This window comes from Pristis pectinata, chromosome 6 (assembly GCF_009764475.1).
Source record: "Pristis pectinata isolate sPriPec2 chromosome 6, sPriPec2.1.pri, whole genome shotgun sequence".
NCBI lineage: Eukaryota > Metazoa > Chordata > Chondrichthyes > Rhinopristiformes > Pristidae > Pristis > Pristis pectinata.
In genome coordinates, this window is record NC_067410.1 from 63,654,726 (window position 1) to 63,880,610 (window position 225,885).

Genomic DNA, 225,885 nt, shown 5'->3' on the forward strand with positions numbered 1-225,885 from the left:
ACAGAAAGGAGGTGGAAGCTTTAGAGAGGGTGCAGAGGAGATTTACCAGGATGTTGCCTGGATTGGAGAGCGTGTCTTATGAGGATAGTTTGAGCGAGCTAGGGCTTTTCTCTTTGGAGAGGAGGAGGATGAGAGGTGACTTGATAGAAGTGTACAAGATGATAAGAGGCATAGATTGAGTGGACAGTCAAAGACTTTTCCCTAGGGCGACAATGGCTAACATGAGGGGACATAATTTTAAGGTGATTGGAGGAAGGTATAAGGGGGGGTATTTCAGGGGTAAGTGTTTTTTTTTAAACACAGAGTTGTGGGTGCGTGGAACGCACTGCCTGCAGAGGTTGTAGGGGCAGATACATTGGGACAATTAAGAGACTCTTAGCTAGACACATGAATGATTGAAAAATAGGGAGCTATGTGGGAGGGAAGGGTTAGGTAGATCTTAGAGCAGGATAAAATGTTGGCACAACATTGTGGGCCTAAGGGCCTGTACTGTGCTGTCGGGTTCTATGTTCTAATCATGTGGAGAGAAAAAGGTGGTCAGTCCTTGATGGAGGAAGGTATGTTAGCTGCAGAGCCATAGGATGCAAGGAAGTTAGAGAGCTACATTGCCAAGGATAGCTGTGATGGAAAGAGTTGGAGACACGATAGCAGGAACTAGGAAGTGGCAAAACAGATTACATTAGCCTTATATTCAACAGAAATCTAATTTTAGAAAGATTCTTTATCTAACCAACTTGATCAAAGAATTTGCGTTAGATGGGGCCTTTCATAATCTCAGGACTTCCTTTAATAGAATGAAGTCACTATTTTAATACTGAGAAATATACAAATGCATAGATACTTGAACGGTGCCCATAGATTGGAAGGTAGCAAACATAACACCACTATTTAAAATGAGGAAGAAAGAAAACAGAATAGCCCACGGAGCCAAACATCAACACGAGGGGAAATTCTGGAATATATTTTTAAGGAAGTGGTAACAGGACATTTCAAAAATAACAACAGGATTATGCAGAACTAACATGGATTTATGAAAGGGAAATGGTTTCACAGATCTACTTCAGTTTTTGGAGGTTGTAATTAGCAGAGTAGTTAAGGGTCAAATGGTTTATATGGTGTTTTTGGGCTGTCAGAGGGCTTTTGATAAGGCACCAGGCCAGTAAGTATTAAGCAACGTTAGAGAGCAGGGCAACAAGGGCCAGATTGTGTTCTAACTGCACCAGGTTGCGGCACAGCCGAGAATGGAGAGCAGGGTGAAGCAGAGGGGTGGGGGGCCAGAACCTGAAGCAAGAGGCAGACTGCAACCATAACCTGGAGAAGGGGACCAGAGCAGAGTCAGGACTGGAGTAGGGGTACTTGGGTATAGCTGAGATCTGGAGCTGGGGGGAGGGGTGGGTGCAGAGAGTGTTCTTGGGCATGGCAGGTGTGTGACCAGCAGTGGTGCAGATATGCCCAGATAGGAAGGGAGATACAAGGAATGGATGAAGGATGTTTGAAGGATGGTGGGAGAAGGTTACAGGGAGCTTGGCAAGAATCGGGGATGGGGAGGATCAAAGGTGGAAGGGGTAGTAATGGAGGGTGGGGAGGGAGAGCAAGAGGAGGCTTAGTAGGCAAGTGCAATCCATGTCTGTGGTGCATGCCTCCTTGCAGAGGCACCAGTGCATATGTGGACCAATGCACGAGTCTTAACATCCATGCAGCAGAGTCTGGGCTCCTGTCACCTTGGTCACCCATGCCACCACATCAAGGCCTTGCTCTGACAAACCCAGGTGGTAGTAGGTGCACAACTGCTACTCCTTGTTAAAATAAATCAGATTTATGGAAATGGACATGGAGATTAGTTAATATGTCTATGTAACACACTATGCTTTGATTCACAGATTTGGTTTTCAACGCTTAATTTGTGCTTTTCTTTAAAATATACAGATTGTGGTCAGCATCAGCATGAAGATCACATTCTAGGCTACTAGAGAATTTGAACTGTGTTTACTGATCTGGGTATCAGTTGTGCTTTCTCAGCCCAGGCAGAAATGAGCTGCTTAATGATACCTTACTTCCTCTTTCTGCTCCACTGCTCATAGCATATTTGATGGCAAGAACTTTTGATGTGAAAAATGGGAAGTTTGTACAAATAAACCCATCATAAGTCTTGGCACGTACTCTGCCAAATGCCACAGGGATTCTCCAGATCTCAGAACCTTTGCTTCTGCACAGCAGCTATTATTTGCAATGCTACACACTTTTGCAGGAATTGCCTACTAGAGATATGAAGTAGTTCAATCAGATAACCTACCGATTAAATCGTAGAATGTAAAAGTGCACTCACTTATGAAACAGCATTACCAAAATGCAAGATATTGCACATATCTCTGCTTCTATCCGGAAACCTGATGCAAAGCTCAGAGCTAGTGATTGTGATAGCCATGAGCAATCCGGTCCTCAAGTGCTCACCCTGCCCCAAGGGTATGGTTACATCAGCAGCATAGATTTCAAAGAGGGAGACCTTTCTGAAAGCCAATGTTCCTCGTTGAGTTTCATGGAGAATATAGTGGTGCAATATGATTCCTAACAACCTTTCTGTACACCCCCCTCTTCTAGTTTGCTTTGCTTCTTTTGCCCTACAGTCACTTTTCCCACTTATGTTGTATGTCAAAGGAAAAGTTTGCTAACAAAGTCTATTGACAACACTGTGTCAATCAAGTTGGAGGCTTCCATTTGCCATTGTCCAAGCATTTAACTGCACAGTAAATAAAGTCAATTTAGATGGAAAGTATGCCCTATAAAAAAATGGAATAAACAAAGCAAGGCTGAACCTTCAGCAACTTCTTTGAATAAAAGTGGAATTATTAAAGTGTGGCAAATATGTAAAACTACCTCAGATTTTTACAGCAATGTGGCCAACAGGTTTAATTACCGGAGAGTTTGCTAACCATCCTCACTCTGCCTAGGAATTGCATTGACAAAATACTCAGGACTAGGGCATCTGTGGACCAAGAAACAGTTTGTGTTTCAGAATCAATGACCCTTCATCAAAACCTGCTGAATATTTCCAGCATCTGCAGTTGGTTTTCAGTTATTTGTCTTGGAGTAACTGGTTTATGCAACAGAAGTCAGGCCAATGTCCTTCAGCAATTGGCATACCATTCCTTGCAGACTTTAGCAACTTTGAAAGAACCCCAAAAAGCATGTTTTTAAAATTATAGCACCAACCAACAGGAACCAATTAGCAGCTAAACCTGAAAGTACTTGATAATCCCTTTAAATAGGACTGGATACAGGGGTGAGGAGGTCTTTCCTGCTGATGTTCTGTACCAATTGCTGGCCATTTGTGCCTACTCTCCATACCTTCTGATGGTGTTAGTTGCGCACGACTGCAAGACTCAAACCACAAAATATATATGATGTCACTTTGGGTCCAACTGAGCATCCAAAAGAATAGAGATGAATTTTGCAGCCACACTTGTTATAATGGGTGTTCTCTAGGTATCTGTGAGGAACTGATTTGCCACCATCTCATTGAAGGACAAGGTAGGGAGTGATGATATTTTCAGGGCAAAGTGCACCGATAAAGAAAATAACAAAAGTTTCATTACAGAAAATTTAAGAACAGCTCCAACTGTTGAAACAACAATTTAAAAAACACTAATTGCAATAGAGAAATGGTAATTCAGAATTTCACACAGGTACATCCTTTAAAATTCTTTTATTAAAAAAAACATTTGTAATGATTTACAGAGCAAATTGGTAGGATTACAGGGGATTCAGCCACGAGAGCGCCAAATGACAAGGTTGTTATGTAGTGCTCTTCAGAAAAAAATATAAAGTGCAAATAAGACTCTGTAAAGAGCACTCTTGAAGCATTGATACAAATGAGGTAATTGGAACATGCCACTTAACTAGATGCACGCACACATGGACCAAAGATCAGACCCTGGCATTGTTGCTCTCTATACAAGAACAGGTGCACAAATCTGTCTGCAGTCAGTGCAAATTTTATGAATATAGGTGACACTTGCGATACAGGGGGTTCCATTACTAGCAAACAGCCCGTCCCGTGATATTCCGTGGTCATCTGCACTTGTCAAGAAATGAGAGTTGATAAGAAATAAATGGTATTGATTTATTTATTTTCTTTTCCACAAATTCCGCAAGTGTAAATTTTATTATGCATCTCAAGTTTATGGGTAGCAATTTGAGAGTTCTGCGAAGGAGAATTTCCATTAGCTGAACGGCCATAACACAGGTCACCTGTAGAACATTTGTTAAAACTATACTATCCAAGGAAGGTGTAGGATCTGTAGGCTCAGCTAAGACAGGAGACACTTGCCTGCTCTCTTCCCAGCTTTAGGTGGCCACATCGACAACAGGTTCACCGAGCAATGAATAGCAACAAGATGGAACTCTTTTTCAATGCACATCAGTGGCAAATACAGGTACTGAATATCTCATCTGTAGCCCTGAAGGAACTGTACAAAGCCTTGACCACCAGAGGGCAAGTCCATAATAAGCACTATCTACCAGCCCCACCATTAAATTTTGGTGGGTTACCTTTCAACAGGAGTGAATGTTGTGAATGGACTGCAATGATGGAACTACAAACAAGGCTCTAACATGGTTTGATGAGCATTATACATGGACAGCACCCAAGGATTGAATGGCCCGTCAACAACAAAGGTCCTTGACAACAATAAATGGAGACATTATCAAAGGTTTCATTTTGATTCATTGCTTTATCTATAAGACAAGGAATAGAGTAGTAGCACAACTACTTGCCTTTAAAACCAGAACACAGCATAAACATTCCTACAATGGTGCAGCTAGCACACTCAACTGGGACATACAAGGACTGATGGAAATTTACTCCAGATTTAAACTATGTATCACACCAAATTCACTTCCAATAAGAATCAGACTCAGTAAAAGTAAACCCCAGCAATAAGCATTCTCCCATTAGGTGCCAAGTACGGCCCCTTAACATTTCTTCAAACATTCCAAAATGACATGCAACTTGGGTTAAGTGTACTATAACAAACCCTCACACATCAGTTACATGGGTTACTGAGCAACTCTGCAGAGTGAATATTTTGTCGTCATACTCTTGGGTCAGGTGAAGCACAGATACGAGCAAATTGATACCCCAAGAACTATAGAGTGGAGAAGTTTTTCCCTTGCTTCATTATTTGGACTGACTGTACTGTCAATTTGGTGCACATTATTGGAAGTGGTCTTGTAGCCACTCAAGAACTATAGTGGGAGTTCCTTTCTGTACAAGGCACGAGACTTGCTCTCATTGCAAGGTCAGAACTGAATTTAAACCAATATCTCAGGTGGACCCCCTTATCAACAGACTGCAATCTCATCTTCAGCATCTGTCTAATTACAGACCCTCTATCGTAATAAAAGAATTCATGGTTCCTTTCGTGTACCAGTTGGTTTGCTGCATACGTGCAGTTTTTCACTTTACTCATCTTTGAACAATTTTACAAACCACAATATGCAATTGTGATAAGATGCTTAAAAAGTGAACACACCATTTGATAATACAGCAGATTGTTGGCTCCACTTCAGTTTGGCATAGGCTATTAATTACGAGACCTAGTACTAGTATGAATTAAACACTTCAATGGATCCAAGCATAAGTCACATGAAATAAATGCATGCTTCTGAAGTTTCCTGCCCAGTTCTTAGCTTATATTATGTGTGGTCAATGTAGAAATGATATGCAGTTCTATACTGCTGCCCACATACAGTAAAGCTCCATTAATCAGGTGCTGTTGGACTTTGGTGGTGCCAGATCAGCAGATTTTCCATACTAATTGAATGTTATTCAATTAATACTCCAACAGGCTTTTCATTCATTTTCTTTTAAATGTTACACAGTAGTACAAGAAAATTTCTGGCAGCTTCAGTGGGTTAAAAGGGAGTGCGGGAACTGGGGACAATATGAAACTCAGGCTTTAGTGTGTTGAAGTGAGCACTGGAACCTGGACCTGTTGTACTTAATGGAACATGGACACCAAGCCCTGTTGAAGCGAGCATAGGCATCATTATCCGGTGAGTCAGATGCTGAACCATCGGGATTTCCAAACACTTGGAAAGTGGATTAATCCACTTTTACTGTATGTTTAAAATATAGCTTTCTGGAAGCATTAGCTCCTGCTGTGGTACAGATACCGGTCACCTACTAGTGTCCTAATCAAATGCTTAATTTATGTGTGGTTAGATGGCAAGTACTGACAGACCATGTGATAGGAGGGTGTGGTGGGGGAGTAGCAGCATATCACAAGATAGATGCTCCCACTCAATGTGTACCACCCAACTAACACACAAGCGTACTTTCCAGCACAAGTCACAATATAATGGCCATTTTCAGTAACCGTGGTTACTTTTTTTTTTACTTGGAAAGTTGATACCAATTTTTTTTTAAAGACTCCAAGCCTCTCTCTCAAATACCAGCCAGAGAATGTAGACTGGAAATTCAATTTAGGTATTCATCTGTATCATAGCATAAGACACAAACAGTAGCATGCTGCTTCTGTAGGAGACAGTTGGAACAAGAAGCTCAACACTGTTTGACCTGGTCTAGAAATACAGATTTTAAAGTGCAAAGTTTAGAAGATGGTCCTCCGAACAATGTCTACAAATTAGATTGAGCATAGAAAGTGAGTTACTGAAAACAAAAATCTAGCAACAAGTTACCAGTGAAAACATTGTCAATTTAGGGTCAATTATGGAAACTAGGGGGGCATGAATAAAGAGGGTAAGGAACAAGACCCAATGAGTGGCTTACTGAAGCTGAAGAGGACAACCATGTAGTTCTGCTCACCGTGCAATTGTGGCCAGATTCCGAGTTACTGCAGATTAATATTTGGAAGTTCATCTCCTTGTATACCAGCACTGTGGGAGCATAATCACATGATTCAAGGCAGCACCACCAGCTGAGGGCAATTGGGAACAAGTAATAATTTCAGTGCAATCAAGCTATAAATTCGGAAATTCTATGTTCAAAGAACAAATGATAGGAAGAAATACCTGTTCTCTTAGTGGTAGGGAATTAAATTGCTCTTTCAGAGAAAGCTTCTCACAAAAATATTGTACATGGTGTACAACTCCCTCACAGTAAAAGCAAAGTACACATCCTTCCCTTGTCACTATTATGCAATAGCTATTCTTCACCTCAAATTACTTCACCAACAAAGCACAAGCTATCTGTGACCACTCCTCACTCTCAGAGCTTCCCATTCACAAGTCTGCCAATGAATTAAAAAAAAAATCAGTATTTTTACGCAGGTTTGCAGAAGGGGAAGGATGGACACAAAGCAGATACAGTATGTCAACAGATTCTGTCATTGATATGGTAGCAACAAAAAGGAAGCAGTGGGGCAAGAAGACAGCCAGGCACCTTGGGTGGAAAACCCAGGCCAAGTAGGGTGGCTTTGTGTCCTGAAGTCTATCACAGCAGCTGGTATGGCAAAGGCCCCGTGTATATTACCTAAAGTGATTTATCCCAGCAGGCAGAGAGCATGCTTCTTGTGAATGATTGTAAATGCAGAAGAGCCCACTGTTGCATTATCCAAATGCCTTTGCAGCAGTCCGGATATATGAGAGGGAGGCTCTGCAAGGCTCATTCTGCTGTGCTGTGTGCTGTAATGCCAAGCATGTCACGGGCAATCTCCTCCGTGCAGTTAGGTGCGCTGAGTACAAGGGCACTACTTGGCCGGCTTCTGGTCGTTTTAACTCAAATCCCTGACCAAAGTACTACGCGGCTTCCCTTGTCCACACTGATCACATGCTCCCCAGATGGCGACCATGATACTGCATTTACAGAAGAGCTGGACGGAGAAAAACAAAAAGTACGGAAAAACATGTCAGATATTTGATGTAGCACTTCATCAGCCCTTGCAACATGGCGTGCTGGCCATCATCACCTTCTACCCCGTCTGCAAACATGAGTTTACTCAAGTGCTGCTGCTTTAACCTCCGCAAGCATTAGACAAGGTTATGGAGATGCAAGAAACTGCAGACGCTGACAATCTGGAGCATCACACGAGCTGGAGGAACTCAGTGGATTAGGCTATGGAGGGAAATTTTCTTTAGGAAGGATGGAAAAACATGCCCATACAAAAAGTGGAACCAGGTACTGCAATAAAGCTGTGGCATCAACCCCTTGCAAATATCAATAACTATAACACATCTGAAGATGCTGGAACACAATAAAATAATATGTACTCTTGGAACCACTGAACTTATGGCAACCACCCAGAAAAAGAGCAGCACTACCACCACCCAAGGAGATGATCAGCACAGTCACATAGCAGTTAATGAGTGGCAGTGGTGCAGCAGTCTGTGCTGCTCCCCTGCTGCTCCAGTAATCCAGCTTCAATCTTGGTTGAGTTTTGAGTGTTCTCCCTATGACTGTATGAGCGTCACTGGGTGCTTCAGTTTCCTCTCATATCCAAAAGACATAGTTAAACAGCTACTGTAAACTACCCCTTAGTAAGAGGCAAAATAATTAAGGGGGAGTTGATGGACAAAAGAATAAGTTGCTGGGGTACTGTAACGTTGAGAAGCAGGACTGGGACTGATCGGATTGCTCTGCTACATGCTTGCTTGGACCCTATGGGCCAAATGGCCGCCTCCTCTGTTATAATATGTAAGATAGCAAACACCATCCACAGGCTGCCCAAGTGCTAAGAGGTCTCAAATAAATGTTCACTTGGACAGGTAAGCAATGCTTTGAGAATCAAAATCCAGCCTCAACAGCTAATTTGCGACAAACCTGTGATGCTTTCCCAGAGATCTTTCCACCTTCCCAGATTCGACACTCCAGACAAAGAGAGTTCCGTCTGAAGACCCTGCAGCAATGAACTTCCCATCAGGGCTGAAGAGAGAAGACAATCATGTGTGATTTCAGAGGGTTGTTGACCCAGGATTCCCTTGAACATACCTCAAACAATATTTTACAATTAATGCAAAACCACAAGTGATTGAATCATGTGATTTCAGCAGCACTAGTATCTATTTTCCTCTTTCATTGAAAACTTCATGAGGGTTTACAAGGAGCAATGCAGTGATTGTTACAAGATTAGCAATCCAGAGAAAGCAAGTTTAAATTAATCAAAGTTCATTTGAAAATGCAAATTCTGTTCTGAAAGGTTCAAATTGGAAATACAAATATGATTTAAGAAAAAGGGACCACAAAGCCATATAAGTAAAACAAATTCACTGACATCCTTTAGGGAAGAAAATGGGCAATGCTTACACAGTAGAGACCACATCAACCTTGCTCACTCTGAAGCATATTGTGCATGGTCAGGCAACATGTGCCAATCATGCTCACATCAAGAAATGAAGGAAAAAGAGGGAGGCCGATTACTTAAAGTGGGCTTAGGTTCCCCATGTTTATCAATACTATACTCAATGGTCTTGGAATACCCAAAAGACACTCATCTGTTTCTGGTCCATAACTGTAAGCAGTTCACTCTGCTTCCATTAAATGTATCAGTTTATATTATTTGCTGCAAAATTATTTATTAATAACAACAAAATAACAAATTAATATCTTCCGTCCAACTGGAATGCCTGTACGGTACACGTACATCCCCGAATGACCAGTCTAACCAAGTCTAAGATCCCAGATGGCACCCTCAGAACCACTTAGCTTCACCACCAGAAACTCGTTTGGGTTGGAGGCACAAAGTAAAGCACAATTAGTGGTTTTCAAAGTAGGAGCAATGGGTCCTGTAAACTGAGGGCCACCATTCTATGATATCACAATTGCATTAAATATCTTTTTTCCCCCAATGATAAGGGATTTTTCTTTTGGTGGGGGGAGGGTGCTGGGCAGGGAAAGTGTTAAACCAAAGTTTCAAAAGATTCCAATATCCCCTACTACACTTGAATCCATTGTAACTCACTGAAGGCATAGCCCTGTCAGACATGCCTGGTGTATATGCAGTGCCTTCTTTTCTACCCCTCAGATGAATGGCATAGTGTGATGAATTACCTGAATGTTATTCTTGTCCAGTCTGATCCACACTTGAATCCTTGTGAACTGTTCAGAAAAAAAGAATGTAGTCAGAAGCAATATAGGGAGGACCCACATCAACTGTATGGGCATGAAAGAGTCACCAAACTACCATGTGGCTCAGACCAGGAGATAATAATTGCACACGAAAGACAAGAGAAACAGCAATTCCTAGATGTAAATAGGTGGAAACAATGATTTTAAAATATGAACACCGGTACAATTTAATTTCAGTGTATGAGCAAGAAAACAGACACCTACTGCATGAAGAATTTAGGTATGCACAGATATGGAGTTCCAGATATAAACAGGATGACAGACACTATTTGAGGCAGCCCCATTCAATTACCTGAATGACTGTCTGGTCACATTTGTACGCAGATCAATGATCTTTAGTATGTCATCTCTGGAGCAGGTGAGTAGTTCCGTGTGGTCTGGGTTGAGATCGAGTGCTGTGATACGACCCTGCAGTTCCACCTCTCGCACAATGCTCTCTGTCCTGGGGTAGGGAAGATGCAAAATAGTACCATGCACATAAATAATCATCTTAGTACAGTGCACATGGAGAAAGTTAGAGATGTTCAAAGCTTGGATGTCTTGCTCCCTATTCCATTCAGTAATGAAGCCTGTATGGTATTCTCCATTGTGTAGAAAAATGCTTCACCCATCTCAAATCTACATTTCAGCTGCCCATTACCTTAAAATATGTATGTAAATCTCCACTGAGATTTTTCAGAATTTTTGCATCCACCAAAATTAATTCCTGAGCAGTATGCTCCATGCATTTACTAATATCTATACAACAATCTATTTGTTCTAAGCTCAAACCAGTTGCCCTGCTTTTATATTTTGTGGTAAATGCAAATGCCTTGAGGGTTCAATAGCTCTACTCTTAAGGATCTGCAACAGCATTTCGCTTAAATTTTTTATATTTGAAATAAACAGCCCTTCAAACAATGGGATTCTGGACATAACCCCACCATAACCATCTCACCTGATGTCCCAGAAGCGAATTTTCTTATCAAAGTGCCCACTCATAACACACTGCTCAGTGCAAACAATATCATTGCAGCTGGAGCCAGCAAACACGGTTTTTATACCTGGAAGAGAGGATCAACACCGATTCCTGAAAAGTCATAACATGTATTTTTAAACCAAATGATTTGAGTTTACTTTCATACATCCAAAACTACTGCATGAAAACATCATACTCCTAGGTCACTGCTCCTTCTACAGTAACAAATCATGTCCAGGTTGGGCAGTTACACGAAAGGCCTCATTGAAAACCTATAAACCTAGTGCTCCAACCATCACTAATGTACCAACCACCTGCAGACTCAGTATCATATTGGGTCAATTTAGGAATAGTTTTGAACTATCGATCCAGTCCAGGTTGGATACAAACCCTGAACCCAGTGCTTAACTGCACTTCCCAGACCCCGCCAATCACTTTACTGAAGGAGTTATTTCCTTCAATTAATGCACTATACATTGTTCACCTGGTCCCTACCTGCTGCAGATAAACAAATGACAATCATTGATCTGCCAGTCATTGCCCAGCTCAGGTATTAGGGGTGGGTATGGACGGTAAAGAAAAAAGGCCACATGATCTTCAGTCAATACTTCACTCCAGGTTATAACAAACAGCTTTCATAAAAAGAAAATGCAGCAATGTCAGAAATCCAAATGGAAATTCTTGGACATACAGGCAGGCTTTGACAAAGGTTAGGTTAATATTTCAATGAGCCTTCTGGGATTTGCTGGAGGTTTTCCTCTTGACACATTTTTGCAGGTAATACTGTGAATTTCATTTTATCCCCTTTCAGTTTCTAATTTGTCCTCCCTTCTGGGGTAATATTCTACTGGCACCGATGATCATAACTTGCATTTCAACAGAATGCAGTCACTGATGACAAGCCCAAAATTTATTGCCCAGCCCTAATTTCTCTTGAACTGGAATTTTTGCTAGGCCATATCAGAGGGCAGCTAAGAGTCAACCATACTACTGCAGGTCTAGACTCACACACAAACTAGGCAGGGTAAGGGCAGCAAATTCCCTTCCCTAAAAAGGAAACCAGATATTCACAGGTGCATCACTTTGGTGTTAAATTTTATTTAAATTTCAGATTATTTAATTAGATGAATTTAAATCTCCAATAGCTAGGGTGATAATTGAACTCACGCCTCCAGATGATTAGTCCAGGTCTCTGGATTACGAAGTCCAGAAACAAATGCTATCCAATTGAATCAATAGAGTCGTGGTTGAGCTCAGTCCAGTTTAGGGACTTTGGCTGCTTTTCCTCTTCTCTCACTCAGGTTTGGTCCTAATTATTAAATATAGCTGGTGGGGTGGGAAAGGATTTGAGGGCGACCGTAGTCACCTGGGGATTGTTGAGAACCTGGAATACATTGCCGGAGACAGTGATGGAGGCAGAGTCACTGACAGAATGCAAGTGTCTAGACAAGCATTTGAATTGCCTAGACACAGAAGGCCAGAGTTCAAGTGCTGGAAAGTGGGATTAATACAAATGGGTGCCCACTGGTCAGTGTGGATGTGGTGGGCCAAATGGCCCACTTCCATGCAGTACGACTCTGGAGGGAGTAGGGTGTGGGACACCTATGACGCCTGGCTCTTTTGGTTCATCACTACTTAGTCACTCAGCTTAAAATAGTTCAGTTCAGCAGCCAATTTCAGGTCAGATCATGTCTTGGTCTGTGTCTTCTCTGGAAGGAGAAGTGCTGCTATCCTGTTTGCCTTTTTCCCTTCACATTGCCCTGACTTACAAATCTTACGGCTCAAATCCCATAGTTTGAGAGTCCGATCATGGCTGCCCGACACTATACGTGCATTGTCCAGAAGGAACTTCGCAGATAGCACCTTCCCACTGTGTCCTGTTAATGTGTGCTGTTATGGAAAGGAACAAGGAAGCACATATCAACATTTATATCATAATGTACAGAAATGCACAGTTCTACTCTTCCAGGAAAGATGTTTTTTTAAAAACAAGTGCAGAAACCTTTGTTAAATACCACAAATCTTAAGAACATAGAACAGTACAGCACAGAAACAGGCCATTTGGTCCGCCTGTCTGTACTGACTGTAATGCCAATCTAACTAATCGCATCAGCCTGCACATGGTCTGTATCCCTCTATCCCCTGGCTGTTCATGTGTCTATCTAAATGCCTCTTAAATTGTTGTTTAAGAGGCATTTAGATAGACACATTGCTGTTATATCTACTTCCACCACCTTCCCTGGCAGTGGTTCCAAGCACCAACCGCTGTGTGTAAAAAAACTTGCCTCATTTAAATCCTTTAATCTTCTCCTTCACATCCTTCCCACAGGTGGTGATCAGACCTGCATGCAATACTCCAAATAAGGCCCAAAGTTTTATGCAGCTGCAACACAACTTCCAGACTTTTATACTCAATCCACTGACAGATGAAGGCGAGCATGCCGTACACCACCTTTACCAGCCTATCCATTTGCGTTGCCAGTTTCAGGGAGCCATGCACTTGTACCCCAAGATCCCTCTGTACATCAGCGCTCCTTATGATCCTGCCCCATTTACAGTATACTTTCCTCTTGCACTTGACCTCCCAAAATGCAACACCCCACATTAGTCTGGATTAAACTTCATCTGCCATTTTGTCAACTGTTCTGTATCCTGCTGCATCCTCTGGCAACTTCCTGACTATCCACAACTCGACCAATTTTCGTGTTGTCTGCAAACTTAATAATCAGACCACCTATATTTTCATCCAGATCATTTATATACATCAGAAACAACACAGCTCCCAACACTGATCCCAGCAGAACCACCAGTCACAGAACTCCAGTCGGAGAAACACCCCTCCCCCGATTTCTATGACCAAGCCACTTTTGCATCCAAACCACCAACTTACCATGGATCCCCCATGTAACTTAACATTCTGGGTTAGCCTACCACGAGGGACCTTGTCAAATGCTTTACTTAAATCCATATAGACCACATCCATTGCCCTACTCTCATCAATTATCCTTGTCACTTTCTCAAAAAACACAATCACATTTGAGAGACAGGACCTCCCCTGCACAAAGCCATGCTGACTTTTCCTAATAAATCCATGTTTTTCCAAACGCAAGTAAACCCAAGTAATTTCCCCAACCACCGATGTATGGCTCACATGCCTACAACTTCATGGTTTGTCCCTGTTGCCCTTCTCAGAAGGAACAACATTGACTATTCTCCAGGTCTTCTGGGACCTCACCTGTGGCTAAAGAGGATACAAACGTCTCTGTCAAAGCCCCAGCAATCTCCTTCCTTTTGTTTGTTTTCCTCGCCCCAGTTCCTGTATAATCATAACATTTACAGTCAAACAGCCCCACGTTTCCTCTAAACCCAACAACTCTGTCACTGCTGTTGAACTATGCAAACCCCTCCTCCTTTCACCAAACTCTGCACCTACCTGCATTAACGCTCCTACGATACTGTGTCCTCAGACTTTTAATGAGCACTGTCAGCCCAGTTTTAAGTTAAACAATCAGTTTCATTTAGCTGCGAAACAATATGGATGCAAAATCACAATCAACCGGAAAAAAATTACACTACAGATATAAAGGTGTACCATATTACAACTTGGCTTCATGTAGCACATGAAAACCAGCCGCCATAATAATATACAGGAGAGAAAAGAATAAACTCACTGAGTGACTGAGAGTGGAATGAAGTTGTCAGGCCTGAGGCATTGTCTGTAGTGAGAAAGAGGGTGCTCCCCTCAGATGGATTGTGCAGAATTGGACTCAAAGGAGGAGAGGGAAAGTGTTATGTCCATGCTACACACAGTCCATGCTACACACAGGACAAAATATACCAATTAAACATAAAACAGACAGGTCTCTTAGAGATCCAAGAGTTCCTTTCAATACAAGGTTCTGATCAGAGGTCTCAGTTTACAATTTGCAGTCAGGCAGCAGAGACAAACCCCACAACACCAAACACTCCTGAGTAATCAACTGTGTCAAATGCTCACTGCAGATGTGCTCCAAGTTTCTCAATGTGCTCTAAAGCAGCAGCATCTATTACTGTCAGGACCCCCTGGATCAACACAGCAAGCCTTCAGCTGGATAGGAAATGCAGGGTTTCCTGGGAGCGAGGATGTGGGAATAATGCTCCGTGCACTCAGACCTTTTACCTTTCATCACTGACCTCAGCATGTTGGCCAAGAATAACCATTACTAAAATCTGCACAAATCATTGGTCAGAGTGAGTTTAAACGATGTAAGCAGTTTTGGGCTTTACTTTAGAAAGGCTGTCAAGCCACAAAGGACGTAGAGGAAAGATGTGCAGTAGACAAGTCAACTAGAGGTTGAAAATTATAATCTTGTGATTGTTCACTGGCAAAACTATTTAGAGACTGCTTGACACTGTCCTCTCCTTCAGAATCCAGGCGGCTTTATCCTTTGAATATTACTTTCAAATTCAATTGTCATCAGGTTCCACAACACAGAGAGGGTACACAGGAAGCCACACAGATCTAGGTCACAGCAGGTTGAGAAGGGTTTCAAGAATTTCTAACTTACCCTTAACCGGGAATCATCCACTGTCCAGATTCTACTGGCAAAGTCATTGGAGGCTGCAAGCAGATATGCTCCCTGAAAGAAATGCCCTTTTATTTAGTATCGGTATTGGTTTATTATTGTCACTTGTACCGAGGTACAGTGAAAAACTTGTCTTACAAACCGATCTTACAGGTCAATTCATTATGCAGCGCAGTTACATTAAGTTAGTACAAAGTGCATTGATGTAGTACAGGTAAAAAAAAATAACAGTACAGAGTAAAGTGTCACAGCTACAGAGAAAGTGCAGTGCAATAAGGTGCAAGGTCACAACCAGGTAGATTGTAAGGTCATGAGGTCATAGTCCATCTCATTGTATAAGGGAACCGTTCAATAGTCTCATCACTGTGGGGTAGAAGCTGTCCTTAAGTCTGGTGGTACGTGCCCTCAGGCTCCTGCGTCTTCTACCCGATGGAAGAGGAGAAAAGAAAGAATGACCCGGGTGGGTGGGGTCTTTGATTATGCTGGCTGCTTCACCAAGACAACAAGAGGTAAAGACAGAGTCCAAGGAGGGGAGACTGGTGTCCGTAATGCGCTGAGCTGTGTCCACAACTCTCTGCAGCTTCTTGCGGTCTTGGGCAGAGCAGTTGCCGTACCAAGCCGTGAGACATCCTGATAGGATGCTTTCTATGGTGCATCGGTAAAAGTTGGTGAGAGTCAAAGGGGGCAAACCAAATTTCTTTAGCTTCCTGAGGATGTAGAGGCACTGGTGAGCTTTCTTGGCCATGGCATCCACGTGGTTTGTCCAGGACAGGTTGTTGGTGATGTTCAGTCCCAGGAACTTGAAGCTGTCAACCCTCTCGACCTCAGCACCATTAAAAAAGATTCACAGGAATGTTGCCTGGACTGGAGGGCTTGAGTTATAAGGAGAGATTGGAGACACTGGGGCTGCTGATCTTAGAGGTTTATAAAATCATGAGGAGCAAAGAGGGTAGAATCTCAATCTTTTGCCCAGGATAGGGGAGGCTAAAACTAGAGGTTTAAGGAGAGAGGGGAAAGATTTAAAGCAGACCTGAAAGGCAAGTTTTTCCACACAGGTGGTGATGGGTATATGGAATGAGCTACCAGAGGTGGTGGTAGAGGCAGGTACAATTAAAAACATTTAAAAGGCATTTAGACAGATACATGGATAGGAAAGTTTAGAGGGTAATGAATCAAATGCAGGCACATAGGATTAGTGTAGATAGGCACCTTGGTCAGCATGGAACAGACTCACTGAGGGGCTTATTTCCATGCTGTACAAGTCTATGAATCTACTTCATTTGACCAGTAGATATTGTGGTGAATGACAGTGATCTAAAACATTGTCTGCTTGACAGGCAGCATTAATTCAACCAGGACAGCAAAACTGTTTCCAGAGCCCTCAGCAAAATATGTAGAGGCGGGAGATTTCCTAAGTCAGCTACAACATAGGCAAGATGCAGAGTAAACCTAACTCTATTATGTCCCATTAACTGCCCTCAACCACATACTATGGGTTCAATGTACGAGGTCATCCTCTACACTTCATTAAATTTACTCTTGTTCTTGCTCTTCCCCTTTAAGCATCCTGATGAATTTAACACAGACAATGGGCAAGCACAGGATCAGGCTCCTTCATAATGCTGCCAGTGCAAAATAGGTCTGGACACAGTTCCTTGGGCTCAAAATTGGAGAATGTGTATTCAGCTGATGCATAGGAGGGTTGTCAAAATACTTGGAAAATCCACTTCTAAAAGCACGGGGAGATGAAGGGGGAGAAACATCTTTTGGTGGAAATAAAAGAAAAGCACCATTGTTTTGGCAAACGTCAAGTCATAAAACAGATGAACTCTCACTTACAGTGCTGTCAAATTCCAGACTGGTAATTCCAGCATTACTGCCGGTGAGAGAGCCCTTCAGTTCACATCTTCCTACAGGGAACAAACAACAGCACATCAGTACTCAGCACCAACATGCTCAAGTCCTGTCATGAAACTTTGTACTTAAGTTGAAAGATTTCAGTATTAGGAATGTAATCATTCAGGCACTCAGCTCAACATCAGACCTTCCCAGGCCAGGTACAGCATGGGTTCCATGGAGTTAAGTTCCCCATATGATGCCTCAGAAAGCAAACTGTATTACTTCAACTGGCTTGATAGCCTAGGGTTTGGGAGCTAAACATCAAATTGATGTTTCAGCCTGAACCATTGACAGGCAGCATCAAGCAGAGGTGCATCTCACTCATTAGAAGGGCGAAGACTTCAGTGAGGATCAACACATTTTAAAAAAAAAGGAAAAGGAAGAATTTGAATAAAATAAAACCCATCTGCACTGGGCAAAAGGTCCCGCAGCTCTTGCTCCAAAGCACTGCTGGGGATATCCCCAGCAATCTTCTGAACCACTGGCATTGGCTGCCAGAAAGAGGATACAAAACAAAATTACTAGGTGGATTCAAGCATCTCATCCTGGCTGGTCAAGAGTATTTGCATGCAAGTACTGGGCAACAGGCCATCAAACCAGAGTAATGCTGTCAACATTCTGAATTATATCAATTTCAAATGTACTTCACTTTTTGAACAGAGGTCTCAGCTTGAAAACTTGCAGTCATGCACCAGAAATAAATGCCCACAATACCCAAAGCTCCTGGGCTACCAGTTCTGTGAGATGCCCTTTAAAAAGACACTCCACATTCCTCTGCAAGAGTGTCAACTAAATCAGTGGCATAAGTTACTGTCAGGAACTCCACTAACCATCACAGCACACCTTGAGCAGGATGGGAAACGTAGGATCTCCTGGGAGTGAGCAGACATGTGGGCATTTAATAAAGTGCCATCAGACCTTTTACTTATCATCACTGACCTCATTACTTTACACAATTAGAAAGACACACTTGCACATGGAAGAATGGTAGTGGTAGTCTGCATCAAATACCAACTCAATGATTAACGCACAAAGACCTTCAGTTGGTGCTGTTAGACAGGAAGTACATTGCACTCATAGTACAATGTGAGGGTGGGGTATGCAAGAATGATGCAGAACTCAGCTAAGATTCTTGATCATTACATGGAAAGTGTTCTTATGTGAAAGTTGAATGAGGACAGCTTCAGATGTGATTGATTCTTTTTGCCCAGCATCCCAACCCTGTGACAAGATTGCCAACTGGCTCTCAAATGAGGCTTTCAATTGCACTCAGTACAAGTGGAGTGCCTGATGGGAACAAACCCCATAGGAGTCATCACCCAGAGGGAAAGAGGTCAGGAGAGCACAGCTGGGGCCTCAAGGCTTGTATCATATACATGACGTAAATACACCGTTCACGATGAGCTCACTATATTGAATAAGAACGACAGAGCAGATTAGCGCGCCCATGTCATTAAAACTGTAAAGTGGGCCCAGGCAACAGAATCAGGCTCTGCTCTGTTAATCTACTGTTCATATTCACTTTTAGATTGGACGTGGAACTTCAAGATTAACCTACCTTCCAACCGGCTTGCTGGCTAAGTTGGTCTTTTTTTTTCCACTTACCCAAGGAGACCTCCCATAGCTTAACCTTCCTGTCTGTCCCACCAGTCACCACCACTCGGGATCCTGGACTAAACTGGACCGCATTCACCTCTCCATCATGAGCGTCCTGATAAATAAAATCCAGGGGTAAGGCCAAAGAAAACTATTGAATACTCATGATCATTCTAGTCAATGCACTCTTACTGCAGGGGTTTAGGTAAGAAAAGTGCACCATGGCCAAGTGTGAAGCTACTGTGCAAAAAGGAGACAATAAGTACAAATACTTGAAAGTTTCAGCAGCTTAAGGAGAATAGCTAAATGCACATCTACTGTGCACCAATAACAATACCGGCTAAGATCCAGGGGCCTAGCCAGAGCCATTCAAAATTGCACGTTCTTTCACTTTCACGTGGGTCTGCCCATTTTGTCACTTGATAATATAACAAATCCCAGTCAACGATCCTCCTAGCATTATTCTCCACCACCTTAACATATCCCTGGTCTAACAGTTGTAAAACTATCCTGATAAGGACAAGCTACAACTGGCAAATGCCCTGATTCAGTGGACATTACACACATCTGTCCGAAGATCATTGGTGCAAGTTTGCTCTGGCCATCTAAGTGCATTGTGATTGACGTTTCAGTGCAGCTATGTAGGAAAACTACAATCTTTCAATGAAGTTTCAATGAGACCTTAGTAAGAGCTGAAGAAACATGATCAGTAGGCCATCTGACCCCTTGAGCTACTCTGCTATTCAATAACAGCTGATCCTCTACCCCAATTCTATTTTCCTGCACAATCTCTATATCCCTCGATTCAAGTTGCTTCTCAAAATCCATTGATTTCAACCTTGATTATACACAACTAAGCATGCACACCCTTCTGAGGTACAAAATTTCAAAAGTTCACACCTATCTCAACAAATTTCAACTCAGTCCTGAAAGGTTAAACTTGAGGCAAACTGCTTCTCAACACCTATAACAAAAACCTTTGGATATCTTACATTTCCATGAGATAATCACCAATACCTCCAAGAGATGCATTCTCCTCAATCATTCCTGCATGTCAACTTTCTGTGATTGTCTTATATTCCATCTGCCATCTTTCTGCTTAAACTGTCTATACATTTTACAAGCTCTTTGTACTCTCCTCCCACTTAGCTATTACCAAATAGCTTGGATAAATCCAAGACAGATAGGGATTACAAATAGCCAAGACCCAAGCACTGATTCTTGTAGTACCTAAGAACTATATACTGCCAATTCAAAAGTGATCACCTCATTTTTGCTCACTATTTCCCATTTGTCAAACAAACCTCTAAAACAAGTTCCCATTTAAGCTCTTGACTGGACGTTATACATTTGTTGCGGTGGAGTTCTTTCTGGTGACTTGTCTCAAAATTATCCATCCACCAACATAAAAAAAAATAACCTGGTCATTTTTCTCAGAGCTGACTATGGGATGTTGCTGTGTATTAATTGGCTGTTATGGTTTCTACATTAAAACAGTGACCATGCTACTTCATGACTAATGTGATTTGGACATTTTGTTATGAAAAGTGAAATATAATGGCAGATTCTATCATAGAAGTACTTCTGGTAATACTAGAACCATCATTGACCTGGTTATAATGACGTATTCTAGTCTCTCCTCTTGATGACTTAACTTATCCCTTAGTGGCAATAGAGTCAAAGAGGAATCGATGGACATGTGATGGCAAGTTGAAGAGTTAATGAGAAATAAGAGAAATGGGACTGATGGGATTGCATTGCTGAGAGCCAACATGGAACTAATGGGCTGAATGGACATCTTCTCCCAACTTTAAAAAAAATCAACAGTATTCAATATTATATGCAACGTTATGCAACTTATTCTACATTATTAAGCAATCATGTTCTTTCAATAGTTACTGCAAGTGAAGCATTTTGTAATGCTTGGGAGATGCATTAAGATGCTGCTTATTTCAATCATGCTCGAGCCACATTTTCAAAATCACTTCTTCCACTCAAAGATTTTACCTTTGATTTCTAAAATGTGCATTTTCACCACTTAAAAGAAGTGATTAAATTATTAGTCTGTTGAAAAGGTACCATGCAATATTACATTGGAATTATTCAGGCGCACTATGGTTTTTATTTTCCTGTATATTCCTTTACCAATGGATTCACAACTAGCATGTCAAGGTGGTCACATTTTTTTTTAAAACCATTCTGCATCACCAGCAGTAAATGAAAACCCAGCCCACATTTCACTATTTTCAGTGAATCTCTGGAAAAACTGGCTCCCATTTCTTTTGAAGTCACAAAGAACTTATAGCAAAGAAATAAGCCTATTAGCCAAAATGATTTCAGCAGGTATTTATGCTACATGTGAGCTTTCTCCTATTTCAACACATTCCATTAGTATACTGTTCTATTACTTGCTCCCTCATGGCCTTCTAGCTTCCCCTTTGTTTGCATACTCACAAACACGTGGAGCGGTGTGGTGGGCAAACGCGTCTGATTGCAAGGTCCGGTACGGACATCAGGGGCATCAATCACAGTCCCATGCAACGTGGGTGATCGTTTTCTAATGGCAGCAAACACAGAATATCTCATTTACTCAGCACCTTCAGAATCTGCAAGAAAGAAAATCAGGTGCCAACACACACTTAGTACAAAGTGTGTATTTATATAGGGGCTCTGGCATGGAAAGGCAACAAGGTGAAGAAACACACTGTTACAGAAGTTTTATGGTCAAATGAAGTATTGAGTTACAAGTGTCCATGAATAGCTCCTTGGAGAAATGCATTTCTCAAGAAAATTGAACTACATTGACTAGAAGGCCCAATTCCATTGCCAGTCCCATTAAAGCAAGCCAATAACACCTAGCAGACTAACTGGTCTCAGTCACTGGTGGGGAAGAGATAAGCCAGATTACATTCTTGATTACTTCAAGAGCCTTTGCTGAAGTTTAGATGTTTGCTGTGAAGCACAAGATCCTTTACCTCTTCAGGTCCTCCCCGGGTTACGACAGGGTTCCGTTCCTGTGAACAGTTCGTAACTCGAACAGTTCACAAGTTAGAAATGTGGCCACAAACCAAATTCCTACATGGCAGAAAATGCATGCATCCCCCCAGCAACCGGCAAATCCATACTGCCGGTGTCCTAAATACAGCCTGTACATACGAGCGTTTAAGTTGGGAAGAACCTGTAGCAAAGTCTTCTGTTGTAGCACAAAGATTGGTGGTGTATGCTAGGGAGCATTAGAAACAAATGGTGTAGAAAGCACTGCTACTGGCAAAAGAGAGAAAAATTAGAGATAGGATGCAAATGGCTGACTTAAGACATGTTAGTAAATGCTCACATTTGGGGTGTGGCCCGAGATAACCTCACACGATTGAAAGTTAATTTAAAAATCATATGAAGCCCTTTGGTCAAAGTTCCACTCACTATGCATTGGCAAAATGTTTTCCCAATGGCATATTCACAAACTTTATTCAAAGCCTCTGTTATTCACTGTTGTGTATCCAATGTAAAAGCAGCTTAAACTTGAGTTAGTTGATGTAGCTGGAGAACAGAAGAACAGCCCCCTGAGCAAAGTCTTGATTAATTATTGTCTGCGAGGACAATCTTATAGAGGGTGGGTAGATGTTCTTTGTTAGGCAAGGAATAGAATTGGCAGAGATGTATAATCATTAACAAGAAGCAAAGTTATGGCAGTTACCACGCCAAATCAAATCTGAAATATACCAAACATTAAGACAGAAACAGGGGAACTAAGCTCTTAACGTACCCAAAAATATTACCGATAGAATCCAAGAGTCCAGATGCCTGTGAAGTCCTTCTGTACAAAGCAAAGCAAAAATAATTGTGCTGAGACAGTGTAGTCCATTTGCCTTTAGTTTGCAAGTCAGACACAACAAGACTCTCCAGTAGCCCCTACCATACAAAGACACAGAAAAATTATTTCTGAACCCAAACAGATACGACACCCCCCACCCCACCAATAAACAAAACCCTATACCCCCTTGATCAAAAAAACATCAGGGAATGGACAGAGCCAACAAGCCCACAGATCAACTGACCTGATCAAAGCTGTGCAGTCTTGCCACAACTAGTTGTGAATGGTAGTGGTCAAATAAACAGCTACCAGGAAAAGATGGCTCCAAGAACACCCCTATTCTTATAAGCAGTGGAGCTTAACACGTAGTGTCAAAATCAAGACACAAACATTTGCAGTCCTGTTCAGCTAGAAGTGCCAACTGGATCCATCTCAACTTCCTCCTGACTCCTCACCATCACAGAAGCTAGCCTTCAGCAAATTCAATTCATGTCACTTGATGTCAAGAAAGAGCTGAGAGTAAAGGCTATGAGACCAGACAACATCCCAGCTGTAGTCCTGAAGAATTTCACTTCAAATTCAAATTTGAATTTATTGTCACATGCACAACTACATGTATGCACAGGTGCAATGAAAAACTTACTTGCAGCATCATCACAGGCACGAGAAAAACAGGTTGATTAAAGAACTGAATGGCTGAAGGGAAGTGGCTGTTCTTGAACCTGGTGGTGTGGGACTTCACGCTGCGGTAACCTCCTGCCTGATGGTAGCTGCGGGAAGATGGCATGGCCCAGGTGGTGGGCATCTTTGATAATAGATGTTGCCTTCTTGAGGTAGTGCCTCATGTATATACTTTTAATGTTGGGATGGGATGCGCCCATGATATATTAACCCAAGTCCACGACACTCTGCAGCAGCTTACGTTCCTGCACATTTGAATTGCCATACCAGACCATGATGCAACCAAGCAACTCTAGATCTTTGTTAGAATGTTCAATGACATGCTGAACCTCCTTAACTTGCTAGGAAAGCAAAGATGTTGGCATGCTTTCCTTGTGATTGCATCTATGTGCTGGGCCCAGGACAGGTCATCTGATATGTTAATACCCAGGAATTTAAAGATGCTGGCCCTCTCCACCGTCGATTCACCAATATAGACTGGCGCATGTTTGCCCTCCTTCCTCTTCCTTAAGTCAACAATCAGTTCTTTAATTTTACTAGTGTTAAGTGAGGTTGTTGCTGCGACACCATTCAACCACTTGTGATTCGTCCAGCAACAGTGGTATGGTCGGCGAATGTGTATATGAGATTGGAGCTGTGCTTAGCCACACAATCATGTGTGTAGGGTATAGAGCAGGGAACTAAGCAGGCAGCCTTGAGGTGCACCTATGTTGATGGTCAGTGAGGAGGAGATATTGTTACCAATCCTCATTGATTGAGATCTGCCGATGAGGAAGCAGAGAATCCAGTTGCAGTGAGAAATACAGAGGCCCAGGTCTTGAAGCTTGATGATTAGTTTGGAAAGAATGATTGTGTTGAATGCCAATCTGCAGTCAATGAACAACACTGTGATGTACGTGTTCCTGTTCTCTGGATAGTTCAGAGCAGAGTGAAGTGCTAGAGAAATCGATCTGCTGTTGGCCTGTAGTGGCAGTAGTAGGCATATTGAAGTGGATCCAGGTCATCTGTGGCAAGACTTGATTAACGCCAAAAGCAACCTCTTGAAGCAATTCAGTGCAGTTGATGTAAGTGCTACCGGACAGTAGTCATTGAATACCATCTGGTAGAACTAGCTGCACCTCTAGCCAAGCTGTCTGAGTATAATTACAACTTTGGCATCTGCCCAAAAATGTGGCAAATTGCCTAAGCATGTCTTGCTCACAAACAGCAGGTCAAGTCCAATCTGGCTAATTACCATCCAATCAGTCTCCTCTCAATCATCAACAATGTGACCGAGGAAGTGGCCAACAACAATTTAGACATCATTCAGGCTTGGGTTAATAAGTAACATAAACAGCACAAGTGTCAAGCAATGAACAAGGTGGGAGTCACTATCATTCAGTGGTACTACCACCCCTGTCCTGGGCATCGCTGTAAAATGACACAGTAAAATGTGTCATGGAAAAGAAACTACTTATGGTGAATAATTTACGGCGCATGAGGTGATGTACAGCGGCAAGGGAGCCTTAGGTGGACTATGATGGTGGGGAAAGCATTGACACTGGAAGGAAAGCAGAATGAAGCAGATAAATTTTCCTGAGACTGATGAGGGATGTTGACGGACCACCATCGTTAGGACATCCAACCTCTAGATCCAACTCGGAGGCTTTGACCTCAGTCAAGAATCAGGGAATGACAGTTAATTATGACATTTACGTAAGAAGCTACTTTAGGAGCCCACAACATTGGTGGCAAAACCTGTCCATCAACAGCACTTTATCAAAACTTCGGGAGTAGATTATTCATCATTTTATGGCCCCATTGATCATCCTTCAAGGGCAAGGTGAAAGAGCCCAAGTGCCATTGGTATCCCAATGTGTCACTAAGGGTATCACAATGCATCCTGTCCTCAGTCAATAACAAGAGATGCACATTTCACAGAGGTTATGAGATGGACATGTAGGGACAACTGTTTAGGTCCTGGAAGGTCTCCACTTACTTATTGAGGGAAATTAAGATAATTGCCGCATAGCAAACATCACCGCAAATTAGTTTAACTACCTCAGCATACACTTAGGCATGCATAAGGTCCTCCTGGTTAGATTTATTTACCTAGGGACAATGGACCCTCTTATGAAACTATACAGGCACTGTCCACACTACAAAGTGAAACTCTTGATAACTTCAGCCCAATTTGTTACTCAGCAAGTATACAGGGCCTTTAAGAACCTGTGCAAAGCTATGTTCTTAACAGCCTCTGACCTAAAACATTAATTCTGTTTCTCTTTCCACAGATGCTACCTGACCTGCTGAATGTTTCCAGCATTTTCTGTTTTTATTTAGAACAGAACTACAGGCATGCTGAACAATTTCACTGCACAAATGAAATTTCCAAAGGAAGACTAAGAAACTCTTGATTGTACTCATTATTATAAATGGAATTCACAAAACAGATGCAAATTATTCACTGTGATAATTCCCAGAAGACATCAGTAAAGCAGAGCAAGATGTCAGGTCAGAAGGTTTTTCTTTTGCTTACAAAGGGGATTTCAGCAGCTGGAAAATAATAGAGGATGTTAAAGGGGAAATTTTATTTGGGGCAATTAGATACATTTGTGGGAAGAGAAAAGACTGAGGCATAAAGAGGTATGATGAGCAGGCAGGACTAACCCACAAAATGGCTGCAAGGATATAGTTTAGAATCATTGCAATCCAATCAAGAAATATTTAGCACATTTTGAGAAGTTGCACTTAGGATTTCACTAAAGGGCAACATTAAGGAAGTTCTTTGCACATTTGTCCCTTTGAATCACTACAAACAGCCAGCAGTATTGTAGGATCTTTTCCATGGTTGTATAAAACTATAAGACAATGGGGAAGCATTCAAGGTCACAATTATATCACTGGCAAAAGAAACATATGTTCTCACATCATGCAACCACAATGTGTAACATGAGAACAGTGATTTAAGAGTCTGGTATATCAGTTAATTTTCTCTCCAGAAGGCATTCATGTTAACCTTCCATAAATGAATAAATACAGGATTGTTCAGACAGGACCAGGAATATCACCAGTGACACAACTGTATTCTCATCTTCCAGCTTGAGGCCCTTCCTATCATTTGCTACTAACCACTGCATGGTTAACAAGTTGCCAAACTCTTCAATACATCCTGACCATCTTCACCTCCTTCTCAATCATTGTATTTCTCTATAATACTCAGCTATCAGCCACTCACCTGGGAGTCCTGTGCTTAGCTCGCACTGGTGACGTTTCTTCTGCTGTGTCAGGCCCTTCTTCACCAAGTACCTCTATATCATCATCACTGCAAATCAGAGGAGGAAGGAAAGCAGACAATGTGAGGGCAAAGGTTTAAAAGGAGATGTGCAAGGCAAGTTTCTTTCATATATAAAACACAGAAAGTAGTAGGTACCAGGAATGCACAGTCAGGGGTGGTGGAAGCAGATACAATAATGACATTTAAGGGGCTGTTAGATAAGCACATGAAGATCCGGGGAATGGAAGGATAGAGATCATGTGCAGGCATAAGAGATTAGTTTAATTTGGCATCACGTTTGGCACAGACTGTGGGCCAAAGAACCTGTTCCTGTTCTGTACTGTTCTATGTTCTCTAAGTCTTCTACTCCGTCTGTGCTTGGTTTCACCAGAGACCATTGAGGGGGAAATGAAACACGAATGTCAATACCTATTCAGAATTACCACAATTATATCAGAGGACTCTGATTATGGGCTTGAATGCTTTGCACATGAACCATTCTTTCATTTTATTCTCCAAGATAGAAAGATTGATATTTGCACACACAATATGAAAATGTCTCAGCTACAACTGGAGGAAAGGCCATCAATTTTTCCTCAAACACCACTGCTCTTACTTGTTAAGCAGTTTTAAAAATAAAGATGACTTCGCACCAGCAGACAGAATCTCTCACGTCATTTGCCTCAAAGCTTCACTACTTTTGACAAACTGAGGTTACACCAGAAAACCACTGGCATGAGCTGGAAGTGAGACAAGAAACTCCGCTCACACTACAGGGAGCACTACAACACGAGTAACTCATGGCAACAAATGTAACTCACGGATCAATATTCAACGGTTCTTTGGCAGCCTCAGCAAGATCCTTTTTCAGCTTTGCCTGGCGTCTCCTGAAGAGGAGAAAAAAAAAGGCACAGATTGAAGGAAAATATTAACAAGTGACAAAGGTTATCCATGCATGCAGTGACCAACATCAGAGTAGAAATCAGATCCAAAAACACTTGGAAACCAGTATCCTGCCAATGCGGCAAGTGCAACATTATATCTCAGACTGAAACATTTAAATTCAAAGTACTCGTCATCTCATGAGCTAGCTGCTCCCACACACATTCAAGCAAAATACTTGGTCAAAACTAAATATGGCAAGGTTTTACTCAGCCAACAATCCTGCAGGATGCTCCTGTGCTAACTGGTAACCTTTGTTACAATTCCATGGGACACCATCTAGTTCTGTTTACTGAAGGATTAAAAAAAATGCATTAATTTGGAGGTACATATGGAATAGGTCTTACAACAGAAAACCTCCATAATTAAAACACCATTACCTTGTGGATTCAGGTACAGAAACCATTCAAGAGACTTTCCCCTTGAACGGCTAGAATATAGCAGAGTGGCTGCTTGCAACATCCAGCATGGAACCTTATGGTGTCTGGAGCCAGTTCACCCATTTGGCAGTGTGCAGCCCAAAGGACCCATTGAAGTGAGTACCTGTAGCGTCTGGCATAAAGGCAGTTCTCAGTATCAACGGAAGGCTGGCAATTTTCCCTCTGGTTCCTTCAGAATTGATCAATTTAAATTCCCAATGCTTATTTTTTGGTAGGCCTTTCATCTTGCAAGCAATTTTTAATCCTAATGCAGACTATAAAAATAATACAGGACACTATTGTGGTGCCACGACATCCCTGACACACAGAAATTGAATTTCAGCATCCAAAACCAACCAGTGAGACCACTGATTCATTTGAGATTCACCTACACAGTAACATAGACCAGTAAAGCCAATCATCTAACATAATGTCCACAAAGTTGGGGTTTGAAGACTCACTGACAAAGATCTAACTGTATCCAAAATTAAAGGTGGTCAGGTACCTGCTTATGTTCTATGCACTTAACTCAGTCTCAAACAACATTGATGCCAAATAAAAACCAATGCCAGCAAAGGCTGTAATCAGTTTCATATCTGTGGGGCTAATGCTACATATTTCAAACTTTTAACAAAAGAGATCAGTACATTGTGTGCCAGTAGGCAACCTGTCCAGCTATGCAAAATGTTGAGTATCAATAGGAGAGGAGAAACACTTGCCAAAGTCCAGTGATAAATAGTTTGTGGGCTGAACTAGGTAGCGAGTTATGAGAAATAAATTTAGCATGTTTGATTATTAATGACTGGCAACTGAAAAAGAAATGAAAGCTTTAGGATTCACCAATGAAAGAAAACCATCACCCAACGTGGTCTAGTTTACAAGTCGTCTTTAATTGATCCTGAACACGAGTCATAGAGTCATACAGCACGGAAACAGGGCCTTCGGCCCAACTAGTCCATGCTGACCAAGATGCCCATCTAAACTAGTCCCATTTGCCTGCATTTGGCCCACATCTCTCAAAGCCTTTCCTATCTTCTCTCTGTTCTCTCGCCCTCCCATTGGGAAGGGGATACAAAAGCCTGAAAGCACGTACCATCAGGCTCAAGGACAGCTTCTGTCCTGTTGTTATAAGGCTATTGAATGGTCCCTAGTACAATAAGATTGACTCTTGACCTCACAATCCACCTCATTATGGCCTTGCACTTTATTGCCTGCCTGCATTGCATTCTCTCAGTAACAGTAACACTCTATTTTGCATTCTGTTATTGTTTTCCCTTGTACTACCTCAATGCATTGATGTGATGAAAAGATCTGTATGGACTGCATGCAAAACAAAGTTCTTCACTGTACCCCAGTACATGTGACAATAATAATAATCCAATCCATGTACCTGTCCCAAGTGTCTTTTAACCCAGTCAAGTAACCCTTCTTAGCCACCTATAATGCATTAACATCCTTCCTTAAATAAGGAGCCAAATACTCTACACAGAACATACTTTGAATTAGCATTCATTAAAGAAGCACAGGCTGTCAACACACAAGGATAAACAACAAATGCTGCCTTGGCACTATCAATAGGATGACTCCATAGAGGTGCATTAAGTCCAAGTTGTACCATGTATCCTTTTCATTTTCTGCATTTAACCGATTAGCTTCTTGAGCCTTCTCAGCCATCCAGCGTGTGATCAGCTCCTGGTTTTCATCGGATGTTTTTCGCAGCTTCTCCTCGAGGGCTGTGAAGGTAATCTGGAGGGCGTCATATTCATCCTTCAGCGTCTGATTGGCTTGCTCCAGCTCTTGGAGTTTGTTTCGCAGCTCCTGGCACTCATTACTCAGTTGCTGTATCTGTTTCTCATACTCAGCCATCCTTAAATAAAAATAAATAGGTTGGGCAGAATTGCACCTTACAGCATGACAGCAAACCAGGTTTAAAAGGCGGTAAATAGGAGAGAGTAACATTCCATTCCACTTTTACACTATCATAGTCACTGCTCACTACCCGCCAGTTTCAAAAGTTGTATCCACGTTCCCCTCTGGATGATAATGGGGATGTGTGGAGAAGGGCAGTCTCAGGTCTGCCCGATCCTTTACGTTTCCTCAAAGACATCACTAGAGAATTAGTGAGCAGCCAACTCAGTAGCTCGATTCACACAAATCAAGAGCTGCTATGATCATTTTTACTTCCAAATGAATTGATATCAACTACAGGGATAATGACTGGCCCTAACATCCAAGGGTCATTAACTTGATTAGTATTCCTACTTACTACTTAATTAGCCCTGCTGTAAAAGAACACCCAAATGTTGCAATATGATAAGATGACTGGATGCCTTAGTTCTGATGCTTAAATAACATGCTAGCACTTACAATCCAGTATAGGAAAGAAAAACCTTCACATTTGATAAAGGATGTGAAAGGTCTCTCAAACATTTTTAAGTGCCACTTACTTTGCTTCATTGGCATGGATCTCTTTGTCCTTTTGCTGCAGCTGGCTATTAAGTTCAATCACATTCTGGGCAAGCTGAAGGAGAAGCAAAAACAGTGACAAAACCTTTGGCATGGCCAGATTACAATGAAAGCCACAACCAACCCCCAACTGCTCCCCAAAAAATGACTTCATACTTTTACAAACCTCTCAGGGCCTCCTTTTGAGTCAACCTGCCCAATTACTTCCAACGTCAAGTATTTTAGGTCACTTGGTCCAGACTTAGATGAGAAATTTGACAGACAGTGAGGTCAGAGAGAGAAAAGAATTCTAGATATTCAGAAGGTGGCTGATTTACCTGGTTCAGTGCTGCTAAGCAGGTTAATACTACATGTCCTTAATTTATTTTTACTTTAAATGTGTTCAGGATCCTCTTAAGTACACTTGTGTCCCTATAGAGACATCAATTCATCATATCCATTCTTGAAGGAGACAAGGTAAATACAGAGACTGCAAAATAAATAAGTGCATAGAGTGGGTTTATTTTAAAATAGTTTGGAACAGACTTCAATATTCACTTTCATATAGCCAAAAACTTGACAGGCTAAACCAGAGTGCAACTCCCAGCCACATCAGGTGAAAGAGCCAGGCTGAATTTCTTGCCTGTGTTATCTGTGGGAGGGCTACTTGAACTACCTCAGAGGATGGCCCTGGGTTGTTTTTTTTTGAGAGATGATATGGGTGGAGAGAGAGGAAAGAAACAGCTAAGGTTCTCATTCTGTGATCCCTTTTGGCAAAAGTACTTCTGTTGGTTCTGAGCAAAGATAGGATTGGAGCTGAGTTGTCTTCATGTTTGAATGGCTCTATTATAGAGCCAGAGCAATACAGCACGGATACAGGCCCAACCAGTCCATGCCAACCAAGGCACCCACCCATCTAGTCCCAATTTCCTGTATTCGGCCCATATTACTCTAAGCCCCACCCCTGCACATACCTATCCAAGTGTTTCTTAAATGATACTATTGTACCTGCCTCAACCACTTCCTCAACTCATTCTCCTATGCTCCAAGGAATAAAGACCTGGCCTGGCCAGCCTCTCCCTATAACTCAGGCCCTCTGGTCCTGGCAACATCCTCAAATCTTTTCTGCACTCTTTCCAGTTTAACCATGTCTTTCCTAATAACAGGGTGACCGAAACTACACACAGTACTCCAAGTGCAGCCTCACCAACTTATACAACTGCAACATAATGTCCCAATTCACATACTCAATGCCCTGACTGATGGAGGTCAGTATGCTAAATGCCTTTTTCACCACCGTCTACATGTGACGCCACTTTCAATGAACTATGCACTTGTTCTCATAGGTCCCTCTGTTCCATTATACTCCCTAGTGCCCAACCATTCATAGTACAAGTTTGACTTTCCAAAATGCATCATCTCACACTTATCTGTATTGAAATCTATTTGCCACTCCTCAGCCCACTGCCTTAACTGATCAAGATCCCCCTGTAATCTACAATAACCTTCTTCACTATCAACACCTCCTAATTTAGTGTCATCTGCAAATTTACTGATCAAGCCTTGTGCATTCACATCCAAATCATTTAAATAACAAATAACAAGGGTCCCAACACTGACCCCTGTGGCACCCCACTAGTCACCGGCCTCCATTCTGAGAAACAACCTTCAACCACCAGCCTCTGCTTCCTACCTCCGAGTTAATTTTGAATCCACCTAACTGGCTCTCCCTGGATTCCATGGGACCGAACCTTCCAGACCAGCATAGCAAGCAGGACCTTGTCAAAGACCTTGCTAAAGTCCAAATAGATAACATCCACTGCCCTACCATCTACCTTTTCGGTTACTTCTTCAAAAAACTCTAAAAGGTTCATCAAGCACGACTTTCCACGCACAAAGCCATGCTGACTCCTCCTAATCAGATTCTATCTATCCAATTGCTGGTAGATCCTGTCCCTCAGAATTCCCTCTAGTAACTTCCCCACTACTGATGTCAGGCTGACTGGCCTGTAGTTCCCTGGCTTGTCCTTGCTACCTTTCTTAAACACTGGAACCTTCCAGTCTGAGAACTTCACCAGTAGCTAGCCTCTGCAATTTCTCCTCTAGCCTCCCACAAAGTCCTAAGATGCACTTGGTCAGGCCCTGGGGATTTATCCACCTTAATGCACTGTAAGGCTGCAAATACCTCCTCCCTGGTAATATGAATTTCCTCCAAAACATCTCCACTAGTTTCCCTCATCTCTTGAGAACAACAATTTTCTCCTCAGTAAACACCAAGGAGAAATATTCATTAAAAATCCCACTCATCTCCTGCAGCTCAAGATATAGACAGCCCTGCTGATCTCTAGGGGGACCAACTCTCCCTCTGGGCACTCTCTTACTCTTAATATAGCTACAGTACCTCTTGGGATTTTCCTTAACCTTACCTAGCAGATCCACCTCATACCCTCTCTTTCCCCTCCTGATTTCTCTACTAAGAGTATTCTTAGTCTTTTTATCATCATCAAGGGATTCACTTGTCCCTGACCTCCTAAACACAATTTATGCTTCCTTCTTTCTCTTGACTTTCTAACAGACCGCAATCAGTGAGGATAGGCAGCAATACCTCCGGCATGATTACTCTCAACACTGGTGCCCCACAAGGCTGCGTCCTCAGCCCTCTACTCTACTCCCTATACACTCATAACTGTGTGGCCAGATTCTGCTCTAACTCCATCTACAAGTTTGCAGATCATACCACTGTAGTAGGCCATATCTCAAACAGCGATGCGTCGGAGTACAGGAAGGAGATAAAGAGCTTAGTAGAATGGTGTCATGACAACAACCTTTCCCTCAATGTCAACAAAACAAAAGAGCTGGTCATTGACTTCAGGAAAGGGGGCGGTGTACGTGCACCTGTCTACATCAATGCTGCTGAGGTCGAGAGGGTTAAGAGCTTCAAGTTCCTGGGAGTGAACATCACTAACAGTCTGTCCTGGTCAAATCACGTAGAAGCCACAGCCAAGAAAGCTCACCAGCGCCTTTACTTCCTCAGGAGGCTAAAGAAATTTGGTTTGTCCCCTTTGACTCTCACCAACTTTTACCGATGCACCATAGAAAGCATCCTATCTAGATGTATCATGGCTTGGTATGGCAACTGCTCTGCCCAGGACCGCAAGAAACTGCAGAGTTGTGGACACAGTCCAGCACATTATGGACACCAGCCTCCCCTCCTTGGACTCTGTCTTTACCTCTCGTTGTCTTGGTGAAGCAGCCAGCATAAATCAAAGATCCCACCCACCCGGGACATTCTCTCTTCTCTCCTCTTCCATTGGGTAGAAGATACAGGAGCATGAAGGCACGTACCACCAGACTTAAGGACAGCTTCTACCCCACTATGATAAGACTACTGAACGGTTCCCTTATACAATGAGATGGACTATGACCTCACGATCTACCTTGTTGTGACCTCGCACCTTATTGCACTGCACTCTCTGTAGCTGTGACACTACTCTGTACTGTTATTGTTTACCTGTACTACATCAATGCACTCTGTACTGACTCAATGTAACTGCACTGTGTAATGAATTGACCTGTATGATCGGTTTGTAAGACAAGCTTTTCACTGTACCTCGGTACAAGTGACAATAATAAACCAATACCAGATCCTCAACATCTCTCGTCAGCCAAGGTTCCCTAAACTTGCCAGGTTTATCTTTCACCCTGACAGGAACATGCTACTCCTGGACTCTTGATATCACACTCTTAAAAACCTCCCACTTGCCATTCGTTCCTTTCCTTTCCCTTCAAACAGGCTCACCCAATCCACTTCTGTTAGATCTTGCCTAATTCCCCCAAAATTAGCCCTGCTCCAGTTTAGGACCCTAACCTTTGAACCCGTCCTATCCTTTTCCATCACTACCTTAAAACTAAGAGAGTTACGGTCATTAGAGCCAAAGTGCTCCCTGACTGCCACTTCAGTTACCTGCCCGCCACTTCAGTTACCTGCCCCACCTTGTTCCCCAAGAGAAGGTCCAGTATTGCACCCTCCTGAGTAGGGTCCTCTATCAGGGAGGTTTCCTGACGCAGGAAACTTTCCGGGACACATTTCACAAATTCCACCCCATCCAGGCCCTTAACCCTCTGGGTAGTCCAGACAATACCAGAGAAATTAAAATGTCCCACTAATACAACCCTATTATTCTTACAAATATCAGCAATTTCTCTACACACCTGGTCCTTAAGTTCCCACTGATTATTGGGAACTCTGAATGTCTCAACTCAAATGCTAATGTGTGAAAGGCTCCTTGGCTTCTATGTAATTACAACCCAATAGGGGTCAACATCCAAAAAAAACTGCAGAAAATGAAAAAGGGTCTATGATCAAAAGGGCTCCTTCACATACACTGTTTATGCAAGTATACATTGAGATTCTCCTTCAAATTAAGGGAAATGAGTGCCACCATGAAGTTTGCAACTCCAGGAAAGTCTGATGGCTGCCTCTTGGTGGCACTTCAATCATAACAAGGTGATTTTTCTTTTTTTGATTTTCACAAGGGTCAACCCCCTTAGAACAGGAAAAACTACCCGCTTCTCCTCCCTAATCTGAAACCCTTCCTTCTGAAATCCCATAGTGAAATGATGGAAATGACCCACACTGAATCAGCACAGCGCTGGAGCACACTTCCCATTGATCAACCAGCTGTGGCAGACACAGATGAATCATGCAGTTTTCAGTTTCCAACCTCTCTTGGGAATCATACGCTTTCTCTAACCTCTTGCCAAATCCAAAGCACTAAACACTGCAGACCAAAATGGATATAGTGGAGGAATCTGTTTACACAGCTCTTACTGGAAGACAGCACTAGCTTGAGGATTAAGTGTTTTCCAGGCAGGGAACAGCAGAATAACCCCACAACAGGAGCTAACAACCGACCTTTATAGATGAGGTAATGCACCACAAGTTAAGAGCAAAGTTGTAAGGAGTCAGTAATTCACTAAGGTAAAGCAACTGAGTAACCTTCTGTTCCACACATACCTCACCACGCTTCTTGTGGAGCTCCGTGAGCTCTTCCTGGTGACGTATCCGCATCTGCGCAACTTCGTGTGTCGTCTCATTCCGTACGCCGTCAGGCGCTGGGCTGAATTACCAGGGAAAGCAGCAGGAAGCATAAGCGTCAATTTGGGACAAAAGAACAGAAGCATAATTCTAGCCACGCAAAGTTTCTCCCCTCCACCCTACTAAGGTACCTTGGCAAAGTGGCTTCGACAAGTCAAGGGAGCCATACTAACAGGATCTTTGACCAGAATATTCTTTTTTTTTTGGGAGGTAGGAAGAGAGGGTGGAGATCTCTTAAGAGCATTATAACCCAATGAGATGCAATTCCCAGTGACGGTCAACTGATATCAAACAGCAATAAAGAGCAAGTAACCTTTCCAATTCATCACCTTTTACCACAGCACCCCAAGAGCATGGTGACAAAGTATAGAACCTCCCACCAGCCGAAACCAATTCACCCAAACCCTGTGTTGAACCCAGCAATCTTGTCTTTTGAGACTCAGCTGTTCAATGTATCAGCCCCAGGCCAACAAGAGAGGCAATACAGCTTAAAATTGATCAAAGTTACCCTGAAATGATCTATATCATGGTCCAATTTCTCAATGTCGTCCTGCAATTCTCTGTCAAAAGGGTTTGAGTTTAAACACATTTATCCCCAAAGCAGAAACCAAGATAAAGATCCAACAGCTACAAGAACATTACTTGGAACAGAAGCAGCATTTAGAGATCACCAAGCTCAAAATCTGAAAGGCCAAGAGATTGGCAGAAAGGCTTTCATTTTAGGGACAGGCAAATGACAGGCTAGAGGTAAGAGGATAGATAATTACTAAGACCAGCTCCTGCACGGTGTCAACAACAATCTGTGATATATATTACACTTTTAATAATGGGAAAGGCAACAGGCATTTCAATGGAGTGGGAGTGACATAAATTGGAACTGAACCCATTATGTGCAGCAGCCAAATGCAAGCAGCGGGTCTTAAAAGAGGGGAGAGATTAAGACAAGAAATGTCAGATTGTTAGCATCTAGGCAGATGAAGGTACAACCATCAGCGTGATCAAAAGAAGTAGGAATGGAAAGAAGCTTGAGTTAAGAAACGCAAAGGGCTTTGTGGGTTTGAAGATTATACAAAAGAGGAAGGATGAAGTGACGGAGGGATTTGAACACAAGGAAAAAGTATTTCATAATCAAGTTATTGGTAAATAGGGAATCACAATCGGCCAATGAGCAGAGAACCATAGACAAATGGGGGAGGGGGGGGGAGGGAGGAGGAGGGAGAGACAGATACAAGGGATGTTGGGTCCCATTTACTTGAAGGGATTAGAAGAACTGGGACTGTTTTCCATAGGAGTACTGAAGTCTTAGAGGAGTTTTGTGAGAAGGATTCAGAGGGCTCTTTATAGCGCAAGTAAAAATAAATTGCTCCAAAGATCATAACCAGACAGGGAGAGATGAGGCGAGATTTATAGTTTGCTTTCTTTTAACCTGCAAGAGGAGATATCATCTGAAAATTAGCTTGAAAGATAGAATCAAATTCAAAACTAGTTTCTAACACAATATTAAACATAATAAATTTGAATAAAATAGAAGTCCATCCAAGGTTATAACGAGCAGAAAGAAAAATGGAAGAACAAGGACTCGCACAAGCAACGTACCTGATGTCGGGTCTGTTGTGAAGTTCATACTTCTCGCCCTGAAACCTCTCGGCGAGAACTGTTTGTAAGTCGGACTTCTCCAAGAGCTTATTATCTGCAGAGAGGATGTTAAGAGGGGAGTTAAATCAGGACACAAGAGATCGCAGATGCTGGAATCTGGAGCAACACACACAAAACGCTGGAGCGGGTCAGGCAGCATCTGTGGAGGGAAATGTGCAGTCAGTGTTTGGGGTCCAGATGAACGATCTCGACCCGAAACGTCGACTGTCCATTTCCCTCCACAGATGCTGCCTGACCCGCTGAGTCCCTCCAGCGTTATGAATGTTAAACGTTGCCCAGACAACCCCTCACCCCAGTATCTCTCCTCCCCACCCCGCGGGTGTGTCTCCCCCTCCCGGTCTCTCCCACCTCTTCCCCCTCCCCCCCTTGTCTCTCTCCACCCTCCCCTTCCCCACTCCCCCCGTCTCTCTCCACCCTCCCCTTCCCCACTCCCCCCCCGTCTCTCTCCACCCTCCCCTTCCCCACTGCCCCCCTTCTCTCTCTCCACCCTCCCCTTCCCCACTGCCCCCCTTCTCTCTCTCCACCCTCCCCTTCCCCACTCCCCCCCTTCTCTCTCTCCACCCCACCTTCTCTCTCTCCACCCCCATTTCCCCACTCGCCCCCTTCTCTCCACCCCTCCTTCCCCACTTCCCCCCTTCTCTCTCCACCCCCCTTCCTCACTCTCCCCCCCTTTCCCCCTCTCTCTCCACCCCCCCTTCCCCACTCCCCCCTTCTCTCTCCACCCCCCTTCCCCACTCTCCCCCCCTTTCCCCCTCCCCCCCTTGTCTCTCTCCCCCTCCCCCCTTGTCTCTCTCTCCCCCTCCCCCCCTTGTCTCTCTCTCCCCCTCCCCCCCTTGTCTCTCTCTCCCCCTCCCCACCTTGTCTCTCTCCCCCTCCCCACCTTGTCTCTCTCCCCCCTCCCCCCCTTGTCTCTCTCTCCCCCTCCCCCCCTTGTCTCTCTCTCCCCCTCCCCACCTTGTCTCTCTCTCCCCCTCCCCACCTTGTCTCTCTCCACCCCCCCTTCCCCCCTCCCCACCTTGTCTCTCTCTCCCCCTCCCCCCCCTTGTCTCTCTCTCCCCCTCCCCCCCTTGTCTCTCTCTCCCCCTCCCCCCCTTGTCTCTCTCTCCCCCTCCCCCCCTTGTCTCCCTCTCCCCCTCCCCCCCTTGTCTGCCTCTCCCCTCCCCCCCCTTGTCTCCCTCTCCCCCTCCCCCCCCTTGTCTCCCTCTCCCCCTCCCCCCCCTTGTCTCCCTCTCCCCCCTTGTCTCCCTCTCCCCCTCCCCCCTTGTCTCTCTCCCCCCCTCCCCCCCTTGTCTCTCTCTCCCCCTCCCCACCTTGTCTCTCTCCACCCCCCCTTCCCCCCTCCCCCCTTGTCTCTCTCCCCCTCCCCCCCTTGTCTCTCTCTCCCCCTCCCCACCTTGTCTCTCTCCACCCCCCCTTCCCCTCTCTCTCCCCCTCCCCCCCTTGTCTCTCTCTCCCCCTCCCCCCTTGTCTCTCTCTCCCCCTCCCCCCCCTGTCTCTCTCTCCCCCTCCCCCCCCTGTCTCTCTCTCCCCCTCCCCCCCCTTGTCTCTCTCTCCCCCTCCCCCCCCTTGTCTCTCTCTCCCCCTCCCCCCCCTTGTCTCTCTCTCCCCCTCCCCCCCGTCTCTCTCTCCCCCTCCCCCCCTTGTCTCTCTCTCCCCCTCCCCCCCTTGTCTCTCTCCCCCCTCCCCCCCTTGTCTCTCTCCCCCTCCCCCCCTTGTCTCTCTCCACCCCCCCTTCTCTCTCCACCCCCCTTCCCCACTCTCCCCCTTGTCTCTCTCTCCCCCTCCCCCCCCTTGTCTCTCTCTCCCCCTCCCCCCCCCTTGTCTCTCTCTCCCCCTCCCCCCCTTGTCTCTCTCTCCCCCTCCCCCCCCTTGTCTCTCTCTCCCCCTCCCCCCCTTGTCTCTCTCTCCCCCTCCCCCCCTTGTCTCTCTCTCCCCCTCCCCCCCCTTGTCTCTCTCCCCCTCCCCCCCCTTGTCTCTCTCCCCCTCCCCCCCTTGTCTCTCTCCCCCTCCCCCCCTTGTCTCTCTCCCCCTCCCCCCCTTGTCTCTCTCCCCCTCCCCCCCTTGTCTCTCTCCCCCTCCCCCCCCTTGTCTCTCTCCCCCTCCCCCCCTTGTCTCTCTCCCCCCCTCCCCCCTTGTCTCTCTCCCCCCCTCCCCCCCTTGTCTCTCCCTCCCCCTCCCCCCCTTGTCTCTCCCTCCCCCCCTTGTCTCTCCCTCCCCCCCTTGTCTCTCTCCCCCCCTCCCCCACCCTTGTCTCTCTCTCCCCCTCCCCCACCCTTGTCTCTCTCCCCCTCCCCCACCCTTGTCTCTCTCCCCCCCGTCTCTCTCTCCCCCCTCTTGTCTGTCTCCCCCTCCCCCCCTTGTCTCTCTCTCCCCCTCCCCCCCTTGTCTCTCTCTCCCCCCCCCCCCCCTTGTCTCTCTCTCCCCTCCCCCCCTTGTCTCTCTCATCCCCCTCCCCCCCTTGTCTCTCTCTCCCCCTCCCCCCCTTGTCTCTCTCTCCCCCTCCCCCCCCTTGTCTCTCTCTCCCCCTCCCCCCCTTGTCTCTCTCTCCCCCTCCCCCCCTTGTCTCTCTCTCCCCCTCCCCCCCTTGTCTCTCTCTCCCCCTCCCCCCCTTGTCTCTCTCCCCCTCCCCCCCTTGTCTCTCTCTCCCCCTCCCCCCCTTGTCTCTCTCTCCCCCTCCCCCCCTTGTCTCTCTCTCCCCCTCCCCCCTCTCTCTCCCCCTCCCCCCCTCGTCTCTCTCTCCCCCTCCCCCCCTCGTCTCTCTCTCCCCCTCCCCCCCTCGTCTCTCCCTCCCCCTCCCCCCCTCGTCTCTCCCCCTCCCCCCCTCGTCTCTCCCCCTCCCCCCCTCGTCTCTCTCTCCCCCCCTCGTCTCTCTCTCCCCCTCCCCCCCCTCGTCTCTCTCCCCCCCCCCCCCTCGTCTCTCTCCCCCTCCCCCCCCTCCTCTCTCTCCCCCTCTCCCCCCCTCCTCTCTCTCCCCCTCTCCCCCCCTCCTCTCTCTCCCCCTCTCCCCCCCTCCTCTCTCTCCCCCTCTCCCCCCCTCCTCTCTCTCCCCCTCTCCCCCCCTCCTCTCTCTCCCCCTCTCCCCCCCTCCTCTCTCTCCCCCTCTCCCCCCCTCCTCTCTCTCCCCCTCTCCCCCCCTCCTCTCTCTCCCCCTCTCCCCCCCTCCTCTCTCTCCCCCTCTCCCCCCTCCTCTCTCTCCCCCTCTCCCCCCCTCCTCTCTCTCCCCCTCTCCCCCCCTCCTCTCTCTCCCCCTCTCCCCCCCTCCTCTCTCTCCCCCTCTCCCCCCCTCCTCTCTCTCCCCCTCTCCCCCCCTCCTCTCTCTCCCCCTCTCCCCCCCTCCTCTCTCTCCCCCTCTCCCCCCCTCCTCTCTCTCCCCCTCTCCCCCCCTCCTCTCTCTCCCCCTCTCCCCCCCTCCTCTCTCTCCCCCTCTCCCCCCTCCTCTCTCTCCCCCTCTCCCCCCCTCCTCTCTCTCCCCCTCTCCCCCCCTCCTCTCTCTCCCCCTCTCCCCCCCTCCTCTCTCTCCCCCTCTCCCCCCTCCTCCCTCTCCCTCTCTCCCCCCCTCCTCTCTCTCCCCCTCTCCCCCCCTCCTCTCTCTCCCCCTCTCCCCCCCTCCTCTCTCTCCCCCCTCCCCCCCCTTCCTCTCTCTCCCCCTCTCCCCCCCTCCTCTCTCTCCCCCTCTCCCCCCCTCCTCTCTCTCCCCCTCTCCCCCCTCCTCTCTCTCCCCTCTCCCCCTCCTCTCTCTCCCCCTCTCCCCCCCTCCTCTTCTCTCCCCTCTCCCCCCTCCTCTCTCTCCCCCTCTCCCCCCTCCCACCCTCTCTCTCCCCCTCTCCCCCCTCCCACCCTCTCTCTCCCCCTCTCCCCCCTCCCACCCTCTCTCTCCCCCTCTCCCCCCTCCCACCCTCTCTCTCCCCCTCTCCCCCCTCCCCTCTCCCCCTCTCCCCCCCTCCCCTCTCTCCCCCTCTCCCCCCCCTCCCCTCTCTCCCCCTCACCACCCCTCCCCTCTCTCCCCCCCTCCCCCCCTCCCCTCTCTCCCCCTCTCCCCCCATCCCCTCTCTCCCCCGCTCCCCCCCTCCTCTCTCTCCCCCTCTCCCCCCCTCCTCTCTCTCCCCCTCTCCCCCACCTCCTCTCTCTCCCCCTCTCCCCCCCTCCTCTCTCTCCCCCTCTCCCCCCCTCCTCTCTCTCCCCCTCTCCCCCCCCTCCTCTCTCTCCCCCTCTCCCCCCTCCTCTCTCTCCCCCTCTCCCCCCCCTCCTCTCTCTCCCCCTCTCCCCCCATCCTCTCTCTCCCCCTAGCCCCCCCTCTTTGCTCTCCCCCTCTCCCCCCTCGTCTCTCTCTCCCCCTTCCCCACTCCCCCCCCCGGTGTCTTCCCCCCCGCCGGTCACTCCCTCCCCCCCCGGTCACTCCCTCCCGCCTGCCCGGGCCGCCCTGCGCCCCGAGTGTCCCCCGTGAGGTAACGGTGTGCAGTTGGGCGCCGCGGACCGATGCCTCCTGCCCCACAGCCCCCCGGCCCCGCTCCCCCATCCCCACCACTCACAGGCCTGCACCAGCTCCTCGAAGCCCTGCCTCTGCTGCCGGTCCCGGAGCCGCAGCTGTTCCCTGATGTGCCGCCGCCAGCGCGCCGTCTTTGCCGCCACCGCCATCTTGCCGTGGGGTCCTCCGCCACCCTCAGCGCAGCCGCCAGCCATCAGGCTGCCCTGTGACGGCCCGAACGCCAGCTCCATTCAGTCATCAGCCGCCTCCTGCACTTGGTTGTAACGGAGCGTCTACGCCGCCAACACCTGGAGTCCATTAACATTGGATTATATTTTTTTTATTATTTTAAGCGGCTGAGTTGCTGGATTGAAAGTTGCGACACACTAGCAGAATGCAGTGTGTGTGCTTAGCGTGGCCGCCACGTTTGATAAAGGCAGGACGCCCAGACTGAGCCCAGGCTCCCTTCCCCAACACACTGACTCAGAACCCACAGCCCTTGTGTCCAGTGGGGGCTGCAAATCTCATCTCTTTGTGCAAATAATTAGTTCTTTGCTTCTTCTTTAGTGCTTCTCTTTCCTTCATTCTGAAATCCAGTCCCTGAGTTGGTTGAGGGATGTGATGAATGCTGGCTGGGCTAAAAAAATTGATTAGGACTGTCTCTGGCTTCATCTGAACGTCCGTCCCACTTAAAATCTCGTCCCACTCACCCCTGAAGTATCAGCCAAAGTAATGTCATGACACTGGAATTGGATTTGAACCCATCACATTTCTGGCTGAGAGGTGAGGGTGCAATATTGAGCCAAAACTAATGCAGAAAACAGTAGTGCTCTCATCCATAAGATGCATTGGGTGACTTTGTTCAAAAGCACAGTGGAACTGCATTTCCATAATCAGGAAACCATTCAAAAGATTGGACTTGCTGCCTAAAATAAGCTAGGAGAATATGAATTTCCAGTAATTGAAAAATCAAAAACTGCAGATGTCTGAAATATGAAGTATGAATAGAGAGTGCTGGAATCACTCACCAGGCCAGGCAGCATCTGTGCAAAGAGAAACAATTAACGTCTTAGGTCGAAAAGACTTCATCTTTCCACTGATGCTGCTAGACCCACTGAGTGTTTCCAGCATTTGAAGGGTCTCGACCTGAAATGCCAGCTGTCCATTTCCCTCCATAGATGCTGCCTGACCTGCTGAGTTACTCTATCCTTCATGTGTAGTTCCAGGTTCCAGCATCTGCAATCCCTTACGTCTCCTGACTATATTTTTAATGCACTTCATGTCTTTTACTATTTAATATATTCCCTATCATAAAGGCTATTCACCTTTCCAACCCCTGTACACACATCCCTCACATTCCATTTATTGTAACCTTATGTGTAAATACTTCTTGATTCAAAAGATCAACCCAGTAACTCATAACCAAATGTTATTGGCCTCCGTTCAGTTCCTGTCCTTGGCCTGACACTGTTATCAGCTCAGCACCTTGTGTTCCATACACTGGATTATTTCTATATTTAACACTAATCCTGATCAGACATTTATCCAGCTTTTCAAAATCTGTGATTCAGCAGACCAATTATTGTTTTTTCAGACAACTTTATTGCACAAACCTCATGATTCTGAAAGGAACAAGTTTCTCTGTGGAGCTTGATGTCTGTTATTTTTTACTCACCTGCCTCCTGATTCTGTGCTCTTGGTCCTGGTTTTAAATACTTTGTATGCACTTACAAGATCTGTTTGGAGATTGAGATCAAATGTACAACACAATGACAGCTTAGTTGGTCCTTCAATGGTGTAGATGCTCCAAACAAGGCTCCTTTTCCCACAACTTCATGCATCTTATTGAAATAATGTCTGATCATTTCTCCTTCCTTATTATATGGCATCCACTTAAACACACCTGTGTTAGTCACCAGAACTTGAAGTAGTAAGTGTTGCCTACTATCCAATCTCTGGGGAAAGAAATTCCTATTCAATTACTACTGATTAGTGGAAACTGCAGATGTGGAATCTGGAGCAAAAAAACAAGCTGCTGGAGAAACTCAGCAAATCAGGCAGCATCTGTGGAGGAAAATGGACAGTCAACGTTTCAGGTTGAGACCCTGCATCAGGACCAGGAAGTACACAGGGGTTCCGTGAGACCCTCTCTCACTGCTCCCCCTCTATGGTTTCTACGGCTCTCTGCACTTTGACCTCCTTCTTAGTAAGGTATGTGCCCTTCCTCATTACTTGTCTTCGCTGAAATATTGTCCCATTGGCTTCTAGTTTGGTCCCAGTCAGGATCTCAGGTATGTGCATTAAATTCACCATTCTTCTTCCAATGTTTTTCCCTCCAAGTCCTACGCTTCACCCTCTCGGCCATGTATTTGGTACCTTCTGGTCCTTTCTCTCTGTCTCTCTCTCTCTCTCTCACACACACACACACACACACACACACACACACACACACACACACACACACACACACACACACACACACACACACACACACACACACACACACACACACACACACACACAGCCCCAGGCCTCACTTTCCCAAATAAACTGCTGACTGCAATTCTTTTGACTCTTTGTCCTTGATAATCCCTCTTCCGTTCTTGGATCTGAGTGGGGCAGACCCTTGGGTGTTTGGGCCAAGGATGGCCTTGACAAGGTTGACCTTCTCATGGTTATCAGCACTCTTTCCAGCCACCATCTTTAAGTCACAGGTTTTCCGCTAGGCCTCAGCTTTCTGGTGCTTGTGGAGCTGTTTCTTTTCCCTTGGATTTTCCAACAATGCCGTTATTTTTGCTGGTAACTAGTTCTTAGATCTCCTGGTCATTCTCATCAACCAGTTCTGGTGTTTGCTGGCAGAGAGGCCATGAATCTCTTCACAGGTGCTGGTTATGGTGCCCATCAAGGCAGCCAGACATTGTCGATACTCTGTGGCTCCTGTTGGTCAGACCTGCTGTCCCTGAGACCGTATCCGAGAAGCATTAGCATTCTGTGGTCCTTGAGATCTTCAGTGTTGATTTTCTTGTGGCAGCATTTTTGTTGCCATTGACGATTGGGGCCCAGACTGACAGAGTAGATTCATTAGTACCTGTCATGTAGCAGCTGATGTGGACACCCCTTGTAGTCAGTAAGGAGTTTGTACATTCTCCCCGTGTCTGCGTGGGTTTCCTCCGGGTGCTCCGGTTTCCTCCCACATTCCAAAGACGTATGGGTTAGGAAATTGTGGGCATGCTATGTTGGCACTGGAAGCGTGGCAGCACTTGCGGGCTGCCCTCAGAACACTCTACGCAAAAGATTCATTTCATTGTGTGTTTCGATGTACTTGTGACCAATAAAGATATCTTAGTCTTTCACTAGGAAGATGACATAATCTAACAGGTGCCTGTACCTGGATAAAGGGAACAATGTGAAGTCTTGTATTTAGGGATTTTCTCTACATCTACCCTATTAAGGCCTTGTAGAATTTTGAAGTTCTCTATTAGGTCTCCATTCAGCCTTTTCAAGAGAATAGCTCAGCCTATTCAGTCTTTGCTGATTGAAATATTCTCTGAGCACCTGTACAACTGGTTAATGTCTCCCCTCTATTGTGCCATTATCTCTGCTATAAGTAATGAAAAGCAGGAGCATATCTAGAATGGATTCATCTTGAGACAGACAGCATCAATACCAAGGGACCTTTTCATTTATCACTGCAACAATTATTGACAGTTCATTATTTCTGGAACATCTATTGATTGTGCACCAGCTGAGTCAGAAGCAGCAGTATTCTATTTAACATTCATTTACCAAGGGGTAAGCTGATGTCTTGGGTCAGCTACAAGGGTTTAAGGAAGAGAACATACTGTGCTGCATCCCCATCTGATTCGCAGGCATGGTGATAGCAGTTAACAGTCAATTCAGATTTTCTGGGTCAAGCTTCTCAATGAAACCTTAGCCAGGAGACTTGGGAACTAATATTTCCTGGTGTCAATGCATGCTTCAGTCAACACAAGCACATACCTTGTTTTATAAAAGCATTTCCATACCTTGTCTTGAACACAAACTTTTACTGGGGTGGAATGAGAAAAGCTACACAAGCATTTGGAGAATCTGCTGTTCCTCTCCCAGTGACTATAGAGGAAACCCACACAGTCACAGGGACAATGTACAAACTCCACACAGGACTGGGGAAGTTAGGATTGAACCCAGATCACTGGAACTGTGAGGCAAGAGCTGCACCTCTGTGCCACCCATTTTAATGTCTGACCAGCCAATTAATGCTGATTGACTGTTTCATAGCAATCAATAAAGCAGGATCAAGCCAGATCGACATACTGTACAGGACCAAGCCAGGTCTAAAAGGTCTACAAATGAACTAAGCTCCCCAAACAGATGTTCATTCCTTGCTGTTTTTGCACTATTTTTCCATATTCCGGCGGGTGCAAGACTCCATAAAGCCGTTAGCCCCAAGTTACCTGGATTTCAGTCAAGGCTTCATAGAGTTATAAGATCATGCAGCCCAGAAACAGGTCCTTTGGCCCAACTTGGATTGTATTGCCCAGTGAGCCAGCAGTCCCACCTGCCTGCATTTGGCCCATAGCCCTCTAAACATCTCCTATCCATGTATTTGTACTTATGTCCTATCCATGTCCATGTACTTATCTCGATGGCTTTTCAATGTTGCTAATGTGCCTGCCTCAACCACTATTTCTGGCAGCTCATTCCAAATACACACCACCTTTTGCATGAAGAAGCTGCCCCTGATGTCCCTTTTAAATCTCTCGCCTCTGATACTAAACCTATGCCCTCTTGTTTTTAGCACCCCCTCCCTGGGAAAAAGTCTATGTGCTTTCACCCTGTCTGTGCCCCTCATGATTTTATATACCTCTATCAGGTCAAACCTCAATCTCCTATGTTCCAGAGAATAAAGTCCCAGTCTACGCAACCTCTCCTTGTAACTCAGGCCCCCAAGTTCAGGCAACATCCTGGTAAATCTTTTCTGCACTAATTCTAGTTTAATAACATCTTTCCTATAACAAGGTGACCAAAACTGCACACAATATTCCAACTGCAGCCTCACCAGTATCTTATATAACTGCAACATAACTTCCTAATTCCTATACTCAGTGCCCTGACTGATGAAGGCCAGTATGCCAAATGCCTTCTTCACCACCCTATCTATTTGTGACGCAGCTTTCAGCAAACTATGCACTTGCACTCCTAGATCCCTCTGTTCCAATGAACACTCTCCAGGGCCCTGCCATTCACTGTACAAGTCCTACCCTGGTTTGATCTCCCAAAATACAATACCTCACATTTATCTGGATTGAAAGCCATTTGCCAATCCTCAACCCACATACCTAACTGATCAAGATGCCCCTGTTATTTTCATAATCTTCTACAGTATCTACAACACCACCTATTTTAGTATCATCCACAAACTTACTAACCATGCCTTGTATATTTACATCCAGATCGTTTATATAAATTACAAACAACAAAGGTCCCAGCACCGACCCCCGTGGCACACACTAGACACAGGCCTCCAGTCTGAGAAACAACCCTTGACCATCACCCTCTGCTTCCTACCACTGAGCCAATTATGAATCGCTACCTCCCCCTGGATCCCATGTGATCTAACCTTCCAGACTAGCCTGCCATCAGGGATCTTGATAGAGGCCTTGCTAAATTGTACATAGATAACATCCACTACCCTACCCTCATTTACCTTCTTGGTTACCTCCTCGAAGAACTCCAAGAGATTTGTCAGAAATGACTTCCCACACACAAAGCTGTTCAAAAGCAAAAGATTTTCTTCTAAAAACAATCTCAAATTGTAAGGTTTACACTGTACTAACATGATAAGCAAGCACGAGCAGTAGGCTGCACCTAGCGTCTAATCTGCCATTTGGTAAGGTCATGACTGATCTACTTCAATTCCACTTTCTTGCTTATAGATCAGAAATCTATTGATTTCCTTTCCTAAACTCAATTAAGAGTGTCCATGACTATTAGGTATGGAACTCAAAGACTCAAAACATTCTGGGTGTCAAAATTCCTTCTGAACTCAGTTCTACAAGTACAACTTGCCACACTGGCTGTAGCTGGCTTGCTCAAGGGCTCCAAACTCTCAGCAGCCACTCCACGGTGCCTGTCCACACCCCTGTAAACATGAACGATATCTCCTTTCATTCTCCTAAACTCCAGAGAATATTGGTTCATTCTACCCAATCCTTCCTCAAAGGACAGACCCCTCATTACAGGAATCAATCTAGGAAACCGTCGGACAGAAGATACCAAAGCTTGAGAGCACATATCACCAAACTGAAGGACAGCTTCTATCCCACTATTACCAGACTCTTGAAAGGACCTCTCATAGGCTAAAAGATGAACTCTTGATCTCACAATGTACTTCGTCATTGGCCTTGCACTTTATTTGTCTACCTGCACTGTACTTTCTCTGTAACTGTAACACTACATTCTACATTTTGTTTTCCTTTTTACTACCTCGATGTACTTATGTATGGAGTGATGTCTAGATGGCATGCAAACAAAAGCTTTTCACTGTATCTTGGTATATGTGACAATAATAAACTAATACCAATACCAACCTTCATTCCTTTGTCACATTGCCTCCAAGACAAGCCTACCGCATCTGTAAATCACAGTAAACTCCTTACAATTGTTCACCATTTTAAAAAGTATTCTATTTTTTAATCTTCCTACCAAAAGAATCTCATGTCTACACATTATTCTCCATCTGCTATGTTTTTGCCCACTCAACATGCTTCCTTACAACTCACCTTTCAACAAATTTTGTACAGTCAATAAACTTGAGTCCAAATACATCGTCTCCATCTTCTTGCCTACTCACCCAACCTGTCTCTATGCCCTTGATTTGTCCTCCTAGCTCTGCATCACCAAACTTGGGATACATTACAATCACTCCCTTCAGCCAACTCAATGATTCAGATCGTAAATAGTTGAGGCCTAAGTTTTGACCCTTGAGGCACCTTATTAGGCACAGCCTTATATTATGAATATGAAATATGATTTCAGTTGACCCACATCCTTTCTCTCTCCTTCTCATCCACCCAGGTTCTCTCACCCCCTCTTTTCCAGCCTCTCCTCCCAAACCCCTTGATACCTTGTTACAATCCCCTCCCCCAACTGTTTCCATCTGCCTATCACCCATACACTTAACCTACTGGGTCTCCTGTGCCAAACTGATTCCATCTGCCACTCACCCCTACCTTATACGATTCCAGCATCTGCAGCCTCTTGCACCTCCACATCACCTTCCAGCCTCTGTCTCCATCTCCACCCTCCTACCTTCACCTGCCCCCTTTATTTTCCTCTCTACTTATCTGTCTCTACCTATTACCCACCACCTGCTGTCTCCCAACTCCAGTCCTCCCCTCTCCTCCCCCACCCAGCTCCATCTGCCCACCATCTCCCTCCTCACCCGATTCCATGTATCGCCTGCCAGCTTCTGCCTCACCCCTGCCGCTCTCTCCTTTACACAGGCTCTTCTCCCCCTCTACAGTCTGAGTACCGATGCAGGGTCTCGACCTGAAGCGTCGACCATGCCTTTGCCTTCACAGATGCTGCCTAACCTGCTGAGTTCCTCCAGCAGTTTGTTTTTTGCCCCAGATTACAGCATCTGCAGTCTGTTGTGTCTCCAATATGAACCAGTGTTTACTTCTACTTTGTTTATTGTCCATTAAACAATCCAACATTATGATCTCTTGCCTTGTGTAAGAACCATTATGTGGTATCTTTTGGAATGCCTTTTGAATATTTGATATACTATATTGACTGATTCTCCTTTGTCTAGCCTACTTGTCACATCTCCAAAGAGTGAAGCTTATTCAGGGCAATATCCCTTTCGTGCCACCAGGTTGACTTTGCATAATCATGTTAAGCTTTTCCAAGTGCCCTGTTAGCACCCCGAATAATGGACTCCAGCATTTTTCTGACAGCTGATGTGAGGATAACTGATAGGTTTTCTTTTCCCTTTTTTCTTGAATAAAGGCATTACACTTGTGGCAGAGTGACATAGCAGTTAGAGCTGCTGCCTCACAGCTCCAGGGACCCAGGCAGACCTGGGCAGTGACTTCAGGCACCGTCTGTGCAGTTTGGATGTTCCCTCCATGGTCACGTGGGTTTACAGTAGTTTCCTCACACATCCCAAAGACATCACAGTAGATTAACCAGCTACTGCAAGTACCTGAACACCACCACCTGCTTCCTGTCACTGAATCAATTCTGCATTCACACCACCACTTTTTCCTTAAATTTATAACCTTCCTCCTTTGTACAAAGCCTCTTGTCTGAGACCTTAACGAACTGTTCAAATCTATAGCACAGTACAACCATCTTCTGCAGTACCTCAGGCAAACTCTACCTCAAAGGATTCAGTCAAGTTGGTGCAACATGTAAGTTAATGGCATAAAGGATCAAAGAAGAACTGAGAGGCATGTATGAGACAGTAAATTACAGGGGTATAGGGAGGTGAGGAGAATGGAATGAATGGGCTGCTGTTCCGGGAGCTACCATGAACTTGACGGACCAAATGTACCACCTCCTGTGTCATTATAAGGATAAGGTAAAATCATAAAACTCTAGAACTATTCTACAATCGAGGGAATTATTGTAGGATATGGGGAGAGAGCAGGAATATGGTTTTGAGATAGAAGATCAGCCATAATCATATTGCAAGGCAGAAAAGGCTTGAAGGACCAAATGGCCTACTACTGTTTTCTTTAGAATGTAGACTAAATGTAGTCACCATCTAGAACCTCGAGTCATCAGGTCCTGGGGTTCTCTTTCATGTGTCACCTTAGTTTATTTTGTGCTTTTACTTTACTGATATCACCTGCTTTTAGTTACACACGTAGACCAGCCTCTTGGTTTTCCTCTATATATAGAGTGCTTTTTGTGTACTCTATTGTGTCAAGTGTTTCAGCAATATCCTTATTCCCCATCATAATTTCTCCTGTCAGCCACACCTACCTTCATTACTATCTCACTTTCTACATTATTATAGAAGCTCCTACAAACACATTTTTGTAATTTTTGCCAGTTTATCAGCAATCACAATAGCTGTCAACCCTGCAACATAGAAGCACATTGCTTCCTATATGATAAACTGAGCTTCAGTTCATTGGAGCACGGGCCTGATTATTGAAGGTGTCTGTTAATCTCAAGAATGTCTACCTGCAAATATGTCTCTTCTTAAATCCACTCAAAACACACCCAGACCAATCCGACAATGTATTAAGCACTTACAGTGACAAGTCAGTTGACTATTACTTAAGGAGAAGCTCCTGGAAGCAGACAAAATAAACTTTCACTTTGAAAAGCATAGGCTAATCAAGGAGAGCTAGCAAAGAATCAAACTAGATCATATTGCCCCAACTTGACCAAACTCTTTGAGATACCAGAAAAGTTTGACTGAGGTATTGCAGTAGATAGTTGTGCTGTGTTATAGATTTGAACAATTCATCAAGGTGTTACACAGGAGGATTGTTACAAAGGAGGAAGGTTATAAATTTCAGGAAAAAAGTGGTGGTGTGAATGCAGAATTGATTCAGTGACAGGAAGCAGGTGGTGGTGTTGAGATTTGTTTTAGGAAGTACTTCGGGGTGGTTTACCATAAGGGTTAGGTTTGGATTCACTACTCTTCAGTTTTATATTACCTCTGGACTTTATCACGCTGTTACTGCACCCTGTAGATGTCAACATTATAAAGCTTACAGATATTACAAAACTTAGCAACATGATCGTGCTGAAGTTTATAAGCTTCATCATGAAAGGCAGGACAGTGGAATGGGCAGAAACATGAATCTACATGTGAAGGGTGAAGTGATGGACATTGTGAGAACCTGTGTGGAAAGTCACGTAAAGATTTTAAATTTAGGTGAGCAGAGAGATCTTGGTGTTCACATTCACAAATCAAAAGGTGGAAGGGCAAGTTTATAAGGTGTTAAACAAAATAGCATTCTGGTTAATTGTATTTCTAAAGGGAGAACAGAATATAAAAGAAAACTGTTTATGTTCTGGCTCAGCTGGAAGACTGCAACATATTTGACAGCAAGTTCTGGTAATCTATAAAGATTGCAAAGTACCCTAAAGATGGTGAAATACCCTGAAGGTACCTCAAGTCATTAGGCAAAACATGGTAGCAACCTGTAAAGAATGGAAGACAGGTTCACCGGGGATGAGGGACTAGGTAACAGGGCAGGGTTCTAAATTTTTGCTCCATTCTACTTGAAGAATGTTTAAGAGGTGATCTAATAGATGTCCACAAAACAATGAGAGGTTTTTGACTGAGTTCACAAAGTAAAAAAACATTCCTTCTGGGAAACTGTTTAAGTTCCCCAGAAGGAATGTTTAAAATATTTAAAGGTTTAAAATTGTCCATAAAAGATCAAGCCAGGAATTGAAGTGAAATTTTTTCACAGTGCTTCCAGATCAGAAAACTTGATCTGAAAAGGCAGTATGAGTTGATTCTAAAAAAACTTCAGCATTCCCGACAAAAAGCACACATGTGGGACCAAGCATGATGACTCTTTGAAAGAGCTAGGACCAGTAAACTGGTCAACTGGCCATTCTCTGAGCCATAAGTTTTAATGTTTCTGTGAAACAGGTCCTATGCACAACTTCACAAGTCACATTAAACAGCTATTTGTTTACAGGTGTTTGGATTTCATGTGGTTCTGTCTGAATTCTAATTCTTACTTCCTTAAAGCTAACATTCTGTTGGAAACATCTGTCAAAACTAAAGGGGAAGGCAGGACATTAGGGACTTAAGAAGTCTTTTAGCTCTAAAAATGCATATGATAAATGTCTGAGCCTTAAATACCTAGTATCCAATCTCTGGAACTTCCAAACTGAACATTTCTGTCCTCCATTAAGATGTTCCTTGAAATCTACCATTTTAAACAAAGATTTGGGTGATTTATATCAGTGTATTAGTTTTGCACACAGTTTCAGTTTTAATTTCAAATTTATTTCACTACTCATTGGGGCATTCTGTCCATGCAAGTATCTCTGGACCCTCAAGAGTTGCAAATTCTAGGCTTTACTGTTGTGGACCACGATGTCATTTACCAACAAGTCGACATTTACCAGCCAATTCCTTGTCCCAGCCCCCCCATAAAAAGCATGAGGTAAATCTAGCAAAGTACGAGCTCACTATAATAATTTTTCATTTAGAATAATTTACACTATTTAACCTTCAGTGCTCTTGTTACTGAATGAAATAATTTGAAACACTGCGTTTCAGCTCATTCTTTCAATCAACACACTGATTCCATATGGTTCCCTTGTTAGCTGCCCAGCTGATATCAGCTTACCTGCACCAGGTCTAGTAATTCACTTCATTTGAGGAAAACAGGATTACTACACTTCTTGCTGAAAAGGGAAGGAATGAGTTACCATTAGTGAGATGGGGCTTAATTTGTATCATTAAGGTTCCTTATTTCAGCTGGAAGGCAATCTTTCTGATCAAGTTTCTTTCAATGCTATTTCTCTTAACCTAATATTGATGAAGTCAACATGCTTGACAATGTCTAATTTTCCATTCATCTATTTCATTTGTCTCTATTCATCCCTTTGCTGCCTGATTGACCCAGTTTCTACATTGCCTCTACATTCCAGAAGGCTCTGTTCATGTACAGCACACAAGAGGTCATTGTGCCCTATCAGACCATGCTGACATTTTCTAACAGCACCAAGTTAATCCCGTTCCTCAGCAACTTCCCTGTAGTTTTGCAAATGCCTCTCTTCAAGTAGTTTCCTGATTTCTTTTCGAAAACATAAATAACCCTGCTTTTCAAGCCTTCCACTTTGTCTAGGTCCTTTATGAATTTGAGCACCCCTAAACCTATGCAGGTTTAGGAATCACTCCAATATTGCTCTCGAAAGCTGACCCAGGTGCATTCATTAAAATCATCTTCCAAACCCCTTTAGCTAATATAATTTGTCCTGTCTATTAGAAGACTAAAGTTACCCAAAAATTATTGTACTGTCTTTACCACGAACTCCAATTATTTCTTTATTAATGCATTCTCCAGCACCAAAGCTTCTGAGGGGGAGGGTGGGGGGGGGGGGGGGGGCAAAGACTACTCCCCCAATGACTTTTGACCTTTTATCCTTTGTATCCACATCCTGCATTTACTTCCTGACTCTCTGAGCTACATTTATGCTCAACTTCCCTTATGTAAAGTAGTAGGCTAAGGGTACTGACAAGTGGAATAAATTACCTTCTATTTCCATTTCTAGTGCTCATGTTAATCTATGCACTAAAAAGGAATATATTCTTAATATCAGAAGAGTTACAAATTTCCACAGCTTGTTTGCACTTAATCAGAAAGGCTCATGCTAGTGGTGGTTTATAAAAACCAGTGCGAGTGATTCTAGGCATTTTCAATCCGAAACAAATCAACCATTTTCCAATCCATTGGTCGTTAGGCATCCATCAAATTCCAAGACAAGCTAATAATTCTTATTATTTGCAGTCAAGGATGAAATACCAACTGGCATCATAACTGTCTTCTGCCTCAGACCCACTGCTCTTTCTGTTGCAGTTTAAGACAGGGAATAAAGCTGGCAGAGCGCAGGTCAGTAGGATGCTGTCCTATTTGTTAATGTTCAAACAAGGCATATTAAGAGGGGATTTTGATAGGTTTTTGAAATCATGAAGACAGAAGGAGATCCTCTAATTGTGTGGTTTTGAGGGGACATAGATGTAAGATTAAATGCAAGGCAAAGCACAGAAGAGGTTATTCTTTTAAAACTGCTGGTTGTATTAGTGGATGAGGTCAAAGGCAATTGAGGATGGTCAATAAATGCTGGCCTTGCAGCGACACCCACATCCTGTGAATAAAAGAAATAAGCTGCCCAACACAGAAGTAGAATTGAATGGCCCAATCAAAGTTCTCAAGCCATCTTTATCACTATATGGCTTTGAACAAAATAATAGGGAACTCTGAACTAAGTTGTAATTTTCCTGATATTTACCAAGCACGGTAGTGTAGCGGTTAGCGTAACGCTATTACAGCACCAGCAACCCGGGTTCAATTCTGGCCGCTGTCTGTAAGGAGTTTGTACGTTCTCCCCACGTCTGCATGGGTTTCCTCTGGGTGCTCTGGTTTCCTCCCACATTCCAAAGACGTACAGGTTAGGAAGTTGTGGGCGTGCTATGTTGGCGCCGGAAGCATGGTGACACTTGTGGACTGCCCCCAGAACACTCTACGCAATAAATGCATTTCACTGTGTATTTCGATGTACATGTGACAAATAAAGATATCGTATCTTATCTTATCTTAATTTATTTTTTAAAAATCCCAGTCCCTCCAGTTCCCACCAGTCTCAGGCTTTAATTGTGTCTGTGGATAGAAAGTCTGCTTTCTCCAGAGCCAGCTGGGCACAGATAGGACCATGAAAGAGGTGGAGGTAGTCAGAGCCCTTGAGCCATGTCCATCCTGGGACTATGTGGGGCACATTAGCTGGGAGCAAACCCACATGAAGATCTTCTGGCTAAACTAAACCTGCTGCACCAGTGAACAAAAGTTAAGAGTGTTGCAGTGGAGTTGAAGGCAGCATTGGTATTGGTTTCTTATTGTTAAATGTACTGAAAAACAGTGAAAAGCTTTTGGTTGCATGTCTCCCAGACAGATCGTTCCATGCATAAGTAGATCAAGAGAGTACGAAAAGAAAGCAGAATGCAGAATATAGTGCCACAGTTACAGAGAAAGTGCAGTGCAGGTAGATAAATAAAGTGCAAGGGCCACGACGAGGTAGATTGAGAGATCAAGAGTTCATCTTTGAGCGTATGAGATGTCCGTTCAAGAGTCTAATGACAGTGAGATAGAAGCTGTCCTTGAGCCTGGTGGTACTTCTGCCCAACAGGAGAGGGGAGAAGAGAGAATAACTGGGTGGAAGCAGTCCTTGATTTTGTCGGCTGCTTTCCTGAGGCAGCAGGAAGTGTAGACGGAGTTAATGGAGGGGAGGCTGGTTTGCATCAAGGAGTCAAGTCAAACAAGACAAACAAGAGCTGGCACATCTGGTACTCAATAAACACATAACAGCCAGCATCAAAAGTTACAGTCTGGGAGTCTCTGAAGAGTAACTTAAACAACTGTTAGACAGAACAGCTCAGAGTGGGTTTGCCTTCTGTAGAACAAGGACTGAGAGAAGATAGAGTTGAGATGTATAAAACGGTGAAAAATGTGAGGTGATGCATTTTCTTAAGGCAAACAAGGATAGGATGGACACGGTAAGGTCCTATGGAGTGATGATGAACAGATGGACCTTGGGGTCCAAGTCCATCAATCCCTAAAGGTAGCAGAACAGACAGATAAGATGGTGAAAAATGCATATGGGATGTTTGCCTTCATTGGCCATGGCATAGAATATATGAGCTGGGACATCATGTTACAGCTTTACAAAACTTTGGTTCGGTCACATCTGGAGCATCATGTGCAGTTCTGATCGACACAGCTGGAACGATATGATTGTGCTGGAGAGAGTGCAGAGAAAATTCATTAATATGTTGCCTGGAATAGAGCAAGATGACTAGATAAGCTGGCGTTGTTTTTCCTGAAGCGGAGGAGGCTGAGAGGTGACCCGATAGAAGGGAAATTTTATCAAGCAGGGAATGGTCAAAGATCTGGAATGTGCTGCCTGAGGAGGTGGTGGAGAAAGATATTCTCATGATATTTAGAAAGCATCTAGACAAGCACTTGAATCACCAAAGCATAGAATGTTATTAACCTTATGTGGGTAAATGGATGAGTGTAGATAGATACAATAGGCAGGATGGTTATGGTGGACTGAAAGGCCTGTTTTTGTGCTGTATGACCTTATGGTAATGCTGTCTATTTTTTGACTCAGTAACTCACACCTAGAGCCTATAGACAATTACAAACCGAGAAGTAGGATTAAGCTAAACAATCTATTCAGGCCATAAGCACTAATGGACAAACAGCTGACAAATTCCATCCAATCTGATCGAGGACCAGACCAGTGTAGTTTGCATACTTAAGCCTCTTCATTATACCCCATGGAATAAGGGCAAAGTGCCTGGGTGGTTTTGGCTGTGGACTGGATAAAACATGGACACTTGGACTGTGAATGCCACTAACAACCAGCACATTCGGAGCCTGGTTAACTTTATACTCAGGGCTCTTCCATCCATCAGCCACTGTGAGGTCGGGCATGTTGAAGTGTTGATTCTGAAGTAGCAGCACCACTATGATGTACTGTACCCAGTGTATTTCAGAGTGGCGATGCATCTTGGGTCAGAGTTATTAATTAAAAGAGATTCTGTCCCAACATTTAGAGATCTTGGATAGGTGATGGAATAGTGAACTAATTGCATCTGGGACTAAAAGTAGGCACCAATTTTTGGCATCGTATAATTCTATACAAAACTATTACAATTACCAGGTAGCCTGCTCAAAGTCACAGTGCATGACAATCCTAACCACCTCCTCTTTACTCTGAAAGGGAACCAAGGACTGAATTCCATGCAACCTCACTTTGCCTCATTGGTCAGGATCTCCTGGTCTTTTTGCTGTAATTGGCCACTGAGTTCAGTCATGCTTTGTGTGAGCTGGACAAAAGGGAAAAGAAAAAAATAACATAACAAAATTGTACAAAAATACGATTCAAAAGGTTCTACCAGGTGCAAATTTTAAACTACCTTAATAAATCTGACCATTCTTGCTTAACTCTCTGATTGAAACAACATCTGACAGGTAAATAGAACCACAATGATAAAAAATTGCAGGTTTTCACTTGAATAGTGAATGCCTAGGCAACACAGAGAAGAGTTACAGAGTCAAAAGGAACAGAATGTTTTCATTGGTTAGCAACACAGTAATAAGAGGGCATAAATTTAGCGTCTTCCAAAAACTATTAGGATTAGCCTTTGCCAAAATCAAAAATATTGGTTCTACTACTGGTTGTTGAAGCAAAAGCCATTATTTTAAACCACATTTAAAGGACATTGTGAAAGAGTTTCTTGCTCAATGAATATTAAAGAATGCATGCAGTAGATCAAGAGAGCAGGAATAGAATAGAATGCCCCATTGGAGAAATAGCAGTAAAAGCTTGATGGAACAACTGAACATTCCTGCAATACAAATGGCCCATTTCTGTGCCTTAACTTTGTAGCAAAGAAGTTTAAAGTATTGGCCTCCACCATCGCTCACTCTTACATTGCAGTCCAGAGGCTGATACCATCATCAGCAAATGCTGCAATGAACAATTTGTTTCCTCTTGAACTGTGTTCATTCACATTGGAGCCTCACAAAAAGGAGGCCCAAACCAACCCAATCCCTCAGACCTCTGCAAAGTTTTTACTCTACATTGTTTGATATACTTTCCATTTTGTGCGGTTCAAAGAAATGGGGAGAAATTTTTCTACTGGCAAGCAACTAACAAAAGCACATTGTACCAGATGGACTTCAGAGAAGGTGGAACACTGCAATAAAATCCATATGGAACAAGGGGCAGAGATCTGACCAGCTTAGGTCAGTGACAAAATCTCTGCATCTTATGACTGTAAGAATCAGACATTTAATCTACATTGAAGCAACACAAGAACTCAGGCTGGTACCACTACAAGGCACAAGCCCATTTGCCCTGATACCTACATCTCTGTGATTTTTTTGGAGCCCTGTCAACTCTTTCTGTTGGTGAATCCATGTCTAGATGTCTCGCTGCAGCAACAATTCATCCTGTATCACATCTAGGATTGGGCTAATTTTTAGAAGAGAAAAATACAAGCATGTGGGTGGGACTGATGGATTTTATAATTGAAGATTTCCAATGTATCATGCTTCAAAAAAATATAAGCTGGGCCAAAGGGTCTTTTCCTGTGTTGTACTCTTTTATGTTCTATGTAAATAAACAAAAACTTTAAAAATACTGCAGTAAATCTCAATTAAAAGAACCACCGTTTAGGGGGCTGAAGTAATACATTGCAATTTACTTTCTCCCGCTGAAGTTTCTCAGCCAGAGCTGTCGGTAGGTCATCAACTTACCATCTGAAATAAATACAAAAACATAACATATACAGGCATCGATGGCTTCCCAAACTATGACTAAGTTTCAGTGCCTTGCCCCCAGATGTTGACAGGGTCAAATAACTGTCACATGCAACAGCAAGCTCCATGGATCAGTTTGACCCTTGCTGTGGGGAGAATTCATTGCACTGATTAAACCTCAGTTGAATTGGCTGACCCATCCACTGAAGTTACCCACTTCAAACCAGCACCATCTCCTGAGTTATTTATTAGTTTTTCAGAATCTGGGCTTTGCAGGCAAGGTCAGAGTTAATTCTGATCCCTACTTACTGCCAAGAAAGTGATGGTAAGCCACTTAGACCCGCTGAAGTCCTTCTGGTGAAGGTACTCTCACTGCACCTCTTGGTAGGTTTTCCAGGATTTAGACCCCGTGGTGATGAAGATCTGACAACATATTTGTGAGTCAGGATGGCACATGGAGGGATACCTCAGGTGGTGGTCTTCCCAAGTACCTGCTGCCCTTGTCCTTGGCCATAGAGGTTGTGGGTTTGGGAGGTACTGTCAGAGTAGCCTGAGCAAGTAATTGGAATGCAACTTGTATATGGAACACACTGCAACCATTGTGTTCTGATGCCGCAGAGTGAATATTTAGAATGATGAGTTGGATAACAGTCGAGTGGGCTGCTTTGTCCTGGATGGTAACAAGATTTGGAAAGTGTTGAAGCTGCACTCATCCAGGATACTCTCGACCTCTGACCTGTTCTGGTCAGCACAATATTTGCTGGCTGAATTCTGACCCCCAAGGTGTGGGGAGCCTGGTGATGGTAACCACATCATGTCAGAAGTCTCTGGTTAGACTATTGTTGGAGATGGTCACTGCCTGACATTTGTGCAAGCTGCCACATAGCAGAATCTGATCTCAGGAAACATCCTGAATGCTGGACTTCATCACTTTAGCACTGTCTGTTGCCTTGTCTGGACACAGGCAGAGGAGGACAGATGCCCAGAGGCACACAGTGGCTCAAGATGTACTGTTGAAAATATCCTTACTGGTTGCATCATGGTGTGGTATGGCAATCTGAATGCACAGAAATGTAAGAAGCTGCTGAGAGTCATGGACTCAGCCCAATACATCACAGGGAAACATCCCTCCCCACCATCAGTAGTATCTACGGGAGGCACTGCCTCAAGAAGGCAATATCCATCATCGAAGATCCCCACCATCCGGACTATGCCATCATCTTACAGCTACCATCGGGCAGGAGGTACAGAAGCCTGAAGTCCCACACCACCAGGTTCAAGAACTTCCCTTCAACCATTCGGTTCTTGAACCAACCAGCACAACCCTAATCACTACAGTTAAGCAACACTATGACCACTTTGCACTAAAATGGACTTCGTCTTTATTTTGTTCTAATTGTGTTCTTTCTTGTAAAATTTGTGCATAATTTATGTTTAATTTATATTTTTCATGTGAATGTTGCTTATATGATGCTATGTGCCTGTGCATACATGTACTTGTGCATATGACAATAAATTGAACTTTGACTCAACTTTGACTTTGAGGATGTTACAGGCCGCCACATAACAGCACATTGGCTGGCAGAGTACTGGCAGGGCATCATTTAACTGTGACCAGCAATGCCAACCGCACGTGTGTCACTCCCCAGAGTACCCAGGCTCCAGCACATACTCCCACACCCAGCATCGTGCCCCCAGCTCCTGTACCCTTGGCACGGGACAACCTGGCTGCGGCTCTCCCGTTCTCCCAGCAGAAGCCACCCCCCACCCATACCTCCAGCACCAGGACATCCCCCCCACCCACCATACTCCATCCCCAGTCTCACTCCCACCTCCACACCAGGACATCTCCCACAACCCTGCCCCTCTTGGGGTCCTGCACCAGGACCTCCCTCCCTTCAGTGGAACACCCCATGACCCAGCAGCGGGGCCTCCTGAACCAGGACACCCATACCCCACCCCTCCTGAACCAGGACACCCATACCCCACCCCTCCTGAACCAAGACACCCATACCCCACCCCTCCTGAACCAGGACACCCATACCCCACCCCTCCTGTCACCCCTGCACCAGGATATAAGATAGATATTTTAAGATATTTATTTATTAGTCACATATACATTGAAACACACAGTGAAATGCATCTTTATGCATTACTGAGAATGTGCTGGGGGCAGCCCGCAAGTGTCGCCACTCTTCCGGCGCCAACATAGCATGCCCACAGCTCCTAACCTGTACGTCTTTGGACCCATTCCCCACCCCTTCCCCCGTCCCTGCACCAATCACTGTTGCCCCCCCCATCTTCTTGCACCAGGACAATCACCCCCATGACCTCCCTGCACCAGCCACTCCTGGGCCAAGTACCTACAGCCTCCAAACAGTGCCTGTCACTCCCTCAGTCACTCCCTCAGCCTCTCCCTCAGCCGCTCCCTCGTCTTTTGGTGGAGAGCAGCCTGCCTGCGGTGACAGCTAACGGTCCCGGAGATGAAAGTAAACTGCGACACTGGCCTGGGGTTACGGTTTGTAGTCTTAGGCAGTCCTTTGAGCCCCCGCTGCTTATTAAACTGCCCTGAAGTCAAGCAGGTATTTTGCAAAGCTCCTCAACGGAGCACCTCCCATCATCTTTGATACGGGCATTGGCTTCCACCTAGCTGGGACCCACTGGCTGTGGGCACCACTGTCCATGCCATCTGGGGCACACCTGGAGAAGCCCAGATCATGGGGGACCATTTTATTCACCGCTGGTCACGCAAATCTGTTAAAGTTTGGAGCTGAAAGAGTGAGTCCAGTAATATGTGAAAATTATTGGGGTGCAGAACCCCAGCTTACTGCAGGAGGGAAGCCTCAGCAACTCTCCAAAGGGCATCCTCTCGTTGATTAAATATGACCCCAGATGGAATGAGCTGCCAGAGGAAGTGGTTGAGGCAGGTACCTTAATGACATTTAGAAGGTACCTGGACAGGAACATGGATAGGAAAGGTTTAGAGGGATATGGGCCAAATGCAGGCAAATGGGACTAACTTAGATAGGAATCTTGGTTGGCGTGGACCAGTTGGGCCAAAGGGGCCTGTTTCCATGCTGTACGACTCTATGACTCTCTGACTCTATGACCACTTTTGGAAGGACATGTAACCCAGAAGTATTTTGTACACATATATATGTTCTTAATCTGCCTGTAATTATTGCAGGAGGGAGGAACTCCACCATCCAACAACTCCCTCTGCATGTCCCTGGGTACGTGCATGGACTATCCTACTTCTGGGATGTGGGGATCGCTGGAAAGACACGTTTTTATTGTACATCCTTAACTGTTGTTGAGAAGGTGGTGCTGAGTCACCTTGAACTTCCGCAGTGCTTCTGGTGAAGGAGCGTCAGCTGTGCTGTTGGACCAGTGTGGTCTCTCACAGTATTATTCACCTGACATTGGGACTGCACATGCAGACATCTGGGATATTCTGTCCATAAGGTCTAGGAGAAAGCCAGACACTAAAATTCCCAGATTTGCACTCTCCTGCTCTTTTCCCAACAATGTCACTGTAGATACTCTCTCAATGGGGGCACAACCTCCACTGAAGTTTAGCACAGGCAGAGCTGTTTGACTCTGTACCTTCAGTCATGTCCTTAAATGGGTGCGCTCATGCACATTTGCTGCTTTATTAAGCTGAAGAATACTTAGTGCAGGAGCTGCACCAGGGCTGCGCACAGGTGAGAGAAGGAAGACAAAGAAAAGTCATGTTCGTCACATGATGGTGGAGCAGACACCAATCTTTTCCCCTGTCACTGTCACCCTCTATCATGTTGGGGCAGCAGGTGCCAGCATTTATAATTCATCCCTGAACTGAGGGGGCAGTTGAGAGTCAACCACATTTGTGGGTCTGGGGTCATACGTAGCCCAGAACGGGGTTAAGACAGCAGATACCCTCCCCTGCACGACATCAGTCGCCCAGAGGGATTTTATCAACAATCTGATAACTTCATGACCACCACTACCGAGATTAGTATATTTTAATTTTATTCCAGATTTTTGCTTGAATTAAATTCTTCAGCGGCCATTGTGTGATTTGAACTCAAGCCTCTGGACATTCAATGTCTGTGCTTGCTGACCTAAATTGACCTCCAGTTAAACAACACTTGGAAGATGTTACTGGAAAGACATGCAGGACAGCCCATGAAAACGATTGGGTTAGTTGCTGCTGTATTTTTAGGGAGAGGAGCGAATGTCTGGGATTTGCCTGGACCACACATTGATGAGGTACAGCAGCCTAATGATTCAACTTTGCCTCTGTTCCACTGATGCTTTCAATCTGCCTTTGAGAAAGGTGGGAGGTGCACATGTAAGAACATGTGTAAAGGATGCAGGGGAAATTTTAATCCAGCTGTGCAATTACAATTGCTACTTACTCACATGAAAATTGTCAGGAATCCTGCTCAATGCAAACTAAGGTTCTCCCCTTATGCGGCAGGGAACTGAATACAATGTTTTACCCAAGAGGAAGGAAACCTTCACTTCCTGCCTGCCCTTCACACTGGGGAAGTGAATTGGGACCAAAAGTGAAATGTCTTTTTATTTTCATATTCTTGGTTTCTTAATGTACGTGGAGAATTGTAAAAGCTGGAAAGGCAATAGTCCCAGGAGCAAGTAACACCGATTTGAATTTGTAAAGCGCCAAGCAGCAAAGACTTGGTGCCAGAGCTCAATGACTGGGGTGAGCCTTTGACTCTGTGGTGTCATTCCCATTCTGAGAATGGTGCGGAGAAAATGGTTTCTAAGTACTGCGGTGATATACACAGAATCATAGAGTTGTTGGGGCAGAAAGGAGACTATTCAGACCATTGAGTCCATGATGGATCTAATGGGATACCCACACCTGGATGGAATGAGCATGGGCCAAGGGACAATATTTTCACCACTGAGTTGGAAGGGAAGGTTTTTGACAATACTTCTGACAGCTCTGGAGAATGGAAACTGGATCACCACGTACAAATAACATTCAGCAGGGGGCTGGAATCAATTGTTCACAGTGTCCCAAAAACCTGCACATGGTTTTCATAGAAACGAGAATGGGAACTTGCTGCTAAATTCTAAATAAATTGTCAGCTTATTCTCATTCCTGTCCTGCTGCTTTTGTCAATTGTCCTTGTGGCCCTCAGCTCACCAGGGGCATTTTCCAGAGAGCATCAACCTTGTGTGTGTACTCTGTTGGTTAATGTATGTGCAGGGGGTGAATGTACAGGCTGAGAACACTGGGTGATAACTAGCATTAACCCTTGCTAATTCCTGCAGTACAATGTGGCAGGGGAAACAGAAGCACTGGGCTAGTATAGTGTGCTGAAGCTCAGAGCATTGAGCATGCAGTGGTAGAGATGATCTGTACTCACTCTCTCCCACATAGTCATGTAGAGATACAACATAGAAACGGGCCCTTCAGCCCACCAAGCCCTTACTGACTATCAACTGCCCATTTACACTAAATCCTACATTATTCCTTTTTTTTATGAGAGTCGTAGAGTCACACAGCATGGAAACAGGCCATTTGGCCCACTACAACCATGCTGACCAGTGGGTATCCATCCATATTAATCTCCTCTTCCTGCACCTGGCCTGTAGCCTTCTATGCCTGGGCGATCCAAGTGGTCGTCCGAACACTTCTTAAATGTTGTCAGCAACTCTGCTTCCACCCTTTTCTCAGGCAGTGTATTCCAGGCACTCACTCCTCTCTGGGTAACAAAGATCCCCCTCAGATCCCCTCCAAACCTTACCTTAAATTTATGTCCTCTAGTTTTACCTACTTCAGATAAGAGGAAAAGTTTCCTGTTGTCTAACCTATCCATAGCCCTCATAATTTTATATACCTCAGTCATGTTCTCTCTTAACCTCCTCTGCTTCATGGTCTGTTTCTGTTTGGTATGTCACCAAAGACTCGTACAAATTTCTACAGATGTATGGTGGAGAGCATTCTGACTGGTTGCATCACAGCCTGGTATGGAAACTCCAATGCACAGGACCACAAGAGGCTGCAGAGGGTTGTAGACCCAGCCAGCTCCATCATGGCACAACCCTCCCCACCATCAAGGACATCTTCAAGATGGTGCCTCAGCAAGGCGGCATCCATCACTAAGGACCTTCACCACCCGGCACATGCTCTCTTCTTGTTACTACCATTGGGGAGGAGGTACAGGAGCCTGAAGACCCTCATGCAACAATTCAGAAACATCTTCTTCCCCTCAGCCATCAGATTTCTCAATTGTTCGTGAACGAATGAACATGACCTCGTTATTCCTTTTTTTTTTGCACTATTTAGTTTTGTAATTTATAATCATTTTATGTCTTTGCACTGCAGTGCCACTGAAAAACAACAAATATCACATCATCTAAGTCAGTGACAATAAATCTGATTCTATGATTCTAGTCTCTCCTCAAAACTGAAATGCACAATCCCAGGCAACATCCTGGTGAGTCTCCACTGCATCCTTTCCAGCACTATCACATTTTTCCTATAGATGATGATCAGAACTGCATGCAGTACTCAAGGTGAGGTCTGACCAATGTTTTATAACGTTGGAGCATAACCTCCGTGCTCTTGTATTCAATACCCCAACAAATGAAGTTCAGTATCCATTATGCCATCTTAACCATGTTATCTACGTGCACTTCCACCTTCAAGGATCTTTGGATTCTTCTCCCCACATCCTCATCAACTCCCCCCAGATTCTACCACTTATCTACACACTAGGGACAATTTACAGTGGCCAATTAACCAATCAACCTACAGATCTTTGGGATGTGGGAGGAAACCAGAGCACCTGAAGGAAATCCACGCGGTCACAGGGAGAATGTGCAAGCTCCACACAGACAGAGGTCAGGATTGAACCCTTGTGTCTGGTGCGGTGAAGCAGTGGAAATCACCAGCCCAATAACTGTTAGGAGTGGGATTTTTTGCTCTTCAACATTGCTAAATTCAGTCCGTGGGGATGCACTGAGTTGAGACAAAATGCCTACCGCCCCACCAGAAGGTAGCATTGTCCTGAAACACGTTAGTCTGGATCACATGAAGTAGCATCAGATGGGGCCATTAACAAAATGGAAGTGGTTGATTCTGCAGTATTTTATTTCATCCATGCTGTCTTTCACGGTGCTGTCATTGTACATTCAATACCAAATGGAAGCCAAGAGTTAAATTCCACAAACATGTCAAAATTTTGAAAAATATTGTTGTATTGAAAAAATGAGAGTATTGAAAACCATCTAGGAACCTGACACTGGCTGCCATTGGCACACCTCCTTAAGCATGAGATGACACAGGGCCCAATACTTCGCAGTCCATAGATGGCCTCAGTGATGTCCCAGAAAAGTGAAAGATGCAGCAGAAGTAAAACTGTTTCTTTCCATATTCAGCTGTTCCTGCCACAACGGCAACAGAAGCTGGTAACACCCTTGAGTGTGGGACCTCTGGGAATGGACTGGCGGGAGAGAAGCACTTGCTGGAAAGTGTGGGCACGTGTCAGGTTACAAGGGGTAGGGATGGGGCATTGTCAACAATGACAGGATGGACAGGAGGCTCAACAAATCTCATGTGGTGTTTCACACAGGGGCATCTCCCCTGAAGGAGATTGCATGATGTCCAAACTTGCAGGAAGGAACTTCCAGGGTGATTTGTAGACCAATTACAAAACTTGAAGGCAGACAAGTGTCATTGTATGGTTTTTTTGGCACGTAGATCCAACTGCTCTCCCATTTCTTTCTGCTCCCCACACAATCAGATCACAATCTTTTTCGCGCTGGTCATCTTTCTTTGCCTCAACCAAAGAGGCTCTTCTTGCTGTGGCACAGTGGGTAGTGTTCTTGTCTCTCATGCAGTTGGTCAGAGGTTCAAGCCTCCTTTCAATGCACTTCAGCAGTATGGCAGGCTGGTGCTGCTGTGCAGTACTGAGGGAGCACTGAACTGTCAGTCATAGCTGATGAGATGTTAAACCAAAGTTCTGAATGTCCATCTAGTAACAATGAAAAGTCTCCTGGTAATAATTTGAAGAAAAGTGGAGTTATTTACAATGTTCTGTACCATATTTATTCCCCAAACAACACCCTAGACATAGAATTGCTGTCTGTGAGAGTCTGTGATGCACCAGTTATGTGCCACATCCCCTACATTATTATAGCAACTGCATTTCTAGATGTTCCAAATTTGTGGAGGGTGTTGTAGTAAAGCGAGTTCTTTCTTCTCCTCTTAATGCATTCCAAACTGGCCGACTATTCTGGCTTCATGATCCAAGTTAATAGTGTTGTTGCCTGAGCCAAAAGGTGGTGATTATGAGCGTAAACATGTGGTTCTCATAATCTTCCGGCTGGCGGTTCAGCAGAGCAAGCCGAGTGATGAAGCTGCAACGCACTTAGGTTGGATCCAATTGAAATGTGTGAGGCATTCCATGGCTTAATCCCCATAGTCAACGAAATAGGTACATGTTGAGGGTGGAGTGATGAGCAGGCAGTTGTCAAAACTCCTTTAACTCTGAAACTTTAATGGGGTGCCTGGCCATCCTCACTTCTGGTTTCTTGGCGTCAGCACTGAATTCAGTCGCATACCTCTCAGGCATTCAGTTTACTGAAAGAATTCTGGTAATCAAAGAACCGTAGCTTACATTTGTCAGGGGAGTAAAAGCAAACAGGAAAGAGGAAACGCTTCAGTTTTCTGAAAATTCTCGACAAGCAACACAAGTGGGGTCTTGATCACTGCAAAGAGAGAAAGAATTGAGATCAGGCTTTCACTTCAAGCCAATATTAACATCTTGCTTCAAAGACCCTTCAGCAGAACTGGGGAAGAGAGTGAACTTACTTGTTTCCTCTCTTTCCCAGTTCTGTCAGAAGAGACTCCAGCTGGAAAATCTAAAATTGTTTCTCGTTCTGCAGATACAGTCTGACCTGTTGAGTCTTTCCAGCATTTTCTGGTTTTATTTCAGAAGTCCAGCAACTACAGTTCTTTGATTTTCATTAACAATTAGCTTTGTTGATTACATCACAGTTTGTCGTCGTCCTCCTCCTCTCAATGCCCCTCCAGCCTGAAAAACTTCCCCCCTTATTTCAAAACTATTTAAAACTTTGCTCAGTGCTTAGGCACATGAATTCCACATGAGGGTGAAGTCTTTGTTAAAAATATTGATGGTTTCAGGCATTTGATGCTCATTCCTCATTTTAGACCACCTTCTCTCTTGTGATCACTGAACAACATACAAACTAGTGCACCATTCCCAGATGGAACTTGCCTATGGAAGCCTGCCCCCAGCCCCCTCCCAAAGACAAAGTAAGATAAGCTTTGACAGCTGGCTTAGTCATTTCTCAGGAAAGTAAGCTGGTATGGGCCATTATGGTGTCATGATAAGAAAAGTGACACTTGCTATGATTGGATGTGTTGTTGAGTCAGGTCAGATGATCTGTGGGGGTGTTGGGCAAGGAAATAGGTACACGTTGAGGGTGGGAGTGATGAGCAGGCAGTTATCAAAACTCCTGTAACTCTGAAACTTTAATGGGGCGCCTGGCCATCCTCACTTCTGGTTTCTTGGCATCAGCGCTGAATTCAGTTGCATATCTTTCAGGTATTCAGCTAACTGAAAGAATGGTGTTGGGCAGCTATTGCAAGGGGAAGGGCTGTTATTCCAGTTGGGTGAAGGACTGGGAGAGCGGTAGCACTGGGTAAACCCCTCACTTAATGGGAACCTACCTGAACCAGACTGAGCAGATCTCCTTCAGGTCATACGGACATTAACCTCACAAGTGAGCCATGTAGTGAGTGGGACTGGGTGCACACTCTCAGAAAAAGGCTTTCACACTGCACACATGGTATATTTCCTTGTGATACAGAAAGAGGTGATTTGGTCCATCGAGCCTATGCTGGCTCACGGAACAAATCCACAGGTCCCATTTCCCCACTATTTTCCTGAAACCTATTCTCTCTCACATATTCATTAACCCGCCCCAAATTCTCCTGCCACCTACCAATACTATTAATTACCCTACCAAAAAAGTCTTTGGGATGTGGGAGGGAACCGGAGCACCCAGGGAAACCTATGCAGTCACAGGGAGAACCTGCAAACTCCACACAGACAGTGCCCAAGGTCATTTTCGAACCTGGGTCCCTGGAGCTGTGAGGTAGCTGCAGTAAATGCTGTGCCACCACACCATTGAAATTAATGGACATGGCATCTGCTGGCCACTGTTGGACACCATTGCACATGTCCTGCCTTCAACATGTCCGATGCCAGGAGAACTCACCGCATAAATCCTGTATTTCTTGCAAGCCACAGGAAGTCCCTGGTTTTCAGTTACATTTGGCTTTTCATTGAACGTGAGTTGTGCAGTGCACAAAGAAAGCAATGAAGTTTCTAGGCCAGGATTTCCCTGAATCAACCCACATCCCAACCTGCAGGGGGTGGAGTTGAGATCAGTGCTGGGGCATGTTGGTGGTAGGGGGAAAAGGGTCTGTCCATGGATTCAGTAAATCAGATCATTTTTCATGCCATCAATGCCTTTCTTGTGGACCTGTCAGGACATCCCAATGGAAACTTGGCAAACAATGGGCAGGGATCTTGGATGGAATTTCCAGCAATGAAACAGGCCATTCAGCCCAACTGGTTAATCCTTCTCCTCCCCTAAGCCCCTCTTACCCTTGTTCCTGGGTAAAATAAAAGCATCTTTTGAATTCCACATGAGATTTGTTAGTGAGTGTCTTATATTGATAGCAGACATACGTTACTCACCGACACACTGGCCTGTTGTCCTACACCCTGGTTGCTGCGTTGCTTAGCTTGAGTTGTGAGCTCTGTGCTTTCCCTATAGTCTTTCAGAGTGTTCTGTTGCTCCAGCACCTTTTGACTCTTGGCCGGCAGTGGGGGCCTGTTGGGTAAGGGGGGCCGTGTGCCCGGCAAGTTGGCACCTGTCTTGGAAGGGTCAACCACGGCAGCTGCTGGTTTGGAGCGTGGCTTCTCCTGGGCTGAGCTCTTCATTGCCGATACAGTGTAGGAGCGATTCCGGATTGGTGGTGCCTGGGGAAGCACCTGCCAGCTCGGCTTTGTCAATTTATTGGCAGAGGGCTGGAACGGGACAGAGGTCTTCTCCACATTTGCTGGGGTCTCTTTCCTCAAGCCCCAGGGTGACCCTGGTTCTTTCTTCAAGCCAGTGTTCTGCCTCTGTTCAAATGTTTCATACAAGGGATTACTGACCATCACCATCGATCTCTGTTCACACGGTGGGGTCTCCGACCTCTTTTGACATTTTGGTGAGTTTTTGTTCCGTGAATTTTCAGGAATGCTGCTGCTTGGTCAAGAAACACACAAGGCGACATTACAACAAGGATCAAAGAATGAGTCAGTACATGTAGAATGCTGCAGGAGTTTGCTGTGCACACTGCACGTGTATAGTGCAGTAGCCATGCATTTCATGCAATAAGCACAAATGTAGTTTGTACCTATGCAGCATAATGATTACAGATTTGGAATGCGATCCACAAAGATGTGCATCACAGTCTGCACCATTTGCAATGATATATATACACACAGGTATGTGGTATGGTGTGCAGAGGTGCACACAGCATATACCTAGAACTGATTTTGTATACACAATCTGAATCAGGTTTACTAACACTGACTTAGATGACATGAAATTTGTTGTTTTGCGGCAGCAGTACAGTGCAAAGACATAAAATTACTATAAATTACAAAAATAAATAGTGTAATAAAACACAAAATAACACATGAATAGTTGCATGGCAAGGTAGGCACAGGTTTTGAATAATAAAAACACAGCTCTATAGTACGGTGTGCATGTACATTATACAAACACTGGCACATGATATGCTATGCTCAGGTGTACAATTCTGTATGTTGAGGACCATTCGACTCTGTAGAATTCCCTACCAAATTACAAGCCAGCTCTTGCTCTCACAGCAAGAACTGGAACTTTTGGCCTCAAAAGCCAACACTCCAACCTACCAGAGGCACACTTGGTGGCCGTGCAGTTTGGCACTTCCATCCTCTGGAGGCATTGCATCCTGACTAACCCTGAAACTAAGGGCTGTCTTCCTATCAGCTCTCTTCCCCTCTAAACCCTGTCATGTTCTGCACATCACCTTTAAAGTAGGAAAGCATCCAAAGATGTGTCACGGAAGTGTGAACAGACAAAAGAAGTGATTTTGTTAGGATTTAACATACCCCCGCAGAGAACTTCAGCAACACGCAAAGGCACTGGAGGAACTCAGCGGGTCAGGCAGCATCTATGGAGGGAAATGGACAGTCGACGTTTTGAGTCGGGACCCTCCATCAGGGCTGGAAAGAAAGAGGGGAGGTAGCCAGTGTAAAAAGGTGGAAGGAAGGGGTGGAGCAAGAGTTGGCAGGTGATAGGTGGATCCAGGTGAGGGGGATGACAGGCAGGTAAGGGAGGGTGGAGAGTGGGAATGATGTAAGAAGCTGGGAGGTGATAGGTGGAAGTGACAAGGGGCTGAAGATGTTGGAATCTAATAGGACAGTGGACCATGGAATAAAAGAAAGGAGGTGGGGAGGGGAACTGGCAGGAGGAGTGTGTGGAGAAGGGGAAAGTGGTAGAGTGATGGGGGATTGATAATTTCTCTAACTTCCGGCAACTACTCCCCTCTGTCCCTTCTCATTTAATCCCTTATCCCACCAGCCCCCATCATCCTATCACTTTCCCCTCCCCCGTGCTCTCCATCTGCCCATCAGCCATGCACTCCACCCATTGGTTCCCCTCCCCATCTCTTTCCCTTTATTCCATGGTCCACTGTCCTGCCCTATCAGAGTCTATCTTCAGCCCTTTGATACTTCCACCTATCACTTCCCAGCTTCTTCACACTCTTCCCTCCCTCTCCTGCCTATCACACCCCCCCTCACCTGGATCTTCCTATCACCTGCCAGCTTTTGTTCCACCCCTTTCCCCCACCTTTTTATGCTGACTATCTCCCATCTTTCTTTCCAGTCCCGATGAAGGGTATCGACTCAAAACATCAACTGTCCATTTCCCTCCACAGATGCTGCCTGACGCACTGAGTTCCCCCAGCACCTCTGTGTGTTGCTCCAGGTTTCCAGCATCTGCAGTCTCCTGTGTCTCCTGCAGAGAACTTGTTCCTTTACTTGACTAGCAGCAATTTGCTTTCTAGGTTCATGTGGTTAAAATTGCATGAAGGTTACACAGGAATTCACAAGAAAACAACCAGGGAAGTAAACTTTAGAATTTGCAGTCTGGATAAATGATTAAAATGGAAATTTTGGGTCCTGGGACTTAAGCAATTGAGCTGCTTTTTGAGAATCTTTTATCAAGATTTTGCTTTTCTTTCTTTATCTGCTTTTATTTCTCCTTCTGGTTCACTCATCAGCTGCAGTGAATACAAGCAAGTGTAAGAACAGGTGCAGAGATGAGCAGTGCTGTCCACGCAGGTGGGTAACTCGATACACAACAGCACAATACTGTGTTCACAGGTGCACATGTGTGGAATGGAATTTACACCAATGAACATTGCAAATATAAACAGGTATGCAGTCCAGCTGTGGAGTCTAACTGCAGTAGACTGAATCCATCGCTGGAATGCAATGGCCACAGAATGGCAGTCTCCTCAATTTTTCAGTGAGGAGTGGTGCCATCTATTGGGATCCTCTGCATAGTTATGCAGATCAGGTCAGGTGAAGTCCTGAACTGGGCTTAATTCTTCCCCTGAGCATGGGTGCAGTTGCTCTATTTTATGATATCTTCCTATGTTTATTAAGAATGAGAGACATTCATCTGTTAAGAGAGTTCTGTTTTCTGCAGTCATGTAAGAGGGATTTGCTTTATTGCTAATTAGAAGAGGTCACTGGTTATAAAACTACACCGTTTTTAGTTGCTTGTTACATTGAACCACTAGGTTACTACGTATGTAGATTCAATTGCCAATGATAACATCACTTGTGAGTTTATCAAATATTAATATAAAGTACAGGAAAGTTTGTGCATTTATACCTTCATGAACAGGGTCTTAACAGGTCAACAAAATGCCCTTGCCCAGGTAAGTTCTCAGTGTTGACATTTAGGCATGATCTTACTTCCACTCTGAGTTTGTGGGTTCTGAGGTGGATGATGAAGCCAGTGTGGGACTTGGGGACATTTTAACAGATGGGGTGGATGGTGGCTGACAGGCAGGGGTGTTTGTGAGGTGGGGCATTGTTTCCACTGCTTACGCCCGGCATTAGACTCCCAAAACAGACATTCTTTTCTAAGCTCTATTGTAGGGGTTTACCAGGTGAACACAGAGAAAGATTCAGTGACAATCACAAGGAAGGTGCACTAGCGTCTTTACTTAGGAGGTTCAGCTTGTCACCGAACACTCTAACAAACCTCTACAGATGTACTGTTGAAGCTATCCTGGCTGGTTGTATCATGCTATGGTATGGCAATTCGAATCCGCAGGAATGTAAGAAGCTGCAGAGTGGTGGACTCAGCCCAATACATCACGGGCACATCCCTCCCCACTATTGTCTCAAGAAGGTAACATCTATCGAAGACCCCCACCATCCAGGCCATGCCATTTTCTCACAGCTACCATTGGGCAGGAGGTACAGAAACCTGAAGTCCCACACCACCAGGCTCAAGAACAGTTACTTCCCTTCAACCATTCGCTTCTTGAACCAACAGGCAGAACCCTAATCACTACAGTTTATCAACACTATGACCACTTTGATCACTTTGCACTAAAATGGACTTTTTATTTTGTTCTAATAGTGTTCTTTCTTTTAAAATTTGTGAATAATTTTAATTATGTTTTTCTTGTGAATGTTCTTATATGATGCTATGTGCCTTTGATGCTGCTGCAGGTAAGTTTTTGATTGCACCTGTGCATACATGTAGTGCATATGACAATAAACTCAACTTTGACTTTGTCTTTTGATTCAGTGATAGGAAGAAACATCTGAAGAAATGAACATCCCCACTCACTTCTGGGAATCTATGGCCCACGACTGTTCAAAGCGTAAAGGGAACTTTCAGGATGACATTGAAAACCTCAAGGCAATGCATTGGGAGCACACAGAAACCCTGCCGACCAAACTACCATTGGTACTTTATATTTATTCACTCTTTGTTTGAAATTGTGCCAAGTGACATGCCATATGCTACAGTGCCAACAGGTGGCAACCTTTGTCCACACATGCTGCATTGGGTTGGGCTGAATGATTGTGGCTGTCTCCAAGGAACTGTCAGTGTTCAATCATTTCCGGTTAAGTGCATCCTTGGCTTGTACAGACCCAACGTAAATCTGGGACAAGTTGAGTGACAGACACTGGTCTATCTGTCATACCACTTGGTCACTGGACTCTAAAGGTGGAGTCTAAAGGTGGACTCCAAATGCACTGGGGTTGCCCACATTACACAGGGGACTCCACCTCTGCCTTCCGACACTAGCCAGACCTGATATAGACTCAGAGACACTAATCGCTCCCAGTGTGGAGATTAAGCAGAAAAAGGAAAATTATTCATATTTCACTTTTTTTTACTTAATTGTAACATTATAAATGTCTCTAAGTATCAGGGGAATTTGAAAACTGCTAATAATACCTCCTGGATTTGTAGAATGTGGAGCTCTAACCACAGCCCCACCTCCTGGCAAAGCTGACGGGGTGTTGCGTGGGCGGGGCCTCAGTGATGTTCCATCTGATGCCTTCCTCTCAGGAACCCTTCACATCTGGTCAGATAAGAGCAATTGGTTGGGAGGCATAATTAACAAATCTTGGAGGTAGAGTGAATAGAGCTTTAATGTACTGGGCTACTGGTAGGGTTATTAATGGATTAAAGAGAAAGTTGTCAATGGACTGCAGGAAAGGTTATTATTAGATGATTGGGGGAGTTCCTAATCCAGTACATGGAGAGTTCCCAATCCAGTAAACGGACTATAGAGAGAGTTATTAATAGACAATAGATTTTGTGGATAGTCATTCGTGGACCTGAGGGAGGATTGTTTGTGGATAGCAGGGAGAGTTATTAATGAACTGCCAGAGTCCAGTCACTCCCAGGTTATTAATGGACTATATGGAGAGGTATTAATGGGATGCAGAGGGAGTTATTTAGACTACGTTGAGGTTACCATTCAACAGTAAGGGTTATTTATGAACTACATGGAGAGTTATGACTAGATTACATTGAAAATTATTAATGGGGTACAGGAAGAGTTATTAATGGACTGCATGGATAGTATTGGACTATAGGCAGGATTGTAAATAGACTACAGAAGAATTTATTATTGGATTTCAGAGAGTTATTTGTGGACTATGGGAGTTATGAACTTTAGAATATATGAAGTTATTAATGGGCTACAGAAACTGTTATTGCTGATCTAAAGGGAGGTTTATTAATCGATTATAAGATGTGTTATTAGGCACTGCAGTAATTAATTGACTACAGGCAGAATTATGAATGAACTATGTGGACAGTAGTTATTGCCTAAATGGAGAGTTATGAATGGATTGTAAATTGGATTATTACTGTCTGTAGAAAGGATTATTGATTGACTAGACAGTTATTAACGTGTGATAGGGAGAATTGTTAGTAGTAGTGGCAAAGTTATTATTGGGCTATCGGGAGAGATACTAATGGACTACGGGGAGAATTGTTAATTAATATCATAGGGAGTTATTCCTGGGTCACGATGAAAGTTAGTAATGGAGTGCATGGAGAGTTAATATTGACAAGAGGGAGGGTTATTGCTGGACTACATGGGGTGCTATTTAATGGACCAAATGGAGAGTTGTTACTCAGTTTCAGCAAGAGCCATTAATGGACCACAGGAATGATTGTTAATGTATTATAGGGAGAGTTATTAACAGACTACATGTAGAGTTATTAATGAACCAAAGAGAGGATTATTATTGGACTACATTGGGAGTTATTAATGGATAATTAAAGGTCTATTCATGAATTACATGATGCCTTGTTAGTGGGCTATAGTGTCAGATATTAAGGAACTACCTGGACAGTTTGTAATGGAATACAGGAAGAGTTATTAATTGACTAGAGAATTAATAATGAACTAAAGGGAGAGTTATTAATAAAGTACTGGGATGGTTATTAGTGGTTGAAGGGGAAGTTATAAATGGATCTCATGGACTATATGTAGAGTTATTAATGGACAGCAGTGACATTTATTAATAATCTACAGGAAGAATTATTAATTGACCACATGACAAGTTGTTGTTGGCCAATAGGGAGGGATATCAGTAGACTAATAGGAAAGTTATTAATCAACTACATGGAGAATTATTAATAGCCTAGAGGAAGGGTTCTTAATCCACTGCATGAACATTTATTAATTAACTCCATGGAGTATTATTGATGGACAAGAGGGGTGAATATGAATAGTCACATGGATAGCAGGAAGAGTTATTAATTGACTAGAAGAAAGATTATCTATAAATTACTTGGAGAGCTATTGGGAGGGTTATTCATGGACTACATCGAGAACTTCTAATGGGCCACAGGAATAAGTTATGAATGGAATACATGGGGAATTATTAATGTACAATGGAAAGAGGAATTAATTTACTATAGAAAGTGTGATTAATCAATTAAAAAGGAGAGTTATTAATAGACTGTGATAAATAGACTATGGGGATTACTGGACTGCATGGAGACTTATTAACCAACAACGGAGATTTATTAATGGATTTTAGGGAGACTCATAATGAACTATGAAGGAATATTAATGAGTTACACAAAGGCATTAATGTAATACATGAAAAGTTATTACTGGGCTATGGGGAGAGTCACTAAGGAGTCACAGGGAGGATTTGAATGGACTATAGATACAATTATTAATGGACTTCCTGGCTATTAGTTGACTACAGAGAGAGTTATCAATAGATCTCATGGAGGGTTATTAATAGATTATAGGGAGAAATATTAAAAATTTTCCTCTAGTCCATTAATACCTTGTCATATGAACCATTTATAGCTTGCGATGGCCTATTGATATTCCATATGGTAGGTTGTTAATGTACTATAGAAAAGGTTGTTAATAAACTACTGTCAGAATTCAGAATGGATTACATGGAGAGTAGTTAATGGGCTAAAGAGAAAGTGAACAATCCACTATATGGGGTTATTGGTGAACCATGGGGAGGACTATTGATGGTCTACATAGAGCATTATTAATAGGCTACATAGAGAGTTATTAAATAGTTACAAGGAGAACTATCAAAGGACTGTAGGAACTTGTTAATGTGATATTAAGAGAGCCATAAAATGGAGCATTTAGAGATTTAATAATAGACTAGAGATCTGGATATTCATGAATACTTGGGGAGTTATTAATAGAGTGCAAGGAAAGTTATTAACAAACTACATTAGCTATATTATATAACTATAGGGATAGTTATTAATAAACTACATGAAGAGCTATTAATTGATGATAGGGTTAATTATTAGTGGACTACAGAGGTAAGATATCTTTATTAGTCACATGTACATCGAAACACACAGTGAAATACATCTTTTGTGTAGACTGTTCTACATGGAAAGTTCTTAGTAAACTACAGGCTACAGAGGGAGTTATTAATGGACCCTGAAGAGTTTTTCATGGACTTTATGGGACATTATTAATGGACTAAAGGGGGGTGATTATTCGATTATTGGGAGATTATTAATGGGGTACCTGTAGAATTATTACTGGACTATAGGGAGAGTTATTAAATCGAATGCGTGGGCAGTTATTAGTGGTGAATGTGAAGAGTCACTATTTGACTATAAAGGGTTATTAATGGAATATAAGAAGAAATATTAATAATCTATATGGAGAGTTATTAATGGAATAGATGGACAGTTATTAGTCTATAAGGGGAGGTATAGTGGGCTGCCCCCAGAACACTCTATGCAAAAGATGCATTTCACTGTGTATTTTGATGTAGATGTGACTAATAAAGGTACCTTATCTTATTCATGATGTAAAGGAGGGATTATATTTTGGGTTATTAAGGGACTTAATTAATTACAGGGATAGTTATTAATAGACTACATGGAGAGCTATTAATTGATGATAGGGTTAATTATTAATTAGCCATCAATTGATGATAGGGTTAACTATTAATTAGCAATCAATAGGCTACAAGCAGAATTATGAATGAACTACATGGGAAGTTAATAATTGGCTAAACAGAGAGCTATGAATGTGATATGAGAAGAATTATTGTCTGAAGAGTGAGTTATTAATTGACTACAGAGAGTAATTAATGGCCCACTGGAGGGATTATTAATGGAATGCATGTTAAATTATTATTGGGCTACTAGGGAAATTATTAATGGGCAGCAGGGATAATGTTAATCGAGTACGTAGAGAGTTATTTTTAATGCTGCAGTGAGATTTATTAATGGAAGACCTGGACAATTAATAGAACACAGGGAGGGAATTTAATGGACCACTTGGAGTGTCATTAATGGACTACATGGTGACATATTATTTACATGAAGATTATTAACATGTGAACAGTCTACATGGAGAGCTAATAATGGAAATATAGAAATTTGTTAATGGGTTGCAGGGAGTGTTATTAACAAGTGACATTAGGAGTTATTAATGCCTTATAGAAAGGGCCGTTCTTGATTGCATGGAGAACTATTAATGGGCCACAGGGAGAGTTACTAATGGATTACACAAAGAATTATTAAAGGACTAGAGGGTAGATTATTAATGGACAACATGGAGAATTATTAGTGCAAAAGAATCATTACTTGATCACATGAAGTACTGTATTACTAATGGACTGTATGGACAGTTAATGGACTACATAGGGAGTTATTAATGGACTATAGAGATGGTTATCTGTGAACCACAAGGAGAGCTATTAATGGATTATATGGAGAGTTATTAATGAACTACAGTGAGTTATTTATTGATTACATTGGGAGTTATTACTTGACCAAAGAGAGGGTTATTCATGAACTACATGGAGAGTTATTAATGGGTCAGGGATAGTTATTAATGGATTGCATAGAGTTATTAATGGACTACAGGGAGGACTAATAAGGGACTGCAGTTGTTGATGGATTTGGAAAGCTGTTAGTGGACTATATGGAGAATAATTGAAGGACTACAGGGATAGTTATAATTGAATATAGGTAGAATTATTAATGAACTATCGGTAGAGTTATTGATGGATTATAAGGAGTTCTATTAACAGACTACAGGCAGAGCTATTGATGGACAGTAAGACCTATTAATAGAGGATAGGGAGAATTGTTAATGGGTTTCATGGAGAATTATGAGTGGGCATGAAGGAAAGCTTTTGAGTGCAGCAGGAAATGTTACTAATGAACTTCTTGGTGAGTTATTGATATGTTATAGATGAGTTATTAGCAGGTTTTGGTGGAGGTTTTTTAATAGACCAGGAAAGCTTTGATATTTTCTTTATTATCATTATTAATGGCCTAAACATAGTGATATTAATGGGAAACTGGGAAGATTATTCATGACTAATATGAAGTGTTATTAAGAGGGAAGTTGGTACTACTTCACTGTACTAAAGTCAGGGTTATTTTCTCGAAGACTACTAGGTTATAAATGGTTATACAGGAATGGTTTCATCTTAGTGCAGAAAAGAACTAAGAAGGAACCAGAAAGATCATTAGTGAGCAACTGTGCTATATTAGTGGAATACATAGATGGTTTTAATAGGCTACTGACAATGTTGTTAACGGGCTACTGGAAACCTTATGGGTAGGTTAATTCATTTTATTAAAGGATTATAGAAAAGGTTATTAACTGGAACTGGAAGATTGTCAATTATCGGATGGATTATTAATGGACAGGTAGATAGTGTTATTTGCACTGACGTCTTGAAGTTAGAAATTCATTGAGCTCTTGGTCAACATTTGTCCCTCAGGCAATGCTGCCACATATCAATGTGCTCTTTATCTGTGGGACTTATTGTGTGCAAATTGGCTGTGGCATTGCATCAGTGATTTGTTCCATTGCTGATAATTGTTGGTAAAGATCTTTGAAGGCTATGAAAGACTCTACATATCTATATGGTCTTTCCTTTGTTAGGTCCAGAATCCATACGGTTGATGCTTGGAGCAGAAATCCTGGTTTTCAGAATTTGAACTCTGAACAATTTCAGTCTTCTCCTGGCATCCCTGGAAAATCAAAATTTCTGCTCTGCTAGGATTGAACTAAACTCTAGCTCACTTGTGGTTACCTCAGCCATTCTTCACATCAGCATGAACTGTGAATACAGGATCTGAGGGGATCGGAGAGCAGTTCAAGGGTTGAGTGAGGCTTTGGGTTATATCGTCCTTATCTTTTGTTTCGACCAAATGCTTTGAAATGTTTTACTACATTTAATAGAGTTTTTGTTTTGTATGGGCTTTGAGGAGCACCCTAGTACATTCTCCACTTGTTTTCTAACATGCACCACAAAGAGATACAGCCAAGAGTCCCACAATTAAGAACAGATGAAACATGACAGGAGTCAGTCTTCAGACCTTTTACATCTTCTCCATCATTTAATGAGATTATAGTTAATCTAATATCCAAACTTTCCTCATATACCTTGATTTTTTTTTTGCTTCCCAAGAATATATTGATTTGTGACGTGAATGTGTTCAACGTACGAACATCCACAACTTCCTGTGGTAGATGATCCCAAGCATTCACAACCTTTAGGGTTCTTTCTTACTTCATTTCTAATGGGTGATCCATTATTCTGAGGTTCTGACCCTTAGATTCAGGATCTCTTCACAGGTAAAGCAGCCTCTGAGCAACTTACAAACAATATATATTTCAATGTGGTCATCTCTTATTCATCCAAACATTAGGGAACATAAGTCTAGTGTACTTGATCTCTCTTCAAAAGACAATCCCACCATCCCAGTCAATCTCTGTTGCACTGACTTTGGGGCAAGTATATTCATCCTTGTGTATAGAGATCAATAAAGTACATGGTCTCATTAATGGCCAATATAACTGCAGTTAGATTCCTTTACTCTTCAATTCCTTTGTAACTGGGTGACACAGTGACTCAGCTAATCGAAGTTCATTCCTAACCTCGGGGACCTTCTGTGTCGAGTTTGTATGTTCTCCCTGTGATCGTGTGGGTTTCCTCTGGATGCTCTGGTTTCCTCCCACATTCCAAACAAGTGTGGGTTGGAAAGTTAATTGTTCAATGTAAAAACTCCCCAAGTGTGTAGGGCAGTGGCAGAATGGGGAGACGGGGTGGGGGGGGGGGGGGGGGGGGGGGCGGGCGGAGAGAGTTGATCTGAATGTGGGGAGAATAAAATAAAAATAAACTAATGCAGGATTAGTGTAAATGGGTGATTGATGGTTGGCACAGACTTGGTGGGCCAAAGGGCCTGTTTCTGTGCTGTACCTCTCCATGACTCTGTGAAGGCTGATATATTGTTCTTTAATGTCTGCTTTTACTTCATCAAATTTCAGTGATTCTTTATAAGACTTAATTATGAACATCAAATTTTCCCACCTTGCCTTTGGGAGAAAAAAATTCTGCTCTTTCACTTTTCCTACTGAAGTGTACAAATTCAGTTCCAACTTCTTCTTCTGAATATATCCATTTGCAGATGCTTGCAACCCCTTCATAGCTTACTTTAGCTCCTAGCTATGTAAAGTGACAAATTTGGAGATATTACACTTCATCTCAGTCCCTGACACAGACTGAAATTAATTACCACCCAAGCACTGAACCTTGTGACATCCCACTAGTTTTGGATGACAGCCCAGAAATGACCCACTTCTTTCTCCTGCTTATCACTCATTTCCAAATCCATGCAAATATATTACCCCTATATTATATGCCATCAATTTTGTAATGACTGCTTTAGTTACATTTGTCCAAATATATTTTAAAAATCCAAATATTTCACATCTGCTAGTTTCCTCTCATCTTTCCTGCTGGATACACTCAGAAAACTATTGGATTTACCAGATTGTTTCCTTTTCATAAATCTGAGCTGCAGCATTTTCTAAACCCACTGTTCCTACATAACCAACAAACAATTCCAGTATGTTATCTACTACTGTGAGTCTAACTCACCTAAAGTTCTTTGTTTTTTCTCTCTGTCCTTTCTTGTGTAGTGGGATTCTGACTGCCATTTCCAAATTGAAGAAAATCATTCTAAATCCATCTCCATAACCATCTGTTTCAAAATCTTAGAATGCACACCATCAAGTTCAAAGGGTATGACAGCTCTGAGTTCCAATAGACCCTTCAATACAGTTTCTTTAATAATAGTAATTTCCTTACTAATTGAACCACATTCTTGTTTTCTCTCTATTTCAGGAATATTTTTGGACTTTCTAACTATGAAGGCAAGTATAAAGTCAATTGTTTCCTCATTCCCATTACCCGATCCTCACAATTACAACTCATTTTAGCAGCATTAAAGCCCTTGACAAGATACAATATTTAACCTCCATGGATGGAACTATTTACCTTGGTGTCTTGTTTCGTAAGGGGATGTATATTCATTACAAATTATAATGTATTATCTTAAATTATTGCCATTTCTTTTCTGTCAAAATCCTTTCAATTCAGTTTCTGAAATCCACTTCAACCACCTTGCAGTTTATTTGTTTAGATATAAGAACTTACGTTTGGATATAACTAAATCACTCCAAAATTCGAGGTAATTTTCATTCCTCCCCAGAGACTCCTTTTCTAGAAGAATACTAATATGTCTGATATAAAATAGTCTGTTTCAAGTTTGGTCCCTTGACATATTGATCTAGAAAACCATCTTGATTCCTGCACAGTACAACTGCAAATTTGCTTAGGCTCATATACATGAAGATTAAATGGCTGCTGTGTTTGCTGTATCATCTTGTATTCTCCTCTATATGTATTCCAACCAAAACCACATCAACGTGAAGGTGCCTATACACAACACCAGAGAGTATTTTCTGCTCTCTTTCTAAATTCCTCCCAAAGTAATTCCACATGTTGATTTCTGATGCGGAGATCCTTTCTTACCATTGATTTTACATCATACTTTATGATCAGGGCTACCTCCAATTCATCCCATCCTTTTACTATTTTGCCTGTCTTCTAAGAGATTGAAACTGTTGGGTTTTCAGTCTTGGCCATTCTACAACCATGCCTCCATGCTGGCTAGTTAATCTAAATCCATTTATTTATTTTTGTGTTGTTAGTTCATTTTTTATAAATGTATCATACATTTAGATATAGCTTTAACGTTTTCTACTTTTCTGATGTAACTCAACAACGTCCTCGTAGCAATGGTAAGCTCTGCATCACTCCTGCTCTGCATATATTTACACAATTGCTTCTCTATTCAATAATCCTGACTTTGTTCTTCCTGCCCTTGAACCCAGCCCTTAGAGAATCCTCCCTTTTCCTCGCCCTCCTCTGTAGCTTTATTATTTAAAAGCTCTACTTACTCAATTGACCAGGGCACTGGTCCTGGCTTGGTATAAGTTAAGTCCTTCCCAACAGACATTCCATTGTTATATCCCAGTGTTAATCCCACACACAATCTACTCGAATAATGTTCCTTCTGGTTGTATGCTAGTTTCACACAATCATAGCTACCCAAAACAATAATTTTGTTAGAGGGGAAAAGATTGCAAGGGAATATAATCCAGAAACTAAGTGATTTGAGTAATTAGAAACATGACATAGGGATAGCATATTTGGAAGGAAAATTATGACTTTGGGTTCTGAATGCTCTAAACTACTGGAGCTTTCTCATTTTATTTCTTGTTTTTTGCAGAAAAAACATCAGTGATAATTGTTCCCAGGTTTGGACTCTCCTCATATCTCAGGCATTGTTTAGGTGGTTTCACTCTTTCCTCTGAGTCAGGAGGTTCATTCTCACTCTGGGGTAAAGCACATTATCCATGCTGACAGTTTGATCCAATACTGAGGGAATAACCTCACAGTTGAAAGTGCTGTGTTTGGCTGAGACGATAAAAATAAGGTTTTGTCTGCTTGTACATCAGGTTCATTATATTAGCTTCCCCCTGTATTATTAGATGAAGCACTGAGAATTCTTCTAAAGGCATGGTCATCATTCTACATCATAACTATAATTGTGGTCAATTTATTAAATTGAAATTAGATGCCTGAAATGTTGATCCAGTGAAATTTGCATTGATTCTGTTTCATTTGTAATGTAAATTAATTTCTTTACACCTATACTTTGTTGCATTAAAATGAGTGCATTTCATTAATTAAAAAAATCTCTTAAGGTACATTTGCTGAATCTTAACATTTAAAAAAATATAGCAATTTCCAGATAAATGTCAAGTGTCACCTTTAATAAGCTTCCAGGTATCAGATTCACTCTCAAACTGACCTGTTTCATTTTGTCAACTGTTCTAAATTATAAGTTGGTTTGGGAAACAGACATTAAGCAAACCAAATTTTTCCAGCCATTCCTTCATATAGCATGACCCCTCCTGCCATCTGCTGTTCCATCACTGCTTACAGTTCTACTTAGGCAGACCTCTCATTCCTGCTCACATCTCTAGGACTGACTTGGTCCTCAAGGCTGGCCTGATCCCAACTCTAGTCCATCCTGCTTGATTGAGACCTTTCTAATCACTGCCCTAGCCTTTCCTTATGCTTGGTGTTTCCTGGTGTGATTGACGTCTTCTGTGTGCTCTTGGTTGCCTTGCCAGTGCCTTGGTTTTGCCTCTGACTGAAGCCACTGTTTGCCTGGTGTGGTTCCGTGGACACTGAACACGTCAAATATATCAAATTGTGAAAATGAATGTTATAAACCAGTCTCAATCTCAGTGTTACATTGACAGTGATGCAGAGTGAAACATCATTTAAGCATAGCACGTATAAGCATAATATATAGAAATAAAGAGCCTGAGACATAAGTGTATTATAGAAGTACAGCACATATAATATTACAGTACAGGGGAATGAAGAGGCTGAAACAAGTATATACAAACAGGAATGAAATACAATTAAAGGAATGAAGAGTGAACGGTCTGAGATCAAAAAATAATACACAAACATCACATACATATAATATAAAATTGAAAAGCAAAGAACTGCAGATGCTGGAAATCTGAAAGTAAGAACTGAATGGAAGTACTCAGCAGGCCAGATGAAGGTAGAAATGGAGTTAATCTTTCAGGTCAATCACCCTCACCAGAACTGATGAAGGGTCACGAATCTGAGAGGTTAACTCAGTTCCTCTCCCCGCAGATGCTGTTTGACTTGCTAAGTATTTTCGGCATCTGCTGTTCTTGTAATACATGCACATCGAATTACAAAGCATGGAAACAGGAACTGTGGCCCAACTGCTCCATGCAGGTGCTTAAGTTTCACAGGAGCCTCCACTCACTCTACATTAACAACATTATTAATTTCTCCTTCATGAGTTTCTCCAGGTTCCTATGAAATGCATAGATGTTATTTTCCTCAATGTATAGGGAGTTCCATGTTCTCAGGGTGAAGGGGATTCTCCTGAATTCCTTACTGGATTAAATGTTTACTCCCTAATATTCATACAAGGTCTCCACTGAAAGTACTGAATATATAGTAATGGTGAATAAAGCTCTAAGACATAAACATGATATGTGAGCACTGCACATACAAAATAAAAATTAAATATAAATATATGCAAATAGAATATGAAGGGTGATAAATACACATACAGATCAAAGCTGAAACAAGCGTTCAATGATAAATACTGCAGACGATATAAAACTAATTAATATGAGTAAATCACTAAATACAATAACATCTGAGACAATCAAAAGAGTTTGAAGATGGGTCTGTATTAGGACTGAGATATAAATATATAGGGAAACAATAATTTAGAGGTATCGAGCTGTTTTGAGACTAATTAATACAATTATATAAATAAATACATAAATAAATAAATTATACTTGCATATTAAACAAACAGAATAAAATAAACATAAAAGGTATAGAAATAAATTAATTTTGGTCACTAGCCCTAAATGCTGGTTATATTCTCTCCCACTGTGTGGTGCCAGTGAGTCTGATGGAACCAAATACGTAAGAGGTAAGTACAACCAGTGGCCGAGACTCTTCCACATGTAGCACAACTGCCCAGAGTTAAATTTCATCCTCAAGGTGTCCAAGTAACAAAAAACAAAGGGCTTAGTACAGGGACATAATAGATCTAAGATATATCCATCTCCATAGCAGGGCCAGTTTCAAGAAAGAAAACAGATCTAGCCTGGGAAAATCAGAATTAAAACCTGACAAGCAAAATCATCGTTGAACAATGGGCGGCCTTTAAAACAGAGATGCTCCAGCTGCAGTGTGGGTATGTTGCCATGAGAGCGAAGGGTGATAAAGATTTGTACTGCTAAGGGAAGAGTGAAAGGGTAAGCAAGCAGCTGAATTAATCTTGCATAGAGCTGGTATAGACTCACTGGACAGAATGAACTCCTTCTGTGCTATAGCCATTTTGTGATTTTATGATATATTTTATTAAGTATCTACCCCTATGCTTCTTATCACACTATCCTCAGTTCATCTGGAAACTATATTTAGTCACCATCCACAGTGCCATAGAAGGCTGAATAGTTGATGAAAAGCAATTGCACCTCCAAATTGTTTAAGTAAATCCAAGGCAAAATTTTGTCTGCCATTGTAACATTGCCAGAAATGGATTTATGTCACACATCCAGCAAAGTTCCAGAAATTGGAATCATTTGCTTTTGCATACTATGGGTCTATAATGAAGACAGTCTTAGGTTGTGAGTTGTTTTTGTTCAACGCCAACCAGTACTGGCTCATTTTCTAGGTTTGTTTGCATGTAAATGGGACAGAGTATGCAATGAATGTGTTGGGCCTTTCATTCTTTGGATTTGATCCTGATCCAGGGTTCAAAGGTGAAAGGCCCACATCAGCTAATGCCTTTCCTTCTTGTGGGTTCTCAATTATAGTACCTTGAGGGCTTGGCATCATCCTTGGAAGTGATGTCTGGTAGGCATGGCAACGGCACTCGGTCTCGGGCCTTGGCAGCTGCTTCTTCTGCTACTATATTGGAGGAGGTTCTTGTGGCTAACCTGGTTAAATGATGAAAAGGCATATTATTTCCTATCCACACTAATTTGACATCAACTTTGTCCAGTGTCTTTGATGAATATCCCTTAATCAAAATATTCAGCACATTTTTATACCTTGCCTGAACTGGAAGTAGGGGTAGTGTGACAAGATTTCTTCACCAATTTCATTTGCAGATAGGCACAGTGCAGATATCAGAGAATTGCAGTACAGTGTTGCATTAGGAGTGACTGAATGGATCAGACAACAAAAAGTGGTGAGCTGGTAGACTCTGGGTTCAAGCATTACAAAGTATAAGTCTAGGCTGACAATCCACTGCAGTTTTGAGAGGATGCTGTACTGATGGAAGTGCCATCTCTTAGATACAACCTTAGATACACCATAAAAAGCATTCAATCTGGATGCACCATAGCTTGGTATGGCAACTGCTCTGCCCAAGACCCCAAGAAATTGCAGAGAGTTGTGAATGCAGCCCAGCCCATCACAAAAACCAGCATCCCCTCCATTAACTCTGTCTAAACCTGTATAATTAACATTGACTCTTGAACAGACCTCTTATACAATATGGATGAACTCTTCTGCACTTTCTCTGTAACTGTAACACTACATTCTGCATTTTTTTGCCCCTTTTGCAATACCTCAATTTACTTATTTACGGAATGATCTGTCTGGATGGTATGTAAACAAAGCTTTTTACTGAATCCCAGTATGTGTGACAATAACAAACCAATTACCAATTACAAACAAAGGCCCTGTTTGCTCTGTCGGGCAAAATGATAGAACCATGGCAATCTCTCAGAAAAGGCAGAAGTTATTCCTTATCATTGCCAGTATTTATCCCTAAAACAAAATAATTAAAAAAATCCCTGGTTATTATCACATTTTTGTTCCTGGGAGCTTGCTTCGGGCAAACAGACTTTTCCCACAATAGGGACTATAGCTTTGGGAAATCCCAAGTGATTTGGGATTGCGGCTTGCACAATATCAAATGCAATTCTCTATTGGAGTGCTGCTGCCTGCAGCTGTTGCAGAGGTGCCCAGAACCAGAGGGCAGCAGAGAAACGTTAGTGTTCACCAATTAAACTAGCAGTCCTGTGTAGCCTCAGCCAGTCTTTGCAGTTACTGTTGCCACAATCCTGACTGACTAGGTTTTGTGTGTGTGTGTGTGTGTGTGTGTGTGTGTGTGTGTGTGTGTGTGTGTGTGTGTGTGTGTGTGTGTGTGTGTGGGGGGGGGGGGGGGGGGCGGGGGTGGTAGAGAGTCATAGATTTAACAGATGAGTTGCTGTCTTTGTTGACCTTTCTTTGCCATCAATTGCTATTTTCCTTTCTACCATCATATATTCTTGGTGGGTATTGCTCAGAAATATGATCATTTAAGGCGTGAAGGTGGGAATCCCATATTTATCATTGAGAAGATAATCTCTTCAAGGAGTTAGCTTTTTTCTTAATTGCGGTAATATGAGTGTTGAAAGAAGGATGTATTTGTTGTGGGCAAAAAAGTTCTCACGCATAAACTGAAAGTGTCCTTCATGGTTTTCTTCAAAGGAAACGGAGAAACCTCACCAACAGGCCAACCGTGGCAGAACAATTCAACAAAATCTTAAGTATCAACACTGATTGCTGAACAAGGGTGGGCTGAATTTAAGGAGCTCAGATGAATTCATCAGTGTGCTCCCTCCATGCAGACCCCTTTGAAATGTATTGCCCTGAATAGAGTGGGGAAAAGTCAGTATAACCAACTAACCAGGACTTCCTCTGTCTACAAATATGCAGAGAAATTATCATTAGTATAATGGCACTACCACAGCATTCTTTTGGCTCTGCCTGCCTGCTCTACTGAAAAAGGGAGATTGTAAAAACTGCTGAGGTGGGCAGTGGCCTGGTCTGTTGTGACACATGGAGGCTGTTTGATCATCATGTTTCAGCCAGTGGAATATTGTGACATGCAATTGAAACAATAAAGATCTTTAAGTCAAGAAACAAATTCCACTCACACTTCTATTCCCAAGTGCAAATCTCATTACCAAGCACAGCCTTAGCCTCAATGCCAATGCTACATCAAAACTAACTCAATTGCTATCCCAAATCCAATACTACCCAACCTCAATGCCAAATTTACTTCAATCATAATCTCAGCCTAAATGTCAAATCCAACCCTAACTGAACTTGAATCCCAGCCCCAAATCTATTTCAATATGTCCTAACTCCAAACCCCATAGCAGCCATTGCCTGAATCTTAGGCTGACCATAAAATATAGGAGCAGAATTAAGCCATTCGGGCCTTCGAGTCTGCTCTGCTATTCAATCATGGCTGATTTTTTTTCTCAACTCCATTCTCCCGCCTTCTCCCCGCCTCACATCCATCCCAACCTCAATTCAAATCTAAATCAAATGTAATCATATATTAGCTAAATGGATCTTACCTTGCTGACCGTTCCCCGGTCTTTTGAGATTCTGAATAAGTATTTGTTTTGCTTTGTTTAACTGAAGTCATCTCATCTTTTTCCAACTGTATAAAATCTGCAATTAAGAAGCAAATTAAATGAAATACGAACTGAGAGAAAGAAATATAAAAATAAGGTTCATGTTACACCTGTTTAGAGAATGCCGTGCACAATTAAGCCCATGATATTCTAAATGTAACGTTATCCATTAAATCCACACCTATAGAGCATACTGATGACTTGGCATGAAAAGGCATTGCCTATGCAGTACTGAGCCACAGAAAACATTCAATGCATTGCTCTGAAATTATAGAATTCATGCTACAGATCATTCTTAAGTAACCCTTGCTGCACTATAAACAATAGATCGGGGCTCCCTAATCAGTTATACCTTGCAATACTCTGTGCACCAGCTCCTTCATCTTCTTAAACCCCACTCCTTGAAGTATCTGTACCACACAGCTTGGTCTAGGGGTGTTTCCTGGAGTCCCATTGGACTATTGATGGAACTTGGACCTTTTGTTGAGGATCTCATTTACAATGCTATTGAATCAATGTGATTGGTTAACATAAGCAACTGAATTCAGCCTTGGTGTACCCAAACCAATTGGCCTGACTTCTCTGGTATAGAGGAGGGAAAATAAAATTGAAACCTAGCAAAATGTTCTTGCCCTTGAATCAGATCACAGCTGATATACGATTTAATTCCATGTATCTGTCTTTGTCCCATATTGTCCCAGAAATCTATCAATCTCAGATACAGAAATCAACAATTACCCTAGTATCAATAGTCTTTTGCAGAAGGAAGATCTAAATCTCAACCAGCTAATTACTGTAGAAGTGTAGACCACTTCTGAAAGACCTGGCTCTACTTTTAAGACAATGTCACCTAGAACTAGACTCTTCAACCAATGGAAGTATATTTTCTGCATTTACTCTTTCACCTCCACTTGTATTGCCACCAGCTCCAAAGGGGTTACCAGTCTTGTTTTTTGTGGCTCAGCACATCTCGAACCACGCATGGCCAAAGCCGAATATCTGAGACATGCTGGAGGTCAGACACCGGTGTACCTGAATGTCCATTGACTTGCTACTGAGCACAGTGGTGCAACACTGACCTACTGCAGGGAGGGTGAGGACACAGTTTGCATTTGGTCCCTCAGCTGTATACCCTGGAGGACTGGTGTGTGGATGGTGATCCCATTCATCTGCATGATATCACCGATGGTTCAAAAGGTCAGTGCAGGCAACACGTGACAACTTACCTTACATTAATGGTATCACATTTTGACGTGTTTTGATTTATTTTTAAATTTTAAGTATTCATTTTCTAATTATTTAAATCCACCTGAATAGCTTTTAAATGTCTTACCATCAGACACAGTTAAAAATCCTTTGATAGTAATGAATAGGGATGTGGGTGAGGAGGCAGAGCTGTAGGATGCGATAACTGAGCCTCACTTGCTGCTCAGACCCCATTCATCTCATTGGACCCCTGTTGTAGGGACTTAGCTTGAATGGCCTTGCACATCCAGAAGATGGCTGTGCTGTTGGGGACCATGGCAGAGACTCTAGGTGAAGGCTAGGTCCTGGTTGATTTGGCCCAATGCCTTGAAAACTTTGATCATCATACTTTAATATTATTTTCAAGAAAAACAACTACAGTAATGTCACCTTGCAAGTGGAATCCATGTATTATTCTGCTATGTCCACTCTACACTCATTCCAAAGTGAGTAGTGCTGGCAGTATCCCAGCTATAATAAGGCCAAAAGATAATCTTCAAAGCAGGCCTCAACTGTTCCTTTAGAATCTGCTTCAGTATTCAAGGCCTGTGCCATTCACAGCCCAGCACGGAACACACAGATAAAAGCCAGCATCCGTTCCTAGCATACAAAGTACCTGCTTGTGTTTGGAGATCTGTATTTGTAATGCACAAAAATGTTACATTATACAATAATATATCTAAAATACAAAAACAGGGCAGTCAGTACCAGTGCCCACACTATTGATTATGTTCTGCACAAAATGCATTTTGTTTTACTTCATCTTTATTCCTTGATATGTTTATAATGCTTCCACATCTTTTCTACTCACCTCAGTTGCTCCTTTTGATAGTAAACTCTACTCTAATAGCCCTTCGGGTTGTTTCTCCTGAATGATTTACTAGATTTATTAGTGACGATGCTAGATTAGCTCCACTTACTACGGACTGTAAATACGATGCAATTGCCATTTCTGATCATGCACCATTGAGATTATCAATTAAATTACCAGATACATCCTTTGATGTCAGACAATGGCGATTTAACCCTCCGCTATTACAAGACTTAGATTTCGTCCAATTTATTAAAGAACAGATTTCATTTTTCTTTTTAAATAATTTTACTGAAGAAATCTCCAGTGGGATAATATGGGATACATTTAAAGCATACATCCGTGGTCAAATTATTTCATATTCCGCTGGATTGAAAAAACGAACTAATAATGAAACACGTACATTGGCTGACAAGATTAAAGAAATCGATAAAGTATATTCTGTTACTCCTAATCTGGAGCTTTTTAAAAAGAGAACAGAACTCCAAATACAACATAGTTTAATACTAATATCTTCAATTGAAAATCTACTACTTAAAAACAAAAGTCAATTTTATATACATGGTGACAAATCTGGTAAATTACTGGCCAACCAATTGAAAGCTACTATATCTAAACGTCAGATTAATAATATTCGTAAACCAGATGGTACCTACACGATAGATCAAGTTCAAATTAACAAATCCTTTCAAGAATTTTATTCTTCTTTATACCAATCAGAATCCCCTGAGGATCCTACTTTAATACATGAATTTTTAAGAGATTTGAAGATTCCCCAATTATCTTTAAATGAACGCTCTATATTAGATGTTCCCATTTCGGAGGAAGAAATAAAGAAAGTAATATTTTCAATGAATTCGGGTAAAGCACCCGGCCCTGACGGATTTTTTAAATCCTTTTCTGATATTCTTGTTCCTTGGTTAGCCAAAATTTTTAAAGATGCCCTATCAGTGGGTAAACTACCACAATCTTTCTATGAAGGAACTATATCTTTAATTCTTAAAAAGGATAAAGATCCCACTGATTGTGCATCTTATAGACCTATTTCTTTATTAAATGTAGATTCAAAAATATTTTCCAAAATATTGGCCTTTAGATTGGAAAAGGTTCTTCCACAAATTATCTCTGAAGACCAGACAGGATTTATTCAGAATCGTTATCTACATTTTAACATTAAGAGATTAATGAGTATTATATATACCCCTTCATCCCAAATTCCAGAATGTGTTGTTTCACTAGATGCTGAAAAGGCGTTTGACAGAGTCGAATGGGAATGTCTATTCAGTACACTTCAAAAATTCAATTTTAGTCCTAAATTTATATCTGCGATTAAAATGATTTATTATGCACCAATGGCTTCAATACTTACTAATAATCAAAGATCTCTTTTGTTTAGGCTTTTTCGAGGTACTAGACAAGGCTGCCCGTTAAACCCTTTATTATTTGATATTGTTTTAGAACCTTTGGCTATTGCACTTCGGGATTCTTCAAATATATGTGGCATTACTCGCGGATAGTAGATTCATAAGATATCTCTTTACGCAGATGACCTGTTACTTTATATTTCTAATCCAGAGGAATCTATCCCCAAAGTACTATCACTATTAGATCAGTTTAGTGTTTTTTCTGGCTATAGATTAAATTTTAATAAGAGTGAACTTTTACCATTAAATATGCAAACCCCAATTTATAGCCAATTACCTTTTAGATTGGTAACTGACTATTCTATGTATTTAGGTGTTAAAATTACCAAGAGACATAAGGACTTATTTAAAGCTAATCTACTGCCTTTAATTGACCATGTTAAACAATTATTTACTAGCTAATCCACCTTCCCTGCCCCAATCCTGTGATCGCAGGAACTGCAGGGCCGTGAGAAAAGCAGTCTTGGACTCTCCACCTTGCTGTTAACAAAACACCGGTCATGAAAAGAAACAGCAGAAAATTACCATAAGTCTTCTCTCGCTGTTTTCCCTCTGAAATGGTCAGCTTATACGCGCCGCTGAACTTGCCCGTCTCCTCTCCACGGTGCTCCAGGGGGATGTTGAACATTATCTCATTGGAACTGGCTTGCAGAGCAATGCAACCCTCACCTGGGTAACAAAACACAAGGCAAATTCTCAGGGCTAAGCACAATACTAAGAGATAGGGGAATCACTTTGGGGCGATAGGGATAGGGAAATAGCAAGGGAATGGCTCTTTCAAAGGGCTGTGGTAGGCACTGGTCTGCTCAACATTGGTATTTTGGGCCTTTTCTGAGTTCCTGTTTTATGCTGAAGTTCAGATATTGCTCCCTGGGCAGATACAACCTCCTACTGAAAGCCTTTTGTCTCTCTTTCTTCCAGCAGATTATCCTGCTTAAGGTGTCCTCTGTCCATTCTCTGTTCCCAGTTATACTACACTTTAAGGAGAAGCCCCACTAAACTCTTCATCTCTACATACAAGTGTTCTGTGCAGAACTTTTTAAATAAGGACAAAGTCATTCATCTTCTGTCACACTCTGGACTTCAGCAGGTTTCAAGGAAGCACCAAACACCCGCACAACCATACCATCTGCCTGAAGCAACCAACAAGCAACTAATCCACATGTAGTCATGATTCCCCAGTATTGGGTCCTTCCTGTACTAAGTCCAAGTTTAGCCCTGTGAGATTAAGAGAGACTGTTCACTGAGCTCCAGTGTGGCAGTGCTGTTATTAACTCACTGATTGACACCCGTCAGCTAACTCTACCTACTTCTGGTAGACATCAGTGTGTGCACGGGCTATCTCACCAGTTGAACGATTGTCACGACTTGCAGCCAAATGTGCCCAGCCCAGTTCTTCATGGAACCAACTCAGTATCAGTAGCTCCCAAAAGGAGCTGAATTTTGTGACCTTGGTTTGTTAAACAGAAGCACATGGGAGAAAGCTTCCGCCGGAAATGAAGGTTCAAAGTGATGTGTGGCCACATTAGGATAAGATCCTGGTGGGTGCAGATTGCAGACATCCCCAAGTCCACAGTCTCACTGACACACATTGCCCCAGCCTATCAGAAATGTTACCTTTGTCCCCTCCATACCTCCCCCACTCTCACTGCAATTTAAAACCAACTTGTTTTCTTTCTTTCCCACTTCTGACAAGAGGTCTTCGACCTGAAACATTGACTCTTTCTCTTTCCACATATACTGCCTGGCCTGCTGAGTATTTCCAGCATTTACTGTTTTTAGTGAAGATTACAGTGGGAGGGGTTTCAATAGGCCACATTACCTGCCATTGTCAATTTTTCCTACATTCCATGCTGCTCCATTCTGCACAGAAGCAGTGAAGTCTCCACCTGTCATCCCTGGTGTAGGAACTGCTGTAAGAGCCATCACTGCACATTGGACCTGTCCACACACACTCATGCTTACCATACGATTCGTAGCTGTCGGTAGACTTGACACAGATGAGGATGTGTTGGTCCAATAAATACTCTGGGTCAGAGATAATGGGCATTAGCTGTGGTGGGGGGGGGGGGGGGGGGGGGGGAGGGTGATGGGAAAGAAAGAATGTAAATTGCAAGCAATAAGATCCAAGAGACCAGGAGCGATGAACATTTCATATGCTGATCTGTTTCATTTAAACCCTTTATCCCTCTACCTTCAAAGGCATTGACCCCTACTGTGGAAAGACTTCTGGGCATCCAGGCTGAACCATCTTTCCACTGTCAAGCTACAGCTGTTGATCCACTTGTAGCATCAGAACTGCCATCCTAACTGAGACTATCCAATAAACAAGGCCAGACCTTAAACTGGGAACTTAGCGGCCTACAAGAGGATGTACTTACCCAGGATGTTCAGGGAGAAATTCTTCTACCTGAGACTCAACAGGCTCATTCTGTGAGAAATCTAAGCTTCAGAAAGGGAACTTGCACTACATTCTGCTGCAGACACAGCTTCAACCTCACTGTAGGGTGAAGGCCACAATGCCAGGCTCTCATGCTCTGTGTTACTATTTGCTGGCTTCTAGACTAAGTGTGATCGGCAACTTGTGACATCATTCTATCGATGTCTGTGTCTTAATTACATACCTGAAGGACAGGACAGATCCTAATATCATGAGCTGGATCTTCACAACCCAAATAACATTCATTTACACTTATGCTGTGGCCTACTTTCAGCCTTGCTGCTCTTCATTATTCACCTTGAGCACTTACAAAATCAGCCCTTGATTCTCACAGAGCTTGAATGTGGTTCTTTAACAAATGCATTTTGAAAGTATAAATACATTACTTGCATTGTAGTCCTTTATTTGTAGTTGTCTAGATGCGGAGATGGCACTTGAAGATCCACTATTTTCAGATGAAGTGCTGCCTCACTGTTCACGGCAGTGATTCAGACCTGCACCTGAACCATTGACCTTGTTTAATGGTAGTGCAATCTTTCCCATTTCAACCACAGTGAGAACAAACCAAGAGATTCAATAATCACACACTTAAATCACAACATTAATTAGCAGGTCTAAAAAAGCATAGAGTTCTGGTTTAGTTGGCAGAATAAGGGTTAATCCTTGCCTAACTAAAATAAATTCCTGCTTATGTAGTGGGGAATGAATTAGTTCCTGCAAATGTATAAACACAGTTTAATTCAGTGGGCTAAGGATCAATCGCTGTGTAATTACCTGTTTATAAGTAGGCTTTGGGTTATTTCCTTACAAACCACCACCAGGAAGTCATTTGTATTTATAATTATTACAACTGCCTTGACCAGCACTTACTGAATTCCTTCAGGAAGGCTAGTAATATTGCCAAGGATACCTGCCACCCTGGCCTTTTCCTTTTCTCTCTTCTACCTTCTGGGAGAAGGTACAGGAGTTTGAAAACCCGGGCATCCAGATTTAAGAACAGCTTCTTCCCTTCTGTTATCAGGTTCCAGAACCAACCACCTCTTTCACATCCCCTTCCCGGTGGTGCTGCCATGTTCTCATATTCCTAACTCTCAGTTATTCCGCTGTTCTCATTTTAATATTCCTTTTGCACTACTTCAGTTTGCACTACTATCTTTGTACCATTCTGCTGTTTTGCACTTTATGTATGTATTGTTGTATTTATTATTATCATGTATACTGTTTACTTTGCGAGCTTCATGTGAACAAGGAGGTTCATTGCACCCTAGTGTATATGACATAAATTAATCTACTGCAAAACAATTGAACTGATTTCTTTGGAAAAATGACATGCTGTCATCCTAAACTCAGCCAATGATAATGAGGAATCAGAAGGTCAGTTTAATCCAGGTTACCTCAGGGAGAGTATTCCATATGACAGTCAGGTTTTCATCCCTCGACTCCTGATTCTCACCTTCGGCACTCTTCACTGGATCTAGAAGGAGCACAAGGTCAGTATAGATTCTTCCCAAAGGCAGAGTGAAGTTAATGCAAAAAGCTGGATACTTTTCCAGAGCCTCAATGACCAGACCCAGTGAATGGTAAAAGGCAGACCACTCACCTACTAAAACATGAAGGCAGTAGTCACCTGTCATTCACAGGTATATTGGTAATATCTTTGCTATTGGACTTACTACAACACAGAAAAGGCCATTCAGCCCATCAGGATCATGCCAGATACCAAAAGAGCAACCCCATCAATAATAGTTTTCTTCTCCTTATTTCTCTGTAGCACTGCAACATTATTCTCACATATTTATCCATCAAACCCCCTTCTTTTGCCATTTATCTACACTAAGTGGTAACTTAGTGAAGACAATTAACCTACCAGCACATACTTGGGATGTGGGGAAAAACTGGAGCACCATAGGGTCATAGGGAGAATGTGGAAACTCCATATCGACTGTACCCGAGATCAGGATTGAACCGGGGTAGCTGTAACTATGAGGCAGCAGAAGTAACTGCTGTATCACCATGCCACTTCCCTGGAGAGCTAGATGGCAGGGGAGACAAATGACTACAGTGGTGGGTGTGGAAGAGTGTCACGGGCACATTGAAATTTTAATACTCAAGAAAATCTCATGGAGTTATTTAAATTTCTTTTGGAAAGAGCCATTTTTATGGGGCCCCTAGCAGCAATGTATTGGGCAGATGGACAACAGAACAGCCCTTACAGACACACACACACACACACACACACACACACACACACACACACACACACACACATGTATGCACGCATACACACACATATGCACGCATGCACACACTCACACACAAGCGCGCTTTGTCTCTTGGGTGGACTGGTTTTGAATTGGGGTCATTAAGGGACATCAAGGAAAGGGGCAGCATTGAAACTTGGACCCAAGGATGGACTGGGCTCTGGATTTCAATCATGTGATCTGGTGAAAGGGAACACCAATCAAGATACTTAAGCATGGCCTCCCTGCCAAGCATCCCACATTGGACTGGTCTCCATTAACCTGCACTGAAGCAAACCTCAGCTTGCTTTGGTATAAGTGGCCTGTAGTCTTCATGGACTCTGAGTGCACAATTGAACATTGGGCAAGTGATGTCAATGCATGACAACGCTGGACTCAGAACAAGTTTCCCAAACTGTTTGACCTAAAAACAATGGAGCTGCTTACATCGAGATTTCACATTGAACACTGTTGCTTAATGCACAGACATGTTGCGCTATGTAAAGAATTTCCAGCCATCAGCTCCTTCAACTGCAACTTTTGAGATTAAATTCACATTGCAAATTGGCAAATGTTTGAAAATGCAGGACAAAACAGACACACAATGTTAAGAGGAATATACAGCATCCTCATGCAAACATGCAATCACAAAATGTTGCTGGGCACTTGTATACTTGACCGCATGTGGGAAACAGTACAATCTGTGAAACAATGTTGGGTTTGGGTGAAGTCCTGTCACAGCGAGTATTCTTACTTTCTAAGCAGCTGGAGTGGAATTCAATGAAGAACTTTGTCTTGGATTTAGTTTTCAATGTGGCTTCACAGTTGACAAAATTGATCGTGGCTGCAGAGTCAGCATTGTTGGGGTCTGAGGAGTCAAGGTGACAGATTAGTGTGGTATCAGTCATTAACATCTCTATGAACCTCAGTGTCTCCACACACCGCTCTCTCATTACTCTGGGATTGCAGTTTTCCTTCCTAGGTTGAAAGAGGCAGAGCAATAATGGAAGCCTTTTTATCTCTCAACTCTCCCCCCATTAGCCCACCCTCCACTGTATCCCCACACTCTGTCCTGGGCCATCTATCTCCTGATAGCTCTAATTCTTGCTAAGGAAGCATGAGCTTCCTTTCCATACTTCTTCCACGAGCTGCTTTTCATATGAAAGATTCTTATTTTAAAATTACGACATTTAGTTCTCTGGTCCCGTTGTCTTCTCACCATCCGCCAGAGACCTTGAGCCGGGAAGCAGTGATGCCATGCTTGATATGTTGGACCTTTTGAGGGTCAGGACGTGGATCAGCAGAAGCCTTGGATGATTAGGCATGAAACTTAATTTTTGATTCCTTCACAAGGTTGATTTGAGGCTTGTTTGTCTGGGCTTTCCCCTATACTGGGCAGCGCTGCTTTCCTCCTCCAGCTGCCATCAGATCCCCCGCAGCCTCCCTCAGATCCTCCTCCAGCCGCCCTCAGATCCCCCCACAGCCGCCCTCAGATCCTTCCCCCCCCCCCCCCCCCAGCCGCCCTCAGATCCTCCCCCCAGCCACCATCAGATCCTGCCTGTAGCCTTTGCTGTCAAATTCCCTCACCTGCATCCTGCATAGAAGTCATGGAGTGGACCAGACTGGGATCGAGCTGATCAGCAAGGGTCAAGACCACTGTGGCCTCTGCTGGTTTGTGGTTAGCAAAATATAAAGCATAAGAGTAGTGGGATTAGACCATTCTCAAGCCTGCTCCATCACCCAACAAGGTCATATGGGAATAGCTCAGGTAAATATTGGTGAGATCTCCAACATCAACATTTTCTGACCTATTCCCATGTACTTTGATCCCTTTAATATCCAGAAATCTATCTGTCTTTTGAATGCAATCAATAACTGATCCTCCACAATCCTCCTGGACTGAGAATTCCAAACATTCTGCACCCTCTGAAGTAATTTCTCCTCATCTCAGGCCTAACTGGCTGACCAGTTATTTTGTTTCACACTAGACAGGTGTCTCAGTTCTGTTGAGCTTTGGCACTGAACATACCTTGGTGGCCCTTCAAGGATAAGTGAGTTACCTCAGCAGCTACTAACCAGTTTTAGAAACGAACTGAGTCGACACGCCCACCTCAAAGGTTGCAAACACTGGTGAATGGTCGCTGGTGACGATATCTGTGGTGCACCCTGTGATTGAAAGCCAACAGTTTGTCACACTAACTACACAGTGTACATGTTAAAATAACAGTAGGACCTGAGGCCCTAAGAATTACTTTGTGAAACTCTGGAAAACAGTACTGTACAATTGAAAATCAACTTAATCTGAAGTAGAGCAAAATTGCATCAATTTCCAGATCTCTCAGTGACTGGCAGAAAAATTGACCTCTGATTTTCCAGCAAGATTTTCATTGGATCCAGCAATAACGTTCATCAAAAACTCAGTCAGGTGGATAGATGCACTCAATCATTGACAGCTCTTCCCATCAGAGGACATCTATAAGAGGTAATGTCTCAGGAAGGCGACATCCATCATTAAGTACCCCCACCATCTGGGCCATGACCTCTTCTCGATGCTGCCATCGGGCAGGAGGTACAGGAGCCTGAAGATCCACACCTCAAGGTTCAACAACAGCTTCTTCCCCACTGCCATCAGGTTCTTGAACTGACCTGAAAAACCCTAATTCTACCTCGGACGATATTTCCCTCAACCTGCACTAATGTCGTCATGTTTACTTTTGTTTATTTTGTTGTGCAAATTGTGTATAATTTATGTTTATGTAATTCATGTTTGTATATTTGTAATGTACTGTGCTGCTGCTGCAAAAAGCTAATTTTCATGGCATTTATACCCTGGGCATGTATGGTCATGACAATTTACTTGAACAATACACTCCTCCTTCTGGTGGGGACCCTTTGGTTCATATCTCCTCACCGACCTGCAGCAGGGTTTGCTCCTTGTTTTGCTGGCCAAATTTCTGGCAAAAGGAAGAGATGTCATGCATGTTGGTCATGCTATTATGTGTGCAAATGACACTCTGAAGTATTGGAGGTGCTAACATGAATTGCACTTGGAGCTGCACCATCTAATTTTGACGTGGGTGGGATTTCAATGGGCAATGGTTACTATCACATTAAAACATATGTAAAATAGCTTTCATGCATGATTTGAACAGAAAATGGGTGCAAATAGGTGGAATTTCTCACTAGAACTGACGGGATTCAGGATCATTCCAAATTCCACATTATAAGTAAATGGTCTTATTAAGGTACAACTATCATCTTGGGATGGAGGTGAATTCATTGAAAGTACCAGGGTACCAGAGATACATGAACTCCTGCTCTCCCTGTGCACATGTAAAATGTAATGATGTGACTATTGTGGGGTTGTGTGCAAACAGTTGCATGTTTGAGCCTGTGTGCAGGTCCTTTCACATTGGGGCTAGCAGGCAGGGGTGTGACAAGTCAGCAGGGCTGCCACTATGCCAGATTTTCTTGTTTACTATGTGTTATGTACTCACTGATCTGCCAGATGAATAAAGGGACCTTTTCAGGGTGGCATGATAGCATAACACTATTACAGCACCAGCAACCTGAGTTCAATTCTGGCCACTGTCTGTAAGGAGTTTGTACGTTTCCTCTGTGTCTGTGTGGGTTTCCTCCGGGTGCCCCGGTTTCCTCTCACATTCCAGAAAAAAATATACAGGTTAGGAGCTGTGAACATGCTATGTTGGCACATTCTCAGTAATGCAAAAAAAAAATGCATTTCACTGTGTGTTTCGATGTACATGTGGCTAATAAATAAATAGATCTTATATATCTTATCATGAGCCATGTTAAATGCGAGCAGTTTCAGGTCAAACAGAAATAAAACTTCCTTACCATATGACTGGCACATAACATGAACATTGGGGTAGCTTTTCCACAGCACCCGATCACACCAGGATGGCAGGTTATACTTCAGCTGGGGACAGAGTAAATGGTTACCAAATGCCAGGACCAAATGCCAATGCACTTCCCCCAAATCAACTTACTCAAACCCAATGTACAGGTGATTTTCCCCCAATACCACAATCTGTTAGATCTCTTCAACACCCTCCACTGGCAGCTGCTCCCAGGAACTTGCTTCTACCATTCTCTGAAATAATGGGGGACGCAGGTTTGGGAAAAGACTTGTGACGAGGCTGATTTAGGGGAACCAATAACTTGCTACATGGGGACACCAGAGACTGCAGGTGCCAGAATCTGGCGCAACAAACAATCTGCTGGAGGAACTCAGTGGGTCAAGCAGCATCTGTGGGGAGAAAGGAATTGACGTTTTGGGTCGAAACCCTGCATCAGGACTGACAGTGGAGAGGGGAGGCAGCCAATATAAATAGGAGAGGGGGAATGGTGAGACAGAGGCTCAAGGAGATTGGTGGACTGAGGAGGGTTGAAGGATGACGGGCAGATCAAGCCAGGTAGGGGAGGGAGAGACGTGGAGTTGGGAGACAGAGGCAGGTGAATGGTAGATAGAGGCGGACAAAACAAAATAGGAGGAAGGCCAATGGAACCAGGTGGGGGAGGGAAAGGTGAAGGTGGAGACAGGAAGGAGGGTGATAAGCTACCAGTGCTGGAATCTGATAAATAAGGAAGGTGATAATGGGAACCATTAGGGGAGAGGTGAAAGGCAGATGGAACTTGTTGAGACAGCGTGAAGGAAGCTTTATTCTGTGACTAGTCCATGCTTAGTCTGCGCTGAGGGAGTTTGATGGGACAGTGTAAAAGATGCATTACCCTGCATCAGACCCATGCTTTAACTGTCCTGAAATGGAGGGTGCTCCGCTGTCAACAACGACATCCCATATTCTAGTCGGCTCAAAAATCAGTGGCAAAAGCAAACTGGAGAAGGAGCAACATTTCTGACACTCACTCCCGTGGCCTTCTGCTTGATGTAGTTGTATGTGTCTCTGCTGTCACGTTCATAGCGATAGGTTGGAGGGAAAGTGATCTCCTCTTCCTCTGCAACGTGAAAAATGCAAGCAATTTAGTTCCATGTTCCCCACCATTCCCTAACAAACAACATACCTTACCATAACAATGAAACTTTAATTGCAGGCACGCAGCAGCCAATCCTGAGCCTAATTAATTCTAATTTCTGTAATCAACCCATCAATATTATTGTTTCTATAATGAGCGCATACAGCGCTGAAATGGAATTATTCCAGTAACATGAATCATGAAGCGAATTCCTTGATTCAAAGGATTGGTCCCTGATACCCATAATGAATTGCCTGAAAGTGCTGTCTATTATGTTTATTTCTTTTCTGTATACAGCCTTTTAAAATTCTAGTTGTTTGAATATTTATTAATTGTTAAAAGGCATTACAGATTCTGTTTTGACTATTGTTTCCAACAGCGCATTTAACCCCAATAACCCACTGCATGAAAAGTCCACCTAAACTCTCCTTGTTCTGTTATCATGCTCTCTGGTCAGTGACTTAGAGGCCCATGGACATTTCCCTTTTACTTCATCAAAACCTTCCCTCATTCTGAATATCTCTCACGGACCTGCCTACTTTCTCACACCAAGTGAAACGGTCCCAGTTCCTCAAGTCACACCTCATACCCAAGGCTCCCTCATCTCAGTGAACCTCTTCAACAATCTGTGTAGCCTTGAGGTTCCTCTGAATATAGAGTGCCCAACTGTGCACAGTATTCTCACCGCAGATGAACAATGAACTTGCAGTCCTGGGTTTCCTGCTGCATTCTATTGAATGGCAGAATGAAACCTGCTGTAGTTTTACCATTTCGTGTTTACGTTTCCAAAATGTGTCACCACCCGTTTCTCCACATTAAGTTTCTGACACCCTGCTACAGTAGCCCAGTTTACACAAAGTCTGAGCTGGTGTACATGATAGAATGGCCTTGTACATGCAAGAGCACCAGAGTGAGGTAGCAGAGAAAATCGTTGTCTGAGCTTCCATGGAAGGAGTGGACAAGCCCATGTCTTCGCCCACCCCACCTCATCCCTTGCAACATGTTCTTACGGAACTGGAGGAAAATCTTCTTGTCGTTCTTCTCGATGGTCAGTTGGTCCTTGGCCAACAGTTCCTGGTACTGCTGCTGCTTGATTTTCTCCACAATATTCTCAGCTTCCTGCTCAAAATCAAGGGAGATTCAATCAAAATGGCACCCTGCACCGATAAGTCCTAGTCTAGAAATTGTTTTAACATCTGGCATTAAAACATGCAAGTGAGTCACTCCAATGATGTTTGTGAAAATCCGTTCAATTGCGAGATTGCCAGAACATTGCTGTCAGGCTTACCTGAGCAATGCAGTGCTGTGTTAGTTTCAGTGCTGCCTTCCCTAACATCTACTGCAAGTTCTTGCAGCTGCCAGCATTTAGCCTCACACCTGTGATTTTTGCCACATTTGCAATATATACAGCACTCTTCTAGGTACAGGAGAGAGTTGCTACTGTGAGTGAGTGGGTTGGGACAGGGTCAGAGGGATTTGGAAGACTGGTGAAGAACACCCACAGGATGCATTGTTGTGCAAGGGAGTCACAGACACCCTCCGGGGTTACAGCTTGGATCAGTTGGCATGAGGTTGCCAGGAAGATTGTTAACTGCACTCCTGGCCTCGCAATGAACATCTTCAGTTTGGGGAAGCATGTAATGCAGACGATCTCCCTGTGTGCTCTGCCTGCTCCTCTGGCATGAAGGAAAAGTTGACCAGACTCCTCTCCTTGAGTATATTGCATGGGTGCTTGAAGGTGTTTTTTTTAATTGAATGAGTCTATCGGAGATGTGTTGGTTTGGATAGGAAACCACTGTTTGCCATTAGAACTGCGTTGTACAGTGAGTCACACACTGTCCTTTCACACTCTGGGACTGGGTGGTACTGTGGGTCACACGCTGTCCTTTCACATGCTGGGACTGAAAAAGACACAAAAAGAGCTTGCAAAGCTGCAGTGAGTGTGTGTGTGGTGGGGGGAGGGGAGAAGGTGTGAAGTCAGTGACAATAAACCTGATTCTGGTCAATGAGAGAATGGGAGCAGTTAGAGAGGTCATAGACAGAACCTAAAAGAATGAGGAAGCACAGATGAAAATTGTGCTGGAGATGAATTCTGTCTGTTGCAATATTGATGACATCTTGGGGAGAGTTTTACACCAGAGAATAGGTGCAAAGCCAAATCCTGTTGAAAAGTCAGAGGTCACATTTTCTGACCACACTAGAACACCCAGCTATGCCAATGTTGCTCCAGTCTGGGATAAGCCAATCTTCCATTGCAAAGCACCAGATTTTTTTCGAATTGTGCATGAATGTTTGTGGCCTTCATCTTTGTAAGGTATAATTTTAATATTGTTAAATTCAGTAAAAAAATAACTTTAATGTTCTTTAAAGTACACAAAATACATCAAATGTTTAATTTGTTAACCCAAGTGTCTCATTATCACAAGTTCAAAATGTCCACCAAACTGTTCACTTTGATGCACCGTACCTTGACAAAATATTACATCCTAGCAACCCAGTGCCCAATAAACAACCCAGTGTTACCAATTCAGGGTTCCAAGTTCAATTCCCACCATGGCAGTTGTGGAATTTACATACAGGTAATAATTTGGAATCAACATGGACCCACAACAAGTGATTAGAAATAACAACCACAAGAAGTAATGGATTGTCGTAAAAGCCCACTTGGTTCACTAATGCCCTTCAAGTGAAGGAAATCTGTCCACACCTACCTGATTTGCCTCTTTGACACTCCAGACCCACCCCATGAAGTTGAGTCTGTATTGATCAAGCAAGTCATGCAGCTGTATCATTATTGCCACGGCATGGTAGTGCAGCGGTTAGCGTTACGCTATTACTGCGCCAGCGACCCGGGTTCAATTCCTGCCGCTGTATGTAAGGAGTTTGTACATTCTCCCCGTGTGTCTGCGTGGCTTTCCTCCGGGTGCTCCAATTTCCTCCCACATTCCAAAGACGTATGGGTTAGGAATTTGTGGGCATGCTATGTCGGCACCGGAAGAGTGGTGGCACTTGCGGGCTGCCCCCCAGCACACTCTCAGTAACACAAAAAGATGTATTTCACTGTGTGTTTCAATGTATATGTGACTAGTAAATACATATCTTAACAAACAGAGCAAGAATAATTCCATATTGAATGACATTGGTGGATTACTTTCACTGGAAAGACTGCAGCAGGTCAAGAGGTGGTTCATCATCACCTTCTCAATGGCAGTTAGGGATGGGTGATAAATGCTAGTTTTGGCAGTGATGAACAGATCGCAAAAAATAAATAGGTAAAGTTTCAGCAGGTGCCCCGGCCACAGGAGCCCATTGTGGAACATACAGTTACTGAAGCTGCCTGCAGTTACTTTACTTTTCCCCCATATGCTTCCATTGGACAACATACCATCTACCATCCAAGAGGACAGGTACCTGCTTCAAGGTCCAGGAGCTCTTTGCTCCTGGGACATATCCCGTACTCTTTTTAGTGTCAGCTCAGTAAGGCGATGAGGCACTTGTGTAAGGGGTGTGGGATTCAAATCCCACGCTGTTCCACAAAACATGGATGCTCATCATCCTGTCTCACCTTGCCTTCCTTGGAAGTTCCACACCATAGGGTTCCCAGCTAAAATGTCTGTTCCATCCTTGGTCAAAATATAATCTTCTGGCTTCACTTTAGCTCATCACAGAACTGTTGTCCATTGTAGCATCAGAGGAATTTCCCAGCAGGTCGAATTCTTGCAGAACTTTTAGTTGGCTAGACCCGTTTTGTCTATGTCCCTCCTTATTCTCTTGCATGGCCAAAGCTGGCAGTACCAACCTGAAGTTCACAGTTCCAACTGGGGATTCTAGTCACATCTCCCCTTTCAGAAATGAAAGGGTGTCAGTTGAGGTCTATGATATATGAGGGTTTATACTCTTTAGTGTTTATATGCTCCTTCACACCATCGAGTGATCTCATTTTTCAGAGATGGATAGACAGGGTCAATACCCAGGTGGTTTTTTCCACCAGCCAGAGAGGTAACAAGGAAGGAGGTGTAAGGAGCCAGCTAGTTAGAAGAGATGAAGAGAAATTTCTTTACTCAGCAGGTTGAGGATCTTTGCAATTCTTCTCCTTGGGGTTCTGGAATGCTAAGTATAATCAAGGCTAAGATCAACAGAGTTTTGGACATCAGGGAAAGGAAGGACATGGGGATTGGGGGCAGGAAAGTGGATAAGACATCAGATCAGTTGCAATGTTATTGAATTTTGGTGCAGACTTTGGGGAGAGGGTTGTTGGGGTTCATATGGATTATACCTGCTTCTGTTTCTTACAAAAATATTCAGTACCTTTGTAAAATGGTTAATTTACAACTTGATTAAGTTACAGCCAATTACTCAACTCAGTAGTGTAGCGGTTAGCGTAACGCTTTACAGTGCCAGCGACCCGGGTTCAAATCCAGCCACTGCCTGTAAGGGATTTGTATGTTCTCCCTGTGTCTGCGTGGATTTCCTCTGGGTGCTCCAGTTTCCTCCCACATTCCAAAGACACACAGGTTAGGAAGTTGTGGGCATGCTATGTTGGTGCCGGAAGCATGGCGACACTTGTGGGCTGCCCCCCAAATCACTATGCAAAAAGATGTATTTCACTGTGTGCTTTGATATATATGTGACTAATAAGGACATCTTATAACCATTAACTATTTGCATGGATTAAAGTAAGATATTGCTTTACTATCCACAGGACACCAACAATCTGAATGAAGTTTAAATAAACAAGGAGGGGAAATGCCAGCAGAAACCCCACAGCTGCTGCTTCACTGTTCCTTCTTCCTGTCTCTGGGGGTCAGGTGACTGTTGATAAATCCAAAGGATGTACAGTTTGGCACACGGCAAGAGAGGACTTACAGGGAGTGAATGAGCATTAGTGTCCACTGACGCAAACCCAACACTCCACACCAGAAGACGTTGGACTTGACAGGGTACATTAAAGCAATGGTCAGCCACCAGCTGTGGTGACAAATCTTTCAGGCTGTACAAGGCTAATTTGCTGGCACTCAGCTTTTAGGCAACTGTGGGATCCCAGCATTGTGCAACTCCTTCAGTCAAACAAACAAAAGGACACCCAAAAGGAATTAGACAGGACAAGAAAATTGATCAATGTGACTGCAGAGAAATTACAGGCAATGAAATGAAAGACAGCTATGACCCTCTCTGATCTGGGTTCTCACCCAGCCTGTGGTCCCCACTGATCTGGGGCCTCACCCAACCTCTGGCCCTCACCTGTGCTGGAAGTTCCACTCTGTAGTTTAAGTCTCCGAGCCAGAAGAGGTGTGTGAATCGATTAGTGATGTCAAACGGACTCAAATTTTTGTCTCCAAGGTTAACGAAACGCAGGATATTGATGTAGTTTTGATTTCGTCTATCAAAGGAGAAAACCAACAAGTTATTAAAGAGCAGTCTTTTCTCTTTCATGCTGGGGTTGGTAAAATGAGGTAACATGCCCCATCATACCAATCACAACCCTTTGGAAGAGCTTCCAATCAGTCTCCTCCCCTTGGACTTTCACCACAGCCCCACAAACATTTCCACTTCAAGTATGTTTCCAATTGGCTTTTGAAGATTACCATTGAATGTGCTTCACCGCCCTTTCAGGATGTGCACTCTTCTTCCTGCTAAGTAAATGCCTGAAAATGTTTCTGCCCACTCACTTCCTTTCTGACCATGGGAACCCAGTCACCATTCAAACTGGCTGCTCCCAAGTGAGGTTACCCAAGTCAGCAGGCCAGACAGCCAGCATGGAATCTCCCAGAGGTGCTCAGCTCATCACTACCCCAGATGATGTATTTACTTATTAAAGCAGCAGAGGGCAGCTTAAAATGCAAAATAGACAAACAATATGAATGAACTCTGCACCCAAGAGAGACTGTATCGAGAAATCTTGGACAGAAAACAATTGCTGGATATGGGCACATATAAGAGAAGACTGCATTAAATTGTGACTTTCACAGACATAGGACATCCCAAGTGCTCTACAACCAAAGGGGTACCTTTGAAATTTGAAATGCTCCAATGCGCAGGATCAAAAGAGGCTGCAGAGGGTTGTAGACTCAGCCAGCTCCATCACTGGCACAACCCTCCCTGCCATTGAGGACATCTTCAAGAGGCGGTGCCTCAAGAAGGTGGCATCCATCATTAAGGACCCTCACCATCCGGGACATGCCCTCTTCATGTTACTCCCATTGGGGAGGAGGTACAGGAGCCCGAAGATCCACACTCAACATTTCAAGAACAGCTTCTTCCCCTCCGCCATCAAATTTCTGAACAGTCCATGAACACTACCTCGCTATTCCTCTTTTGCACTATTTATTTATTTTTGTAACTTACAGTAATTCTTATGTCCTGCACTGTACTGCTGCTGCAAAACAACACATTTCATGACATATGTCAGTGATAATCAACCTGATTCTGATTTTGTGATTTGTGATTTTTTTTTTGAAGCATAGTCACTGTTGCAGTGCAGAAAAACCAGCAAGTAGTTTTCTGCACAGCCAGGTCCCACCATCAGAAATGAATGATTTCAGCATAAGCAAAAGCTTTCTGTGTGGAATGATATTTGGAGCTACAGGTACATACGTCCAAGGTGCAAGCAAGCACAAGGCAGCCACTCACAGTTCTCTTGATGTGACACTTCCATAAAATCTCCAAGGGATGATTTGCAAGAACTTTCTCCATCTAATGAAAGTTTACTTCATCATCTCATTGTTTTACAGGCAACCAAAGATCAGGCACCCAACAACTGATTACTTTACGAGGATCTAAGTAAGATATTGTTTCTCTGTCCAATGGTCACTGCCATCCCAATAAATTTTAAAGAGTGAGGAAATGCCAGCTGTGCCATGGGCAGAAACCCCACAGCTGCTGCTTCACCATTACCTTAGCTTCTTCCCACCTCCGGAGGTCAGGTGACTGTTGATAAATCCAAAGGATGTACCATTAAACATGAAGGACACACCCACAGCCCCTTTATTACCTGAAAAAAGACAATACAGTAAACCAACAGATCACTCCACCAATCAAAACAGTAATCATCCACTTCAAACGACACACATTCACTTACCAGACATGTATCAAATCTTCCTCCATTTCCAACAACCAACTAAGTACCCCATACCCCAATACCAGTCATCTAAACACAGATACACCACATTAAACTACTAGTCACCTGAATACTGTTGTCTGTGTGGAGCTTGTATGTCCTCCCTGTGACCATGTGGGTTTCCTCTGGGTGCTCTAATTTCCTCCCACTTCCCAAAGGCTTGCTGATTGGAAGGCTAATTAATCACTGAAAATTGCTCCTAGTGTACAGGCGAGTGTTAGAATCTAGGGGTAGTTGATGAGAATGGGGGAAAATAAGTTACAGGGAAAATTTGTGGGGAAGTGATATTGCTCTGTGAATTTGTCAGGAAATAGGGAAATTCCAAAGTCAACAGTGATCAAGTGGGATCTACCTACAAATAACCTGCTCAGTAATGGTTTCATCAGGATCCCTTGGCTCTAGGGTTTAGTGCAGCCTTTTCCCAAACATAGATAAATATGAGTCTAAATACTGGAACTCCCCTAACAGTACTGTGGGATAGCCCTCTTTGGTTGCAGGACTTGAGGGCCTGAGTTACGAGGAGAGGTTGGGCAGGCTAGGACTTTATCCATTGGAGCATAGGAGACTGAGGGGTGACCTTGTAGAGGTGTATAAAATCATGAGGGGCATAGATAGGGTGAATGCACACAGTCTTTTTTTTCCCAGGGAAAGGGAATCAAAAATTATAGGGCATAGAGTTAACGTGAGAGGGGAAAGATTTAAAAGGGACCTGAAGGGCAACTTCTTCATGTAGAGGGTGGTGCATATATGGAACAAGCTTCGAGAGGAAGTGGTTGAGGCAGTCACAATAACAACATTTAAAAGACATTTGGGCAGGTACATGGATAGGAAAGGATCAGAGGAGTTTGGGCCAAACACGGGCAAATGGGGCTGGCTTAGATGGGCACCTTGGTTGGCATGGACGAGTTGGGCCGAAGGGCCTGTTTCCATGCTGTATGACTCTATGACTCCATGGTCTGCTTGCAGTGATGACTGCCATCCTGTTCACTTTGGATATATCAACTACCTACAGCCCTGGAGAGGTGACACCACTGCTCTCTCTGTAAATTCTCCAAATCTATTGGAGGGATAGGTAATTCAATGCCTGTATCCTCTCCTTCAACAATATTCCCAGTGTTGAGACTCTCATCATATCCAAGCTGCTCCAGTGGGAGACGTTACATTTTCTGCATGCCTGACACTAAATTCCTGAAACAAGAACTCTACTCTGAGTTCTGTCATGGTAAGAGATCTCCAGGATGACAGGGAAAAAGCTTCAAAGTCTCCCCCAAAAATGTTAAGGTCCTCACCAAGTCTAGAGCAACACAGTAACAAAGATTTCAGCATAATCAAACATTTTTTGTGTGGAATGATACTTGGAGGTACAGGTACACATGTCCAAGTTGCAGGCAGGCACAGGGCAGCTTCTCCGGTGCTGTCTATGTGGAGCTTGCATGTTCTCTCTGTGACTGTGTGGGTTTGCTTCAGGTGCTCCGGTTCCTCCCTCATCCCAAAACGTGCAGGTTGGCAGGTTAATTAGCCACTGTAAATGGCCCCTAGTGCGGAGATGAGTGGTGGAATTTGGGGAAGGAGAAATTGATGGGAATCACAAAGAATAAAATGGGTTAGGGTAGGATTTGTGTAAAAACTGTTGTTTAATGATCAGCGTGGACTTGGTGGGTCAAAGGCCCTGTTTCTGTGCTGTATCTCGCTATGACTCCACAAACTCATTGGAATCACTGGCCCATGATTGCTCAAAGCAGAGAAGGATCATTCCAGATGTCACTGAGCAGAGCTCAAGCTTAAACAGTGGACAACATCGCTAATTAACTGCCCTCCCATCCCATCAAACTCCATGTGCCCCATCTGTGGCAGAGCTTGTAGATCGTGTATAGGACTCGTCAGCCACCTCAGAGCACACACAACTGGCAGAAGCAAGTCATCCTTGGCCCCAAGAGACTGGCTCAGAAGAAGGAAGAACCTTAACCAAACAGAGTGCACTAGTTCAAGTGGAGAGCTCACCACCACTTTCTGAGTGACCAGGGGAGCAGGGCAATAACAAGTAACTCTCTGGTGATGGCCACATTTCAAAAATGAATTAGAAAAATCCTAATAGTCATCTGAATGTTCTACTTCCCAAAGATAATCACAAAAATTCACCACATCCCAAAGTTTGTCACAATGAGTGATAAATTAGGTTCCTTCATATACGTTGATATCTATTTCATGGAGGTGAAAAGTCAGGGCAATCCCAGATCATGTAATGAGACAATGTCCACTTAAACTTAGACAATGGCCCACTGTACCATAGTGTGAAAGGACAGTGTGTGTCCACTATACCACCCAGTCTGTGTGACCCACTGTAGCACCCAGTCCCAGAGTGTGAAAGCGTGGTGTGTGCCCACTGTACCACCCAGTCCCAGTGTGACCCACTCTACCATCCAGTCCAAATCTGTGGAAGTGTCTGTCTATTCCAAGCCAACACAAAGCCCTGTGGAGATCCACTATGTTTGAAAACAATTCACTGTAGGTGTTCCCCAATACAATGACAGTGTTCCACAATGTTTGTACCAAGAGCGTTGGCTATTCCAGTTTTGACACTGCTCGTAGAAATGTGACTGATCCGATTTTCATGTTCTGGTTTTGCCAGTATAACTATCCGGATATTCCATAAGGTCTGTGTTGCAATCTATGGGGAAAAAAAGTACAATTAGTAAGATCAAAATTGAAAAACTAAGTTAATTTCTTGTGGCATATTTTATTTGTTGTACTCAGTGTTGCTGTGTGGTAACATTGGTGCAGGGGTAGGAGAAGCAGTGAGCACAGTCTATATGTTAAACCCGGTCCTTTGATGAGTGAATTTAGGAACACTTTCCTGACATAATGGTACTGGGAGTTTGGAACTCCTTCCCAAACTGCAATTGATAATTTTAAATTGGTTAACATTAAATTGGATGTTGATATATTTTGGTTAACCAAAGGTATTAAGGGATATGGGGAATATAGATCAGGCCACAGATCAGCTGCAGTATTTAAAGACAGATCATACTCAAGGCCTAAACAGGTGGGTCTTGTTCCCGTATGCCCTTGGTGCTGGCAACAGTGTTCATGAAGTTTTTAGTGGTGGTTTTGATTGTGTTGTTGGTGGAATTGTTAATGTTCCTGGTGGTACTGCTGGAAGAAATGTTGCTGCTGGAGCAGGAGGGGGTTTTATGCAGCCCATGCATTGGTTATGAGACACACGACTTTGGCTAGTGTAGATTAGGTCCCATAATCATATTCTTGCACTCTGGCATTGTATATGCTGAATATTCGCAGTACTGATTATGTGGCAGATCTATTCCCTGCACCTGCACCAAATGGCCAGTTTGGATACAAACTGGAAAGGCTGGTAACCTGAAATTTTAGTTTCTAGTTTGTACCAGAACTGGCTGACGTAAGGTCATTAACCTGCTATATTGACTCTGTCTTTCTCTCTCACTAAATGCAACCTGAATTTCTGACTATTTCCAGCATTCTCTGTTTTCTTCTGCTTTTACAGGGATTGCAGTGGTTCCAAAATTCCATCAGCACCTATGAAAATTTGGAGCAACATTGACTTAACCAGCCACTCTGCAACCCTCTCTCCAATCCCAATGTAAGAAAGGACTTAAATATACTTCAGTACACTTACGTGTTTAAACTTTATATAAGTGATGTCCTTCAGTGTGGATTTGAGCAGCTCCACCCACTCCTTCTCCCCCTGGGTATCCTCCTGAGTGCCAATAATATAAATGTCATGGGGAATGTCGGCAGCTGTGTCATCCCGAGTTTTCCCCTGGCCTCGGCATTGGAACCATGATCGTATGTCCGCAGGAGGAGAGGCGTTACCTAAACAACAGTTGAATTTATATATCACCTTTGGCCTAAAGAAACATCCCAGGAATTTCATATTTGTCATTATCAGACAAAGTTTGCCACCAAATCATATGAAGTTGAAAAGCAACTAAAAATTTGTTCAAAGAGGTAGGTCTTATGAGAAGTCTTAGACACACTATAAGAAGGATGTGATTGCACTGGAGTAAATGCAGAGGAGATTTACCAGGACGTTGCCTTTGTTGGAGCACTTCAGTTGCAAGGAGAGACTGTACAGGCTGGATTTGTTTACCTTGGAATGGAGGAGGCTGAGGGGGAAACTGAAAGAGGTTGTCAAAATTATGAGGGGCATGGATGAGGTAGACTGTAGGAAACACTTCCCTATAGCAGAAGAGTCTAAGGGACACGAGAGTTAAAGGGGATCTGAGTAAGGATTTTTTCATCCGGAGGGTGAAAGCTGGAATGTACTGCCTGAGTGGGTGATGGAAGCAGGCATTCGTACAACATTTAAGAGGCATCTTGGTGAGCACTTGAATCTCCAAGGCATAGAAGGCTATGGCCCTAGTGCTGGGGTTAGTATAGATGGGTACTTAATGGTTGGCATAGACATGGTGGGCTGATGGGCCTGTTCCAGTGGTGTACAATTTGATGACTAACAGAGATGATGAGAGGGAATTCCAAAGCTTTGGGCCTTGTCAGTTGAAGACCAAAAGAAATTGAGTGTGAGGAAGAGGCAGAGCACTCAGGGGATTGTAGGACTGGATACGGCTGGAGTGATAGAGAGATAGGAAATATGTGAGGGACCTAAGCACATGGATGTGAATCTTAAAAGCAAGGTGCTGGTGAACTGGGATCCAAATAAGTTTAGTGAGCACAAGGACAGAGGAGAAGAGCACACTTCTAAATAACTGACTGGAGTTTGGTATCCCTGGGGACTTCTGCCAGCAAGCTCTCAGTCACCAGGCTCCAGTACTTTTTCTTGCCTTGTTTCCAGGGAACTTCCAGCAAGCCCAGTGTGAAAACATTGAAACTCATATGACTGCATGCATTACCAGGAATTGGGCATTGTGGGACCAGTTGGAATTCACTTCCCCTCCCAAGTTGCCTGAAGAATTATGGTGAGCCATCCCCTTGAACAGCTGTAACCTTTGTAATGCTCTCCACTGAGGTTTGTTGAAGCAAAGAGGTGAATCAACCATGTTCAGTCTGATTAGAGTCACGTAGATTGTGGAAGGGTGGCAGGCATTAGTAAACCAATTTATTTTTGTTTTATTTTCACTGATATCATTCTTTTATTTCTGGATTTTTAAGCTGCTGGTATCCGGATTACCTGTAAGTCAGCATCAGTACCACATTTGTAGCTCAGCATCATTACTGTACCTGTAACTCAGTGTTGTCATCTTCCACGTAGTTCGGCATCATTACACTAACTGTAGCTCAATGCCGTTATCCTACACATAGCTCAGTGCTATTATCCTATACATAGCTCAATGCCATTGTCCTACACAGAGCTCAGTGCTATTAATAGTGAACTGGGACTGTGCTACATGGGATAACAGTGAGCTGGGACTGTGTTAAACAAGATAACAGTGAGCTGGGAGTGTGTTACACAGGAAAACAGTAAGCTGGGACCATGTTACACAGGAAAGCAGTGAGCTGGGAGTGTGTTAAACAAGATAACAGTGAGCTGGGAGTGTGTTACACAGGAAAACAGTAAGCTGGGACCATGTCACACAGGAAAGCAGTGAGCTGGGACTATGTTAGGAAAACAGCGAGCTGGGACTGTGTTACACAGGAAAACAGCGAGCTAGGACTGTTACACAAGATAACAGTGAGCTGGGACTGTGTTACACATGATAACAGTTAGCAAGGACTGTGTTACACAGGATAACAGTGAGCTCGGAGTGTGGTGCACAGGACTTATGATAACAGAGAAGTTGTCATACTGATTAAATGAGGTCTGAGATTGTTTGCAGTATTGTTGAACTAACTCCCAAGGGCTGCCCTGCATTAGGAAACAGTTTTTCTCCAGTGGCCCTTACCCATGTTCCAGGTTCCGATGAAGATGTTGATCATGTCTGGTTCTGGAAAATCTGAATGTTTATTCTTCATCAGTTGCAGAAGTTGGCAGAACCCTTCCCGCTTCTGGTAACAGAAAGACGAAGGGAAGCACAAAATGAATAGATGTAGAACTAAAGGCTCTGCTCAGCTTTTCCAAATCCATAGAGGCCCAGTCAACTGGTTCCAGAGCAATAATGGGGTCGGGTGCCAGCTTGCACAAACAACGCTTCACTGCCCACATTCACCTCACCCCCAACTCCAGTTCCCACTGTTCCCTCTTCTACACACCTTCTCCCATTTAACTCCCAGTCCAGCATGTGTCTTGTTCTGTTGGCAGCTTCCTTGCTCAACAGTCAGAAGGTGTTCGATACACATGACTCTTCAGAAGAAGAGGTACAGTTGGCACCTAAAGCTCATTGATATTATGTAGAGGGCTCTGGGTCACAGTTCTGCATCATATTGATTTCCAGATTATTAACACAGCCCCACAATGACATAGGGCAAGAGGGAGTAGACTGCGAAAGAGGGAGCCTAAACTCTCCACAACTAATGCAGTACCTGACGTGGATGTCCTGCTCAAGATTCATCTTTCAAGAAGAACAATAATAATGCCTTTAACTAGAGAGTAAGTTTACCATACAGAAAAGTATGCTAAGATAACAACGGATGACTCAAGGTATTGCCAAGGAATAGTGGTGTAAGAGAAGGATGGAGACGATGAGAGGCAGAGTATTTAAGGAAACAACTCCGGAAGGATAGTTCTGGATGAATAAAAGCCTGACACATTGTATAATAATTTTGAGACATAGGGTGAAGAGATGTATTAAGCTCGGTGTTATCAGCAGGGATCTTCGCACTCACAGGATGCTTTTGGATCCTGAGTCACCAGAGTGGGAACTATCTTACACAGGAAAACATTGAGTTGGGAATGTATTATGCAGGGTAACAAAGATGGAAATGTGTTACACAGAACATTGAGTTGGAAGTGTATTGCACAGGATAAGAGTGCTGTGAATCTTTTAGGTAGGTTAACAGAGTTGGTGACATTGATGGACAAGGAACAATTGTTCCTGAGTCCTGAGGTAAAGGGAGATTGGAATGGTGCAGGATTGGATATGATCAACCTAAACCTCATTTAGGGGTGAGAAACACATATACTTCGGTAGGGTACTCATGACAAACCTTGGAGTCGGTGAAGACATACTCCTTCCGTTGTGTCTTCTTTATCTCTGAATCAATGACGATCACCAACTTGTTGTGGAACTTCTGTGATTTGATTAACTGCAAAACTGAAACAAGTGGTTTCCATAAGAGGCCAGATGGTTAATCACTTCACGTCACTTCTTTTGAGAGTCACATTGAGTATTTTACACTCCTGATGCCACCATGCCGGCCAGGCTCAGACCTGCTCAACTTGGTATATCTTGCAGAACTTTGTGTCATTAGATACATCAAAGTTCCTGCCTTCAGACTTTTGTTGAAACAAGAATGAGGCCAACATCAGTAACAAATTGACCAAGGGACCTCAGACAGTTGGGGGGTGGGGATCAAAAGGTATCAGTAACAATACCAATATCCCAGATACTAAAATATGTTATTAACAGCAAAATGACCCCAAAACAGCTCAGGGCTTCCTGCATAGTCAGAAGGCACCAATAACTCTACTGGTGTTCCAGGGTATCTAACAGTGTGAGTGAACATGTAAATATGATTAGACAATCCCAACATGTACTTAAGTGACCTGTTGTGTCAGCTGCTGCACTTTGCCAGCACTCTTGCCACTGAATGAGAAAGTTGTGGTTTAGAAATTATATGGCACTGGAAGAGTTGTGTTATTGGTAGTGTACAATGCGCCAACAAATGGATATTTCATGGACATCGTGCTGCAAACTCAAGGCTCTATAGATCAGACCACGCATTTCAAGGAAGAGTCTGCAAAGGTAAACAGGCAAGTCAAGAATGCAGGTGCAAGACCTGGAGAAGGGAGGATAAAGGCCTTGCCTGGGATCAGGGATGACATGGTTTGGAGGAGGTTGAATCATGGGGAGGGAGTCAGTCATTGGCTGCTTGGGATTGGGGACAGCGCATGGATCAAACCAATGGCTTGGGGGACGATGGGTAGGGTCGGTGATCAGGACTTGATGAGAGTTGGCCTAGTGATTTGGGAGGAGAGCACAGCCAGATCAGGATGCAGGTAAAGCTTGCAATCAATGAGGACTATGGAGAGGTCAATAGATTGTCAGGGCAGAGGTGGGAGGAGGGGGGAGTGTTGCAGGAGACAAGTGATTTGGAGAGGGCAAAGCTACAGATCAGAGGAATTTGAAGAGCAGCAGCCTCGTAAATGAGTGGAGATCATGATGCCATGAAGATTGGGTGGAGCTGTTGCTACTTTACTTAAACAGGGGTGTACCTTAGACATCAGACTCCATGCACTGGGACCCCCATTCAGCCGGGCTCACTTTAAGTAGAACTGAGCAACCCCTCACAAGCCCAGTGGGGGCTTGCTTCTGCATGAATGACTCATGCCATCCATGCATATGTGGACCATAATCACAGCAAATCTTCCTTGCATTTTATTTTGGATTAAGATTGCACTGCATAACACACATGAATGTTGTATTGCATTGTAATACATCTAGACCTGTGAGCAAGACTTAAGCAGATGATTTAAGATAAGATAAGATTTCTTTATTAGTCACATGTACATCGAAACACACAGTGAAATTCATCTTTTGCGTAGAGTGTTCTGGGGGACAGCCCGCAAATGTCGCCACACTTCCGGCACCAACATAGCATGCCCACAACTTCCTAACCTGTACGCAGTTCAATGATGAAGGAGGGCTGCATTGATGGAGGCACCAGTTTTTGGGTGGCAAGTTAAACTGAGCTGTGCCTGACATCATTCAATCAAGAGATGGGGACTATTTCCAAGTGTCTTGGGAAACACTTATCCATCACCCAAGATCTACAGATGTCATTATCATAACCCTGTTTGCGGGACTTTGCTATGCAACAGTTGGCTTCCAGGTTTCCAAGGTTATAAAGTGACAAGGTGCATCACAGGTGGTTATGAATGTCACAAGGGCATACAAAACAGTATATAAACCATTCTTTCTAACCACAGAAATCAAGGGATATCAACACCTAAGGATATTTGGCATTACCCAAAGGGTCTTGGTGAAAAGGTCAAAATGTCATGTATAAAAACTGAAATCAGCTAACATATGATAGCAGTTCCACATGTATAACAAAGTAAATTGGAGATACTAATTAACCTAAAGGTATCCTGGGCCAACTAAGGAACATCATTGGATGGAAAGTGAGGGAGGGCTGTTGCATCTGACAGGTTGTGCTTGCTTTCTGTGTTATTGGTTATGTAGAATAAAACAGGAGCAAACTGGCACTACAATAAGCTATATAGGTCTGAATCCAGCGGATGGCAGGTATATTTTATATGTGCTTGAGAAACATCTTCAGAAGAGATAGAAATAAGCAATGCTGTGTGCTGCAGGCCACACTAGATAGTAAGGCAAGGGTGAGAAATGGAAAAAAAATCATTGATCAGAGTCCTTACTTTTGTTGTGACTATAAAACTTATCCTCTGGCCCTTCCTTTGATTTCTTAATGATTAGTTTCCCGTGCTCTACATCCACTTTCAAATGGAGTTTCAAGAGTATTCCAAAGCTTTCCGATTTCACCTGAAAAATAAAATATCGTCATCCTAAGCAGTAAATATGAAGTCTTTGGTTGCTCTCCCTTTTCCTCCTTAGTTGAGCTCTAACCAATTACAAGTTATCTGAAGAGAAAAGGGATTTGAAGAAGCAGTGGATAGTTTGTAAGCACAGAGGATCGAGGGAGGTTGAGATGGTAAGCATGTCGAGGGGGACCTCTGGACATGAGGGGAGACCCACACAAACTCACTATATCTGAATAAGAACAATTGACTTTGTGAATGTTACTGAAAAATGAAATTACCTACCTCAAAAGTCACTGGCGAGATTTGCAAGTGCTGCTCTTCAACATCTGTGTCTGGAGTCTCAGGCTCATAATCTTTCACCTGTGCAAGGGAGTTAGCAATAGAATGGGACAAAAATGAGTCAATCGGTGTGCTCCCCACCCATTTCTTCTCCTGCCAGCTTTCCCTCTTATCCAGATTGCTGAATTTTGTTGGGTACGTGAGCTATATCACCTCTGATAACCTGGGTATATTAGGAAGTGGTCATTGTGGATGAGCAACTCAGATTCCTGGACTAATAATCTACAGACCAAATTAATAGCTTGTGAAGAAAAACATGCAAATACTGGAAGTAAAAAAAAGAAAATGGTGGAGACACTTAGTTGGTCGGGTAACAGCTATGGAGAGAGAAAAACGGCTATGCAGCAGGTCAATGATCTTTCATCAGAGTACATGGTATTCTGGAGCTTGTTTCAATAAAGGGTCATCTTCCTGAAACATTGAGTCCATTTCTTTCTCCAAGAATGCTGCCTGACCTGCTGAGTATTGTCTGTTTTTATTTAAATAGCTTATGAATTTGATAACATTTCTAAAGAAAATCTGATAGTAAACAGTGAAAGTGACATGGATGTAGAACAAAACCAAATGATTCACTCATGTACTTTGGAGAAGGTAATCAATATAACTCTGTCTAGACTAAATGTGGTTTCAGCCTCCTAATTATCCATTGAATTCATTGTGATATGTGTTTGACTGTGATAAAGGAAATCTGTCCCTCTTTGACCTGTGTTGCAACCTTTGGAATAGTTAATGACTCACTTCTCCTCCACTGTTGTTTCGATGAGTAGTACCTCACTTGTCTGGATCCATTCTAATTCATCTAATTATAGCCAGAGAATGACCAGCAGTGGCTCCTTGTCTTGCTCCTGTATTGTAACTTTTGGTGTGGTTTCTTAACCTTGGCCGCTCCTGTTTTCTGTCCATGTGCAGAATTTGCAAACAATATCCAAAAGCATAGCATGAGGTTCCACATCCCTGCCTACATTTGCCACCACACCTCTTCAATCGTCTGTCTCCAAATGATTATACTGATTGTATAATGGATGGGCATTTCTGGATGGGCAGAAATTTCCTCCGACTAACAATTTTGTCAACAGGAGCCATGGTTCTTGGTTTCCTTCACTAACTCCGTTCCCTTGTCACTGAGTCTATCATTTGGCATGGCAATTGCATGAAACTAAAGAAGACCATTGGCAACCCTGGAATCACATTCAACTCCAAGATGAACTTTGGACCACAAATCCACAAGATAACCAAGTCCTACCATTACCACCATTGTTGGAAAAACTAAAATAACTAGATGCTGGAAATCTAAAGAAAGATCAGAAAATCCCCTGAAAGGTCATCGATTTGAAATGTAGAACCTTTTCCATTATCCACAGATGCCTCATGACCTGCTGAGTACTTCCAGCATTTTCCATTCCCAGCTTTGTCCCTGCATCTGAGTTTGAAACCCTTGTCTGTGCCTATGGTATCACTGGACTCGACCACTTCAGCACAGTTCTGGTCAGCCTCTCCTAAAGTCCATGACTTGAGGCATCAAAAACTCTTGTGCTTGTATTATAGCCCACATTGTCCCTTTTGTCATTCACTCCTGTTCTTACTCACCTACATTGACATGCAACAGCCCTTCAATATATCTGCCCTTCTCAAAATCTAGCCTGTTGTTCATCTTTGAACTTAATTGCTCCACCACTGCTGGCAAGCATTTAGCCATCAAGGCCTTAAGCTCTGGAATTCCGCCCCAATACGTCCTCTTAATATCAATGCCTTATCTAATAACTAAACAGAAAACATTTTCAAGAGAAGGCACAATGCAAGCTAGCTCAGAATGGGCAAACCTAATGGTAATGCCCCAGCTGCTGAGGGCATGCAAAGACAACAGAAATTCAGGAGAGACAGGGAACACTCCTGGTTTGTGAGATTCGGTGTTGACATATTTCTGATATGCAGAGCCAGTGAACATCTGAACCCAGTACAACACCTGTGTGTTTCTCTCATCACCACTCAAGGTATGGAACAACAAACAATCTGCTGGTGGAACTCAGTGGGTTGAGCAGCATCTGTTGGGGGAAAGGAATTGTCGATATTTCGGGTCAAAACCCTGCATCAGACAGATTGTTTATTGCTCCAGATTCCAGTATTTGCAGTCTCTTGTGTCTCCAAGGTATGGAGCATTAGATCATTACTTCAACAAACACTTTGTATTTTCCATGGAAATGCAGTAAATAATTTCACTACTGAGAAACCTGGTTGTAGACTAAGTTTCATGTGATGCAGCAACACGAACCTTCAAACTGAAGCTCACACATCATCAGCCCATCCAAGGTGAGGTAGACAATATGGACCAGGGATGGAAAGTGAGACCTTTATATTCAGTAAACAAAGGAGCCGCAGAGCTTACTTTACATGTCGGAAAAGAACACAGTTTTAAACCAAAAGGAGTGGCAATCATTTCCGAAGAGTAGCCTTAAGCGGGATTGCTATGTCCCACTGTGTGTCAATGTCCCACAATAAACCTGATGTTACTTAGTATTAGGCTACCTGGTTTTCCATGGATACGAGCATTCTGTTCAGTTCTGCAGCCGTTGAAATCAATTTTTTGATATTGGCTTCAGGGGTGATCTACAAACAACCATATCAATAATTAATGATTATTCTTTGTCTCTCATCGTTTCCTGATGGCATTACATTTGTTTAGTAAGAAACTTCCTGTTTCATTTTTCCACCCAATTTGCAAATATGAGCCAAACGTGAAACTTGCAGAGTTAAAGTGATCAGCTAACCTGAATCGACAGGTTCGACAGGTTGGCTGGTCACTTCAATTCTCTCTCACTCTTTCTCTCTCCACACCCCCCCTCCCTCACCAAAGAATGGATAACCATAAGTGAACACAGAGAAAAAGTAAGCAAATTCCCAGAGAACATGGCAATAACCTCCAGTGGATCAGAAAAGTTCTGACTGCTGAGCTAACTTCTGTGTGCTGTCAGCTAATCTCCAGAGATGTGGGAGATAATCCCACTGCAAAGTGAGATGATCTCCCAGCTCATCTTCAAATAGTGATTTGGGGTCTTTTACATCCACCCGAAGGAAGGATGGATCATCACTTCAACACCTCATCCAAGAAATGGCACCTCCAGTGTTGCAGCTATCCCTCAAAATGGCAACAAAGAGCCAGTCTAGATTATGTGTCCAGGTCTCCAGAGTGGAGGTTGAAACTTCAGACTCAGAGGTAAAAATAGTATCATCGACCCATGAATGCCACCTATGCCAGAAGCTGACTGCCGCTGTCAGGGCAATGTCTCCCAGAGACGCATCTAGTAAATGTAAATTAACCTCAATGAAAGGAAGCCTTCATGGGATTGTGCAAGGATTCTGTCAGATCTCAGGTAGGTGTGAGACATCCCACGGCACCATATCTCACACACAGGAGTTCTCCCTGATGACCTGATGGATACTTATCCATCAGCCAACATCACTAAAGCAGATGTTCTTGGAAGTCTGCCTGCACCTTTAACAGCATGCAGAAGGTCGTTGTGTGGCACTCTAACAACTGTTTTGACCATGAGCTGCCTACAGTAAAAGCCAAAACCCCACCAAGAGTGCTGATGTAGCAAAAGGCGCTAAAGAATTTCTTCCCTGTGTTGTAATTTTCTTTGCCTGGGGTCAAATCTAGCAAAATATGGCTCACAACACTTTGCACTGAGGGTCAGTGGTAAGTGCACAGTTTCTGTGTGGAACTCAGCTACATCAACCAACAAGTTGCAGCAGTCCTAATCTCCTTTTGATTCATTGTCCAGACCGCACTGGGTTTGTTCGAAGGGGCTGGAATTAGTCAGACAGGCACCAGAGCCAAAGAAAATGAATGGGTGGAGGGAAGGAGAAGCCAGGGTTCCCTCTCCCATCCATTAACAATCCACAGCCACTAATGAAAAAAAAATATTCAGAGAACAGGGATGTCCATCATAGTTGAATAGCTTGACTACAGCTGCCTTGAGTTAAAAGAGGAGATTGAATAGGTTGGGTTTATTCTCACAGGAACGCAGAAGGCTGAGGGGGCGACCTTATAGAGGTTTATAACATTACGAGGGGCATAGATAGGATAGAAAGTAAGAATCTTTTTCCCAGGTCAGGGAAGTCCAGGACTAGAGGGCACAGGTTTAAGTTGAGAGAGGAGAAATTTAAAACTGACCTGAGGGATAATTTTTTCACACAGAGGATGGGGAATGTCTGGAACGAGCTGCCAGAGGAGGTGGTAGAGGCAGATACAATTACCACATTTAAAAGTCACTCAGATAATTACTTGGGTAGGAAAGGAGTAAAGAGATCAGGGCTTAAATGCAGGCAAATGGAATTACTATAGATAGGTATCACAGTCGGCATGGATGAGGTGGGACAAGAGGGCCTGTTTCTATGCTGTATGCTTCTATGATTCTAAGAATTATAAGTGTAAATGGAGAGTCATTTGCAATCAAGTTTAAGAAGTCAAACTGTCACTGTTCTGAAGGAGGTGGAGAGAAGAAATATATTAATAACATACATTAATTTAGCACTATTCATGTAAAAAAAAGCTACCGTAGGGTGGTTCACAGTTGAGTTAGCAACAACAAAAAATGGTGACAAGCAACATTAGGGAACAGAAGAGTAACTAGCCATAAGAGATGGGTTCTTAAGCAAGGGAAAGGTGATAGAGATCCAGGGAACTTAAGGAGGGAATTTTAGAACTTGGACTTTGACAGCTGAAAGCTTGGTCACCAAATGTGAAGTTACTAAGATCGGGAATGTTTGAGAGTAAGACGTTAAAAATCCTAAAAGTAATCTTTTATAACTCTGAAGGAGAGTGTAAGTGAAGCAGAAGAAGCTGTGTGAGACCCATTCAGTAGTGGCCAAGACTTCCCCTGCGCTATTTTTACTGAGGTCTGCGTCACTGGTTGCTGTGCGTCAAAGGACAAAGTGCAAACTCTTTTCAACTGAGCTGCAGCAAGATTAAAAATGAGATTAGTGTTTCTTTCAAAGGGAGGTTGATTTGAAGTCAGCCGCAGCAGGAAACACTGCAGATCAGATCACTCATCCCTTGCCTTACAATCGTCACTGAAGTAATACAGCGGCAAACCTGATGGGAACGGGAATTCAAATTCTGAGAGGAACTCAAGGAATTTCTTATGAAAGGTCATGGAGCTGAAACGTTAACCGTTTCCCTCTACACAGGTGCTGCCTGACCTGCAGAGCATTTACAGCATTTCCCATAATTATTTGAAGAAGTTTCATTTGTTCCCTTTGGTAAAGAGATTCTGAATTAATCCACCGAAAAGATTCCTAAAGGAGTCATTAAAACTGATACTGCCAAACTATTCACTGTGGTGAAAACTTAATGCGTGCAGGTTTAATTTAGGAAATGTTCAAAAGTCCTTTATTGACGACGGTGAGGGGAAGTAAATAAATTAAGAGAAGTAAGGAAGGTGGGGGTTGGGAGGTTGTGGTTTGGATAGGTATCTAAATGCTTGATCATAACAATGGGTTTTTGTGTGGTTTCTAAAGGTAGAGAGAGGAGGGCGTGCAGGCAGCACAATCCAAGCCTTTAATGGCAAAGAAAAGGAAGAGTGCTCCCCAAATTACAAGAGGCAGAAGATGTTAGGATATGGGATCTGTCAGAGAGAGCCAGAGAGAGTGGACGTGTCTGGTAGGAGTTTAAAAATCGTTAACAGTCAATATGTTGAGCAGAAGGGAGTTGTTGAAGGTCAGTCTGGATAGGAGAACAACGCAAAGCACAACACAGGATCATCACTGAATGATTCTGCACAGGTTACAATTAAGGAAATAGATGAAAGTCAAACTATGCAAAGAAATTTTGTGCACATAAAAAGGAGCACTGAAGCCAACAATGCAGAGGGGTCATCAGACTCTTTAGTGTGTTCTTGGAGGAGGAAGAGATAGAATGGTATGGTAAGAGGATGAATAGAAGGAAGTGGTTGGGGATTGGGTAGAAGGGAGTGGTGGGGGGTTGGGTAAGAAGGGAGTGGTAGGTATGCTTAAAGGGCAGGAAGAAAGCTATGAGGCACATGGTGTGAAGTTGGGTAGACTGAATGTGCAATATGAGTCACAGAGATAATAAACAAAAGAAAAGGCCCTTCAGCCCACGACATCCATGCCAATCATCAAGTATAAATCTATACTAACCCCATTTACAGCATTTAGTCCAAGGAATGCAAACCCAACCCATCAAGTCTCTCATCATAACTGAAATATTCCATTCCAAGTAATGTCCTAGTGAATCTGCATCCGCTCCAGTGCATTCATGTCCTTCTTATAATGTGGTGACCAAAACTGCATACAATAGTCCAGCTATGGTCTAACCAAAGTTTTATAATCTTGTACCACGAATTCCATATTCTTATACTCTATGCCCCAGCTAATAAAAGGACCAACATCCTGTATGCCTTCTTCATCACCCTATCTATATGGGCTATCACCATGGGGTTACAAATACCATGGATTTGTACAATAAGATCCCATTCCACAGTACTCCCGAGGGCCCTACCATTCATGGTATATATTCTACCCTGATGAGACCTTCCAAATTGCATCATCTTGCACTTATTGGGATTAAATTCTATCTCCCATTGCTCTGCCCAATTTATCAACTGATCGATTTTGTTTATAACCTAAGACTATTCTCCACACTATCAACAACACCAATTCTTGTGTCATCACAAATGTACTAACCATACCTCCTACATTCATGTGCAAATCATTAACATATATGACAAACAACATGGTTGTTTGATCCCTGCATAGATCCGTGATATATCACTGGTCACTGGTTTCCCATCACAAAAGCTACCCTTCATCATCACCCTCTTGTCTCCTATTACCAAGTCATCCTTGGATCCAATTTGCCAACTTGCCATGTATCTCATAAGGCTGTAACTTTTTGACCAGGCTTCCATGTGGGACCCTGTTAAAGATCTTACTGATGTAATGAGGAGAATGGTTAACAGGACTTGGATCTGGTAAGAATGTGGATGTGTATTTGAGGGTTCAGGTGAAAGGCTACAGAAATTAGATCTATATTACTTTACAATTTAGAAAAATGGGAAATGATCTCATTGAAACCTGAGGGGGCATGGCAAGATAGATGTCAAGACGTTTGCACTAGTGCAGGAAAATTGAACAAGGGAACATAGTTATAAGATTAGGGGGTAGTCATTTAAAACCTATGTGAACAGGAACATTTACTCACAGAAGGTGGTGAATCTCTGGAATTCTGTACACCAGAGGTTTGTGGAGGTTGGATCACCAGAGGTACTTAAAGAGAAAGCAGATCTCAGTCCAAAACGTCGACTGTTTATTTTCCTCCGTGACCTGCTGAGTTCCTCCAGCACTTTTTGTGTATTGCTCCAGATTCCAGCATCTGTAGAGTTTTTTGTGTCTGCGTTTTTGAAAGATCGGGGAATTGAAGGCTTTGGGGAACTGGCACAGAAGAGGAGTTGAGGCCTGGGCCAGATCAGCTGTTATCACATTGAATGTTGGGGCAGACTTGAGGGTCTGAGTGGCCTCCTCCTGCTCCCATTTTCTTGTGTTTTTATGTTGTAGTCTGAATATATGGAATTGTTATATCAAATGCAGGCAGGTTTATTGGGCCTAAATGAACAATATACGTTTCCAGGAATTCCTCTGTTGACAAACATGGTGGCGTTTGAAAACAACAGAAAATGTGGATTTAAAGGATGGTTTGAAATGCTACCATGTGATGTTGCTGGAGAATACAAGTCCTGGCACGTCCCAACAAAGGTCTTGGGGCACTCAATCCCCCTGGTGGCCCGGCCGCTTTCAGAATGAGAGTTGAACAAACATGAACACCTGCCCTACAAGGATCACGAGGAAGAAAAACAGTTCCTGTAGAATCCATCTGGTCCACAACCTTAGAACACAAGAAACAGAAGCAGAAGTAGGCCATTGTCCTCTCATTTCTGCTCCGCCATTCAATAAGGTTGTGGCTGATCTTTTATCTCTGTGCAACTAAACCTTTATGTCTTGATTTCCTTAATATTCAAAATTCCATCAGTCACACTCTTCAATATATTCAGTCACCGAGCCTCTACAGTCCTCATGGAGAGAGAATTAACCTCTGGGTGAAGAGATTTTTGTTTTCATCTCTGTTCTGAATGGCCAATCTCTAATTTTGTGACTGACTCTTGGTTCTAGACATCCCAGCCAGGGAAAACATCAACTCCACATCCATGCTGTTAAAATTCTTAAGAATGATGTATATCTCAATGAGATGACCTCTTATTAAGGCACTGGAACGTGATGACTCTTTGCAAGCTTCTTTCAGCAGATCTATTCATTACATCTGTTATTGCTTTTCCCTGTACTTTCTCAATCCAGTCATGTTTTGAACTGATCTGTAGGGGATGGCATGCAAAACAAAGTTTTTAACTGTATCTCAGTACATGTAACAATAACAAACCAATTACCAATTATTGTTCAAAGCTCTAGAGAATAAGTGGCCTGTCTGCTTAATCTCTCCTCATATGGCGTTCCCGCCATTCCAGGAATCAAGCTGGTAAACCCGAGCTCATCTTATTTAGGCAGACCAAGTCTATTCTTAATGTTCCAGATGGAAACTCCCTCTAAAACTAGAGCAAGATGTCCCTACTCCTGTATTCATATCTTCTTGCAGTAAAATGCCTTCTCAATTACTTGCTGTATCTGCATGTTAAAACAAACTCACAACCTCATTTTAAAAATCTCATATGGAATATCATTAAATCAATCAGCATCATCCTAAAATGATGCTAAATTAACAAATTACTTCGAAGTGCTATTACTATCATATGGGCAGTCACTTTGCCCCTTTGTTAGTATTGGGAGAAGATTCACCCACAGCAGCACAGGTGCACTGAGAGCTCAGTAGAAAGCTCCATCCAACCATACAGACAGCAGAATAATCATAGCAAAGCATATTCCAAGGGGCTTGAGCAGGAACCAATTACCTCGGCAGTCTAGCATGCAACTATCTTTTGGAGAGACAATTGCTGCATTTAATGGCGCTAGCATTGCATTGTTTCTACTAACTCCCACTGGTGTGTTGGTGGTTTGACTTACTTCCTCATGTTACAATAGTGACAACGCTTCAAAATTGCTTCACTGGCTGTAATGCAGGTTGGTTCTGAAGTCATAAAAGCACGATGGAATTGCAAGCCTTATTTTGTAACAAATACAGAATCAAGGACAAAGTTGCCTTTGCCACCAGGGAGCATGTGAGAAGGCTTCAGGAAAGGAAGAAATGAATTAAGGTGGGGGAAGAACTGTACAAGAAAACATTTTGAACTGCCCGGGGAGATAGATTCACTGGTACCAAAAGCCACACAGCAATTATGAAACACCAGCTTTGTTTATTGCTGTTGATTGCAGTCTGATATCGAGTCATCGCAGGCTGCAATTAAAGAGGAGACTCAGGGGACGTTTCAGCTGCTTTTCTGCATGATTAAACTCAGTGGGGAGCATTGGTGTTTTTGCTAGGTGTTTTTGTCAATTTGATTGGCTTGTTGTCAGCCATAACCAGCAGCGAGACACAAACAGAGTGTGTGGAACTATGGAACATGGGACCTATAATTCACATGCAATTCACTTGGGCCTGAGCATGTGTTTTGATAAGACTTTACTTTCTAATTTGATGCAGACACAAAACAGGGAACATTTCCAATATTTATCCCACAGGTAAGAAAACACGGTTGGTAAGTAATCCATATATGGAGAAGACAGGAATTCTCCTTGGCATTCCTTCCATTAGCAGAGTTTAGATGTTCCATTTATGAAATCATTAAATTGTAGAACCCTTACGGCGCAGAAGGAAGCCATTCATCCTGTTCAGTCAATGCTGGCTTACTGCTGAACAATCCAGATAGACAAATTTCATTTTAGCACCGTAAATTATATATTCTGCAGTGCCTATCCAATTTCCTATTTTTGGGTGAAGGCTTTGTAATAACTACCAAAATATGGGAATTAATATAACCTCAGATTGAAGCAATGAATGCATTTTCCACCCAGCATCATTTCCCATCGTGGATAGCACAATGGTCTTTCTTTTTTCATCAGCAGTGTTTAAATGATCCACTTGTCACAAATATTAAATAACTTCTAGAGGTTTAAATGACTTCTAGAGGTTAAAATGACCCCATCCTGAATCTTACACCGATGAGTGTGTTTTACACCCAGTCCTGTTTCCCCCAATCTCTCAAAAACCCACTCAACATTAGAATCGCCATTGTTCACATTCAGCTTTATACTTTAATCGTGTATGTTGTCATAGTACCAGACCTGGCTCTGCATGCTTCCTCCAGGCAACGGCTGATTGTCAAGCAGTTTCTGTGATGCCTCAAGTGGCGACATTATCTGAATTAGCTCACTGAAACACATGAAAACCCAAATGATAGAATGGTATTAACTACAATCTATAACCCTTATGTTAAACCTTAGCAGCAGAATAAATTGGAGTCATGTGGCAGTGAAGGACTTGGCAGTGAAAGTATAGACATCACCTGCTATACATGCCCCTAGTGCATTGTCGAGGAATGCAACTGTCACAGTAACAGAGACGTCTTCTAACTCAGTGCACAAAGGCACTGTACACTGTGATATTTGTCAAAACAGGTTCAATGTCTGATGCTTGATGTGTGTTGAATGAGCTGATTCTAGTCAAGATGCAATGATTCGGCTCAGCATTGATGGATGAGAATCAGTCACAAATTCTGCCCTTTTTCAGTTGCAGTCACTCCTACTGGAATGCACTGCAGAAGGACACAGGTAGAGGAAGAAAAACAGGTTAATCCAGTCAAGATAATATTCTGAGGACTGGATTGAAATATGAGAACTTTATTCACCTCTAGTCTTGGGCACATTATCCTTCTGCTTTGCTTTTGGTAAACCCTTGCATTATGACTGAGTCAAGAGAATAAAGGGGAAGTGTTTCCCAAATGGCCGTTGGGGCAGTCAGTTTGCACCTTTACAAGCTTACCTGGAGTATAAATTTTTATTCCTTCATTCCTTCACCAAGGGAATAAGTTCCACTAGCAATGACAACCCCGTACCAATAATAACCCATACTCCAGGTAAACTTGCAAAAGTAGAAACAAACTGCCCCAATAGCCAGCTTCCCCTTTATTCCCTTGAAGACTCAGTCATACTGTCAGAGCTGAGCACAGGTAAAGCAGAAGGACAATATGCTCAAGACCAGAGATGAAAAAAAAAGACTTAAATTGGGTCCTTTTCATATTTTAGTCCTCATTATATTATCTCAAGAAGATTAACTTATTTTTCCACCTTCTACTAATGAAACCATATCTTCCTGTGCTTCAGGATTTGGCCACCGGTTGTTCTATTCTCAGTCTTGAACATTTACACTGTGGGTCGGCTGTATTATATACTCTTCAAGAAGTTCAGTTTCTTCTTTTGACCCAGCCACCTGCTTTCCCTTCAACAACGTGTAACTTTCTGCGAAGACTAGGTTCAGCCAGGGTCTGAATCCTCCACCCAACCCCAGAGAGGCTCTCCTTACCCTACCTTACACTCACACAATCTCACCTCTAGCCTTCAATCACTTTCTATTCTCATAATCTCTATTTTTGTCCCTATCAATTTTATCACCAATCCTCTTAATGTCCTCATATTGTTTCTTATCAGCTAAAGGGAATTCTGAGGGATAAGATATACAAGCACTTGGAAAGACAGGTATTCATTAGGGATAGTCAGTGCGGATTTGTGCGGGGAACATCACGTCTCACGAATTTGATTGAGCTTCTTGAAGGAGTAACCAAGAAGGTTGATGAGGGCAGGATGGTAGATGTGGTCTATATGGACTTCAGTAAGGCCTTTGATAAAGCTCCCCATGGTAGGCTGCTATGGAAAGTTAGATCACGTGGATCCAGGGAGAGCCAGCTGATTGGATACAGAATTGGCTTGTTGGTAGGAAGCAAAGGGTGGAAGATTGTTTTTCAGACTGGAGGCCCATGACTAGTGGTGTTCCCCAGGGCTCAGTGCTAAGCCCATTGCTATTTGCCATCTATATCAATGATTTGGATGAGAATGTACAAAGCATGGTAAGTAAGTTTGCAGATGACACTAAAATAGGTGGTGTCATTGACAGTGAAGATGGTTATCAGGATTTACAGAGGGATCTTGATCAGCTGGGTAAGTGGGCTGAGGAATGGCAAATGGAGTTTAATTCGTATAAGTGCGAGGTGTTGCATTTTGGGAAGACAAATGAGGGTAAGATTTCTACAGTGAAAGGTAGGGCCCTGGGAAGTGCTGTAGAACAGAGGGGCCTAGAAGTACAAGTAGTTGGTTGCCTGAAAGTGGTGTCGCAGGTAGATAGGGTTGTGAATAAGGCATTTGGCATGCTGGCCTTCATCAGTCAGGGCACTGAGTATAGAAGTAGGGAAGTTGTACAAGTCATTGGTGAGGCTGCATTTAGAATATTGTGTTCAGTTTTGGTCACCGTCCTATAGGAAAGATGCCATTTAGTTAGAAAGAGTGCAGCGGAGATTTATGAGGATGTTGCTGGGACTCGAGGAATAGAGTTATGGAGAGAGGTTGAGTAGGTTGGGACTTTTATCATTGGAGTGTAGGAGAATGAGCGGTGACCTTATAGAGGTGTATAAAATTATGAGGGACATAGATAGGGTGAATGCGCACAGTCTTTTTCCCAGGGTTGGGGAATCAAGAACTAGAGGGCATTGGTTTAAGGCAAGGGGGAGAGATTTAATAGGAACCTGAGGGGCAGATTTTTCACCCAGAGAGTGGTCAGTATATGGAATGAGCTGCCAGAGGAAGTGGTTGAGGCATGTACATTAACAACATTTAAAAAGTACTTGGACAGGTACATGGATAGAAAAGGTTTAGAAGGATGTGGGCCAAAGGCGGGCAAATAGGACTAGCTTAGATGGGAATCTTGGTTGGCATGGACCAGTTGGGCTGAAGGGCCTGTTGCCTTGCTGTATAACTCTATGACTCTGGTACTTTCCTATCCTACTGTGTCTTCCTTCCCACTGCTTTTTCATTCTTGAAATCCAGCTCCAAACTCATTTTATCCCAGGATCACAAAACTGTGGAATTCCTGTCCTCTCTCAGCCTTCCATGATGCCCACAATATAAAGGCTTTTAATATACAATCTTCTTCACCAAACCACTATTCAATCTATCCCATTTGCTCTATACACTGAATGAGAAAACACATGGTGAACGATAAGAGTTCCAGGGGTAACCACAGATCACTGAGACCTTGTAATGAGTATGTCCAGTTCTGCCACTTTTAATGCCCATTCCACTCCCACTCTGACCTCTTTGTCTGTGGCTTCCTGCACTGTAGCATTGAGGACCAACACAAGCTTGAGGAACAACACCTCCTCTTCTGCCTGGGTACATTGCAACCTCCGGACTTCAGGACTTTAGGCAACTCACTCTTTCCTACTGTAAGTAATCTGTAATATTGCCTCAGATTTTCTCTCTCCATTGGTGCAGCCTGACTTGCTGGGCATGTCCCACAATCCTGCCATTAACTACACATAACACAAGACAAAAAAGCATAATCTGCCTCTACATGCCGCATCAACCCCATTGGGTCTCAGCCTATCAGAGATATTCCTTTGCCATTTCTATCCTTCGCTCAACTTCTCAGCAACTTAAAACTAATTTGTTTTCTCCCTTTCCCAGTTCTGACAAAGAGCCTCAGACCTGAAACATTAACTCACTTCCTCTTTCCACAGATGCTACCTGGCCTGCTGAGTGTTTCCAACATTTTTTGTTTTTTATGCCATGTAACGAACCTGCCCTGAGTTACTGTCAGTGCCTTGCATGCATCTATCTGCTGAGCAATAGTTGGTGTACAGCCTCTGAGATGCTGCTAATTAGAACACATGCCTACCTGTTGAGATCTTTGGTGAGTACGCTGAGCAAGAGCCTGAGTTGCCACAAATCTGTGGATGTGCCGTTTACATGTTCAGCATCCTTGAGCACACCCTGCTGAACATAGTCATGAAGAGCCTCATGAAATCCTGCTGGAATCCTGAAATATTGGAAGAACAGTATGTGAGTCCAAGGGGTGCACATGGTTACATCACAGATGCAATTAATGGCTTAAAGAGCACCATTTCCTTTTCCCCCATAGGAACAGTGCATTCTCTTTATATAGACATTCACCACTAACCAGTGATCTAAAGGGAGCTGTCATTGGGTTTGTTATCACCAAATTCTTGTGTAATCAACACAGTTTATGTTGGAGGTTGAGTTGGGAGAGGCTGATCTCTGATATTAGGGGACCTTATTCTTAAATTACTCTCCAAACTCTGCTGACCACATTCCCAGTTGTAGATCCACCTCTCACCAGTTGTAAATCCACCTCTCTAGAATTTCTAGATTTCTAGGAAAAGCTAGAAAGTCCAGTATTTTCTAGAGGGATATCATTGGAGCTATGAGCATAGTGGCTCAAACACACTGGACCTCTGCTCATCCTGTTGAATCTATGTAGGTACACATGGTAACAATGGTGTTAGATCTGGGTGGGAGCACAACATCAAGATGATATCAACTGGAACAGAAGGATAGTCTTGAAAGGTGCACAGCCATCTTCAGAAACATCCCACCAGGCTAAGAAAGGTTTGTGAACTGTGATGGCATTTGCCCCCTGTCCCCCTCATTGGACAGTGACAAGAAGCAGCATAAGAGGGAAAAGAGCATCTTAAAAGAATGGACCCAAGGAGAGGAAAAGTTGAAATGGAGAAACAAATTGGCCCAAGTGATGTTGGCCTAGAGGGTAAGAGACTAAGGCCCTATCTCCCTCGCATACCATCTGATATCTTCCCCAGTGAATGACAATCTGTTGCCTTATTCCGGAAGGACCTAATAACAAGGCCCAATGTATTTTCATTTGGTGCTTCCTTTGCAACAGGAGTCATCACTGGATGTTGGACTACGTTAAGATTGAAAAAGAAATTAGGTAAGCATCTGATCAAGCACTTAGAACATGGAACATAGAACAGTACAGCACAGGAACCGGCCCTTTGGCCCATAATGTTGTGCCAAAGTAATTAAATGCCTAAATAAACTAATCCTTTCTGCCTATGCAATACCCATATCTCTATTCTCTTCACATTCATGTGCCTATCTAAGACCCTCTTAAAAGCTTCTTATCATATTTGCCTCCACTACCACCCTGAACAGTGCATTCAAGGCACCCACCACTCTGTGTAAAAAATATGCTCCATGCATCTCCTTTGAACTTACCCCCTTCTCACCTAAAAAGCATGCCCTCCAGTATTATTAGACATTTCAACCCTGGGAAAAAGATACCAGCCGTCTATTCTATCCATGCATCTCATAATCTTATAAACTTCTATCAGGTCTCCCTCAGCCTCCACCACTCCAGAGAAAACAAAGTTTGTCTAACTTCTCCTTATAGCACATTCCCTTTAATCCAGGTAGCATCCTGGTAAACCTCTTCTGTACACTCTCCAAAGCTTCCACATCCTTCCTATAATGGGGTGACCAGAATTGAATTCAACACTCCAGATGTGGCCTAACCAGAGTTTTACAAAGCTGCAACATAACTTTCTGAGTCTTGAGCTCAGTTCCTTGACTAATAAAGGTAAACATGACATACGCCTTCTTTACCAACCTTTCAACCTGTGCAGCCACTTTCGGGGAGCTATAGACTTGGACCCCAAGATCCCTCTGTACATCAACACTATTAAGGGTCCTGCTATTAACTATGTACTGTCCCTTTGCATTTGATATCCCAATGTGCAACACCTCACACTTGGCCAGATTAAACTCCATTTGCCATTTCTCCGCCCATATCTGCAAGTGATCTGTATCCCACTGTATTCTTTGGCAATCTTCTACACTATCCACAACACAACTAATCTTTGTACCATCTGTGAACTCATACACATTTTCCTCCAAGTCTAAATAATCCACACTGATAAATTTATACATATATATCACAAACAGCAGAGGTCCTAGTATGGATCCTTGTGGAACACCGTTAGTAGTCATGGACCTCCAGCCAGAATAAATCCCATCAACCACTACTCTCTGTCTTCTATGGGCAAGCCAATTCTCAATCCAAACTGCCAAGTCACCATGGATGCCATGCATCTTCTGGATCAATCTTCTGGATAAGCCTACCATAAGGGTCCTTGTCAAACACCTTACTAAAATCCATGTAGACAATATCCACAACTCTACCTTCATCAATCACCTTCATCACCTCCTCAGAAAACTCAATCAAGTTAGTAAGACATGACTTGCCCCGCACAAAGCCACACTGACGGTCCCTAATTAGGCCATGCTTTTCCAAATGCTCATAAATCCTATCCCCAAGTATCCTTTCCAAAAACTTCCCTACCCACCAGTCTATAGAACATAGAACACTACAGCACAGTACAGGCCCTTTGGCCCACAATATTGTGCTGACATTTTATCCTGCTCTAAGATCTATCTAACCCTTCCCTCCCACATAGCCCTCCATTTCTCTATCATTCATATGGCTATCTAAGAGTGTCTTAAACGTCCCTAATGTATCCGCCCCCACAACCTCTGCCGGCAGTGCGTTCCACGCACCCACCACTGTAAAAAACTTACCCTGACATCCCTCTTATATCTTCCTCCAATCACCCTAAAATTATGCCCCCTCATGTTAGCCATTGTCGCCCTGGGAAAAAGTCTCTGACTGTCCATTCGATCTATGCCTCTTATCATCTTGTACACCTCTATACTTTTTAGGATTATCCCTATTTCCTTTCTTGAACAATGAAACAACATTAGCTACTCGCCAATCCTCCAGACCTTGCCTGTGGCTAGAGAGGACACAAAGATATTGGTCAAGGTCCCAGCAGTCTCATCTCTTGCATCTCTCAAAAACCTGGGGTACATCTCATCAGGCCCTGGGGACTTATTAACCTTAACATTCTTCAAGAGGCCCAACATTACCCTCTTTCTTTATTTCAAAATGCCCTGGCATATTAGTACACTCCACACTGATCTCATTATCCTCCACGTACTTCTCTTTGGTAAGTACCAACTCAAAGTACCTCAACCATGGACCTCAACCATGTCCTCCACCTCCAAGCACATGTTCCCTCCTTTATCCTTGAGTGGTCCTACCCTCTCCCTAGTTATCCACTTGCTCTTGATGTATCTATAGAATGCCTTGGGATTCTCTTTAATCCTATTTGCCAAGGACTTTTCATGGCCCCTTCTGGCTTGTCTAATTCCCTTCTTGAGCTATTTTCTAGCTTCTTTATAATCCTCAGGGACTCTGTTTGATTTTAGCTTCCTAAACCTTACATACACTTTGTTTTTCTTCTTGACTATATTCACCACTTCTCTCATAATCCAAGGCTCTCTTACCTTGCCATCCTTCTTACTGGAATATACCTGCTCTATACTCTGTGTGGTTGGTCTTTAAACACTCTCCACATGTCAGATGTGGATGTGCCCAAAAACAGCTGTTCCCAATTAACTCTCCCTAGTTCTTGCCTAATACTCTCATATTCTGTCCTACCACAACTTAATACTCTCCCACAAGGTCCATACTTGTCCTTATTCATAGCTACCTTAAAACTTAAGGAGTTGTGGTCACTGTTCCCTAACTGTTCCCCCACTGAAAGGTCAGACACCTGGCCAGGCTCATTTCTCAATACCAGATCCATTATGGCCCCTCCTCTAGATGGACAATCTACATACTGATTTAAGAAACATCACCACGGATGACAGATCTTTAGTCCCAAGTGCTTATTGCTGTGGTCCCACCGACATCTAATATCACTGTTAATGAGTAGAGCCATATCTGAGTACATACGAACAAGGTAGGAGGATGGCTAGTGTTTATGGGTTACAGTAACTTGCTGGGACATTCTCCAAGCAAATACTGGTTCAACTGGTGAGAGGTAGACATGGCACTGGACAGATTTTTGTCTAGCTTGAAGAATGGGGATAGTAGAGGTTGGAAAGTAAAGGAAGAGCTCAACCTCTCCCAAGCTAACACCCACTTCCTCCCTCTCCACTCCCTCCGGGTCTGTCAGACCACCATTCTCAGCGATTGACTTCAGCTACTTACAGTGTCAAAGCTGCTGAATCCACTCCTTCAAGGCGCTGTGCAAGTATCTTATTGATCAGGGACTGGCTGACATCACTCCTGGTCTGTGTGGGGGATTCAGCGACATCAGCAGCACCTTTAAAATGCCAAAAAAATAGCTGTGTGATAGTAGCAAATATCAGAATAAACCTTGGCTGAAGGTGACTAAAGACACACCAGCACTGAGCTATGAACCAAAGGAACTTGTCTCAAGTTCTCCCATGGCAGGGGAAGGGGCAGTGGGGTCTTTGTGCTTAGCATTCTCCCTCTCTCCATTGAAACAGATTGGAAAATTGCACCAATGAAATTTGGCATTTGCTTTAATAGGTATTGCAGCATCAAATAAATCTCGATATCACACCTACACGCTACTAAAACCCAGGGGAACCCTACTTGACTCAGGGTCCAAAGTGGAAAATGGAGACACAAGAGACTGCAGATGCTGGAATTTGGAGCAACAATCAATCTCCTGGTGGAACTAGTGGGTCAAGCAGTATCTGTGGGAGGAAAGGAATTATTGACGTTTTGGATTGAAACCCTGCGTCAGTGGCAGAGGGTACATAACGGTATAAAGAGGAGAGGGGAGTGGTGAGACAGGGGCCAAAGGTGATTGGTGGACCTCTGGCCTTGTCTTACCCCTTCCCCTCTCTATACTGGCTATCTCCCCTTTCCACTCTCAGTCCTGATGCAGGGTTTTGACCTCAAACATTGACAATTCCTTTCCTCCTACAGATACTGCTTGACCTACTGAGTTCCTCCAGCAGATTGTTCGTTGCTCCAAAATGGAAAACCCATTGCATTGTTGCTCCTGTCACAATCTACTCCAACAAGTAAACCCACCTGGGCTACACTACTGGTCAGATAGAGTCCTCACATTTCATCCTCTTTAATCTGGATATATATTCCAAAATAGAGTCAGCAGACTGTGTAAATCTTGAGGCCACTGGAGCTGAGCTCTACCCTGTCCTCAGTTACCACAGGAACACACATACATGCCTCCCTGTCAGTATTATAGAGCAGGAACCCTTCATTAATCCAGGGCAAAGAGAGCCAATATGGTGCCCAATCCACTGCCAAGCCACTCTTGGTTCACTCAACGCAGGCGAGAACTGAGTGGATCTCCCCCATCCCAATGTCTCACAGCCACATCAGTGCTTTCAACTTCTGGAGGAACCGCTTAACCAGAATGAAACTGGAACTTGCTTATTTGATGTATTCAACAAGAACTAACCATAATTCAGTGGGAGGCATGGTGGCACAGTTGGTAAAGCCACTGCCTCACAACGCCAGAGACCTGGGTTCGATCTTGACCTTGGGTGCTGTCCTTGTGGAGTTTTCAGGTTCTCGCCACGACCATGTGGGTTTACTGCGAATGCTCTTGTTTCCTCCCACAGCCCGACAATGTGAGGGCTGATAGGTTTATTGGCCACTGTAAATTGCCCCTGCTGTGTAGCTGAGTGGTAGGATTGGGGGGAATTGATAGGAATGTGAAGAGAGTAAAATGGGTTAAAGTAGGATTAATACAAAAATGGGTACTTGGCAGTCAGCATGGATTCAGTAGGCTGAAGGTCCTGTTTCCATGCTGTATCTCCCTATGACTCTCTGAATTATTAATGGCAGGTTAAAAATCAGTTTGCTTTTCTTTTTACCTGCTTCCATCTCTGGGCTCTCCACCTCTTCTACCCGCTCCACAGGGTACCGCAGGTGAGTCACCAGCCCCATGTTCTCCTGCTTGTAATATTCAATCAAGTCAGGCATCTTTTCAAAATTCTTCGACTTGATCCCCGCTGAGGCCTATGAATAGATATACAGCATTTACCAGAAGGGTCAGCAGCTTCAGTCCTCACACCTGTATTGTTTCCCTGCCCCATGCCCCCGTCCTGAGGTCCAATTTATCCCAGAAACGCAGGGTCACGCATTGAGCAACTCGTCTGTTGATGTGGTCTTGCTTCGCTCTTCTTCCAAATCACAAGGGCTGAATCTGGTTGACACCTGTTCCTTTTTCAAGCGAGGCTTGTTGCAAATAGTGTAAGAAGTAAACATCATAGGCAGGCAATCAAGTTCAAAGCAAACACACTAACTATAGTCTCTCATACCAACCTTAATACTGAAACTCATACACAGGATCACAGCTATAAGCAATTATTTATTCAAGCACAGTCAATCCCAGCAGTGGTTCAAGAAGATGGCTCACTACCTTTTTCTCCAGAGCAATCAGGGATGAATAATAACTAATTTCCAGTGACACCCTGTAATGAAAAAAATGTCTTCTACACACATTCCACCATGGACATTTTAAACACAGATAAAAATGGATCCTGCGACTATAGGGTGGTGACTGTCCATTGTTTCTAGGTGAAATACATACACACGATCATACTCCTGTAGACAATGCTCACTCCTCTCCAGAATTCTAGTATTTGTAAACATCTGGGACATGACGGTAATGGTATTTGTTTATTATTGTCACAGTGAAAAACTTGTCTTGCATATCGTTCATACAGATCAATTCAATACACAGTGCATTGAGGTAGTACAGGGTAAAAACAATTACAGAATACAGAGTAAAGTGTCACAGCTACAGGGAAGTGCATTTCAGGTAGCCAATGAGGTGCAAGGTCATAACAAGGTAGATTGTGAGGTCAAGAGTTCACCTCATCATATAAGGTCAACGCTGTCCAATAGTCTTATCACAGTGGGATAGAAGCTGTCCTTGAGCCTGGTGGTATGTGCCCTCAGGCTCCTGTATCTTCTGCCTGATGGGAGAGGGGAGAAGAGAGAATGACCCAGGTGGGTGGGGTCTTTGATTATGGTGGCTGCTTCACCGAGGCAGCAAGAAGTACAGACAGAGTCCACGGAGGGGAGGCTGGTTTCCATGACGTGTTTGGCTGTGTCCACAACTCTCTTCAGTTTCTTGCGGTCCTGGGCTGAGCAGTTGCCATACCAAGCCGTGATGCATCTAGATAGGATGCTTTCTATGGCACATCAATAAAAGTTGGTGAGTGGCAAAGAGGAAATGCCAAATTTCTTTAGCCTCCTGAGGAAGTAGAGGCGCTGGTGAGCTTTCTTGGCCGTGGCATCTACATGGTTGGACCAGGACAGGCTATTGGTGATGTTCACTCCTAGGAACTTGAAGCTCTCAACCTCAGCACCATTGATGTAGACAGGTGCCTCCTTTCCTGAAGTCAATGACAACTGATGGGGAGAATTCATCCTGGGATACAGGTGCCTATAAATTGTTTGCTTGGTGCTAAGACAGCAAGCAGTACAGCATAATTCAGTTTGTGAATGTTGCATTAAGAGAGAGAACAGTTGTGAAGTTCACAAAGCAATGTTGTTGAGTTTCTCTGTGTAATACCACACTAGAGCTGAGATTGTTGGTTTCAGCCTGGCCTTCTCTATTGTTGCATTGCATGTTCTGAAACTAGCTGCTAAGGGGACATACCACAATGCAAGCAACAGTCTTCCAGTTTTTGGAAGTATATCCCTGGGGATTTCAATACCTTTACAGCTGCTGAGACACCTAACACTTCCTCTATTTAATGCTGTGTTCTAGAATTTCACTGTCCCCTCCCTGAATTCTCAAGCTACAATGTCCTTCTCCTCAGTGAATACAGTAAAAAGAATTCAGTTAAGACCTCACCTAAGTCCTCTGGCTCCATATAGATTGCCACTTAGGTTGCTAATGGACCCTACTCTGGTTACCCTCTTGTCCTCAATAGAAAGCTTTGGGATTTACCTTGATCTTGTCCACCAACATATTTCTTGGTCCTTTGCCCTCCTGATCTTGTTTTAAGTAACCCCTCCCCCTACATTTTCTATACCCCTGAAGAGCCTCCGCTCTTTTCAGATCTCTATACCTGTCATATGCTTCCTATTTTTTCTTTATCCAGCCTTTGACATCCCTCGATTCCCTGGAACAAGTTGGCCCTGAACTCTCACGGTTTCATATTTAAATGCTTCCCCCTTGTAAGTTATCTGCAAGTAGTTGCTTCCAGTCTACTTTTGCCAGGTCCTGTCTTATGATATTGAAATTGACCTTCCCCCAATCCAAGACCTTAGTTTCTGAATCCTCGTTATCCCTTTCCACAACTACCCTTAAAATTATAGACGTATGGTCAATAGCTCCAAAATGCTCTCCCACTGACACTCCAACTAGTTCCCGGTTATATTCCAGCACTGCCCATCCTCTAGTTGGACTATCTGTATACTGGTTCTAAAAGCCCTCCTGAATGCACTTTAAAAATTCCACCTCTTCTGAGCTTTTCACACTGAAAGAGTCCCAATTCATATCGGGGAAGGTGAAATTCCTTATTACTATACTCTACCATTCTTGCATCTGCAATCTGTCTTTATATACAGTATGCTCCTCTATCTCATGCTGTCTGTTAGGAGCCTGTAGCATACAGCCAGAAAAGTGGTCGATCTTTTGGTTCTTGTTCCACTCATATTTCCTCATTTGAAGAGCCATGTAGGATATCCTCCCTCAATATTGCAGTATTGGACTCCTTAATCAATATCTCAATGCCTGAAGATTCTCTACCCAGGAATATTATGTCCTGCTTTTCCTTCAACTGTATTTCTGAGACAGCAACAATATTGCATTCCCATGAGCTGATAAAAGCTCTAAGTAGAGTAACAAAGGACTACAGATGCTGGAATCTAGATGAAAAACACTATGATGCTGAAGGAACTCAGCAGGTCAGGCAGCATCCGTGGAGAAAAGCAGGCGGTCAACGTTTCCCGTCTGCTTTTCTCCACGGATGCTGTCTGGCCTGCTAAGTTCCTCCAGCATCATTGTGTTTTTCATCAAAAGCTCAAAGTACATCTGCCTCACCAGTCAGACTCCTCATATTAAAAGAGATGTAATTTAGCCTTGTATTTCTCCTGTGGACCTTATCACACCCATCTCTGCTCTGCGTACTGGACTGACTTAGTTTTCCTTCAACATTTGTGTGCACCACTGCTTCAACTGTACATTTACTCTGTGCCCCATTTGCCTGTCAAATTAGCTTAACCTCCACACCCACCACCAGCAGCACTAGCAAAGCTTCCCACAAGCATATTATTCCTGTTTTGGATCAGGTGCAACCTCTCCACCTTCCCCACAAGCAGGCCCAGTGATCAAGAAATCTAAAGCCCTCCTTCCTACATATCCCTTTAGCCACACATTCATTTGACTTACCCTTCTATTCCTACACTCACTAGCACATCACACTGGAAGTAATCCAGAGATTACAGCTTTAAGAGGTTTTGCTCCTTAATCTATGACCTAACTCTCTAAATTCAGGTAAACAGAGGGATAGTGCAAACATGTCACTAGTATCTAAAGTGGACCACAACCTCTGGCTGTGTACCACTGAGACCAACCCCTTCAGCTGGTAATCACCCAATGCTTTTCCATCTGTGTAGCCAATAATTATGGGGCGACCAGATCACTAAGCAAGTTATCCATAATGTCCTCAGCATTGCGGTTACTACGGAGTGAATCCATCTGCAACTTCAACTGTGCAACTGGTCAGCCAGGAGCTGCAGCTGGACATACTTCCTGCATGCACGGTTGTCAAAGGTCAAATGAATGCAATATGAGTGTCAGCCCTTAGAGTGAGAAGTTTTAGGAGAAATGTCCGTAAGATCTTGTTCTCTGAATAAATAGGAACTGTCGCTTTTCAGCCAGTGAGGTGAAGAATCTTATTGCTAATGAATGTTGCATGTTTACTACTGTTGATGTCATTGGGAAATTTTCGGTCAGAAAAAATTTCTTGTGCTGGAGAGAACAAAACTGGCAAAAGTGAAATATCCTGGTAGCCACTAAAGGACCCAAACATATTGTCTTGCTCCAAGTTAATCCGACTTTTAACAGAACAGCACCATTTTGTTTTGAAGCTGTTAACAAATGTTGAGCCCAGTGGATGTCAAATCAGCAGAATTTCATGAGCACCTGTTAAATGTCCCATCTGATCTTCTGCACTATTTAAGTTAGAATTGAATACTAGATGAGGGAAATTACAGCCAGCCCATGTGTTATTATCCACTTAGCACTATCTCTTTCGATGAATTTCAACTCCAAGGTGTTTTGTTAATGGACATCGCTGCAAGGTCTTTTCTCTAGGTTCTGAAAGGCCTGATTTCTCTTGGCCTAAGCTCCGACTAATTCTATACCATGGTTAGAAAACAGCCTAAAGCTAGTCAATATATTAGTACTTCCTTAAATGACCCCATTGGTTTTTCAATAGGCTTTTGCATTCTGATCCAGTGGTCTTGATAATAAAACAATTAGTTTACTACATCATCCAATTCCTTGCCTGGACCATGATTATTGGTCTTTGTACTGGCAAATAACAATCATTCAAATACTTAGCATTTGGAAAAGATTGCAGCTTGTAGTGTTCTTCACGCTCTTCACAGAGTCATATACCATTAGTCAGCAGGTTGACAGATTACTTATCTCCCATTCAGTATAGTGCCAAATACCTTAAAGTATGAGTCACCTTATTCCAGGTCCTAGCAGATAATATCCTCAGTGAATTGAAGCTAACTTCAAACAAAAGGGTACAGTGAACTTCAGTGTTCTCAGTCTATCATAGGCTGTTGTCTCAGGAGTGACACTCTAATAACAAGGAGCATTGGTTCATGGTGAAGTGCTGCAGCCAAGACAGACCCCTCCACTTAATTGCTGCTGCCTGGCTTTACATGACAATTTTCACTGTGTTTAACCAAGGACTGTGCAGTGTGTGATGCAACTGTTATGGATGAATTGCTAGCACTCAACACAAGCTGTGAAATAAGGATGTGAGGCAGAGGCAAGGCCTTTGTATTTGATTGCCTGGGACAGTCACTTAGTGAAAGTCGAGGGTGCAATGTGCTGAGCAATATTGAAAGCCATTGGTGTAGCTAGTGGAAAGTGGCTCTGCAGGAGCATTCACTGACACCGACCATGGTCAGAAGTGAGGTTGGGAGCCTAGGTTTTGAGGTGGTGTGCTCCTTCCCCCATTCTGTCTTCTGTCTTCTCCTGAAGCACGGACTCAGGGTTTCTCAGTGGCAAGCTGAAGGCTCCTCTGCTTTGGGCAGTTGTGGGCCAGGTATTCCCAGGAGTTTATATGATGTTGCATTTCTTCAAGGTGTTAAATAAATCCTCAAAACTTTTCCACTGACCAACTGGTAATGTCTTCTCAAGACAGAGCTCAGAATTGAGAGTCCATTTTGGGAGTTTGGCATTGGACATAGGAAAGATGTGGCCTGCTAAACATAGCTAACTGAGTAACTCAGGCCTCAGTGCTGGAGAGATTGGTTTGCTTGTCCTACCACAGTGAAAAGTGTCACATAAAGCCAGGCAGCAGCAGTTAAGTGGAGAGGACTGTCTTGGTTGCAGCACTTGGAATTGTTTTTCCAGTGCCTCTGTACATAGTTCAGGTCTCAGAAGTATATAGGATGGCTGAGATTACTGCTGTCTGGTAGACTGAATTTTATGCCAGATCTGGATCATTGTACTGGTGGTCACAAAGGTATCATTTCATAATACATCTGTGCACAAGTCTTTCACTGCTTAGGTGTTGGACCTGGTGGGTACAGATCTGTTTAACACTGGGGTACATCACTGGTGGGTACAGGTCTGTTTAACATTGAGGTACATCACTGGTGGGTCACTGGTCTGTCACTGTACAACTCTGGGATGCAATCTTGCTGGGTACATGTCTTTAACTGTGTAACCCTGGGATGGTGTCTTGCTGGATACATTGTATGCAGCACTGGATTACAGTTCTGTCACTGTGCAACAGTGAATTTGTACAATGAGTACAGATCTGTCAGTATGGGTTACTCTACAGAGGGTACAGATCTGTCACTGTGTAACACTGGGATATATGAATGGGGGGGTATGGATCTGCCACTCAGTAACATTAGGGACTGTACAGTGAGTGCGTACACACTTGTCACTCGTTTAACTGCAATTTCAAAGAGCTCTTTTTAAACAATTGGTACAACCACAATGAGCTACAAGGTTCTTTGAATTGTCCCAGATCTTACTCCAGTCAGAGACAAGCACATGCATGTGACCTTGAGGGATTCCCAGTAAGGCTGATGCTGTTATTTACAGTGGTTTTTGAGTGTGGTTAGGGAGGAAATTTGTCCTGCTTCCTGATTTAGGTGGGTGGGAAATGTTTGTACCATGAAACTTAACTTGCTCTCAAAGAAATACAGCTTTTCATGTATTTTTCCTAAGTGACCTGGAGTTTTGCCTTTAGAGTTAGAGTCACACAGCATGGACACAGGCCCTTCGGCCCAACTGGTCCATGCCGACCTTTTAAATATTGTTAATGTACCTGCCTCAATCACTTCCTCTGGCAGCTCGTTCCTTCTACTGACCACCCTCTGAGTGAAGAGGTTGCCCCTCAGGTTCCTATAAAATCTCTCCTCTCTCACCTTAAACCTATGCCCTCTTGGTCTTGATTCCCCAACCTGAGAAAAGGACCTCTAAATGTAACTACACTCTTTGAAATCTGTATTGCCTTCAATAGGAACAGATGGTGTAGTATATTTTCTGTTTCCTCTTCCATTTAAAATCTTTTCATCACTGGACACAATAATAAGGGACCAATTCAATCCAATAAAACAGTGCTGCTCCATGTTATAACTGGGCTTTACAAGGCATTCCCTACAAGCCCTGGCCATCACAAGTCCCAAATTCAAATTTCACCCACAAAAAGCCTCGACTACAAGCCCCACCCACATCATTCTTTTTCAATCTTTTTATTAAATTTCAAATTAGTATACATTAGTGATTATACACATGGTGCAAAGAGATCAGGATTACAATAATAACAGTTGACATATGCACTCACAGGGAGTAAAATATATAATCTGAACCTCCCAATCTCTTACTAAGTGAGCATGATGCAAAAGAATTTGAAAAGAAATTTAATTATATGAAAAGAGAACCCCCAAATTAAAAAAAATAAACAAAAGCAAACCAAAAACTTCAAAAAAAAAGCTGGACTGTTATTTCTTCGGTTAAAACAAAACATTATTACGTCGTTAGCTCTGCTCCTCTATATTCAAAGGTTATTGAAAGGGATTCGAAAAAGGTCTGAGCCCCACCCACATCTAACTTCTCCCAAAATCCCAGGCACAATCCTCATCAATATCAATCGACCTGCAAGCCCCATCAAAAGCCCCACCACAACAAGCCCCAGCCACAAGTCTCTTATTGTTAGAACATAACATTGGCAATCCCATTAGCTAGAGCGCAAAATTACCCACTACAATCCATGATGAACATATTTGGAAAATCCTGCAAAGCACATTCTAAAGTGCATTATAAATAAAAGTGAGAAACAGCTCTTACAACCAGAACTGGACAAGGGAACCACTGAATGAAATTAACAGGCTTGATATAGATGGATGTGTGTGTCTCCCAGCAATGGGTGAGTTCGAATAATCATTTAACTAAACACTTAAGATGAGATAAGATATCTTTATCAGTCACATGTACATCGAAACATACAGTGAAATGCATCTTTTGCGTAGAGTGTTCTGGGGGCAGGAAAAGAGCCAGTTGTTACACTTAAAAGAAGGATAAGTAACAGAGGAGAGAATTGTTTTGCTCTGGTAGCAACAATGGCTATTATTTCCTATTGATTTTGAACTGTGGTCAGATAAAGAACGTTCATTTGCTTCATTTTAAAAAAATCTGCTGTTAGCCTCAGAAACAAAGAAATCCTTGCTCTTAAAGAAATGCCACCCTGGGAATACCTGGCAGAGCTCAACAGCTTACATGTTACAGGGAGGGAAGACCGGGGGAGGTAGAGAGTCTTGTGGTTCGACACCCTTGGTCAGAGCAGGAAAGGGTATAATGAGTCTTAATTTTGCTGTCACATGTCAAGCATAAAACATGACCCCTAATCAGTTAAACCAGATGCTTCCGCAGTCAAACAGGCTCTTTGACAAAAAATAGCTGGTGAAATTAAACTGTACTTTCTAATTACAGGTCCATTTCTTCATATGTTGGGTATTTCACATAATTAGAAGTGGCTCAGTGGTTGTTCTCTGGCTTTAAGAGCCAGAAGCATGGGTGGTCAAGGTCTCTACTGAAGACTTGGCTCTCTCTCTACATTACTGCAGCATAGGTGTTGGACATGCTCTCTTTCAGACACAAGGCCTTGGCTGCTCTCACAGGTGAGTAGAGAAGCTCCCATCTACTAGACACAGCACATAATATATTCACCTAATGTGAAACTGCAAGCAATGAGGTTTTTAAAAAGACAAGGACACTTCTCTCAGTGTGCAGGCCAACTCTTGTTCAAGGCAGAGAAAGAAAAATTTCTCTGGAGCTGAGGTCAAAGGTTAAATCAGCTGCGGTTTTACTGAATTGTAGAGAAGGCTCAAGAGGATGGGTTGCTCTTATTTCTTGTCTTATTGGTCTAGAATCTCCTTTGCTCATCTCTGTAAAACTATAAGGTGCTAGGCAGTGGAAAATATGCTTTATCTGGAGCAGAGTAAAATTGCATCCATTTCCAGGTCTTCAGGTGTGAAATTCCTCCAGTGATATCGTCAGTAGAGCAACGTCCAAAGTCCATCTCCTCTAATTTTCAACTTCAGTGATCTTACAGATGACAGGTCATATTTTATCAGTCCCACTCCCCTGAAACCATGCTATTTAAGGGGCCAACACTCAAGCTGTGAGATGTGTGACCTACCGCAAGCTCAAATAAGGTCTCACACACTTGCTCGGACTGCCTTGCCCATGCAGATCAGGGTCACAAGCACTCTCAACTCCCGCAACTTGGGATCATTCCAAGCTGCTGCTGCTAATTTTGCAACATCCCACAGCTTGCTGCTGACTCCTGCAATAAAGTGGTCAAGCAAACTCCATAATAAAGGAAGAGATTTCAATGACCCTTTTCTTCAATCCACAGGAGCAGGCAAAGCAAGTACCGGGATTTCCCTGCATTATAGCTTCCCCAAAGTGAAGGTATACAGAGAATGCACTTGTGTCTTTATAGAAACCTCCCAGGCAATCTCTTGCCAGTAACGGCTGACTGAAGCCCTCGATGGCCGCCTTGCATCAAGAACATGCCTCCTGTGGGTACTGTTCTTCAAAAACCTGACCCCCTGAGAATACTGCCCCACCAACCCCATCCCTCTCCAAATTACCGAAGCATCCATTCTTTAAGCTACAAGACTGCCCAGTAGCTGGAAGGGTGCTGCTTGTGCATGACACCCTTTAAGCACTGGTAAATGAGTTCATAGCTGTGAGATCTCACCCTGGAAGTGACATAAAGCAGTATTACATAGGAAGCATGGCAACTGATCACGAAACCTTACTATGGAAGGTTATGGAAAACCTTCAATAGTAAGGGCTATAGAAGGGCTGGTTATCGTGCTATATAAATAAAGTTAAAAGTAAGTAGCAGAGGCTACAGCTGCCAAGAGCAATATCATAATGGCAAGGGACAAATGCATTCAGTGGTATGTCCATGGCTTATTACTGGGACACACCACTTTCATTTCACATCCTATTTATATTAAAAATCTGAATTAATTCAGTGAATACTTAAATGATGTGTAGGCCAGAAAGTAGAAATGATATCTATATTTATTACGATGAAAGATTGGAGCATGCTGAGCTTTATTGGCTTGGAAAGAGACCTCCTAGAACCATAAGATCGTAAACAGTATGGAAAAGGTAAATCCTGTGTATGATTTATAGTTGCATAGATTTTTACACAAGAAATGGGCGATTAGTAAGGAAGGCAAATTCTCAAGGATAATTAACAGAACAGCTTAACACCACAATAGATTATGCATTGTTATTCATTTTTGGGATCTCAGTGTCACCTGATTAAGGAGTGGTGGTGAACAGCCTTCCTCAACCACTGCAGTCTCTGTGAAGGTGTTCTCACAGTGTTGTTGAGGAGGGAGGTTCTGGATTTGGATCCAGCAGTCAGGAGGAACTGGCGATACATTTCCAAGTTAGTATGGTGTGCGACTTGGTGGGGAACCTGCAGTTGGAGGCTGTTCCATGCACCTGCAGCCTTGCCTTTTTTGGTGTCAGAAGTCTGGGAGGTATTATTGGAGTAGCTTGGGCAAGTAAATGCAATGCATTTTGAAGATGGTACATACTGCAGTTACTGTATCTTGGTGGTAGTGAGAATGGTTGCTGAGTAGTTAATCAAGTGGGCAGCATTGCCCTGAATGGGGTCAAGCTTAGTACAAGTTGTTGGCACTGCACACATCCAGACTTGAATGTTCTACCACACTCATGATTTGTGGCTCAGCTGTTAGAAGATGAGTTATTTGCAGATAGATATCCAGTTTCTAACCTGCTCTTGTAACCATGGTGTCTACACAGTTGGTTCAGTTGAGGTACTGGTTACCGAGAGGTTGGGGGGGGGGCGGGGGGGGGAGATGGTGGGAAACTATGCAATTATAATGCATAATTTAAATGTCAAAGGAAATAATTAGATTCTCTCTTGCTGTGGTATTGGTTTATTATTGTCACTTGTACTGTGGTACAGTGAAAAACTTGTCTTGCATACCATTTGTACAGATCAATTCATTACACAGTGCATTGAGGTAGTACAGGGTAAAAACAATAACAGAATACAGAGTAAAGTGTCACAGCTACAGGGAAGTGCATTGCAGGTAGATAATAAGGTGCAAGGTCAAACAAGTCCATCGCATTGTATAAGGGAACTGTTCAATAGTCTAATCACCGTGGGATAAAAGCTGTCCTGTATGAGTGGTGGTCACTTTGGTGCTATGAATGTTGCTTCTCACTTATCAGCCCATGCTTGAATATTGATTAGGTCTTTCCTGCAGGCAGGCACTGACTGCTCCATTTGCAGAGCAGTTGCAAATTGCATTGAACATTATGGGGACTTTCACTGCTGATTGCACATCAACCCTAGATAGAAGGAAAGGCATTAATGGCCAACTAAAAATAGTTGGGACTAGGAAACTGTTCTGAGGAACTCCTGCAGCAGATGTTTTGGGGCTAAGATCATTGACTTCAGATAAGTACAGCCACTTCTTTTGTACGAGGCATGACTCTAACCATTGGAGTGTTTTCCCTTTGTTGCCTATTGACTTCAGTTTGACCAGAGTGTCAATGTCCCACTTGAGCAAATGCTGCCATAATGTCAAGGGTAGTCACCCTCAACTCTTCTCTGGAATTCAACTCTTTTGTCCATATTTAGGACAAGGCTATGATGAAATCTGGAGCTGAGTGGTCTTAGCAAAACTCAATATGGGTATCAGTGATTATATGCCACTTGATGCACTGGCAACAACAGCTTCATCACTGCTGATGATTGAGAGTAGACTGGACATTAATTAACTGGATTGGAGTTGTGCTGCCTAGGACATACCTGGACATTTCCACATTGTTTCTAGATACTACTGTTGTAATTATATTAGAACAGCTAGTTTTGGAGCACGGATCTCCGGTCCTACATCTCAGTTGTTTGGTTTCATAACCTTCACCATAGCCAGTGCTCTCAGCCCTTTCTTCATGTCATGTGGAGTGAATCAAATTAGCTAGAGACTCACTCCTGTGATTGTGAGGTTCTCAGAAGAAGCTAAGGTAGATCACATACTCTGCAACTCTGCAATTCTGGCTGAATGTGCTTGCAAAAGCTTCAGCCTTTTCTTTAGCACTTAAATGCTGGAACCTGTCATCATTAAGGGTCAGGTTAGGTTGAATGTTCTTCCTCAACTGCAGGTTACAGAAGCTTCAAACAGGAATGTTTATTTGAGCTTCAAACAACAGTATTTCTTACTTTAACTCTAACAGTAAGGGAACATCACACATTGTGCTTAAATTCTATCCATGCATATCCCTGACCATATGATTCATTTACTTAAGTGCACCACATTTTCTATTTTTTCCTTGCCTCTTGTCTAGGTCAGTAGTAGATTAATTGATTTACACTGATATTATAATTGGTCAACTCCTTCTACATTATGATGGAAGTAAGCTGCAGTTCTTGTGGCTATGGGGCCAGAAGTACTCAACTACAGTGAAGCTATAAATAACAAAGCAAATAGGAAGTAATGTTCAAACTGTACATCACTCTGGTGAAACCACAACTTTTGATGTGCGTTTAATTTGCTCAGGTATCACTAAAACTGGCACGCGTCTTCATCAACAGCTTTTAGAATGACTCTGCTGGAAAATAATTGCTATCTTAGATTTTGGTTTAGTTAGGCTGATTTCAGGAAAAGACAACAACGGATGCTCAACCACATACAATAAAACCAGCTCAAGCAATTTTACTAATTAATAGGTATTAAGGGCATCAAATGTCTTTGTAGCATGAACAAATATTCAAGTAACTTCTTTAGCACTCAACTTCCATGGTGATTTCAACCAAATCAAAATTACTTGCTTCTACAAATAAACCCCATTAGTTTTGGTGTCATTAAAGTGCTCATTTGCTACTAAACATTTGTAGCCTAGAGGATATTATTGAGGACCTGCTCTCTTCCCCAGCAATTTTTCCTCCTATAGTGCCTCACTCTGAAGGTTGAGAGAGCAATAATGTCCAACACTGAAACTCCCCAATACTTTCTCCATTATTACACTGAAACTCTTTACTCTGTTATAATCATTCAGTTAACACACTTGTATTTAGCCCCAGAGCACCAATACTAACTGCAGGAAACTAACAGCTCCATACTGGCCTGGCCCATCACAGTCCAATCTGGAGGCTAGGCCCTCCTTGTCTACATGCCCCTACTGGCGATGATGTAATTACCCAGGATGCCTGAAGATGAGTTGTCCTATACATCACCTATTGAACTGTTCCCATTATCATCACCAGCAGGGACATGTGGACCAGAAGATCCCAACATCCAGCTCTGGCCTGTCCTGGACCAGACCAGGCCAGAATGGAGCTGTTAGGATCCTGCAGTTAGCTACAAGGGAGCTTTACATTTATCTGGTGTCATATAATGAGCCCTTCCCTTTTATCTCCATCATTAGCTAGTGATTAGATCTGACTGGAGTCCTATACTGCAGTCCCCATTCCTTATTTAACATTTGGTATAGTGGACCTTACTTGTCAATTGGTGACACATATTCTGGCCCAAGGTCCCTGACCACCATTTTACACACTGGCCCATAACCTACTTTGTGAAACTCTAGGCCTGTCCCCTTCTACAAGGTCCTAGAATTTCCTAGGAGCCACTTTCACTCCTCTTCCAAAAGATTTGAGCTCATGAGATCTGAGGAAAGTTGGCAAACTGAAACCAAAATTGGCTTGGTAATAGGAGACAGGGGTGATGATAGAGGGCTGCCTTTATGATTAGAAGCCTGTGACCAATAGTGTACCACAGGGATTGGATGCTTTCTGTTTATTTATTCATTAATGACTTAGATGTGACTATAGAAGGTATGACAGGCAAGCTTAGAAATGACATGAAAATTGGTGATTTTGATAGCGAGGATAGGCTTAGATTACAGAATGATAAAGATCAGCTGGTAGTTTGGCAAGAGCAATGGCAGATGGAATTCAATCCTGATAAGTGCAAGGTGATCAAGGGGTTTAAATAAGGGTAGGGCATTCACCATGACAGTAGGGCCCAAGGGAGTATTGAGGAACAGAGGGACCCTAGTGTATAATCTAAAGATCCCTGAAGCTGGCAGCATATGGTGGTGAAGGTGACATGCGTTTCCTTTATTAGCCTGGGTATAGAATACAGGAGTAAGGACATATTGATACAACTTCATAAAACATTGGTTAAGCCATAAGCTGAAATATTATATCTAGTTCTGGTTGCCACACTTTAGGAATGACGCAACTGCAGTGGAGGAGGGTGAAGAGGAGATTCACTAGGATGTTACCCGAGATGGAATGTTCTTGTTACAAGGAGATCAGATAGGCTGGGCTTGTTTGCCTCAGAGCAGTTGGAGACCGAGGGCAGCCCTGATCAAAATGCACAAAGTTATGAGGGGCAGAGATAGGGTAGATAGCAAGAAACTTTTCCCCACGACAGAGCTATCCAAGTTTAAGGTAAGAGTTAAGAGGGTTAGAGGGGATCCAAGGAAGAATGTTTCCATCTGGAAGATGGTTGGAATCTGGAATGTAACATCTGATAGGGTGAAGGCAGAAACTCAAAACTTAAGTAGCATTTGGACTAGCTCTTGAATCACCAAGGCACAGTAGGCTAAGTATAGAGGGATACTTGATGGCTACGATACACATGGTGGGCTGAACAGCCAGTTTCTATGCTGACTTTATGATTCTGACTAAAATTACTATGGTAGGGTCAGCAGCAAACATATTCTGAGGTGCATTGAGAGCCAGGCCTCTTTCAACCATTGAAAAGCCAAAGTATCCTGCATCATGGCTCAATTTCATTGCTGGTGACCTGGGCTGTGGACTCCTCCCCTTATCTGGGATTTAATTATGAAAGAAATGAAGCACCACAGTCCATGAGACCCATATTCATCCAGCAGTTAACCAAGGACAGTCCCAAACAGATTCACAAGAGACTATTTGTAAGTTATTAAGGAATTGAGTAGTCTGTGTGAGAAATATACAGAAAAATACATGGTCTTCCACAACCCCAAGGTACCACAAAGGATCTCACACAGTTTTAATCCAGAAATTTGTCAGCCTACTGGTGCTCAGTTTGGTCTAACAAACCAGCAATGAAATAGTGACCAAATAAATTTGTTTTAATAATGTTGTCAAATTAACAAACAGGAGATTACCACAAGATCCTTTAAAAGGAGCAGAGAGGGCAGAAGTTCTCTGGTGCTTGGTCTCAACTTGTACTTTCAACAGGGCAGATTCCCTCAGCACCACATTGGGAGTGCAATCTTGCATGTTTGAGCTCAAGTCTCCAGTGAGGGATTTGTACCCCAAACTCCAAGAATAACGAGGCAGAGGCAAGAGTCACCACTGAACCCTTGGTAGTAAGAGGCTGTTGAAAGTGGCCAGCCAATGAGAAGGTTGTCCATTCAATTAAATGGAAAAAGCTTGATTGACCCACTTTGTTTTCCCTAACCCAAGTGGTCACTATGCCAAGAATATTTGATAGGACAGTATAGAGGGAATTCCCTCCACACTCAGTCTATTTCCCCATTTTTATTTAAAAAAGAAAAAGCTTGTTTTGTTGTCATCTAACCCTTATTTTGTCCCTTACACCTAGGGACCATTTTACTTTTAGTTTTAAATCTTTTAAAACAAAATTTTAGTCTGTTAATGTTTTAATAAAATGTTATGCTTGCAGTCAGGATGCTTAACAACCCTTGTGCTGTACACTGGTCCTGGAAGGCCAATAAACATACTGTGGACACAGCCTAATCCACTTCCAGAGACATGCTTGAAGAGGGGAGGAGCTTGGGATGGATGGACCCCCAGCAGCCCACTGCCTGGACCTGCGAATGACAGTCTTGGTTAGACCCAAAGGCAGACCAACTTGTGCCCCTTCACAATGGGTGCCTAAAGTTCAGGAGTGTGGCACTGAAGTGTAACCAGAACTAGAGTAGCCCACTTAAAATATTCAAACAGAGGCACATTCTGTATATACAAGGTTCCAAATGTAAAACAGGGAGGGCTCCTGCAGAGGAGACCTCTGTGGGAAGCTTAGCCCCCTTCTAGACAGCATAGTGTGTCCAGACAGCAAGCAAAGAAAACTGCTCAGTGCCAGGTGGAATGGCACCAAGGGCAGTTCCAAGAGGGTTCAAGTTGTGAGGACCACTTCCTAGGGAGTTTTGATGCCTGGTTTGAGCAAGCAATTCTAGCCAAGTGGGAATGAAAAAAAAACACTCCAGACTTGATCCTCTCTAACAATCAGTGGAGGATTACTCTGACTGAAGGAGGTCACATCCCAGACTCTGAAGAGGTCCATGTAAAAGAGACAACTCCCACAGAGCTTCCCAATGAAAGTTATATGTCATCTTGAAAGCAATACCTCAGCAGAGAGAAAAAAAAAATCACCAGCACACATCATGTAGACTGTGAGTTCTACACACAGTCACCTTGCAGGGCCCAGAGTCAAAACTGGTGTACAGACACAAACAAGCAACAAATCATCCTCTCAATTGGGAGGTTCAGAACCATGGCAGAGACTCAGTTTTAACTTCTGCCCCAAAAGAAATCAATGAGCTCTTTTGGACCTTGGCAGAAAAATCAGGTAACATAACCAAAGTGACCTACAGTAGCACAGCATTGAGGCCACCAGTAGATTTATGACCAGTGTGCTCCCCACCCCCCCAGGAAACCACTTGGAACAATCTTGTCCAAGACACCAGCCAAGCGGAGAGTTTCACTTCCAACTCTCACCAGTTTTCCCCACAAGGTGTAGGTAGACCCCCAGAGAGTGGAGGTGCATGGTGCTCCATCTCATCTCTTCCAACTGACCACCACAAAGGATGCAATGGAAACAAATCAGCTGGCATTCACACATCCTCTCCAAGTCAACAGGATCTGTAACAGTGAGAAGCACGTCACAAGCTGAGCGACAACTTCCCTACCTGCCCTGCATAAAGACAAACCCCTCACCCACCTCCTCTGAAGACGCAAGATTCCCCACAGATGGAATATAGATGACAGCTTTCCCAAGGAAAAGACCCACTGTCATAGACTATTTAGCTTTATCCATACAGTTCATGACAGCATGCAGAGATTGGACAGAACACATGCAGAGGCCAAAAAAGGTAATTCATCCATTATTGCATGGGTCCTCCTGGTCAAGGGAAGGAACGGGCTATTGACAAATCAGCCCTCTGAGAATGTGGATTAGATCTCTGACCAGGTACATATTGTCCTGAATGAAGCTGTGCAGCATTGTATAAGATTGTTCAGGGACGATCACTTGGGTCAGCATGGTGCCCAGGCGGGTGAACTTGGTCGCAGCATAAAAAAAACTTATAACCTGTGCTGAGGAAGGAGACCAGATGTTAGTTTCTTTAAATGATGGAGATTGCCCCACTTGTGATGTTGGCTGCCTTGCATTATAAAGTACCACCCTATTAACAAGAAAATAAATTCCATGGATACCACTGTGGGATTTAAACACAGGTCACTGGATTACAGGCCCACAAATTTAAACACTTTACCACCATAGCCCAAAAAAACAAAAAGTTCATATTTATACAGTGCCTTTCACATTCCCAAGATACCACAAAGGGTTTCATAACACTGTCAAGCAAGTTTGAATCTTGGAAATTTAGTAGCCTATTTGTGGTCTAACAAAACAACAAAAGATTTAAAAAAAATTTCTGGCTCTTAAATAAATGCAGTCAGATAAATATTGAGGGATACCATGAGATATCTCAGCCAGCAGTTTAAACAGTGTAATGCTCTCTCAGTATCATTTGGGAACACCAGCCTCGATTGGTGAGCTAAAATCTCCAGTGTAGGACGCGAATCCATAACTCCAAGTCAGAGGCAAGAAAGCTACCACTGAACCACAGGCAAAAAAGGTTGATAAAAGTGGCCAGCCTGTTAAACAGTTATCCAGTTGATTAATGAAAAAACTTGAGTCAACTGCAGGTTGCTTGCTGATTGCAATGTAACCACCAGCATTTTGCAGAAACAAATAAAACTCATGGGACAGAAGCTGAAATGTTAAATGCACAGAGGATTAATTTTAGCTCTCAAGGCAGCTTGTGGTCACAGAAAGAGGAACAATAAATAAAATACAACTGCAAAATGGGTTAAATAAATACTGCTGCAGGAGATAGTTTCTCTTCAGATAAATGAGCGTCCAATGACAAACAAAAACACAGCTGTACCAGAAATTAATCTTAAGTTTAAAAAAAAGAAAAAGCTTTCAGGCCATAAACCTTTGGATTTTTTTTTACAAGCCTGTTTCAAATTCACTAGAGTCCAGCTGTGATGTAGATTTATTTGAAAGAGGCAAAATGGAGGTTTCATCCTCCCACATGGTACAAAATGGCCGACAAAGGTTCACAAATCTGGAGAAAAACCAACTTGCTAGTTCAGCAGTTGCTGGGCAACTAATTGAAAAATTAACCAGAGCAGCTCCACATATGCAGGTAAACGTGATGTCAGATTGCCTGATATAGGCAGTGCTATTCCAATAAGCTAAAAAAAAGGCAAACCATAATATGAATATGTTTGTGGACTCTTGGGATAAAACGTCATTACTACTTAAAGCAAAAAAATCTCACTACAATACCATCTCCAAACTTGAGGAGAAACAATGTTATAATCCACACACCATTTAGGAACACAAAAGAGCCTGCAAATGACAGAATCTGGAGCAGGGTCTCAACCAGAAACATCAACATGCACTTTTTGCCTCCACATAAGCTGCTTGACGTGCTGAGTTCTTCTAGCATCCTGTTTTTTTGTATCAGATAGCCATCTTCAATTTTCAGAGAACAGGGGTCAGGCCCAAGTGTCTTCATTTGCTTTATCAATGACGTTCCCTCCATTAAGTCAGAACTGGGGATGTTTGCTGATTGAACAGTGTTCAGTTTCATTTGCTTACTTTCTAGCAAGTAGTCAAGAATATCTGCCCTGTACAAGTGCCAAGCAATGGCAGTCTCCACCAAGAGAGTCTCAGAAACTGTATTCTTGACATTATAGTCACTTAATACCTCAGTGTTGCTGGAATAACAAAATCAACCACAAAAATATTTTACTTACAAGAGCAGATGAGATGATCGCTATAAAGCAATAGGCAAGTCAGCTACCAACTGCCCAAAGCTTTTCCACTATCTACAAAGTACAATTCCATACTGTTAAGGAATACCCTCCATTTGATTGGCTGAGAGCAACTCAAGCATTCAAAAAAATCTCAAATCACATTAAATGCAAACCATCCTGCTTGACTAGCACTTCAACCACTCAAAACATTCACTGACCACACTGTTGATCCAGTGGCTGTAGTGAATACCCTCTACAAAATGACAGTCACTTGTCAAAGTTTTTGGCAGAACCTTTACATCTAGAAGGACAAAAGGCAGCAACCAACTGGGAACAGTGCCATCTGGAAATTCACTTCCAAGACACACACTATCCAGACTTGGAAACATTTTGCTCTTCCTTTGTGGTCATCTGCTGAAAATTCTGGATCTCCCTACCTTAGAGTACAATGGGAAGACTTTCACCACAAGGACTGGCAAGGTTCAAGTTAGTTCACCAACACCTTCAAGAGCAATTAGGGATGAGAATTAAATATTTGTCTTGCTAGCAATGTTCATATTACATGAATAAATAAAAAATTTGCATTGAGCTTTTATATGCAATGGGCCTGATGAGAACTCAGTAGGAAGTGATCGTAATACACGAGCTCCAAAAAATTTGCATAAAATTTCTTTATGATTTCTCTTGATTTGCTGCAGCAACAAGTGAAAAGCCTTTGATGCTCTTTCACCCTAACGGCTATGCCCTATCAGGAAGAACTCCTATTGGCCTAGAAAGACTTTGCATTTTTTTTAAACTTTTAATCCCATCAGTGAGTTATACTGCTAATATTTGGCCTATCTTTTTGCTTTGATGTACTTCTGTATCTAGAAGTAACTGGCATGAGTAACTTGGCCTGTATTCAGAGAATTGGTGCTCGTTGTATCCTTACATTGAGTGAACTCCTGGGCAAGAGCAATGGCTATCCCAGGTATTGTCTGCAAGTAAATTTGTGGACCAGTTATGCCTGCGAGCTTCAACTCATGCAAGGCAATGAGCAAAAAGCATAGATTCACCCCACAAGAGATGAAGTTTGCAACTCTTCCCAAGCAGTTGGTAAAAATAAATGTGTTGAAGAATTCCTGACTCATTACACTTTGATGTTATTGTCATACAAGGATAATTTTAACTCAATCCAACACTACAGAAATGTAGAATATCAGTCTCTCCTTCCCTCAGACCTTCAATTACTTCAAAGGACATTTAAAAACCATAGATCAGATGGGGTGTCAAACCACCTTTACATCTGATCCTGGAAGTTTTCCCAATGGCAGCTTTGGTTAAATGACTGCCTTATATGGAATACAGGAGATGCATTTATGTAAATTGCAATAGAACAGTGCACCAATATTCACCATGTACCCTTATGAGAGAACTGCTGGAGGAAGTATGTCACAGAAAAAGACAATACTCATCATGTTTAACAGCACAAAGCAGCTGGTGGACTAATATCCCAATTGTCCATGCAAAGTGATTAGCACAAAATCAGGCTGCTGGATCACTACTAGCTACTCTACAGTACTAGAGACCTCAGGACAGACTACCAATGACTTGGCAGAGAACTTAAGCCACAGGAGAAAACTGCCTGCTGTGGAGATAAGGAGGAAGATCTAATGTCAGTTTTGAGATGCTGCCACCCCAATTTTGCAGGGGCTGTCAAATGTCTGAACAGCTAAGGAGCAGATTGTTACAGATGCCACTCATGGTGAAATAGCCCTGGACCCTTGCCACAAATACAAGACAGACACAAAGAGACTGCGGATGCTGGAGTCAGGAGCAACACACAAAAAGCTGGAGAAACTCAGCAGGTCAGGCAGCATCCATGGAGGGAAGTGGAGAGTCGATGTTTCAGGGTCAAGACCCTTCATCTGGACTGAAAGATAGAGGGGAGACAGCCAGTATAAAAAGGTGAAGGGAATTTGTGGAGAAAGAGCTGGCAAGCGATAGGTTGATCCAGGTGAGGTGACTGGCAGATGGAGAAAAGGGAAAGTGGAAATAGCAACAGAAGTTGCGAGGTGATAGGATGGAAGTGACTAAGGGCTGAAGATGATGGAATTTGATGGGAGAGGAAGGTGGAGCATAGAATCAAGTGAGGGAGGTGGAGTGAGGACAGATGGGAACAGTGGAGGAAAACCAGTGGGAGGAGTGTGTGGGTGACGGGCAGATGGAAGGGGAAAGAGACTTGGTTAAACCAACAGAATAATTCTGGTGTTCAATACGTCTGTTCCTTGTGGGGCATGGAGGTAGGAGATAAGTGCTTCTTTTGTGGGGAGCCATATGCTGCCAAGCAGTCGTGCGTTGTACTGGAAGTTCAGATCAAGAGTCACCTTTGACAATGATTCAGCAACACATAGACGAGGCAGGTAAGCCAGCAGTATTCTAGGGCACTTATGACTGGCAGCTGACACTGCTCGTTGATGGACTGGAAGCAAAAGTCCTGTCACCAGGTGTGCTGAGATTCTTCATCTCATTTCCAGAAAGCAGTGCAACAAATGTCTTAACACGGAGCATGCTTCCAAATAGTGTCTTTTTACTGGTTAACTGAGCAGACCTAGATAAACCATTGCACATATTTAGGGAAGGGGTTTGCAAAGCCATGGCAGTGCTCTCAGCTCAGGCAAAATGAAAAGACTGAATAGTATCCGTCCCATGCAGGAACAGGGAAAGTTCAGTCCAGACTTTCAGTTGTTTGCTTCTGATATCCAGTTTTCTCACCTGGGTCAGTTTTAGAATTCAGCTGTGGCCAATTTCAGAGGATCAGTCATTCTATATAAAAACTAGATAAACTGCTCAGTTAGGTTCCAACCTGGAACTTATTCCCAGGTATTCATTGTTCTTGTGCAAACAATTCAATCACTAATTAGGTGCCAGTTTACAATTCACTTCTGGCTGATGGTGTGAATGGACACCGATTTTAGAACAGCTATCGACTAGAGTTGGACAGTAGGAGTGGGACTGATGAATGTTTGTTGTGCACCCAATCTACATTACAGAAAAAAAAAGTCAATTTACCCAGAGATCAGTCTAGTCATACAGTGGAGGAAACAGAATATGACCAGAACTACAGCAATTTCTCCTCATAAAAACAATGCATTTTCTCATGTGTGCAGTAAGAGGATAATTATATAAATATTATGTGGATAAAACCAGACTCATTCACCAACTGGCCATCCAGCTAAACGGAAGAGCAACTACATAATCAACCCTCCTCTGACAGAGGACATCTGTTGTATGCAATTTTTCTAATAAACAAGTTCTCTGAACTCTGATTAGATTATGGTTTACTCTCAGGTACCTCTCTATATATTAACCATTCAAACATCTTGATTAGATTGAAGCCTGTAACTCATTCCAACATCTCCATTATTTGATGTAAAATCTACCAAAGATCTCCATTAGACTTGGATGTATTTTTGTTATTTCTTGTCCACTGAAAAATCATAGAAATTGTCAAGCAGGCTGGAGGTAGTGAGTTGCCGCTTTCAATGGAATAGGGGCAAGAGACATAACCAAAATGAATTGGCTAGAGAATAGAGACAAAAAACTTAGAGGGAAGCAAAGCAAAGGAATTACACTTTAAAAAAGGTTTTATGTAAAAGAGTTAGTAACTCAAAGTCAGTTTTTGTTCAGCTGCAGACCATATCAGGCGAAAGATATTTGTCTCTTCCTCTTTTGCAGAAGCTTTTGGTGACTAGCTTGGAATCAGTGCCTGAGCAACTTCCCCAAAGTGCTGAAGCAGAACAATCTCACTGCAAAAGTCTGCCTGAGGATTCAGACTCCAAACCACTTACAAGACCTCCAAGCTTAGCTGTTACAACAGATGTTTCTGAAGTTGAATTCAAATTAATCAAGGGTTAATAGTTTTGACCTGCTTCCAATCCAGATATTTATTTGGTACTGGGAGCTTTCTTTCTCCACTTATATTCACACCTTTAAGGAGGCTCCTCAATTTCGGTTTATAATCCCTCTTCTGCAAACCCAGTTGGGACCTACATACACCAAGACTTGACTTTGCAGAGGTATTACCTGGATGTTTTGGAAAAGTAGGTTCTCTGTATCTTGACTAGTTGAATCATGGTCTGGTATGCCAATCTGAATGTGCAGGAATACAAGCAGCTGCCGAGAGTACTGGACTCAGCCTAATACATCACTGGCATATCCTTCCACCATCAGAAGTACTTATAGGAGCCGCTGCCTCAAGGCAATATCTATCAAAGATCCACACTATCTGGGCCATGCCATCTTCTTGCAGCTACCATTGGGCAGGAGGTACAGAAGCCTGAAGCCCCACACCACCAGGTTCAACAACAGCTACTTCCCTTCAACCATTTGCTTCTTGAACCAACCCGCACAACCCTAATCACTACCTCAGTATAGCAACACAATGATCACGTCACACTACAATGCACTTTGTAGTATATTCTTTCTTACACAATTTGTCTCATTTATGTTTTTCTTGTGAATGTTGTGTTTCTGATGCCATGTGCCTGTGATGCTGCTGCAAGTAAGCTTTTCATTGCACCTGTGCATACAAGTACTTGTGCATATTACAGTAAACCCAACTTTGAATTGGAGGAACTCACCAGATCAGGCAGTATCTATGTAGGGAAATGACTCAACTTTGTCAAACCCAGGTGCACCTAGACAACAGCAACCCAATAGCAAACCAAACTTTGACTTCGTCAAACAGCATAAAGGTGTTGCGAGTTGGAGGGCTAAGGGCCAGGTAGATTCCAGGACAGGCAATTGGCACATGGAACAGCAGCTAACCTTACCATGCACACACAACTGTAAAAAGGGTAGAAATGAAGTCCACTTGTAGACTACAGCATGGGCAGAGTTGGCACAGTTAACACTAAAAGCAAGTGGAGGTTCAGTTTAAGGTAGTGTGCCACTTCGCTTCAGAATCAGACTTGTATGATGTGAAATTTGTTGTTTTCTGGCAGCAGTGCAAAGACAAAAATTACTACTAATTACAAAAAATAAGTAGTGCAAAAGGAATAGTGAGGTAGTGTTCATGGACCATTCAGAAATCTGATGGCAGAGGGGAAGCAGCTGTTCCTAAATCATTGAATGTGGGTCTTCAGGCTCCTGTACCTCCTCCCTGATTGTAGTAACAAGAAGAGGGCATGTCTCATATGGTGAGGGTCCTTAGTGATGAATGCTGCCTTCTTGAGGCACCGCCTCTTGAAGAAGTCCTCGATGGTGGGGAGGGTTGTGCCTGTGATGGAGTTGGCCAAGTCTACAGCCGTCTGCAGTCTCTTGCAATCCTGTGCATTGGAGCCGCCATACCAGGCTGTGATGCAACCAGTCAGAATGCTCTCCACTGCACATTTATAGAAATTTGCAAGAGTCTTTGGTGATATACTGAATCTCCTAATGACATAGAGCCACTGGTGTTGCCTTCATGATTGCATCAATGTGTTGGGCCCGGACAGATCCTCTGAGACTTTGACACTTGGGAACTTGAAGCCGCTCACCCTTTCCACCACTGACCCCTAAATGTAGATTGGAATATGTTCTCCTGACTTCCCTTTCCTCAAGTCCAGAATCAATTCCTTGGTCTTGCTGAAGTTGAGTGTGAGGTTGTCATTGTGACACCACTCAATCAGCTGATCTCACTCCTGTACACCTCATCGCCACCTGAGATCTTACCAACAAGTAGTGTCATCTGTGACTTTATAAATTGCATTTGAGCTGTGCTTAGTCACACAGTCATGAATGTAGAGTAGAGCAGTGCAATAAGCACAAATCCTGAGGTGAGCCTGTGTTGGTTATCAGCGAGGAGATATCATTACCAGTCCGTACAGACTGTGGTTTCCTGATAAGGAAGTTGAAGATCCAGCTGCAGATAGAGGTATGGAAGTCCACGTTTTGAAGCTTGGTGATTAACTGAGGGGATCATGGTGTTGAATGCTGAGCTGTAATCGATAAACAGCAGCCTGTTGTAGGTTTTGTTGTCTAGGTGCTCCACAACAGAGTGGAGAGCCAGTGAGATTGTGTCTGCTGTAGACCTGTTGCAGTGGTAGGCAAATTACAGTGGGTCCAGGTCCTTGCTCAGGCAGGAGTTAATTCTAGCCATAACCAACATCACAAAGTACTTCATTATGGTAGATGAGAGAGGTACTGGGCTATAGTCATTGAGGCAGCTTACCCTGCTATTCTTGGTCACCGGTATGATTGCTGCCCTTTTGAAGCAGTTGGGAACCTTAGACTGCAACAACTAGAGGTTCCATCATTCTTTAGTTAGTCTGCAGCAGAGAATGCCTGCTCATTTTTAGATTCCAAGTTTGCTGATAGTGTCAAATTCAGCAAAAGGAACTCTGCAAAGATGATTGGAAGAAACCACAGAGCAAGCAAATAGATGTCAGATGTAGTTTAACACAGAAAAAAAAAAGTTGTATTTTGAAAATAAAGTGAAATGTATATTAAATGGTCAACTGTTTAAAAGAGAACAGAAACCAATAGGCATTTAGCACGAGGCTACACAGACATCTGGACTGAGCTGATCAAGAATGAAAATAATTGTAACCAATATTCCAGTGGAAGATGGTGGAGGATAGGATCTTTCACTAATTTCTTGGTGGGAAGCTTTATGGTTCCAGCTCATGCCAAGGACCCTCCCACAGCCTAGTTCATGCCAGCACTCTCCATATCTCAAGTATCTGCACTGCACCTAGGGCAATAAATGTCATCACCCTCCCTGTCCCAGGTCATGCCAGCAGCAATCCAACCTTGAGAGAATTAAAGCGGGGACAAAAATTTGTTAGCATTCTCAAACTCCCCTCAGCTGTGTTTACCTGCTCTCCATTTCTTACAAGAACTGGGTGAGAGATTGACGTATTACTCAAAAATTAGAGTGGGAAATTTCTCAAGTCTACAACCATTTCTTCAAGTGTTTTTCTCCAAATTTACTGTTGAAAACTGGCGAGCTAATACCTTCAATTTTGCTTTTGTCAACTATCAATAGATTTGATAATCTATTGAAAAGATTTTTAAATCTAATGAAAAGATTTTTCATTTACCAAGGTGAATGCCATTAGAATTTACTGCCATGTAATTTGCTTGGGGATTCAAGATAACTTTATTAGTCACATGTATTTCACTGTGTGTTTCAATGTACATCTTTTGCGTAGAGTGTTCTGAGGGCAGCCCGCAAGTGCCGCCATGTTTCCAGCGCCAACATGGCATTCTCCCCTCTGAATCAAAAACAGTGGGTTCAACTCATGTACACAAGTCTATGTCAACATCTAGTTGGTACTGAGAGTGTGCTGCATTATGGAACAAATTTCTTTCAGACGAGACTATGCCTTCCAGTTCAGATGGTCTTAAAGCTCCTAGTGCACTATTTTAAAGAACAGAATCTCCAACCTCTTCCCCTCCCCCGTCCCCCGCCATCCCAGTGTCTCAAAATATTAAAAAAAAAGTTTATCATAATGACTGTGTGAAAACTTTCCACAAACTGGCTGCTGCATTCTTACAAAAGCAAGATTGGACACACTTTGGTTCTTCAAATTGGCTGCATAAAGCTGTGGATGTCCTGCGGTCATGAAAGGCATTTCAAAAATGCAAGTCTCTTCATTTTTAGTTGTTCAAATGGATTCTGTTAAAAAGATAGAGAATTCCTTGCTAGGAGGCCATTTGACAGCAAGCAACCCATGACTTCCATTGAAAATTCCCTATAGTCACTATAAAAATGGAAGCTGTTATTTGTGTTGTTTCCTCAATCTACCAGTGAGCATCACCTGACACAAGTGCAGCAATTACATTGTCATTATTCTTCTGGCTTCAAACTGCAAACCCACTGAGATGTGGTTCCACAGTATCCGATAGCTTTACAGAAGTTCATCCATGTGGTTCTTCATTTTGTGGTCTTGGCAGGACAGCTGCTATCCCCACATATGTGTTTTATAACAGGCAGCATTAGTGAATTGCAATTAGCCTTCAACTCCATTTCCATTTGGTGGATCTAGTAAACATTTTCCATGTTTTTGCACCCATGGATCCCGTAATGAACTGTTAATACACAATGAGGAGAACACAAAGCTTTTGGAACAAACTCTAATGATAAACTGTCTGATCATCCCCCATCTCTCCCCCACCCCCATCATGGTTTTCCGACAGCTTCCTGAGGGACTCTCACAAACTTGGAGAAACAACCAAAAGGATGAAACTTCTCAAGTCTCAAACAGTGATCATTCAAATCCTGGGGTGGGGGGGGGGGGGGGGGCGGTAAAAAAATCATTCCAACAATTGATATCAAAATCTAAAAGATGACTAATGCCAGATCTAGCAGAAGTGCATTGTTCTACAGGTTAAATAAGAGGCCCATCCTCTATCACTAACTTTCAATACACATTCACAGCATCTTTGGTGTCTATTCCATATTTGGAATGAATCTCATCTTATGAGCTTTCCATATAGCTCTGCTCTTCCAGGCTGAGGTCACAAGTTTGACTGCAGTTCAGTATTGAGGCAAATGTGATCACCTACCTGAATAGACAACAAATTGTCCTCATTTATAAAAATCCTGTAAGTGTAGATAGCTTTTTCATGCCTGAAAGAAAAAAAACAAAAATTATGCCTGGTTTAAATGGATTATTCACAATTACTTTAGAGCATTTAATCTGACACCTACTGCCCTTAGGCAACAACCACTCCCACTAAAGAGGGGTCCACCATTTCCAAATTGATAGCACTTTATTCCTTTTCCAAGTCGGTTGAGAAGCATCTAGAGTGACAGGTAAATAGGCAAGGCATAGAAGGATACACTCCTAATATATAATATAGGAAAATGGGATTAGTGCACACGGGCAAAAAAGTTATCATGGACATGGTAGCCCAAAGGGCCCATTTCTGCGCTCTACAGCCATGACTCAATGACTCCTTCACAGCCAATGAAGTCCTTGTGCGAGAAATGGAATTTCTACCCAGCAAAATAATGAGCAGATACTCGGGGGATGCATTTGGACAGGATGCTAGGAATGTGTCACCAAGTCCCTTTCAGACATAGGACTTCTTTTAAAAAAAAACATCTACCCAAGAGAATGGACGGCACTCATGTTTGAGATAAACATTTCATCTGAAAGATGACACCACTAACCATAGTCTCTCTGATCTGCACTTTGTATTCTCTAGGGAAAAAAAAAGGTTGTTTTGGAAAATTCTGGAAGGTTCCATTCCAATAAACAGCAGATGGTAAATGATCTTAATCCCAAACTGGATTCTTTCTGAGGGAGGCTGCCCAGTTTTTGACCCATGGTACCAGGTGCCCAAATCACAGAACATGCAGATTACAGTGAGCAATCAGAAAGGTAAACGGTATATTAGTCTTTTTACAAGCAGGTTACAGTACAAGAGCAGGGAAATCTAGCTGCAATTCTACTCCTCTCTAGGGCCTGGACTGTTGTTCCTAACATCAGCTGTTCTGATTGAACCTAATGTTCCAGCTGGAGTCTAACCTTCATTTTATAAAGCTTTAACATAGGCCCTCGATTTTTTTTTATACTCCATTTCTCTATCATAAAAAAAGGGATTTTTAAGTTGACCTACTAATTTTAAAAGATTCATCAGACCTTCCATTTCCAGGAAAACCCTTTAAAATGTAGTTGAAATTGTCTCTCCTCATACTTCTTACAACATATCATTACATCTTTGTGTTAAATTACATCTGCTATGCGTCATGCCCATTTTGCTCATTCATTCCTCAAGTCTGTTATTATCGTTCTTAATGTTTTATTCATTTCCAAGCTTAGTATGATTTACAAATGTTGATATTATCCTGATATATCTCAATCCAGGATATTACTGTGTACACTTGTTTAAATTCCATGTGTACCTACATGTGTGCTAGGTCTTTCTCAACTCATGTGGTGTGCTGAGGGAGTCCAGCTTTCGTTTCTCACTATCACTTCTCCTTCTCCATCTGTGTAAGTGTGATTTGACTTTCGTTCCTCTTCCCTGTGGGTTAATTGCATTACATCACATGGAGCTGATGAAGTTGATCATCCAACAAAATGACCTCATCAATTTGCTAGGTCTGCACAAAATGCAAAAGCATTCAAACCTACACGGACAATTGCAAAACATCTCAAATTAACATCAACTGGTATCAAAGTAGTGGCATTGGTTCGGTTGGTATGAAAATCATAAAAGAGATGTTATTCTGCTGAGGTTTATGCAAAATGATAAATATGGCGTCTAATCTATGGTGCACCAGACAGAATAATCACATCAAAATGGGAGTATCTGGGATCAAGAAGGACCTCTCTTGTCTCAAGGAAAGTAATTAAATCTTTCCTCTTTATGACTCCAATCAACCTCTTGCTGTGTTGACCAGATAGGTAACAACCTCATCTAGTAAAACCTGCAAGTAGGATTCTAATGCCTGAAATTAGACGCTAATAAAGGACCCCACTGGTTTAGAATAACTTTACATAGAGCTTCTCAGGTGATTGAATCAGTTCCATGGAATTTCCAAACAGAGAAAGTGATTTGGCTGACCTTTTGCTTAACCTTTGCTCTCAAGATTTATAGAATCTAGCCTTTAAGATTGGGGTTTGAATGAATTAATTAATTCCAGTATAGGTTTTAAGAGTGTAATCACTGATAATGGAAGGTCTTATCGTCTTGCTTTGATTAAAGATGAGACAGTCCATATTAGATATCAGCTGTGGCTCATCGGTACACCTCTTCCTAGTTGCAAGTTTGTAAGTTCAAATTCCACTACAAAGACAGCAGCACACAATCCAATTTGATGCTTCCAATACAGTTTCAAATGGGTGCTGCATTTCAGAACATCTTTTAGATACACAAAAACAAAATCAATATACGACTTCACAGGAAAGCATTAAAGGCCTTCATGCTATCATTTTGATCTAGAGTAGCGAATTTCTCCATGGACTCCTGGATGATATTTATCCCTCAATTAATATCTCCCAGATGAATGTGCCTAGTCATAAATCACATTGCTATTTGTACAAATTTGTTGCTGCATTTACTATATTACAGAAGCGATTAGTTTCCAAAGACACTTAATTGGCTGTGAAATGCTTTTGGCTATCAAGTAACAGCATTTTATCAGTACATCTTTCTTTAGGTGTGCTAATCTTTCCTGCGGTAGGAGAATGGAGAAAATAAAACAGGAATGGTAGAAATCAACAAGATACAGCAGCAGGAATAAAAATTAGTTTTTCTTGAATAAATATAGTATTTTCCATGTTGCAGATGCCTATTTTTCTTTAAGCTCAAGGTCTGTGGATGATTGGGTGATGAAGATGCTGCAGGACACCATCATCATTGGTTTTCTTTGCCAAGTTAGCTTTGGGTGACAACATAAAATACATGATCTCAAATAGACTGCCAACTGAGAGACAATGTACATAAGCCTTAAAAAGTGATGCATGGTTTTAGCACATGATACTTGTGGGGTTGAAGACACTAAACTGGTAGTGCCAACTCCTTTACATTATTTCCTATTGCAACCAATACTACCCACACTATCCACTGACCGCATATATTCTGGACTGTGACCCTGAGCAGTGGCTGAGTGTGCAAGAGTGAGCCAATGGTAGCCATTAATGAGTGCACCGGAGCGCTTGCTGGAAGAGCAGTAGAGATTTCCCATTTTCCTGGAGGTCTCCAGATAAATATTGAGGAGGCAATAGAACAAATAATGGCAGAGCTCAATTGTGGGGTGTTGTTACAAGAACATGATTTGCCAAAGGAAGAAATTAACACAACTTCCCAAAGTGCAGTGAATTTATCACCACATGGAATAACGATGAACTGCACCACTCGCCTCATCACCATATACCACAGGCAAAAAAGATGGGATGACAAGACAGACTGAAAGGAAGAATAGCAAGGGATAGGCTAATAAACATGGTGGGACTGATGGGATGAAATCCCATGGGACTAATATGGGCAAGGAGGATGAACTTGGAGCCTGAATCAGTACATGGAATAACAATGTTGTTGCCATGATAGAGACCTGGTTGCATAAGGGACAGGACAGGCAGCTCAACAATCCTGGATTTTGTTGTTTTAGATGTGATGGGGTGGAGGGGGGGGGGGGGGGAGGCAGAAGTAAAAGAGCTGGAGGGTTTGCACTACTGATGAGAGAATGTCACAGCAGTACTCAGAGAGGACATACTGGAGTGCTCATCCACAAAGGCAATCATGAGTCCTGAGGAAGGGTCCCAACCCAAAATGTTGACTGCCTGCTTTTCTCCATGGATGCTGCCCGCCCTGCTGAGTTCCTCCAGCATCAATGTGTTTTACATCTAGATACCAGCATCTGCAGTCCTTTGTTTCTCAAGTGGTTGAGGTACTAAATGAGTACTTAGCGTTGGTATTTACAGAGATTAAATTGGAGGATGGTGAAAACAGAGTGGGGCATGCTAATGTGCTGGGACATTTTGAGATTAAGGAGGAGGTAGTGCATGGTCTTCTGAAAAGCATTTAGGTGGATCAGTCCCCAGGGCCTGATGGCATGTATCCCAGAATATTGAAAGAAACAAGTGAGGAGATTGCTGGAGCTTTGACAAGGACCTTTATGTCCTCAATAGCATCAGGCCCCAGAGGACTGGAGAGCAGCAAATGTTGTGCCTTCGATCAAGAATGGAAATGAAGATAATCCAGGTAATTGTAGGCCAATGAGCCTCACATCAGTGGTGGGGAAGCCATTGGAGAGGATACTGAGGGACAGGATTTATGCACATTTGGAAAGACATGGCCTGCTTAGGGACAGTCAGCATGGCTTTGTGCGAGGCAGGTCAAGCCTTACAAACTTGACTGAGTTTTTGAGGTGGTGACAAGGATGCTTGATGAGGGCAAGGCAGTGGACATTATCAACATGGACTTTAGTGAGGCATTTGATAAGGTCCCTCATGGTAGGTTGATTCAGAAGATAAAGATGCATGGGATACAGGGTGAGTTGCAAGTTTGGATTTGGAACTGGCTTGCCCATAGAAGGCAGAGATTAGGGGTGGAAGGCTGTTATTCTGGCTGGAGGTCCGTGACCAGTGGTGTTCCACAAGGATCGGTGCTGGGACCTCTGTTGTTTGTGATATAGATCAATGATTTGGATGAAAATGCAGATGGGTGGATTAGTAAGTTTGCGGATGACACCAAGATTGGTGGAGCTGTGGACAGTGTAAAGGACTATCAAAGAATACAGTGGGATATAGATCAGTTACAGATATGGGCAGAGAAGTGGCAGATGGAGTTTAATCCAGGCAAGTATGAGGTGTTGCACTTTGGGAGGTCAAATGAAAGAAGAAAGTATATAGTTAATGGCAGGCCCCTTAATAGCATTGAGGTGCAAAGGGATTTTAGGGTTCACGTCCACAGTTCACTGAAAGTGGTTATGGAAGTGGATAAGGTTGTAAATAAGGCTTATTCAAAGCTTGCCTTCATTGGTAGAGGTTGAGTATCAGAGCAAGGAAGTCATGCTGCAGCTATATAAAACTTTAGACAGACCACAATTGGAGTATTGCCTGCAGTTCTGGTCACCCCATTCCCATTATAGGAGGGGTGTGGAGACTGTGGAAAGGGTGCAGAAGAGGTTTACCAGGATGCTGCCTGGATTAGAGGCTACAAGGAAATGTTGTACAAATTTGGGTTGTTCTCCCCAGAGCTGCAGAGACTGAGGGGAGACCTGATGGAGGTTTTTAAAATTATGAGAGGCATAGATAGGGTAAACAGTCAGAATCTTTTCTCCAGAGTAGAAATGTCAAACACCAGAGGACATGCTTTTAAGGACATGGGGGCGGTGGGGTTGCTGGTGGTGTCTTGAAAGTATAAAGGTGATGTGAGAGGCAAGTTTTTTACAAATGTAAACACAGTGGTAGGTGCCTGGAATGGGTTACCAGGAGTAGTAATGGAAGCAGGCAGTTTGGTGGAGCTTAAGAGGCTTTTAGATAGACACATGAATATGAAGGAAATGGATGATAGGAGGAGGACATTTAGTATAAATTGGTATCAAGATCAGCACAACATTGTGGACCAAATGGTGTGTTCTGTGTTCAACTCTCACACGCTGAGCACTCATGCAAGCCTCACAGTCACAACTCAGCTCATGCACACTAGCAGTTGGGAACCTCACTCACACATTTCCCTTTTTTTTTTGCAGAAGTTGGCTCATACATAGCAGGCAGAGACAAACAAAGTTAGAGATACAGAAACATCTCACTGAGTCCACACCGACCATCAACCACCCATTCACACTAAACCCATTTTATTCTCCCCACATTCTCATCAATTTTCAGCAGGTTCTACCACCCACCTATACACCAGGGGCAATAGACAGTGGCCAATTAACCCATCAACCTGCATGTTTTTGGGATATGGAAGGAAGCCAGAGCACCTAGAGTAAACCCACAGTCACAGGAAGAACATGCAAACTCCACACAGACAGCACCCAAGGTCAGGATTGAACTCTGGTCTCCAGCATTGTGAGGCAGCTGCTCTGTTAGCTGTGCCACCCTAAACGTACCCAATTTATGTGTTTTAATCTCAAGGAGGACCTCATGAAAAGGGACTGAGGCATATCTAATGCTCCCTTTCCCATCTCTCACTTTCTTCTTGTTCCCTCCGCACTACCCAACTCTCGCCCTTTAGCTACTTAAGATATCCAGGTTTTAGAACCTCTCCGTCAAAGAAGAACATGGAAGTGAAGATGACGACACCATCATCTAATCTTATAGCTGGAGCCAACATATACTAATGTTAGGATCATTCTGGGGCTGGAATAAAGGCAACATCTGCAAGTGGCAAAGTATCAAACCTAAAACACAGATTGGCAGAGCAGGAGGGCACACCAATTCTGCAGCATAGGAGCAGACAATGAATTCACTGGCCAAGATATATAGAGAAGGCAGATGGGCATTCATAACTAAAAGCTTGATGCAGTGGCAAGCACACTTCATTGTTAAGGAACATAATGAAGTCCAGTGGACTGCAAAACAGGAGGCTCCATTACCCTTCACCAACACCATGATGGCTACTAACTAAAACCACCTTAGGTGGGTAAATTGGTTTATTATTGTCACACATACTGAGGTACAGTGAAAAATGAGTCTTTCATACCATTCATACTGATCAATTCATTACAACAGTGCATTGAAGTAGTTCAAGGGAAAATAATAACAGAATGCAGAATAAAGTGTTGCAGTTACAGAGAAAGTGCAGTGCAGGTAGACAACAAGGTGCAAGGTCATAACAAGGCAGATTGTGAGGTCAAGAGTCCATCTTATCAAACTACGGAAGCATTCAATAGTCTTATAACAGCAGGATAGAAGCTGTCCTTGAGCCCAGTGGTACGCATTTTCAGGCTTTTGTATCTTCTGCCCAATGAGAGGGAGGAGAAGACAGAATGTCCACGGTGAGTGGGGGCTTGGATTATGCTGGCTGCTTTACCGAGGCAGTGAGAAGTGTAGACCATGGAGGGGAGGCTGGTTTCAGTGATGTGCTGAGCTATGTCCACAGTTTTATTTTTGCAGTCACAGGCAGAGCAGTTGCTATACCAAGCAATGATGCATCTGGATAGGATGCTTTCTATGGTGCATCTATAAAAATTGATGAGGGTCAAAGGAGGCAAGCCAAATTTCTTTAGCCTCCCTAGGAGGTAAAGGCACCGGTGAGCTTTCTTGGCCATGGCATCAACCACTTTGAAACAGGACAGACTATTTTTGATGTTCACTCCTAGGAAACTGAAGTTCTCAACCCTCTTGACCTCAGCACCATTGATGTAAACAGGAGCATGTGCACTATTAGTTACAAGGAGTTCCACACCAACTTGGATAGCAACCACTCCAACAGAGAATGGCACATGGAATCGATAAGCCTTGATCATGATGAGTGGCAGGGCAGACTTGAGGGGCTAAGTGGCTTACTATTTTTTGTGACTAGGGAAAATCCTTAGAGAATCAGGAGAGACAAGATGCACATAGAAGACACAGGCATTGCATCATGCTTCAATTAATAAATTTAGGCTGTGATGTGCATTTTCTAAAGGCTTTTATTTTTGTGCTGTTAGAAAGGTCAGCAAAAGGCAAGTACCATGGGACTATTAGTGAATGAAGAGCATGTTGAAGTTACTGGTATTTTTTGTAAATTATTAATTGTATGAATTATCAAAGTAGCTCAGTCTATGAAGCCCTGCACCACAGGGAACTCTGCAATCTACAAACAATGCAGAAATGGATTGTCCACATTGTAGCCTATCCCTCTTCCATTCCTCCACTTCTGTTGTATTTCAAATTTCTGCTCTCGGGTTCTCTACTAATCTCTACCATTCGTATCCAGGTCATGTAATATGAAGCACACTACAATTCTCAGCCAGGTACTGCAATACCTAGGGCAACACAATGGTAGAGTCGCTGCCTCAGAGGATCAAAGATCTGGGTTCAGTCCTGGCCTCAGGTACTGTCTGTGGAGTTTGCATGTTCTCCCTGCGACTGCATGGTGTTCCCAGGTGCTCTAGTTTCCTCCCACCACCCAAAAGACTGCAGAAGGTTAAATGGCCACTGTAAATTGTCCTGTGTACAGGCGAGTGGTAAAGAATACAAAGGCATGATAGGTACAGATATAGATAATAGTGGAACAAGGTGGAGCACCCAAATGGCCAACCCTTTTCCCCAGGCTCCACTGATGAAAGAAAGAAAGAATGAAAATTAAAGTTCCAGTGACCAGCTCAAGAGCAGAACTGATAAAGGTCATTTATCAGCCATCAAATATCTTTGTGGCAACAACGTGACCCAGAAGCTATGATTATCAGATGGAAAAGAGTCACTCATGCTACAAACATAAAACTATACAACACAGGAGAAGCAAGCTATATACCAATCGCAAATGAAATAGTTTTACACAAATCTCCTTCACCTAATCATTTTGTGCAAGCCAAGTGCAAACCGGAAGTCATCAGAAACTGTTCATGCAGATGAAAAACCATAAGGCCATCTCCATATCATAATTACACAAGTCTACAGCACAAACAACAGATCAGTTCTACTATTTGTGCTGCAGCTAGTAGCAGAACTGGAGCAAATCGCAATGTACAACAGTACTGTAACAGGAAGGGTTCTTAAGAAGGTGGCAAGAAAAGTTCATAAATATAGATACCCTAAGAATGTTTCCCTTTACAGGGAAGTCCAGATCTAGGCATAGACTCATGAGAAATTCTTTCACGCAGAAGTTCGTGAATGCTTGTAGCACTTTACCCTTGACTGCTGTGGATACCAAGTTATTATTTATATTTAAAGCAGAGTTAAATTTTTGAACTTCAAGAATATGAAGGCAGTCTCAAATTGCCAGTAAAATACTCTTCAGCTATGATTTTATAGAATGGAAAGTCAAGCTCAAGGAGTCTATGGTCAACTGCTTCCATTCCTTATGTTCTTTAAAAGGGTGCAACTTCTCACTGCTTTTCACCCAACCTAAACAATATAGTCTATTCTTTCGTCCCTCTTTTCCTTGTACTTAAATGAAGACTCATTTGTTTGTGACAGTCAGTTCTGTTTTCTTGATGGTCTCTGGGGAAAGAGGCTTCTTCTTAACTTTTGTTTAGATTTATTAGTGACCACCTTATCCTTAATCACCCATAGTTTTGTTCTAACAAGTAGAAGCATTATCTCATCAGCCCTACTACAACTTGAAAGAACATCAGGTCACCAGATTGCCTTCCCTCTCTAGAGAATAGAACTTCAATCCGTTAAGCTCTTCTTGAGAAGTTTATACTTGAAGATCTGGTTTCCTTCCTGTAAAACTTTATTGTACATTCTTCAGACCTTTATATGTTTTCAATAACATGCAAACTAAAATTACACCTGGTCACTCCCAAACGTGATCAAACTAACATGGATTCTTTCCAATCCTCCAAGAAATGAACTGCATAACTGTTTTTTTCTTAAATTTAGCTTTATTAATCAGCGTCTCCACTTTTAATGATTTGTTCATCTCTATCTCAAGATCATTTTGCTCCTCTACCCTATTTAATCTCTTATTATGCAAGGAACATCCCGGACAAACTTTGTGTTTTCTTTGGAGCATCAGATGCTAAGGGGAGACCTGATAGAAGTTTATAAAGTTATTAGAGGCATAGATAGGGTAGTGAGCCAGAGTCTTTTCCCCAGGGCAGAAATATCAAATACTAGAGGACATACATTTAAGGTGAGAGGGTATATAGAAATAAATAAAAACACATACACACAGACAGTGGTGGATGCCTGGAAATGGGCTGCCAGGGAGGTGGTGGTATCAGATACGAGAGTAACATTTAAGAGACTTTTAGACAGGCACATGAATATGCAAGAAATGGAAGGATAGGGACCACCTGCAGGCAGAAGTTTAATTTGGCCATCATGTTCAGCACAGACTGTGGGCCGATTATGGTACTGTTCTATATTCTATGAATATGTACCTCTCCATTACAAAATCATTCATCAATTACACACCCATTCTTCAGGTTTATTCATATCATCTTACATGTGCCAGAAAGCAATGGTTCATTCAGTAAAAAAATGATAATTATTTACCAATGTTAAAAGTAAAGATCACATAGAAATTCAGAACCCAGTTGGTGGATCTGTGTAGATGGGACCTGAATGGGTGCGTAGAGGAAGTATAGTGGAAGGGGTTTCTGAGATTAAGAACACTTTGACGTGGCTACTGTTGGAGACCCATCTGAGAAAGCATTTAATAGCATTCTATCACAACCTGGAATATTTAGGAATGGAAATAATGAAATAATAACGGTCTACAGCAGAGAAACAAGCCCTTCAGCCCATCATGTCCATGTTAATCTGGTTTTACTAAAGCTGTTCATAAAACCATTACTCGATACTGAATAAGAGCAAACTGGTATTTGAAACCATGTCAACCACACTGCACAGGGACATCTCAAAAAGTACATCTCATTTTGGGGAAACTTAGAGCTACACCACACAACAGTAACTGGGCCAAACGGCAAAAGCACTTCTGATTTATAGAGAATGGGCCAAAGAAAGGGAGGTATTGCCAGTGCTGGGGAGAGCGCTGACCTGCTGAAGGGAACCTTACACTGGATGAAGCAGCTCAGCAGCTGCGACGTGCCCTAACACACACCCCGTGGGGGGCAGGGGATAGGGGCTGCACCCCACGGGGGAGGAGGGGGTCTGCATTACACCACCACACACTCTGCGGGGGGGGGAAGAAGAGGGGTTGCGCCCCAACACACTCTGGGGTGGGGCCTGCCCCCATACCTTAAACACACAGCTCGTGGGAGAGGATCTTCACCCCCAACAAGCCCCCCGCGGGGAGAGGGGTTTTGGTCCTCACCCCAACACAGACCCCGGGGCGGGGGACGGGGATGTGGGTGTGAGGGAAGATGGGCTGCCCCGCACCCCGACACCCTCCTCTTCTCTGCGGATTCTCGGCGAGGAATCCTCTCCACTGAGATCAAACCCTGGAGCGACCGCCGGGTGGAGCCCGGCCCCCCGATCACTCAGGAATCCGGAGACCCCGCCCGGACCCCGGGGCGATGACGGGACGGGAGGGCAGGGGAGACAGGGCACTCCCCTCCCCCGCCGCCACAGGACGTCCACAACCTGTCAGTCCAAACCCGCCCCGGGGCTGGGCTACAGGGCAGACCCGAGCCAAGACAGCCGGGCATTGGTATCACCTCAGCGGTCAGGGGCGCGGCTGCCTCTGACCCGGCGTCAGTGGGGGCTGTTCCTCTCCCTACCCCCAATCCCAGTACAGTGGCTGGAGAGCCAGCCCAGCCCTGCCCTGCCCCTCCGTCCCGGTAACTTACAGCACACACAGGGCGAACGCGCCTCCGATGGACTCGCTCTGTCGGACCAGAAAGCTGCCGTCCTGCGCAGCCTTGGCCAGCAGCTTCTCAGCCATGGGCCGGGAGATGTCCTCATGGTACCACCGCTCGTTCATCTTCCCTCGCTTTATTCCATTCAAACCCCCGCTGCCCCGTTCAGAGAAAGTCACAACCCCGCCTCTTCCCTGAACCAACCCTTCCTACCAGCGAGAAAGCCAAACTGAGCTTCACTTCCTCAATGCTATTGTCAGACATACAGAAATAACACGTGTGTTGAAGTTTATTTCAAGTGCAGTATCATCAGCCCAATCATCTCCAGCCTCGCCAGCAGCCAATAAACCGTGCAGGTCTCGTTTCACCAGCAGTTAACCAGCCCATTTAACCTGTGGTCTTACAACGCCTAACCATCCCGTTTAAGTTGCAGTCTTTGTAATGCCCAAACAGCCAATTAGTAACATGCAACCAGCCCATTTTACCGCCAGACCTAGCAACACCCAACCAGTTCATTAACTTTCACTTACCGAAGTTGAAGAACCCAGTTTTACTGGGGGGGGCTGACCAACCAATTCAATTCCTGCCCTGCCATTTTCGCAGCCTCCATCTGATCAGTGCAATCCCTTCCCTCCCAGAATATCTATTTTATCCTTTCTGCACATCTTTGTAATTTAGATGGTCAGCTTAACGATTAATTTCAAAGACTTTAGCTTTAGACAGTCTGCACTATGTGGCCTTGGTCATACATGCTGATGCTCACATCCTTTATTTTAACAGCTTTACCCACACAGCCTGTCTACTAATGTGTCTGTGTTCTTTGGGCACACTCACAGTTCTCTTCAGAATTATGGCACTATTTTTGCAATTTGTAGCAATTGCCTAGAACCAAGTTGCCCAGGGATATGTAGCCCACAAAAATGCGATAAATTCAATCTGGCCAAGTACCACCCCTTCAATCCGCTCTCAATCTCCAGCAAAAATGACATAAGCAGGTGACCACTGATAGCCTGCTCACTGATGCCCAGTTTGAGTTCTGCTAGGATTATTGGTTCCAGACCACAGATCCAATACCTCACTGCAATGGATTCAAAATGTGGGCAAAAAGGTGAACTACAGATGTGAGGTGATTGTGGCTACCATTAACATCAAAGAGGTACTTGACTCCGTGTTGCATCAAGGTGGCTGGTACAAGTGAGGTCAAGGGACCATAGAGGGAAAACTTCTCAATGACTTGAGTCAAATCTCCCAAATCTGCCACTTCTACCACCTGGAAGAAGGCAGGGAGCAGGGCCTTCCATGTCTACTACTTCTTATTTGCCATCCAAATCATCCACCAACCTGACTTGAAAATATATTGCTGCTCCTGCATTGTTGTTGGGTGAAGATCCTTGAACTGCCTTGTCGCTCACACCACAAATGTTCAAGAAGGTGGCTCATCACCATCCTCTCAAAGGAAATTAAGAATGTCAATAAGTGCTGGTCTTGTCAATGATATTCACATCCTGTGAATTAATAACTTTTCTTCCACAAACACAATGACTTCCAGTTCAGAAACAAAATTCAGTGAATATTCTTTCTCATTTACTCTTCATTTCTAATTTTCTGTCTATATTATCATATTTCATTTAACGCCAAATGCCTTAATATGTTCAACCAGTCTCATAGTTGCACCTTTTGATAACCTGATATAAGAACAGCTGCACTCTCTTTACCAACATTATTTCTTCAAAATCAAGCCAGGTTTCTTTCCCTATGTGAAAGACATATTTTGTTCGACAATTTTAATTCCTGAACACGTATTCCTTGGACTTGCTATGCAGAGGTGTGATCAGATTGGATGACCTCCCATTGGTTTACATCTGGTAGTTTCTAGTCTGAGATAAATTGGATCTGTGAAGGTTTCTTTGACAGCCTTAGCCTTCCAGATCCAAGTGGCCTTGCAAGTTGTAAGGGGTGGCATAGCTGAGGACAGAATTGTAATTAAAGTTCTTTTTGCTGGAATTGGCTATCTGTGAAACTATTTTATTTGTGTTACTCCTCTTTTGAGGGGTCACTTTCAGTGAGGACATAGTTGGGATATTAGAAAATGAGGGAGAGTAGGATGAGGCAAGGCAGGTTCACAATTAAAACAGAGGAAGCCTCTATTGAGAGCAATGATGAATCAATATATGAAGACACAGACCAGCCTTGAAGAATAGTCTCAATATCTGCTCTGGGACCCTTTAGGATGGGGTTTACAGTGAAAAGAAGTACAGTACAGCATAGAAACAGGCCACTCGGCCCACTATGTCTATTATCAAACACGATGCCAAATTAAACTAAATCTCTTCTGCCTGCACATGAGCCATATCCCTCCATTCCCTGCATATTCATGTGACTATCTAAAAGCCTCTTAAATGCCACTATCATACCTACTTCCACCACTACCCCTAGCAGCCCTTTCCAGACACCTACTGCTCTCTGTGTAGATCTTTAAACTTTCCCCCTCTCACCTTAAAGCTGTGCCCTCTTGTATTTGACATTTCTACCCTGGGAAAGAGACTCTGGCTATCTACCCTATCTGTGCTTCTCATAATTTTATAAACTTCTATCAGGTCTCCTTTCAGCCTCTGACACTTCACAGAAAACAATCCAAGTTTGTCCAACCTCTTCTTATAGCTCATACCCTTTAATCCAGGCAATATCCTGGTAAACCTCTTCTGTACGCTTTTTAAAGCTTCCACATATTTCATGTAATGGGGCAACCAGAATTGCACACAATACTCCATGTGTGGCCTAACCAAAGTTTTATATAGCTGCAACAGAACTTCCTGACTCTTATACTCTGTGCCCTGACCAGTGAAGGCAAGCATGCTATATGTCTTCTTTACCACCTTACCTACTTGTGTGGCCATTTTCAGGGAGCTATGGACATGGACCCTGAGATCCCTCTGTACATCAGTGCTTTTAAGGGTCCTGCCATTAACTGTATCATAATCAGAATCAGACTATTATCACTGACTTATATATCGTGAACTTTGTTGTTTTGCGGCAGCAGTATGGTGCAAAAACATAAAATTACTATAAATTACAAAATAAGTAAATAGTGCAAAAAAAAAGAATAACGAGGTAGTGTTAATGGGTTCATGGGCCATTCAGAAATCCGATGGCAGAGGGGAAGAAGCTGTTCCTAAATCATTGAGTGTGGGTCTTCAGGCTCCTGTACCTCCTCCCCAATGGTAGTAACGAGAAGGGGGCATGTCCTGGATGGTGAGGGTCCTTAGTGATGGACCACCTCTTGAAGATACCCTCAGTAGAGGGGTGAGTTGTACCCATGATGGAGCTGGCTGAGTCAATAACCCTCTGCGGCCTCTTGCAATCCTGTGAATTGGAGCATCCAAACCAGACTCTGATGCAACCTGTCAGAATGCTCTCCACCGTACATCTATAGAAATTTGCAAGAGTCTTTGATGACATACCAAATCTCTTCAAACTCCTGATGAAGTAGAGCCATTGGCATGCCTTCTTCATGATTGCAACAATGTGTTGGGCCCAGGATAGGTCCTCCAAGATGTTGACGTTCAGGAACTTGAAGCTGCTCACTCTTTCCACCACTGACCCCTCTATGAGGACTGGTGTGTGTTCTCCCGACTTCCCCTTCCTGAAGTCCACAATCAATTCCCTGGTCTTGCTAACATTGAGCACGAGGTTTTGTTGCGACACCACTCAACCAGCCAATCGATCCCACTCCTGTATGCCTCCTCGTCGCCATCTGAGATTCTACAAAGGATAGTAGTGTCATCGGTGAATTTAAAGATGGCATTTGAGCTGTGCTTGGCCACACAGTCATGAGTGTAGAGAAAGTAGAGCAGTGGGCTATACTTTCCCCTTCCATTTAACCTCCCAAAGTTCAACCTCACACTTGCCCCAGATTAAACTCCATCTGCCATTTCTCTGCCCATATCTGTAACATCTATATTCTGCTGTATCCTTGGACAACCTTTTCACTGTCCACACCTCCACCCATCATTGTATCTTCTGCAAACTTACTAACCCACCCATTTACATTTTCATCCAAATCATTTATATATATCTCACAAACAACAGAGATCAGGATAGTTCTAACCAACAAAGATCCAGTCCTGACTGTGGAAGAGCATTTCAGCAGGAGGAGCAGGGTACTGGAGACAGAGAGAGCCTGTGAAGGGAGCGGCAGCAGGGGCTTTAATGGAGCTCCGAGGTAGTAGAGGCACGGCATTGGGTTCAGATGGCGCAGGATCCGTCATCCTGAACTCCCTTCCCTCGTTCAGTGCTGACTCTTTGCTCGTGTGTTGCTTTGCCAGGCCGGTGTAACCAGCACAGGCACAAACCTTTTTGCTACCCAATTTACAGGATTGTGCTCAGCACCCACAACAGGAACCTGCTACAACACAAGTAACCACTGCCACCCACAAACTTGAAGCATCACTGAACTAGAGTTTGAGGGAAAAATATTGGTATTGATATTGGTTTATTATTGTCACTTGTACCGAGGTACAGTGAAAAACTTGTCTTGCATACCGTTCATACAGGTCAATTCATTACACAGTGCAGTTACATTGAGTTAGTACAGTGCATTGAGGTAGTACAGGTAAAAACAATAACAGTACAGAGTAAAGTGTCACAGCTACAGAGAAAGTGCAGTGCAATAAGGTGCAAGGTCACAACAAGGTAGATCTTGAAGTCAGAGACCATCTCATCGTATAAGGGAACTGTTCAATAGTCTTATCACAGTGGGATAGAAGCTGCCCTTAAGCCTGGTGGTACGTGCCCTCAGGCTCCTGTATCTTCTACCTGATGGAGGAGGAGAGAAGAGAGAATGACCTGGGTGGGTGCGGTCTTTGATTATGCTGGCTGCTTCACCAAGACAGCGAGAGATAAAGACAGAGTCCAAGGAGGGGAGGCTGGTTACTGTGATGCTCTGGTCTGTGTCCACAACTCTCTGCAGTTTCTTGAGGTCCTGGGCAGAGCAGTTGCCGTACCAAGCTGTGATGCATCCAGGTAGGATGCTTTCTATGGTGTATTGATAAAAGTTGGTGAGTGTCAAAGGGGACATACCGAATTTCTTTTGCCTCCTGAGGAAGTAGAAGCTCAGGTGAGCTTTCTTGGCCATGGCATCTATGTGATTTGACCAGGACAGGCTGTTGGTGATATATCATTTGTCGGCATAAAAGAATTGTCACAGTCCTGAGCTGGCTGATCTTTGCAGTGAGGGCCTGATGTGCCTTAGACCATTAAGTGGATAAGACCAAAACTAGTCCTATCTATAAAATTGGCTAGACCACATCACATTTTTATCAAATGTTATGTGTTCACCTTATATTTTGAAAAGGTGGTCACTTATTCAAGACCATGAGAAATAGAAGCAGAATGCAAACAAAATTCACTAGATCAATTCCTGGGGGGATTGTCCTTTGAGGAGGGACTAAGCAGGCTTGGGGTATAATCTCTTGAGTTTAGAAGGAGAGCTGATATCATTGGAACATATAGAATTCTTAGGGGGCTTTTCAGGGCAGATGCAGGAATGATGTTTCCCATGGCTTGGGTATCTAGAACCAGTGTCACAGTCTCAGGACAAGGGAGTGGCCATTTGGGACAGAGATGAGAACAAGTTTCTTCACGCAGAGGGTAGTGAATCTTTGGAATTCTCTACCAAGAAGGCCGAGGATGCTTTATCACAGTTGCTGAGTGCATTCAAGATAAAAGTTGATAGATTTTTAGATATTCAGGGTTCAAGGGGTATGGGTTTAGTGCAGGAAAGTGGCGCTGAGGTAATGCATCTTATTGAATGGCAGAGCAGACATGAGGGGTCAAATGGCCAGCTCACCTTCTGTTCTTTATGTTTGGAGGCCCATGTGGCTTTCTTTAAATGGATTCATTTGAGGGATGTAGACAGCACAAGCAATGCCAGCATTTATTGCTCATCCCTAATTGTCCATATTGGTGGGAGTGGAGTCACATACAGGCCAGACTAAGAATGACAGATTTTTTTCCCCAAGTACTCTTATGGTTACAGCTACTGAGACCAGCTTTATATAAAAAAATCCAGTGTTACTTAGTTGAATTTAAATTTCCCAGTTGCCATGGGAGAATTAAAACACATGCCTCTGGATCAAAATTCCAGAAACCTGGCTGCCAGTCCAGCAAATTAACCACACTATCTGTCATTCCTTAAGATCATGGTGCATTCTTCTGCCTCGTTCACTTTGATGCTCTCTTGAACTCTTGGTGACAATTTGTGATGGTGGTGTTGGTAAAATGGCACAGGAAGAAGAGCTTTCAAACTGGCCTGTTTAAATAGTCCCGATTAAAAGACTTTACAATTTGTTTCCAACATGGTTCAGTGTGATTTGCTGGAAGGCAGGGAGGTTGATGAAGTACCAGTAATTAGTAATATTTTATGAACCTAATCCACTTGAACCTTATAACAAGTCACATTCCAAACAACATATTCCTTATAGTGCATCTCATGCTAAACAACCTGTTATCTCCTGCGTGACACACTGACAAACACAATTAACCCATCCCCCAGTTTAACTCATACTACCAAATCAGCTAATTTCTCTCTCCTTTGTAAACATTAACAGGCTGTCCCCGGATAATGAACAGATTCTGTAGTTATAGACGTCCATAAGATGATTTTGTTCATAAGTTGGAAAATACATAAAAATCACTCAATATGGTAACCATACCTGCACAGTACTGTAATGAATAACATCAAAAGCATACAAGCCTGATAGGAAAGAACAATTACTAAAAGTGGAGAGAGAGAGGAAACTAGTTCTGCTGTTCAGAGGAATGAACATAAGTATGTACATTGGACTTCTGTATTTTTATAATATTATGGGAGCTCGATCACGTGTCCAGGTGTTCATAATTCAGGCATTTGTAACCTGAGGATAACCTGTATATGTAAATATATTTGATACAAGATCTTGTATCAGGAGTATCATGAATTGATATTAATATTAAACTGTAGTTGTAGTTCATTGTACTTGTTATGGTAACACATGTGATGCTGCTGTTATTCTCCTTATGTTCCTCATTCATCTTGCTAACGTACTGCTCATCAGCATTGAATTGTAGCTACTTGCTCCACAGCAGATAATGAAACAATCTGACCTCAACCTTTGCCTACTCCCTCCACCTCCAGAAGCCTGGATATCTACTTATGGACTTGTATCAAGTTTAAAGATTGTGCTTAGCAACACTTATGAATACAAAGGTGATAGGCAGTTAAACCAAACTGTCCAGAGTGTCATTCTACATATAGTTCATGTTGAATTGATGCTGATCCCAACAGGAGTGCAACAACTGGCCTTGATGACCCTGGACTTCGGAGGGGTTCCACTCCTGATAACCATCCAATGACTCCTATGGGGCTGTCTTTATTGGAATATCAGGCTCACAGTTGAATACTCTCCCAGCAGTTGCTGACAACATTCACACGTGGAAAGTGGGTACTTGGATGAGGATATGATGAACAAGCAGGAGCTGTTCAGCATCTCAGCAGCTCTGATAGACAAGGTGAGAAACAGAGGCAAGAAGGTAAATTGGAAAAAAAACTGAATCCATCAGGGAATATAGTATTTTTTTACTTTCAGGGACCTTGGTGGATCAATGTAAAAGAATCAGCTGAATTTTAAGATTGGTGAACATACTTGAATGTTCTTTGGGAACAAGGAACAATCTCCCAGCTTCCTGGAACTTGAATGTCGACACCTCCACAAGAGGAGAGTGAAGTAGAGAAGAATATTGACCTTCAATGTAACTTGGTCAGAAGCATTGCATTGGAACTTCCTGATAACTGTCCTTGTCATGCTTAACCTCTCTCTGTTTTTTTCTCTCTCCCATATACACAAAAGATATCCAGGCCTTCAAGCATAAGCTATCCAGAGCAAGGTGCAACTGTATTATCACCTTTGGCAGTTTGAATGCTACAGATCTAACAATAAAATTCAACATTTCATTCCCTCTGTTTATTAAACATGGTGGACCAGATATTGATCTGCCAAGTGTCTGAACTGGATACAAATGGAGCACAGAATAAGGTGGACATCAGTTTTCCAACAGATCTTTGATTTCATTCAGTGCTTTTAATGCAGTAAATGCCCCGGGAATGTTAAGAAAGTTGGGCAGTATTTTTTATGGAGAAAGTTCACATGAGATGGACCCAGAGATCAATGGCAGTTCTGCCAGTGTTGGGGTGAAGGAGAACACAAAAAATAGGAACAGGAGTAGGTCACCTGGCCTCTCAAGCCTGCCCCACCATTCAATATGACCATGGCTGATTTACCCCAGATCTCTCCTCGTCTGTGCCAGATCCCTATAGCCCTCAATCCCCTGTTGGTGGGAGATGGTAGGAACTAGTGCTGATCAGGATGATGGCTGTATGTGAATTTCCTTTGATTCAACTTAGTAGTTGAATATGGAAGTATAAAAGTCATATACAAATGTTTCAACTATGAAGTGACTGAAATGGGATTGGGAACAGGAAATGTACAGAGTGATGGGGCTATTTTTTGGTGATGGATTTATGACCTGAAACTTCACTCAAACAAGCTATCAAGACAAGAAACAAGGAAATCACCAAGAGTCAGGGGGCAGACCCACCATGCCTTTGGACACTGACCTCGTGTCTGTGGATAATGTTGTCAAAGGTCATCTTTTAGATAAATTTCTTTGAGTCCTCTGGAAGTCACAATGCAGGAAAGAGGTGAGAATTCATGGTTACATTCCAATCTGGGTATGCTTCAATATGTAAAAATGAAACCCATAGTAGCCTTGTGGGGGTAGGTGAGAGCAGGGGCTTCAAGTAACAGAATGGTCAACTATGTCAGATACTGCAGAGGTCAGACAGGGATGCTGTTCATTATCTCAAACACGGCTGTTTGATTCTTGTGAAAAGGGAGGAAATCACACTGGACAGATGGGCAGGAAACTCAAAGGTCACAACATTAGTAGACACCTTATCACGAAAGATGATGCAAGAGGTGATACAGCAGTCACTGTGAGGAAAGTAGGGTGTGTGCTTTCAGGAGGATTGTGGAGAGGAAAAAGTTTAAAAAGTGAAAACCATTACTGATGCCAGTAACATAAAGACAAAGGAAACGATTGGGTTACTAAAAGTACAGAAACAGTTCTCTCCCCAACATAGAAACCCTCATTCATATCGGAATCTTCTTTCATTGCCTTACAGAGAAGTTCCATCTGTGACTCTGATCATTTCCATGACTTTTGTGTGTGGAATCCCATCTCCGCATTCACTGACATTGCTCTACACCCAATTCTATTGCTACATAGATGGCATTTACCCATACAGAAACCCCCATGCTGATGTAAGTTTCCCTTTCCTTCACTCACTGTCTCCACTGGAGACAATCACCTCTGTCCTTTGAATCAATTTTCTCACCCCTCAATAGAGCCCTTCCTTTCCCTTTGAATAGAAGACTCACCTTAGCATTTCATGGATTGCATGCAGTCAATATGGACTGTTTCTAAGAATTAGTCTGGGGTTTTACATCTTCGAAGTGCTGTTGAATAGAAGGGTTCTGGTTAAGGGTGATTAACTTGAAGTGTTAACTCTGGTTCTCTCACCACAAATGTATGAAGCGTTTCTAGATTTTATTTTGTTTCTAACATCCTATGCATTTTCTTTCTGTGTGCAGTTGCATTCAATTCCTAATATCAGTACCGTCTCCAAAATGAAAATAATCCATTTTCAAACATTAACATGCTATACCATCAATAGAGTCATAGCTGTAGTATCATACAGCACAGAACCAGACCCTTTGGCCCACCATATCCATGACAACCATCAGTAGTACTTGAAGGAACCCGAGATACTATCTTGTCAAACAATGATTCTCTTTTCATTTAGAAATCTTAGCTGGATTATCTAGGAATTGATATTCACCAATAATGATTTAGGATGAATTGAGGCAGGGGTAAATGGTCATGTGTAGAGAGAGAAAAGAATATACAAATGGAGAACTTGTCTTACTCCTGCTAATGGAACAATTACAAGTATAGGAAAGATAGTGATTAGGACTGGGAATTTTGCCTGACTTTTCTCTTCCCCTATCCCACGATAAGCCACAAATAGTCTTCCTACTTAACTTGGACCAATTCAGCTCCAAATGCAACCTTTTGACCTTACTGGTCTGTTTGGCCAGGACACTGGTCATTTGTAATTCTCTCCACAAAATAGGCTCTTTTCTTGTGTTGGTACAAATCTAGTGCCCCATGATGCAAGAATTTAACATACCTTTGTGAGAATATATTCCCATTGCAAGACTAAGGCAAAATAGGACTTTGATTTTTATAATTTATTTATTTACATATTTCTAACAGTTCATAGCTTTCAGTAAGAAAACAAAGCAAAATAACACATCTGATTATATTCAGTTCAAGCAATATGAAGCTACTTCTTTAGAGTCAGAAATAATATCTGACAAAAACAAACTGCTGGAGGAACTCAGCAGGTCAGGCAGCATTTGTGAAGGCAAAGGGATGGTTGATGTTTTGGGTCATGACCCTGAATCAGGATGCTTGACCTGCTGCTCGACCCACTGAGTTGCTCCAGCAGTTTGCTTTTTGCTCCAGATTCCAGCATCTGCAGTCTTTTGTGTCTCTAATATCTGACAAATTGCATAGTCAATGCTTCAAAAGCAGCACATGTCGAAGGGAGCCTTCTCTTTGCAGGATTTTACGTCATAGGGAAAGGTAGGCAAAGGTAGGCAATTGCAAACGTTTAAAGAAAACTTTCACTATTTCTCAATGCAAAGCATTACATGAAGAAATAAGTACCTCATAGGAAAAGTGATCCATCTGTTGCCAACTGAAGGGAATCAGAGTAATATTAGATTAAAGGAAAAGGGCAATAATGTAACTAAAGTTCTGGTGAAGATCAAGATCATTTTTTGGAAATGGCAATGGATGACCAAAATTTAAGAGGGAAAATATAGCATATGACAGTAAGTTAGAGAAATAAGAGTCATTGAGACACACAGCACAGAAACAGGCCCTTCAACCCACCATGTCCATGCCAACCATCAAGTACCCATCTATACTAATCCCCTTTACCAGCACTTAGTCCGTAACCTTCTATGCCTTGGCAATTCAAGTGCTCATCTAGCTAGTTCTTGAATGTTGTGAGAGTCTCTGCCTCCACCACCCTTTTAGGCAGTGTGTTCCACATTCCAACTACCCTCAGGATAAAAAAGTTCTTCCTTATATCTCCTCCAAACCTTTTACTGCTTACCTTAAATCTCTGCCCTCTAATTATGGGTGCCTATGCTATGGGGAAAAATTTACTGTTGTATACCTCTCATCTGTGGAGCAGACTTGATGGGCCAAATGGCCTAATTCTGCCCCTATGTCTTATGGTCTTACGGTCATAACTTTGTTCACCTCTGTCAGGTCTGCCTTCAGCCTTCTCCGTCTCAAGGAAAACAAACCCAGCCTATCCATTCTTTGTAACTGAGACACTCCATCCCAGGCAACGTCCTGGCGAATCTCCTCTGCATCCTTTCCAGACCAATCACCTCTTTTCTATAATGTAGTGACCAAAACGGCACATAATATTCCAGATGTGGCCTCACCAATGTTGGTAAATTTGTACCATAACTTCCCTGCCCTTATATCTATACCCCAGCAAATGAAAGCTGCCATCCCACATGCCTTCTTTGCTACCCTATTTACCTGTGCTGCCACCCTCTGGAATCTTTGGACTTGTACGCCAAGGTTCCCCTGTTTCTCGATCATGTATTCCCTAGGGTCCTACATTTCATTGTGTCTGTCCTACCCTTAATAGACCTCCCAGAATGCGTCACTTTGTACTTATGAAGATTAAATAAGCAAAAGTGTGGCATTGAGATTATACCTGCTTCTACAACTATGTATTAAGGAAGAGAGTAACAAAAACAAATGTGGGGAGAAATTATAACACATAAAAATAATAGCAGCGACATATAATAGAAATATTTTCCCAGTAGGCAAAAACCTACAAGAAGTAATGCAGAACTGAGGGTTTAACGAAACTGAAGAACTTAAAATAATTATTACTATTATAACAAAACAGTCAGAGAAGTTCAGTCGGAAAACTGACAAAATTCCAGAAGCCCCAACTTAATTCTATCTGTATTGCTGTAGTTCTATTTTCGGTCAGGAGATGGTGCTGGTTTTCAGTGTATGGTGACCATAAAGACAAAAATGTTTTCAATGAAGCAACGTTTCCCTCCTGAATGGGCAAGAGAGTAAAAGCTGCCTCTCTCCCCATCCCACATCCTCTGCCTCATCCTTAAGCTCGACTAAAGCTGAGAAAGTTTTTAATACATTTTCTGCTTGCCTTAATTATTAGGATTTCACCCCTTTAAACAACATTTGTCCAATTTCCCACCATTTTATTTCAATTTTAAAGATGCCCATTCAAACATGGTTCCCTGACATTTTTTAAGTGGTTGGAAGCCTGTAATTCAGGTTCATTTGCAGGCACTGGGAGAGATGGAACACTTTCCCTAAAGCAAGACTGTGATATACAGATAAGGAATGGGAGGGGTGGGGGGAGGGGGTGTGATATCAGTAATGTGCTCATCATTCTGTTTAAAACTGGAAGTACCTCTGGGATTAAGTAACTTTGCTGTGGATTAGGTTGTTTTCCTTGTTGGTGTAACTGCTGAAAATGCATGAGAGGAGGGTACTCAAATGGCTTACACTTTTACCAACCATTGATCGATAACACCAAGGCTTGTTTCCAAGATGCCAGGGAACCATTTATATTAAATCACATTTTATGTGTTGGTTGAACAGTGAAACCACAGTTAATAAGTGAAACTTGTTTGGTTAAATCTCATGTGAGATGGTGGACATGTCAGGGGACTGTCAAAGTGATACCTGAAATTATAGCCTATCCGCTTCACTGAATACCAGGCCTCCAGAGAAGGTTTTCAAAGAAAATTGTTTCAGACTAAAGGAGGCAAAGCTGCCAAAAGTGAACGTGTACAACATATCAATTCCCTTGTGACCATGGGTTCAATACTGCATTCTTGAACTGCTGTTCATTTTATGAGCCGTGCTGTGCACACCATGCCTTCAGATAGAGCGCAGGATGGGGTGAGGTGCAGGTGCTCCCTAGGGGTTGTTGACTGGAAATAGTTCAGTCCACCTGGATGTGTCAATAAAAATGGAGCAGGAACCATGATAAAACCAGAGGCGTGGCAGGAAGCTATCAATAGTCCACACATCCTTAGCACAATCATACACTTCCAACTCCACACTGTAGTCCCCTTCCATTCCTGTCCAGTGGCCACCAGTAACATAGATCTTCCCAGCAATCGCCACCATACCACCATTTTCATGTAACTTATGGAGCAGCTGTACCTGAAAGATGATAACAAAGAAATGAATCATGCATGTAGTCTCTGTATATAAGAGCTACATCACTGTATGATGCATTTGATCATTGTGTATCATTGTGCACATGAACCTTGAATACATCAGCAACAGCTTTTTGAACATACAGCGCTGGAGGAACTCAGCAGGTGAGTATAAAAAGCTGGAGGGAAGGGATGGAGCAAGAGCTGGCAGGTGATAGGTGGATCCAGGTAAGGGGGTGGGAGTGATAGGCAGATGTGGGAGGGGCCCCCATAGCTATCTCCCTTCTATCTTTCAGTCCAGGTGAAGAGTCTCAACCTGAAATGTCGACTGTCCGTTTCCCTCCATTGGTGCTGCCTGACCCACTGAGTTCCTCCAGCGTTCTGTGTGTTGCTCCAGATTCCAGCATCCACAGTCTCTGGTGTCCACACCTTTTTGAACTCTGTTTCCCACATATTGCTCTGAACTCTCTGCATATACCTTCACTAAATAGAAACTCCACTGGACCAGCCACATTAGTACTGTGTCTATGAAAGTCAGTCAGAGGCTGGGTATCCTGCAGCGACCAAGTCCCCTCCTAACACCCCAAAGCCTTTCCACCATCTAGCAGGCAGTAGTAATCCTTATCCTCCTTTATGCTTCCAAGACCCGGACTACATCAAGGCACAGAAAAAATATCACTAATGCTGCCTCTGCAAGATCTTCCAAATTCAATGGAAGGATAAGCAAACCAACATCAGAGTCTTCTCCCAGGCTAACATCCCTAGTTAACATCCCTAGGTTCAATTGACCTGCCTGACACCAGATTCTCAAAACAAACATTCTATTCTGAATTCTGTCATGGGAAGAGATTACTTGTTGCTCAGAGAAAAAGACTCAAAGCCTCCTTCAAAAGATGCAATATCTCCCCTGACTCCTGGGAAACTCTGGCCCACGACTGGCCAAAGGAGGAGCATTTGTGATGGCAATGAGTACCTTGGGCCCATGAATCAAGAGCGCACAGAAGCCCTATGTGAGTGGCGGAAGGAGCACACCATCTCCCGATCTACCTCAGGCACCTTCTCCCCTATCTGTGGGAGAGTTTGTGGTTCCCACATTTAGCCTCATCAGTCATCTCAGAACCCACAAAACCCAGAGTGGAAGCAAGTTTCCTCGATCCTGGGGGAGAGAAGAAGAAGAAGAAAAAGGAGGAGGAGGAGGACAAGGTGGAGGAAAAGCAGGAGTAGGAGAAAGAGAAAAAAAGGAGAAAGGAGGAGGAGATGACACTTACTTTCTGCCACATGTTGACCTCAGGATCATATGTGTAGACTTTCTTTGTGTTGTCTCCAATTAAATAAATCACCCCATCTACTGCCACACACCGAGGAGATGAGAGGTACTTTGGAATGAAGGGAGACGCAATGACACTCCAATTATCTGCAGCAGTGAAATTAAACACACAAAATTTTTAAATTTAAGTCACATTAAGATCTGAACAGTGAAGTATGTTATTGAAAGGAACACATTCAGAAGGAAGGTGAAGGGATTGTGATTATGTAAGCAACAGGACGTGTCCAAGCAATCAATCACTGCTGGTAGATGGCTAGCCCATGGTTTGAGAACACTCGGGTCTGATCAGGTCATTCCTCATTACGGGGTGTTGCCATATAATCAAAAGACAAACCTGCTGTATTAATGTAGAGGCTTGCTGAGACTGGGAGTACGGTTTACATTAGTCCATGCCTCCCCCACATTCATGAAGTTACTCATGGGGTAACCACAGATGATTGCAGCATTCAGCTCTATTTGCAGCTCCTCAGATAATGAAGCAGTCAACTCCCACAGGCAGCAAGATCTTGACAACATTAAGGTTTGGCTGATAAGTAACATTTGACTCATAAGTGAGGCAAAGATGATGCCCAACATGAGAGAATCTGGCCAACTTCCCTTGACAATCAATGACATGATCATGACCAAATCTCCAACCATTCACAACCTGGGGATGGAAGTGGTCCCTTGTAACCAGAAACAACTAGACCACCTGCTGAAATACTGTGCTAAATAAAGCAGGACAGAGGCCAGGTGTTCTGTGATGAGTGATTGACCTCCTGATCCTCAAACACTTCTGACCATCCACAAAATACATCAGGAGTGTGTTGATATATTCTCAATTTTACTGAATGAGTGTAGTTCCTGTGACAATCTAAAGCATTGACAACATCCAGGATATTGCAGGCCACCTAAGGGGCAACCCTTCACCACTTTACCATTCACTCCACCCACCACCGACACAGCATGGACACACTACAAAATGCACTGGAACAACATGCTAAGGCTTCTTGCATGAGAATCAAAGAATCAAGACCTCTCTCAACTAGAAGAGAAACGTCAGCCAGTATATTTGATGCCACCAACTACAAGTTCCCTCCATTTCACATGCCACACTGAATTGTGAATAAATACTGTTCTTTTGTCTTTAGAAGAAAGTCTTGAAGCATTCCACTTCAAAGCACTATGAAAGTATCTACTCCGTACGCATTACAGTGTCAAAAAGGCAGGTCACCACCAGCTTCTCAAGGGCAGTTGGGGATGAGCAATAAATACTTGCTTTACTTCCAATATCCACACCCTGCACTTGAAAGATAAAGGAAATAATTTTGATCTCTTTACAGAAAAGCAGATTAGAATTGATTTAGAGGGCATGCAACCATGTTTCACCAAAGTGATTGCTGGGATATAAAATTAATCCTGTGGAGAGACTGAGTGGAATTAACCTGTCCTGTGAAGCCATCCTAGCAAAATGTCTAAAATGGGCAAGTTTGATGCTCAGATACCATTTCTCCTGGCAGATTATAACTTCTGTGGAAGGGGTGGCCATTTTTGATTGATAGGAAAGGAAATATCTTTATCCAAGAACTGTGAATCTTTGCAATTCATTACCCTCATCTGACTTAGTCATTGAGAATATACTGAGACTAATAAATTTTTGGACATGAATAAATGAGTTTAGGTATATAATCCATGAAGTAAATAATGTTAAAGGCTTCAAGAGGTAATCTGAGCCTGTTTCTGCATTTACTTCTTATGCCATGCACTCAATTACTTCAACATATTGAATGATAAAAGACTGTGACAAATATAGGATAGAAGAAAAGGAACAAACTTTTAGTCTCAAAATGAGATTGAGTTGTCACTGGATTTAAAGTTTGGATAGTGAGTCCAGCTGGAGTAATATGTTTGCTCCAAAATGTCTTGAATGTATTGTGTTAGAATTCATCAATAGGCTTGCAGCACCTGGTAATGGAATGTTGGAAGGCACCATGTTTAAAAGAATAAATTTAGGATTAGTCTCTGGCATTCCCCATTCGCACATCATCCACTCTGCACAAACTCAGCTTTGCTGCTGTCAACCAACTCCCAAAATAAGGTCACTTTTCCCATTATTTACTGGAGAACTGGTTGCCGTGGTGACACCGTGACCCTCTAATTTCTTTCTTTAATTCCAAACAAATCCATGGAGCAATCTATATAGTTTCCCTCTCTTTCCTCTAGAGGAAGTGTCCATCTCTAAGACAATGGGGGAGGCAGCGGAAGGAGTGATAAATAAAAAATCTGCGAGGCATTGGCAGTAGAAGAGGATTCAGGTGAAGAGAAATGTGGAAACAGAGCAACCAATTGCAGTAAGTCATAAGAAAGAGGTTGAGGAAAAATAAGAAAAATAAGGAAAGGAGTGGAGTGGAAGAGAGAGGGAAAAGAAACAGAGGCTAGTGATATACAGTATATATAGGCAGCTATTCAGCCCATTGACTAAAGAAATAAGAAAAGGAAAACGGGCTGGGATGGAGTACAGGTCATAAAATACAGCAAGGTCATAAAAGTACAGGTCACAAGTACAAGTCATAAAATACAGTAAGGCATTTATTAGGAAATAACAATTAAAGACATTCATCAAATGCAGAACATTCATTTCTGTTTCCTGTGAGTCAAACTGGCACTTACCTATGACAGGATTGTAACACTGTAAAGTGAGTACATTGTACTTGGCTGCACATGAACCAATCACGTAGAGCTTTCCCCCACAACCTGTGGCTGTGAAGTTAGTGACATACTTCACTGTCGGACCAATCAGAGTCCAGCTATCAATGTAGGGATCATAGTGTTCCACCTCCACAACATCCAATGTGGTCCCTGCAATTCAGAAAGTGCCAGACTTCATTACAGGACAGCATGACTTGATTTCCCTCTGCTCTATTAGGAGATTTTATATCCCTCGCAAAACAATCCTAGAACACAGCAGTTTCTTGTCTTGTATCTCTATGACTGCAGGAAATATTAGTGAGAAAATAATCCTCGGGCAATACTCTTTGTAATTAGGCTTATTACTGTTTTCTGCACCAAAACTTCTTCTCTGCATATGCAATAAGGACAACACAGAGGGGGAAATCCTCACTACACTCAGAAGTATCCAGGGAAAAAGGTTTTCTTGCAAGAACTGTTTTCTCCATAAACTCCAGAATTGTCTTCAAGAAAATGGAAAAATATCTGGGATATCCAATTCCAGTGAATTGTGGATATCCTGGGAAAAACACATTAGGTAGCCGGGGTATCCTGAAGGGGATTATTTATTGAGAAAATCATTATGGAGGTGCAACAAGCAATGAATGTGTGGCAGAGTGAAGCAGCTGGTTCACTGCTCCAGAGATGCCGGTTCAATCCTGACCACGGGTGAGATCTGTGTGGAGTTTGAACGTTTTCCTCACAACCACTGATGTTTCCTTCGGGTCCCAAAGATGTGCGAGTTGGTAGGTTAAATGGTCACTATAAATTACCCTTTTTATGTATGTGAGCGGTAGAATCTTGGGGGAGTTGATGAGAATGTGGGGAGATTAAAAATGGGGTTAGTATCGGATTAGTGTAAATGGTGGTTAATGATTGACATGGACTTGGGTCATCAAGTCTGGTTCCATGCTGTATCTCTCTATGACTCTATTGTGAATACATAATAAATGGGAAGATACTCAGAGGAGTGGAGGAACAGAGGGGTGCATGTCCATTAATTCTTAAAGATAGTACAACAGGTTGATAAATAGTTAAAAAAGCACACAGAGTGTTTTCCTTTGTTAGCCAGGCATAGAATATAAAAGCAGGGAGATTGTACTAGAAATGTATATAGTGCTTCTAAGGTCACAGCTTGAATACTGTTTGTAATTCTGGTCACAGTCCAGGACAGATGCAATTGTATTGGAGAGGTGCAGAGGAGATTTGTGTGGATGTTGCCAGAATTGTGCTCTTTGGAATAAACATGGCTAATAGGAGACTTAATTGATGTTTATTAAATTATGAGGGGCTTAGAAGAATTTAATCAGAAGGACCAGATTTCCTTAGCAGAGGGATACACAATTGGGGGCATAGATTTCAAGTAATTGATAGAATGATTGGAGGGAATAAGAGAATTTTTTATATATCCAGAGGGAGGAAGGAGAGTGGAGTTTGGCTTTGAGCTCCAATTGTCCTCGGTTGCATAATCGCTCTCCCATCACATCCATCCCAGAGCAAGACCCTGATCAGAGGTCTGGCATTCACTGCCTGAAAGGGGGTAGAGGCAGAAACCCTCATCAAATTGACAAAGAACCTGGATGTGTGCAGGAAGAGCTGCGGCCAAGGGCTATGGAACAAGGGATTAGGATTAGCTCTTTTGTGACCATCTTAGACACTCTAGGACCCCAGCAGCTTCCTTCACTAGAGCCGTGCCAGAGAGCATATTGTTTCATTGTCCAACCCCTGTTCTTTCCCCTACTGGAGTATCAGCGTCCTTTTCCATCCTCTGCTTTATTATTCTTCTTGTGTTCCAAGGAACATTATAATGTATATCCTAGAAGCCCTTCTCCCCCCATCACCGACACCCCCCCCCCACCCCCCACTCCAATCTGGGGAAGTGTGTCTCCAAGTGGCTTGCATGGCTCAATCAGATTGAGCTCAGTTGATTCTGACAACCTCTTATTTCTGTGGGTATGCTTAACATTCACAGTATCTACAAAGCCTCAATGAGCATTTCTTTTTGCTTCTTGCTGCTACACTACCTCCAATGGCATAGATTTCTCCATTTAGTGCTGCTGTTGTGTGGTTGGTTCTGGGTTTTAGCATTGGAGCAATTGGTTTCCAGACCCCTTCTTTAGAATCGAATTTCCAGGCCTGGGTTGTCGACCAAGTATCTGTCTTGCTGCCTCTGGAGCCTCCTGGAAGGGCAAACATAGAACTGTTTGTCAACTGATCTTTGGATAGGTCTTTAAAAATCTCTTTTTTGCACTTTAAGTTCAGGAAAGAGCTTAAGCTAACACCTTGAAACAACAGATTCCCTACTTTATTAAATAATTTAAGAGTAGGTAAACAAATTGGGAGTCATACAAGGGCATTCGTCCAGTTGGATGCCAGAATTGAAGGCTGGTTATGCAACTGACTGTTGGGAATCGGAGCTAAGATAAGGTGCTAATTGGGGACTCTGATTGCAATTGGTAGGTGGGGTGGTTAGGTTGGGGGGGGGGGGTTGGTGAGGAGAGACTTAGTACTGTGGGGAGCCTGAAGGAGAGAAAGGAGTAAGGGAACATATTAACTGTGGCTCTAACATTGGTTTGCAACCTATTTCAGTGCTACTAAAATATCTTTGCTCTGAGAGTGCAGAATGCTTTAAGACAAGGTGACTTCATTTCCCAAGAAATACTGCAAAGCACTGTTGCTTTGGAAGTTATGTTATGGAGGGGTACATTGATATTCTGAAGCACATCTATATCAGGAAGGAGGAAGTGCTCGAAATTATGGAACATAGTAAGTGGATAAATACTCAAATGAGATCTATCCCAGGTGATAAAGGAAGCAAAGGAAGAGATTGCTTGGGTTCTTAGAGAGATTTTTGTATCTTTGTTAGCCACAGGTGAAGTACCAGAAAGCTAATATTGTTCCCTTGTTCAAAAAGGGCAGTATGGAAGCTACAGGTTGGTGAGCCTGACATCAATGGTAAGGAAGTTGTTAGAGAAGATTCTAAGGGACAGGATTTATGTTCACTTGGAAAGTCAGGGACTGATTAGGAGGAGTCAGCACAGTTCTGTGCAGGGGAGATCATGTCTCACAAATCTGACTGAGTTTTTTGAGGAGGTAGGCAAGTAGAATGATGAAGGCAGGGCTCCAGAAGGTTAAGGCACAAGGGTTCCAACGTATGTTGCTGAACTCCATCCAACATTGGAAAGGTGATAGGAGGCCAAGGTTAATGGTCGATGGGTGCTTTTCTGACTGGCAGTTCATACCACACAGGTTGGTACTGGGACCTTTGTTGTTTGTAATATATACAAATGACTTGGATGAGAATGTAGAGAGGTATGCTTAATAAGTTTGCAGACAACACAAAAATTGGTGGAGTTGCAGATAATGAAGAAGGTTGTCTAAGGATACAGTGAGACATAGATCGACTGGAAAGTTGAGTCGAGCAGAGGCAAATAGAATATAATCCAGACAAATGCCAGGCACTTCAGGAGGTTAAATTCTGTTTGGACATATAGAGTAAATAGCAGGGATCTGAGGAGTGTTGATGTACAAAGAAACCTTGGGATGCAGGTCCATATATCCCTGAAAATGGTGACGCAGGTGGATAGGGTAGTAAAAAGGCATTTGGTATGTTTGTTTGATATGTCAAAGCATTGAGTATTAGAAATGGGATGTCATGTTGCAGTTCAAAGTCAAAGTCAAAGTCATGTTTATTGTCATATGCACAAGTACATGCGTGCACAGGTGCAATGAGAAGTTTACTTGCAGCAGCATCACAGGCACATGGCATCATATAAGCAGCATTCACAAGAAAAACATAAATTAAACATAAATTATACACAATTTTTTACAAGAAAAAATACAATTAGAACAAAAAAAAGTCTATTTTAATGCAAAATATGCAGAGTGGTCATAGTGTTGCTAAACTATAGTGGTGATAAGGGTTTTGCCGGTTCGTTCAAGAACTGAATGCTTGATGGGAAGGAGCTGTTCTCGAACCTGGTGATGTGGGACTTCTGGCTTCTGTACCTCCTGCCCCATGGTAGCTGTGAAAAGATGGCATGGTTTGGATGGTGGGGATCTTTGATGATGGATGTGGCCTTCTTGAGGCAGCGCCTCCTGTAGATACTACCAATGGTGGGAGGGATGTGCCGGTGATGTATTGGGCAGAGTCCACGACTCTCTGCAGCTTCTTACATTCTACGCATTCGAATTGTTGTACCAGACCATGATGCAACCAGTCAGATACTTTCAACAGTGCATCTGTAGAAATTTGTTAGAGTGTTCGGTGATATGCCAAACCACCTTAACCTTCAAAGAAAGTAAGGGGTGCACTTTCCTTATGATTGCATCTCCCTGCTGGGCCCAGGACAGGTCATCTGATATGTTAACGCCCAGGAATTTAAAGCTGCTGACTCTCCACTGCCGATCCCCCAATGTGGACTGCTGCATGTTCGCCCTCCTTTCCCTTCCTGAAGTCAACAATCAGCTCTTTAGTTTTGCTGATGTTGAGCGAGAGGTTGCTGTTGTGGCACCACTCAACTGGGTGCCCTATCTCGCTCAGGTAAGCTGACTCATCACCACCTGTGATTTGTCCAACGGCGAATTTGATGATGGATTTGGAGCTGCGCTTAGGCAGCTGCAGAATATTGGTTAGACCGCACTTAGAGTATTGTGTACAGTCCCAATTGCCACACTACAGGAAGGATGTGATAGTAATAGAGAGAGTGCAGAAGAGATCCACCAGGTGGTAGTTTCACTTGCTGGGAGTCGGTCCAGAAATCCATCACGTCTGCACTTCCCACTCACTGAGAAATGTCGCACTTACTCCCCATCCCCACATAGAGTATCCATAGATACTTTAAAAGGCTATCGACAATTCAACATCTACAAAAATTACTTGGGATTGTTCCAACACATTGGGATAATGGGTCTCAACAAATCCATTTGAATGCTGAGTTGCTGCAGCCCTCTTTTTTGTCATGATGTTATTGTTTATTTTTGACCCACGCTAATGCAACCTCATATTAGAGTCAGAGGTGTTATTTTCAGCAGAGATTTTAAATCAAATTCCATTATTTTCAGGAGAGATTTTAAATCAAGATTCATATGAACATTTAGAGGAAACAAAGTTCTAGGGCCATTTGAAGGGTCCATCCTTTGAGCAAACTCAACAAAAGCAATTTAGCTTTTTGCTGTGTGTGGCACTCACTGAACTCAATGGATGTTTTACAAAATCTATATACTAGCTGTGAAATTTATTGGGATATTCTGAGGAGGTGAATGATGATGGATAAAGGCAAATTCTTCCTTTCACAGGTTTGTGCTGAATGTTTTTAATAACTCACCTGTGATGTAAACATCGTTGTTCAATGCTGTGATGGCAAATCCCCACTTGTTGTAATCTGGGAAGTCTGGCAGGATGGACCACTGCTCTGTGGATGCAAGGGCAACAGATTAGCAGCAGCATCATCATCTGCAGCCAAGAGGCTGCTGGAAATTTTGCCTTCAAATCCAAGCCATTCCCAGTATCTGAAAACCACTGCTGGAAAATTGGGTAGGTGGGATTATGTACAAACTATGCTTTACTCAATAATAACAAACCTAATACATTGTTCTTGGAGACCTAAGCTTTGATTGGGAACTCCAGCCTGTCTGTACAATTATAATTTTGAGACACACTTATCAATCTGTAAGAAATGTTCCTAAATATGGTAAATTTATGCAAAAAATGTTAAGTCTGGGATCTGGGGCCTGCTCTAAACAACATTAAAACCTCATATGGTTTTCTTGAGGAGAAATCTTTTTATGTAGCAAGTTGTAATGCTCTGGGATGCACTGCTGAACAAGAGGTAGGAAAAGATTGCAACAGCTACTTCAAAAGAGAAGTAAATACATATTTCGAAGTGACATAGTTGCAGGACTCTGCGAAAGAATAAAAGAGTAGGACCAACTGGATTGACCTTTCAAAGGTACAACATTGACAAGGTTCAAACAGCTTGCAACATGCATCAAAGTGGCCATACATGGTCTAATGGTGATAATCTGATTGTTTACTATCACACAATAAAGTGTGAACAGATACAATCAAACTGTTATGTTTTTGAATTTGTGATGTGTATCAAGGAGAGGAAATCCTCTTAGAGGCTTAATCACTATAGAAAATTACCAGCTCTTGCATCTACAGAACATCCTGTTCAGCATATCACAATATGACTCACTGGTCCTACTGTTGTAAAAACCACAATTCCTTGACAAGATCTGATTATCTTCAGCATCTTCATCTGAGTCCTCCAATGCCCGTCCTCCAACGACCACCAGGACTTCCTGAAACTTCTTGAGACTGGGTTCATGTCTTTGCCTAGCTTCAGCCTAAAAATGAGGGGTGAAGAGCAGAGATAATTTCATCCACATGTGGTGTCCATTTTTGTTATCATTTGTATTCCTTTTACTCTATTATTTTAACTTCCAGCCTATAGATCAGTACGGCTGAGGCCTAATTAACCAAGAGTGTCATTCCTTACCAGGATCCCCAGGTTACCCCGGTAAACTCTCAGTGATGAACTCAGACTCCATTTAGTATTTCCCTTGTTATAGACACTGTTAGTCATTGAATTGTACAGCACAGAAAAGGGATCATCAGTCCACGACGTCCATGCCGACATTTTTGCCCATCTACACTCATCCCATTTGCCTGCATCAGGTTCATATCCTTTCATGCCTTGCCTATTTTAAGTGCTTGTCTAAATGTCTCTTAAGCGTAGTGATTGTATCTGATTCCACCACCTACCTCCTCTCACAGTGAGTTCCCGACATCAACCACCCTCTGTGTGAAAAACCTTTCCCTCAAATTCCCTTTAACAGTCCCTCCTCTCACCTAAAGTTAAGCTCTCTTGTTTGTCATACCCCTACCATGGGAAAGAGGTTGTGACTATCTACCCTATCTGTGCCACTTATAATTTTAAGTATCTCTCTCATCCCCCCCTTAGCACCAGGGAAAACAAACCCGCCCTATCCAATTGCTCCCCATAACTAAAATCCTTCAATCCAGGAAACATCCTGGTAAATCTCCTCTGCACTCTCTCCAGCACAACCACATCCTTCCTATAAAGTGGTGATCAGAACTGCACACTGTGGGCTAACCAGTGTTATGTAAAGTTGCAATATAATCTCCCAAATATTATATTCTGTGCCCCGACCTATGAAGGCAAGCATGCCATGTGCCCTCTTCAACAGCTATCTACCTGTGTTGCCAAGATATGTTCCTGCTTTTTAATCTTCTGTCTAACTCCCTAAACTCATTTTGCAAGACTTCATCCCTCTTTCTACCTATGTCGTTAGTACCAATATGTACTACAACCTCTGGCTATTCGTCCTCCATTTTCAGAATCTCTGTACCCAATCTGAGACATCCCTGACCCTGGCACTAGGGAGAACATACCATTCTGGAGTCTTGCTCTCAGCGACAGAAGTGCAGTCTGTTCCCCTCACCAACAAATCCCTTGTTCCACCTTATGCTGTTATAAGATTTTACTACACTTTTCAATAGTAGTGGAGCATCACTTGAAATCGTAACTTTGTTAAGAATATGAAATGAATTTATTAACCAAATTATTGGACAGTACTTTAATAGCTATACATTTAAGGAAGACATATTGAATCCAATAAAGACCACACCTAATCTTTTATAACTGACTTTTAATACAAATAGCATTTCCCTGCAGAAAATGTGTCCTCTGAGATTTTTAACGTCTAACTTACTGTATTGGTAATGGAAGACAAGCAATGATAATAAGGTCCTGATTTCCCTTCCACAAGCACACAGCCTTGGCTTCTCTCCATCCCTCTGCCTAAAGATCTTGGCTTTCACAAGTAATCTTGCGCCAATAATTTCTTGGAGCTAATGAAACTTTCCCATAATAGAGTTACTGACAGAAGGGTCAAAATCCCATTTATTACTTATGTGTCACTTCCAGTTTAGTGGTGAAGTTACAGCGTTAGGGTGGGAAAAATTGAAAGTAAATTCTCAGCTTTTGATTTTTAATGCTTAATGCAGAAATTTTCTACTCCAAATAGCTCTGATATTTGGTTTGATTAGCTTCTAAATAATTTGGGAGCAGTTGTTGAATCTCTCACAACTTCCATTGGTTAAACTGGTTCCAAGTCAGATAAATGCATTTGGAGAAATAGGAATAAGCTTTCCTCTTCTTTGTAAGCATGGCCTTGGATATTCTATCATAGTCTTTCACAGGAAATGGATCACTGAATGCAGGCTAGTAATTATTTACAGGGATGTTTGTAAATTTACTTTAGATCTGCCGTCTCTGATGCACCAGGACACATACAATGATGTACATCACATGATTAGAGGCCATTTCTATTCAGGTGTGGCTCACACACGGGGGTAATGGAGAAGGCATGATCAATTGACCAAAAGCTTGATTGAAGAGCTTTAAGAAATATTTTAAAAAGAGAGTGAAGCTTCAAGGTTTAGGAAGGGAATTCTAGCACCTGAAGGCACAGCCACTGATAGCAGAGGAAACAAAAAGGAGGATGCACAAGAGACCTTGGAAATGTCGGTATTCAGCCCTCTGAACTTATCAATGACACCTGCACACTGATTTTAGAATCCTCCAAGTGGCAGGAATTCCCACATTGGCAGAAACCCATTTACGTGACTTATCCCGAGATTCTGACAATATTCTGCTGAAAGCTCAATAAAATTCCTGGCTTGCCTGTGTCACAAACACTGGGCAGCAGGTTAGGATTCACCTCCTTAATATTTTAGCTATTTCATCCTCATTTTATCAGCAATTTTGCAAGTGAAAATGTTCTATAGTAAATTTCTGAAACTGGAAGAAAACAAAGTGTCCCTCATTATGAAAGCTCATGACACCTATGCAGGTGAAGTTGGAAAGGTTTCTGCATATAAAGTTCTGGGCTCTATGATTGGCCCAATGGTAGAAAGCACCTTCACTGCTGACCTACCCACTCTCTGCCACTACCCCAGCAACTATTCCTGCTCCACCAGGCTGGTAGAAAAGTGAAGAGCCTCCAGCACTGGTCTGAGCTGAGTTAGTTGCCCTCATTTCGGCAGCACATGCAACTTTAGAATTTGTATCAAGAATCTTAGGACCAGGGAGGGGGCAAAACAAATGATTCTGCAATCCTGTTTCTACCTCTGCTCAGTGACTCCGGTTGGAAAATGTGTAGGCATGAGGAATTTGGGAATTAGGGCAGAGGGATCTGAGGGTAGAGATACGTAGATTGCTGAAAGTAGTGACATGGGTTAATAAAGGCATTTAAAAATGAAGTTCATTGCTAACAGAATAATGTTTAAAAGCAAAGATTCTTGGTTAGATTACACTTGGAGAACTGTGAAGAGTTGTGGATATGGAAACAATGGAGAAGGCGTAAAACAAATTTACAAGAATGATACCACAGGAGATTATAGTGACTGGGGAAGATGAAACAGAGCTGGGGCACTTTTCTCTACCAACAGCAAGGCTGAGTGACTTGATAGAGGTCTTCAAGATTATGAGGGGGCTTTGTGAGCCAGAGGGAGGGAAGCAAACTCAAGGAGAACTGGAATTCATATACATAAATAAATCTAATTGGAATTCTGTAGAAGCTTACCCAAGGAATGACTGAGTTGTAGAACTCGCCATCACAAGAATAGTTGTGAAAACCAGCACAGATACATTCAGACTGAAACTGGATAAGCTCAGGAAACAGAAGGTTATACATTCGAGGTTTGACAGGGAGGAATGTGGATGAGCTTGTGAGCATGAACATGCCTTGGTTATTTGGTCCTGTTCCTATGCTTTAAGTAATACTTGGCAATTAGCTGGGGATAGAATTGGACTTATCACAAAAGATTTTCTACTGACACTCATGTTTGGATCCTCCCAATCTTTCCCAATGTTGAGATGAAACCTCTACCCTGATCCTCCCATAACTCTGGCCTGATGTTCTGGATCCTTTGATAATTACAGGAGTCCTCCCTCATATGAAGAATTGGAAAGCAGTATTAAAGAGGGCACAACATTCCTCAAGATCTTCCTCAAGATGGGAGGCCACTATTGGGCCTTCTACCTCCATTTGGGGTGTATCTGGGTGTTGCCCTAACTCTTTCCATTGCCTGTTCTTATGGTGTATCAGGCAGTACTTGGAAACAGGAATCAGAGGCAGGTAGGAGTATCATCATGGTAGTTTGGGCTCTTTCACAACTGGCCAAAAAATTTCATCTGGTGGAAAGAGGTGAGGAAGAGGACCTGCGGTTAGGTGGGTGAGATGAGGGAGTGCCAAAACTCACCGTATAATCATGTCACTTTTCCAACCAACCAATACCCCACTTAAATTGGATGGTGACAGAAAATCCATCCATGGAATTAAATAGCCTTCTGCAGGCTGACTGAACGTGGGTTTAATGCTGCATTCTGGAATAAGTCTAATGATTGGTCCACATAATTTTCTGGCCAGTCATATGTTGCATACACAACCATGATCTCAAGAAACTTACAGTCTGTTACACAATATTCGCTGTAAAGTAATAGCACAAACTGTTCTTTCCTCCTTCTCAGATAACACTGGAGATTCAAAACAGTATAAAGTTGCTCAACAATGAAACGACCCATAAGGTGTCATTGCAGGACGAAACTAAATGCTACCATGACATCAAAAACTATCAGAGCAAAACATAAGCAATCTAGATCTGCCAAGGAGATAGCTTGACTTAATTTCACCCTAGAATTAACTACCAGTGATCTGTTCTTTGTGTATAAACCACTGACACTCCTGGATGGAATTATAATTTGTAATGAATCCCAGGCATCTGTTAGTCACATGTAAAACTGAGCCCCTCAAGTTGATTACACAGCCCACAACTCAATATTAGTTATCCCTTATCTCAAAAATGTTCTGAACCTTGATTAGACTCCAACTTGTAACTCACACCCAGATATTCAAGGTCATCTCCCATTTATATAGCATCTTACACATAGCAAAACATCTCATCATGCTTCCAAGGAGTGTTATTAAAAACAAGATTTGATGCCGGGTCACAGAAGGAAATGTTGGTGTAAGTGACCAAAATATAGGTCTAAGAGATATGTCTAAAGAAACATCAAAAGTCGAAAAAGAGGTGAAGGTGGAGAGATCTAGGAAGGAAATTCCAGAGTCTCAGACATCAGGCACAGTTGCCATCTGTGGATAGAGATGGAGGAGCACGGAGATCTTGTGGGGGTTACGGTGATAGGGGAGAGGCTATGGATGAGTCAGAGAACATAGATCAGAATTTTCAAACTGTAGGTCTGGAAGCCAACAAGGATAGTGACCAAAGGGGATACATGGAAACGTGAGGGTGTGGTGACTGGAAGAATGAGGTGGGAAATGGGCAGCATGCTTGAATATAGGAGGTAGTTCATTATGGGCTGCACAGCTCTGCGGTTGGCAAAGCTGCTGCCTCGCAGCTCCAGCAACCCAGGCTCAATCCTGACCTCGGGTGCTGTCTATATGGAGTTTGTCTAAGTGGGTTTCTCCCTGGTTCTCCAGTTTCCTCCCACATCCCAAAGGCGTGCAGGTTGGTAGGTTAGTTGACCACTGTAAATTACTTCTCATGTGTTGGTGGGTGGTAGGATCTGGAGGGAGTTGAGATTAGATTACAGGGAAAATTAGATTATAGGGATCAGGATGGCATGGAGAGCCAGCTTGATGGGTTAAAATGGCTTCCTTCTATGTTGTAAGGAAATATGGAAATTATTATGCATGTAAAGCCTCATCTTGGAGCTCAGGTTCTCTCAAGCTGTAGTCACCAATTATTCTATAAATTATCAGATCAGTTGGCATAATTAACATTAACCCATACCTTGCTGTGGAATCTCTCGATCCGGTTTCTGCAGTGTTCACACTCTTGAATGAGTTTGTCGGGCAAAAGCTGGTCTCTCAGATATTCTGCAGACAGCAGTGGAAGGTGAACCAGCTCAAAGAGCTTGGGAAGGAAGCAACTCCTCTCTGCCTCGTTGTACCTTATCCACCTGAGGAGGGCTTGCACCAAGCTCTGTTCCTCTTGGACCTGCAGCAACTCGGCCCCCAGGTAGGCCAAGAGCCTCTCGCTGCCCAGCAGCAGAAACTCCTCGCTCTGGGACACCGCCTCAAAGTTCTCCAGAAGGAAGCAGCGTGCCTTAGCGATGACCTCCGGACATCCATACATCTCTCCAAACTCATAGATGCCCAGGCAGTTGGTGGGGTCAATCTGCTGCTGGAGATAGCGGCTGCACACCTTCTGCACTGCGCTGAACTGCAGCAGGTTGGAGGTCTGGGTCAGAGACTCCACGTTCTGCTGGTTAATGGTCAGCTTCCCCGTGTAGGCAAAGTCTATCAGGGTTTCCATCACGGCGGGGTCCACCTCCTTGAGCTCCACCCGGGCCGAGATGCTCTCCACGAACTCCCCCGTGAACATGGCGTGGAAATATACGCTGCAGAGTGCCAGCACGCTCCGGTGGCAGGGAAACTCATGGCCACGCACCAGGAGGGTAACATCCGAGAGTTTGGGGTTGGACCTCAGGCTTCTCAACCCCTCCAGGAGGCTCTGGGCATGGGAGGAAAGGCAGAAGTCAAAGTCATCCACGTTCCGTACCATTGTGGGATCCTGCAGAAAGTCGGAGGCTTCTACTGATTGGTGACAGCCATCAACTGCAAAACAGGACAAAAACAGAGAAGTGAACGATACCTGGCAGCATTGGGGGATGCTGGTCAAGCGGCTATTGGTGGGACTGCTGGGTGCAGGAGCCCTCTCTGGTCTGCTCAGGTAGCTGATTTCAGCTTCCCGAGCTGCCCCTCAGACTGAACTCATCAAATCAAGCCGAGTTTATTGTCACATACACAAGTATGGTGAGGTACAGGTACAATGAAAAACTTGCTTGCAGCAGCATCACAGGCACATAGATTCAGACAACACACAGAACATAAATTATACGTAAATTATACAAGACAGTGAAGAACAAAAATGATCGTGCAAAACAAGATATTCATGGAAAAGCACAATTAGGAACGAGTCCATGGTAGTGCAAGAGGTGGCCTGTAGTATTCTGTAGGATTAGGGTTGTGCAGGTCAGTTCAAGAACCTGAAGGTTATAGGAAAGTAGCTGCTCCTGAACCTGGTGGTGTGGGACTTCAGGCTTCTGCACTTCCTGCCCGACGGTAGCAGCGAGAAGATGGAATGATCTGGATGGTGGAGATCAGGGACTGTATGTGGGCTGATAGCACTGTGGTGCTGAGAAAGCACTATCTTGCAGAAGATCTGCACTGAGAATCTCTCAAACGGACATAGAACATCCGATAGAACCGCATCAAAGCAGAAATGGGGATTCCTCCCCACTGTCCTGGTCAATATTCACCTCAATCCAACAACTTGTGAGGCACTGCTGTGTGCACGTTGGCTGCTGGGTACATGAGTGACATACATTGCATGAATATTTCATCGCCTGAGACATCGGTTGGGATGTCCCAACGTTATAAAATGTGATTTAAAATAAGACTTTCCTTATCAGTCTTCCCTCAATGCCCCAGAGCTGGAGTTCAGCAAACCTGCCGGTGCCTGTGTTTGTGATGTGTCACCTAACCCCAGCTAGGAAAGGCATATTTGAGGAGTGGTTCAGGTTCAGCTGTGACACTTACCAGAGTTACACATTCACAAGCACACACTGTGTGATCGTGCGCAAGGAATGCCCAGGCACTTGATAAACCAGGGCTGGCTGTGGCTCAGTTGATAGAATGTCTGCCTCTTTACCAGAGAGCTGTGGGTTCATGCCTCGCTCCGGAGACTTGAGCACAAGCATCTCAATGTGGTACTGAGGGAGCACTGAATGCCCGAGGTGTCATCCTTCAGAATAAACCAAAGTTCCGTCAAGTGGACATCCAAGATCCCACAACAACCACTGCATGAAAATTACCTGCAGTGTTTCCCAAATTACAACAGTGACTCCACTGTAGCTCCAGTCGGGCTGCTGCCTCACAGCTCCAGCAACCCAATCACTTTGTCCACATCACAGCCGACTTGCCCTTTTTGCTGACCAAGGAGGTGTGGGTTGGTGTTTCATTGCAGATTTCATCTACAATGTGAGTGATAGGCTCTGGGGGGAGTTGAAGGCAATGTGAGGAGAATAAAGTGGGATTAGTGTAAATGGGAGTTTGATAGTCAGCAGAGACTCAGTGGGCTGAAGGGCCTGTTTCCGTGCTGAATGACTCCGTGACTCTGACAGAATTGGCTGCAAAACACTTTGTGATATCCTGAAAGGAAAATCAAAGGGCCTACATACATGTATCTTTCTTTCTTAAGAGATTAGTAGTCCAAAAGGTGAGCAGATGTGAGAGTATCTTTCAGTGAAGTTCAGATATTTGGCTGTTACTGAGAAGCTGGCAATCTGATCTGCAGCATCTCTTCCCTCAGTGACAGAGCACTCTGTCTCTCAGAGTGACTTTGCACACAGTGTCACCCAGGGATGCTGGTGACAGTGAGAATGCTGTCTTTCATTGCAAACTGTGGCTTTTCACTGAGTGTCTAAGACATCGTGCAGCTTGTCACATGGAACAGCTTGTGGCATGAACACAGTTGGTGACGGGGGAGCAACCCATGAAACACGGGGGGGGGGGGGGGTCCTGTTACATGCAGTAGTCTGTGAAACACGGAATGGCCACTGGAACATAGATCTTCCTGTGAAACACGGAGGGACCTCTGACACAGAGTGGCCTCTGACGCAAAGTGGCCTATGAAACGCAGAACGACCTGTGACACGGAATGACCTGTAACACAGAGCAGTCTTTGAAACAGAACAGTCTATGACACAAAACAGCCTGTGAAACACAGAGCAGCTTTCAAATCTCAGAGGCATGTCACACAAAACAAATTAGAAAAGTTAATGGAAAGAGAGTCCTGAAGGGCAGTGGGAAGGGATTGTGGCCCAGCGCTTACTCAACATACCACCGTTAGGGCTGCGTGACTTTTCCAAGATTTTTTGCTCTATAAATGAGCAGCCCCTTTCTTTGAGATCTCTCTCCTATCAGCAGGGATCTTCAATCTTGTATTCTCCAAGCACAATTGACTCAAACTTACCCCAACTCTTGAAACAGCTTCTTGGAAGTTTAAAAATACTTTTTGGCAGATTCTTCACCGACTGTAGGCTTCATTTAAAACAACACAGAGGACACGTACAAGAGAGGAGCTGAGCTGTCAGTGCCTAGTGGGTGTTCTGACTTCATTTACACCGTCATGCTCTTGCTGTGTGCAGTTATATTTATCCTCTCTGGGGACACAGCACTGCCTGGAGTATCAGGCTTCCTGTCCAACCACCTGTTCTTAAAGCAACACTGCTGTAAAAGAATTTCCAGCACCAAACAGCTCCCAAACCATTCATTTCAATTTATTCTGTAGTCAGTAGATCCAAATGGGTCTACTGGGTGGACAACTGCTCACTGTTGATGTGCAAGGACAGATATTGTCGGTATTCAGCAATAGAGACATAGTGGACAATCTCCACCCATTCTCAAGCAGTTAAATAAAGTCATAGAGATAGAGAGATACAGCACAGAAAGAGGCCCTTCAGACTACTGAGTACGTGCCGACCATCAGCCACCCATCTACACCAATCCTACAACAATCTCACTTTTTATTCTCCCCACATTCCCATCAATTTCTTCCCCAGATTCTACCAGCCATCTTTCCACTAAGGGTGATTTACAGTGGCCAATTAACCCACCGGCTCACACGCCTTTGGGAAACAGTGTGTAGGAGATGGGAGGAGGGCCTGGAAACAGGGTGCAGGGGGTGGGAAGGGGGGGCTGCTTGGAAAGTATTGGGAAGGTGAGCCTGGAGGTGGAAAAGCACGGAACAGGATTTCAGCTGGGAGATGAATTGAGACAGGGCCGGTCTAGCAATGCTGTAAAGAGAATACTGGTTCAAATTTCAGCAGTGTAAGCTAAAACTGTTGCAGCCCTGGTGATGACTGCAATTAGACTCATTCTTTTTATTTGCAGCCATCCTGAGAATGGAGTGAGAAGCAACCGTACAAGTGTCAAACTTATGAGCCCCTCAGCCCCAGAGATTACACAACTGACCTCAGACAGGCTGCGATCCCTGGTCTGTGCTGAGCTGGTTGAGGCTCAGGATTGGAGCTAAAATTAGATTCAGTGCCCTTGGGCTAAAGAGGCCCAGGGACTCCCCAAATGTGAAGCATGCTGGTTTGGACAGTACTGGGCCCAGCTGTGATGACTCCATGATGAGACAGGCTGCCAGCTCACACTGCTGAAAGACTGACCAGATCAATCACAGGATTTCCTTGCCACCCACTCCACACACATGCACAAGCCTGTCCACCCGGCAGAGAACAGGGAAGGGACAATTGTTGGTGATGGTGATTTGGATGGCAAAGGTCAGGTCCTGCAGAAGTAAATAAATGTGATTATTTCAAAGAATAGACAGAACAAAAATACAAGGAGAATGCTAAAAGTCATTGTTGGGAAACTTAGCAATCAATCGGAAACTGGGAGATCCTGACATCTCTGGTTAATGCACTCAGCAAAGTTGCAACAGTGTAAGAGGAGAAATCTCTTATCACCAGAAGATTCCCAGTGGGGAGCCAGACTCACTAACACAGGAACTAATCAGGAACTACTTGTGTTTTCCTTTTCACCTTGTAGAGCTTTGTCTTCACTGGGATGTAAGGAATTTAAATTGTGATGTTAATGTTATATTTGGAAACACACTGAAAGTCCTTTGTATGACTGCCAGCAATGGGCGTAGCTGTGCAATGCCTGCCCTTCAACCAATACCTACACACAGCTGCTGATTTCACTGATAACCCTGCATCACTTTGCTTTCTTCCGTCACACTCACTCTGCAGATGCATAAAGGTGCAAAGTGATTTTACATTTTTGTTTCCAACTGATCTGGGAATGGGTACACATTTTTATTAGCCCCTTTCCTAAAGAATCTTAAGACACAAACTATGACTAAAGAAAATAATAATTATTCATAATATGTTAGAAAATTAGCATTCAAATTCAAACAATTTGGCTTTGTACTTAAACAGATGCCACTTCTGAATGTGAAAAGTGCATAACCTTTAACATCTATCATAGACTAACAGCATCACAGAAGTTTTACACTTACTGGACTGACACCTGGAATGGGTGGATTGTCTTATGAGGAGAGGTTGGAAAGGCTATGCTTGCATCTGCTGGTTGCCATGGACACAGATCTCTCTCACTTGCTTGAAGCATGTCAGGTCCTGAGGGGTGTGGATGTGGAGAGGATGAAATTCTTTTCTTTTACAATATTTTTATTGAATGCATGAAAAAAATAGACTACATGCATCAAGAAAGAGAATAAAAATACTACTGAATACGTTGTATTAAATCATACTTAGATTACAATACTCTAAACTAATAATCATATATAGAAACTAGTTAATAAAGGAAAAAAATTGAAATATTTTATTATAAAAAAAATCTACTCCCACTACCAAAACCCAAAGCTGTTAGATGGAAAAAAAAACAAGGAAAAACCTTTAAAGACGTAACCGTGTCAGCCAATATCTGTGTTTTAGTCCCCAAATCAGAGATTTTGAAAATAATTCAAAAAAGGTACCCACAGGGTTTGAAAGTCTAGGTTAGATTCAGAAACTGAACAGCAAATCTTCTCTAGATTCAAGTATGACATAACATCCCGTAACCATTGAGCATGAGTAGGCAGAGTAACTTCCTCCATTTAAGCAACACAGCTCTCCTGGCTATAAGAGAAATAAAAGCCAGAATATGTAAATCAGAAGCCTCCAAAGTTATATCTTTTTCTCCAACAATCCCAAATAGTGCAGTCAAAGGATTAAGTTTAAAATTTATTTTGAAAAGTACAGAAAAAGTATGAAAGACCTCTGTCCAATATTTTTTAAGACTCTGACACGTCCAAAACATGTGAATTAAGGAAGCCACTTCGTTATTACATTTGTCACAGTAAGGAGATATATCAGAAAAAAAAGGGGATAATTTATCATTAGACAAGTGAACTCTATGGACCACTTTAAATTGAAGGAGAGAATGACGAGCACATAATGACGAAGTATTAACCAACTTGATAATTTCATTCCAAGTTTCCTCAGAAATTGACATCTGCAAATCTTGTTCCCAAGCGTTTTTAATTTTATCTAGTGGCACCAAAATTCAAAGAAAAATCTGCAACTGCCGGAAGTCTGAAATAAAAACAAAAAAATTCTGGAAACACACAGTCTACATCATGATCCAGGTGCCCTGGCCTAGCTGCAGCTCACTAGTGCCACATACATGTGCAATGAATGCCTTATATATGTGTTTTATGTTCCACAAGGTGGTAGATTTTGTGTTGGTGCACGGAGGCATCAAGCACAGTGACACCATGTAACCCCCCCTTCCTCACTGGAGTCTTCCTCTTTAGCCAGATGAGTGGTCAGCTGCTGGGGGTTTGGTTGGATGGATCTCAGTCATACAGCATGGAAATAGGCCTTCAGCCCACTGTGTCCATGGCAACTATTAAGCATCCATCTCCACTATTCTAATCCTATTTTTCCTTTGTGATCCCATCAACTATGTCAGTGGTAAAGAAATTATTGAAATTATTCATTCTGAGGGAAGGGATTAAACTACACTTGGAACGGCGGGGATTGATCAGGGATAGTCAGCATGGATCTATTGGCGGAGTATCCTGTGTGACTAATTTAATTGTGTTCTTTTGAAGTGGTAATTAAATTTTTTGATGAGGTCAGTGCATTTGCTGTAGTTGATACGGACTTCAGTAAGGTCTTTGACACGTCCCACATGGAAGGCTAATCCAAAAGGTTAGAGCCCATGAAATCTGAGGCAAATTGGCAAACTGGGTCCAAAATTTGGTAATAGAAGAGGGTGATGATGGAGAGTTGATATTGTGATCGGAACACTGTGACCAGTGGCGAACCACAGGGATTGGTGCTGGGACCTTTGTGTTGTTATATAGATTAACAATTAAGATGCGAATTTAGGAGGTATGATTAGAAAGTTTGCATCGGACAAGAAAATTGGTGGTGTTGTGGATAGTGAGGAGTGTAGAATGAAGTTACAGAACAATATTGATCAGCTAGTAAACTGGGCAGGGCAGTGGTGGATGGAATTTAATCCTGATAAGTGTGAAGAGTGCATTTTGGGGGATGGAGGTTTAATAAGGGTAGGGCATGTAAGATTAAGTGGTAGGGCCGCAAGGAGTATTGTCCAAGATCCCAAGACCATTGAAGTTGGCAGCACAGGTAGATAAGGTGCTGAAGAAGGCATAGTCCTGATAAGGGTGAGGTGATGCTCATCTTCATTAGCCAGAGCACAGAGTATAAGTACAGGGAGTTCTTGGTACAACTTAAAATTAGTTAGACCACTGCTGGAAAACTGTGTATAGTTCTGGCCACCACACCATAGGAAGCATGTGATTGTATTGGAAAGGGTGCGGAGAAGATTCACCAGGATGTTGCCTGGATGCATTTCAGGAAAGAGGAGGATTCGGAAAGACTGGGTTTATTTTGTTTGGAGCAGAAAGGAGCTGAAGGGAAACCTGATAGAGGTGCAGGAAGTTATGAGAGTGAGAGATAGTAGCAGACTTTTCCCCATAGCAGATGTGTCTAAGACCAGAAGATTTAGGTTTAAGGTGAGGAGCAAGAGACGTAGAGAAGATCTGAGGAAGATTTGTTTTTCATCCAGAGGGAATGGACTGATTGAGAAGGTGATGAAGGAAGTGGTGTCACAACATTTAAGAAGCACCTGGAGAAGCATTTGGATCACCAGGGTGCAGTGGGCTCAAGTGCTGATAAATGGGATTAGTACAGATAGGCACTTGATGGTCAGCATGGACATGATGGGCCACAGGTTCCGCTTCTGTGCTATATGACACTAATTACCTGTTCCCCCCACCTCCCCCCACCTTTTAGGTTAACTCATGAGGAAAGGTTAGCCTTCTCTCCACTGGAGTCTAGAAGAAAAATGAAATATTTCTGAAGGGTTTGAGAAGGTTGCTACCAAGAAGATGCTTTGCCCCTTGAGAGAACCTACTACTATGAGCACAGTTTCATAAGAACACGGGTCACCCATTTCAGATAATAAAAAGGAATTTCTTCTCTCAAAAGGAAGTGAATATTTGGAATTCCCTATAGAACTGTGGAGGTATATATATATATATATATATATATATATATATATATTCAGGGTCAAGATAGATTTTTGGATTATTGGGGAGTTAAGGATCATTGGGAGCAGGCAGGAAAATGGACGTGAAGTTAAATTTAGCTCAACCATTGAAGGCTACTCCTGCTCCTATGTCTAACATGCTTCAATCCATCAATGTTGAGTTGAGACTGATGTCCCTTTGTCTAAAGGTAGCAGCATTGGTTCTGCAATGTAGTATGTATGAGGGAGGTGGTGGAAAGAAAGGGAGAGAAAACTCAATGGTCAGATTTTGATGTACTTTCTTACTTATCTTATTCCTCCAAAGAGTCCTGGCGAGCAGCAGGACTTTTGGTGGCAAACAAGGAGATTCTGCCATTGAAATGCTTGGAGAACTTTGACAGCCCCAACCCAGTTTTGCTGTAACAGCTGTCTGGGACTTTAAATAATTATTAGAATCTCAACCATACATAGAAAAAGCTATTAAAATTGAATTCAAGCAGTTAAAAACTATTAATTTCTAAAATAACAATAAAGAAAATTGAAGCAGAATTAACTTGCCTTCCCCTTTGTTCCCCTTTGTCTGATCTACAACCCCATAACCCCGCCCCCCCCACTGAAGGTCACTTAGACTTCAGGTCTCATCCAAGAGACAATTCCTCAGATTCCTCAGGGAATGTCAGCAAGGTCGGGCTCATCCACTGCATGCTATATGGGGGGGGGGGGGGGGGGGTGTACTGATAAATTTGGCATTATTAAATACTGGCAGTTCTATTTGGAATATTTGGTATTATCTGGTGAGATCAAGCTCAGTATTTTAGTGTTGAACCCTGCTCCATATTTACAGGCATTTCTAAAGAAGTTTTAGTCCTTAAATTGTCTCAATATTCAAAACCAAGTTTTCTAGATGTGTTCTCACCACAAGTAGTGTTTGACCTGTCGTGACAATTAACCACAAAGTGGGGGCTGTAAGATTGCAGTGAAATTGCTTTCAACTATAATAAATCCAATTACAGTTATTTTTTCATTTGGTCATGGTTATGAATGAGGGGTTTGATATTTTTTGATTTTGACAATAAAGGAGGCAACTTGAAACAGCAAGGTGCTGAAGCATTTGCCTTCTGTTATTGGAAAGACATGTAGAGAAGTGGCTGGTTCAATTCTGAGTTGAAGACTGTTATTTACGTTGAATTCAATTTTCCAGGTACTTGGAGCTGATGAGGATGGAATTCTATTACCATGACAATTGTTGTCTTTCATCATACCCGAGCTGCTTCAGCAATACAGACTGTTCTCCTTCATCTTGATTCTCCCCTTCCTTTCTCCTCTCTTCCTGCAGCCTGTGGAATAGTGGGGGCATTTTACAGAAGAAAAAAACACTATGATGTTGGAGGAACTCAGCATCTGTGGAGAAAAGCAGGCAGTCAATATTTTGAGTCAGGACCCTTCTTCAGGACTCCTTGAAGACTTCTTCACCTCAGGTAGTATCTGTGTGACCTGGATTGGTGAGCCGCCGTACAGTCCAACCAAAGGTGCACAGGTGAAAATCACTCCTTCCCCACTTCCCAAAATCACCCTTGCCCACTTGCCATAGGCATCTTGTTATACTGTAATTACCAAATTCAATTAGTTGAATTTGATAAGTGTGTGTAAACAGACTGGTGTGCATGGCACTGAGCCAATCAGAGGTGGAAGACCCAACTTCTCCCAACACTACAATGCTGAATTACTACTCTTCCTTGAATTCTGGTTGTTTGTGTATCCTTGATGCCTTTTGCCCCACTGTTGACTCTTGAACTTCCTCCATAAACATTGCTGTCTCTTCCTCATTCATTCAACTTCCTTAAATCTTACCTCTGACTCTTTTGGCTCCCTGTCACCTTTTCTCTTATTACTAACTTTGGGCTGTTAAAAGCATTACGTGAGTACGCGTCATTGATGTTGAGGCAACAGGTGTAAATTTTGTGCACAGGCAATAGTGTGGCTTATCCACTTAATGGATTTACCTTCAAAGTACTGCTGAAATCGTCAGAGTTCAATCAGCAAAACTCAGTCCAATGATCATTAGTCAACTGTGGCAGGCTTCCAACATGATTAATGCTCTTTATAGGCAGCCTTGGGAGAGGAAATTGAGGAAATTGAGCACTGCAGCAACAAAGAGAGCCCTGACCATCATTTGGCCCGGATATAACAAGGGAAGGGGTGGTGGCCCTGAATGTGTGATTCCTTATATACCGTGGAATTTTATCTCTGGCAATGCCTTATTGGCCCTGATAAGCTTCCCATGGAAATCAGGTTGATTGACAGTCTAGATTTCCAATTGGGCAGGGAGTTCTCTAGAGTAGGTGGCAGAACCAGCTAGGTTCTGGAGTTACTAAGCCCCAAACTTAAGGTGGGAGAGGCTAATCTTGGAGGTGCAGGATTTCCAGTGTAGCTACTGCAAGTCATACCTTGTAACAATATGGTAAATGTGTTTGCCCATTATGACCATTTTATCTTCACAGTGATGAACACAACTTGCAGCTTCCCATCCAATTTACCAAGGGTACCTCTTCCCTTTCTCCAGCTGTGATTGTTCCTAAACTCATGGGCATGGATGCAGTAAACCTCTGGAAGACTCACAAGAGGTATTCCCCACAAAGGAATCTCTGCTGAAGCTCAGATGTTCATTCGACCTGAAGGCATATCGGTTTCTTCACTCTCTGCCCGCCCTTCTTACAGATGGAATGGTCCAAATCAAGGATGAGGGTGGTGCCATCATAGTCCCCACGGATCCTGTGACAAATCCTCAGCCATTTACCTTGGAATCGACTCCACAGTACAGAGGCTGGTAGTCAGTGAGGGAATGACAATGGTCCTAAAAGGCACAGAGCCGTTCTAATGAGTTGGCCATAAAATATTTTTTTGCTCAGCGATATAGGTCTCCATGCAGGATGGCAGAGATCTGAGGCTACCCGCTATTCGTGAGTTGGATAACAAGGAAGGATAGAAGGAGGAGGCTAGAGTGCATTAAGAAAGGAGTTTAGAGAGAAAAAAACAGTAACAAGCCTGCATCGTATTGGCAATAAAAAGGGAAATTAGTGTGAGTGGGACAAGGAGTATGTTAACATGACGGTTGTGACTAGAAGACATGGCCATCTGCTCACATTAATTGTCATGAAGTATGCTTGTTGGGAAGTAATGCTCCTCCCGGACAATAACACACAGTGACAGACTCCCCCATGTGGCCTGGTTGAGAACTGATTCAGGGATCCAAAAATTGTTCAGCGCCTATACTAGTCTGCAAAAGTGGTGTCAAGTTGAAGGGCGTGCACCATTTGTAAACAGAGTCCTGTACCCTGTTAGAAATATTCTATCCATTACGGAATGGGCATGGGCAATCAGATAATCAGATCAGTTATGGATCACTTGGGAGTGCTTTGAGGGAGCACAGGACTGCGGTTGAGGAGGAAGAGAGATATCAGGATATTGAGGGAAAAACTATCTGGGGAAGGGAGGTTAAGTATTGGACACATGATCAGTGGTGAGGATGGGATTTAGACTCAGAAGTGGGGGCAACTAATGCAGAAAAAGGCCTCAGTTCACCCACTGCCTCTGAGTCAGTGGCCTGTCCCAGGTGATAATTACATTTGAACAGGTGACATCAAAATTGTGTTGCACGCTGTGTGACACCGAACAGGTGACATCAAAATTGTGTTGCACGCTGTGTGACATCACTGTGCCAGACCACTGGTCTCTGTGCAGAATGTATGGAGGATGTGGAATAAATTCTCATTAAAGCACAGCTGGTGTATAATAGACGCTTTGTGTTTATTGATCAGGTCTTAGACTTATCTTCCTTATGCAGTTGTAAAGTGATTGAACCATGTGAAAGGAGCCCAATGTCTGTACACTTCTGGTTTATAAAGGTTGAGATAAAGCACATTTCATACTGTGGATGTATCTCAGCCCCTGGTCTTCCTGAATTAACCAGAAACCCAAATATTGGCAGAACTGCAACATTAAAAAATGTAAAGAAGTGATTTTTTACAACTCTTTTCAAAACTTTGGGAAGACGCCTAGCACACCACAGCCAAAGAAGTATTGAAGTGTGGTCCCTGTTGTAATGTAGCAGAGGACCCAGTTGAGCTGTGCATAGCAAGGTCAATAAAACTGGATCATCTGCTTTTGAGGTGTTGACTGAGTGATAACTATTTGGGAGAAATCTCAAATTGATTCTAACACCAAAGGCAACACTCACCTTTGCTTCTTCCTGCTGAGAACCAAAATAAGAGACAGTGTTAAAAGTATGTCTAAATCATCGCTGACAAATGTGAGCAGAACCTGGTGAACAGCGTCTCACCGGGGAAACAGAAGTGGATTCAGAAAGCTGCAGGCACATTGGTGACCACCCACTGTACAACTGGAACTCTAGTGTAGAGGTGGGTCTGCTGAAATGGTCTGTAGATTCAAGATGTAATCCTTAACAATTGGTGAGTCAGGTAATCCCTGATGACTTCAATGTCTTTGGTCTGGGATGGGAGAGTTTCTCTTCACCACAGTCAGGATTCCTGCTTCTAACCATTCTCCTGTGTCCCCACCAAAAGTACACCTCAACTGAAGACTGGATTGGGCTGTGCTGTGATGTATCTAATGATAGGATTAACCGTAAACAAGTAAAATTAATGCCAGGGTGAGGTACAAGGTGCTGCTGGGGTGGTGGGAGAGGTGGAGATCAATGCCCATTAAGTAAAACTCCAACACGAAAGGAGTAGCGGTAACTTGACAAAAGACTGATGATGCGTCAGGTCAGTGGATCAGTGAGTGAAGTGAGAGAGTTGGTGAGAGGGTATACCTCCCGAATTTATCTCAATTTGTTTATTTTATGCACACTCTGCTAGCATAAAGATCCTCAACAGACTGACCAGAGCCTTTACTGTGGGTCCTTCTGGGTCGCCAAGACAATAGATGAATCACAGTACAAGTCACTGAACCAATAATTTATTCAGCGTATAAGTTAACGTGGGAGAAGGCTACACCATGTAAAACCTACCCTTTTGAAAGTCACTCAAGGAGTAAGTCAGCCTGGCTATAGGGTGCCTTGGGTCTGGATATTATTGACTGGAGTGAGTTGCTCCAGCTGGAGGTTATTAACGGTGCAGATCAACCTACGCTGCTCTGGAGATTGCATAGTGTATACACAGGTTATAAATCACATTCTTCAATTACATGTTGCACACCTGGATTACTCAACAGATCCCAATCACTAATCCTAGACATATGATTTCAACCCTGTTTTGGTTTGTTCTGTTATGTTAATCTTTACACCTCTAGCAGTAGCTTCTGATTCGGCAGCTCAATATACTTTCAGATCACCTACCTGCTATTATTCATTTTCTGATTCATCATTTCCCTCTTCCATTGAGGCATGGCAGTGAAAAGTATTTCCTCTTCCTTTTTCTGTTGAGAGTGAGTGAAGCCATTGATTTAAAACTTCACCCAAATACTTGCATGAAATGTATATGAAATGTGGATGAAATGCCTCACGGCTTCAACTAAACTGAGAAATAGATCAGCTGGCTGGCATCTAACTTCCAGAATAAGCAATGTTTGCCCACAATATCCCAACCTAGCCTTCCTATTTGAAGGCTTGGATCTCCTTCAGAGCTCCTCCTTCATCACTGCCCCCACCATCCCACCCTCCCAAACTCCTGGCTTGATCACAGCCCTTCAATGACCCTTCAACCCCAGCCTTTCAACCTCCTGCTGACTATAATCTTCTCCCCCAGCCACTTGCCCTTTAAACTTCCTTCCAATGTGCAGCCCTTCACCGTCTGTCCCCTGTGCAACCTCCCACCAACTCCTGGCACCAGAATTTCCTCAGCCGTGTCTCCTTACCTTCAACATATTGATTGTTTCTGGGCAGCGAGCAGCTGTGGTTGCAGAGAGACAGAAGTCGCATAAAAATAAAACGATTTCATTTAACTTTTATTCAAATGATGTCTAAAATAGATGTACTTATCCCCTTGCTTAGTAATCTCTAGTGTACTGGAGGAATCTGTACTAGTATGGATACAGTTACCCGATACAGACCACACACACTGTCATTCTCCTTCTCTTAACTTCATGCTCTTAGTCTCCTTCCGCACACTCTACCACCTCTCCTTTCTCAGTAAAGCCACAAGAATACTTACATAATCAGAGCAGTAATGTATCGGTGAGTAGAGACAAAACCTTTTAAATTAATTGCATACAGCTTCACTGCTCTTTGCACATTATCTCTACTCCTCAGGTTCTCTGGTATTCTCCCACATCCCAAAAATAAGCTGGTTGATAGGTTAAATGACCATTGTAAATTATCCCTAGTCTACGTAGGTGGCAGGAGAATAAGGTTTGACATGTGTGAGAGAATAAATTATAGGAAATAAGTGGGGTAATAGGACTGACAGGAATGCTCTAAGAACCAGCATAGGCTTGTTGGACAGAATGGTCTCATGTGGGAAATATGAGAAATAATATTTAACTGGATAAATGTTTAGCAGTGCAGAGCATGAGCAAGTTTCATTCAGGGACTGCCCTAATCATGAGGACAGTGGATGGCAGGATCACCTGGTTTCTGAAGGGGAAGAATTCCAGCCCAAAACATGAATCCAGTAATCACAGAAATAGATGAAATGGTTTGACTGGCTAACATACAGGCTCGGTTAGCCTAACGCTATTACAACGCCAGTGACCTGGGTTCAATTCCAGCCGCCGTCTGTAAGCAGTTTGAACATTCTCCCTGTGTCTGTGTGGGTTTCCTCTGGGTGCTCCAGTTTTCTCCCACATTCCAAAGACGTACAGGTTAGGAAGTTGTAGGCACGCTATGTTGGCACCAAAAGCGTGGCGACACTTGCGGATTGCCCTCAGAAGACTCTATGCAAAAGATGCATTTCACTGTGTGTTTCGATGTCCATGTGACTAATAAAGATATCTTATCTTATAAATGTGAAAGCTTTTACCAGTTAAAGCTTGTCATGTTAATGCTTAAGGCTTTCTATATATACACCAACGACTTCAGGTCATTAGGTCACAGAAGTGGGTATGTGTATGAGCTGGCTGCATGATCAGATGGGCTAGATTTCAGATGGTGCACATGAAGCAGTTGATAAACTCCATTCTCAAACATCAATCGTTTCATTCAAATCACAAGAAATACTTTTAAAATCATTTACATTTCCTTTTAATTATTTTGCTGATCAAACAATGACACACAAACACACAAGTATTGACATTTTACAAAACATCTTATATCATTTCCTCAGCAAAACCTCCATTTAAATGAATCCAATCACAATAAAATAATCCTATGGAATGAGCTCACTATATTCTCTGAATGCTCATGCTGTCAAGATGAAGGGGTGTCCAAGACAGAAGGCATGTTTACCGAGAAGGATTAATTTTTGTCCTTACTAAATGCTGTGTGGGTATTCTGGAAGAGTTTGTTGGCTGTGTTCGTCGTGTTGGCTCTAAGGGCAAATGGGGAAGAATTGATGGGTTCCTTCTGGACATCCAAACTACACTTCCATTCACTCAGACAAAACCTCACCTAAAAATGAGCACAACTTTCGAAAGCCCTAAAATGGAGTTGGACACATTTGAGAGGATGAATGTGAGTTCCAGTCACTGGACAATGGTGCCAAACTTGCCCATTTCCTTCAAGTGCCAGAGCTTAAGCTTTCAATCTGAGAACTGGGTTGAGCCATTTCTAGCTGCCCCACTGGGCAAGCTTGAAGATGGATCCACTCAGTGTGGTCAAACCCAGAGCAGAGCCTAAAGATTTTCCATTCTGGTGACGGGGATGCGAGGTAGTACTAACAAGATGAAAGTTCATCTGTGGATTAAATTTCACTCTGATGAAAGAAATTCCTCCTGCAGCTTGATTCAGTAAAGAGAAAAGAGACTGTTGATGCTGGAATCTGGAACAAGAAACAGATTGCTGGAAGAAGTCAGCAGGTCAAGCAGCATCCGCGGAGGCAAAAAGTGTAAGTTGACATTTGGATGGAGACCCTACACCAGGACTGAAAGTAAAGAGGAAAGATTGACAGAAAATAGCAGTACGGGGGAAATAGAGGCTGGTGGATGATAGGTGGAACTTGATAGGAAGGGGATAATGTGCAGATGGAAACAGGTGGGGACAGGGGGGTGGAAGAGGTAAATAAAGGGAGACGAAAACTAGGTGGACAGGTGAGGTTGAGGGAGGAGAATGCCAGGGTTGTGGGTTACCTGAAATGGGAAAATTCAATAATCATATTATAGTTGTAAGCTACCCGAGCAGAATATGAGGTGTCGTTCTTCCAATTTGTGTTTGGCCTCTCTGTAGTAATGGAGAAGGCCGAGGACACACAGGTCAGTGTGGGAGTGTTAAAGAGAGTTAAACTGAAGTGCAACTGGAAGCTCAGGATGGCCGTTGCAGACAGACCACAGGTGGCCTGGCCAATAGCGACATGAATGAGCATCAGGTTATCCCATCAATCACTGCATTACTGTATAGCAGACCTTACTGCATACAAAACTGACTGCGACATTTGGTATATTACCGGTACTTCAAATGGTGCCTCATCAGAAGTGACATGCTTTTAGATGAGGTCATGAAAGGTCCCATTTAAGTGCAAGAGCTTTACATTCCTTTAATGAAAATTGTATTGGCCAAATTCCCACAATTAAAGGAGTGAGCCAACACACCAGCGTACCAAGAGGAAACAAAATCAAAATATCACAGATGCTAGAAGTCTGAAATAAAAGCAGAAAATGCTGAAAAAACTCAGCAGGGCAGGCAGTAACTGTGGAAAGAGAATCAAAGTTAATGTTTCAGGTGGAAGATCCTCTGTCGGAGCACATTAAGACTGAATTTTATTTTCATTAATATTTTCCTTTCAAACTGAAGGTATCAGTCAGGTTGCTGAAGTTTAGTTTAATTCATATTTTTTTAATTTACTCATAAAGTGAGGAGTATCACTAGATACTCTTTGAGCCAGGCTCAGTAAAGAATAAAGTTCCCTTTACAGTGTCGCCTCACCACTTCCAGGTCAGCTATAGTAAAGCTTAAATGCAGCACAGAAGAACCCCATTCAACCCATTTTACCTTTGCCAGCTCCATGTAAAAGCTATCCAAATAGTCCCACCCTTTTTCCCAAGAATGTTTAACTCAATAATTTCTATTTCGATATTATATTGAATCTTTTATTAGGACATGGCAGACCATGACAGGGTGCTGCATTAAAAACACGCCACTTATTTGTTCCTCTGGTTCTTTCATCAATTATTTTTATTTTATCTTTCTGTATACCATATTTCTTCTGGTATACAGAAGAAACAGTTTCTGTATACTTATTGCTATAATTCCTGGAAACTCAGAGCTATCTTGGAGTGTTGCCAACCCTAGCAGGTATGCTTCTCTAATTTCTACTCTTCTCCCTGGAATAGTCGGGTTATTATGAAGAAGTTTGAAGATGAAATTATTTGGCTCTACTGATTAATGATTATCATAGGGACAGCACCCTCTGCTGTTGAAGACTATTCAAAGAACTTCACTTCTGTTTGAGCAAGGAGCAATAAAGGGTGACAAAGAGTTTTGGACCTGAAACATTAACAGTTTCTCTTTCCATGGATGCTGCCTGACCTGCTGAGTGTTTCCAGCATTTCCTGTTTTTATGTAATAGAATTTTATGTCTTTTGAAGGACCCATAAATGACTGGTATGTTTTTGGTGTTATTAGTTCAAGGAAGAATGCTGGTGATTAAAATTCCTTATTCTTTGAATAAGGCTCTGAATCTTGTACATACACCTGAGCAGACAGAAAAGACCTCCATTTACTGGCTCACCCAAAAATGGCACTACCAACATGGTACTACCTCATTACTGGTCTGTAACTGAGCTGGACTTCAGAGCCAAAATTCCAACCAAATGCATCAATACGCTTGGCTTGGTTGAGGATGCAGGATCGCATGTTGATTAAATTTAGTATGCTGAGTCTGTTGAACCTCTAAAAATACATATGGAAAGAATTCTTTTGTTCATGC

The 225,885-nt window shown here is 43.0% G+C and overlaps 3 protein-coding genes and 2 non-coding genes across 8 annotated transcripts; all 5 read right to left on the minus strand.

Annotated features, from left to right (window-relative positions):
* Nucleotides 1–3,688: 3,688 nt before the first annotated feature.
* LOC127571677 (autophagy-related protein 16-1-like) lies at nt 3,689–42,142 on the minus strand. 2 transcript variants are annotated; one of them, XM_052018269.1, is made up of 18 exons: nt 41,940–42,142; nt 37,351–37,444; nt 35,674–35,776; nt 30,659–30,732; nt 29,827–30,078; nt 27,672–27,737; nt 26,812–26,898; nt 22,866–22,916; nt 21,557–21,659; nt 19,112–19,217; nt 17,447–17,517; nt 15,590–15,661; nt 12,812–12,932; nt 11,022–11,127; nt 10,377–10,526; nt 10,007–10,054; nt 8,780–8,881; nt 3,689–7,832 (listed from the first exon to the last, which is right to left on the minus strand). In XM_052018269.1, exons 1-18 carry the CDS (start codon nt 42,124–42,126, stop codon nt 7,739–7,741), a joined length of 1,887 nt encoding a protein of 628 aa, XP_051874229.1. In that variant the 5' UTR covers nt 42,127–42,142; the 3' UTR covers nt 3,689–7,738. The 2 variants fall into 2 exon arrangements, with proteins under 2 accessions (XP_051874229.1, XP_051874230.1); XM_052018270.1 differs by lacking the exon at nt 22,866–22,916 and having other exon boundaries at nt 41,940–42,083.
* Nucleotides 14,951–15,216, minus strand: LOC127572160 (small Cajal body-specific RNA 6). Its single transcript, XR_007956590.1, has one exon. It is a non-coding gene; the product is annotated as a small Cajal body-specific RNA 6 (non-coding RNA).
* On the minus strand, nt 18,168–18,446 carry LOC127572159 (small Cajal body-specific RNA 6). Its single transcript, XR_007956589.1, has one exon. It is a non-coding gene; the product is annotated as a small Cajal body-specific RNA 6 (non-coding RNA).
* Nucleotides 42,143–65,694: 23,552 nt separating the features above from the next.
* Nucleotides 65,695–178,412, minus strand: inpp5d (inositol polyphosphate-5-phosphatase D). Of its 3 annotated transcripts, none has more exons than XM_052017723.1 (28): nt 178,223–178,412; nt 166,924–166,987; nt 139,414–139,558; nt 138,996–139,217; nt 137,747–137,861; nt 133,553–133,693; nt 129,952–130,039; nt 122,170–122,250; nt 119,590–119,667; nt 119,185–119,308; nt 116,793–116,899; nt 115,592–115,694; nt 113,368–113,564; nt 112,266–112,383; nt 109,493–109,589; nt 107,840–107,978; nt 103,609–103,717; nt 102,492–102,580; nt 101,462–101,543; nt 99,680–99,769; nt 98,358–98,471; nt 96,758–96,837; nt 94,889–94,976; nt 93,449–93,592; nt 89,384–89,480; nt 86,843–86,962; nt 69,663–70,215; nt 65,695–67,641 (listed from the first exon to the last, which is right to left on the minus strand). In XM_052017723.1, exons 1-28 carry the CDS (start codon nt 178,354–178,356, stop codon nt 67,639–67,641), a joined length of 3,522 nt encoding a protein of 1,173 aa, XP_051873683.1. In that variant the 5' UTR covers nt 178,357–178,412; the 3' UTR covers nt 65,695–67,638. The 3 variants fall into 3 exon arrangements, with proteins under 3 accessions (XP_051873683.1, XP_051873682.1, XP_051873684.1); XM_052017722.1 differs by having other exon boundaries at nt 69,663–70,218; XM_052017724.1 differs by lacking the exon at nt 138,996–139,217 and having other exon boundaries at nt 69,663–70,218.
* A 12,936-nt stretch (nt 178,413–191,348) lies between these two features.
* Nucleotides 191,349–210,886, minus strand: klhl30 (kelch-like family member 30). The gene is made up of 8 exons (XM_052018401.1): nt 210,753–210,886; nt 207,507–208,333; nt 201,862–202,012; nt 200,989–201,075; nt 197,686–197,841; nt 195,605–195,793; nt 192,897–193,042; nt 191,349–191,632 (listed from the first exon to the last, which is right to left on the minus strand). Exons 2-8 carry the CDS (start codon nt 208,278–208,280, stop codon nt 191,384–191,386), a joined length of 1,752 nt encoding a protein of 583 aa, XP_051874361.1. The 5' UTR covers nt 208,281–208,333; nt 210,753–210,886; the 3' UTR covers nt 191,349–191,383.
* Between the last annotated feature and the right edge of the window lie 14,999 nt (nt 210,887–225,885).

What these genes read in the sequence shown, in the direction of transcription:
- klhl30 (XM_052018401.1), bottom strand. Translation starts at nt 208,280, where the DNA reads ATGGTACGGAACGTGGATGACTTTGACTTCTGCCTTTCCTCCCATGCC. An exon ending in TCGAGAGATTCCACAGCAAG is followed by an intron (nt 202,013 to 207,506) that starts GTATGGGTTAAT and finishes CCTCATTTTTAG; the next exon opens with GCTGAAGCTAGGCAAAGACA. An exon ending in CAACGATGTTTACATCACAG is followed by an intron (nt 197,842 to 200,988) that starts GTGAGTTATTAA and finishes TTGCCCTTCCAG; the next exon opens with GAGGCTCCAGAGGCAGCAAG.
- inpp5d (XM_052017722.1), bottom strand. Translation starts at nt 178,356, where the DNA reads ATGAACGAGCGGTGGTACCATGAGGACATCTCCCGGCCCATGGCTGAG. An exon ending in GAAGATTTTCCTCCAGTTCC is followed by an intron (nt 102,581 to 103,608) that starts GTAAGAACATGT and finishes TTCACGTTGCAG; the next exon opens with AGGAAGAGGAGATCACTTTC. An exon ending in TATGGAATACTCTCCCTGAG is followed by an intron (nt 94,977 to 96,757) that starts GTAACCTGGATT and finishes CCCCCACCACAG; the next exon opens with CTAATGCCCATTATCTCTGA.
- LOC127571677 (XM_052018269.1), bottom strand. Translation starts at nt 42,126, where the DNA reads ATGGAGCTGGCGTTCGGGCCGTCACAGGGCAGCCTGATGGCTGGCGGC. An exon ending in GCTAAGCACAGGACTCCCAG is followed by an intron (nt 22,917 to 26,811) that starts GTGAGTGGCTGA and finishes TGCTTTGTACAG; the next exon opens with AAGGACTTCACAGGCATCTG. An exon ending in GGATTTGAGCCGTAAGATTT is followed by an intron (nt 11,128 to 12,811) that starts GTAAGTCAGGGC and finishes CCTCTCTTCCAG; the next exon opens with GTATAAAAACCGTGTTTGCT.